Source organism: Lampris incognitus, chromosome 9, assembly GCF_029633865.1.
Source record: "Lampris incognitus isolate fLamInc1 chromosome 9, fLamInc1.hap2, whole genome shotgun sequence".
NCBI lineage: Eukaryota > Metazoa > Chordata > Actinopteri > Lampriformes > Lampridae > Lampris > Lampris incognitus.
Window position 1 is genome coordinate 16,587,854 of NC_079219.1, and position 287,436 is coordinate 16,875,289.

At 43.3% G+C, this 287,436-nt stretch overlaps 12 protein-coding genes and 1 non-coding gene across 20 annotated transcripts; 8 read left to right on the plus strand and 5 right to left on the minus strand.

Moving 5' to 3' along the window:
- Window positions 1-520: 520 nt before the first annotated feature.
- Window positions 521-32,654, plus strand: LOC130117481 (FXYD domain-containing ion transport regulator 3-like). The gene is made up of 8 exons (XM_056285569.1): window positions 521-717; window positions 20,800-20,855; window positions 23,450-23,482; window positions 24,109-24,132; window positions 24,705-24,779; window positions 24,986-25,022; window positions 28,511-28,554; window positions 31,578-32,654. Exons 2-8 carry the CDS (start codon window positions 20,822-20,824, stop codon window positions 31,589-31,591), a joined length of 261 nt encoding a protein of 86 aa, XP_056141544.1. The 5' UTR covers window positions 521-717; window positions 20,800-20,821; the 3' UTR covers window positions 31,592-32,654.
- Window positions 32,655-35,752: 3,098 nt separating this feature from the next.
- Window positions 35,753-92,624, plus strand: si:dkey-33i11.9 (synapse differentiation-inducing gene protein 1-like). 3 transcript variants are annotated; one of them, XM_056285566.1, is made up of 4 exons: window positions 35,753-36,384; window positions 37,928-38,152; window positions 90,820-90,971; window positions 91,545-92,624. In XM_056285566.1, exons 1-3 carry the CDS (start codon window positions 36,250-36,252, stop codon window positions 90,967-90,969), a joined length of 510 nt encoding a protein of 169 aa, XP_056141541.1. In that variant the 5' UTR covers window positions 35,753-36,249; the 3' UTR covers window positions 90,970-90,971; window positions 91,545-92,624. The 3 variants fall into 3 exon arrangements, with proteins under 3 accessions (XP_056141541.1, XP_056141542.1, XP_056141540.1); XM_056285567.1 differs by having other exon boundaries at window positions 91,585-92,624; XM_056285565.1 differs by lacking the exons at window positions 90,820-90,971; window positions 91,545-92,624 and adding an exon at window positions 85,507-87,683.
- Window positions 92,625-97,803: 5,179 nt separating this feature from the next.
- On the minus strand, window positions 97,804-105,344 carry LOC130118474 (uncharacterized protein K02A2.6-like). Its single transcript, XM_056286928.1, is given in 6 exon segments — window positions 97,804-97,815; window positions 98,776-99,008; window positions 99,011-99,509; window positions 99,687-100,390; window positions 101,613-102,237; window positions 105,228-105,344. Coding segments are annotated over 6 exon segments (2,190 nt in total).
- Window positions 105,345-118,437: 13,093 nt separating this feature from the next.
- sdha (succinate dehydrogenase complex, subunit A, flavoprotein (Fp)) lies at window positions 118,438-133,271 on the minus strand. Of its 2 annotated transcripts, XM_056285781.1 has the most exons (16): window positions 133,157-133,271; window positions 132,367-132,450; window positions 131,753-131,914; window positions 131,237-131,380; window positions 130,805-130,969; window positions 130,426-130,574; window positions 130,089-130,213; window positions 127,431-127,599; window positions 123,654-123,849; window positions 123,088-123,259; window positions 122,563-122,681; window positions 120,922-121,033; window positions 120,496-120,626; window positions 120,228-120,341; window positions 119,903-120,013; window positions 118,438-118,886 (listed from the first exon to the last, which is right to left on the minus strand). In XM_056285781.1, exons 1-15 carry the CDS (start codon window positions 133,220-133,222, stop codon window positions 119,927-119,929), a joined length of 1,995 nt encoding a protein of 664 aa, XP_056141756.1. In that variant the 5' UTR covers window positions 133,223-133,271; the 3' UTR covers window positions 118,438-118,886; window positions 119,903-119,926. The 2 variants fall into 2 exon arrangements, with proteins under 2 accessions (XP_056141756.1, XP_056141755.1); XM_056285780.1 differs by having other exon boundaries at window positions 118,438-120,013.
- Window positions 133,272-133,557: 286 nt separating this feature from the next.
- On the plus strand, window positions 133,558-141,920 carry LOC130118245 (coiled-coil domain-containing protein 127-like). Of its 2 annotated transcripts, none has more exons than XM_056286645.1 (4): window positions 133,558-133,604; window positions 136,890-137,024; window positions 138,529-138,773; window positions 138,875-141,920. In XM_056286645.1, exons 2-4 carry the CDS (start codon window positions 136,895-136,897, stop codon window positions 139,319-139,321), a joined length of 822 nt encoding a protein of 273 aa, XP_056142620.1. In that variant the 5' UTR covers window positions 133,558-133,604; window positions 136,890-136,894; the 3' UTR covers window positions 139,322-141,920. The 2 variants fall into 2 exon arrangements, with proteins under 2 accessions (XP_056142620.1, XP_056142619.1); XM_056286644.1 differs by lacking the exon at window positions 133,558-133,604 and adding an exon at window positions 136,589-136,685.
- Window positions 141,921-142,048: 128 nt separating this feature from the next.
- zmp:0000000930 (telethonin) lies at window positions 142,049-143,783 on the minus strand. The gene is made up of 2 exons (XM_056287073.1): window positions 143,650-143,783; window positions 142,049-143,025 (listed from the first exon to the last, which is right to left on the minus strand). Exons 1-2 carry the CDS (start codon window positions 143,781-143,783, stop codon window positions 142,608-142,610), a joined length of 552 nt encoding a protein of 183 aa, XP_056143048.1. The 3' UTR covers window positions 142,049-142,607.
- A 5,303-nt stretch (window positions 143,784-149,086) lies between these two features.
- On the minus strand, window positions 149,087-151,732 carry mrpl32 (mitochondrial ribosomal protein L32). The gene is made up of 3 exons (XM_056286699.1): window positions 151,597-151,732; window positions 150,716-150,924; window positions 149,087-150,016 (listed from the first exon to the last, which is right to left on the minus strand). The coding sequence occupies exons 1-3, from the start codon at window positions 151,706-151,708 to the stop codon at window positions 149,768-149,770; spliced, it is 570 nt and encodes a 189-aa protein (XP_056142674.1). The 5' UTR covers window positions 151,709-151,732; the 3' UTR covers window positions 149,087-149,767.
- Window positions 151,733-151,993: 261 nt separating this feature from the next.
- psma2a (proteasome 20S subunit alpha 2a) lies at window positions 151,994-158,537 on the plus strand. Its single transcript, XM_056285739.1, has 8 exons — window positions 151,994-152,040; window positions 152,723-152,799; window positions 153,101-153,233; window positions 153,360-153,482; window positions 153,944-154,025; window positions 154,438-154,511; window positions 156,624-156,681; window positions 157,506-158,537. Exons 1-8 carry the CDS (start codon window positions 152,000-152,002, stop codon window positions 157,620-157,622), a joined length of 705 nt encoding a protein of 234 aa, XP_056141714.1. The 5' UTR covers window positions 151,994-151,999; the 3' UTR covers window positions 157,623-158,537.
- Window positions 158,538-158,983: 446 nt separating this feature from the next.
- Window positions 158,984-223,547, plus strand: LOC130117613 (ATPase family AAA domain-containing protein 2-like). Of its 2 annotated transcripts, none has more exons than XM_056285730.1 (29): window positions 158,984-159,336; window positions 164,633-164,781; window positions 165,681-165,721; window positions 166,246-166,429; window positions 167,000-167,087; window positions 168,441-168,516; window positions 168,704-168,865; window positions 169,162-169,282; window positions 174,789-174,896; window positions 176,590-176,698; window positions 176,950-177,065; window positions 185,526-185,700; window positions 186,030-186,118; window positions 186,660-186,819; window positions 187,183-187,273; window positions 191,183-191,360; window positions 191,548-191,684; window positions 191,876-192,014; window positions 198,051-198,237; window positions 205,375-205,560; window positions 206,114-206,249; window positions 206,344-206,540; window positions 207,741-207,900; window positions 209,341-209,463; window positions 210,142-210,318; window positions 219,456-220,301; window positions 222,545-222,678; window positions 223,040-223,168; window positions 223,392-223,547. In XM_056285730.1, the coding sequence occupies exons 1-29, from the start codon at window positions 159,142-159,144 to the stop codon at window positions 223,422-223,424; spliced, it is 4,626 nt and encodes a 1,541-aa protein (XP_056141705.1). In that variant the 5' UTR covers window positions 158,984-159,141; the 3' UTR covers window positions 223,425-223,547. The 2 variants fall into 2 exon arrangements, with proteins under 2 accessions (XP_056141705.1, XP_056141706.1); XM_056285731.1 differs by having other exon boundaries at window positions 168,444-168,516.
- Window positions 198,430-198,564, plus strand: LOC130118739 (small nucleolar RNA SNORA5). Its single transcript, XR_008810793.1, has one exon. It is a non-coding gene; the product is annotated as a small nucleolar RNA SNORA5 (small nucleolar RNA).
- Window positions 223,548-227,015: 3,468 nt separating the features above from the next.
- LOC130117929 (zinc fingers and homeoboxes protein 1-like) lies at window positions 227,016-236,877 on the plus strand. The gene is made up of 7 exons (XM_056286195.1): window positions 227,016-227,220; window positions 227,377-227,843; window positions 229,553-229,762; window positions 230,450-230,665; window positions 233,204-233,368; window positions 235,136-236,380; window positions 236,587-236,877. Exons 1-7 carry the CDS (start codon window positions 227,016-227,018, stop codon window positions 236,875-236,877), a joined length of 2,799 nt encoding a protein of 932 aa, XP_056142170.1.
- Window positions 236,878-244,228: 7,351 nt separating this feature from the next.
- zgc:101716 (uncharacterized protein LOC492784 homolog) lies at window positions 244,229-249,253 on the plus strand. 3 transcript variants are annotated; one of them, XR_008810724.1, is made up of 9 exons: window positions 244,229-244,408; window positions 245,464-245,565; window positions 246,105-246,248; window positions 246,808-246,858; window positions 246,957-247,101; window positions 247,350-247,485; window positions 247,758-247,890; window positions 248,144-248,722; window positions 249,097-249,253. XR_008810724.1 is itself a non-coding variant. In XM_056286197.1 (8 exons), exons 1-8 carry the CDS (start codon window positions 244,304-244,306, stop codon window positions 248,318-248,320), a joined length of 993 nt encoding a protein of 330 aa, XP_056142172.1. In that variant the 5' UTR covers window positions 244,229-244,303; the 3' UTR covers window positions 248,321-249,253. The 3 variants fall into 3 exon arrangements, 2 of the variants coding, with proteins under 2 accessions (XP_056142172.1, XP_056142173.1); XM_056286197.1 differs by having other exon boundaries at window positions 248,144-249,253; XM_056286198.1 differs by lacking the exon at window positions 245,464-245,565 and having other exon boundaries at window positions 248,144-249,253.
- Window positions 249,254-261,663: 12,410 nt separating this feature from the next.
- tbc1d31 (TBC1 domain family, member 31) lies at window positions 261,664-285,692 on the minus strand. The gene is made up of 23 exons (XM_056286141.1): window positions 285,393-285,692; window positions 284,680-284,817; window positions 284,287-284,402; window positions 281,743-281,921; window positions 281,416-281,567; window positions 280,701-280,860; window positions 280,097-280,297; window positions 279,740-279,913; window positions 277,418-277,497; window positions 276,382-276,528; window positions 273,376-273,509; window positions 272,530-272,663; window positions 272,205-272,384; window positions 271,311-271,543; window positions 270,856-270,928; window positions 270,522-270,601; window positions 270,285-270,420; window positions 269,346-269,438; window positions 268,840-268,968; window positions 264,147-264,341; window positions 263,705-263,774; window positions 263,280-263,516; window positions 261,664-262,975 (listed from the first exon to the last, which is right to left on the minus strand). The coding sequence occupies exons 1-23, from the start codon at window positions 285,461-285,463 to the stop codon at window positions 262,818-262,820; spliced, it is 3,270 nt and encodes a 1,089-aa protein (XP_056142116.1). The 5' UTR covers window positions 285,464-285,692; the 3' UTR covers window positions 261,664-262,817.
- Window positions 285,693-287,436: the final 1,744 nt, after the last annotated feature.

Genomic DNA, 287,436 nt, shown 5'->3' on the forward strand with positions numbered 1-287,436 from the left:
CGTTATGTAATGAAAAATGCAAGGTTAGGAGGCATTTCCTAATATCATCGTCCTTCTTGTACCAATGCAGATGTATGCTGATGAACACCATTGCTCTGTTTTGCAAGCCTATTCGTTCATAGCACATATTGAACCATCCAGGATCGCATTAATTCGTTAATCACTGAAACATTGTTCGAGTTCCGAGTTTTGATTGAAAATGTGTTTGCCAAAACTGGAGTCCACTTTCACCGAGTTAACATCCCACTGCACCGTATCGCGTTAGGTGGTGGGAGCTCTGATCATTTTGTTGTTTTTGTTTCATCTGTGGAGGAGAGTAACTTATTGATCACTTCTAATGGATAATTAACCTTTCCACGTTTGGTATATGGCTCAGCCCACATTGTAAAAAAAGAAAAAAAGACATCTTCGTCGTCGATAAACAAACTTTAAAAATCCTCTGAGGCGCGAGAGCCTGACGCCGGATCAGTCTCCACGCCCCGTTCCAGAAAGCCCTCTTATTTGCTCATCGGGCAGTAACAACCGACCCGGGATCAGACATTACAACCCGTGTTCCTTGCACCATCGCGTTTTAAACTCGGCCCCCCTTTCCCAAAAACCGAGCCGACCTGTTGAGCGTCGCGGTGGATGGGTGTTGGCACGCTGCGCGTTACAACACATTTCCTCATTTCCCCTCCTCGTCGTCGGACTCTCAAGCGGACTCAACGCGTGTCAGAGGTAGGCTAAAGATCTCCGGGACTTTGTGTTACCCTCCCAAAACTTTGGAAAATCTTTTTTTGGGGTGATTATCTTTTTTTCCCCTCTTTCTTTATCCACGTCTTATACAGTACGGCGCCTCTTTCATTTTGGATTTTGGATACGCTAACTTTTGCTTCAGATGATAAAAAATACCTTTTGTGTTTTAAGTTTCTAAACTCGTTGAGCTCAAAGTGGCCCCACCGTTTTGTTTAACCAGTGCTTCTTTTTTTTAACTTCATCGATGCTTATTTACTGGCTGATCAATAGGCCCGTTGGTTAAGCCAGCTGCGTATCAGACTGGATAGTCCCGATGGAGCCTCGCGTCACGCGCTTCGATCACGACGTCTCCATTTATCCCATGAACGTCCGAAAGGGAGTCGGTTCTGTCGCCACAATATAACCTTCTTCTCTGGTCCACCTACAGATCCGTTTCAACAGGGGAAACGACAACAAAAGGTTATTGTGAGCGCTTGTGTTGTCTGATCAGCGGAAAAGCTGGCGTGGTCCGATGAAACGTTATGACATATAGTATACCAGCACGCCATTCATAAAAAGATCCCTTCGAAGACTCCATCACGTGTATTTTCACCCACCCGAGCGTCTCTTCAGCTTGCAACGATCTGCTGTTTGTATTGGAGGGACAGGCCGCTGATAAAATAACTGTTGGCGTTAATGGCATCATGACTTCAACACGCGTGTTCCTATAATTAACATTTTCAGGCCGCATAGTTTTCCGTGTGTGTGAGAGAGAGAGAGAGAGAGAGAGAGAGAGAGAGAGAGAGAGAGAGAGAGAGAGAGAGAGAGAGAGAGAGAGAGAGAGAGAGAGAGAGAACGAGCAAGCTGATAAGAGCTGCGGTGATAACAGCTAACTACTGTGTTGCCCAAGGACAGGTAGGTGACCACTGAGACAGACAGGAATCTCGATCGGCGGGAATGAAGTTATGTCCCCCAATCAGCGAGACGCACGACTCGCTGTTGAGCAGCTATCGGGGATTTCTCTCTTGTTTTCTCTGGAAGCACATGGCAGCAGGATGTCGCAAAAGTGCAAAATACTTCCAATACTTGAGGCGCTAGGATAGGCCATAGGCTGTGAGTCTTCACTTCAGTGTTTCAGTTTCTGTGTAAACAGCTGCCCCCCCCCCATGGTCGAGTGACCTGTCGAGCTCAAAGCAGTTTCGTCGTTTTGAATTCATTCATTTTATCCGTGGCAAATTTTCCGCTGACAGCAATGAAGTAGGAAATGGACTCCCAGAATTTGGCCATGTACTTAAAAACAAGTGGTACAATGGGGGGGGGATCTCACGTTGGATCAATACTCCCTTGTGTTTCAACTGGAAACCAGAATTATTTTTAGTCGGGCACTGTGCAAGACATGAGGTCTTTTGAGAGAAGACAAGGTTTGATTCTTTTAATGTGAGTTCTCCTGAGATCACCTTTGTCCTCTTAATTTTTTGTTGTTTTTTTTTTAGCGGTGAAATTAGCTTTTCCTCTCCACAGCTCGAAAGAATTCTGTCAAAAGACAAATGCGGGGAACGTTTAGCATGTAGTGTACACGGTGCGTGACTGCAGAAATAACACAGGGTGCAGAATGTACCATCTAACATTTAAGATGTTGCAGAAAGTGCAGAGAGGAGGAGATAAGATCCGTAGAGCCTAGGCTGACATTTTAACACACAGATACGGTGGAGGAGCCAGAGAGGGGAAGCATGCATCCTCCCCAGACACGACATGTGATGTCATATCTCAGTCTTTCCTCTTTTTTACATCTGCTCACGTGACGAGACCCAAAGAGCTCAAAAGAAGAGAGAAGGGAGACGGGGAGAGCGAGGTTTTCTTCCCCTTTTTCGGGTCAGACACCTTCCCTCGTGTGATCGTGGGGGTGGGGGGGCAGTTATTGTAGATAGGGAGGTGAGAATGTGCTCTCTCGGGTTTTTCTCCTCACCTCTCGTACGACCGTGACTGTGCAAGCTCGGAAGCACAGATTAAGTGAGCACAATAACACACCATTGATTTCACACCATGCATCGGTTCCCTTTATAGACACAGTGTCCTCGGGTGTACCTGAGCACAGGTGGGCCGGTCTCTCTCCGGTCTGTCGTGAACTTACCCGCCATTCATAACAGTGGAGTTACAGTTCGGCTTACTGAACCGCTCGTCGTACCATGGTGCATGCAGCAGGACGGGCATCTGAAATGTGTGCGGACACACGGTGTCAGACGGGAGCGGGGTCACGCCACGTCCACTTCTGCTGGGCTGTAAGGTGCAAAGAAACAGACGCTGGAAGGAAGCAAGGAAGGAAGGAAAGGAAGAAAGAGAAATAGTGTCGAGGGCATTGCAAAACCCGTTCATAGACAGCAGTGCAAGTTGTCTCTGGGTTTTAGTCACCGTTTCATTCAGTCATTGCAGTGTATTGCACAAAAAATGAACAAGTTAGCAAATAGTTCTCCTGTAATGTTCTGTTACACATGTCAATTTGTGGAAGCGATGTGATAACACAACTAAAAATAGTTTAAATCTGTGTGTGTGTGTGTGTGTGTGTGTGTGTGTGTGTGTGTGTGCGCGCGCGCCCTCCCGCTGATAACCTACATTGTGAGGAGTGTGTTCTCAAGATGACCTTCAGCTGAAGTCGTGTGTGTGTGTGTGTGTGTGTGTGTGTGTGTGTGTGTGTGTGTGTGTGTGTGTGTGTGTGTGTGTGTGTGTGTGTGTGTGTGTGTGTGGAGGGGGGAGCCTAACCCTGGCAGTGTTTGGGCCATGCTATTCCTATTGATCTTTACCACGAATGGATTCCTGCTCATGTCCTACCCACCGAGCAACACGGCGCCACCGTTTTCATGGACGTTGTGGGACACAAGTGGGCTGATAGATATGATCTCGGGGTCTCCTTGAGCTCAGGCTCAGGGAACTTTGACACGGGACGAGAAGAGATGTTATCCCTCCTGCAAACACCGTAAACGTGTGTGCGTGTGTGTGTGTGTGTACGTGCCTCACTGTGATTGTTGGTGTCCAGGTGAGCCAGTGAGGTAGCGTTTCGCAGCTGATCTTGGCTGTGGGGTTGAAAGCATCAGGGCCGTGGCGAGCTGGTAACCGCTAGTCTCGTGGTTACCATGTGTGACTCATGGCTCTATTATGCACCACACCCTCCTCTTCCCCTTTTTCTTTTTTTTCTCTCCCGCTGCTTTTCCTTTTTTTCACACGCTCCCTCTGTCTTTCCTACACCCTCTTTGTCTTCAGACTCCCCTCGCTGCCTCCTCCTCGTCCTACCTGGTCTCCACTACCACGCACCGCTTTTTCTGCCCCCCCCCCTTGTTTCGGTCCCCATCCGCCCTTCTCTTCCTGCCTTCCTCTCATAAATCCGTGGAAAGACCGCGTCAGAAACACATCGCAGATCCTTAGCTGTTAGCATTTAATGCTCACAACACTGCAGACCCCATCGAGTGTTCAATAATTCACTCTGAATAACTCCGGGGGGGGGGGGCATTTGTGAGATGTGCGGTGCGTCAGACACGCGGCCTCACGTTACCAGATCAGCCGGCAAAATCTTGGCCGAGGAAATGATGAATAAATAGTACCTTTCCCGCCACTGACAACTGCTGCCGCTGCCCAGTGGGCCGCGGTGCGGGACTGTTAGTGTGTGTCTTGTTTATGACACTGGCAGTATTCATCAGTCGCTTGTTTTTGGCTAAAATAAATAAATGAACAAAATGAAAGTATTACGAGTAAAAAATAGCTCATTTCTAAGAGTTGCTAAATGAGCTAAAAGAACGTTATGAACCACAGTGGTGGTTACCCAAGTTTATACTACATTGTGTTGCCTCCTATGATAGGGCTGTTTAATCTGTGTGTGTGTCTGTCTGTGTTTGTGTGTGTGTGTGTGTGTGTGGAGGGGGGAGCCTAACCCTGGCAGTGTTTGGGCCATGCTATTCCTATTGATCTTTACCGCGAATGGATTCCTGCTCATGTCCTACCCACCGAGCAACACGGCGCCACCGTTTTCATGGACGTTGTGGGACACAAGTGGGCTGATAGATATGATCTCGGGGTCTCCTTGAGCTCAGGCTCAGGGAACTTTGACACGGGACGAGAAGAGATGTTATCCCTCCTGCAAACACCGTAAACGTGTGTGCGTGTGTGTGTGTGTGTACGTGCCTCACTGTGATTGTTGGTGTCCAGGTGAGCCAGTGAGGTAGCGTTTCGAAGCTGATCTTGGCTGTGGGGTTGAAAGCATCAGGGCCGTGGCGAGCTGGTAACCGCTAGTCTCGTGGTTACCATGTGTGACTCATGGCTCTATTATGCACCACTCCCTCCTCTTCCCCTTTTTCTTTTTTTTCTCTCCCGCTGCTTTTCCTTTTTTTTCACACGCTCCCTCTGTCTTTCCTACACCCTCTTTGTCTTCAGACTCCCCTCGCTGCCTCCTCCTCGTCCTACCTGGTCTCCACTACCACGCATCGCTTTTTCTGCCCCCCCCCCTTGTTTCGGTCCCCATCCGCCCTTCTCTTCCTGCCTTCCTCTCATAAATCCGTGGAAAGACCGCGTCAGAAACACATCGCAGATCCTTAGCTGTTAGCATTTAATGCTCACAACACTGCAGACCCCATCGAGTGTTCAATAATTCACTCTGAATAACTCCGGGGGGGGGGCATTTGTGAGATGTGCGGTGCGTCAGACACGCGGCCTCACGTTACCAGATCAGCCGGCAAAATCTTGGCCGAGGAAATGATGAATAAATAGTACCTTTCCCGCCACTGACAACTGCTGCCGCTGCCCAGTGGGCCGCGGTGCGGGACTGTGAGTGTGTGTCTGGTTTATGACACTGGCAGTATTCATCAGTCGCTTGTTTTTGGCTAAAATAAATAAATGAACAAACTGCAAGTTTTGCGAGCAAAAAATAGCTCATTTCTAAGAGTTGCTAAATGAGCTAAAAGAACGTTATGAACCACAGTGGTGGTTACCCGAGTTTATACTACATTGTGTTGCCTCCTATGATAGGGCTGTTTAATCTGTGTGTGTGTCTGTCTCTGTGTGTGTGTGTGTGTCTGTCTCTGTGTGTGTGTGTGTGTGTGTGTGTGTGTGTGTGTGTGTGTGTGTGTGTGTGTGTGTGTGTGTGTGTGTGTGTGTCTGTGTGTGTGTGTGTCTGTGTGTGTCTGTGCTCATAGGTGTCTGTGTGTGTGGTTCTGTGTGTGTCCTTCGCTGATGAAAGACACGTTGCCTGTTGCTGGACTCAGGAATCTTGTGCTGCTAATTTAGGAATAAAACATGCTTACGAGAATAGGCAGCTGCCTTTGTAGTGCAGGCACACACACACACACACACACACACACACACACACACACACACACACACACATACCAACTGCAGAGTGGAGGAATTGAAGTGATGGAAAAAAGAAGGAGGGGATAGGTCATGTACCTACTGCACATCTCCGTACCACACCCTAAGCATACACACACACACACACACACACACACACACACACACACACACACACACACAGAGGTATACAAACCAAAACGCACATACACACCACACATGTGCAACATGTATATTCAGAGAAGAAGAAGCACTCTGGAGATTTTGGCAGATACTCCACAGACGCTGAAACATATACAGCCTGTATAAACTCATAGCACCTTTATGATAAGGACTACATATGTTTCTGTATATAAATAAATATATTGTGTATTGTAGTGTGTATTATATACAGCCAAATGGTATATACAGGGTAAATAACGTTGAAATTGTTTAGACTTGGTTTACAATTGGATTGTATAACAAAGGATAGTGCGTAAGGGCCATATGTGGGAGAGACACATACTCGCATACACACACAAACACACACTTGCGCAACAGGCGTAATATCGCTTCACACAGCACAAGCTCAGCTGTTCAGAGGGAAGCAAGGCTCCCTAGTGCAACAGTCTGTGGAGCTGAAAAGACAAACTCTGGGGACACAAAGGCCATTGTGTGTGTGTGTGTGTGTGTGTGTGTGTGTGTGTGTGTGTGTGTGTGTGTGTGTGTGTGTGTGTGTGTGTGTGTGTGTGTGTGTGTGTGTGTGTGTGTGTGTGTGTGTGTGTGTGTGTGTGTGTTTGTGTACATGTTTAAGTGAGGACTTGCATGCACTGATGAGATTGTGTTTACTCGCCTAGATTAGTCTCAAGTTTTATAGACTTTTGTGGTTTTCCTTCTGAAGCCAGCTTGTGGCCTCTGCGAAGGCCTCTCGGTCTCACTCGGTCTCTCTGCAAGTCTTTGTCCACGTCTTTCTTTCTGGCTCCCTCTTTACTGTTTGACTCGCTGCAACTAAAAAGCATTCCTCATTCCTCCCTCCTCAATCGAGCTTTTGACCCTCTGTGTGCATAAAAAGTCTGGTCGGAACATTCTGGTGGCATGTGTGTGTGTGTGTGTGTGTGTGTGTGTGTGTGTGTGTGTGTGTGTGTGTGTGTGTGTGTGTGTGTGTGTGTGAGATTCAATACAGAACTGAATTCGGAATTATTTTTTCTCTCTTTTTGGGGGGGATTTTCCCCCCTTTTTCTCCCCAGTTGCATTTGGCCAATTACCCCACTCTTCCAAGCCATCTGCAGACTACCACATGCCTCCTCCGATACACGTGGAGTCGCCAGCCACTTCTTTTCACCTGACAGTGAGGAGTTTCACCAGGGGGAAGTAGTGCGTGGGAGAATCCCGCTATTCCCACCCAGTTCCCCCTCCCACCTGAATAGGTGCCCCCCCCAACCGACCAGAGGAGGCGCTAGTGCAGAGACGAGGACACACACATGTTCAGATTAAATTTAAGAAAACAAAACCCAGATTCTTACAGACCGTCTTGCTGAAGTGGCTTTGTGGAATGAGAAAAACGTCGCAGAAAGCAAACTGCTCCTTTCAATCAGGCGCCCTACATCAATTCCCACAGCAACATTCACAGCGTCTCCACACCCCATTTTTGCAACCGCTGACCTGTTCATCTAACTGTCTGCTGATGTGGTCTTCGTGTCCGTCTCCCCTGTTAGTTCACAGAAATAGAATTGGACATTGAACAGTGGCTTTTATGTAAACACTCTTGTCCCATAGCTGCGCTCAGAACTCTTAACGGCTAGTAAGGACTTGGAAATGGAGCAAGAGGTAATGAGCGAGAATGGAAGGGAGTGAAACATGCATGGATGAATGAGTAACATATACGTACTATAGAGTCTCAAAGAGAAACAATCATGATTTTCAAAATGATCCCCATGTATGAATGTTGCAGTGACGAGACTCCACCATAGTACTGAGCAGTCTTCTATGTGTCTCTGGGACACCGCCAAAATTGTGTGGCAAATTATTTGCCAGTGGGTTGTTTTTTTTCCAGATTCCCCCGTCGTTTTCTTCCCAGTCATATCCGGCCAATTACCCCACTCCTCTGAGTCGTCCCGATCTCTGCTCCACCCCCTCTGCTGATCTGGGGAGGGCTGCAAACTACCACATGCCTCCTCCAATAACATGTGGAATCGACAGCCGCTTCTTTTCACCTGAGAGTGAGGAGTTTCGCCAGGGGGATGTAGCACATGGGAGGATCACTCTACCCCCCCCCAGTCCCCCCCCCCCCGAACAGGTGCCCTGACCAACCAGAGGAGCCACTAGTGCAGTAACCAGGACGCATACCTACATCCGACTTCCCACCCGCAGGCATGGCCAATTGTGTCTGTAGGAACTCCCAACCAAACCATAGGTAACACAGGGATTTGAACCAGCGATCCTCATGTTGGTAGGCAATGGAATAGACAGCCATGCCTCCCGGACACCCTATTCACCAGTGTTGTCACTGGTGGACAATCTGTGAATGTGAAAACTACTACCCTTACTTCCTGGTTTGTTGTTATCTGTGATGGGCTGCATCAAAATATGCTATATTGTAAAGGGAAGTGTGAATAGCAACGTTTTATATATAGCTGTTGTTTGGCCCAATGGACTGTCCGCCAGCGCAATTTCGGCGGCGTTTCAGATGCAGAATATTGTTCAGTACTATGGCTGCTAATGGAGTGTTATCCCTACAACATCAAGGAGTAAAAACACAGAAATTTCAACTTTGACTGAGACCCTTGCTGCACTTTGCCTAAACCCAATTCTTAAAGAAGGGGCTAGGAGATATGAGGAGTGTTGTGGAGAAAGGTGAAGAGGAGGAGAAAATTAAACAAAAGCTAGGGTGTGGGCAAAAAGAGAGTGGACCATGGCTGAAGCAGGGCAGCAGGGAAACGGTTGCCAACAAATAGACGATTCTTGTCAAATTCCCATGGAGTGGGAGGAGCATTAGTGAGAGATGCCCATCCAAAAGAAAGACAGGGTACTAGACAGAGAACGAGTGATTGAAACACACAGGGTAAGGGGGGGGGTGCATGGAAAAAAAAGAAGGACAAGGAAATTTCTTCATGGAAAGAGAGAGGGACATCCCCAAAGACAGAGACAGAAGCCAAAGGAGATAACAGTCAGAGAGAGATGCAAAGAGAGTTGGAAACAGAAAAAGGGAAGGAGAGAGCCAGAGACAGGCAGAGCAGCATGACAGAGTGAGAACAGTCCTCTCTTTATCCCTCAAACAAGCACCATGGAGAAAGTGGCATTGCAGGATATCCACAGTACCATCTCACTCCATGGGCCAAGGAAGAGCTCGTCTGCTCGGGGAGCAAATACCCCCGACAGGATAAAACCACAGTCCCGTCAAAGACCATGCACCTGCAAAGTCTTCCTTCTTCAACTTCCACCATTTGCTCCCTGGCTCTGCCTTCACTCTCTTCCTCTTCTTGGTCTCCAAAGTCATCCTACATACCACCACCCAATGCTGCCTAGCTACGTTCTCCCCTGTCACCACTTTGCAGTCTCCAATCTCTTTCAGATTGCACCTCCTATAAGATAGTCCACCTGTGTGCACCTTCCTCCACTCTTATATGTCACCCTGTGTTCCTCCCGCTTCTTGAAATATGTATTCACCACAGCCATTTCCATCCTTTTCGCAAAATCCATCACCATCTGTCCTTCCACATTCCTCTCCTTGACACCATACCTACCCATCACCTGCTCATCACCTCTGTTCCTTTCACCAACATAACAATTGAAATCCGCTCCGATCATTACTCTCTCCTCCTTGGGTACACTCTCCACCACTGCATCCAACTCACTCCAGAATTCTTCTTTCTCTTCCATCTCACACCCAACTTGCGGGGTATATGCACTGATAACATTCATCAACACACCTTCAGTTTCCAGCTTCATACTCATCACTCTGTCCGACACTCTTCACCTCCAACACACTCTTGACACACTTCAGAATTACCCCTACCCCATTTCTCCTCCCATTTACACCATGGTGGAAGAGTTTGAACCCTCCTCCAATGCTCCTGGCCTTAGTCCCCTTCCACCTGGCCTCTCGCACACACAGAAAACCTACCTTTCTTCTCCCCACCATATCAGCCAGCTCTCTCCCTTTACTAGTCATAGTGCCACATTTAAAATTCTAACTCTCACCTCCGCACTCCTGCCCTTCCTCCTCTCCCACTGCCTCTAGACATGCCTTCCCCATCTCCTTCTACTTCACCCAATAGCAGCATAGTTTCCACTGGCACCCTGCTGGGCAACAGTACTGGTGGAAATTGTTGGTAATCCAGGCCTCGACCGATCCGGTATGGAAATCTGATTTATGATCCGCATGTTTGATTTGGCAAAGATTTTATGCCAGATGCTCTTCCTGGTGCAACCCTCCCCATTTATCCTGGTTTGGAACCGGCACTAAGAATGCACTGGCTTGTGCATCCTCAGTGGCTGGGTTAGGAACAACATATACAACAAATACACAGAAAATTACAAATACAATATTTGGGGGGGGGGCACTAAAACAGAACCAACTAAATCTCAACATCTTCAACTCTGCCACCTCCAGCTCCACCTCCTGTCTTTTCTTCAGTGCCATCATCTCCAAAACATACAACATAGCTAGGCTCACTACCATCTTGTAGGCCTTCCCATTAACTCTTGTTGGTACCCCTCTATTGCAAATCACTCCTGACACTCTTCTCCACCCTGCCTGCACTCTCTTCTTCACCTCTCTTCTGCACTCCCGTTACTTTGAACAGTTGACCCCAAGTATTTACACTCATCCACCTTTGTCACCTCTACTCCTTGCATCCTCACCATTCCGCTGTCCTCCCTCTTGTTCACGCATATATATATTCCATTTTGCTCCTACTGACTTTCATTCCTCTTCTCTCGTGTGCGTACCTCCACCTCTCCAGGCTCTTCTCAACCCACTCTTTACTCTCACTACAGATCACAATGTCATCCGCGAAGATCATAATCTATGGAGACTCCTGCCTTATCTCGTCCATCAACCTCTCCATCACCATTGCAAACAAGAAAGGGCTCAGAGCTGATCCTTAATGTAATCTCACCTCCACCTTGAACCCATCTGTCATTCCTACCGCACACCTAACCACTGTTACACTGCCCCCATACATATCCTGCACCATTCTTTCATACTTCTCTGCCACTCCCAACTTCCTCATATAATACCACACCTTCTCTCTCGGCACTCTGTCATAAGATTTCTCTAAAGGCACAATGTAACTCCTTCTGACCTTCTCTCTACTTCTCCATCAACATTCTCAAAGGAAACATCGGCATGGCTCAGGAGGTAGAGCGGGTCATCTAGGAATTGTAAGGTTGCTGGTTTGATCCCCGGCTGCTGCAGAGAGCATGTCAAAGTGTTCTTGAGCAAGACACTGAACCTTGACTGCTCCTGATGAGCAGGTTGGCACCTTACATGGCAGCCTCCACCATCAGTGTATGAGTGTGTGTGTGAATGGGTGAATATAAGACATACATTGTAAAGCACTTTGAGTGGTCAGTAGACTAGAAAAGTGCTATATAAAGGCAGTCCATCTGCATTGCTCTTTTGTGGCATGAAACCATACTGCTGCTTGGTAATCATCACCTCTCCTCTCAACCTAGCTTCCATTACTCTTTCCAATATCTTTATGCTGTGGCTGATTAACTTTATACCTCTGTAGTTACTACAGTTCTGCACATCACCCTTATTCTTGAAAATCGGTACCAGTATGCTTCTTCTCCACTCCTCGGGCATCCTCTCACTTTCCAAGATTGTGTTAAACAATCTACTTAAAAACTCCACTGCCATCTCTCCTAAACACCTCCATGCCTCCATAGATATGTCATCTGGACCAACTGCCTTACCACTCTTCATCCTCTTCATAGCTGCCCTCACTTCCTCCTTGCTCCTCCACCACACTGCCTGATTCACTATCCCCACATCATCCAACCTCCTCTCTCTCTCTCATTTTCTTCATTCATCAGCCCCTATAAGTACTCCTTACTCCTTCCACCTTCTCAACACACTCTTCTTGCTTGCCATCACATTTCCATCTCTATCCTTGATCACCCTAACCTGCTGCACATCCTTTCCAGCTCGATCCCTCTGCCCAGCCAATCGGTACAAGTCCTTTTCTCCTTCCTTAGTGTTCAACCTCTCATACAACTCACCATACGCTTTTTCCTTGGCCTTCACCACCACTCTCTTCACTTTACACCGCATCTCCCTGCACTCCTGTCTGCTTTCTTCATCTCTCTGACTATCCCACTTCTTTGCTAACCTCTTCCTCTTTTTACTTTGCTGTACTTCCTCATTCCACCACCAAGTCTCCTTTTCTTCCTTCTTCTGTCCAGATCACACACCAAGTACATACCTAACTGTCTCACTCACTATTTTTGCAGTGGTTGACCAGCCATCTGGCAACTCTTCACTACAACCCAGTGCCTGTCTTAACTCCTCCCTGAACTCCACACAACAGTCTTCCTTCTTCAACTTCCACCATTTGATCCTTGGCTCTGCCTTCACTCTCTCCCTCCTGTTGGTTTCCAAAGTCATCCTACATGCCACCATTCGATGCTGCCTAGCTACGTTCTCCCCTGTCACCACCTTGCAGTCTCCAATCCCTTTCAGATCGCACCTCCTGCATAAAATATAGTCCACCTGTGTGCACTTTCCTCCACTCTTATATGTCACCCTGTGTTCCTCCCGCTTCTTGAAATATGTATTCACCACAGCCATTTCCATCCTTTTGCAAAATCCACCACCATCTGTCCTTCCACATTCCTCTCCTTGACACCATACCTGCCACCCACCTCTGTTCCTTTCACCAACATGCCCATTGAAGTTCGCTCCAATCACCATTCTCCTCTTTGCGTACACTCTCCACCACTTCATCCAACTCACTCCAGAATTCTTCTTTCTCTTCCACCTCACACCCAATTTGCGGGGCATATGTGCTGATAACATTAATCATCACACCTTCTATTTCTGGCTTCATATGCATCACTCTGTCCGAGACTCTCTTCACCTCCAACACACTCTTGACATACTCTTCCTTCAGACTTACCTCTACCCCATTTCGTCTCCTACCTGCACCATAGTCGAATAGTTTGAACCCTCCTCCAATGCTCCTGGCCTTATTCCCCTTCCACCTGGTCTCTTGCACACACAGTATATCTGCCTTCCCTCTCTCCATCATATCAGCCAGTTCTCTCCCTTTACCAGTCATAGTGGCAACATTCAAAGTTCCATCTCTCACCTCCACACTCCTCTCCCACTGCCTCTGGACATGCCTTCCCCCTCTCCTTCTCCTTTGTCTAACAGTAGCATAGTTTCCACTGGCATCCTGCTGGGCAACAGTACCGGTGACTGTCGTTGGTACCCCGGGCCTCGACCGATCCGGGATGGATATCTGATTTATGATCCTCATATTTGATTTTGCAAAGTTTTTATGCCATATGCCCTTTCTGGTGCAACCTTCCCTCTTTATTCGGGCTTGGGACCGACACTAAGATTGCACTGGCTTGTGCAGCCTCAGTGGCTGGGTTAACTAAGGTACTAACTAATATTAGTAAATGAGGAGCACCATTCATAATGTTTACGAGACACATTAGTTAACAGTTAACTGTTAGTTAATGCTTACTGCTGGTTAATTAATGTACCCTTATTGTAAAATTTAACCAAAAATTGAGTAGTAAATAACAATTGCTGTGCAAAAAAAAGAAAAAGTGCAGCAAAGTGCTGTGATGATATGTGGTACCTAATTTTTCCACATGGCGTCTCTATAGCAAAAATACTTCAGTGATTGCTAAAGAGTTAGTAAAACGGTTAGCACAAAGCATATAAAGTTGTCCCCACCTGATAATTATCAAGTAACCTCTGCTAATGAACCTTGTGTTTTTCTACTTCATTAGCAAGGAGTTGACCGGTTTAAAGGTACAACCTGTTCTCGAGGAACAGGGCTCACAAAACATTAGTACCCATTATGTTTTTTGATTTGACGATTTCATTAAATTTACATTTTTTCCAGATAATGCATAAAAAGGAATGATAGGAAAGATGGATGGGAGAGGATAAAAGCTCATCAAATGTTTGAAGAGATATCAGAGCATGTGGCTTTGCATGCACATGCTGAGGATTTATTGCACTTATCCACCGTTGCATCCTGCTTTTGTTTTCTCTCCATGCCCAGCCGCCCAATGGTGTGGCCTCATGCCTCCAGCGCTGAGCCTTACCCCACCCAGTGCTAACATTTGCCTAAGAACATGATCCTCAAATACAAGTAGAGGCCTCGCCTTTTCCCTGCCCTCTGCTGTCGTCTTTTCCTCACTCTCCCTGCCTTCATCCCTCTGCTCTCCTCACTCTCCCTTTCCTCTGTGTGCCTTTGAAAAAGTGCTAACCTTTAGTTTGTCCCTCTGCTTCTCTTTCCCGTCACTGTTCCAGGCTTCTCTCCTTCTCTCTTTTGTTCTCTCTGCCCTTTACATCTGTCTCCTCTTTTGGTCTGCTCTCTCTCTCTCTCTCTCTCTCTCTGTCTCTCTCGCTCGCTCGCTCTCTCTCTCTCTCTCTCTCTCTGTCTCTCTTGCTATTCTCCATGTCTGCCGCTCTCTCATGAGGTAAACCATCCTCTAGTGGTTGCTGGCCTGATTCCCATCCTCCACATTCCCTCTGGTTCCACTTCAGTTGCTGTGGAGAGGCAACAGGGCCGAATCTCTCCCCTGCTTGCCCATGCCCCGCTCTCCCTGTCTCTCTCTGCTGAACTTAAAATACCTGCGTCTTGTTTTACTGTACTGTCATTTGTACCTATATCATTTGCCCTGATACTCTAAAGTCACCTCAATTGCCGAATCTGCACTTCAGCGGTCTTGAAGAGTCAGATTTGGATCCTTCATAGCACGGCCTTGTCTGCAGACACAACGCTTTGCTGCACACTATTCCTCATGCATAGGGCTAATTCTCTTGAGTGTTTCTTTGACTTCATTTTTTGCTTATGTAACGGGGGCAGTCCTATGCTGTTCTATGCTGGTCAGCCTGCTGCATGCCCGTCACTCTCATCATTAGCTCTGCGTTGTGTTCTAGTTGGGTGGGGCCCCAGGTGTTGTGGGGGGCCCTCAGTCTCTCATCATCATCATCATCATCATGATCAAGGAAGGAGCGGGGACACACAGGACTCTATTTGGCCCACCTTGCCATTTATTTTGGTTTCAAACCCTTCGACAACCGTCCAGTCCTCCAGCGGGAGCGGTGTTTCTTACGGACGTGGAGGTCGAAGTTCAACCACTGCCCGGACTCCACTCGTGTGCGTTAGAAGGAGAAACCGTCCACGGGACTCCGATGTAAGAAAGGATAAACAAGTATTTTATCCCACAGCTTGCAGTATCTTCTTACAGGGATACTCAAGGTTACATTCTCCTCAACCAGCAAAACTGTCCTACCGTAAGAAACACGCGTGGCTCGGCTCGATCACTGCTTGAGACTCCTCCCACAAAACAAAAATGGCCTCTCCCGCGTTCCCTCTTCCGTGTACCCACAAGACCTCTCTCTTAAAGCGACAGTACATGTATATGACGGTCGTTGGAAACCATACATAAAAGTAAATAATGACATAAAATAAAATGTAGTAAACACAAATAACAGCACACAGACAGGATTTGGTGATATTTCATACTCAAACAAAATAAAATAAAAACATTAATTTCAACCTGGTTACACTTAGCCCTTTTTATTTATTTATTTATTTTTATGAAACAGAAGGAGAGCGAAGGCTGCAATGTACGCCACCGTATATCATTGTCATCGAGTCTTACCTGAGTATTTCCCGTCTCTTTCCAAAGAGTTTGGTAAACTGTTCTAATGTACTTAGAAACTCTGGGTAAGTGATAAGGAGGTTGCTTTTGTTCTATTAATAAAGTTACTTATCTGTTGTACAGCTATTTGTACAGCTTCTTAAAACCCAGTCTGAACAAGACATTCCAAAGCAGACTCAAATTATTCTGCAACTACAAATTTTGCAGTCAAGTCTGTTGAAAGTATTGTTATTCCATTTTTAGAACACAAAAATAACCCACAAAATAAGCAACGCGTGGGAAACTTGTGCTTTTCTATAAACACTGTAATGGCAGGGTGTGACATTGAGGGGGCCTGACTTGAAGCTAAATGACAAAGCACAAAATGGAGAGGACAGAGAAATTAATGTCATGATGTGTACATATGTAACGTATGCAGAAACCCTTGGCAAGTGCATGAATGAAAGCATTCATTCATTCGTTCATTCATTCATCTTCAGTTGCTTCTCTGGGGTCAGGTCTCGGTGGCAGCAAGCTAAGTAGGGCACTCCGGATGTCCCTCTCCCCGGCAACACCCTTCAGCTCCTCCTGGGGGATCCCAAGACGTTCCCAGGCCAGATTGGACATGTAGTCCCTCCAGTGAGTTCTCTGTCTACCCCGGGGTCTCCTCCCAGTTGGCCGTGCCCGGTAAACCTCCAAAGGAAGGCGCCCAGGAGAAATCCTAATCAGATGCCTGAACCACCTCAACTGGCTCCTTTTGATGCGAAGGAGCAGCAGCTCTACTCCAGGCTCCCTCTGGATGTCCAAGCTCCTCACCCTATCCCTAAGGCTGAGCCTAGACACCCTACGGAGGAAACTAATTTCAGCCGCTTGTATCCGCGATCTCATACTTTCAGTCACTACCCAAGGCTCATAACCATAGGTGAGGGTTGGAACGAAGATTGACTTGTAAATTGAGAGCTTTGCCTTCTGGCTCAGCTTCTTCTTCACCACAACAGTCCAGTACAATGTCCACATTACTGCTGATGCTGCACCAATCTGCCCCATGGGCCAAGGCCCAGCCACCAGACGCTCACCAGCGAGCTCCTTTCCCAGGTCTGGCTCCAGGAGGGGGCCCCCGTTTCCCTTTTCCGGGCGAGGTGCTGTAACTCTGCTGGTGTAATTTCATTGGGCTTCTTGGGAATCGCTCTTAATCTGGCCCCTCCCCTGGGACCAATTTGCCTTTGGAGACCCTACCAGGGGCTATTGCCCCCAACAACACAGCTCCCAGGATCACCGGGACACACAAACCCTTCCACCACGTTAAGGTGGCGATTCTCGGAGGGGTGAAAGCAGTCATGTCTCACCAAATGTAAAAACTTATATTTATTCTGCCATTGTCGCCCCAAAGCAGCTTGGTGCCATTTGATCTTTTTTTTTTTTTAAGTAAAGCAACCACAGAAGGAAGTGACTTCATTCAGTTAGTTCTGGACAGGCAAAAGCATTTATTTATGCAGGCCATATTTACAGCTGCCAAACTCAGAAGAAGAAGCTCACAGGAAGCATTTAAAGGCTGCATTGGCTCAAAGTTGATTTTGATTTTGATTGATTTTGATGCCGGACCTTGCTGTAAGGGCAGTTGCACTGGTCCAACCTCTTATTTGGCTAGACTGACGCGGACAGGGCGTGCTCAGATAAGCTGTTAGATATCTACACAAAGACGTTTTTTTCCTGCTTTTGCAGCTGCCGGGATGAACGCAAACCCCAGCAGTGAAAATGTTAATTAAAAACTGGTTAATTGGCTAATTAAGGTCTGTGCGTGCATGTGTGCGCGCGTGTGTGTGTATGTGTGAGGGGCATGGGTGTGTTTGAATTTCTCTAAGTGCTGTGAGTGGAAAATCATTGGTGTGTTGCTAAAGGCGTGCCCCCCCCTAGTGGCATGACTTCTGCATCCAGGGGATAGCATCAGCGTGACATTTAACACAGTATGTAGCCCGGGCAACTCAGACAGCAACTCCACTGGGAATTAATCCTCTTGTCAGTGACCACGTTTGATCACTGAGCATATCATTGATGTGAACGTTGAAGCCTCTGTCTCTGAGCGCACAAGAGCACAATGAAAGACCATGTTTCAGATTTTGTTGTCAGTAGTCAAACAATGATCCATGATGGATGTTGATATTAACATTCATCCCTGTGTCAAATCATCGCTGGAAAGAAGTTGTAAAGCTCAGTTGCCCATTAGCCACAGTTGTGAGGTTAAAATAGTAGTCCAGACAGAAACAGATTTGGAAGGCTGAATGCACCGTAACGACGTTTTCGTGCATTTCCGTGTCAGTTTTCACATTTTGCTGTAGGGACGGAAACCTTTGGCTGTGGTAGAAGGCAAGAGAAAAATCTGTCACCTCAAGGTGACTACAAATTGCACGTGTATTTATGGGAGTATGCCAATGTGTAATACCCACATAACGGCAGCCTGAATATAGGGGCGTAAGAGTTTAATAAGCCAAATAATATTTCAAATTAATCACAAAACGTAACAATTTCAAGTGAAAACGAGACAACCGTTAAAACTAAAGCTAACTGGAACCATGTTGGACCCCTTTCTGCCTTTCAACGTCAGACCATGAGAAAGAGAAACCACCTGTAGGCACATCTAAATCAGATCAGCTTTCTGCATTTATGTGTGTGCGTGTGTGTGTGTGTGTGTGGGTCTGTGGGGGTGTGTGTGTGTACACAGTCTCTTTTTCCATTCGTGTGCAACTCATAAAATGCTCAGTCTTGTTGTCTTTGTCACTGGCATGGAGAATTCTCTATTTTCCACATAAACACATACATGCACACACACACACACACACACACACACACATTCATATTTATTCATATTTATATATTGTTATTTTTTACTTTTCTATTATTTTTATATTTTTATATTTAATATTTAATATATTTTATACATATATTCATATTTTCCACATCAATACATCATTATTCTCTCATCCAAGCGACACATAAAGACACACACATATTCACCCTCTCTTTCCCTTACATGCAGACTTGCATACTTGCTCGCATGCAGGGCTCTGTAGCATGTTAAATCTGATCATCTGTACCGTAGGGACAGCAGATAATGATATTGAGAAACAATAATATGACCAGAGTCCTGTTATCATGACCCGCCAGCACCACAGTCAGTACTGTTAGAATCTGCAGTAAACTTCCATTAGTTGTAACTGTAACTGTGGCTATGGCTATTCTGATCATATGTGATTTCCTAAGTGGAAAACACTGTCTGCACCACCCTCTGACTGGAGAAATTGTCATCCAATGACTCTCTTTATGTTGCCAAAGCCCCCGCGAGTTTCTACTGTGATGCACGGTTGGATGATCAACACACTTTACGTTAGTCATTTATTAACCTAAAACGGGGGAAGTTTGCTCAATTGGTCTACATATTAGTGTGTTAAATCAGTTATAGAACCTCATAACAGGCCTTGTTTAACTGTTCATCCGTTAAGAAAAGGATGGACAGAAGCAGCTATTCCAGCTTTCACAATTAACATCATACGACGAGTCCTGTTTCAGAATAGCGTGTGTTATGATGCACCACATGTCATCATGAACTGATCTTCCTCCACCGGTATCTTTAACATCTAAATGCTTAGAGTGCCATTTATTTTCGGTAACTGTCACATTTTTCAAGGGGTAGATATCTGATTTTAAAAGCTGTTTAGTGAGTACGGGGTGTAGATAGTGCCATTTCTAAATGTATACCATACAACAATGGTAAATTGTGATTTAGGCCTACCCTGTTCTGTACTTTAAATGACACTTTTTTGACCACAGAAAGTTGAATCAGTTTATCCGGACACAGCGTTTATTGAAAGAAACGTTTCATCACTCATCTAAGTGACCTCTTCGGTCTAAACTGGCTGCAGGTATCCCCACCCTTATAAACAATGCAGTGGTATAACGACCGAAACCAACCATCGGTTTCATATGCAAATTACTGTGACCATTAACTGGAGTTACAATGGCCATGTGTACTATTCACAGACAGATTCACTGACACATTAGCTCTCCTGTGTCGTGCCATCCTCTTGGCCAACGTCTGTTTAGTTTCCCCAGTGTACAAGTCATGGCAATCCTCCCAGCACATAACAGCGTACACTATATTGCTCTGTTTTTGTGGGGGGACCCAGTCCATGGGGTGAACCATTTGGCACAATTTGTTTTTGGCAATTTTTGCTAAAAAATTTTGCAAAATAATAATAATGATAATTTAGAAAATATGTGCAATTTTTTTTGCAAAATCCAAAAAAATTTTTTTTTGCAAATTTGCAATTTGCCGCAGTGTGTTTTGGGGTTTGAAAACCACTGAGACACGGTGTTTAGAAAATATGCATCTCAACTTTTCCGTCACTCCATCCGCATATAAACTCAGCACTGGTTTACGCTTAGGTAGCCGTTGTCCTTATCCTCTCCTGGATTGGCTGGTGCACTGTTTGGGCATCTTCCTGGCCTTGGCAAACACCCAGTTAGGATAACCACACTTAAGCAGGGCCTGTTTAATGTGGGATTTCTCCCCTTCCCCGGCCGCTGTGTTGGTACCTGCAGCCAGTTTAAACTGAAGAGGTCACTTAGATGAGTGATGACACGTATCTGTCAATCAACGTATCCAGATGAACTGATTCAACCTTCTGTGATTTCCTTACCTGGATTATTGAGCATGCATCAAGACTTTTCTGACCATATACTGTTGCATTTATTACACATTTAAAAAGAAAATCGAGATTTGTTTTTTTGCATTGGATGTTTTGATTGTCGTAATTGTGTTATAATTGTGGTAGTTGACGTGTTTTGTGTGAAGCATGGCCCATGTTGTTGTTGGTATTGTGTTGATAAAGTGTTGTTTTGCACTGTGTAATGTACGCACCTTGTCTCCTTTCTTGTCAGGTAAAACGGTCGACGTTCGAAGATGTCAAAGATCTGGGCTGTGGTGTTGATGACACGTGAGTAAAACAAAAAAAACAATTAATTTCTCTTCTAATTAATAATCTTTAGCTCTTTTAAAACTCATTCTTTAAGTTTTATCAGTGATCGGAAGTGGGTGGGTGTCCTGGTCGCTGCACTGGCGCCTCCTCTGGTCGGTCGGGACGCCTGTTTGGGGGGGGAGTGGCGTGGTCCTCCCGTGTGTTGTGTCCCCCTGACGGGGCTCCTCACTGTCGGGTGGGGGGAGGCGGCTGGTGGCTCTGTGTGTGTCGGAGGGGGCATGTGGTGGTCTGCGGCCCTCCCCGGATCAGCGGAGGGGGTGGGGCGGCGACCGGGACGACTCAGAAGAGTGGGGTAATTGGGGAGAAAAGGGGAGGGGACCCAAAAAAATAAATAAATAACCAATTGTAAATGTTCTTATGCGTTATGTACTTTAACCACTTACAAAACTCAAAATGCCAAAAAAATGGCCTTAATTTTTTCCACATTTATTTTATTTAATGGAAAGTCCAAACATTTCAGTGAGAAGACAGGGTTTATGCCGTGTTAAAGCAGGCCTTTGTCGTTGTGGTGAGTTATATAATGACAATTTTAATGTTAATGATAGTAAGTTTATCAACCAGTCAGTCAGTCAGTCAGTCAGTCAGTCAGTTGGTTACTCAATCAGACCCTCACTCGGTTTGTGTTAAACTGAAACACATTCATGACGTTTTCACCGCAAAACATCTCAGGACCCCAAACATCATGACTTTCTTTAGTTCCACTTCTTGTTTAGACGGGATATTGTTGTCAGTTCCTGTGCAGAGGTCAGCCTTCATCCGTTTCGTTTTCTCATTGTCGATGCTGTTTTCACGTCAATAAACAACATGTTTGAGGAGGAAAAAGGGCGGCGGGGTGTTGGGGTGGACGGAGAGAGCACCCCGAGGTGTCCTGCTATGCTCAAGAGTCGCTTGGCAAGACATGAAAACCCCACTGCCTGTGGGGGTGCAGCTGCTGACCCCTCTGATGAAATGTGAACACTCGTGGGTGTGTGTGTGGGTGTGTGTGTGTGTGTGTGTGTGTGTGTGTGTGTGTGTGTGTGTGTGTGTGTGTGTGTGTGTGTGTGTGTGTGTGTGTGTGTGTGTGTGTGTGTGTGTGTGTGAAATGTAAGGAAACAAATCATCCAGTGACACTGTTTATAGTAAGGTCAAAATGGAAACGCTTTGATGGAGAGAGACCGGACCCCCCCCCCCCCCCATTGTATCTGGCCAAGGTGGCACGGTGGCCTCACAGCAAGAAGGTCCTGGGTTCGAGCCCCGGGGTAGTCCAACCTTGGGGGTCGTGCCGGGTCGTTCTCTGTGTGGAGTTTGCATGTTCTCCTCGTGTCTGTGTGGGTTTCCTCCGGGGGCTCCGGTTTCCTCCCACAGTCCAAAGACATGCGGGTCAGGTGAATCGGCCATAACTAAATTGCCCCTAGGTGTGAATGTGTGTGTCTGTGTGTGTGTCGGCCCTGTGATGGCCTGGCTGCCTGTCCAGGGTGTCTCCCCACCTGCTGCCCAATGACTGCTGGGATAGGCTCCAGCATCCCCGCGACCCTGAAAACAGGATAAGCGGTTTGGATAATGGCTGGATGGATGGATGTATCTGGCCAATTACCCCACTCTTCCGAGCCATCCCTCTCACTGCTCCACCCCCTCTGCCGATCCGGGGAGGGCTGCAGACTACCGCATGCGTCCTCCGTTACATGTGGAGCCACCAGCCACTTCTTTTCACCTGACCTTGAGGACTTTCGCCAAGGGGACGTAGCACGTGGGAGGATCACGCTATTCCCCCTAGTCCCCCCCCCCCAAACAGGCGCCCCAACCAACCAGAGGAGGTGCTAGTGCAGCAACCAGGACACATAAGTACATCCGGCGTCCCAACCCCAGTCACGGCCAATTGTGTCCGTAGGGACGCCCGACCAAACCGGTGGTAACCCGGGGGTTCAAACGGCGATCCCCATTTTCTAGGTGGAAAAGGCGATGTTAACAACATTGCCACCCACGGCTAATTTCAGGTCATCTGAGAAAGAAGACAGGCAGGCAGACCGTCGGCAAGATAGAGACAGACAACGAGAGAGACGGGGATAGCGAGGCGGGCTCGATGCTGTTCGTACTGTGTATCAGTTGGAGAAGTGAAGGGCGGAGGGGATGCAAGGGGATTATGTAACATTTTTAAACACATCTGGCTTGTGTTTGGTTCCCATGCAGTGAGAGCAGAGGTTTGTTTTCTTCTGCAGATCTCATACTTACTCAAAAGCTAAAAAAAAAATAAAAAATGAGTGCATCACATCACATGTGTCTCGCCCAGGAATATCAAATATTCAGACAGAAAGGTTTCTGAAACAGCATGTGATATGAAAACTCCAAAATGAAACAGTTACTCAGGGAAATGATCCGGTGCTCCTATCACTTGTAACTAAACAGTGAAGCATCCATCCATCCATCCATCCATCCATCCATCCATCCAAGTAAAAGTGCAGGGTGCAGCTTGACAGTGAAGGCATGGGTTGACTGAGTACACCGCTTGGATGTGAGTCACTCGTTGTCATGTTTAACTGTGCCTAACGTGCACGTCTGTCTCCCATCTTTTGCAGTTGTGTCCCTGGTGTTTGCAGACGAAAACAACCGTAAGCATGTTTCCTTGTCACTTATTTGATTTTTTTTCCCTCACATTTTTCTCTGTTAGCATTGCAACCTAAGCTACCTGTTAATTTGGTTCTTTACACTGCAGTACCAAAAAAGGTGTTTCTATTGCTGCAAAGCACGCTTTTTCCTTCTGCTCTTAGAGCCAACACCGTCCAGAGGGAAAACGTCAAAGATGTTGTCGTTTGATTTTTCTATTGGTTAGTGACACTTTGTCCACCAGCAAAGCGGCTCAGCTGAGTTTCATGGTGAAGGCAGGACTACTCTCAACACACAGAGATCATGCAGAACTTCTAAGACTGATTTTTGTGACCCTGTACAAATGTTCAGCACAAAAAGTGTTAGATTTGATACTTCCAAAAATGTAAGACAAAAGATGAAAAGTCCTCACGGTTATGTCCAAAAAGTACCTAAAGAAGACCATCAGTTTTCAAAATGTCAACAAAGTGGCTGGGTTTTGACTGTTAATGATTAGAGGACCGAACTAGGCCATCGGCTATATGTCAGTCCCACTTTGTACTGTTGACTCAAACGACGAGACATCTCACTCTCTCCTTGACCCAGTGTACCTGTTTTCAGCTGACCCTGTTCATGTCTTGTGTCCCTACAGCCCAAGATGACCCATTCACCTTTGGTAAGCCATTCATTTACCTTTTTATTAGTTATTATTATAACTATATATATTCTAGCACAGTGGAGGTTGTGAGATGATCATTTTCCCCATCTGTCCTGTTGTGTTGCACAGTATGCAGCCCACTAAAGCAGAACATCCAAAGGAATTGAATCAAGTGCAACTGGACTTGGTTATATATCCGTGAAGACGTTTCGCCTCTCATCCAAGAGGCTTCCTCAGTTCGTGCCTTTCTGACTAGACCAAGCTAGTCTGAGTGTGTGTGTCTAGTCAGAAAGGCACGAACTGATGAAGCCTCTTGGATGAGAGACGAAACGTCTTCACGGATATATAACCAAGTCCAGTTGCACTTGATTCAACTCCTTTGAATAACTATGACCTGGATGAATGAGAACATTCACAGACACTAAAGCAGAACTGTCATGAAGTTGATCGTACATAGGGAACCAGCTTTTGCCACCAGAGCACGACTAGACTTAAACCACCTGTGTTTCAGGCTTGCTTTGTGAGTGTATTTTGAAAAAATGCCATGTTAATAAGGACTATGACATGCAAGCCGTGTCTTCTTCATGCAGATTACCACAGACTACGTGTTGGAGGGCTGATTCTGGCTGCCGTCCTCTGTCTCATTGGCATCACGATCCTGCTCAGTAAGACAAAGACTCATGAACCCACACATTTATTTACAAACACACATTCATCTACAGTGATGCAAGCATACAGACACGGACATACAGTTGATTATACACACACACACACACACACACACACACACACACACACACACACACACACACACACAGCATTATACACTGCGTGTGTACAGTTGGTAATTGTTTTTTGTCCTGTGTTACAGGTGGCCATTGTCGGTGCAAGTTCAACCAGGACAAGAGGTTAGAACCGCACACAGCCATCCCAACTCAGTATAACGATAGACCTACAATGCACACAGCATACAATTTACCACTTTCCTTTATCAACCAGGACTCCCATCAGTATTTGCTGCTCCGCACACACAGCCATCCCAACTCAGTATAACGATAGACCTACAATGCACACAGCATACAATTTACCACTTTCCTTTATCAACCAGGACTCCCATCGGTATTTGCTGCTCCGCACACACAGCCATCCCAACTCAGTATAACGATAGACCTACAATACACCCAGTATACAATTGACCACTTTCCATTGTTAACCAGGGCTCCCATCTGTATTTGCTGCTCCGCACACACAGCTTTTTTAACACTTTTTGTTAGGGTTTGTGGAAGACCCCAAGCGCACGACACCAGACAGAGATGGGGTTAGCCGAAAACTGGCGTACTTTATTCCTTACGCTTACAAATAGTCAAACATAGGAAGGCAACGAGCGACAAGGAAAAAACGGAAAGTCCAAGGGGGAAAAAAACTCGCGGGTAATCCAAATGGGAACACAGCAGGATACTTCCACGGGGAAACTTTGCAAGGGAAAAACATGAACCAAGGGCTGGGATGAGTTCATAGAGAAAAGGACCGTGAGAGGAGAGTGGCCGCTACTGCGGGTGCGGGGAGGTTACAACACGAACTGACTACGGGCACATGGGAGCCCACCAAACCCACGGTGCGGGGTGAGCGAGCCATAACAGTACCCCCCCCTCCACGGGAGCCACCAGGCGACTTGCCCGGCTTGTCGGGATGGGAATGATGGAACTCAGTGAGCAGCCCAGGGTCCAGGATGAGCTGGCGGGAGACCCAGCTACGTTCCTCCGGACCGTAAGCTTAGACTCACCGACTCACTTCCTCATGAGAGGAAGGGGGTACTTGTTTTTGACCGTTATCTCATTGAGTTGGCGATAGTCAATGCAGGGTCGGAAGCCCCTGTCCTTCTTCTTCACGAAAAAGAATCCAGCTGCCACCTGGGAGGACGAGGGCCGAATGAGCCCCGCTGCCAAGGACTCGGAGATGTACTCATCCATCGCAGCTTTCTCGGGGATGGTCAGACTGTACAGACGACTGCTGGGAAGGGGTGCCCCAGAGTGGAGGTCGATAGCACAGTCATAAGGCCGATGAGGAGGAAGAGATTGGGCCCGGGTCTTGCTGAAAACCTCACCTAACTCATGGTACTCAGGGGGAACAGAGGAGAGGTCGGGGGGCGGGGTACTAGGGGCACGTCGGGGGGATGGGGCGGGAGCAGCCTAGAGACATTGGGCATGACAGGAGGAGCTCCACTCCATGATGGTACCGGAGGCCCAGGCGATGTGTGGCTCATGCTGCATTAACCAGGGGCGCCCTAGGATCACAGGGACTAACAGGGACTGGATGATGTAGAATCGAAGTCTCTCCACATGGTTACCTGCTATGGTGAGAGACAGGGTGGGTGCGTTGGATGACGCTGGCCAGGCAGCGTTCGTCCAGCGCGAAGGCCTCCATGGGCTTCTCCAGCATCTCTAGCGGGATGTTAGCCTGGGCAGCAAACTCCGAGTCCAGGAAGCACTCATCAGCCCCCGAGTCGAGGAGTGCACCCACCGTGAGCCGCTGGTCAGCCCAGGCCAGGGTAACGCTAACTAGATGGTTCTGTGGGGCAGGACGGCGGGAACAGGAAAGTCGGCTCACTAGGATCTCCCGGGGCCCCAGTGAGCCTAGTCTTTTGGCCGAGTGGGGCAGCCGCTGATCAGATGCCCCTTCTGGCCACAGTAGAGGCATTGACCCACCTTGAACCGGGCCTCCCGTTCAGCCGGACTAAGGCGCGTGCGCCCCAGCTGCATAGGTTCCTCCCCCGTCGTGGTCTGGGGCGCGGGGGGAGAAACGGTCACAGGGAAAGTGGGGCAAACAGGAGTAGGGATCCTGTTAGGAATGCTGGACGACTGGGGAATGGACGGGGATCCATGCAGGGCTCGCTCGCGCCTCCTCTCCCGGAGGCGTCCGTTGATGCGGATGGCGAGCTTGATCAGGTCCTCGAGGGAGGTGGGCTCCTCCCGGGTGGCTAGCTGGTCCTTGACAGCCTCGCTGAGACCTCTCCGGAAGGTGACCCGAAGTGACCGGTCGTTCCAGCCGCTCTCAGCTGCGGCCAGCCTGAACTCCACCGAGTAGTCTGTGACACTGCCACTGCCCTGCTGGATACTGCTCAGCCGAGCACCAGGGTCCTGGCCACCGACTGGATGGTGGAAAACCTTCCGTAGTTCCACCTCAAAGGCCTCATAGGTGAGGCAGAAACTGGCCTTCATGGACCAGGAAGCAGTGGCCCACTGAGCTGCTCGGCCTGTGAGCAGGTTGGTCACATAAGCAACCCGGGCAGCATCAGACGTGAACATGCTGGGTTGGTGCAGGAAGACCAGCTCACACTGTATGATGAACGTGGCACAGGTCTCAAAGTCGCCATCAAACGGTCGTGGGCTGGAGAGGCAGGGCTCCCGGGGAATTGGGTTGAGCCCCACAGGGTTAACCGGGGCAGCGGGCCCAGGGGGCGGGTTACCCACGACTCAAGGGGCAGGCTGGCCCGGCGGCTGGATGGTGAGAGCCGCCGTGATGGTTCGCAACTGCCGCAGGATCTCTGCTTGTTGGCTCACCAATGCCGCCTGCTGCCTCGTTAGGTTACCCACACAGGCCTGGAGGGGCGGGACCCGAGTCTGAAGATCTCTCACCGCGGCGGAGGCCGCCTCTAGCTGCTGGGTGTGGGAGTTAGTCGGTTGGATCTGTCCGATGAGAGCCGCTCGAAGCGGGCTGGCCGGTACGCTCTCTGTGCCGGCTGGGGTCGTCATGGTCAGTTTGTACTGTTAGGGTTTGTGGAAGACCCCAAGCGCACGACACCAGACAGAGATGGGGTTAGCCGAAAACTGGCGTACTTTATTCCTTACGCGTACAACTAGTCAAACATAGGAAGGCAATGAGCGACAAGGAAAAAAACGGAAAGTCCAAGGGGGAAAAAAGCTCGCGGGTAATCCAAACGGGAACATGGCAGGATACTTCCACGGGGAAACTTTGCAAGGGAAAAACATGAACCAAGGGCTGGGATGAGTTCGTAGAGAAAAGGACCGTGAGAGGAGAGTGGCCACTACTGCGGGTGCGGGGAGGTTACAACACGAACTGACAACGGGCACATGGGAGGCCACCAAACTTAAGCCCAGCCCTGATGACTAAGCCCGGCCCTGACGAGCCGATTGGCTGCCAGCGCGGGGTGGGTGAGCCATAACACTTTTATCCTTTTAACATCCTGTTAAAAGGATAAAATGTGTGATAAATAAATAATGTGTAATAATAAAGAATGTGCTTGGCATTCGACAAGTTTGTTTATAACAGTTGAGAGTTAGCTTAGTGTTAGGGAAGTGATGCAAAAGTTAAAAACAAGATCTGAGTGACTGTATTTCTCTCCTCTCACCTCTCCCCTCCGCTTCGTTCTCTGCAGGAGGAGGACAGGAAGCAGTGCTCAGCAGATGCTCAATGACCAAGGTACCCTCGCCTGCTCACAAACTCTTTGATAACAAGAGATACTGCTTTGATACTACATAAACTGGTCTCAGGGGCAGTCTAGGACCTGGGTTGATGACCTGAATTGAACCCAGACAAAGCGCTGTGTGTTTTTCAAATGGTTTTCGACAGTTTGGGTTTGAGCCGAGAATGCGAATAAGAGATCAAATGAATGAGAGCTCAGCCGGTGTGGTAAATGAATGTCCAGTGCAGAATATTAATAATAAAAAAATTTGAAAAATCACAGTTTAATCACAGGTTGAAAAGTGTTTAATTCAAGAGTTTTGAGCGACTATATAATAGGAGATGAACACAGAGGACGACACCCCAATGAAAAGCCAGAAGCGTCAGCAGTGTATTGTGAGCTAATGTGATCGTGTGATACAGACTCAGCCAAATGTTGATGCAAATCCAGATATGTGTTTGGGCAACCCTGTTTGCAGTTGTTAAAAGTGAAAGGTACAAGACAGTTAAAACTACTGATTCATCACAACAGCAAAAAAGGACACGAGAAAAAAAAAGATTTATTACACAGCATGGTGGCCCAGTGGTTAGCACTATTGCCTCACAGTAAGAAGGTCCTGGGTTCGAACCCCAGGCCGTCCCAGGTCCTTTCAATGTGGAGTGTGCATGTTCTCCCCGTGTCTGCGTGGGTTTCCTCCGGGTGCTCCGGTTTCCTCCCACCATCAAAAAGACCTGCATGTTAGGGTTAATCCTCCTGTCTGTGCCCCTGAGCAAGGCAATGGAGAGAAGAACTGGAGATGGTCCCTGAGCACTGCAGCTGCCCACTGCTCCTATACAATAGGATGGGTTAAATGCAGAAGACAAATTTAATTCTAACCAAACAACATGACAATGACAAAAAGAAGAAGTGGCTCTCTAAGATGAGGCCGGTCACAAAGACCCACAGAGCAACTATTACTGTCAATAAACATACCCATCATGACACTTGTCTAACTTCACGGTGTTTCAGAGAAAACCTGAACTACCCAAGCAAAACTTATAGATGTAGCATTTAGAAATGTTTTGTAGAGATTTAGGGGACACGTAAAGCATGTAGCTTTGCTTCTCAACGTCAGTACACAAGCTCATTTTACAGGTTGAGATTACGCGAGGAATAACCTGCGTCATTTCAAAGGAACGGTTCGGGAGGGGAAAAAAACCACACCACCACGTCATTGACCTGCTGGTGACCGAGCGTTATATTCCCTCCCTCCATCTGTCTCATGGTAAATTACATGATGACACACATGGAGGCACAGTATGGGGGGTGGGGGGTGGGGGTGCTCTGGTGGATGGATACGCAGCCGTGTGTTTCGTCTTTCCACAGGTTGTGGATAGACAGATGGTCTAGCAGGGTGAGACAGAGGGAGGGAGAGAAGAGGAACATGGGAGACGGAGATAGCTACACCCATAGGTGGCTCAGAGAGTGACCAAATGGTCTTTAACTGACACTGAGTACGGTAAACATAACTCCCACAGGAAGGCGTGTGACCTACTTATCTTGATTTGCCTTCTGATAAAGCTGCAAATGTTCTAATGAACACACTTCATTAAACAGTGAATGTACTCAGACAAATAAGTTTAGAGACTTTGGATTCTGGTATCTTTGGGGACCTACATCTTGCCAGCAGGTGTTTGTGAGAGTCCAATTTTGTGTCCTACTTAAAAAATATTTTGAAAGTAAATGAGTTCAGCCTCTGCAACCTTAGCAATCACCTATGCACTAATGCATAACAGATGCAAAAAAATATATTTTTTGTTGTTTCTTTGTTTTGTTTTTTTGCAGGATGGCAGACCTCTGCAAGATAGAGACCCCTGCAAATAGTTACCGCTGTAGCGCTAATAGATATATGAACCACATGGAGCTTGCATGCAATCGAGACACATGACAGGGACTTTTTCAAAAGCTACCATTGAATTTCTAACGCAGAATAGATTCGCACCGTACGACCTTCGCTATGGCTCCTATTGTAGTTTTAACTCCGCACAGATACTGGACTGGGGAGTTCAACAACCGTTACCATTAAGTGTCAATGCAGGATAGATGCAGAGCACAGGGGCATCAGCCGTCTACTATGCTGTAATATTAACAGCCATCCGTAACTTTACAAGAGGGACACAAATTTCATTTTCTATTGGTGTATCTTGAAGCTAATTTGATGTTCTGATCGCGGCACAGCCCCTGCATGGATATAAACACAGGTGGTCCAGGAGCCAGAAGGGAAAATAAAAAGCACATAAGCATGTTGAGTCAGAGTGTGGCCAGGAGGGACATGTAGCTCTGATGGGCAATTTCCATTACTAGAACCCATCAGCGCAGGCTCAGAGCTACTGTCTTCACTGGCATCATGACCACACACACACACACACACACACACACACACACACACACACACACACACACACACACACACACACACACACACATCAAGATACAGACCAATATTGTGCTCTCGCTCTCTCTCTCTCTCTCTCTCTCTCTCTCTCTCTCTCTCTCTCTCTCTCTCTCTCTCTCTCTCTCTCTCTCTCTTTCCCATTTCCCCCTGAGAGTGAGCCACGCCTAGTTCGGTATCCATATCACATTGTGGTATCAATTCACATGAAGAAGTTTCAGGAAGGAAAGATGATTACTGAATACAAAAAGATTAGTTGCTTTGCATCCGTGACACACCTTTCGTGCTTTTTGACACGAGCTATGAAATGAGATGTTATCAAGATGACCCAACATTTAAAAATAAACACTAGCAAAAAATAAAGTGCCGGTTGAAGAAATACATTTTTAATAAAAGGTCTTCATTAAACCATTTATTTAATTTTTTTTCAATGCAAGTATATGCAATGAATGGTGCTGATGTGAACCCCCCTTCTCAGATCTGATCACAAGCATCTGGGAGTAACCACATTATGGGTTTGACCAAATCCAATGAATTGGACGAATGCTCACAACTGAATGCAAAAAATAACATTCGGAAATTCACCTCCCCAACCCCGGTCTCTTGCAGCTCGTCCCAGCTAGGAGCCAACCACAACTTGACGACACCCTGACTTCCTGAAGCCGCAACCAATAGAAAGCGTGGAAGGGCGGGAGCCGGCAGGGTGACCACTGAGAGCCTTTTGTTTGAGGAAAACAAATGGAAGAAGTTGACTGGGTGCCCTGCTGTAAGGTGTTGAGCTGCTGATCTGCCTGTTAAACCCCTACACACACACACACACACACACACACACACACACACACACACACACACACACACACACACACACACACACACACACACACACACAAACCCGGAATCCAGAACTGACTTCAATTCCCTTTCCGTTCAAGAAGTTTTTAATAATGTATATGACAGCTGGCATATCTAAACTATTAAGAAACACTTTGGGGTTAATGTTCTGTCATTAGTAAGTGCATTGCAGCAGTAATGACTCTTTTTTTTCGCTAATTGAATTGAATGTGGGCTGACTTTAGCAGTGATACGAACCTTTTACCAAAAAAAAGATCTTATGTGAGTGTCCATTAAAACTGTTTCTCCTCCTTGGTTTTCGACGTCTGTAAGATAAAACTGATGTAGCTATTAGTCGCTTGCTATGTCAAATGGAGCCGTAAAAATGCCATATCCAAATAGCGTGGCGGTATGATGATTCATAATAATCCGTTGATTGATAGGTGTGTATGCTAGCTATATCAATCAATGGAGCAGACTGCACTGGTCAGCGATGTAGGTAGTGTGTTATGTTTTTATAAAAGAACCAAGTATTGGGAATTGTGTTTGTGGTCTGTTCTTTTGAGTCTCACATCACTGTGTCAAAAACAGATAAGAGAAAGAAGAATAATAATTTTAAAAAAATCTCATGCAAAATCATATGAGGGTTTTTTTACATGTTGTTGTAACCAAGAATGTTTCTGTGCTAGTATGAGAGCTGTGGATGTTGACATCAGTAGTGAAAGTATGTGCCTGTTACGATCTCATATTAAAGCCTAACATCTAACTGTAACACCGAGGAAAAAAGCGATAGAGGAAAATTTTCTTTGCTTGTTTATATTCTTCAGGTTGTCAATAAAACCAAATTATGGTTTTTTTGTTTGTTCGGTTTGTTTGTTTGTCCTCCACCGACACCGCTGTTTAGCAAACTCTCCCAAATAACTTCAGTGTTATATTGTGGTAACGTAGGACTTTAAGACTTGCTTATCTGGTCTGAGTCAGTAATAGGCTAATTTCAAGATAAATATTTGTGATGGAAAATGCATTAAGCTAGATAACCAGCAACGTAGAACTGTCCTCTAAGATGCCACCGTTAATGGAAAAAGAAAAAAGATTAGAAGAAAAAAACATTTTTTTCCTCTCCAGTGTTTTGCGTCTCTGCTTTATCCCTGCACAGATCCTCTCCATTAGAAAACTGTATGGCCTTGCACCACAAAACCTTTAGATATCCACCAATTCATTCTGAGACAGTGTGGAAATACATTAACAGTGTGCTATTAATGTGCTAATATCTGGTTTTGTTGCAATGCAAGTGCACGGTTTTGCTTTTGAATACGGCTCAAATATGGTGCAGAAATAGATTTCAAGAAATATTTAAAGGGCATCAACAAAAGTGCACAATCAAAGGACTCTGCTAGAAAGCAAATGTAACTTTTTATCATTTTAGCGGTGTGCTCAACCACATTTTTCCAATATTGCACAACTGCATTTAAAATATTTTGTTTTGCTCAGTGTCATTGTTTTTTGCAAAAGCATTAAATAGAAACTGGAGCCGCAGTGCTCTCTAGTGGCAAGTTTATTTATGTGGCACATTTCACACGAAGTAGTCAGTGTCTCATAGCTTCATACATTTTACATTTTTCCAGCTAGATAGCCATCCATCCATTATCTGAAACACTTACCCTGCTCTCAGGGTCGTGGGGATGCTGGAGCCTATCCCAGCAGTCATTGGGCGGCACACGGGGAGACACCCTGGACAGGCCGCCAGGCCATCACAGGGCGCACGCGCGCGCGCACACACACACACACGCGCGCACACACACACACACACACACACACACACACACACACACACACACACACACACACACACACACACACCTAGGGTTAATTTAGTATGGCCGATTCACCTGACCTACATGTCTTTGGACTGTGGGAGGAAACCAGAGCCCCCGGAGGAAACCCACGCGGACACGGGCAGAACATGCAAACGCCACACAGAGGACGACCCGGGACGACCCACCAAGGCTGGACTACCCCGGGGCTCGAACCCAGGACCTGCCTGCTGTGAGGCAACGGCGCTAACCACTGCGCCACCATGCCGCCCAGTAAATAATATTTACTGTTTTATTTATAATGATAATAAATACAATATACAACCTTTTACACACTAGATATTGTGAATCAAAATGCTGTGTACCGTTTGGTTACAAAAAGAACTGGATTGTTCTGTGTTGCATGTAATTTTTGGAAAGCTTTAGGACATTTACGGCAGTGATTCTCGACATTTTCTGTTTTAGTAATGTGCAAATATTCACCAAGCAAAAAAATTCTTTATTTCGTTTTTCTCATTTGCAGAATATATAAGGGAGAGAGTATGACATCTACAGAATGTAAAAGGGCTATTATGTTCATTGCTTGCTTTGTGTCATTCACATTTCGCTGAATAATTACTTGCGTTTTGTGATTGAAATTCTCCATAATTTTCCTTCATCTCAAGGCACCCCTGGCAGCTCCCTGAGGCCATCGTCTGGGCCCCGACCCCCCTGTTGAGAACCACTGATGTACAGCACATCATGAGTTAATCTAGGGCCCACTGAGACCTGTGTATGGTTTATTTTTGAGGGACTGAAATATATTAAAGTGATACAATTGTAATCCGACAGCTTTGTTCAGAGGAGAGAAGTTTGTCATACAGACTGTTTCAGTGTGGGTAATCGTGAAGCATCCGGTCTAATGATTGAGGTCTCATAAACTGAACCCACAATCAAGCTAGCAGACCTGTGCAGAGGACACATACACCATGCTATTTGTTAGAAGTGTGCAAGGCAATAGATAAATATGTGGGACTCGTGTCACTGGTTTGAAAACGTGATTGTCAGTCTGACTGTCCTATGGCGGTGCGGATTAGGGGTCCCCAGATCAGGGGTGCTGCTGAGGGGGGGATAGGGAGAGAGCTGAGGGGGGATAGGGAGAGAGCTCTCAAGGGAGCCCATGCAAAGAGGGGCTCTTTTAGGAAAGCACCATGACGGCATACAAAATTAGAAGCATGACTGTGTTGGGGGGGGGGGGGTTACGACTTGTCAGGTGGTCCAGAATTCAGGTCAACTAGAGGGCAGCTCAAACTCATTCACACACAAGCTGTAAAAAAGGAAACAAAAAGAAGATGGGAACTGGATGAAGCTTTGTACGATTTGTTGTAAATTACAAGAAGCCCCCACCTAATGTCAGCCTAAAATTCAAATGGTACTAAATGAAGTCATCAAAACCCACTTCTTTCATTCGCTGGGTTAAATGAGGTAATCTCCTATTCTCAGAAAGATCCAATACACAGTGTGTGTGTGTGGGGGGGGGGTCTAGTGATAATTTTATCAAGACCCTTCCTCCATTTATTGAAAATATAAAGAACATGGCTATCACCTGAAGTGCCTTTTGGTCATTTAAGTAATTATCTGCTGTCATCTGTTGTCTTGCATACACAAGGTGGTTATCATTTTTATTATTATTACTATCGTTATTATTTATTTATCTATTTTATCATAAATGTTTTTTAACTGTCATTGGGGTTTTTTCTTTCTTTATTTTTGCTCTGGTGAGGGTTAGGATGGCGGTGGGTGGGCGGGATCTTTGTGCTTAAACTGAAGACGTTACATTCGAGTTTATAATCACTGTTTTTCGTATTAAAACCAAAAAAACAAACAAATAAACAAATAGATGGATAAATAAATAAAGTGGGAATAAAAATCTCCCCCTGTATTAAAACAATTGAACACCAGATGGCGCTGTTTCCCCGCGTGAGGCCCGTCGGTCCGCTCCGTTACCCATAGATAGCACACATGGCCATCGGAACTCTAGTTTATGGTCACGCCCATGTTTGCGTATGAAACGGATCGCTTGGTTTTGGTCGTTATGCAACCGTACTTTTTATAAGGGTGAGAATACGTGCAGTCAGCTTAGACTGAGGAGGTCGCCCAGATAAATGAGGAAACGTGTCTGTCAATAAGAGTCGTATCCAGATTCAACCTTCTTTGACTCAGATGGAAAGTTAGCAGCCGGTTGACAAAACCGATCAGACTGACCAGATTTTTGGGTCGACTGCAAATGTATCGAAGCGGATAATCTATAACTGTTATTACTAACAGCTGATGGCAAGCGTACATCGAGTTTGCTTCGTAAATGGCCTATGGGAGCCTTGAGCTTCAGCGCCCGTTGCCCCTCCCTTTCTCCCGCCTCTCCCACAGCAGAGGGGTGCCAGTTGTATTACATCAACCCGCACTTCACCGCGGCAGGAGCCAGAGACAAGAGGAAACCAATTAGTGGAAATACAACAATTCAGCGTTTCACAACCCAGAGGATGCGTCCTTTCTCCGTTTGAGGAAAAAGAAGGACGAGAGAATAAGGCGACGGGGGAAAGCATCGTCATAACTTTAGTTTTATTTTTGACGCCAGCACACCGACACACGCCCTCAGGATGAACCCCAACATGTCCCCCAGCGCCCCGCCGCCCGGGTGGACCTCTGACGATAAATCCGCCATGCCGCCGCCGCCTTACCAAGACCACCCCCAGTACCCTAACGCGGGGTACCCCTATCCAGCACAGGCACAGGTAGTGGGCTCTTTACTCAACCAACTGACTGACTAATCAGATAATGTATCATGGCTGCTTTCAGGAGGGGATGTTATACGTCGGTCTATCTTATCTAGCCCCCCTCCCCTCCCCTCCCCTTCCCTCCCCTCCTCTCTCTCTCTCTCTCTCTCTCTCTCTCTCTCTCTCTCTCTCTCTCTCTCTCTCTCTCTCTCTCTCTCTCTCTCTCTCTCTCTGAGCAAAAATATCATATTTACCAGTCCAACTGAGGTTCATCACAACCCTTTGGCAATGTTAATTATATTATCAAACCAAATGTATTTCTTTCTAAATAATAATCCCTCTGTTATTTCAGTTCTCATTCTGAGATGAATTTTGGGTAATTGATTCTCGTCATCGTTATTTTAGACAAAGACTTTTTTTAAATCATGTTAAGGATAGCGTCCTGATTTCACTCTGATACATTAGCCAGTGAAAGGCGATTGTGTATCGTATTGAATCATTGCCCGGCCCTGCTCGCAGTCTGCTCGGTGATAACGTGAATTTAACTGCGCTGCTGCGGCCAGTGGATTCAATCAAAGGCACAATGTACAAGGCCGCCTGGAAAATCTCTAAATCATAAGATGTTAAAATGCCAGTGGGTTCAGTCACAATGTACAAGGCCGTCTGGGGGAAAAAAAAAATCTCTAAATCATGAGATGTAAAAATGTGGAGCAACTGGTGACAAATTGCCTTTCAGTACTGTCCTTTTGGTGTGTCCCATGACCTATGTGCTAGTGCACAAGTGTCAGAGCAAACATTTCAAATTGCGTTGTTGGTTGGGAAACATGTCCCTGCCTGGCACTATAATAGATAGACCAGCGACTCGGCAGGCGCACGTGGGTCATTTATGAGAACATCAAACAATTTGCCTGGTAACACAGTGGAAATGTGAACACTAAAAAAAAAAATTAAAAAAAACAACAGCAAAAAAACCAAAACAAAATGCCTGACGATACGTGGCTCGGATTTAATTCTGTTCAGGAGATTAGATCTGTTATTTCGATTAGTAAAGTCAAATAAGACCATCTGCTGTTTGAAATTAGTATCCTCCTAAATCGTTGGAGTGTCAAGGATGCAAAATCACATTAAAAATGCCCTGTGGCCATTTTTATGGTGATTCTGACTGTGTGATGTGGTCGTTTACTTTAAAAGCCCACGTTGATAACAAGATATTAAAGGGTCAGAGGTTCTTGAAGAATCTTATATGTCTTGGGCAAAGGTGATGATTTGTTTTAATAGATCAACCCTTAACCCTGTTGAATTTTCTCTCTGTCTCGATGTTTAGTTTGGCACAAGCTTTTGACTAAATCTGATGTGATAATTTTAAAATCCGTCATCGTACCATGATTATTTTAAATGGGATACCCACTTTGACTGTGCCTCCAACTCCCACCGCCATTACTACCTGCTTTTTTGGGCTGTCCCCGTTTCTTTTATCCCATTCCATAACCATGTTGTGTTGTACATACTGTAACAAAAGACTTTATCTGTATGTTTATTGTCATGCCTCCGACAAACACAGGGATATGGACCCCCACCACAGTACGGGGGGCAACCGTATGGACAACAGCCATACCCTGGACAGCAATATCCACCTGTGACCGCCGCCGTCACTGTCCAGCCCACGGTTTATGTGACACAGGCCCCGCTGGCTAGGGCAGTCAACGACTACTTGGGCTACTCCATCTTCACCATGCTGTGCTGCTGCCTGCCACTCGGGATAGCCGCTTTCATTTACTCCATCTCGGTGAGCGAGGACACTGATTTCAGTAGTATTTGTAGTATAAGTAGTCACTGTAGTGGGCTCGTGTTCACTGGACACAAAGTAGAAGCTGCACACTTACAGTTCTATCCAGATACCTTGTTAATAATCATGTTTCAACCCATCAGATCTTTATCAGGTGTCACCACGACTGTATTTATGCAAAGCCAACGTAATGTCAGAGACCGTTGTAAACAGGAGATAGGTCAAGGAAAGACATTGACCTTACATACTCTCAACGAATTTTTTGTGATAAGATTTTATGTCGGCTATGCAGCTCAATAGAGCAGCACCATAGAATAGACTTACCTGTTAACCACCAGTCAATTAATAGAATAACAACAAACCGTGGAAGAACTAATAAACAGTAAAGACCAAACAAGCAGGAACCAATGAATGTAATAACACAATCATATTTGATAAAGAAAAATCGTAGCAATAGTGAAATTCATTTGACTGTCTGTATAATCTGAGAATTTATAGCCAAAATACATATTTCCTACCAGGCCTCCTTCCTCCAGCTCTCGCGATTTCTTTTGTACCAATAATTCACCTGTGGACCCATAAGTACGCTATAGCAGTGTTTCCAAATCTCTTAACTGCTTGTCCTTCAATTGATATTTCAGCACAGCCCCGCAGATGTTGAATTAAATTGAGTGGTCGATGCTTGTGGTAATAGTCTTCAGATTTTTTGCAGTTTCCTGGTTCATCTGTTCTGACATATTGCAAGTCTGTTATAAAACCACACTGGACTGACTCATCATCCATGTGAAGAAGAAAAAAAACCCCAAAAAAACCAGCACTTTTCCATTTCTTTTCTATACAAATCTGTAATGAGGACAATTGCCTTCCCACTTAATTGTTGTGGCCAGTTGTAAACACAAGTGGCCTAGACATAATTACTAAAATGTTCAAGTTGGGATATTACCCATATGCCATCCATTTTGTCCAACCTGGGGGTTGAGGATGGTGCTCCGGTGTGCCATCTTTTGACTGGCTTTACAATGCTAACGCCAAATAGCTAACTAGCTACTACAGGTGGTCAGCGTTAGATCCTGCTTATTTGGTAAACATAAACCAGCAAAATAGCAAGGTAGATTTCTTTGACAAGACGTTGGGCATCTTAATGAATAACTCAAGCAAATTAAATGAGTGATGAATTTGTTATATGACTGTGATGTCATGACCACTCACTGCAGTGACTTGATTGTACCTGTACAGCTGTCAGTCTGTGATCTGACCAATAGGGAAGCAGCAAACAGTGAAAAGCCCCGCCCCTTAAGTATTTGTTCAGGAAAAACGATGCAACTTTTGTAACACAAACTAAACCCAGAAATACAAAGTTGATTCTCATGAATGTGGTACTGCTTCATCACCATTTGGTGGTCAAATAAAGAAGAAAAAAATCTGAGATGAGGTATCTGTAATGTTTCTGAAAAGTCAGAAAACTTTGCAGTGTTCATTGCAAAGTGCTCGGTTTTTTATTTGTTTATTTATTTAATTTTCCATCATAACTCCTTGCATTTCAGTAACTTTACAAAATTTCTTCCATGAAGGGTCTCAGAAAGAAATCCACATTACTTGAGACGGTCACTGTTAAAGAGACAAATGCTGATGCTATCTATCGGTCTCCATGGTAATTAGCCAATCTCCTAACTCAATTTCCTGTGTCCATTGTATATATCTGGGATAACAGGATGGTCAGCTTGTAAGTTGTTGTATTCATTTAGCAAATTCTCTCGTGTGTTCAACTAAAACTATTTTAAAACCCTTTGCTGCTTTTGAATTTGAGAGGTAGAGTTCACTTTAAGTTAACTGCATCTTCATTTGTGTAAGGAGAAACGTGATTTTGCATATGTGTGTGTGTGTGTGTGTGTGTGTGTGTGTGTGTGTGTGTGTGTGTGTGTGTGTTCTTACAGACACTGATAAGGGGACTGTGTTAAGGGAAATGAAATAGTTACTGGAATGGGAGGCGAGGATGAGAGTGGGCAGGGCGAGTATGGCAGAGGGAGTATTGTAGAGTGACTGAAAGAGCTTGACCAGGCCTGGGTTTCAGCAGAACTGTTGCAGATGCCAACTGAAACATCATAAAAAAAAACTTTTATGGCCTCACATACTGTAATATCCACGGAAAGTGCAGTTATTTGTCTAGCTGGTATCTTGGTTCATCAGACCAACCAACAGTTTCAGTGGCTCCAAGGCTGACACAGCGGTTGGTTGTTGTAGCTATGATCAATCAACATTCTTTTTCTGGAAAAACATAGGGGACATTGGAACAGAGCTCAAGAAGGGAAGTGATGGGAGAAAAAAAAATAGGGCATACTTTTTTGCACTCTCTCACAATGCACTTGTGTTTTTTTCTAATTGTAAATTACTGTTAAATTGTAATAGTATCAGATTTGAAGCTAATCTTCATTATACCTTCTCTTCAATAAATGAATTATCAACCCTTTAATAACACCGTTATTTAGAATTTTATACACTTTTCTCAGATGCTCAGACTCTCCTTGCTTCCCAAGCCGTGCATTGTTGCTTTCATGGCCAAGTCCTCTGGGTACCTACATTACACAACAAACACATGGAAAGAAATCAGGAATCAGGAACATTTTATTTGTCATTTTGTTTCATTTCATGTATGAAATGAAATGTTGTTTCTCTCAGCCCACAGCAGTGCAACACAAGAAACATATCCAAAAACTACAAGAACACATATCCAAACTAAACATAAATCAAAAAAAAATCACTGTCCAAGGGAACGAAAGCCAGCCAGGATGACTGTCGGAACTGCCGGTCTGCATGGGCTAGATGGGCTAGCAGTTAGCTTATGTATGTATGTATAGATAGATAGATAGACAGATAGCGGGGGGGGGGGTCCGGAAACCGTCAATGGTGTTGATAAAAGTGCTCAACAAATGAGGAGCGGAATATCAATATAGATGTAGGGGGAAAAAAACGTTTTAATACATCGCAGTACAAGCTGGTTTCGTGCATCACGCACTCATCAGCTGCTAACGATAAAAGTTTTTTTTCCTGCATCTATGTATATATATATAAAATCCAGGCTTATGGCATGAAACAGGCTTGTCCTGTCTCATAAACAATTTACTTGACTCACTGGATTATTTTGCTCATTTGTTGAGCGCTTTCCCTACCATTGAGTGTTTCTTTAAACAAAGATATATATATATAGATAGATAGATAGATAGATAGATAGATAGATAGATAGATAGATAGATAGATAGATAGATAGATATAGCTAGATATGTGTGTGTGTGTGTGTATAAATATATATATGTATACATCGCCAGATAGATAGATAGATAGATAGATAGATAGATAGATAGATAGATAGATAGATAGATAGATAGATAGATGGATATAGCTAGATATGTGTGTGTGTGTGTGTGTATAAATATATATATGTATACATAGCCATATAGATAGATAGATAGATAGATAGATAGATAGATAGATAGATAGATAGATAGATAGATAGATAGATAGATAGCGTTGTTTTGTTTGTTTGTTTTTTGGAAATCATCAATGGTGTTGATAAATGTGCTCAACAAATGAGGAGCAGAATATTAAGATAGATGTAGGGGGAAAAAATTTCCTATATCTGTCTTAATGTCTGTGAATGTTCTCATTTAATATGTATGTGTGTGTGTGTGTGTGCGTGCGTGCGTGCGTGCGTGCGTGCATGCGTGCGTGCGTGTGTGTGTAATACCAGCATGTGCCAACGTTGATATTATATAATAACATAAAAATACATGTGCATTCTTTTTAATGACACAAAAATGACTGAAACGTAGAATGGTAGAGAGAGAACCATGGATACGTTGACGTATAAATGGATGTCATGTCCGGTTTTGGGACAGCTCATCAAGCAGTAATTCTATTATATTGAGCTTGTCTTGTGATGGTGGTTATAACATGTCCTTAACACATGTTGGAAATGTGAGACAGAACATCACAAACACAGCGAACCGCATCCACAAATTTATTCAAATAACACGTTTGTATGATTAAATTGTCTCCATAACCCTGATATTTGGGTCTATGACATAATGTGCAGATTTAATGAGTTTGTTGTTACCCCTGTGCATCGTGGGAGTGGAATGGTTAATGGAAAACAAACGGAATAGGAAGAGGTTTATTGAGGCCATGTGACTGTCTTTAATTTAATTCTCAGAGTGGAAAAACACTGGATGACTTCTAACAGATTTCCTGAACAAGTTAAAGCCCAAATCTGGACTTTATTTAGCTATACTAACTTTTAGGTATATATATATATATATATATATATATATATATATATATATATATATATATATATATATATATATATTTATATATTTATATATTTATATATATATATATGAAAGTTTGACATGTGGGAAACATGGAAGATGGCATGTTTGTATTTTTATGAACATGGATAGTAGTTTCTGAAAACACAGGTCTACTTTACTTTGTGTGTTGTGCTTTTAAAAACCCCTCACAACCTTATATTATGCATGTCAACTGCACAGTCAATTAGAAATTAAACAAAAAATTGTAGTGGAGCAACAATAGATGAATAAAAAAGAGTGTACTGTCAATCAGGAAAAAGAAACTTACACACCCAATTTAAGGTACTTTATGACAGTATAATATACAATATGAAATTATTGAGAACTGAAAAAAGATGCCATGAAAATATTTTCATCAGTTTTGCCTTGATTTACTGAGATTTACGTATTGACTTTAGGCTTGATTGATCGTATTGATTAGGCTGTCCCACATGAATTTAGAGGATTTGGATGCAAATCGTATGCCAGACTACTTCCCGTTTTTATCCTCACATTTGCCCGGTCTTGCCAGGAGGTCAGCATTTGGTTGAATTAGTCAAAGAATTGGACATATTTTAATTCTGCGCTCACTCGACGGTACTTTCAAATATAAAGCAACTCTTAGAAAACTCCATCCCTGCACATTTTTGTCAAATCCTGTTGCTGTTCCAGGAATTGAGAAAGAGATGATGAGAGTTCTGTATTTCTATACAATACAGCCATCAGACTCCCATAACATAACTGTCCTACTCTCGCTTTCTCTCTTTTTCTCGCTCTGTCAGTCATTGTGTGTGTGTGTGTGTGTGTGTGTGTGTGTGTGTGTGTGTGTGTGTGTGTGTGTGTGTGTGTGTGTGTGTGTGTGTGTGTGTATGAGTAACGAGTGCATCATCAACCCAGATCAGCTTTCTAAGAGTTCCTGTCATGGTTGAAGGTCAAGCCATTCTGATGTTTTTATATTTGTTTTATATTATTCTATATTGTTATTTTTTATGCTCAGTATTATTTAGCTCTTTAAGACCCACACACGACCTCGCACTGTCCAGTCCCATAAACCAAACCTTAAACAGTACGAGCTTTGAAAAAAGCCACCGTCACAACTCGGAATCGTACTTGTGACATTAGAAATATAATTTCCCCCTAATGTAAGGAAAGAGTGTGCTGAGGATGCATTAATTCTGCTTGTTTTCAATGCACAGTTTCTTGCATCTGATGACTGTTTGATACTATGCTGATATTAGATTGTATTGGGAATTAATATGACATTAAATGACTTGTTAGATGAGCATTTTTTGCAGGGAAGTTATTGAGTCCCAGGGTTAAATTGAAGCTACAATCCTGGAAAGTGACATGTAAACAAATGCGTTTGTTTTTTTGTTGTTGTTACAGCATTATCCTCCTTTTTCACCCTTCTTGATATCATATATCAGACATGTTAACAGAAAAATTAGATGGAAAAAGTGCCTAGCACCAGCTGCTTTTTTTTTCCAGCATCCCATTTAGCCTGATCTATTCTGATCTGGCTCAGATTAACTATTTATGGCTGTGTGCTTCCCTACAATAGCCTCTCCCCCTTCATAGCCCTTCAATTATTCTATTGCATATCTGTCAAATGATATAGAGGTAGCATAAAACAGATTGCTTTGCCTGAGATACAATGGTTTTCTCTATCTACTGAGCAAAAGAAGAAGCATGCTATGTTACCCAACTCTAGCTGTCATTTTAGGAATTTTGTGTTTAGTGTTGCATACAGTTACAGTTGATGTGGTTTTCGTCTCGTGATTATTCTTCTGACAATTAGTGCAATGCAAGACAAATTAATTCTTGGCGAGATGATGACAAGACACCTGTTTGAAAATCATCCAATTATCGGATAATTCAATGTTTCATGATTTAGCCTGATTATTTGTTGCAGGCTTATTTCTTGAAACACTAAATATGCTCTGAAGTAAGGTTGAGAAGTTTATGAATAATATGCTTGCCAATATTGTACTTATTATAATGTAGATTATTTTCAAAAGTCTGGACTGTTCGATTCAAACACACACCGTTCTTATATTTCTATGGTATACACCCTGATTACAGGTCCATAAAGGAAGACGTCCAGTCTCTGGGTTTATGGCCAGTGTGATGTATTAGAGCATGACAATGCATTTCACTGGTTTCTGTGTCCTAGGAGACGCAGCACTGTGGCTGTATTATAATTTAGACATGGTGTACCAGGCGAGGCCACAACAGCAGTCTATCTGCCTTGATATGCCTCTGCTCTCACGTTGTTAAGTCACATCTGGTTTGAATTTGACCTTACTCTTCTATTATTCATCATGAGGTACAGGACACAGGTTGGCCAAGGTAGTTTTGTTCACCACTGCTTTAATGGCGTAAAAAACAACTTATCATCATTAGCATTATTGTTTTTTAAAGACAGTTAACAAACCAAACTCCATGATGTCTTTTAAATTTGATGTTAGCAGGAACCATTGGGTTTTTTTATAAAGAAATTTCCTTAAAGCAGTTGTAGATAACTTTTCAAACCCCCCCTCCCCCCCCGCAGTGTTTTTATTGTTTGCGCCACTGTTGCAAAGACAACTGGATCTCTTTCCATTTATTAGCAGCCTGGGCTAATGTCCTAAGCAAGAAACAGCCTTATGAATCCTAATATGAACTCTTGATTAACCTCTACTTAACCCTAAACTTAATCTAACACTTACCTTAATCTTGTTGTAACCGATAGCTTACCTGGTTCCGTGCGAATACTTTCGTCTGGCTAGGCGAAAACGGATCTCGACAGAGAAACAGTTTGATACAACACCGGCACTCGCTCCATCGAGTGAATACCCGTCCGAGGTTCACTATTGTTTTACCTCTGTTTCTATCACTCTCCCTTTTCGCCTTTTTGCCTCCTCCATCAATGGGGTTCTTTTTCGCTTGTTGCTCTGTCACTTTGGTTGCGCCACCGTCCGCCATCTCCGCTACTGGGGATAACTTCAGATAGCTACTGAGGAAAACGAAAGCACTATCCTCATCCTATTTTGGTTGTGCGGTGGTTGACACGCTTCCTTTGTGCCATAATTTCCCATGAGATCATACCCGCTGGCCAAGGCCGGATTAAAGTAACATGGGCCCTGGGGCTACGAGTTTTTCAAGGCCCCCCCCCCCCATCAACAATCACTTAAGATTTCAGTTTTATTTTATGACACAATGAGATTTTTGATGATGGATATAATGTCTAAGTGAGTAAAGACAAATAATAGAACAGTCTGGTAAATTCAGAAGATTACTTTACTTTACTATAATGCAGCATTTAAAACCAGAAAAAGATAACACTTATGCCATATCACAAAATCTAAGGCAGTATATCTAGTCTCATATCACAATATCTGACACACACACACACACACACACATACACACACACACACACACACACACACACACACACACACACACACACACACACACACACACACACACACACACACACACACACACACACACACAGATGAAAGCAAGCCCTTTGCTTTGCCTAGTAAGTTCAAGTGCCATACAGTCTAAATGGCCACAATAAAATGTCCAATGTCCAAAAACAAACTCATACAACACTGGCAAGTGAAGCCTGCATGGATCCTTCTGTCCATTGTTCCTCCACTCAAAACTAGTGCAAGCATAAGAATATTGCACGAATCAGTCAATAATAACCGCAGGTATTAAAGTCTGTTCTTACCCTTAAAACAACTTCCTCCTGGTTTTATTCGTGGCAGAGTCTTTGATTAGAGCGGTGAAGTCCAGGGCTCTAACAATGTCACTTTCTTTCCAATGACATCAATGTTAAGTGGCTGAGTCTTTCTTGTCTCATTGCAGAGCGCAGTCTGTTCTTGACAAGTCCAAGTTTTGAAAAGGAGCGCTCTCCAGAGGCATTGATTACAGGGAGAGTTAAATAAATCCTGGAGGCTATATCCATGTTTGGAAAAACTGACGACAGGTTCCTCGTCCTTATTAATTGAAGCAAGGTCCGCGCACTTGTATTTTCTTCGTTTCTGACGAATTCTTTGAACTGCTCTATTTCATCAACAAAGTCCTCCTGTAAATCTGCATGGTATTTCATCTGAAGCAGTGTACCTGCTGAACGAAGTTCTTGAGATGATGTGAATTGTATTTAGAAATCCAAAGCTGCTATTCAGTGCATTATAGGATTCATACCTCTGGTCTAGTTCTGCCACAGGTTTATCAGTGATCACAGTGAAAACATCCTCTGCAAATTTTTGTCGACTGGTCATTGTCATTCAAACATCTGGCTCAGATGATTCATCTGGTGGGTTTTTTTTACGCCGTTACGCCGTCTCCCTCTGACTGTGTCAGCCTTGTAAGTCTACGACACTCGGTGACAGCTCCTTTGCTGTAGGCTCAAACCTGTCAAATTGATCCCGTAGATTTGCGATAAAATCCGTCAATAAGTGTACCAATTCCATTGCATTGGAGTCAATATTCCAGTTCTGGTATGAAACCATAATTAACTTTTTGATCCTCTGCTATTAAACATTAACAGAAACTACCTTAGTGTGACAAAATAAGGAGAAAGCCAGTCTGACTGAGCACAGAGTTAGCCAAAGAAAAACTCACCTTAACAAAAAGCAGGCTAGTTTGTAAGGAAAGCCACTTGAAAGCCAACTTGAATAGACCACCATAATGTTCCTGGAAAGCAAAAGTAAATGACGTAACCTGTGCACAGCCCTTGAAACCATTGTCTGTAGAAGAGATGACTGAGGAAAGATGAAAACAGCTCAAGTTGACTGGTGGTGGGCTTGCTCGACCAGGGTAGCCACTCAATAGCCTCATGTTTTGGTCACTGGGTCACAAGGGATGAGGGGATTACCTGTGTGCGGTCCACATGACCGACATCACTGGTGCCACCGGACGTAGAGGAACCGTAATACTTACCTTAGCGGACAGCGAGCTAGCTCCTAGCTGCTTGGTGGCTGACAGTTTAGATGATTTTTTGTTGCCTTCGGTAGACATCCCATGAGCGGAGCCCCTTGCACGCGTACCCCCAGCTTGGGAAGTGCACGTCAAGGAACAGTGGCAACAACTTCAGAGTCGATTGGCCCTGCTCGTTTCATTAGCTGAGAGTCTAACGTCAGCAAACTGATTAAGCTTGATAGCCTCGATAGCTACATTAGACTTAATCATAACCCAACAAGCCAAATTAGCCTCGCTAGCTAAATTAGTCTTAATCCTTACCTGATAAGCCTTGCTAGCATCGTTAGCTACAAGACTATCGGCACATACTACGTAAGGGGGTTAGCCCTATGTGTCTATGCTCCCTCAGCCTGTGAGTTAGCTATGGAATAGGCTAGCTATCGGTTAAGGTAAGCATTAGGTTAAGGTTAGGGTTAGGTAGAGGGTGAGGTTAAGGTAGGTTAGGTTAGGTTAGGATAAGTAAAGGTAAGTTCAATGAAATAGAGTTGAGGGAACATAGGGCTGAGAGAACATAGACACGCTTTCCCTTGATAGACTAATTAGTTAGCCGATTAGCCTTAATAGCATTGATAGCTACATTAGACCTACCCCTGGTAGCCACCAAACACACTAGAGGGCTGCAGTTAGCAACATTAGCCTCAATAGCTAATGATGCCAACACGCCACCATTAGCTTCAGAAGAAAGCGGAGCGAAGGATGGGGAAGAGCGGGCCACAGGCACCGCTTGTCCCTTATTCACTTCACCTGGGGGAGAAGGGGGACCTTCCCCTCTGGCCCAGGTTGAGCGCCTCACAGAAATGACAATGCCACCAACAGAGGAAGCAGAGAATGCCGCGTAAGATTGAGGATTGTGCCAACAATCTTTATTTTGAAAAGCAGTGTAACCTTGCTGTTTCTGACTGGAGACATTAGAGCGGACAGGTAGAGAAGCTCGAGAGGGGCCAGAGCTAGCACTAGTGGTGGTCTCGACATGGAGCCTCTCCCTTGGGAAATGGTGCTGGTGGGACCTGAGTTGCTGGCTAGGCTGCTGCTGCTGTGGGGGGGGGGGGATGCTGGGGTGAAGGTGGGACTCCAGTTGCTCCGATTTCCACCCGGTACACAAATGTCTGAATATCCGTGCCAAAGAGGGGCTAACAAGAAAGAGGGGCATTAAGCAGGAGGCGCTACTCACACTCCTTCAGGGGAGAGCTCCTCTCACGCTGCGCATAGTGGAATATGGGTGCCATCTTGGGGCAGACCAAAAGTGGCTTTGGCCTACCTCGTGGCTGAGCGCAGAGGCTGATGGTGAAGTCATCTGCAGGGCCAGATGAGGGAGGAACAAGTGGGAGGTGCATGCTCATCCTATCAGTAGCCAAGGCAAACAGGCCGGGCAGATCGTCGAGTGGGTAACGATGCGCCGGCGGTGGCTCCACATCAAGAAAGAGGGAGGCAAAATCCCCTTCCTCGAAGACACGACACTCGTCCTTCTTGTGGTATTCATTCCATGGCTTGGAGGAGGCCACCGTCTTCTCGCACATCGGCGTCTGACCAATGCGGGAGAGGCAGAAGGATCTGGCAAACTTCTGCCAGCTCTCACACTCCTCCATGGGGAGAGTAAGGCAGGCAGGGCAGGTCTCAGAGTCCTCCTGGTGCTGCTAACCAAGGCAGGAAAAGCAAGACGAATGGGTGTCCGGGAGAGACAGCTGGTCAGGACTGGAGGAGCAGATCGTGGAGGACATATTGTTAGCAAGTAGCAAAAAGCACCACGACACCAGAGGGTGACAACAGACAAACTTGCAGCTATCCATAGCAGCAAAGTTGCATAATGACCGAACCCAACAATAGTTTTGGTCGTTATGCAACTGCTCTGTTAATAAGGTTGGAGGATACCTGCAGTCATTTGAGACTGACGAGGTCACTTGGATGAGTGATGAAAACGTTTCTCCCACTAAACGTTGTGTCCAGATGAACTGATTCACCTTTCTGTGATTTTCTTACCTGGATTATTGAGCATGCATGTAACAGATTCTCATTACCATTAATTTAATTTGTATTGTGTGTCACAAATGGAAATATCTGAATACTGGCAAAGCAAGGTGCCATCAGATCGTCTTCAGTGCATTCTATTGCTTTGTTAAGTTGATATGCGACATGCCCCACCATCTACTACTACTTTCGGCTGCTCCCGTTAGGGGTCGCCACAGCGGATCATCCGTTTCCATTTCTTCCTGTCTTCTGCGTCTTCCTCTGTCACACCAGCCACCTGCATGTCTTCCCTCACCACATCCATAAACCTCTTTGGCCTTCCTCTTCTCCTCTTCCCTGGCAGCTCCATATTCAGCATCCTTCTCCCAATATAACCAGCATCTCTCCTCCGCACATGTCCAAGCCATCTCAATCTTGCCTCTCTTGCTTTGTCTCCAAACCGTCCAACCTGAGTGGTCCCTCTAATATAATCGTTCCTAATCCTGTCCTTCTTCGTTACTCCCAGTGAAAATCTTAGCATCTTCAACTCTGCCACCTCCAGCTCCGCCTCCTGTCTTTTCGTTAGTGCCACTGTCTCCAAACCATATAACATAGCTGGTCTCACAACCATCTTGTAAACCTTCCCTTTAACTCTTGCTGGTACCCTTCTGTCACAAATCACTCCTGACACTCTTCTCCACCCACTCCACCCTGCCTGCACTCTCTTCTTCACCTCTCTACTGCACTCCCCATTACTTTGGACAGTTGACCCCAAGTATTTAAACTCAAATGCCTTTGTCACCTCCTCTCCTTGCATCCTGACCATTCCACTGTCCTCCCTCTCATTCACGCATAGGTATTCCGTCTTGCTCCCACTGACTTCCGTTCCTCTTCTCTCCAGTGCATACCTCCACCTCTCCAGGCTCTCCTCAACCTGCACCCTACTCTCGCTACAGATCACAATGTCATCCGCGAACATCATCGTCCATGGAGACTCCTGCCTGATCTTGTCCGTCAACCTGTCCATCACCATTGCAAACAAGAAAGGGTCCAGAGCCGATCCTTGATGTAATCCCACCTCCACCTTGAACCCATCTGTCATTCTGACCGCACACCTCACCATTATCACACTTCCCTCATACGTATCCTGCACCACTCCTACATACTTCTCTGCAACTCCTGACTTCCTCATACAATACCACACCTCCTCTCTTGGCACCCTGTCATAAGCTTTCTCTAAATCTACGAAGACACAATGCAACTCTTTCTGGCCTTCTCTATACTTCTCAATCAACATTCTCAAAGCAAACATCGCATCTGTGGTGCTCTTTCGTAGCATGAAACCACACTGCTGTTCGCTGATCATCACCTCTCCTCTCAACCTAGCTTCTATTACTCTTTCCCAAATCTTCATGCTGTGGCTGATCAACTTTATACCTCTGTAGTTGTTACAGTTCTGCACATCGCCCTTGTTCTTAAAAATCGGCACCAGTATGCTTCTTCTCCACTCCTCAGGCATCCTCTCACTTTCCAGGATTGTGTTAAACATTTTAGTTAAAAACTCCACTGCCATCTCTCCTAAACATCTCCATGCCTCCACAGGTATGTCATCAGGACCAACTGCCTTTCCACTCTTCATCCTCTTCATAGCTGCCCTCACTTCCTCCTTGTTAATCCACTGAACTTCCTGATTCACTATCTCTACATCATCCAACCTTCTCTCTCTCTCATTTTCTTCATTCATCAGCCCCTCAAAGTATTCCTTCCACCTCTTAGCACACTCTCCTCGCTTGTCAGCACATTTCCATCTCTATCCTTGATCACCCTAACTTGCTGCACATCCTTTGCAGCTTAGTCCCTCTGTCTAGCCAATCGGTACAAGTCCTTTTCTCCTTCCTTAGTGTCTAACCTGTCATACAACTCACCATACGCCTTTTCCTTTGCCACCTCTCTCTTTGCTTTACGCTGCATCTCCTTGTACTCCTGTCTACTTTCTTCATCTCTCTTACTATCCCACTTCTTCTTTGCCAACCTTTTCCTCTGTATACTTTGCTGTACTTCCTCATTCCACCACCAAGTCTCCTTGTCTTCCTTCCTCTGTCCTGATGACACACCAAGTACCTTCCTAGCTGTCTCCCTCACTATTTCTGCAGTGGTTGCCCAGCCATCTGGCAACTCTTCACTACCACCCAGTGCCTGTCTTAACTCCTGCCTGAACTCCACACAACAGTCTTCCTTCTTCAACTTCCACCATTTGATCTTCGGCTGTGTCTTCACTCGCTTCCTCTTCTTGGTCTCCAAAGTCATCCTACATGCCACCATCTGATGCTGCCTAGCTACGTTCTCCCCTGTCACCACCTTGCAGTCTCCAGTCCCTTTTAGATGGCGCCTTCTACATGAGATATAGTCCACCTGTGTGCACTTTCCTCCACTCTTGTATGTCAACCTGTGTTCCTCCCTCTTCTTGAAATATGTATTCACCACAGCCCTTTCCATCCTTTTCGCAAAATCGACCACCATCTGTCCTTCCACATTTCTCTTCTTGACTCCATACCTTCCGATCACCTCCTCATCACCTCTATTCCCTTCACCAACATGTCCATTGAAGTCCGCTCCAATCACCACTCTCTCCTCCTTGGGTACCCTCTCTACCACGTCGTCCAACTCACTCCAGAATTCTTCTTTTTCATCCATCTCACACCCAACTTGCGGGCCATATGCGCTGATAACATTCAGCAATACACCTTCGATTTCCAGCTTCATACTCATCACTCTGTCTGACACTCTCTTCACCTCCAGCACGCTCTTGACATACTCTTCCTTCAGAATTACCCCTACCCCATTTCTCCTCCCATTCACACCATGGTAGAAGAGTTTGAACCCACCTCCGATACTCCTGGCCTTACTCCCCTTCCACCTGGTCTCTTGCACACACAGTATGCCTACCTTTCTTCTTTCCATCATATCAGCCAGCTCTCTCCCTTTACCAGTCATAGTGCCAACATTCAAAGTTCCAACTCTCACCTCCACACACCTAACCTTCCTCCTCTCTCGCTGCCTCTGGACATGCCTTCCCCCTCTCCTTCTCCTTCGCCCAACAGTAGCACAGTTTCCACCAACACCCTGCTGGTTAACAGTACCGGTGGCGGTTGTTGGTAACCCGGGCCTCGACCGATCCGGTATGTAAATCTTATTTATGATCCGCATATTTGATTTGGCAAAGATTTTACGCTGGATGCCCTTCCTGACACAACCCTCCCCATTTGTCCGAGCTTGGGACCGGCACTAAGGATGCACTGGCTTGTGCATCCTCAGTGGCTGGGTTGCGACATGCCCCACCATGTCTTTGGAAAAACACGTCAGTCTCTTAACCACTAGTCAACCAGTGGGTGACTTCAATTGTACTTTTGTTTCTGGTTCCCATAGATTTAAACTCTCACTTTTAAAGTAAACAGGTTTTGTATTTCAATGACTGTTGTCATAACAAAACCATTTACTGGCATGCCCTTTGCTGACATGCCAGGCTTACATACTTAACATTCTTTTTATTGCTTCCGTGTTGCAACTTCACCCTGCCGTCCCTGTAGCAGTAAGTCAGGGGGGATACATCCATGCAGGTTGGTGACAATGGCTACCACCAATTAAAGGAAGAATAACTCAGTTCAGTTCACAAGAATTATATTCAGTGCAATACAAACGCAGCACCTCTCATTTCAGTTGGACTTACATTACTTCATTCTGTTTTGTTGGTCAATCCCTATCACTGCAGGTCAGTACAATGCCTGACGCTGCAGTTTTATTCAGTTCCCTTCAGCTCAGTTGAGTGGATTTAAGTTAACCTACTGTGTTCCTGTTTACACGGTAGTGGGTCAATCTGTTGTTTACCCCTCTGCAGTACATGTCAAATTTTCCATGGTTTTGTGGAATGATGGATAGATGCAATAAGCATTCATGTGGTTTTACTTCGTGTGACTGTTTTGACAAGACAATTGCATGAAAAGGGGGAGAGGAGTAGATGAGTTAATAAATTTTATATGCCCAGTAGTAAAACCCCAGACCACAGGAAGCACATGTGTAGCCCTCATTGCCCAGGATCACTTTCTGTCAGAACTATTTTTTTTCATTTCCTCAGCCTCTCCTATCCTAACTCACTCTAACTCCCAACCCCTGTTTTACTGCCCTTCTATCTGAATTAGAAATTGAATTATTAATTTTGAGTGAACAGATTTTAAGTGTCTTTGTACACTCGGCTTGGTCTGTGTGACTTGATTTATGTGGGATATTTCCAGTATGTCTTAATGTATTGTTGTATTGAGTAAGATGTTAGGTTTCAATTTGAGTGTCCCCTCTGGCCAAACTCATTGCCAAGTTTCATTTCCCCTAAACTGTCTACGGGGTAGTCACGCCCTGTGGATTATTACTGGAGATTATGTGATTTCACATTCACTGACTGATATGAAATAGGGTTTCTTAAATGGCGAATCTGGGTGAAATGTGTGAAAATGGCTCAGTACTCTCCCATCAAGGCAAACAAAGTTGTGTGCTTTTTTTTTCCTTTTCTTTTTTGGTCCCATAGCAAGACCAACAGTTCCTGTTAGGATCCTTAACAGAATAATGTGAAACATTACATTGTAATCTTTTTCTTATTTTGTCATCTTAGCAATGGCTTTTTTACTGCCACTCAACCTGTCAAACATGCAGCTCAAAGTTTTCTCTTAACTGTTGAAACTGAGACTACCTTACTTCAACCAGTGTTAAGCTGTGCTTGAAACTGTTGTCGTGTGAGCTGCCTATCACACAAGCTGTTGACTTTCAGAAACTTGTCTTTTGATTCTGTTCTGGCTTAGGGTCTGCCAAACCTCTTCCTGTCAAGTTTCCTCCAGTTTCCAAGTGTCTTGATGGTGCAGGAAACTGTATTCACTGACATCTTGGCTTTCTTTGCAATTTCTCGATGGGCCTACGGTTTTGAAGGTTATAGTAGTCTGTTTGTCTTCCTTTGTTAATTTCCCTTTTCTCGCCATTATGATAATAATATACTACTTCCTGCAGTATAATATTTTCCAAAGAACACATCAGAGAGGGTGTAATAACACAATCTGTTCCAATACTGCTTTTATACAGACAGAGGGTTTGTAAGCAATCAACACAAGTTGAAACACCTTTAGGAATTGTTTGCATCAACTTTCTAGGCTTAATTTACTTCTATTGCTGCAGAACAACTGTAAGTTGTTATCCCATTACTTGTCCCCTGAAAAGGGCCTTTTTTTAATAACTCTGAAATTTACATTATTTTTGGCTGGACTGGCCAGCGGGACCAGCTCTATGAGAATGTCCCTGATTGACTGACTAACTGACAGACGGACTGACTGACTGAGTGATCAGTTTGACACAATTGGGCTGTAGGTGATCGATAACATCACTGAAGATACATGATTGGTCGGCCGAGTGCCGAGAGGCATGAGAGAGATCGCACAGTTAAAGCACCCCAAATAACCACCAGTCTGACAAACTGGTGAATTCACAAAAGGATTGGACGGCTTTTGTGGCCACTAAATGGCGGCGCGAGTGACATTTGCAGCGGCTTGACCTAGCACCGACTATGCAGTGTCTTTGTTCACATCTATGTCTAAGTTTGTGTCATTGTGTGGAGTATGACGGAAATATGTCTATGATCCTCAATTTCTTTTGGACATTAGTAATGAGAAATACTGGCTGGGAGAGCTAACATTAAATCAGCCGAGTGAGCTTGGTGTGCTACGTCCAGTGGGCCCAAAGAGATGACTATTGGTGCTCTAACAAAATATTTACACAATGAAATTTGTGATAAGCACTCATTAGTAATGTGGACATGATGTCCAAACAGGTAGAGACAAATATAGCAGCTAGAACAGTCTAATAAGTTCCGAAAATTGCATCGCTTTCCTGTAATGCAGCCTTTAAAACCAGGTAAAGAAAACACTTCTGTCATATCACGATATTACTATACCCAAAATCCCAGATGATATCTAGTCTTATATTACAATATCGATATAATATTGATATAGTGCCCAGCCCTATGTAACCTAGACTTTTTTTTTAACCTCTGGCAGTTTTTCGCTTACCTTTGTACCATTTCAGGTTAATCAGTGGACTTGAACTGCTTACATTTCGGTAAAAACTGGAATGATGGGGGTGTTCTAAAAATCCTGACCGGTAGTGTATAGCCTGTGCCCCCCGTCCATAGGGTTAGTGGTTGTGTCAGGAAGGGCAACCGACGTAAAATTTTGCCAAATCATTATGCGGATTGCCAAGACCGCCATCGGTGCTGTGCCCTCGCAGGGTACCGATGGAAACTATCAAATCCGCCATGGCAACCCCTGGGAAATAGGGAACAAGCCAAAAGAAGAAGTGTATATGGATCAATGTTATAGTAAACTCGGACTTCCATGGTGGTCTCTGTCGTATTATTAAGCTGGCGAGGCACATGAGGCAAAATAAATCCTACGTTTGTAATAACGCACAAATTAACGTTAAAGAGAACATCGGTTTAAGAAAAATCAGAATCGTTGTAGGGAACTACAGATTAGCATTTGCAAAGTAGTTTCGGCCAAGTGTCATCAGGAACGCTGGAGGAAACTGCTAGAATCAAGACGAGATGTGATGTTACCAGCAGAACCAGGAGTGCGGAGTCAATCTGAGCCTCCTTTTGTTTTTGTTTTTTTCCTTTCCTTTTATTATTTTTTTTCTTCAATTATTTAGCTTTTCTCCCCCCCCCCCCCCCCCCACTCCCCACTCTTGGCTTCTTGTCCACAGCACGCACGCACACACACACACACTCACACACTCTCACACAAAGACAAGTGTGGAGAGGTGTAAAACTGGAATGTCATATAATACTGCCTGTGAACGCATTCATTTTCTCAGAAAACAAAACTGCTTTTATTCACAAACCTGTTACCTAGTTTTCCTTTTCATCCTGACTCACTGCACAGAAGAATTGCTTAACCCTAGTTATTTTTGAATAGCCTTTTGTCTGGTCTCTGATTTCAAGACTGTTATTCATGAGAACATTACAAATAGTCTACAGAGAGAGCAAACACCGGTAGATTGGCTGAGGGGTGCTACATCACAAATACAGGTATCGACTAGAAGAGTGCACTCAGTAGATTGCAGATTCCCGCCAGGCGTATCTCCACTTCTCTGGTGCTCAGACTTGGCAAAAGAAAAAAGAAAAAAAACAGTTGACGAGTAAGCACTCAATTGCTGTGTAAAACGGGTTTTCAACGGTTATCGATCACCACAGTCACGAGAGGTCCTTGATCACACAGTCATGACTGTGCACAAAAACTATTATGCGGACAGGCCCAGTAGTATGTGAGATTAGCAGCAGACAGATAAACACATACACGGACAGAAAAAAACAGTGTTTTTCCTGCCATTTTGGAAATACAGGGGAGGGAAACATTTTTTAATACATAGCGCTCAAGTGAAAAAATTTCCCTAATAAAATCGTTTTGCCTGTCAGTCTGTGGATGTGCAGCCTCCTAGGTGGACCCTTATAAGAATGTGAGTGTCTAATATGAACTTGCACTTTCCAAAAAGAAAAGGGTTGCTATGTGACCATTTTGGTCTAACACTAACCCTAAAATAAAGACAGAAATGATTAGTCCCCCCCCCACACACACACACCTTTTTCTCCCCAATTGTACTTTGCCAATTACCTCACTCTTTCGAGCTGTCCCGGTCACTACTCCACCCCCTCTGCCAATCCAGGGAGGGCTGCAGACTACCACATGCCTCCTCCGATACATGTGGAGTCGCCAGCCGCTTCCTTTCACCTGACGGTGAGGAGTTTTGCCAGGGGAACGTAGTGCATGGGAGGATCACGCTATTCCCCCCAGTCCCCCCTTCCCCCCCGAACAGGCACCCTGATCGACCGAAGGAGGCGCTAGTGCAGCGACACATACCCACTTCCGGCTTCCCACCTGCCTACATGGCCAGTTGTGTCTGTAGGGACGCACGACCAAGCCGGAGGTAACATGGGGATACAAACCAGCGATCCCCATGCTGGTAGGCAACGGAATAGACCACCACGCCACCCAGACGCCCCAAGACAGAGATTATGTTTGGTTCCTCCAGTTGTCCTGTGTTGAGATCAGTGGTGAATGATTTGCTGACTTGCGAAATATGATTGACTTATCTTACTTTCAAGACTCATACCCGAATAAATGTTTTGACACTGTCGCTGCCCAATCAACCGTAGATGGGATGCGCACAGTTGACTCGGTGTGGGCAGCGACGGAAAGCCCCATTGATCGAGGGAGCTAGACAGTGACTGGAGAGAGGGAGCAGCGACAGTGTGAACAAATGTTTTTTGAAGGCTTTGAATTACCACAAGCACAAGAGGTTCTTCATCATGCAGTCATAACTGCACAAAAAATATTAGGCTGACAGGTCCAGTAGTTTGCGAGATTAGCCGGACACACACACACACACACACACACACACACACACACACACACACACACACACACACACACACACACACACGAGCGCAATCAAAGCCATAATCCCCATAAAAAAACAGCTCTTTGGGTCCAAGGATATATTATGAGACCTAAAAAAGAAAGAGGTTAGACTTGCACTTTGCTTTGTGATCAGTAAGTCGTAACCAAAGGATACCAAGGCACACTACTTTGCAAAAATTAAAAAGATATATATATATCTATATCTATATATATATATATATATAGATATAGTATAGATATATATAGTATAGATATAGTATAGATATATAGATATATCTATATAGTATAGATGATTCCTCAGTATAGGTTCCAATACTTTACTGAAGTTTGTTACTTACCATGAGGGAAGCGATAACTGGGGGGGGGGGGGGGTGTTTCATCCCATCCATCCATTATCCAAACCGCTTATCCTGCTCTCAGGGTCACGGGGATGCTGGAGCCTATCCCAGCAGTCATTGGGCAGCAGGCGGGGAGACACCCTGGACAGGCCGCCAGGCCATCACAGGGCCCACACACCCACACACATTCACACCTAGTGACAATTTAGTATGGCCGATTCACCTGACCTGCATGTCTTTGGACTGTGGGAGGGTTGTTGTGATGGGTTTCATCCCATCACAACAAATATATTTATACATATGGAAAATAGTCCAGCTCCTCATTCAGGCCTGGACTCGTAATGGCCGTTAACTTGAAGATCCAAAATGTTTCTCTTTGTAACAGTTTCGGTTTCTTTAGTTTATCTCCTCCTCTCTTAGACATTTCTATGGGCCTCCTCTCTTATGGCATTTTCACACTGGCCAAAAAAAAAAACCCCACTAACATCCGCCTTTGGTCAATGTAACATTGACCACAAAAAGTGGGTGTTAGTGGGTTTTTTGGCCAGTGTGAAAGTGGTATTAGACATTTCTATAGCCGGGTTATATCCATGGTGCTGTTTATAATGCTTGGCCATGGGGTAGTCTTCATTTCCTGTGCAAATTGTATATTTGCATCCAGCAATTCTCTCTTTCAGTTTTCTTGTTGTTCTTCCCACATGAAAATAGCCACACAGGCATTGTAGATGGTACACTACATGAGGTGTATTGCAGTTAATAAATCTTTTTATAATATAGATTTTGTTTAAATGTATGTCCTTGAAGTTTTTAGTTTGTTGCATGGTATCACAGTGATTACATCTACCAGACTTTAAAAAAAAAAAACCTTGTGGTCTGCGATCAAGCCAAGTGCCCTTTTTGTCTGCTGATAGATATGGACTGACTTGTCCCCTGTGAGAAGGGTTCTTCTGAAACTGACGGCTGGTGCAGATGGAAACACAGCTTTAAGAAGTGAATCACTTTCTATGATTTTCCAATTATTGTTGACAATTTGCTTTATTTTATTTGCGCTAGTGTTGTGCTATGGCACAAAGTATAACTTAACATCTGCACCAGCCTCTAACCAGCCATCTAACCTCGCTCTCTCTTTTTTTGGCCTCACTTTACAAATAGTATCCCATAAAATGTTAGACAATGAGATGTCGAGTGATATTGTACGCATTCATTTTCCATAAAAGTAGGAACATCACTCAGTGTCGAGGTGACTTGGTCTGACAAATACTTAGTGACCGTAAAGCCACATCCAAAGGGGAATTAAGATGTGGAAACACATGGGTTCCTGTGCAGTTTGCTGTGTTTTAACTGAGGAGGCTGCTTTGCCATGGATCACCATTGTTCCCTTGTGTTTACTGGAGGTGAAGTGTCAAATAAACTCTTTCTTTCTCAAAGTGAAATGCTCAGAGTTTTTGCATGGCCTCCTCACTGTAATGAACATATGCCTTTGTTTATCGCAATACTGTAACAGCGTTTTGCCCTGCAGAATCCCGACGTTCACAAAAAACGGCAGATCCAAATCTAGTCTTTTGTTTTCACAGATCGGAGAGAGAACCAATAGGCTTTATTCATACCACTAACACACATGTGTAGGAGCCAGAAGTTACATGTCCGATACATAAACCGTGTCTTGATATTTAACTGACAACTTGGAGAGAACCAGAGGAATGTCCATAATAGGGTCAGCAGGGGCGGAAGAAACACATTTCCTGAGACTGTTTCCATCAGGAACATGATGTTCAGTGAGAGCCACTTCCATTTTCATAATAGCAGAACATTTACCAAAGATGGGCATAGTCATGGATGTCACAGGTGACGACAGGGCTGCAATTCTGTATTCACTGCAATTCTAAGCAATCTCTTGCAAAAAAATGTTCATGCTTTGAGTCAATCAGTCTGTGACCAATTGCTTTAAATAGCAGCTTTATGCTGATATTGCTTACACTTAATTTAGCAGCAGCTAAACCTGCCAAACATTTGAATGTCACTGATCACATGCTCTTAATGATCTTATCAGTCTCCCAGAGGCTGTCAGAGGATGGAGGTAGTGAGAGGAAGAGAAAGTAGTGAGGGGAAAGCGATACCAGTAAAACAGGCAATAAATGACAAAAACAAAACAGAAGGGGAAGAAAGAGAGGCATTCAGAGAGCCGCACAAAAGGGGAGAATGTTTGGGAAAGTGAGGGGGCGAGATGGACAGGGAAGTTCAGCAGTCGACAGGGGGGGAGTCAACTTGTTCTGACTTTCTTTGCGAGGAATTAGAGGATTTCTGAATCGGGACAGTGGAAAACTTGTTGTCTTCTGTGGCAGTCATTTTATGAACTTTTACTCGTTGACAGTCCCATAGTTGTTTACCTCGTTTCAAATGTGGGGTCGACAGTCAATGCCCTGTATGCGCCATTATGTATTCATCTATTCCACATCCTGTCCGCAGGCACTTGGAGAGTCAGGGGAACGGAGACAGAGAGGGAGAGATGAAGGGCGGGAGGAGAAAGTGGCTTTTACTATTAAGGCCCATTGGCCTTGTGGAGAGTTAGAAGCTTGTTCTGTATAGATCAGTGGGCGTGTACGGCTAGCCGTTATTCTGTTATGTGGTTACATAAAGAGAGGTCTGGATAATTGGTAGAAGCTGGAGCCAAGCTGACAGTGAGACACTGACAAGGGGGGGGGGGGGCGGAGGAAGAATTTGGAGACAAGGTGTCGTCAGAGAGAGTGAGGAAAGATGAAATAATGGGAAAGTCTGGGGGACTGAAAGATGAAATTTATACATATATCTTCATCTTTCAGTCCCTCTCACACTTTCCAAACAGCTGGCAACAACACAATCACACACAGGGTTGGGTAGAAATGGATTACATGTAACTGGGATTACATGTAATCAGGATTATGTAAACGGATTGCAAAAAATAGATAGCTATAACGTTTGAAAAAATGTGTATTTATAGTTACATTGTGAAGGATTACTTGATTACATTTTTATTACATCTTTAAAATATAGTAATTTTAAAATTATCAAACTTTTTTCCATGATAACCAATGCCCTATTAACTCATGAAAAGTCTGGCATACGGGGTTTCTTAGAAAAGTGCTCCACATTGTTGTGGCGGCTGGTGTTGGGTCAAGATGGAAGGGTCAAACAGCAGCAGTTCCTCCAAAACAGCCATCCTGTGAGGGCAATTCATATTTGATGTTTGCTTACTTTTAATCTTTCACTATGACCTTACATTGCTTAGATGAATGCTTGAAGTCCATGTGTAGTAGAACAATGGTAGTCTTATAAAGTGTCTTCTCCAGGTGCACAAATAAGGGCCTATTGTTAATTGTTGGCTGTATGGGAGACTCAATGAGTGTAGCAAGAGTGTACACACTAAATTGGAGAAATGGCCTTCTTGGTGGATGAGAGCTGGAAGACATGAAATAAGGAGGAGAAGAACAGACAACTGTCCTATAAGAGACTGTACTGTATTGATCGGCGTGCATTCAGGCACCTGGGCTTGGATGCGTCTGTTCATGAACATATATTAAAATCGTGTGACAATACTGTAAGAGATTTTTGTCTCGTTCCTCATTTCTGTCAGCGTGGAATTCAGTAATTGCCATGACACCTCCATTCCTGGCACTGTCACCATCAAATTTGCTTTTTAATGATGATTTGTGGATAATGGAGTTTTTAATTCTTTTTTATTTACATTGAAAATGGAAGATGAACCTTTTGAGTAAGTGCTTGCATTACAAGAGCAAAGTCCTCCATGTGGCCTTTGATTAAAAAACAGCAGCAACAAAAACTTACACAAAAGAAACAGCACCCCAGATGTAGTAGAATACACACAGTAGCACCTGTAGTTTGTGCCAGTACTGTTTTTCTAAGGGTAATTTGATTTGACCAACTGTCAATGCTGAATATGCCAAATGCATTTTATTTGCATTGAAGATGTTTTAGTGGGGCAGTTTAGCTCCAATACTCATAAGGACTGTGCATTTTGTGAAAAAAGCACCAAACTTGGTACATATGTAGCTTAATATATTTAGAAGAAATTTGGATATGGAGCCACTGAAAATTCACCCCGTAGTGGCCATGGCAGGCATGGACGTTATTAGATCGCTTTTAGCGGGGCTGTGGCCTCCCTAAATTTCATATCAGCCATTATGACAAGACAGGGGAGAATGTTAACTTTCCAGAGATACCAATATTATTGTTCTAGTCCAAATAGAACCAGAGATATGCTATTTTACATATCGGATGTCACAAATAGTACATGTTGAAAACACTAAGTTGATAAGCAGTTACTTTTGTCAATAAAAAAAAAACACTGTTGAAGTACTGAATTGTGTATTGTTTCCTGCAATCGCTGATTCTAAACCTTGCCCAACAGAAGAGGAGTGTTTAGGTATAGATGTCTATACATAGTGTATAGATGAATAATGTTTCAAAAGTGACTGGGAACTTAGTTTTTTCAACATGCATTGGTGACATCCGATATGTAAAATGGCATATCTGTCGTTCTATTTGGACTAGAACAATGATATTGGTATCTCTGGAAAGGCAACATTCTCCTCTGTCTTGTCATAACGACTGATATGAAATTTAGGGAGGCCACAGCCCCGCTAAAAGCGATCTAATAACGTCCATGTCTGCCATGACCACTACAGGGTTAATTTTCAGTGGCTCCATATCCAAATTTCTTATACATATGTACCAAGTTTGACGCTTTTATCACAAAATGCACAATTTTTATGCTAAGCTGCCCCACTATTTTGAGATGTTTAACGAGAAAAAATAATATCTGTGGAACTCCAGTTTTTGTGGCTGCATCAATTTTTTATTTTTTTTAGCATAAGGTGCAATACTTTCAATGTTTGATTTTGAAGTAATCCAAAAATAATCCAAAGTATTCAGATTAGATTACATTTTTTTGTAATTCAGTGGATTACATTGCTACTTACAAAAACTGCCATCTAATTTGTATTCAGTAACTGACTACATTTCAGAGTAATCTGACCCAGCCGTCCTCACACTCACACTCACACTTCCCTCAGCAACTAGCCGCCAGTTGACGCAACAGAGCCTTGTTCTTTGTTTAGGATATGCGTCAAAATGGCTAGCATTGTGTGTGTGTGGGGGTGTGTGGGTGTGGGTGTGAGAGACAGAGAAAATGTGGCTTGCCTGAGGTAAAAAAAAAAATAATCTAGCTGCAGACTAGGGATGCTTGTGAAAACATATACTAAAGATATTTATTTGGAACTACTACAGCTGGGCATACAGACCTTAGATACAACCAGAAAAACCAAGTGCGCTCTTTTAGGATGGCATAACTTGAGATGCTAGTGAGTTTGTAACAACAACACAAAGAACTTAACCAAGACCTGTTTTCCATTTATTTTGTGTACCACCATCATTACTGTCATCTAAATATGCACTCCTGCAAAGAAATTAAAATTTAATTAATTGGGACCTTCTGCTCAATAAACAATTTCACTGTAGACTGCATGATCCCAACTCAGTTTAATTCAATTCAGTTCAATTCCATAGCTCTTTAATTTCCACAAAGGGCGATTTGTTTGCAGTAAGATAACTGACAAACACTGCAAATGACAGCATGTACAAGCAATGGAAAGTAAACATATAGGAACTGACACGTTCAAGGAAGAAACGACCATAGAAACAGCAAACAGTTTTCGTCTGTGTAACAACTCCACATACTGTGTTCAGCGTAAAATCGCTTTATGTTCACATTTATAGAAGCCATAGCTTTGAGGGTGAAGAAGCATTGGTGTTGTATAGGTTTAAACTTGGGAGTATGATTCTTGTGCCTTGAGGGGAGCAGCTGAAAGTCAACATACAGCGGATGGCCTTTGTCAGCCAATAAATATACTGGTGGCTTTACACAGCATATGCTTATAAAATGCAAAGACACAGTTGTTCAACCCAGGTGGGTTTATAGAAGCATACTGACAATTTTCTGTAGTTGGGATGTGGACTTGAGACTAAGATTGCCGTACCACCACATCATTGAAAAAATTAAAATGGTCTGTATATAAGAACTATAAAAAAAATCACCAAAACCGTTCTGTCAACATCAAAGAGCTTTCAAAGAAGGCTGAATCAGTTCATCTGGATACAATGTTTATTGACAGATACGTTTCATGATGAAACGTATCTGTCAATAACATTGTATCCAGATGAACTGATCCAACCTTATTTGATTTTCTTACCTGGATTATCGAGCATGCATCAAGACATCGAAGGGCTTTAATTTGTGTAATGAAAACCATGCACGGTTGAGTCTTTTGATGGTGTGGGTGTTCGCCAACCAGTGCAATTTGTCATCCAAGATAGCGCCTAGATATTTGAAGATGAATACAAGCTCAGCTTTTTTGTCCTTCGTTTAAACCCCACACAGGCGCTGGATTACTATTCCTAAAATCACTGACCATATCCTTCGTCTTGTGGACACGTTCACTTCAAGGAGTGGAGCCTTGCACCACCATACGAAATCTTTTAAGAACTTTTCCACGTTCATTCTCATTATCGTGGAGTAGGCTAAAGATTGCAATTTAATCATGTCTACTCTTATCCCGACTTCTGCAGTTGTCCGTGTATAGGATGTACAATAATGGGGAGAGAAACCATCCACTCTATTGACTCTCACCCTTTAAACTCTAATTTAGTTAAAAAATGAATAAATCTAAAAGCCGTCGCACCAATTCGAACCCAGGTTGAGATGAGACGACAGCTTCGATCTCTGCTAAAAAGTTGCTGGATGATGTTTAATGCGGAGGAGGAATGTACAATATTAACCTGACATGTGTCTAAGACTCCTTCAGGTGCTTTTAAATAAAATATAAATAAAATCGAGCAGTGTTAGTGTAGCGTTATCAACTCCCCTTTTACGTCTGTACATGAAGTGCAGTGAATCCAGCCTGTGCTCGGGTCTTGCCAACATGAAGGATTTGGACTTTTCTTTCAAAACACTTCATCGCTGAGGCTACCAGACTTAAGTCATTCATTTCATCTGGGTTCTTCTTTCTCACAGCTGGAACCACAGTTACCTTTTTCCAAAACTCAGAGATGTTTGAAATGTAAAGTGAATTATGTTACACGGCTGGGTGAAGCGTAATTTTAAAACATTCACCCTATTTGGGCCTGGACCCTTCCTGATTTGAGCGGTCCATAAAGTTTTCAAAACAGAGGTTTGGTCAATGATCACTTGATCATTACTGTTGGCCACCCTAGATCGGATGCTGTCACAATCGTCTTTAAGTGTGGAAAATGTGGAAATGGTAGATATCGTTTCTTGTTATGCAGCTTCCAGTCAGTCGAGTGAGTTCTGTTGTGTATGACTAAACGGTGGTGCAATATGAGGTAATGCTGGATCTGAATTGTGAAAGGTTAAACGAGTACGTAAGCACTTGTTTTTGGCCTCTATGCATCCACTCACATGTTGAAAAGGGTGATTAAAAAATTGGGCATAGATGAAGAGGAGAGTGACGGTGGTGTGTGTGTGTGTGTGTGGGTGGGTGGGTGGGTGGGGGGGGGGTGGAGCTGAAGGTGTCAGTGTTGTAGTTTAACACCTCACCCCAGCTTCTCACAAGTCTACCCAGAAAGGTTTTACTACCGCTTTAACTGACCAACCAAACAAGTTTATTTGTGTAGTACGTTTCATACACAAAGGCAATGCAACATGCTTTTATGTACAGCATAAAAAGACAGACGTACAGACTAAGGTAAAACCACGTTTCAAAATATGGGCGCTGAAGGTAGCGGAGCACATCTGCAAGCAGAGCAAGCAGTCATGCCTTTCAAACATAAAAGCGGCAGTAAGAAAAGACGAGAGAGAAAAGAACATGAGGAGAAGGTAGCAAAACTCCCCATATCAGATTCCTTTGGCTTTTTTATAAACAGTCGCCAGCTCATGGACAACCCCCCCCCCCGCCCAACAGCAATTAAGTAGTTCAGCTGGCATCAGTGGTGTGTCAACAACCATGGTAATGTTAGGATAGCAAGCTATTTAGTCCTAAATAATCATACACACACACACACACACACACACTGTCTGATGGTCCATTTTCCCTCTGCCAATTATCACATGATTAGGCATTACTTCATTACTGTACTTGTAATACTGTACGAAAGATTTAAACCATGACACGTGTGCAATAGAGGATTTTGAATTGCAGTAATGACACATCAGTGCATGCCCCCCCCTCCCCTCAATTGTACTTGGCCAATCATCCCACTTTTCTGAGCCGTTCCAGTCGCTGCTCCACCCCCTCTGCCAATCCAGGGAGGGCTGCAGACTACCACATATCTCCCCCGATACATGTGGAGTCACCAGCCGCTTCCTTTCACCTGACAGTGAGGAGTTTCGCCAGGGGGACGTAGCGCGTGGGAGGATCACGCTATTCCCCCAGTTCCCCCTCCCCCCTGAACAGGCGCCCCGACCGACCAGAGGAGGCGCTAGTGCAGCGACCAGGACACATACCCACATCCAGCTTCCCACCCGCAGACACGGCCAATTGTGTCTGTAGGGATGCCTGACCAAGCCGGAGGTAACATGGGGATTCAAACCGGCGATCCCCGTGTTGGTAGGCAACGGAATAGACATCAGTGCATGTTTTGATTGTTACTTCTTTGAAAGTTTACATCGCCAGCGACAACGATTTCTCCCGACATTTCATCAGCTGATGAACGCATCTCTGTTCTGTGAAGCCGACAGCAGCAAGTAACTTGTTAAACTGACTGCAGGAACAGTTTATCAATGTCAAAACTTTATGGGCTAGTTATCTACCAACTCACCTGCTGATGCTTTTTTTTACCCACATACCTTCCCAGTAACAGCTATAGTTATGTAAACATTCCAGCTATTAGTTGGTCGATTAGCTGACTTGTTGATTTGACTGACTGGTTTACATTATCGCGTGTCAGAGCGCTATCCGTGGTTCTGATAGTTGTCTCTTTGACCTCTCTACTTTCCCAATACAATAGCCTAAGTAACTCATTCGACTGTAAAATCTAACATTGTTTGTATAATATATATATATATATGTATGTATATGTGCCTGATGGTGTGTGTTCGTGCTACATAACTAGTAACTAGCGTGCACTAGGGCTCGTCTTAATGGCGTGCACTGGTGCCCGTCGTAACTACCTCACGCCACTGCACAGACTCAATACGCAATACACAAAATGTCATGGATGCAAGCCAAGGACATCAGCGAGGCTATACACACTTTGCTCACACATCACCAAGGCTAATATCATTAACAACGAGGCCACTCACACAACTACACAGCCACACAGCAACGATGCCCTACAACAGAATCCACACAGCACACTCGCATCTCTCTCCCTAACTTGACACACGTGCAAACACACACACACACACAAACACACACGCACACTCGAACCTGACACACGCACACTTGTGTGTCACTATATAATTTTTCACCTGATGCACTGACGGTCTATCACAATTCAGTTGCAGCAAACAAGATCTGTTGTCTGAGTGCAGCAAGCTCTTAGCTTTCCTACATGCCAAACAGACTGACTTTGCAGTCTTGACGTCAAGCCAAGCATTGCAGTCTTTCCATTCGCCCACCTGCTTCGTTGGCTTTTTTTTTTTTTTTTTTTTTTGGATTGGGGTTTTTTCTCCACAATTGTATGCAGCCAATTACCCCACTCTTCCGAGCCATCCTGGTCGCTGCTGATCCAGGGAGGGCTGCAGACTACCACATACCTCCTCCGATACATGTGGAGTCACCAGCCACTTCTTTTCACCTGACAGTAAGGAGTTTGCACCAGGGGGGCATAGCACGTGGGAGGATCACGCTGTTCCCCCCAGTCCCCCCCCCCCCCGACTGACCAGAGGAGGCGCTAGTGTAGTGTCCAGGACACATACCCACATCCGGCTTCCCACCCGCACATGGGCCAATTGTGTCTGTAGGGACGCCTGACCAAGCCGGAGGTAACACAAGGATTCGAACCACCGATCCCCGTATTGGTAGGAAACGGAAGACCTCCACACCACCCAGATGCCCTTTCAATGGTAATATAAGAGGAAACACCACAACAATATTTGTCTGTATTCAACCATCCATCCATTATCTGAACCGCTTATCCTGCTCTCAGGGTCGCAGGGATGCTGGAGCCTCTTTCCAGCAGTCATTGGGTGGCAGGTGGGGAGACACCCTGGACAGGCCGCCAGGCCATCACAGGGTCCACACACACACATTCATACCTATGGACAATTTAGTATGGCCAATTCACCTGACCTACATGTTTTTGGACTGTGGGGGGAAACCAGAGCCCACTTCACACAGTGCAAACTCCACACAGAGGACGACCCGGGATGACCCACCAAGGTTGGACTACCCCGGGGCTCGAACCCAGCACCTTCTTGCTGTGAGTCGAGCGCGCTAACCACTGCCCCTAAATGTTTTGCAATTTGAATAATGAATACTGGACATAGTAAGCTTTTAAAAGACTTTTTAGTGACAATCGCAAGTGAGACATTTTTTTTAAAATTTTTCAGAGACCCCCCCTAAAATTTTGTTGTTGTGGCTTTCAGCGGATCTCAAGTGTCAGTCAAGGGGTCTCAGACCCCATAAAACCCCCGTATTTCGCACCCTGTTTACTATGATTAAGTCAGCAAGGCAAGCAAAACCGTGTGGTATCCTTGCTCATGTTTATTTACAATCTGAAGAATTGAATTTAGATCTTAAATGTGTTTAATGCTTACATTTTTTACAGTTTTATACTTACATTTATACATACGGTTAGGAGATGTGACGCTGCTACTATTGGATGAGCTACTGGCACCATCTTGTGCAACTTGTTCTAGCTCTAGTGAGCACATTTGTTTACTATATATATTAAGGTGTATTTTGGGACATTGTTAGTGCCCTGAAATAGTTAATGAATTTGATTTCAGACATTGGACACTACACCATGGTGGCTGGCACCTGAAATAGCACAGTAAATAGTAAGCAGGGAGCTATTTTGGATACAGCCGGGCAATTTTTAGACTCGGCACAACAGGTGAAAGTATTTAAGTACCTGTCAGAGTAGGAAACCTTCAGTACTGTGGGTCTCCAAGGAGACTAAATTGAGAACTCCTGCTCTCGGTAACCCGCACGTGCCTGTGGACAAATGAACACTATGGTGGAATATCTTGTATACGTGATATTACAGTACAAGCGACTGAAAACGTCTAAAAAAACGTACTATGATTTTCATTCTGCCACGCATTGCCGCCCATGGGGCCATCGTCACAATGTGTGTGTGTGTGTGTGTGTGTGTGTGTGTGTGTATGTGTATGTGTATGTGTGTGTGTGTGTGTGGGCGTGAGTTCAAGCATTGATGCAGAGGGCAGCTGAGGGGCGAGAGCAGAGGAATGCAGGGATGGAAACAAGTTGGAGTGAGAGAGAGTGGAAAGTTGGGGGGGGTAGAAAGAGAGATAAGTGTGTGTGTGTGTGTGTGTGTGTGTATATGACAGAGTGGGGGGGTGTTCTGGAATGTGTCTCACTTAACATTCTCTTTATGGCATTTCTGACACACTGCACATACACAACTGCAGCTATTTAGAAAATTGCCGTGTTTGCCTGTGTGCACTGCGCACATGGGTCACCTGCAAGGCATTAACCACCTCATCATGTTAAGGTACATGTCCCTTTGAGGAGCTCATTTACAAAATTCTCTGCATCCATTTTGGAGGAAAAAAATTGGGGGGGCAGGGAACTTCCTGTAACAGTGTTCTCTTTTGCAATGCAGGAGTTGGGTTCTGTGATTTATTTGAAAATTACGCTTACAACGGTCTTATTGTGGTGTGTGGTGGTGTCGCTCTTTTGACTAGTGGTAGAAATCTCTGAACCAAGCCTTTTTATTCTCCACTGGGAATAAGAAGGCCTTGTTCAAGTACTAAAATTACCCCCACCCTCCACCGCGACTTAGACTCCAAAAAGGAAAAGAGTGCCTTATGTTGAAACCCTGTAAAAATTATATATAGCGTTTATACATACCATACATGGTCTCGGTTTTACCCTCTCTCTCTCTATTTCTCTGTCTCGGCCTCTTTTTGCCCTCTCTTTCCAACATAGAAACACGCTGTCTTGGAAACACATACCAAATGCATACACTGATAATGTTGCGCCAATAACATTTTGATACCGGTAATTTTGAGATAAAGTTGAAATTTCCAGCGACGTTTTTAACACACATCTTATTTAAATGTTGTGGGTGAGTGTGTAAAGCAGTTAAAAGTATGCAATTTCAAACAAACATTTTGGACCTTAAAAAAAAAAAAAAAAGCTGTTCGATCCGAAAATGCGGTATCATTGTACAATGTACTCAGTCACAATTCATGCCAATATGGCACACCCCAAAAAAGTCTCTCGACCGCTATCACATGTGGTTTGAATAACATCTACTACTACTACTACTTTCGGCTGCTCCCGTTAGGGGTCGCCACAGCGGATCATCCCTTTCCATTTCTTCCTGTCTTCTGCGTCTTCCTCTGTCACACCAGCCACCTGCATGTCTTCCCTCACTACATCCATAAACCTCCTCTTTGGCCTTCCTCTTCTCCTCTTCCCTGGCAGCTCCATATTCAGCATCCTTCTCCCAATATACTCAGCATCTCTCCTCCACACATGTCCAAGCCATCTCAATCTTGCCTCTCTTGCTTTGTCTCCAAACCGTCCAACCTGAGCGGTCCCTCTAATATAATCGTTCCTAATCCTGTCCTTCTTCGTTACTCCCAGTGAAAATCTTAGCATCTTCAACTCTGCCACCTCCAGCTCCGCCTCCTGTCTTTTCGTCAGTGCCACTGTCTCCAAACCATATAACATAGCTGGTCTCACAACCATCTTGTAAACTTTCCCTTTAACTCTTGCTGATACCCTTCTGTCGCAAATCACTCCTGACACTCTTCTCCACCCACTCCAACCTGCCTGCACTCTCTTTTTCACCTCTCTACTGCACTCCCCGTTACTTTGGACAGTTGACCCCAAGTATTTAAACTCAGATGTCTTTGTCACCTCCACTCCTTGCATCCTGACCATTCCACTGTCCTCTCTCTCATTCACGCATAGATATACCGTCTTGCTCCTACTGACTTTCATTCCTCTTCTCTCCAGTGCATACCTCCACCTCTCCAGGCTCTCCTCAACCTGCACCCTACTCTCGCTACAGATCACAATGTCATCCGCGAACATCATCGTCCATGGAGACTCCTGCCTGATCTTGTCCGTCAACCTGTCCATCACCATTGCAAACAAGAAAGGGCTAAGAGCCGATCCTTGATGTAATCCCACCTCCACCTTGAACCCATCTGTCATTCCAACCGCACACCTCACCATTGTCACACTTCCCTCATACGTATCCTGCACCACTCCTACATACTTCTCTGCAACTCCTGACTTCCTCATACAATACCACACCTCCTCTCTCGGCACTCTGTCATAAGCTTTCTCTAAATCTACAAAGACACAATGCAACTCTTTCTGGCCTTCTCTATACTTCTCAATCAACATTCTCAAAGCAAACATCGCATCTGTGGTGCTCTTTCGTGGCATGAAACCATACTGCTGCTCGCTGATCGTCACCTCTCCTCTTAACCTAGCTTCTATTACTCTTTCCCAAATCTTCATGCTGTGGCTGATCAACTTTATACCTCTGTAGTTGTTACAGTTCTGCACATCGCCCTTGTTCTTGAAAATCGGTACCAGTATGCTTCTTCTCCACTCCTCAGGCATCCTCTCACTTTCCAGGATTGTGTTAAACAATCTAGTTAAAAACTCCACTGCCATCTCTCCTAAACATCTCCATGCCTCCACAGGTATGTCATCAGGACCAACTGCCTTTCCACTCTTCATCCTCTTCATAGCTGCCCTCACTTCCTCCTTGCTAATCCGCTGAACTTCCTGATTCACTATCCCTGCATCATCCAACCTTCTCTCTCTCTCATTTTCTTCATTCATCAGCCCCTCAAAGTATTCCTTCCACCTTCTTAGCACACTCTCCTCGCTTGTCAGCACATTTCCATCTCTATCCTTGATCGCCCTAACTTGCTGCACATCCTTTGCAGCTTGGTCCCTCTGTCTAGCCAATCGGTACAAGTCCTTTTCTCCTTCCTTAGTGTCTAATCTGTCATACAACTCACCATACGCCTTTTCCTTTGCCTTTGCCACCTCTCTCTTTGCTTTACGCTGCATCTCCTTGTACTCCTGTCTACTTTCTTCATCTCTCTTACTATCCCACTTATTCTTTGCCAACCTTTTCCTCTGTATAATTTGCTGTACTTCCTCATTCCACCACCAAGTCTCCTTGTCTTCCTTCCTCTGTCCTGATGACACACCAAGTACCTTCCTAGCTGTCTCCCTCACTATTTCTGCAGTGGTTTTCCAGCCATCTGGCAACTCATGTAAGTCTTATTTACGATCCGCATATTTGATTTGGCAAAGATTTTACGCCGGATGCCCTTCCTGACGCAACCCTCCCCATTTGTCCGGGCTTGGGACCGGCACTAAGGATGCACTGGCTTGTGCATCCTCAGCGGCTGGGTTGGTTTGAACAACATCTCTCATTCCCAAATAATATATCCGCTGTTCGTGTTGCCTCCGGCTTGGTCGGGCGTCCCTACAGACACATTTGGCCGTGTCTGCGAGTGGGAAGCTTGATCTGGGTATGTGTCTTGGTCGCTGCATTACCGCCTCCTCTGGTCAGTTGGGGCGCCTGTTCAAGGGGGAGGGGGAACAGAGTGACCCTCCCACGTGCTACATCCCCCTGGTGAAACTCCTCACTGTCAGGTGAAAAGAAACGGCTGGCGACTCCACATGTATCGGAGGAGGCATGTGGTAGTCTGCAGCCGTCCCCCGGATCGGCAGAGGGGGTGGAGCAGAAATTGGGACGGCTCGGAAGAGTTGGGGTAATTAGCTGGATACAACTGGAGAGAAGAAAAAGGGGGGGGGGCCCGAAAAAAATAAGATACCCGCTGTTCACAACAAAAACCAATGCTTGTCGATTCTGTCGTTGTTAAAGGTGTGGGGGGAGTTTTTTGTGTGTTTTTTTCTGAAAGTATTGGGTCATCTCAACGCCATCTATTAAGGATAAAATAATCTGTATTACCTTTCAGAAATTGCCGCTCAATCACAACCGCCAAAATTTAGATGAAGGAAGGAAGAAAAATAAAGATGAAAAAACTGCCGGCACGATGACGGCATGCATTCAGAATGGGTGACTCTAGTGGGAATCTAACACCTAAACCTGGCATCGGAATCCATTGAGATAAAAAGGGCTCATAATTACGTGTTAACACCTGCAATGTGCCAACCAAGTTGGCCGCGAACTCATGGAAAACTCAACGATGGAGTCTCATTGAGCAATGAAAGGTGGAATAGTGTGAAAATGTCACAAGCAGGGAAACTCGCCATCGGTTAGATAGAAATGTTAGCCGACCCAGCTCATGTTCTGCCCTGGCCAAAAGCACAGTTTCGGTTCTTATGAGTCACGTGCAATTTTTTCGGTCTCCAGTAAAAGACGGTAAAATGAAAAATGTCAGTCCTCGGTTCTCATTAGCTGCATCAAGTTTTTTCAGCCATTATGAAATACCAGATGAGCACACGTTGACCTCGTGTCTGCTCATTTAATTATTGATACATGGACTGAAAATCAGTGCACCTCGACTTGTGAAATTGTCTTTGTTAAGTTAATAGTCAGAAAGAAGCCATCTTTTTGGTAGTTGCCTATTACAAATATTTGTTACAACCTTGTCCAAAATAACAAGCCACTTGGCACCATGCTGAACGATAACCCATAACTCCCCCCCCCCCCACACACACACACACACACACACATTTTGCTTATCAATGCCTCGTAGCTGCTGCCGTGATGCCACTATAAAGCATGAGCCCTCATGGCTTAGTGCCCCTCCTTCTCTAATCTATTAAACAGACTCACACCGCTGAAACAAATATCGCTTCCTTTTGTGGCCATGTAAGGACACTCCCAACAACAGGCTTCTGACCCCTTGTAGGTCTCAACCCAGGAGAGCAGACTAATAAATCCTGTTTCAGGGCTCTTAACCAGCTACCTAGTGTACCTTTGAAGTTGAACTCACACAGAGCCCGCTGTGAGGAGGCTGAAAAATCAAGCCGTGGCTCGGGGGCAACATTTGGTACGCTTACATAAACAACAACAGTCATGTGTGCGTAGCACCTGGATACTTCAGAACCCTACGAGACACAGAGCCTCTGTTCCAGTGTGTATGCTTTTGTGTGCGCTAGCAAAAATACAGCTATGTGTTTAAAGCCCAGCATTGATCAACACACGTTATCAGGAAGCAATTTCATGGACAAGACTGGGAAGCGTTCCTCCCTCGCTGACCTTCACAAGCTCACATGTCAACCGGTGCCAAAGATGAAGGTCAAGGCGTATGGGAGTTAAGGCTGGTGAGTTTTCAGGGAATATTCCAGCCCTGGTGGAGTGTAATGAGCAAGTGTACCCATATGTGTAAGCAGACCCACAGATAGACAAGACGGCCAGCTGGAAAGAAGCTGGTAGATGGACAGACGGACAAATTTGCAGGTGGCAGAGAGAATGATGTCAGATCTGTGGACCGATGGAAAAAATTAAACGGCATGGCTTTGTTTCCTAACAGAACCACCACATCACAGTCAACTATAATAAATAGAAGGCTTACGAGTCTGTCTCTAGCACGGCTCACTCAGCAGAGAACAAACGCTACAGGAGGACACACTGGTGGTAAAACGATCCTCACTGTCCATATTAACATTGACATAATAAGCTGATAGGCTTGATAAGCCACAACATAGTTCAGCGATCACGTCGTCGTCTTTTTTCTTTCTCTGAAAGCTGCAAAAGCTTTTTTGATGCCTGCTCGGGTTCCCTCATTGATCAACTGTATTCGGTTCTCCCCCCGTGAATTTTCTCACAAATAACACCAACCCACACTCAGACACCCACAAATTGTGTTTTTTATTTTCTTTCTGTAGCTACCTTCATAACTCAAGTCACTTTCAGAACAAGCAGGCAGAAAAACACAGACAAATCGACCTACAGACACAAATGCGGAGTTAGACCAGAAAGACAAATGGAGACAACAAGAAAGGCACCAAGACAAGCTGGTACACAAACACGCACTCCTTAAGTTTTTTTTTTTTTTTTTTATGTTATATTTGGAAAAAATTTCTATAACTCTCATAGCATAATCAGGTAATTCATGCCTGTGAGCGAGCTGCTTCTGGTAAAGGGAATTTGCAGCAGCTGAAATTCAATACAGGCGTTGTGAAACACAACCACAACTGTGAAGGCCTTTTGGCAAAAAGCTACACTACAACTACGACTACTTTCGGCTGCTCCCGTCAAGGGTCACCACAGCAGATCATCCGTTTCCATCTCTTCCTGTCCTCTGCATCTTCCTCTGTCACGCCAGCCACCTACACGTCCTCCCTCACCACATCCATAAACTTCCTCTTTGGCCTTCCTCTTGCCTGGCAGCTCCATCTTCACCATCCTTCTCCCAATATACCCAGCATCTCTTCTTCACACATGTTCAAACCATCTCAATCTTGCCTCTCTTGCTTTGTTTTCTTGCTTTTTGCTTTTGGCAAAAAGCACTTGTAATTGTTTATTTGTAAATTTTTTACATGGGTGATGTTGATAAGGTGTGGGCCTGTTGTGCGCTAGTCCTTGAGAGTACATGGGTATATAAAGTAAGAATTGGGACCCACTTGCACCCATTCACTTTCAGCGTGGAAGCATATGAATTCAAGTCATTTCCTTGTTCTTTCACCAAAATAGTAAGCATAACATATTGCAGTACCATTCATAAATTTACCACTTACTACTAATGCATGAATGAGATATGATGGCAAAATTAGGACATCATACACGTTTTTCATTAGCGATTTTATGTTTATAGACAGTGTGTGTGTGTGCAAGTAGCCCAGTGTGTAAGCCTTCCCCCACCAGTAGATAGTCTCTCCTTTGCCAAGCCCTCTGCCAGGCCTCCTTGTGGCCACATACAGTAACTGGGTGCCTCACAGCCTCAGGCAAACTTGGTAGGGGATCTCAGAACTGCAGTGGTCCCCAGAGGCTGTTCATGGCCAACCACTGCCCCGCTGCCTTGTGGGAAGTCTGTTGAGACAAAGGCTCAGGGAGTATACCCTGAGAGAAAAGCAAAGTGTTTGGCAGCACACATTAGGCTGTTCTTTACCAGTCTGGAGTTTCCAGCAGCCCCCTGCAGTCGCGATGGGTGACTGGTCATCCTGGCCACCAGGACCAACCTGTCATGGCAAAGACAGTGCTACTAGGGTGTCTGGGTAGCGTAACGGTCTATTCTGTTGCCTGACAACATGGGGATCGCCAGTTCGAATCCCTGTATTACCTCCGGCTTGGTCAGGCGACCCTACAGTCACAGTTGGCCCTGTCTGCGGGTGGGAAGCCAGATATGGGCATGTGTCCTGGTCACTGCACTAGCGCCTCCTCTGGTCGGTCGGGGCGCCTGTTCAGGGGGGAGGGGGAACTGAGTGGGATAGCGTGATCCTCCCACATGCTATGTCCCCCCGGCAAAACTCCTCACTGTCAGGTGAAAAGAAGCAGCTGGCAACTCCACACGTATTGCAGGAGGTATGTGGTAGTCTGCAGCCCTCCCCGGCTTGGCAGAGGGGGTGGAGCAGCAGCCAGGATGGCCTGGAGGCTAATGACCCTCCGTATCCCTCTGCACGTTATGCTCTATACTCTTTTAAGTGCATATGCACCAACACTACCATCTGACAATGGTGTGAAGGACAGCTTCTACCAGCAACTAGATGATGCCCTTTATCGTATCCCAAAAATGAACAAGATTCTTCTGTAATGCCAGGGTAGGAAAGAACAGTAGTATATGGAATGAAGTATTGGGTAGGCATGGTGTTGGTCAGGTTAATGTAAATGGTCTGAGGCTACTAACACTGTGCAGAGCGTGACCTCACTATTACTAACACACTGTTTCAGCAGAAGACCAAATACAAAATGTCCTGGATGCACCCTTGATCTAAATACTGGCACCTGATTGATTGTATCATAACAAGACGTATTGACACTAGTGAATTCTTGCTGACTTAGGCCATGAAAGAGGCAGAATGCTGGATGGATCACCGCCTAATCATGACCAAACTTCAAGCCAAAGTGCGACCACCACAGCGTCTTAGGAAACCCAGTATAAAAAATTGAAAAAAAACAATTGAAAGGTGCTAAATTGATGTCAGCCCCAGCATGGAATGAGCTCCGCTGCTCTATAGGCACGATGGCACCAGAGTTTGAGGTCATTCTGAGTTCTGACAATTCCATGGATCAGAAATGGACCTTCCTAACCTCATTGCTACATCAAGCTGCAGTCAACCCTATAGGCTACAGAGCCAGAAAACATCAGGACTGATTTGACGAGAACTCTGACACCATTACATCCCTGCTGGAAATCATGCATAGGGCACACAGGTCTAATCTCAACTGCCCTGCATCTGCCATCTTTTGGCAGCAGTGGCAAACAGCATGTAATGTACAAACAACCTTGCAAACTCTGCAAAATACATGGTGGATGAACAAAGCTCATGAGATTCAATCATATGCTGACAGAAATTATATGCACAATTTCTACAATTCTATAATGACTATATATGGACCTAGGAACTGCTCTATCACACCCTTAAAATCAGGAAATGGACTGACAACCTTGAAAGACCAAAACCGGATCCTGGCAAGGTGGGTTGAACATTTTTAAGCCCAACTTAACCAGCACTCACCAACCAACCAATCCATCCTGGAAGAGCTGCCAATTCGTCCGCTCATCCCAGACTTTGACCACTCGCCAACTTTTCAAGAAGTACTTGCAGCCATCAACTCTCTCAAGAACAATAACTCCCCTGGCAGTGATGGTATCTCAGCAGAACCCCTAAAACAAGGAGGATACTTGTGCACCAGAATGATTTATCTGTACATCCTGCAGGTCTGGGACCAGGAGTGTCCCTCAACAATAGTGAGATGCTAAAGTTGTCACCCCATACAAAAACAGGGGTGACAAGTCCATCTGCGGCAACAGTCATGGCATATCCCTGCTAGCTGTTGCAGGCAAGGTCCTAGCAAAGGTCATGCTATGCAAGATAGTGACACACTTGACAGAACATCTGCTGCCAGAGTTATAGGGCAGTTTCTGGAAGAACAGGATTACTGGGGATACGATTTTCACAGTAAGACAGCTACAAGAAAAGTGCCATGAACAACATCCGGACCTTTTCATGGCTTTTGTCGACCTCTCCAAAGCTTTTGTCACTGTGAATCAAGAGCTGCTTTGGAAAATCCCGAGAAAGTTTGGCTGTCCGAGCAAATTTGTGAACATTCTGTCACAGTTCCGTGATGGGATGGTGGCACGGGTGGCCACAGGAGGGCAGGAATCGGTGCCCTTTAATGTATGCACTGGAGTGAGGCAGGGGTGTGTGCTGGCACCGGTACTCTTCAACATTTTCCTCCTATGTATCACAAAGCTTTTTTATAAAGATCGAGAAGGCAGTAGTGGGATCACAATAAACTTTAGGCTAAATGAAAACCTCTTCACATTCAAAGGTTCCAGGCAACCACCAAGTTGTCGGCAGTGCAGGTCCTTGAGCTGCGGTACACTGGTGACTGTGCTCTTGTAGCTCACACACCAGAAGACCTGCAAACCATCCTCGCCGCAGTTGTGAATGCCTACAGTAGCCTGGGTCTATCAGTCAACACCACTAAGATTGAGGTGTTATGCCAATGGAGGTCCAGCCCCCCACCCACTATGCCTATCTTCAATATAGAACACCAACCACTTTCAATTGTTCCATCTTTCAAATACCTGGGCAGCATCCTTACTGAGGGCTGGAACACTAATCACAAAATTCACAATAGAATCAAACAAGCCTCTGTAGCCTTCGGCAAACTCCAAAGTAAGGTCTTCCAAAAAAAACACCTCCACCTGCATGCCAAAATTTCCATTTACAAAGTCGTCTGCATCACAACTCTTCTATACAGCTGTGAAGCCTGGGTCACATACAGCCGCCACCTAAAGTTGCTGGAGTGGTTCCACATAAGGTATGTGCAGCGAATCATGGGGCTCACGTGGCATTACCGTGTTCCTTATGCCGAGATCCTTGCTAAGGCAAACTGCAAGAGCATAGAAGCCACAATCGCTGAACACCAACTGTGCTGGCTTTGGCATAGGATGCCTCAAGAACCCCTGCCACATCAAGTCCTGTATGGACAGCTTCAACTGGGCCACTAGACCGCAGATGGTCAGAAGAAGCGATACAAAGACCAGCTAAAAACATCGCTGAAGAAGTGTTGTATCGACTCCTTGAGACTGGAGTAAGCTGCCATCAACCATTCCAACTGGCAGGCGATCTGCCACAGATGTATAGAACAGCTGGAAATGGAGAGGAATGTGAAAAAACAAAAAAATACATTAAGGAGACACACAACCATGCCTACCCCCACTAACTCAGACTTCATATGCACCAACGTGCAAGCAAACTTGTGGATCAAGAATTGGACTCTACAGTCATCAAAGAACACACTGTTAATGAGGATGGATGTCATCATCGGACTCGATGGACTACCAGCAAGTGTGTGTGTATGTGTGCATGTGCGTGCATGCGTGCTTGCGTGTGTAATCCAAACCATAATAGTTATTGGAATGACAGGCTTTTTGGGATATATGCAGGAAGAAACTTTAAAATATTAAAATCTGTTACTGCACGATGCAAGATTATCAGAATCGGTAAAGGTTTTTTGTTGTTGCTTTTTTATAATAAAAATTCCCCTTGGAGAATTGAAGGCATTTCATGCTTAGGCAGGAACGCTACCACCTGAGGGCAGCTCTATTACTTCCCTCTCTACACGCCAAGCAATTATCTTATCTGCTAGGACCGGCCATTGCAAGAAGTTAAGGATGGGAGGGCACTGTGAAGTCTGCATCAATGCAGGCTTCACCCAAGGGTGTATTAAGGAGGGCTCGCTGGGGGCGCTTGTGAGCACCCTTTTGAAGCAACTAGTTAGAAATTGGAAACCCTATGGCCTTGCAGACTTGTGGATACTTGCAAATGAAGACTGCGAGACCACAAGTGTGCCATTTAGAACAGGGCCCTTGTTTGAGGGAAATCAAGATCAGAAAATGACATGCACATATAGAAAGATAAAGAAGCAGGCGCATGTAAAACACAACAGAAGGCCCGCACACTTGAAAGCTCCCGTTTGAAGAATATATTTGCAGTAGGGATGTTTTCGAGCAAGTAGCCATTCCTCAGGCTTTCTAAAATAGAGAATCACCATCTCCAAAGCCTATACACCCATAATACATGTAAAGATCCGAGACAAATTTACATGCAAAATACATGTAAATGTATTTCCTATTATCAGCCACGACACTAAGGCAGTTTAGCACCTTGCATTAATTCATGTTTTCTTTGTTATAGTGACTGGATGGATGGTTTTAAAATGCCGCACTAAAAGAAAAAAAAGGATATATAAACTATATTTAAATTATCTGCCAATAGAATACCTCCATGAGTCTATGGGTCATTCAAATATTTTTGAAAATGCAAATGTAATATGATAGAATCTTATATAAATACACATTTCCAGAATAAGTTTCCCTGTGACCCCCAAACTGATTTTGCTAATTATCATGTTGGCGAATAGGACCCAATGTATCATGCTTTTATAATGTTTAGCTACCACCCTTCAATGTCATTACGCCTGCTTTTCAGTGGACCTGAGAAGGCTTTGGTAACCTACTATAATACTTGTAGAAAATAATTATAGGGCCTGTTTGAACTTCTCCTAGACCCATCTGTGGGTCCCAACCCACACTTTGAAAAACACTGCTCTAAAACTTTCTGCTGTTGTAATCATGCAGCGATTCACCAGAAACATCGTCTTGACCCATTTTTGTTCCCATCTCATTGTTGACGATATGAAGCTCTGTCGGAGAGCAGCCATGAGTTACCTACTTGCACACAAGTTCATGTTCAAACTTAAACCGTTAACACTAGGACGACCGAGACGATCATAATTGGCAAAGTGACGGAGTCGTTACACGTAACAGTGCGAGGGGAATACTTAGGCCTGCTGACGAGCAGCAAGTCAATAGCTTGGTGAAGTGAAGACATTAAAAATGCTCAAACACATACACACCCACCCATTACTTGATAGAATGTATAACTGTTGAGAAAAATGTCACTCGGGACTAAAGAGACGCTGACAGCTGCAGGCACTGTGTGTGCATGCATGGGTGCACAAATACACACTCACACTCACACCACACACACACACACACACACACACACACACACACACACACACACACACACACACACACACACACACATACAGAGTAATAGACTCATGAACGTGGCGTGGTGGATTTAGTGTCACTTCCTGGAATGGGTCTTTGTATAAGGAAGCTGTTGTTCCATGTTTGGGTTAGAGCCTTCTGAAAGTAATCATAGGTTTCCCAAAAAAATGAAAAAACGTTTTGTGCCCTAAACAAAAGAAAGTTCCTCTTTTCAGTATACTTGTATAGACTATTGTACTTTACAAAAGACTTTCGTTTTGTTTTGTTAATGGTTATAAAATTGTGCACCTCCAGAATGGACTGGCCTATATATTCTTCAGACTTATTTTCAGATCAACACAAATACATTTTTACTCGATTTAAACTGATTTCATGGAATCATGACATTTTCTTCATATCTTTAAATGTAATTTCAAAAAATGCAATTAAAAAAAATAGTATGGGACTTCTCATCATTCCGTGTCACAACAGGAAAATATTGTCAAAATAATGTCCACAGACATAACAGAAAAATTCTGCCTACCCAAGTAATAGTGGCATCATTTCTGTAACATATGAAGATATCCAGTGCAAACATATGCTTATGTGTATTTGTTGTCGTCTCTATTTTTACTCTGTATGATTTATATATAGAAATGAAATTGAAAACAAATGAGCTAGATGTATCTAAGGCATGTGTGTATTGGAGGTTTTGAGTTCTTCCTGCTCAGAGCTTTGTCTAATGGCAGTCTAGCCAGAAAAATGAACCAACTTGAAAACAAAGCGTGCGCAACTGCAGTTGTTCGTTAGCTCATACAGACTCAAAGTCTTTTTCTCCTTCCTGTGACATTATATTTTGTAGGGTTTGTGTCAGATGTGACAAATGCAGATCTGAAACTAGGTCTGAGGTGAATGCCTTCTCAATGTGCAGTGTGACAGCTCATCAAGACCAACAACAGAATTTCCCCACCCTTCAAGAGTCTTTGCCACCATGATAAAACATAAGTGTCAAAACCTCATGAAACATTATTCCACTTAGCAAGCATCTTATTATATCAAACTGCTTTTAGTACTATAGGTTCAGCAAGAACAAGAAGAAGACTTGGTGTTTAATATTTACTGTACCAGCAAACATTTGAGCTGATATAAATTAGCCTTATACTATAGACATATTCTGCAGTACATTGTTTAAAAGTACTTGTTGGTGTATAGATACAAGGTCAGGGATGGGCATATATTCAGGGTTGAACAAAACCATAGTGAAGAAGTGAAACCTTGTCTATAGATGCAGACCATTTTAATTCTAAAGGTCAAAACGTAGGGACAGTGCTGTAGTAGGACATAGCTATGTACGTATAATGTCGGACCAAGAAAAATGAAGCAACATTTAATGAACAGAGCCCGGCCATGCACAAAAGCAAGCCAAACAGCTGCTGGTAATCAGGACTGGGTTTACAACACCAGAGAGTGCCTTCTCACGGAAGCCACAGCACAAACATATGCACGTTCTTGTACTTCTATCTTTGTGAGGACCACTTATTGACTAGAGTCATTCCCTAGCCCTTAAGCATCAGAACCTCATGCCTAACCTTAATCCTTACTGTAACCCTAACGAAATCCTAATTCAAACCTTTGCTCTTAACCCAAAATCCTAACCCCGAAATAGACCCTTGAAGAAGTGAGAACCAGACAAAATGTCCTCCTTTTGCAAAAATATCCTCACACTGATGGTTAAAAACACAAATTGGTCCTCACAAAGTGAGAAGTACAAGAACGCACACACATGCGCACAGCTCAGAAACCAAGCTTGTTTTAATGGAGGCCTATAAGTAGGAGTGGAGGTTTGATTAGATTAGAACCACAGCAATGTTTATGGTTAAAGACACAGAGCAGCTTTATTGAATAACATTGGACCTGGATTCTTCAGCCAGTGAATTGCATCTATAAGCATCACGGGAGTATTACTTGAAGATCCCATCTAATAAAAGAATTACGTTTTAATGAAATTGGGCACCAACAGAGTGCCCCTACATTTCCTGTTTGTATAAAAATTCTGACTTGGCCATGGAGAAAGAGCCTGGGTCATCCCTAAAATCATTTAACGAGTGAAAATCTGATAAAATTGGCATCTGTGTGTGTGGCAAAGACGTGCTTCAGTTCATCTCATGGCATAAAAATCCCTCTTTTTAAGATTTGAGGGTTAGTTTCCAGATTTCATCTCTTACAGATAACTATTTACCTGATTTAACCTGCAGTTACAAACATGCTACTATAATACTTTACTATACCAATTACTTCCAGTTACTTTTGGATTACTTTGCATAGAGACTCTGGTGGGGCTATAAGCCAAACTACTTGCCGGCTAAAAATGCACTTCATATCCTCCCTTTCTTTTCTGTAGCATGGAATATCAATGCCATATATTGGACTGTGCTGTTTTTGGCACACGACCGTTCCTTCTGCCCTAAAGTCCTGGAGAGGTGCTTAGCCAGACCAGAGCAAATCAGACCAGGCAGGGTCCCTGTTTCAGTTCCTGTTCTTAATGCATATATTGTGTATCTGCTAATGAAGACAATGTAGAGAAAGGCATGAATGCATAGATCTTAAGTCCATTAATGCCCCCAGGAAGGTATTTCTAACAGTAAATAATAACGTACTTTGGTTGTTGTTTCCTAGACGCAAGTGCCTGTTATTAGACCAGGATGTTACAGGATACAGTTAACTTCCCTGGTTTCAGAAGGGTCACGCTAGTGTAATTCTGCCCATACCTTTTGCACAGCTTTCCTCAAACAACTTTAAACACGTTAAGGTACACCCTGCATTACCCTTCCAAAAATGTAAATAAATGAATCAACGCCATGATGCTTCACACTACTTTTTTTTTTTACATTTAATGTTGAAAAGAGCACAAGATATGTTCTCAGATAGAGCCGTGAATGTACTGAACAAGGACACAGCCATGTTTAAATGTGTAAGTTTATCATTGTAACAGTGAAAATTAATCATCAAAGATGATCTCAAATAGAAATATATAGTTTTGTTATACTTTGCAAAATGTTTTAATTTGTCTTCTGGTCTGAGAGTCCCCCTAAATACACTGCTAAAAATGGACCTTTTCATATCTGGGTTTGGAGGAACCTCTAACCAAAAAGAAATTATTTGTCTTGTCAAAAAAATAAAATAAAGATAATGCTTCAAATCAGACTTTTGCCAATTGCTTATTGAAGTGGCAGAGTAAAATTCTTAAGCATGATTCTGCCGGTTTACACAATTCAAGAAATCTGTCTCTGGCTTTGCCTTTGAAAAAAGATATGAGAATCTCCATTAATCTGACTTTAGTCCTGCTGTGGCTCAGCACCTGTCCTGTAACCCAATTAGCTGTAAGAGGTACCCGAGCAGCTTATCAGCTAGTGTTATTGGGCAAGTGTAATTCCCTTTAAATGACTTGCATGGCGTACACAGACATCCTTATGTTGCAAAACGCTTATTCTTACTACCCTTGTTCTTCTCCGCCTGTCCTCTGTCCTTTCCTTTCCTACTCTGTACCCCTTGTTTGTGTCATAATCCTCACTTACTGTCTGTTTCCCTTGCATCCATCTACCACCTCTTCAAATCTCCTGATTTTTACCCCTTTCATTCTCCCTTTCACTTTCTTTTTCGGCCAACACTTCACTCCCACTGTTCACTCCACTCTTCTTTGCCCCCTTCATCTCTCGTTTCTCTAATCGTTTATGTTCTTACCTCTAATACTACATTCCTCCTCTTTTCTCCTCCCCTTTCCTCTCTGCCTCCCCTCTGTCCTACCTACCCTTCTGCCCACCTTTCTCTTACTCCACTTTCTTCCCCCTCCCTCCCTACCTCAGACTCGTGATGCCAACCATGCAGGAGACCTGGCGACCGCGGAGAGGAGCAGCAGGATGGCCAGAGTGCTGAACCACGTGTCTTTGGGAATTGGTGTCAGCGTCATTATCCTCTCCATCATCTACTTTGTCGTCTTCACTTCAAGTGTCCACTAATGTCCTTTCCACATCTTTCCCATACCCCAGTACCTACTTTACGCTGGCTAACCTGGTCTCACCAGGAATGTTGTTCATCGCGAAGAAGCATTCATATTGGACCTTGGTACCTCCTAAGAAATTGTCACCCAATTGGTCAAATGGTCCCCAGTATCACTTTGCATTCATACATACAAATTACTAACAGCATCGCCATAAACAACACTCAACGCACTAATCAGCCCCATTCAGCATCAGTTTCAGCATCAGTTTCAGCAACAAGAAACCCTGTGATCTGACATCATCAAGTGTTGAAATCCAGAGTAATAGCATTGTTAATCAAGTATTCGGACTTGATATTTTGGTATCTCTGATTTGTTGTTGAATATAACTTTTGTATGAGTGATTGAGTGCATTGCAGCACTCAATCACTCATTGTAATAGAGAAAAATCTTAGACTGAATAACCTCTGGTTTACCAGTTTGGTTTTACTGGTCATCAATCCTTTATTTGAATTCATGCTCCTGCAGTCATTTCATGTCGAAATTGTACAAAATTCACATCTGGATGCCAAGTTGAATGAGTGCCTTATCTCCCCTGGTCTTTTGGTTGGCTAATTGCCCCCCCCCGCTCCCCCAACCAGAAAACAATGACAAACCTTCATTAAATCTCTCTCTCTCTCTCGCTCTCTCTCTCTCTCTCTCACACACACACACACACACACAACACACACACACACACAGGGGTGGGAAGGTTAATTTCAAAATGTAATCCATGTCAGATTAATGAGTACATGCTCGTTAGAGTAGTAAATTGATCATATCCAGTTACTTGGGCAGACTGTGATTATTTTTATTTTAGTCATCATTAGAGCTTAATTGTACTTTACAAAGCCTCAAATTCACCCATTTTTGTCTTTGAACAGATGTTTCTGATATTACATGCTTCGATTTCAATCTCAAACAGATTATATGTCGTTTCTAAGTCTCCCTTTCAATTATTTCAATATAATTCAATGTAACCTGATTATATGTAATATGTTATTTTTCAACACAACAGACATAAAATCATTGCCATGCACAACAGGGGGCTGCTCTCGCCGCAGCTCTTCCTAAGTGCTCTTCATCCAAATTCTTTTGCTTTTGACACTCGCTGTTTATATTATTATCCACCCAAAAACATTGGTCGTCACGTGACGAATGTCGGTCATTAACTTTGATGCCTTACAGAAGTTAAGAGTCTGATTCTTTATTCACATAGATCTAGCAAGATATGCAGTGCAGGAGACGTGTAATACCCAAAGCAATTCATGTTAATCGTTTGTTCAGTCGAGTCAGTTTTCAGGAAGACTTGTTTAGTGCAGTCTGATGCGTGTTAAGCTGCTTGGTGTAGCCTTTGAGAAACGGTGGCCAGGTTGAGTTATGGGTGCCACGTAACAGCTCCTTTGGAAGAAGACCCACTCTGGCCATAAATTTGAAACAATTTATTATCCTTATGATGTGCTAAAAGTAAGACGTGGATTTATCAGTACAGTAAAATGCCTATCCCAGGATGCAAAAATAGCATCCCGTGAAAAGAGGGACATTAGGACAGTCGCTGAAGACGCATAAGGCTTATAGCCCAAATGTTTGTAGTCCCATTGGCTCCGACCTTAAAGGTCACCACACTAGTGGGCATTTGTCTCTCTTTCTGGCGGTCATTTTTAATGTCCACGACGTAACATGTTTTGGTTTAGAGTTGAGCACTTTGAGTTTTCTTCATGTTTTAAGGTTGACAGAATGGCCCTGCTGAAGCAGTCTGCTGGCGAGGTGAAATAGGGAGACAACATGGCCACCATTTGCAACTGCACTGTTACCTATAACCAAACGGGCTGAGCTTATTCGAGAGTTGTGAAATCTGTCAAATGACTTGTTTGTCGTGTCATCCCTTTGTTATTTTCATAAACCAAAAAAAAAGGCCTTCAGTCAGAATCATGTTTGTGATCCTGATTTAACAGCATACCAAATTTCTTTATAAATAAAGTTTAAAGTATATCGAAAGGAAAACCTCTCATTTGCATTTCTTCTTGTCCTCATTCATTTACCACCTCATCGATGCTTTCTGACATTCCCCCCGTGACGTCGATGCTTTCGACTTGTGTTCAAATCCTGCAAAGCCAGCTAGCTAGCTTTGGGGCACAAATTAAGTCACGACTTCTCTGCTGTTTGCGTTGATAAAGTGTCAACACAGCGTCGACAGCTGATTAAGTGCAATTTGCGGTTGGTTGTGATTTCATCCCGTTTGACCTTTGTAGCAGCAGCATTTACATGTGGATGTACTTAATGAGAGAAAGGTTTGTAATGATGCTTTAAAAAAAGTCGTGCTCTGAGCTGTAATCATGTGTGAACTGTTTTTTTGGCAACATAAAAAAAATCTTTTGCCCAGTTCCTTTTCCAAAGATAACATTTGCTGCCAAAAAAATGGTCCTTTTTAAAAGTCATTGTTAGATTTTTTATGGGCCAGATTGCTCTCTTTCTATTGATAAGGTGCTCGGTGGAAAGAGAGTCCGGCTTTGAGCAGGAGCAAAGTTAAATGTTAACGATTTCTTTTTGAGTAGCCCCTTTTTCCTCGTCTCCCCCTCTAATCACTGTTTATCCGTTTTATCTGTATTGCTATCTGTACATTATCTGTCTCCCCTTTGCTTATCCATCTGTCTGCCCAGGCCGGTCTGTCTGCTTGACACGCCTGCTTCGCCTGCACACTTGGTCCTTATCACAGTCGAGCGGCTTGCCTGTAGATTTCAAGAGTGAAATCCACCTCGACGATGTTTACCTAGCATGAGTAGCGCCAGTCATTACACACCTTTTTGCTTTATTGTGTCAACCCTGAACGTGGAAGTCATTCAGCTTCAGTTAGATTACCAGAAAGCTCCACGTCTTAAAGGAGCGTATGAGACTGTGTTGTGGGTCACAAGATCTTTGGTAGGTGGTGGGATCTGAAGGTGCATACGGACAGGGGACAAACATTTGGTACGTCACACCAAATTCTGAAATGCAAGACAAGCATGCTTAAACTTTTTTTTCTATTTGTAACTGAATGAACTTGTGAGGGGTGGCGCAGTGGTTAGCGTGGTCGCCTCACAGCAAGAAGGTCCTGGGTTCGAACCCTGGGGTTGTCCAACCTTGGGGGTCGTCCTCCGTGGGGAGTTTGCATGTTCTCCCCATGTCTGCGTGGGTTTCCTCTGGGTGCTCTGGTTTCCTCCCACGGTCCAAAGACATGTAGGTCAGGTGAATTGGCCATACTAAATTGTCCCTAGGTGTGAATGTGTGGGCCCTGTGATGGACTGGTGGCCTGTCCAGTGTGTTTCCCCGCCTGCCGCCCAATGATTGCTGGGATAGGCTCCAGCATCCCGTGACCCTAATTGGGATAAGCGGCTTGGATGGATGGATGGATGGATGGATGGATGGATGAACTTGTGAGGGGGAACTGGAACAGTGCTCCCAAAAGAGTATTTTTCCCCAAAATTAAAGGATAATTATGTTTCTTTATTTTCACAGGGTTTTGCCATTGTGCATATCAGTTATGATAACAATGGGCAAAGGACCACCACTAGACGTAGCTTGAAAATGGCATCTTAATGGGGCACAATGGAGAGCACGAGCGTCACACAGGTTTCAACAAGTCCAGTTCAGTCTAACCCAACCCACATATTTGGAAGTAAATGCAGAAGTGCAAGTTAAAAGTTATTACCTGAAATGTCTGATATTATCAGTGTTCTTGCTAAGCTACTTCCTTGTTCATTGTGCAGGAATGACTAGGCTGTATTTACCATAGGTACGTAGTAGTTAGTACCCATCAGCTCACTACCCGCTCAGCACAATTGAGAAGTCATAGATAATGGGACATTATGTACCCAGTCTAACTAAGGGACTGTACTTGTATTTGTCGTAAGGGCAGGTTTAAGGATGGGGTTCAGTTGCCTTGTAAGACGCCATTGTAAAATTGTGTCTAGCAGGGGTCCGAAATCTCTCGGATGAAGCCCATGAGTAAAATGATAATATAACCGACATGCATGATGGCGAAATCGAAGAAAATAAGACCTAGGTCATAAAATAATGGAATTTTCCTTTAACGCGTAGGCAGTTGGTCGGTATCAACTGCATGGATTTTATTACACTCAGGTCCCTTGTTTGGGTTTATAGTCCTGTAAATCCCTGTTTTATGCATCTCCGATTTTATTTGTGTTAAGAGAATATATTTTGAGGGGAATATATGAGGCTGGACATTTATAAAGCTCATCATGGTATGTAAGTTAATTTCCCTGTCACAAGAAGAATGGATGCCGTGTGGTTATATTTGGTGCAGCAGCAGTGAGATCAGCAAGGGGAACAAATTCGTTGTACGTTTAGAAGTTTACCAAAGGAAAGCATCTGCATCCTACGTTTTCTTTGGTGTTTCTCGATTTCATTGGTGTCAAAATTTTGCTTTTTTGAGTTTTTTAATTTTTTGACTTTTAGTCTCATGGAAAAAAGGAACCCTACATTTGCTGCTCTCTGTAACATGGCAAGCTAGTTTGTGGCCAGCAGTCCGCTTTGGTTTTAAATGAGGTGCTCGGTTTTCAGTAGAAATGCCCCTGTATGATAACCTTCCCAAATTGCGAGATGACTCATCTTCAAGAAGATGTCAAGGTAAGACTCAAATGAGGGCGTGGGAGATCTGTGTTTTGATGTTTTGTTTTAAGCAGTTTAATTCCTCCTCAACCACCCTCCACTTCAACTTTTTCTCCTGATCTTCTCTCCCTCTTTCCCTCCATCCTCCCTCTTCTTCACCACTTTCACCCACCCTGAACTATGTCTAATATATCTTCCACTTTGTGCTTGCTGTCCTCACCCTCCATTTCCCTCTTCTTCTTCCTCCTCCTCCTCCTCCTCCTTCTCCTCTGGCACATCCCCCCCTTACCCCATCCCCCTTTTTGCCATCCTATCTCTCTTCCTTTTACTTTCTCCCCTCTGTTTCATCATCCCCCACCCCCCACCAACTTGTTGCATCCTCAACCACCATCGCTCTCCCTCTCTGGTTCTCCACTCCCATCTCTACCGCTCTGCCTCCCCATCTGAAATCCTCTTTTCTTCCGCCCTGTTGCCTCCTCTGTCTCTTGTCTTGTCATCCCCTCCCTACGCTCTTTGTCTCCCTGTCGTGCAGACCAGAAAAGCAGTACAACGTGGGGACCTTGTGGTTGCAGACCAGAGCAGCGCAGTGGCTCGTCGTCTAAACCACGCCGCCCTGGGGATCGGGATCATCCTGACCATTTGCTTCATCCGTTTCTCCTTTGTCTATTTTAAGAGCCATTAATGGTATATTATGTATGATTGCTCTTCACCACCATTAATCTCTCTCTCGCTCTCTCTCTCACCCACACACACCCACACACACCCACACACACACACACACACACACACACACACAGGTGCAGGCAATTACAGTGATTCTATGATATAATTGCATGAAAACAAACCAGTCTCCACCCTCAACTCCTCTCACATGATACGGCCAATTCGCTCCCTTCCAGTCACTATCAACAAGACAGGGCTCCCACTCTTTTTAGGAAATCACTGTCCAGAACATTTTGAGGACACTTTCCAGGACTCTTGCCTGGATACATGACAGCCATTGCACACAGAAGGACATATTATTCAATATTAACTATGTACTGTGTAACTGTGTTAGCTGGTCATTGAACAGTCCCCCTAAACATCAAGCACTGAATTACAATCTCAGCTGCTAAAAAAATATGCAGTATTTGCTAAAAAAATAATAAAAAATACACTAACAATATGCAATGTCAGCAGGCAAAAACACGATTTTAAAACAATCTCTATGACCGCCATAATTTTCCAGGACGTTTGATAAAGTGTGTAATTTTCCAGGTGTTTTCCATGATCAGAAGACTCGTCTTTACATTTCCAGGCCTTCCGGGATTTGTGGGAACCCTGACGAGCGAGAGAAGGGTGGGCCTTTGCCATGTGTACTCACCAGACTACACAATAGGGATCAAGACGAAGTCACACCCAACACAAATTCACTCAGAGGGAATCGTCTAACATACAGGAGACTGATGCTGTTTTTGGGGAAAATGTTTAACAAAAGCTCCCGAGCACAATTTTAATGTAGACTGCAGAAACATCTGCAGCTGTTAGCGATCTGCAGGCGCTCCCCTGGGTTTGTATGGGTGTTATTGCTTAAGTGACATTCACCGGATAGGTTCATTTACATACATGTGACGTAAAAAGTTTTAGGCAAGTGGGAGTAGATGTAGAGATGTGCCTTTTACATTTTTGGTCTTCATCTTGTTTTGCTTTTTTTAATTTTCAAGCCTCGCTGAACACATTTTAACTTTACAGCCCTGCCACCCGCTTTTTGCACCATGTTACTTTTACAACTATTTGGACAATATTTTCTAGTTTTTAATAAATATCATGTTATGCTTTGTATTTTTGTGTTTACTTAAAGGGACAGTTCAGCCCCAAATTAAAAAAAAATACATGTTTTTCCTCTTACCTGTAGTGCTATTTATCCATCTAGATCGTTTTGCTGACGAGCTATTTTCTTAGACTGAACGACACCTACATGAAACTGCTCACAATGAGGTCTGTGGACTATCTTGAGAAACGAGGTCATGATTTATGTAAAGAGACATTGCTGTTGGGTTTTTCAAATGTTTGGGCGCTTTGAGCAACATGAGCCGAGCGCCGTCCAGTTCCATTGTATTCGAGAAAGGGCGGCATCTCCACAACCGATATCTCCAAAACTCAGCAACTCGCACCAAAGGGATCTGGACGGGTAAGCAGCACTACAAGTAAGTAAGAGGAAAAAGATGTATTTTTGATTTTGGGGTGAACTGTCCCTTTAAGGTCAGATGACAAACAGGATAGCCATTCTTCAAGTACAACCCCCGAGGATGTTTTGAATATATTTGTTGTCCACAATATTAAATTCAAAATGTGTCATGACTCTTCTTTCTTGTTTGGAGTATGCACACTAAATTTACATCTTAGTTTTATGCAGCTGGAAACGGACACACACACACACACACACACACACACACACACACACACACACACACACACACACACACACACACCAGTATAAAGGTTTGGAACAAGTGAGTATACATGTACAGTAAGGTTAGGATGCCTTCCTCGAGGGAAGCATTTTGCTCCGTCACCGCCATGAATCGGAACAAGCAAGCCTTTGACTTTTGAGCTTGTCCATGTAAACCTCTCAACCGGCCTTACTCTCTTCATGAAGGCTGTGTCTTTGAGGTGAGTTTGCAAACCTTTTTTTCATCCAGCCTGTCAAAGCAAAAGCTGTTGAAAACTAAAATTAATGCATGTGCGTATGTTAAGATGGGGGATTGCTACTCTTTGGACTGAAATCATTCAGTCCTCTCATATGCACACTGCAACACACATTCATTGTCTCTGACAGCAGCTGAGCAAAACAAAGACGATGTCGACGACGCTGTGTGTGGTGGGGCATGGGTGATGGCGTCAGCAGGAAGCCATTATTATAAGAGCATCTGGCCTGTTAACACAACTCTTGTGTTTTTAAATCGTTCCCCATATCATCTTTACAACCTACAGTAATTCGTACTATGTTATTGCATTCATGAATCAATCAATATTTGAAATCAATTCAAACCTGCGTGGGTTGGTAGATAGGTAGGTACAAAGGTATAGGTCCGTATGCATAAAGCTATGATGAAGAAATAATGGAGTTTCTGTTAAGTAAATTAAGTATTACTGGATGCACTGCACGAACCGCTTTTGTCACTGTAACAGGCATGAAATGCCAAAACCTGCTAAACATAGTATATCTACAGATAAAGGGTATGGGATTATATATATTTATATGCACACTGTAGTCTAACCCTTATTATCTTTAAATAGTTATATTCACTCTGTGGTCTAACCCACACTACTTCCTTGCATCTACTAGAGGCGGTTATGACAGAAATAAATGTGTTGCAAGAACACTTGCAATGCTGGTTTTTCTTCTTTGCAAAGCAGTTCCCATAATGTGATTGGAAACTATCCCTGTGACAGTTTCCGTAAGTGGTACCCACTTTCAGTTCCCTCGGTGAGGGGGAACTCAGGTAAAAAGAGGTCAGCATCAGAAGGTTTCCAAGGTAATCACATGTACACTAGAACTTGAGATGATGCGACATCACAGGTTGTACGTACTGACGGCCACGGTACCCCCTATGGTGGATGCCGAGGTACTGGTGAAGCTATTGAGGACACTGTAACAGGTTTCCACTCAACACGCCTTCATTAAAAGGAAGAAAATAAAGTAACACAATGGGCTCTGTGGTTGGGCCTGGCTGCACTTCCCACGACAATGGCTGGCACGTCGTTCGGTGTTGTCACACTGTTGAGGACTCACTTGAGACTAAGGTAGCCCTTGTTATGTCCCTCCTCACCGGCAAAGCCCTCAGCTGGGCCATAGCGGCGGTTGGCCATACCGAGCGGCTCGCGTCGGACTGTGATGCCTTCCGCCGCGAGTTCAATCTGGTTTTCGACCACCCAGCTGACGGGCAGGACGCTGCCAGCCGCCTCCATTCCATCCAACAGGGAGCCAGGTCGGTGGCAGATTATTCCTTGGAGGTGAGGATACTCGCGGCAGACAGTGGGTGGGATGACACTGCGCTCAAGAGCGCGTACAGGAGGGGGCTGAGCGAGCCCATCAAAGATCTCATCGTTCGGGACCGCCCTGCCTTCTTCAACGAGCTCATCACCCTCGCCCTCCTGATGAACGAATGCCTGCGGGAGCGGCGCCAGGAATGCGCCCCGCGCACTGGCCCCTCCCATAGACCAACCCCCGTCCGTTCTACCGGTGCCTTCCCTGGGTCAGCGTCCCGTGGGCTCTCTCCACCCTCACACTCCCCCTCGCAACCCTGGGTGGCTTCTGGATCCAGGCCGGAGGAGGAGCCCATGCAGTTGGGTCGGTCACGGCTCCCGCTGGAGGTTAGGGAGCAGAGGATGCGTGACCACCTCTGCCTCTACTGCAGGAGGTCGGGCCACTACATCAAGGCCTGCCCGACTCGCCCAAAAGACCCGGCTCACTAGCGAGGGGTGTCCTAGTGAGCCTGACGACCCTTCCTCAGCCCCAGCCCAAGAAGGAGCACAACCAGCTTTTCCCGGTCACTCTCACCTGGGGTAACGACTCACTCTCTATTGGTGCACTCCTGGATTCGGGGGCGGACGAGCGTTTGATGGACATCTCGCTGGCCTGGCAGGCCGGCATTCCACTCGTCCCCCTAGACACACCCCTCACAGCCCAAGCCTTAGATGGTCGTTCACTTGGTAAGATCACACACAGCACTGCTTCCCTCACCCTCACTCTTTCGGGTAATCACGTGGAAACTATGCGTCTTTTTGGTTTTGCGCGCCCCTGGTGTTAGGAAGATCGTGGTTGGAACGGCACGATCCCCACATCTCTTGGTCTACTGGGCGGATTTTGGGTTGGAGCGTTGCGTGTCATGCCAACTGCCTTCGCTCCGCCCACTCCCCGTCCAGCGGCCTCAGACCCGTGCCTCCTCCCACGGTTCTCACTGGTGTTCCTCCCATTTATCACGATTTAGCCCCTGTATTCAGTAAGGACAGTGCAATTTCCCTCCCCCCTCACCGTCCCTATGATTGCGTCATAGATCTCTCTCCCGGGGCCGCCCTTCCCACCGGTCGGTTGTATAGCCTCTCCATCCCGAAGGAGGCTATGCGCAATTATATCACAGAGTCCCTGGCCTCAGGAATCATAAGGCCCTCGTCTTCCCCGGTGGCAGCGGGCTTCTTTTTTGTGGCAAAGAAGGAGGGCAGCCTGAGGCCTTGCATAGATTATCGAATGTTAAACGACATCACGGTGAAAAATAAATATCCACTCCCCCTTATGAGTTCCACGTTCGAGCCACTCACTCACGCCACGGTGTTCACCAAGCTAGACCTGCGCAGCGCGTACCACCTAGTGCGCAACTGGGAAGGGGATGAATGGAAGACGGCCTTCAACACCCACCTAGGGCATTTCGAGTACCCTTCGGCCTCACCAACGCCCCGGCCATCTTCCAGGCGTTGGTCAGCCTCCTTTCGAGCACCCTAGAGTAGACTTTCCCCGGGAAGCTGAGCAATCGGGGCATCACAGCGAAAATTTCTGCAGCCGAATAACCCTCCGCCATCTTTTCACACGTGTTCCGGTCGGGACAAGACTGATGTCCCACTATGTCTTATTCCTTTGAGGTTGTTTTGGGGTCTAGCACTGGGTCAGTGTACACGCCAGAATCGCTGTGTAATCCAACTCTGCTAACAGGTTATGGGCCCAGTGTTACCCGGCGATTTACCACCGAGAGAAAAGTCGCGTCGTACAGCGTGTCTGATGAGAGTTAGCATGCTATGCTAGCGCCATGAGCAGGCGAGCCGCCGAGTCGATTCTTTCTACCTCCGTCAAAGACTAGCACTTGCCCCGAATAGAATTATTAACTGCGAGAGACGAATATTTTGGGCCATCTTCGGCTGCAAGGGCTAAAGGACACCATTTTAATTGAGCCAGCCGATGATGAGTAAGTGGAACCGGCAGAAGACGAGGAGAGAAATGCCGAGGCATATGCAGAGCTAATTCAGTTTCTAGATGATAAGAGCTTGTCGCTGCTCATGCGAGACGCAGTGGACAACGGTGATTCATTAAAACCGACAAAAGCTAAATAAAGCCTCCATCGCATTTATTTACATGGTCTCTATCTCGAGACCGAGAAAAACAAACAAAACCATGTTTTTAAACAAAACGTTGTGGTGTATTGATAAATGTTCTATCATTCACCGTGGATACGGAACTACTTATTGTTTACATGTTGTTGACCGGATGTAACCCCACCCAGAAAGGATATAAATATTATGTGCAAAAGCACCAAAACCCAGAGCTGCGCTCTCCAATGCCTTTGACAGTCAGGTGGACATGTACAGCCGAGAGATATGAATAAAAGCTCCTTTACATAAAGTCATCTCCGGGTACTTTGTCCATAAGAACACAACCCTGGCGACGAGGGGCATTCGTTTTTCCTCGAAAACTTTTTCTTCTGAGACGGAGAAAAAGGTGTGAGAGAAGAGAGCTAACCGGAGCAACTAGCAACGTCAGTCACGAAATGGCTGTGTTTAGCGGTGAGTCGGGTTTGTGCTTCAACGAGGCTAACGAAAGCTTCAGCACGTACGAGGATAGTTTTGCACAGTTTATCGAAGCCAACGGGATTGAGGAGGGGAAGCAACGGGCTGTGTTCCTATCCGTGGTGGGTGCAAAGACTTTCACTTTACTGACTGACTTGGTAGCGCCAAAGAAGCCATCGGAAACGCCATTAGCTGATATTTTTAAAGCATTGAGGGACTTTTATGTGCCAAAGAAGAATGTCCTGAGCGAACGTTATAGCTTCCGTGCCCGCAAGCAACAAAGTGGTGAGTCTCTGGCCGAGTATGTTGCCGCGCTAAAAGGGTTAGCAGCCTCTTGCGCATTTGGCGCGACGCTAGAAGAACAACTGAGAGATCAGCTAGTATATGGTATCAGTAGTAAAGAGCTGAGAACTAAGCTGTTGAGTGCTGCTTATGGACAAGAGCTAAACTGGGCTAAAGTGATGGAAACGGTGAACAATTTTGAGTGCACATCCACGAGTCTTAGAGCGTTCCAGCAAGCTCCGCTGAGAACAGACATTGTGAGAGCCAGCAGCTACAAAGGGAGCGCCAGTGCGCGCGGAAACGCGGCACACGACATGAAAAAGGGCGCCAGGGACACGGCGTGCTACCGGTGCCTCGGAGAGGGACATCAAGCAGCGACATGCAGGTACAAAGAGTTCCAGTGCAGAGCCTGCAACCGGAAGGGCCATCTGGAGAGGGCGTGCAGGTCCACTGCATCATCGGAGTCGGAGACGGCCAACCACGGCGGCAGCTCCAGACGGGGACCTAGGACGAGCAAGAGGGCCACTCCTGCAGAGAGGCAGACTCGCTACATCACCAGGGAGGAATCTCCCCACGAGCAGCAAAGTGCATCGGAGGAAGAGACTGATTATGAGGACTACAGGGCCTCCAACAAAACCCACAAGCTGACCATCATCGAGGTAACAGGGACTGAAAAAGACTTGGGGGTTGTTTTCTGTTACCGGTAGGCCTAAAAATGATAATGAATATGTCAGACCATTTATGGTCAGGGTGAGATGTAATGTATTATGTAGCTGGCTAATAACACTATGGTGTAAACAATTTCACACACGATGCAGGGACCACAACGCACACACGGCTGTTCATTTCCATGCTTTACTAGGAACTCTTCTTCTGTTGGTTACAACCCAGACAACAGCAATATAGAATACAGGTGCCACCTAGTGGTCGCTGGTAGAATAGCCTCATCCATACATAACATCTCCTCCCAACTAAAATATGTTGTACATCAACAATGCAAAAATCACTTCCCGGAACAAAGATTAAGTGACAAAGGCGTAATGTTACTTCCCAAAAGTACATTCAAAACAATGTTATTTTCCGGTATACATTCAGACCCCGTATTTGTTTCCCAATATTTTTATACTCAAAAGTCTCAGTCTCTTTACCACATTATCAATGTGTTTACTCAGCAGAGTAACGTGCAGGTGGTTTAGTATGTCTCACCGGATAGCGCGAGTGTCTAACAGTCTCCGCTATCTTAGTAGGTCCAGCACCAGCTGGTTCACCGGAGTGAGGTGTCTCCGTGGGCTTGATAGCCACTGGAACTGGATTAGTGTTCTCATCAGTGTGAGATGCAGGGGTACCGAGGTGACGTGTAGTACCACCAGCACTACGTTGAGGTGACATAGGGAAGCTGGTAGGAAGGTGGACTGCAGAGCTGGCAGCGTCCGCGTGTGCCTGCTCTGTTCGAGTCAACATCTGATCCACATGGCGTTTCCACACTCCCTGTGCTCCCACCTTGACCTCGTATGACGTTTGAGTCATTATAACTCCTTGTGTCCACTTTTCCTCCCCCTTCCGGTAATCACGAACAAGGACAGACTCACCGACTGCAGTGTCTGGCCTTGGAGTGTTGTTGACGGCGTTGCTGCTGTGAGTCTTGAGAGCGATGAACAACCCCAGCCACACTGGGTTTGAGAAAGTCCGGTCGCGTGCGTAGCATGCGCCTTGTGAACAGCATAGACGGCGGTTCCTTTGTCGTGGCGTGCGGGGTGTTGCGATACGTCAACAGGAATATGCCGAGCCGCTGTTGCACTGGTGCGGCGCCCCTGGAGGATTTGAGGGCGTGTTTGAAAGTCTGTAAAAAGCGCTCGGCCAGGCCGTTCGTAGCAGGGTGATACGGCGCTGAGCGAATGTGCTTACTCCATTGGCTTTCAGGAATGTGGCGAATTCCTCAGAACAGAACTGGGGTCCATTGTCGCTTACGAGAATGTGAGGAAGGCCGTGGCGACTGAAAAGGCCCCTCAGTACTGTGATGGTCTTGCTTGCTGTGGTGCTATCCATGATTTGCACCTCGGGCCATTTAGAATGAGCATCTACTACCACAAGATACATGTGTCCTTCAAATGGACCAGCAAAGTCCAGACGAATCCTTTTCCAAGGACTGGAAGGCCACATCCATGGATGTAGAGGGGCAAGACTCGGTTCTTTCTGATTACGCTGGCATGAGTGGCAGGATTTGGCCTGGAGCTCGATCTGAGAGTCAATACCTGGCCACCAGACATACGACCGTGCCAAGCTTTTCATCCTCACTACCCCTGGGTGTGCTGTATGTAGCTCGTTGAGCACCCGGGGCCGTAGCTTGGGTGGCACTACCACTCGTGTGCCCCACATGAGGCATCCCTGTTGGATTGTGAGGTCATTTTGACGAGTCAGGAAAACAGACAGTTCAGTATCTGTGTTTTTCGTGTTTGGAAAATGTCCAGTAGTGACCATCTCTAGTACGCGAGACAGTGTAGGGTCAGATCTAGTGTTGTTTCGGATATCAGTGGTACTGATTGGTAGTGTGTCTAACTGTGACATGTAAAACACATCTACGGTGTCTATCTTGTCATCGTGAGTGTCCGGAAGTGGCAACCTTGACAGTCCATCTGCATTAGTATGTGCTGAAGCCTTACGATACTCTATAGTGTAATCATGCGCTGACAAGAGGAGCGCCGAGCGCTGCATGCGGGCTGCGGCCATCGACGGCGTACTCCTCACTGGACTGAGAATGGAGGTCAGCGGGCGATGGTCTGTGAGTAGAGTGAACTTGTTACCATAGAGATACTGGTGAAACTTACGTATGCCAAAGACTATCCCCAGCGCCTCTCGCTCAATCTGGGCGTAGTTCTGCTCTGCTTTGCTGAGTGTTCTTGACGCATAAGCGATAGGTTTCTCTACACCATCAGGCATGACGTGAGAGAGTACAGCCCCTCCCCCATAGGGTGAAGCGTCACAGGCTAGACGGAGGGGCAGCTCAGGGTTGTAGTGGGTTAGCACCTTCTGAGATACCATGAGCTCCTTCACTTTTCGGAACGCTGCCTCACAAGCTGTAGTCCACTGCCATTTCTTCCCTTTGTGCAGCAGTGCGTTCAGTGGTTGCAGGATGGTTGCCAGGTCTGGGATGAAACGTCCATAGTAGTTTATCATTCCGAGGAGCGAGCGTAGTTGGCTAATGTTGGTGGGTGCCGGTGCCTCCACAACAGCGCGTTCCTTCTCTGGCGACTTGTGGAGCCCGGCAGCATCGATGATATGACCTACACTCACTGGCCACTTTATTAGGTACACCTTGCTAGTACCGGGTTGGACCCCCTTTTGCCTTCAGAACTGCCTTAATCCTTCGTGGCATAGATTCAACAAGGTACTGGAAACATTCCTCAGAGAGTTTGGTCCATATTGACATGATAGCATCACGCAGTTGCTGCAGATTTGTCGGCTGCACATCCATGATGCGAATCTCCCGGTCCACCACATCCCAAAGGTGCTCTATTGGATTGAGATCTGGTGACTGTGGAGGCCATTTGAGTACAGTGAACTCATTGTCATGTTCAAGAAACCAGTCTGAGATGATTCGAGCTTTATGACATGGCGAGTTATCCTGCTGGAAGTAGCCATCAGAAGATGGGAACACTGTGGTCATAAAGGGATGGACATGGTCAGCAACAATACTCAGGTAGGCTGTGGCGTTGACACGATGCTCAATTGGTACTAAGGGGCCCAAAGTGTGCCAAGAAAATATCCCCCACACCATTACACCACCACCACCAGCCTGAACCGTTGATACAAGGCAGGATGGATCCATGCTTTCATGTTGTTGACGCCAAATTCTGACCCTACCATCCGAATGTCGCAGCAGAAATCGAGACTCATCAGACCAGGCAACGTTTTTCCAATCTTCTATTGTCCAATTTTGGTGAGCCTGTGCGAATTGTAGCCTCAGTTTCCTGTTCTTAGCTGACAGGAGTGGCACCCGGTGTGGTCTTCTGCTGCTGTAGCCCATCTGCCTCAAGGTTCGACGTGTTGTGCGTTCAGAGATGCTCTTCTGCATACCTCGGTTGTGATGAGTGGTTATTTGAGTTACTGTTGCCTTTCTATCAGCTCGAACCAGTCTGGCCATTCTCCTCTGACCTCTGGCATCAACAAGGCATTTTCGCCCACAGAACTGCCGCTCACTGGATATTTTCTCTTTTTCGGACCATTCTCTGTAAACCCTAGAGATGGTTGTGCGTGAAAATCCCAGTAGATCAGCAGTTTCTGAAATACTCAGACCAGCCCGTCTGGCACCAACAACCATGCCACGTTCAAAGTCACTTAAATCACCTTTCTTCCCCATTCTGATGCTCGGTTTGAACTGCAGCAGATCGTCTTGACCATGTCTACATGCCTAAATGCATTGAGTTGCTGCCATGTGATTGGCTGATTAGAAATTTGCGTTAACGAGCAGTTGGACAGGTGTGCCTAATAAAGTGGCCGGTGAGTGTAGATACTCTACTGACTCCTGGAAAAACATGCACTTATCCTTTTTGACATGGAGACCATACTCCTCCAGTCTTGTGAGAACGTCGTCCAGGGCTTTCAGGTGGGTCTCTTCATCTGGCCCACTAACCAGAATGTCATCGAGATAACAGCGCGTGAATGGCAATCCAACGAGCACTTGATCCATAGCCTTCTGGAACAACGCTGGTGCCGATGCAATACCGAAGGGCAAGCGGTTGTAGCAGAAAAGTCCTTTTTGTGTGGAAATAGTCAGTAGCTTCCTCGACTCCTCCACTACTTCCATCTGTAGGTATGCGTTTGACAAGTCCAGTTTACTGAAGCGTTGACCTCCAGCTAGCGATGCAAAGAGATCCTCAATGCGTGGAATAGGATACTTGTCCACACATAGTGCTTGGTTGAGGGTGACTTTGAAATCACCACAAAGTCTCACCGTGCCATCCTTCTTGTTGACAGGAACTACGGGTGTGGCCCAGTCACTATGCTCCACTGGTGAGATCACGCCAAGGTCAGTGAGGCGGGTCAGTTCAGCCTCTACTTTGGCTCTCAGAGCATAGGGCACATTACGTGTTGGGCAGAATTTGGGTATGCTATCAGGTTTAAGAGTCACTCTCGCCTTAATGTCTTTCATTGAACCCAACCCATCCGAGAACACAGCAGAATGCCGCTTTAGTACAGCATCTAAACTGTCTTTCTTTTCAAGTTGTACACCATACACAGTTTTTAAGTCTTTCCAGTTAAGCTTAATAGCTCTCAGCCACTCTCTACCAAATAGTGGAGCTATATTCACTTTTACAACATACAATGGTAACTCAGCTGTTTGCTTATTCAGGTTTACTTTCACATTAATAACCCCCTCTGGTAACAAAGATTCACCTGTATACGTCCTAAGGACTACATCAGTAGGCTGCAATGGCACCTTTTTCATTGTACTTTTATACTGTTCCCATGAAATTAAAGATACAGCAGCCCCTGTGTCTAATTCCATTTCAATTTTCTTACCATTTATTTCAGGTAACACAGATATACGTGAATATTTACCCTTACGAAACAGTGCATAACATGGCAATTTGTTATCATTGTCAGATTTAGTCCCTTCACTTGTACTTTCATTGTCACTGGCCTCCACACAATGCACTTTCTTCTTCTTGTCTCCCCCACTGTGTTTGGATGTGTTGCTTTTGCCTTTAAACTCCGGTTTCCCTTCTCTGTATTTCCTCTCTCTGCCATAGTCATTCTTGGGTTTACTTTTACACATGCGACCAATGTGGCCTTTCCTGCCGCATTGATGGCAGTCTCTATCTTTATACCAACAGTTATCATCACTATGATTTGTCTTTCCACACCGCCTGCATTTGGCATGGGATGTTTGAGAGAGAACGGCATTTACCTTTAACGAGCCGCTCAACTGTTGTGCGTCACGCGCCACTGTTTCTGCTGAAACTGCATAAGTGACCGCTTTCTGAAAGGTCAAATTGTCCTCCGTCAACAGGCGCTTCTGAACCGTTTCACTTTTCAGTCCACAAACAAACCTGTCCCGTAGTGCATCCTCTAAGTCAGGGGTCAGGAACCTTTTTGACTGGGAGAGCCATAAAATCCAAATATTTCTAAATATATTTCATTGAGAGCCATATAGTATTTTTTACGTATAATAAATTAAATATGTCTTACTTTTAATGCGACTTCTGGTAGTGCATGGTTTTGCTGATGGCCTTGTAGTCTGGTTCATACGTGGTGAGGTTGAGCTTCATGAAGGCGTGGAGGCTTCCATCAGTTAAACGTGAGCGTAGGTTGGTCTTAATGTTCCTCATATGCGAGAATGACTGCTCACATGCATATATAGAGCCAAACATGGTCAATACGGCAATACTCACACGCTGCATTGTGTGGTATGTCACAGGAAGCTCGTTCCAAGTTTTAAGAATCAGCTGGTCTTCAGGTTGAAGATTTTTCATTTCTGTCCACTTGTGTTCCCTCGCCAGCTCTGCTCGCTGTCGCGCAAGACTTTCCAACTCTCCATTAAGTGACTTGAACTTACTCATCCACATGTCGGATGCCTTCAGGTCAGCAACTTCCAGCTCAAAGTCTCCGATAGAGACCCCGGGGATGCATGTCAGGTCGATTTTTTTCCCACTGCACACTCATGTGGATGAGTGATGAACTTGAAAAGACCAGTGCGCGCACGAAATTCTCCAAAACGTGCTTTGAATGACTGCAGGAGATTGGACGTAAAGCCAGCTAGCTGCTGGAGATCCAGCTGTTGAGTTGAGTCACTTGCTAAGCATGCATCTCTAAATTGTTGCAGTCTTTCAAAGTGCAGAAGACGACCTGTTTCAATGTCCCTGAGAAAGACTTCCAGCTTGCTTTCAAATGCAAACACTGCTTGTTGAAGGGATGAGATTGTATTTCCAATACCTTGCATTTTCACATTGAGCTGGTTCAGATGGCCAGTTATGTCCACGAGATAGTGAAACTGCAGGAGCCAGTCAGTGTTGGCTAGCTCAGGATGCTTGATGCCTTTCATTTCAAGAAAATCATGGTGCTACGATCGTGCACAGTTCTTGCTGACAGGGGCATGTCTTTTATTCGTTTGATTAGCTTGTCTTTATTTGGGAAGTCATCAAACAGTTCATTGGCCACATCAAGCATGAATGTTTTGGCATACTCGCCATCTGTGAATGACTTTCCATTCCTTACTACTGCCAAAGCACCCGCAAAGCTAGCGGAATTCCCGTCACCTTGCTTGGTCCACACACGTAGTTGCTGCTGACTCGTCTGCACTCTCCGCTGTAGCTCCTCGCATGCCCTTTTCCTGCTGTCCCCCGCTGGATATTTCCATGCAAATGAAGCATGGTGGATATCAAAATGCCGCTTTATATTTGACCGTTTCATCGATGCAATTTTATCATTGCATATTAGACATACCGCAGATTCTGCTCTCTCCACAAATGCAAATTCCTCTGTGCACGCAGCCTGGAATGCACGGTAATCATCGTCTTTTTTCCTTTTCGCCATCTTTTCCGTTACAAGGGTTGAAGCGGATAAACTAGCTGGCTATCTAATAAAATTGATTTCTTCACCTTTACAATGACCCGGACATGCTCGCGAGCCATTGGTTCCCGACCCGACCCACGGGTGACCTGTGACCCGTGAAATGTATCTTCAAAACTAATTTCTGTTTACTTTAAAATGACACAGTATTATTAAGAAATATCAAAAGTATTTTAAAATCAGTTCCAAACTGATTTTTAAAAAAAAAAATTTCAACTCAAAATTGTCTGGGAGCCATATGCCGTCATCGGAAGAGCCATATATGGCTCGCGAGCCATAGGTTCCCGACCGCTGCTCTAAGTAGCCACCAAACTCACAATGCTCGGAAAGTCCTTTAAGCACAGCAACATACTGAGCCACCGACTCACCGTCCTCCTGATTCCTCTTGTGGAAACGGAATCTCTCTGCTATCACTATCGGTTTGGGGGCGAAATGTCCTTTCAACACCTTTACAATGTCACCATACGTCTTCTCCCCAGGCTTATCTGGAGCAATCAGACTGCGCAATAATCCGTAGGTCTTTGGCCCTATCACACTCAATAGAACCGGCACCTTCTTAGCATCCCTGATCTCATTAGCCAGGATATAATTCTCAAAACGCTCAATATACGTTGCCCATTGTTCAACGGATTCCTCAAATGGTTCCATACCGCCAATAATTCCCGCCATGATGCGTCCTTCTGGTTCCTTTTCCCTTTATTCTCCGCTACAACTGCGTGGATGACTTCGTCCAAACAAGTAGAAAACTTCCCTTTTCACGGCTACTTTGGTGCCTAAAAGTTTCTACTCCACATCTCGTCGCCAATTTATATTATGTAGCTGGCTAATAACACTATGGTGTAAACAATTTCACACACGATGCAGGGACCACAACGCACACACGGCCGTTCATTTCCATGCTTTACTAGGAACTCTTCTTCTGTTGGTTACAACCCAGACAACAGCAATATAGAATACGGGTGCCACCTAGTGGTCGCTGGTAGAATAGCCTCATCCATACATAACATAATGGTGTAAAGATCAAAATGGAGGTAGATACAGGCGCAGCCATGAGTATCATAAATGAGAAACTGTACAGACAGAGGTTTAGCAAGTGTAAACTAATGCCATGTGATGTAAGTTTAAAAACTTATTCTTCAGAGCCGATTCCATTGTTGGGTAAATTCCAAGTGAAAGTACAGTGTGGGGGGCAAACAGAACAGTTATCTTTGTTAGTATGTAAGGGACATGGGCCAACACTGATGGGTAGAAACTGGATCCAGTTCTTAAAGTTAGACTGGTCTAGAGTGAACCATGTACCAGTGGTACATGGTACATCTCAGTCAGTAGATCCACTGACTGAGATGTATCAGAAATACTTCCAGGTGTTTGAGAGAGACAGGGGGTCATTTCAGGAGTAAAAGCAAGGTTACAGGTGTTTAGCGACGCCACGCCCAAGTTTTGCAAAGCAAGATCAGTGCCTTATGCACTGACTACAGCAGTAGAACAGCAGCTAGACAGACTGCAAGAAAAAGGAGTATGGACCCCGGTAGAATATAGTGAATGGGCTACTCCCATAGTATGTATCCCCAAAACAAATGGAGAAGTCAGAATATGCGGGGATTATAAAGTGACAATAAACCCATGGCTAGAGGTAGACAAATATCCTCTGCCAAAGACACAAGACCTGTTTGCTAAACTAGCAGGTGGCAGGTATTTCACCAAGTTAGACCTCACACAAGCATATCAGCAAGTAGAGCTGGATGATGAATCCAAGCAGTACCTAACTATAAACACGCCTAAGGGGCTGTATCGTCTAAACAGGTTGCCATATGGAGTAGCAAGCCCCCCAGCAATATTCCAACACATCATGGATCAGGTATTACAGGGGCTGCCAAGGGTGGTGTGCTATTTAGATGATATACTCATCACAGGGACAACAAAAGCCGAACACTGGGAAAATGTAGAACAAGTGCTGGAGCGGTTACAAGACAGAGGTGTAAGGGTGAACAAAGACAAGTGTGCCTTCTGCCGGCCAAGTGTTACATATTTAGGGCGAGGATGAACAGGACGTCACTCAATGGTCGAAAATTTCTTTATTTTTAACCAACAGGTTACGAACCTTGAAAAAGAAAACACACAAAATACAAACATACATCATTCAAGTACCCTCAACTCAAAGCCAACACACAATATAACTCACTCACTCTTGCAATCACTCACCAGTCCGTCCTCGTCCCGTCATACTAAAGAGTCCCCGCTCTGAAGCTGTATTAACTTTCTTGACGTCACCCCCAGAACGTAAATCAGCCAATCACAGCAGCTCCCTAACTGAGACCCCGGATGCACGCATTTCTCGCCAATAGAATTTCGCAATAAAAGTCCTTATCAAGCACACAGAAATCACATACAATCGGAACTGGAATAAATCTCATTATTATTATCAATACTCAGATTCACTTATGTAACTAACAATTCAAACAATGTTACAATTTAACTACATGTAAACGAAATAACTTTCACAAGTTTGTACTTAAACTAAACAAAAATCTCTGACTAAACACAACTCAAATCCAACCACCCCATAGAAAGTAACACACCTCCCACTTGGTCTACTGGACTCTAGACCTAAGGAGACCACACTAATAATCACCGCTTTCTCTTTGGTGGTGTTTCTTCGGTCAACTCTTTAATTTCTTCTTTAAGTCTTTAACGACCCCGGAGCCAGGTCCCCACGAAGAGGCACGGCCAGCATCACAGGGTCGCTCGCTGCCAGCAGGGTGCTTATCCATGCTCCATACGGAACCAGTGGCACTCCTGTCTCTCCTGTGGTCTGGACCCTTCCATAGCACAACAGTAGTCCTGACATCTCTTCTCTGACGACTACAAGCCTGTTCAGTGTAGACTCAGGGAAAGCTACCCCCTCTTGGGCTGCCAAGCATAGGTCCCAAAAGGCAGCTCTGACCTCCCCCACATCGATAACTGGCTTGCCCACCTTCTCTCTCGAGTGCTTAGCCTCCCACTCTGCTCTCTCCATGGCTCTCCCGCGAATCATCCGTCTCTTAACAGCTCGGCGAACCCAACCGATTACCCCACAGAGCTTGGCCAAGCTACTGAACTTTTCAGGCTCAACCAGATCAACGATAGCCGCGCCCCAGAGCCTCTCCTTGTTTTCAATCTCAGCGGAGGTCGACTCGTCTTCCTTCACCGTGTGCACAGGAGCCTCGTCAGTCCCATCCAGACGCCCCTGGACAGGATTTGCCGTCTTCTTCCACTGGGCTCTAGTGAAAGCCACTGTGAATGCCCTCCGCTGGAGCTTACTCACAGCCTCTCTGGTGCTGGCCGCCACCTCCGCCGCGGACTTCATGGGACACTCTTCTACCGGCCTCACTTGGAACTCAGGACCCTTTTGCCAAATGGAGCCCTCACCCAGGTCTTCTAGAAGACCTCCTCGGGTGATAAGGTCGGCGACGTTCAGATCTCCTGAGATCCACCACCAGTCAGCTACTGGCCCAACCTTCTGAAACTCCCCGACCCTGTTCGCGAATAACGTCTGATACCCGTAACTCTCCCCCTGGATAGCTCCCAGGATAGTCTGGCTGTCTACGAAGTGGAACCATCTCTCCACCTCAAGTCGACCCTGCCTCTCCCAGAACCCTCTCAGCCTGGCAGCGAAGACGGCGCCGCAGAACTCTGCTTTGACCACGTCGCCCTTCTGGTCAAGGGGCGCCAGCTTGGCCTTTGACTCAACAAGGCAGATGTCCGCCTCTGTAGACGTCTCCCACCTCAGGTACAGAACAGCTCCGAGGGCGTCATCACTCCCATCTGAAAACGTGATGCCCCACGGCCTCCCCCTCCATCCAGGAAGAGTAAGGCTCCTTTCGAAACTGATTTGACGAAGCCGCACATACTCTTCAAAAAGCTTGATGGCATCTGCCCAGAGGTCTGTCAGAAGGGGACTGTCCCACGTGTCTTTCTTGGAGTCTCCTCCCCCAGTCTCCTGGAAGGCTCTCCTTACCAAGATGGCCCCTCTCGCTTTGGCCGGGGTAGCTACACCAACAGGGTCGTAGAGCCCTGCTACCTGGCTTAGGAGCTCCCGTCTGGTCTGAGGGTTTAGCGTTTTCTCCTTGATCTCCTTCTCTGAGAGGTCGACCCCCGTCCTCATCTTCTGCTTTCTTTTGGAGAAGTTGATTGAAACCATCAGGAAGAGTCTGTCGCTGTCCACGTAGTATCCGACACCAAGAGCCTTGTTGTCTTCCTGCCCTAGCTGGTTGGGCAACACCAGGGTTCCGGACTCTGGACTTGGGCTTTTAACAGCTTGCCCAACCTGACTACCCTCGCACCTCCCACTTTGACCGTACCGAACCCACGGTTTGAGCGAGAAGCCTCCGGCCCAGAGTATCTCCTCCACTCCTCTTGTGATCTTGTCCAGCTTCCCTGGGTCATTGTGGGACGTGAAGATGTCATCCACATAGCTTTCCTCTTCAAGCACTCTTCTCTCGTCACTCATGTGAGAGAACCTGGGCAGTCTCGCGGTTTCCCTCATGGCCAACTGCGCTATGCATCCCGCTGGCCTGTCTCCAATATTGACCCGAGTGATAGCGAAGTCTCTGATCTCTTCCTCGAGTGAGTCCCTCCAGAGGAACTGATGAAGGTGAACCTCTCTTTCGTTCAGCCACACAGAATTGTACATCTTCTTGATGTCTCCTATGGCCGCATGCTCTCCTGCTCTGAACCTGAGCAGAACCGCCCGGATTGGGTTTAGCACATCCGGACCCTTCAGCAGGATGTTGTTCATGCTCGTCCCTTTGAACTCTTGGCTACTGTTCCAGACGAGCCGCACTGGCGTGGTGACAGAGTGAGGGTTCGGTGCGATTAGGTGACTTACGTACCAAACTGGCCCTCTCCAACTGTTGATTGTGTCCTTCTTTAACTCGATGGCTGCTCCTCTTTCCACCATCTCGTGTACTTGGGCTACGTAAGCAGCTCTCCACAATGGGTCCTTCATGAGGCGCTTTTCGGTTCTCAAGAATGTCGCTTCCACCACTTTCCTGTTATTTGGAAGTGAAGCCGGGTCTTCAGTCCAGGGGTATCCCGCGTTCCAGTGCGGCGAGTCACTGTGGTCGTCAGTAGCCACATAGGTCAGGTCTTCCTTGATCTTTTCTAGTTCCTTCCCTTCAACTAGAGTAATTTCCTTCCCCCCTGGCTGGCATTTCCCGCACCGGCATCCTCCACACTTCGGCTCACAGGCAGCTCCGATGCTGTCCCATTTCCACCACTCAAGAACTTCCTTGCTGGTTGTGGCCATGTTCCTGATCTCCTCACCACTCTCTTGCTCCAGGCCCAGCGTTTCCTCTCTGGAGCTATTTGGCTCTCTGGAAATCTCTTCCACCTTGATCACTTTTGCTCTCATTGAGCGTGCAAAATGTGTCTTTGAGTTGTGAATGGATACCTTCACCTCTTCGAACAGATCAGGGTGCGCTCCCCCCACAGTCTTGCCCAGTGGGCCGTCCCACAACACCAGGTCTCCCACTGTCTTCATCCGCTGCGGAGCAAGCCTACCCTCTCAGTGGCTGATTAAGAGTTCGATTTTCTTTGGCCTGACCAGTTCCTCTGTCTTGACCTCCGGGAAGAACTTCTTGAGCTGCCGCGGGCTAACGACATGGTCTGCTTGTGCGATCTCGTCCAGTCCATAACAGACGATCTGGTGGGGACTCCACTCATTCTCTGAAGTCCACATTCTGACTTTGAGCAAGTACCCTTTTGTCTGGACTCTTACTTTCATTCCACCAACTCCATGCACGACCAGCATTACCTTCTCTCCTTTCAGTCGGAGTCTGTTGGCGGCTTGGTGGGTAATGTAATTAGTGTCAGACGCAAGGTCCATCAGGGTCCCAATAGTTTGTCCTTCATTGGTTGTGACCTCCATGATCATCATAAGCACTGGATGGTCTGTCAAACCCCTTTTTTCAAGGAGACCATCACCGTTTGTGCTCGCTCTCATTGACGCTGTTGTCTTGTTGGTAAATGCCCTTATTACCCTTTCCGCTACTTCAGGGGAGACATCAGCTAGGGCCTTCTCTTGTTCTTTTGAGAGCCTTCCTGCCTTTGTGTCTCTCTTTCCTCCTTCTTGCTCTTCCCTCTTTTTCTCATCACTTTTGTGCCCTCCTTCCACGGAGCACAAGAGGTAGTGGTGGTCTGAGCCGTCTCTTTTCTGGCAGCACTTCTTCTTGCAGAGGAACCTGTTACTACATTCTCCATCCGCACCATGGGATGCCAAGCATCTCCTGCAGGCTCCATTCCTTTCGATGACGTCTTTCTTTTCGGCTAGGCTGAGCCCTTTGAACTTCTCGCAGAAGAAGATCCTGCCTCCGTGTTTCTCATCTCCACACACGCTGCACTCCTCTTTTGCCAAATTCCTTCCTGTGGCCCTTGTGAACGCCCTTCTTTCCGGTTTGCTCGATTTCTCAAGCTCTTCTGACACTCTTAACTGCTCCAGCCTTTCGAAAACCGCTTCTTGCTCCTTTAGGAACTTTAAGAGAGCATTAAAGCGACCATCAGCGGTGACGCCGTTCTCGGGTTTGGTTTCGAATTTGAGCCAGTCCATCTTCACACTGTCAGGTAGTTTGCTCTCTATAGTTTCCATTGCCAGCGGATTCTTTATGGCATCGGTATTTCCGAGATCCGTCAGATCGGTCAGGGCCTTCTCCACAGCTTGAATCAGATCAATTGTCTTTCTTGGTTGGTTTCCTTTCACCGCTGGAAACTTCTCCAACTCCCTGATTATCTGAATCGCGATGGTAGTCTTGTTCCCAAACCGGTTCTCTAGGACCCTGAACATTTCTCCTGCAGTATCATAGCTCGAAAGTCTGAGGTCTTTGGCGATTTTTTCTTCCACGCTGTCTAGGAGCTGGAATTTTTTCACTTCCGGTGACTCTGACGGATCTCCCTGCCTCTGCAGACTTTCCCAGTCTCTTCGCCATCGGTGGAAGTCTCTCATGCAACCGCTGAACGTCGGTAGTCTTGTTGGTTGGAGGCGCACTCTCGGTTTGGCTGCTGCTTGCGCGCCTCCCGCTCCCAGGCTTGCCATACTGGCGCTATGTGCTTCCTCCCATGCTTTCCGCTGAGCCTTAGCTAGCTCAGCACGCTCTTCTTCGGCAGCTTCTGCCATCCTTTGCTGAGCTTCAGCAGCCTTTTTCCTGGCCTCCGCAGCCCTCTCCTCAGACTCGGCGCTAACTTCGGCAGCCTTTAGCCTGGCCTCAGCGGCTCTCTTCTCAGTCTCGGCGATCTCATCGGCCTCCTTTTTCCTGGCCCTGCCGAATTCTGCCAACCACCTGATCCAGAGCTCGTTTCTCTTGTCCTCCAGCACCCGAAGCCGCTTACTCATGTCGCACGTAACACCTTCAGGGATCCACTCTTCCCAGACAGCCAGCAGATTTTCTGCCTTGGCGATGAGACCTTCCAAGAGTGCGTTTTGCTCCTTACCGTTGCTGTAGGTTACTCCTTTCAGGCTGACTCCTTCAGCGCTTTCATAGCTTCTTTCTGCCCGTCCAATGGCAGATATTAGCTCGGTCTCCGCATATCTCGACCAAAGGCTGGACTTGACTGCCCGTCTCACCTCTTCAACTTTGAGCTCACACTCTCTGGTTACTCTCTCTATGTCTGCTTTGAGCTGCCCATCCAGTGCCTCCGCGTCATCGTTTGCTTCAGCTAGCAAGCCAGCCTCATAGTCATCATTTGCAGAAAGAACTCTTTTTGCATCATCAGAAAATGATTTCCACTCAACTTTCAGCTCATCTCGAACCACGGTTGTTGCCATTCTAAGGATGTAGTTGGCTCTTTTTGTGAACGCCGTCTTCACTTTGGTCCTCTCTTTCTTTAGTGATTCCATTTTTATTGATTTACCTTGGATGCTAAGCCCTGAGCGTACCTGTATCTCCTTTTCTAACTCAAAGTCTTTCGCCCTCTCTAGCTGCCTACACTAGCTCAGAATCTTCTGCCCTGACTAGCTCAGCCTGACTAGTCTTCAGCGGCGTTACCGGGCTCACCAGGGGTCCCCCCGGGGATACCGCCCAAAATAGAAAACAACACAAATAAATAAAGTGGGGAAGGTCTCACCTTCCCCCGCCGGCTTGCTACCCAGGTACGCTCAAAACTAAGCTAAAGCTTAGGTCATTAATTTAGACGACTGCTAAATGTGATCACTGGCATCAGCAGGTAGCTGTTTAGTTAAGCAGCTCCTATTCTACTGGCTGGGCTAGCTTTCCTTGCTAGCTCACGTCAGCTTTTGTTATGGTAATTACGTTAGCTTCCGATGCTAACTCACGTTAGCTTTCCCTTGCTAACTCTCATAATTGCTAGCTAGCACACTAGCTTCATAGCCTACTAGCTGTGCTTACTTTAGCTAGCAGCGTTAGCTTCCTAAACTGCTAGCTGAGCCCTTACTTTAGTTAGCTACACGGACCTGAGCTAGCATGCTAGCTACAAACAGGTACGTTGTTGAAAGGGAAATTTCACCACCTGCTCGCTGACCCTAGTGGCCTTATGTGCGGGTTTATTACGTTTACATCAACAACATGGATACCACAACCTTTCTCTTCCAGGCGACGGTTCAGCAACTCTTCTGCCGTCGTGGTGGTTCGTAACTGTGCTGCTAACTCTCAAACAAGCCCCGCAGCTGAGGCGAGGATGAACAGGACGTCACTCAATGGTCGAAAATTTCTTTATTTTTAACCAACAGGTTACGAACCTTGAAAAAGAAAACACACAAAATACAAACATACATCATTCAAGTACCCTCAACTCAAAGCTAACACACAATATAACTCACTCACTCTTGCAATCACTCACCAGTCCGTCCTCGTCCCGTCATACTAAAGAGTCCCCGCTCTGAAGCTGTATTAACTTTCTTGACGTCACCCCCAGAACGTAAATCAGCCAATCACAGCAGCTCCCTAACTGAGACCCCGGATGCACGCATTTCTCGCCAATAGAATTTCGCAATAAAAGTCCTTATCAAGCACACAGAAATCACATACAATCGGAACTGGAATAAATCTCATTATTATTATCAAAACTCAGATTCACTTATGTAACTAACAATTCAAACAATGTTACAATTTAACTACATGTAAACGAAATAACTTTCACAAGTTTGTACTTAAACTAAACAAAAATCTCTGACTAAACACAACTCAAATCCAACCACCCCATAGAAAGTAACACACTACTGACATATTATGGGAAGTTTATGGATAACTTATCAACTATCATAAAGCCTATGACTGAGTTGTTACAGAAAGACAAGCCATGGGTATGGTCTACTAAGTGCCAGGAAGCCCTTGAGAAGGCCAAGAGCCAGTTAACATCAGACACAGTGCTGACTCACTTTGACCCCCAGCTACCACTATTACTAGCGTGTGATGCAAGTGCCTATGGGTTACAAGCAGTGATAGCACATAGAATGGCAGATGGTAGTGAACGTCCAATCGCATATGCCTCACGCACGCTTAGCAAGACTGAGATCAACTACTCTCAAATTGAGAAAGAAGCACTAGGCATCATTTTTGGGATACAAAAATTTAGGGACTACTTATATGGAAGGAAATCCATATTAGTGATGGATCATAAGCCTTTCGTAAAGATTCTAGGACCAACAACAGGGGTGCCAGCGTTAGCCGCTGCCCGCCTGCAGAGATGGGCATTACTCCTCTCTGCCTATCAGTATGACATAGTCTACAAACCCTCCTCACAGCATGCAAATGCAGATGGTCTGTCCAGGCTCCCAGTACAGGGAGAAGCACCAACGAGTAACCCAGAGTACAGAGTGTCTTGGTTAGAAGCAATGCCAGTCCCAGCCAAAGATATTAAAATCCAAACAGATAAAGACAGGGTGCTCACAAAAGTTAGGCATTTTATACAGACAGGATGGCCTAAACATGTAGCAGATAAAGAATTAAAGCCATACTGGAACAGACGTGATGAGCTCACAGTGGAAGCCGACTGTGTGTTATGGGGTTTACGGGTAATCATACCCATGACACTGAGACCTACACTCTTGAAAGAGTTGCATGCAGAGCATTTGGGCATTGTGAAGACAAAAGCAGTAGCCAGAAGCCATTTTTGGTGGCCACGCTTAGATCAGGAAATAGAAAATATGGTAAACAATTGTATTTTATGCCAAGCAAACAGCCACCTGCCCACCAAAGCGCCTGTACACCCATGGAAATGGCCAGAGCAGCCATGGGAATGAATCCACATCGATTTTGCAGAAAAAGGGAAACAGCAGTTTCTTTTGGTCAGTGATGCATACTCGCGCTGGCCAGAGGTCAAGCTTATGACCAGGACTACAGCTACAGCCCTAGTAGATGCAGTGAGGGGCCTCTTTGCAGCGTGGGGGCTCCCCCAAGTGGTCGTTTCAGATAATGGCCCACAGCTAGTGTCAAGGGAGTTTGAAACCTTCTTAGAACAAAATGGTGGCAAACACATCAAGTCCGCTCCTTACAATCCAGCTTCCAATGGACAGGCAGAAAGGTTGGTCCAGACTTTTAAACAGTCTTTAGAGAAGCAGAAGGAATATGGGTATCCAGTGCAACAGTGCATTGATAGTTTTTTGTTTAGTTATAGGAACACTCCATCAACAACCACAGGGAAAACCCCAGCTGAGCTCTTTCTGAAAATACAGGTTCAAACCAGGTTGTCGATGAGAAAGCCACAATTCTCAGCACAGATGCAAGAGAAACACACAAAGGTTACTGGCAGTCCTAGAACCCTCCAGCCCAATCAGAAGGTGAAGGTTAGGGATTTTCGGGGAGGGGATGGGAAGAAATGGAAACCAGGGGTGATAGAGCGAGCGCTAGGGCCAGTGACTTACTTAGTCAAGGTAGCGGGGCAAACCCTCAAGAAACACATTGACCAGTTATCACAGATAAGACCACAGACAACACAGGAGACCCAGAATTTGATATTGCAGAACATGTGTTTGTCAGGGCTCCAGAAACAGAGGTGGTACCCAGTCGTGAACTGGAAAGAGATGAAGCACCTGCCGCTACGGAAGCACCACGCACCAGACCACAGCGACAGACGAGCACCTGATAGGTTAACTTTATAATCTGCTTAGGAGAAACATTGATTGTAAACAACTGTTCATTGAGTGTTGACTGTAATAGGAAAAAGAATGTCACTGCTGTGGGTGGAAAACGGGTTTTATTTTTTTGTTGTTCAGATGAAAATATGAGAGGTTTAAAGTTTCTGGGGAGGAATGTGGTGTATTGATAAATGTTCTATCATTCACTGTGGATACGGAACTACGTATTGTTTACATGTTGTTGACCGGATGTAACCCCGCCCAGAAAGGATATAAATATTAGGTGCAAAAGCGCCAAAACCCAGAACTGCACTCTCCAATGCCTTGACAGTCAGGTGGACATGTACAGCCGAGAACACAACAAACGTGAACATGAAAAACATGCTTTCAATCAACATAAAAAAGTCATGTTTGTTAAACAAATAAGAATTTAGTATATTGAGCATACATAATTTATTTTTAGAAAACATAACTTTAACATGTGCAACCGATGTACTTTTTTTTTAATGTAAATCCAATAGACTTTTTCGGTGTATAACATGCGCACTCATCACCAACAACTACACAGTGGGATAATACACAACCTGCACACACAGGTGAGGGACAGGTTCAAAAACCACGAGAGACTCCTGTTTCTTGCTTTACTACACCCACAGCAGTTTACTGCATACAGGCAGAGCTTCCCCAACACGGCTCTCTGGAAAGTTATGGGTGCCACTCCGACATATCCCGTCTGAAGACCGAGGTATGTGTAATGTATGCTATGCCTGACTTCAAAGGACGGGGCCCTTCTGATCTCCTCCACTTTCTCCAGCAAAAGGGACTGACCAACTCCACCGTCTCACTTGCCTGGCCTTAACCATCCCTGTGTCCACAGCTTCCGCGAAGAGAACATTCTCAGCACTGAAAAGGATAAAAACGTACACAAGAAACGGCACTGGACAGTCTCGTCTGTCAGTCTTGGCTTTAATCTCAGTTGAGAAAGAACTTCTTTTGAAGTTGAAGTCAAAGGACAAACTGTACGACCCAGCAGTTGCACACTTTGTTAAAAAGGATTGAAGGATGGACTTTGTTTTCAAATTATCTTTATTTGGTGAGTACGCAGCTTTTTTCAATAATCGGCTGGGTTTTCTCTATTTCTATTCTATCTCGAAATTATGCAACGTTTGCTGACGTCTGATGTTCTAATGAGGCATCTGTAAATTATTTTCAGTGTGTTTGTAAACGATTGACCAGAGAGGGGTATAATAGAAACTGGATTATAAGGTTTTCCGGAATCATCTTTGTGTGTTGTGAAGCCAGTTAGGACAAAGAAACCTTTAATATGCTGAACTTCCATGTGACAGGGCTCTGGTTATTATTTTTATTGCTGTTTGATTTTTTTTTTTATTATTGCCACATGTGGTCCTGCTGAAGACCCAGGGTCCAGGGCCACAGTTCGCCACAGCCATCTTGCATGGGGGCCCGGCTGTGACTTGTTACACTGCTGTGGAAAAAGCATCTTTTCCACAGCAGTGGAACCAATCTTTTTCAACCATCTTCAATTCAACCACCTTTTTACAATTAGTAGAAAAAAGTCTCTGCTATGCAGAGAAAGTTGTGTTGCTGCAATCAAGACAAACTACCGATTCTTATCAAAATAGGTCAATCAAGCCAGCAAGGTTGTATCAATGCCCTGAAGAGTTGACAAGAGTACACACTTGACCCGTCGAAGCCCTTTCCCATCATATTACTATCATCTAACAGCCTGACTTGGTTTAAAGTCTTGTCTTCTCCAACATTTATTGATACAAGGAGTGACCTTGGATAAAGGGGTACTTTGACAGCAGAGATTGAAAGAGCCCCAACTCCGCTTAAGACTGAAAGTAAAGACACTAACTGGAAAATCACTTTAAGTCATGAAAGTAAAAGTCGCCCACAAGCTTGAGTAAAAATCTTAAAAGTATTTAATATCAAATGTATTAATATATTGTAAAAAATTTCTCTGGTACATGAGTATTAAAAATCCAAGTAAAAGTAGTTAAAAAACGCTACATTAGTAGTGGGGGTATATGCTGCTTTGAAAACACGAACACACACACACACACACACACAGTTGCAAGGAACGACGATTTGAAGGATATTTGTTGTTGGGGGGGTAAAAGTAGCTATTTAATTTCGAAAATATAAATTTAAAAACCAAAATAACGTACAAATACGGCTGAGAATGCGCGTATTTGCTTCGGTACCTTTCATCGCTGCTGGGCAGCAGCCCGGGTGAAACTCATGTAAAACGGTCGACGCAACTTCCTCACCTCCCAACACGCGCGGGAAAATTTGCCTTCGGGCCTTTCTGCCAGAAAGCTTCCGGAGGGCCCTGAAGCGAACCCGAAACCTAACCAATAGCTAACCGTAACAGGTAGCTGACCTTAACATAACCGATAGCTAACCCACAATCTAATCTCCGGCTGCTGTGGTAATGGGGTTGGAAATCTTTCTGGCGGAGCCCTGAAGGTCTACACCTCTCCCACAACCTAAGAGAACGACAGTTCACAACAGAGATGAAACAGCCAGAGTTTGAGCTGATTGTACTCAACGGTACGTTACTATTCAACACAGCAATGACAAAAAAACAAAAGTAACCTTTTTCATGCGTTTTTAGTTTGTGTACATGAATATATTAGGTTGAGGTTTGTGGACCGGCCATCTCTCATTAACTAAGGTCTCGGTGTACCGGCGGGCCTCTGCTGCCCCCTAATGATCAATTTTGCAGGATGAAATGGAAAAGTTTACGGGAACTCAAAACTATCGGTTTGAATTACACACAAGAAACACTTTATTTCAGCATACTGAAATTAGTTTCTACACATTTTGAAAAAAAATTCACCCATGTAGACATTGTTTCCATCGTCCGCTCCTTTAAATACATCGAATGGCAAATGTTTATTGGGTACTTCAGTAAAGTGCAACAACAGGGACCAAAACGTTGAACTAATTACAGTCTGATAACCAACACAACAATGTTTTAGTGAAACAACGTGGGTAACTTGCACTTGACACTGCGTGGAATTCTATTGAACTTCGTTGAGCACATTTATCTGCAACCCGGTGGGCATGGTAACGCCGATGGCATGGTGTCCATCACAGCCAGATGATCCTTCATGCTTCTATTTCATGGAAGGAGAGTAAAAATGACACACTGCCACAATAAGTCTCCGCTAACTTGTAAATTGTGATGACACAGCAGATCTAATCTCTGGGATGTACTATGTTCATCCAGCTGCCTTTGAGCTTTTTGGCATTTACAGTGAAAGCATTCAAACAGCTTTTATACTGGGAGCACATCTACCGAGCATAACCTAGAAATGGATGATATCCTTTACTGCACTATGCAACAACAAACAATTCACATATTTTGTTTATTTTTGCTGCATGTGGTCTGCATCACTAAGGCTATGGTGAATGTGAGGCTATGGAGTGAAAACTACCTCAAACACTAACAGTTAATAATGTTTATTGTACATTAAACCAATATTTACATATTTGTCAAACAATTCTTCCTCCTGTGGCCTGACTACGATCTGCACAATTCAAAAAACAAATCATATGTTCTTAATCTCCACTATTATCTCTCAAAAAAGTGTTTATAATTATGAAGATGTAATCAATGTAATATAGACCTGGGAAGTTTACATGATAAAGGAAGTGTCAACCAAATTCACTGAACTTAACGTGTGTGCAATGGCCCACAAGGGACCTGCTCTCTTTTTATTTTGCAGTTAAGGTTGAGTGTCTTCCATGTTTCCGTTCCAAGTTGTCTGGAACACACAATCACTATGTACACAATGCAGCAAATGAATCGAGAGGTAACAACTGTGATGGCATTTTAGTTGCTATGAACAATTTAAATCAAGGCAATTCATAGATGGAAGAGGGTAATAGAGGTATAAAAGGAGGAGATGAGGTCTGAAGATTTGGATATATTATAATAATGTATACTGGCTGGAACTATTTTCATCCTGCAGTGGGATGAGAATCTAAAATTGAAATGATCTACAAAGCAGCACTACTATGGAAACGCTTGCAGATGTGCAGGATGAAATGGTATCATATCAATGGTAAAGTATCATGGATTGAAGGGGACAAGAGACGAAGAAAGGGGAGGAATGGAGCGCAGAGAGACCATTTTGGGGGGAGGGGGTCTTTCTTAGTAAGAACGGATGGCAGGAGGGATGTGGGCACAATCCTGTTCATCCAGAGAGCTGTCAATCACAGGGCGGTATTCCAAGGTCACCTATGGTTGGATGTGAGCACAGGCACATCAGAATACTTTGGAGCGTTAAAACATCATCAACAGAATTTCATAACAAATAGATGCTTTCTTTAAAATAAATCTGGGATTTGAGGGGGGCTGGGGAACAATCTATTCATCTTTCTTTTCATGGCTTTATTCATAAAATGCACACATGCACGCACGCGCACTCACACACACACACATAACAGTTTACCTTGCCAGTCTTGGGGTCTACGGAAGACATTGTGTGTTTCCTCCAGTGCTGTTCGAAGGGCTTCTTCTCCTGGCCCTGCAGGGGCTTGGAGTAGTCATATTCATCGATACGGTTCTGGAATACAGTATGGCCAAATGTCAGCGGAAAGAATAACAGATAATTTTTATGAAAAATAGAGGGAGAGGCAGTAAGACAAGGAAATGGACAAAAACAGATTTACAGACACAAAGATAAAAAAAAAAGTAATCCAGATTATGGAAACCCAAACCTTGAAGTCCTCCCTGGCATGAGCTCCCCTGCTTTCCTTTCGCTGCTCAGCAGACTGGATAGTCTGGACAGCATTCAGCATCAGGTTTTGAAGCTCCAGTGACTCCACCAGGTCTGTGTTCCACACGATGCCTGCCGAGGGAAGGAAAACAGGAAAAATAAGACACAAGAAGACATTCAACATTCCCAGCTCACCACAAACTGTAACTGTATTCTGAAAATTAAAAAGTAAATTGTAAGGAGAGAAGTAAATTTTTTGTTGTTTATGACAGATAGTATACCATTCTCGTTAAATGATTAAATAAATTTCTACAGCACTACTGGCATTTCTTTATATACAAAAAAAGAATGAGAGTGTGTAAGACAGTGAGAGGGAACAGAAAGTCAAAGTAAAAAAGAAACGGAAATGAAAAGTGATGCAGCACACCTCTATCAAAGGTCTTGATATTCTCCAAGGTCTGGTAGATGGCATCCATTTGATCACAGCCCTCTTTCAGAACAGAGCCGGTACGGAACACCGCGGCATGGCTCTGCATTGTCTGGATGGAGGAGCAGGGGGAAATAATTATAATTTGCATGCAGGCAGGAGTGAAGACACCTTTGTTGGACTATTGATGGAATGATTAAATGTGAGTGAAACAGTTGAGATAGACTTAGAAATTACTAAAACATTAGGCGATTGTGCATTGTATGGGACTAATGAAACCAGAGGGGAAAATTACAGACTGTTTACTAGTGGACATAATGAAAATAATAACAAAAGCAGTCATTTCCAATTCAAAATACCAAGAAAGCAAGCTTATTTATAAAGCACATCTCGTACACAGGGCAATTCAATGTGCTTTACACAAATAAAAACAGAAAAGGAACAACCATATGAAATATAATTAAAAGAGAGTGAATAAAAATAAATAGGAACAATCATATATAAAATATAATTTAAAGAGCACAAAGTACATAACGTACTTTGAAATAGTAATTAAAAAGTGTCATATAATTAAAAGACAGGTACTATAAAAGGAAAATACAAAGTACAAAAAAAATAGAATAAATACATAGTCACTTCCCTGCTGGGAGTGACTAGAGCTCTACTTCCAGAATTAAAGTGCAGTAGGAATAAGGTGCAAGTTTTAATGCTCAATCATAGGCACAAGAAAAAAGAACCTAGGTTTACAAATTGCTATATTTAGGGCACATCTAAGATCTTCTGGTAGTTTGTTCCTGTTGCATCCAGCATAACAGCTAAATGCTGCTTCACCATGTTTGGTTTGGACTCTGGGCTGAACTAACTGACTTGAGTCCATGGATCTTAGAGTCCTACTCTTCAAGCATGTCAGTGATATATTCTGGGCCTACACCATTCAGTGATTTGTAGACAAGTACCAGCACTTTAAAATCTATTCTGTAACTAACTGGAAGCCTGTGTAAAGATTTCAGGACCGGAGTAATGTGCTCTGTTCTCTTGGTCCTGGTTAAAACTCTGGCAGCAGCATTCTGAATAATCTGCAGCTGTTTAATGGTCTTTTTAGGAAGACCAGTTAAGAGACCGTTACAGTAATCAATTCTACTGGAAATAAAAGCATGGATGAGCTTCTCTTGGTCATTTTCAGATACCAAACCCTTGATTCTGGCTACATTTTTAAGATGACAGAAGGCTGTTTTAATTATTGCTTTGATATGGCTGGTGAACGTGAGATCTGAGTCTATTAAAAAGCCAAGTTTTCGGACTTGGTCTTTGGTTTTTAGAGCTCGAGACTTGAGTTGTTCATTTATAATAGTTCTCTTGTCTTTTTTGTCGAACACAATAATCTGTTTTTTTTTTTCATTATTTACTTGAACAAAGTTTTGGCTCATCCAATTATTTATCTGCTATAAATACTAAAATTAAAAATTAAAAAAAGACTAAGAAGTAGCTAACATTGCCCTGGACTGCACCTGTGATCATGAAACAAACAAGATTACTGACCCCTGTACTATTTCTGATTTAAAATTTGGTATGTCTATAAATGGGTAGGATCTGTATTTTCATTCTGGTTACTAATGATGATATGTGTATGTGTTTGTGTACCTTCTGCATATTGAGCCTGATCTCAGAGGTCCTCATACTTCCATTGGCAAACCTCAGTTTATCCAGATTGGCCACAGACTCCTCTCCTGCACTGGGTTTCAGAGGGGACAAGTTCTCTCCTTTAGGAAATAAATAATAGCAATGTCAGTAATAGGAATAAACAAAGCGAAGCACTCATTATCTGCTTAATGCTGCTTTTAATCAGTTCATATCCGATGCACGTAATCTAAATTATAGATAAATTAGGTGAATACATCGTGATGTTACTTATATGGTAACAAAGATTGTTGATAAATGTGCAGAAATCAGATAGTGGCACATCTAAGCATAAAAGATTTCCACTAAAATTTGACATCTAAATGAACAATGCACATCAATGATATACTACCAGAAGATGTGTCTTGCCAGATCAGTAGGTCATGTCTTTAATACAAAGAAAAACTTCTGTATTAAAGCCAAGAAGAAAAAGAAAATCTTTCTTTTGAGAATCGACTAACTGACAGACTAATTGACAGAGTTCCTTACCTGGTTTGTTCTCCTCAGCGATGGTGAGGGCACAGGCTCTTCCAAACACCACTAAGTCCAGGAGGGAGTTAGCACCCAGGCGGTTGGCCCCGTGGACACTAGCACAGGCTGCCTCACCACAAGCATACAGGCCTGGCACCACCTTGTCGCTTCCATTGACATGAGTGATCGCCTGACAAAGTGAGAGGAGAAACGTGTAACAATCATATACAATTTCCCTAACAGCAAACGGGAGATCTCTGAATTAGAAGTGAATGCTGAGCACATCTTTGTGTGTGTGTTTGAGTGGATGAGTGAATTTTGGCAGACATGCATGAGCACTACATTGATAAACCCTTTAATCACTACTGTGTGAGCACTTACAGGTGTTCATACCTATATCTTATGCATGCAGATATCCATTATTATCAAATGGTTTCCCTTAACTTGTGGGAATTCATCCCTCATTGCAGCATACATGGGAGTGTGTGCTGGATATCAAACTTGAAATCATCAAATATGGTAGCAGTGGTCTGCATGCAAGTGTCTACAGTGGTTTGAACATACGCACTAAATGTGTCATCTACCTGTCCCTTGTAGTTGGTGGGTATTCCACCCATGTTGTAATGGACAGTGGGCAGGACAGGGATTGGCTCTTTAGTGACGTCGACCCCAGCGAAGATCATGGCCGTCTCGGAGATACCAGGCAGCCTGGTGGCCAGCTGCTGGGGAGGCAGGTGGTGCAGCTGTAGGTACACATGGTCCTTCTCTGGACCCACACCCCTGAGAAAAGGATAAATTGAAGGGGGGGGGGTGTAAATTACTCAGTTTGATGGGGTTTTGGCCTCAAGTTGTTGTTGAGGTTGGACATACCTGGATCACAGAAATGTTATAAACATGAATTTTAGCTTTACAAGATTATTTTTAGGTATTGTTGAACTTAAAACAAATTTTTTTTTTAAATGTCTCCCTTTTTCTCTCCAATTGTATCTGGCCAATTACCCAACTCTTCCGAGCTGTCCTGGTCGCTACTCCACCCCCTCTGCCAATCCAGGGAGAACTGCAGACTACCACATCTCCTCCGATACATGTGGAGTCGTCAGCCGCTTCTTTCCACCTGACTGTGAGGAGTTACGCCAAGGGGACATAGCGCATGGGAGGATTATGCTATCTCCCCCTCCCCCCCGAACAGGCTTTCCGATCGACCAGAAGAGGCGCTACTGCAGCGACCAGGACACATACCCACATCCGGCTTCCCACCCGCAGACAGAGCCAATTGTGTCTGTAGGGACGCCCGACCAAGCCGGAGGTAACACGGGGACTCGAACCGCTGATCCCAGTGTTGGTAAAAAACGGAATAGACCGCTATGCTACCCGGACACACGGACACACACACACACGGACACACACACACACAAATTCTCTTCTTTATGGTCATGAATCTAGACTGTCGGTTTACACCAGGGGTTCTCAAACTTTTTCACACCAAGGACCACTTGATCATAAAATTTTTTTCCATGGACCACCTAACCAGCCGGCCAACACCCCCCCCCCCCCCGCCCAAAAAAAAAAAACCTTTTAAAACAGTCTATATTAGGCTTACAATAGCATATTATGTTTTATATTACAAATTATGTCTGCAGAATATTACAATACAAAATATGTAATAAATAGGCTACTAGCAAAATTAGGCTAGGCTTCTACCATATACCTTGACCTTGATTTTTGTGAGATGTATGTGTAATTAGTGTTTCATATTAATTTTGTTCAGAGCTATTGCCTTTGGTTGTGATGTGATGAATAAAACATGGGAATTTATTTGAAATACCACTGTCAGGGTGAACTCAATGTGAATTCATCATTAAAAGAGTGAACTATTAATGTTAATTTAACAAAAATTCGTTTTAATAGGAATCAAATCTTTGTACTGGCTCTTGTGAAGCTATGAAATTACACATTTCAAATAAGCACAACAGCTTTACAGGTAGCAGCAGTCAACAACTAATGGGAGGAATGCTGTTGCTTTTGCTGTTGCATCACTGACTCAATGTCTGGCTCCACACTAGAGAGTTTCAGTCTCATACAGAGGGCTACATCAATCTTGTTCCTCTGCTTGGTTTTCAAACCAACCAGTGTGGAGAACCCAACTTCACAGTTGTAGGTGGTTGAAAACGGCATTAACACTTGCAAAGCAGACTCAGCCAGCTCAGGATGTTCAGGTTGGACGAGAACCCAGAAGTCTGTCAAGCATTTTTCTCTGAACGCCATTCTCAGTGTTCCATCTGATGCAATGTCCACAAGACTATCCACCATCCGTGCTGATAGTTTGGAACTGACGCGCTCAATGTGAGGTTGGTCTCCAAATGGATTTCTGATCCATTCAAGGTCCACATCCAATTCTGGAAAGTATCTTCCCAATTGCGTGTGAATGCCTTGCAAATGTTCCTTGAAGGCTGCAAGTGTGTTGCTATCCAGAACCTCTTCAGCTTCGAGGACAAAATCGGCTAGAGTTGGGAAACAGTCAAACTCCTGGCGATCAAGACGCGCGCACCACAGATCCATTTTGATGCGAGTGGCTTTAACTTTGTCCTGCACTGTAAAAACCGTGACGGCTTTTCCTTGCAGTGCTAAATTCAGGTTATTAAGCGTGCTGAACACATCAGCAAGAAAGGCTAGTTTTGCGAGCCATTGAAAGTCATGCATTCTGCCATAAAGTTCATCAGTTTGATGCAAAAACAGCTTGACTTCATCGCGCAGTTCAAAGAGGCGGGTGAGAACTTTACCACGCGATAGCCAGCGAACTTCTGTGTGGAAAAGAAGTCTTGTGTGCTCACTCCCCATTTCTTCACACAGAACTTTAAAAAGACGTGAGTTCAGTGCCTTGCTTTTAATTAAGTTGACAATTTTTACGGCCTCGTCCAAAACCTGTTTAAGACAGGGTGGCATTTTTTTTACTGCCAATTGCTCTCTGTGGATACAGCAGTGCGTCGATGCGGCAGAGGGAGCGACAGCGCATACACGCGTAACCAGGCCCTTGTGTTTGGCTGTCATCGCCGTGGCACCGTCAGTGCACACGCCAGCACACCTCTTCCAATCAATGTTATTCTGCACAATGAAGTTATTTAGGGACTCAAATATCACCTCTCCTGTGGTGTTGGTTGGTAGGGATTGACAGAAAAGAAAATCATCGTGAACAGCACCCGCATGTATGTACCGCACAAAGCAGAGGAGAATAGCCTCGTTAGCGATGTCCGTGGACTCGTCCAGTTGGAGAGAGAAAAAAAAGACTGACACAGACGTGTCACCAGCTGATCTTGGACATTTGCAGCCATGGATGTTATTCGCCGCTTGACTGTATCATTGGACAGAGGTACTTTGTAAAGTTCCTCACTCGCTTTCTCCCCTAGCATTATGTTGGCCATAACCTTTGCAGCTGGCTTAACCAAGGTCTTGCCAATTGAGTGAGGTTTGCCAGCTTTCGCAATGAGTAGGGAGACTTTGTATGAGGCTTCGGTAGCTTTCGCGTTTTCCCCTGGCATAAAAAACTGTGTGGCTTCCTTTCTTGTGTGTCGCTCAAGCTCTTCACGTTTTCTCTCAAAAAATTGCACAGGTTTTGAGGTGTATTCCTTGTGTTTTGACTCGAAGTGACGCTTGAGTTTGGCAGGTTTCATTGCTTCATTAGCTAATATGTCATAGCACACAACACAATGAGGTTTTGGATCCTCAGCATCTCCAGTCCAGAAAAATCCAAATTGAATGTAATTGCTACTGTATTTACGTTTCACTTTTGCAGTCGCTTTTTCAGAGTGTTGTGCTAGCTAGCTCCTGCTGCAAACTGTTAGCACTATGGGACTCGATGCCAACACTGACGCGCTCAATGTGAGAAGGAAGTCTTTGCACCTTGTTGCTTACATTGTTCGTCGTTTCTCCGGATTTTCTCTTCAGCCACCGATCCATGATGTTTGTATTTTGAATGGTTCACTTCACTCTTTGTTAGATTCTACTTAATTTTCACAATAGTCAGGAGGTCTTTGATATGAAAATCCTGTTATTGGAATGGAAGCTAACTAGGTAACCTAGGTAACACAGGCTAACTGAAGAGACATGACTCAGAACGCAGGTTTGCATTGGACAAATTGAACAAAATTCTTAGGCTTATTTAGGCTACATTTTGATTCACTTTTAATTTAGAAAACATTTAGAAAACAGCTGTACTCGTAACTTTGCATTGGAACGCAGATGAAGGTGATTTGAGAAACACGATTTTTTTGCAATCCTCCCGCGGACCACTTGGGGGCACTTGCGGGTGGTCCGCGGACCACACTTTGATACACACGCACATCCACATACACCTCTAACCATACCTTCCCTCTCTAATCTCTATGGTCATGGAGCGGGACACTACGTCTCTGGAGGCCAGGTCCTTGGCATTCGGTGCATAGCGCTCCATGAAGCGCTCTCCCTCACTGTTGATCAAGATTCCACCCTCACCACGGCATCCCTCTGTGATCAGGCAGCCAGCCCCATAGATACCTACAAGAATTTAAAAGGTCAGGTGGAAATATGCCACAATCGCTGAGTTCACAAATTGTTGTTTATACTGAATAAATGAAAATGTCTGTTAACACTATCAGCACTCTCAAAAAGCCAAAGGCATGACAATCAAAACTGAGATATCAAGTACTGATACCGAGAGTGAGACTGCTTTGTGACATCTCGTTTAGAGCGGTAGGGACCCCAGCCCAATTACCCCACAAACAGTAAAATTATATCTAGACGTTTCAATAACATCAGATTAAATCCACTAGTAGTGCTGGGAAATTCTGTTGTTGTTGGGATACATGAATAATGGGGGGGCAGCTGGAAATGTGTAAAATATGTGACATATGTTTGCTTTATCCCATCAGACAGTCAAACAGCATGAGACATGGAACATGACTTCCCAAATAAGAGTTGAAGTTCTCCGTGTTTTTGACTGTACAATGAACTCAGTAAACCATAAACCAAGTCTTTGAACTGCTTCATGGTACCAAAACAGTAACCATAGCCACACTTGTTAAGCCAAGGCCCACATAAACCAATGTCAGTCCGTACACAACCACAGAGAGTCAGGCATCAAATGTCCAGCAGGGACTAATATAAATATGACCTCTTGGCTGTATGTAACTAAGATCAGTTACCATGGCACAACACTAACACATCACCCTGACTACAGTCAGACTTGATCTACTTGCCAAACCCATGTTTATAGACACCATGCCAAGTTTAATGACAGGAGAAAGGCCAATTATTATTTAAGTGCAACTAGGGAGCTCGACCACAGCCTATCCTGATTTTACACACCACACAGACTTACTTACTACTCTATAAAAAACTGGACTTAAGACATCCAGGTTGACAATAAAGCAGAAGGCCATATAAGAATTAAAATTGTCATAACGATTGTCACAATCATGATGATAAAAATCTTCTATTTCTTGGGCGATTATTCTTCTTGAAACAGTCCATCTACAACACAGACAGCAAATCAAGCACCAGAACAAGGTCTGCACGTTGCCGACATCCTCATCTACTCTAACATGACTGAACCTAACGGCCAAACCAAATCAAAATACTGCAAATGGCAAATTTTAAAAAAATGTAATGCATTGTAATGCATTCTTTCCTACCCTAATATGATGAGCAATTTTAGGAAATTATCTTGAAAATTCATGTACATGACGGAAATAACAGCAAAACCACAAGAATAAGTGAGTATGCAGGTGCATGCCTTTGTTGTTACCCTACTTTGTTGTTCTCCCAACTTCAGCAAAACATCCAACTCTAAGCCATTTTGGAGAAAAAAAAAGGTGCTTTATACTTTTCTCCGGCCATTTATCAGAGCACTATTGTAGTCCGCATCAGATAAAGTGTAGTGGTAATGGAATAACAGGAGAGGAATACTTCATTTTTGGTAACACTTTAGTATGGGGAACGTAGTCACCATTAATTAGGTGCTTATTAGCATGCAAATTAGCAACATATTGGCTCTTAATTGGTCATTATTACATACTCATTAATGCCTTATTCTGCATGGCCTTATTATACAACCAGTAAGCCATTAGCTATGAGTTTTCCCTCTATTACCTCAGAATTATTGCTTATTAGTAGTACCATCTCAATATGCTTTGCTTAGTATGGACTTTATAAGGTGGTAGTACCACAAGAAGAGTTATTCTCCCTTACTAACACTTGATGAATATGGTCTGTTCTTACATAACAAAACACAAAACTGCAAGTGTTAATAGTGTTAAATTACTGTAAATTAAGTTTCTGTTACTTAGAATATGTTCCCCATACTAAAGTGACATCTTGATCACTACTAATTCACTAGTAATTAAGTTTTTTTATGTTCCCCATACTAAAGTGTTACCTAGTTGTTACATACCATTTAATGTCTGGATAAAGAAAACGGAGAATCAAGCCATTAAAATACAATAAGTGACTCAGCAAGCTATCATAACTTGACATGAAATAGTCGTCAGGGCTATATTTTCAAAAATAAAAGAATTAATAAATACCAATACTAACTTAAACACAAAAACAATACATGCTCTTTAATTTCAATATATTGTATTGTCTATTTAATGACCAACAACAAATCTAATTTGCTTATAACTAAAACTAATCTCTCTCCAAGCTAGAGGGATTTATTTTACTAAACTACCAATCATAGCGTGCAGAAATGGGAAAGATCCTCCAGCCAACTTCTTTTGCCCACTGTCCAGGTCCAGGAAGCTTTCGGGCAAGATCATGGCTGAACCCTTTTCAACCAGACAACAACATATACCCTGCCCTCACTTAAGGAAAGTGACATGATTGTAATCCCCATTAAATTGTCAAGTTGTTGTTGAGCAAAATAGGGTTTGGCTCGTCTCTTGTACTGTCCCCTTTTACAGTTCTGAAAACTAGACTGGTTTAACCACTGGGTGTACTGTGTATGTTCTTCTAATTTTGGTAAGCAATACTTCTTTATTTCTCACCAGTTGGGTGAAACTGTACAAACTCGAGATCCTGACAGGGCAGGCCAGCTCTGGTCACCATGGCATTACCGTCTCCTGTACTGGTGTGGGCAGATGTACAGCTAAAATAGGCACGCCCATAGCCCCTAGAGACAACAGATATATAACTGCCTTTAATACAGAAAACAAAGGGCGCTAGGTTTCAATTGCAACAACTCAAACTGTTACTTCAACTGTACAACTGAAATAGGCACAGCATTAAGAATATCTCAGTTTTTTGCTAATATGCCAGCAGTCAAAACACTGTTAAATAAAATGACAAAACGGAGGGAATTGGAGTAATGAGCAATTTGCCTACCCAGTAGCAATAACAGTATTTTTTGCTCTGAAGCGGTGGATTGAGCCATCCTCCATGCAGAGAGCTATCACTCCTTTACATTCCCCATCTTCCATCAGCAGGTCCAGGGCAAAGTACTCCACAAAGTAACTGGTGTCATAACGCAGCGACTGGATAAGAGAGAGGGGGGCTGATATATACACATGTCTACAATTGAATGTATTATACAGCTAATTCTATTTCAATAATGTTAAAATACAGGCACACATGACAGACAGACAGATACATAGGTATAGTATAATAGAGAGGATGTGCGATAGAGATGGGAGGAGGAAAAAAGCAGAGAAATAAATTAAAGCTGTGTGTGTGTGTGTGTATGTGCGTGTATGCGCGCATTTACCCGTCCATAGAGTGTGTGCAGTAGGGAGTGTCCTGTTCTGTCTGCCACACAGCAGCATCTATGAGCCTGGCCACCTTTACCATACTTCAAACTCTGACCTCCAAAAGCCCTCTGGTAGATTTTCCCATCTTCAGTACGGCTAAACGGCATTCCAAAGTTCTCCAGCTGGGAATAAAGAAAAAAAAATTACATTTAAAAAAAAAAATATTTTAGCTTATTTGAAATTTCATATGAATTACAGTACAAGAATGTATGTGTGTGCATGTGTGTATGTGTAAATGTCAGAGATGGGTTCTATTTACTTTAAAAAGAAGGTGTCCTAATAACCAAAACACTATTGACACTTTTGGCACAAAGGGACTGTCTTGTCTATCCCCTTAAGGTATAGCTGAAAATTAACACATTGAAGCTTTGAACGCATTTGTGTTTCACCTCAACTACAGCTGCAGGGGCCTGCTCTGTCATGTAGTGGATGGCATCCTGGTCACCCAGCCAATCAGATCCCTTCACTGTGTCATAGAAATGCCACCTCCAATCATCTCCTTCCATGTTCCCCAAGGCTGCATTGATTCCACCCTAAACCACAAAACACCCACACACAATATACAATTTAACATTCAATAAAAGGAAAAGAAAAAGGGGAAAGAGCACTGCTGCTTTATCTATAGCCTTGCTTTATACACTTACATTGTTGAGAGTATCTCAAAACCAATGCTGTTACTCAAGAAACACAATGTGATCTGATTCTTAAATATACTGATAAGCAAGGAGAACTTATTAAAAAAAAAAAAACTTTCACGAAACACAAACTGTCCAGACACTTGACAGGCATGAAAGTCAGAGCTATATATTCTTTCATCACAATGTTATTTAATAAGGCCGTAAGTAACAAGGACTTCCCACCAATTCCCCTTTCAAATCAACGAAGAAGAAAAAAAACGGCTTTACCTGTGCCGCAACAGTGTGAGACCTGGTGGGGAAGAGCTTGGTGACACATGCCGTGTTGAAACCGGCCTCCGACAGGCCGAAAGCTGCTCTAAGTCCGGCACCCCCAGCTCCCACAACCACAGCGTCGAACTCATGATCCACAACTGGGTACTGGGTAGAGATCTAAAGACATTGACATTAGTACAGAATGACTAAGAGAAAATGTTTTGAAGTATCAGGAGATATTCTAAGTCATTTACTATGGTGAGAATATTGTAAATTGAGAAATACACAAACATTGGTGAAGGACCATAAGCAAAAAATTAAGGCAGACACACAAATTTAAAAAACAAACAAACAAACAAACAAACTACAGTATCTACATTAGATGACAAGATAAAATGGGCATCAGTTAATTGCAGAAAACAAATATGTAGTCATCCTGGTCTATTCTATCAGGTTAATTAATTACTTTAATTGTAATTTTAACCACCTTAAAAGCAAATGTAGATTGAAAGTTTGTCAGTCAAAATAATAATCATGTGTCTATAACACACAGCTCCAATTATGAACTATGAACTCTACTTGGGCAAGGCACGGACACTAATATTACAATGATAGCTTGAGTGACTCACATTATCGGACACTTTGGCATTGTTCTTCTTTCCGTAGATGGAGAAGTGAAAATCCCTGGAACCTTGGATTACAGCAGCAGGGACCTGGGAGAAAGCCACAGATGAATATCTAATAGAGCAGCTCTGCAGGGCAACACGACATTTAAGTCAATAACAGACCACGTGTCTGTCAGTGTTGCTCTACAATTTCAAAAGTTATAATGTATTAACTGCACTATTACTATTACATTATTTATTGCACAAAGATTAACGATGAACTTCAGCATTTCAATTTTTGTATACACAAGGGACTGAGATTGGAAATGGCTAATGTCGATGACTATTAAGTACATTGTGTAGACGTCGAACGAACCCGCTTTTGCCACGGTTAGTAGATCGCAAGGAGAATATTATTCAATTTGACACCTTCACTAGATTAAAGACAAAGTCAACTCTGACAATAGGTGGCTAACCGCTAACTTTAAATCGAAAATATCTGTGAAATTATGCTGATGATTTCGTTAAACCCCACGTACATTGTGAAGTAAATACTGAGGATCTGTGTATGTGGTGATGTACACGTGGAGAGTTTAAGGTTATTTCAAGGACCCTCCAAGACACTCTTCGTTATGTCACACACGCCATGGAGCTAGCTGGCTAGCTAACGCAGAGGAGGGACGTTACGCAAACCAATCTCCAGTAGTTACGAAAGCTGCAAATACGATAAAATTGTCCCATTCAAAACAACACAAAAAAACACAAATTCGGACGAGCCGTAATGAATCAGGACGTTTAACGGATTAAAGCTTACTGTTTTAGTTTTAGATGATAGTATCCTTTTGGAAAGGAGCCGGGACGCTGCACGGACACCGGCCATGGTCTCTCCCAGCGTTTTCAGCACTTCTCCGGCAGCGGAGACAAACGACTCGGCGTGAAGTCTCTGTGGCGCAACCCACCAGACTAAACCACTTTTGAGAAATAGGGGTGTTACGTCTTTGTATACCTAGGAAGAATCTACGATGTTTTAACATTTGTATGCATTCAGAAATCTTTAGAAGGCCTAAATTAATGACAAAAGACACATACAGACTTTGTTTTTATTTTCATTTTGAAAGACTGCAAGAATACCGCCTTCTCTACCGAAACCCCTAAAAAGAATACAGGTGGACTATTTCGTGTTTTCTAATAAACTTCCGTACATGTTGTATAATCTGCTGTGTGCAGGAACAAATATATGTGACCTAGACTTATCGTTCAAGGTGAGATACAGTACCATGCTATAAACAAACACACGTCGAATTGTTGGTCAAACCAAAGTACTGTTGGCGTTATTAGTTAGAATTATTATGTTTTTAATTGCACACCCAACAGTTGAGTTAGCACGGAGTCCAGTTAGCTAATATTTTGCTAGCTTGCAAGCTCATAGGTAACCAGTTAGATTGCACGGAAGCTAACTAGCCTAGCATTACTGTTAGTCCTGCAAGTCATTATAGGCATTGGTTCCATATTATAATATATAAATGAAAGCAAATCAAATGCGTTTAGAATACTGTTACACTGAAAAGTCCCCTTTCGATATCATGCTCAGTTATTATTGTTTATTTTGTCCCCAATAACTTTTCATGCCAGTTGTAAATCCAGTGTTAGAGTTAAACTGTAAAAAAGCCATTTATCCCCAAATTCATCTCTCTTTGATATTGACTATACACGATTAACCTCGGTAATGGACGATCTGTCATAGCATCAGAATCAAGTAAAGTTGTGGCCAAAAAATTATAATGAAAAGCGTTATGTACTGTATGTCACTCCTTTATTGCTAGATTGTAACTGATATTGTTACCAAGTAATATAAATATCGTGGCTAGTATAGTAGTTGATTGTTAGAAGTGTTGTAATGAGGGTGCTTCTGTAGCTCTATCAACAGTATAAGTGCTCTGCATTGCAGAACATGTATGCCGCTTACTATGTTTGATATGAAGGAGAGAAAGGAAGGGGGAGGAAGGAGAAAAGGACTTGTACCGATTGGCAAGACAGAAGGACTGAGCTGGGAAGGCTGTGCAGCGGCTTAGGTGGATGAAGGATAGAGATGAAAATGTGCTGACAAGCAAGGAGAGTATGTAGAAAAGGTGGAAGGAGTACTTTGAGGGGCTGATGAATGAAGAAAATTAGAGAGAAAGAGAATGTTGGAGGATGTGGGGATAGTGAATTAGGAAGTGTGGTGGATTAGCAAGGAGGGAGTAATAATAATAGATCAATCTTATGTAGCGCTTTTCTAACACTCAAAGTCGCTTTACAATAAATGGGCGGAAACAAGACAACAGATAAACATAACACAGACATACAGGGGTGGATGGGAAGGGGGGGCTACTAGAGGGAGAAGCGGCAGCCACACGATGCCAGCAGTTCTCTCCCACTTAAACCGATACAAAAGGGCAAAAAAAAAAAAAAACAACAGCACTGTAGATGTTGATTTTCTGTAGGGGTTTACTCCCATAGCCTATTCCTTTCCCAAGGTATCCGCTAGGCAGTGGCACTATTTACCCCATAGCTGGGGGCTGGCTCGTGGGCATCAGGGAATATCCACACACCGGTGGACCTGCGTACCGCAAGTCTAGGGGCCAGGCCTCCTCTGAGTCCCATGTACTAGTTCAGCCAGGGTCCAACGTGTACCCAGTTACTGTGTGTCGCCACAAGGAGGCACTACATAGGGCTTGCTGTTGGAGAGGCTATGTACTGGCAGGGAGAGACTTACGTGCTCGGCTCTCCTGTTCGCATTTCTACTAGCCAGCGGTGAAGGTTGAAAGTGAGACGTGACAGGCACACAGTGAGAGGTGAGGGCAGCTATGAAGAGGATGAAGAGTGGAAAGGCGGTTGGTCCAGATGACATACCTGTGGAGGCATGGAGGTGTTTAAGAGAGATGGCAGTGGAGTTTTTAAGTCAAGTCAAGTCAAGTCCATTTTATTTGTATAGCCCAATATCACAAATTACAAATTTGTCTCAATGGATCTCTTAACTAGATTGTTTAACACAATCTCAGAAAGTGAGAGGATGTGTGAGGAGTAGAGAAGTGTACTGGTACCTGTTCTCAAGGATAAGGGTGATATGTAGAGCTGTAGTAACTATAGCGGTATAAAGTTGATCAGCTACAGCATTAAGATATGGGAAAGAGTAGTGGAAGCTACGTTAAGAGGAGAGGTGATGATTAGCGAGCAGCAGTATGGTTTTATGCCACGAAAGAGCATGACAGATGTGATGTTTGCTTTGAGAATGTTGATGGAGAAGTATAGAGAAGGTCAGATGGCATTATATTATGTCTTTGTGGGTTTAGAGAAAGCAATTGATAGGGTGTCGAGAGTGGAGGTATAAGAAAGTCAGGAGTGGCAGTGAAGTATGTAAGAGTGGTGCAGGATATGAGTACAGTATGACAGTGGTGAGGTGTGCAGTAGGAATGACAGAAGGGTTCAAGGTGGAGATGGGATTACATCACGGATCGGCTCTAAGCCCTTTCTTTTTTGCAATGGTGATGGACAGGTTGACAGACAACAGTCTCCGTGGACTATGATGTTCGTGGATGACATTGTGATCTGTAGTGAGAGTAGGGAGCAGGTTGAGGAGAACCTGGTGAGTTGGAGGTATGCACTGGAGAGAAGAGGAATGAAAGTCAATTGGAGCAAGACAATACATATGCATGAACAAGAGGGAGGACAGCAGAATGGTGAGGATGCAAAGAGTAGAGGTGGCAAATGTGGATGAGTTTAAATACTTGGGGTCAACTGTTCAAAGTAAATGGGAGTGTGGAAGAGAGGTGAAGAAGAGAGTGCAGGCAGGGTGGAGTGGGTGGAGAAGAGTGTCAGGAGTGATTTGTGACAGAAGGATACCAGCAAGAGTTAAAGGAAAGGTTTACAAGATGGTAGCAAGACCAGCTGTGTTGTATGGTTTGGAGACAGTGGCACTGATGAAAAGACAGGAGATGGAGCTGGAGGTGGCAGAGTTGAAGATGATAAGATTTTCACTGGGGGTGACCAAGAAGGGCAGGATTAGGAACAAGTATATTAGACGGACAGCTCAGGTTGGATGTTTTGGAGATAAAGCAAGAGAGGTGAGATTGAGATGGTTTGGACATGTGCAGAGGAGAGATGCTGGGTGTATTGGGAAAAGGATGCTGAATATGGAGCTGCCAGGCAAGAGGAAAAGAGGAAGGCCAAAGAGGAGGTTTATGGATGTGGTGATGAAGGACATGAAGCTAGTTGGTGGGACAGAGGAAGATGCAGAGGACAGGAAGAGATGGAAACAGATGATCCGCTGTGGCGACCCCAAACAGGAGCAGCCGAAAGTAGTAGTTAGTATTATGTTAGATATGAAATTTGTTACCACAGTTGACTCTGCTAGCTCTGATTTTATTCCAATGCATGGTTTTGCTCTGTCCTGTGTGTGTGTGTGTGTGTGTGTGTGTGTGTGTGTGTGTGTGTGTGTGTGTGTGTGTGTGTGTGTGTGTGTGTGTGTGTGTGCGCGCGCGCACGTACGTGCATGTAAAACACTGCAGCCTCCATGAACAACTTGAATGACCCCCCTGGATGGAACATTCAACCAGAGCCTGGACGAGGAGCAGCAGGGGGTGGTGATGGAAACCAATGGAACTATGCCTTTCTGGTCCCCATGCTGGGACTGGCTGCCTTTCGTAAGTCATACAAGAGGATGTGAGTGTGTGTGCCTGTATGTTTATTTGCGTGTGAGACAGGTTACAGGACACAGAAAAAAGCCTTCAGTGTGAGTTATTGAATGTATTCAGTTATTGTATAACAGGTTGAGGGTTGGCACAGTGGCTTAGTGGTTAGCACTGTTGCCTCACAGCAAAGAGGGTCATGGGTTTGAATTTAGCCCATCCATGTGGCGTTTGCATGTTCTTCCCGTGTTTGCGTGGGTTTCCTCCGGATACTCCAGTTTCCTCATACAGTCCAAATACATGCATACTACATGAACTTGAGTCTCTATATAGTGTATAGTTGTGAGTCGTGTATGAATGACTACGCACACGGGCCCTGCAATTGACTTGAGACCTGTCCAGGGTATCTCCCTGCCTTCCAGCCAATGCCTGCTGGGATAGTTTCCACTCCCCCATGATTCTGAATTGGATTAACTGGGTACAGATAATGGATGGATGGATGGATAACACAGTAAGTCTGTCAGATTGTACAATACCAATTTTGTGCCTCTTGTGTTTTTGGATGTTTTTTCTCAGTCCTAATGGCGGTTTACTTATGTAGAAATTGGCATTCTCAGAAAAAAGTACAACATTGTACATCATCATTTGGTGCTGGATCATTTGTTCACTGGAAAGATATAACCCTATGGCCAAAGATGATCTCTCCTGCTTCTGGAACCGCTTGCTCCCCAAGGCTTCCCCTGGTGACTTTTGAATCAGTTCTGCCATTCTTCTTGTGTCCCCTACTTTGCCTCTCTTCCAGCTTTTCTGCTGTGCTGTTTTAACACATTTGGAACATACTATGAAAATGAACTTGGCTAAGTTCCATAAAAGTGTAAAAACTCCTTTGCAGATAGTTCCAGGCACAATATTACACCTTTTTTTCTATGAGTACTGTGTACATTGAGAGAAGAGCTAGAGTCAAAGGACAAAATGACTGGCTTCCATGTGTCCACTGAAAAAACGGGTCTGCAATGATCTTTTGAAAAATATCACCCATTACACCTTTTTTTCTATGAGTACTGTGTACATTGAGAGAAGAGGTAGAGTCAAAGGACAAAATGACTGGCTTCCATGTGTCCACTGAAAAAAGGGGTCTGCTTTTGAAAAATATCACCCATAAGCTGCTCATCATGTCTGTAGTTGCCACATTTTGCCATATGATTCATACTACAGCTAGGCAAACAGATAGCCCAATGTCACCATCAGATAATAGCTTGATCATTTGTTCACTGACTGTGGGAGCACAGTATAAATGTAGTGCATCTCCCCGGTGGGATACTTACAGAAAAATTGGAGGGCTGATGAGTAGCACAAATAGATCATTTCTTCACCTTTACATTTTCCTTCAAAATGTTCCCTTAATATAAACAATCCGTTTAATTGTGTGTTGATGCACACATTTGCAAAGAGGTGCAAATCTGCTTATCTGATGATCCCTGGATGAAAACCCATCCTTTTTTTTTTTCTTTCCCTGAAGGTTGGATCTGGACCAGGGAGTCTCAGCAAGAAATCCAGAAAGCCAAAGCTCATTATGATAAGGAGATGGTCAAAGTGAGCAGTGAGCTGGAGACACGGTACCGGCAGACATTGACAGAGGGGCGTAGGGCAGCAGCGCTGCTGGAGCTTGAACTGGAGAAAGAGAGGCAGAGGGTCAAAGGCTATAAGCAGGCTCTGGTCTCCCAGAGCCAGCAGCTGATGGAAGAGCGCAAGCAGCTACGGCAGGTAAAGCTCATTTTGCCCTAGCTCTTTCTCCTTCATTTTTTAATATCATACCCTATGTTATTATCCCTTTGCCAAAACACCATATCCTTTCACTTAACAAGGAGCGCGAGAGCTTGGAGCAGGAGAAGCAAAAGATGGTGGAGTCTGGCGAGGCGGGGGCCTTACTGCAAAATGCCCTGGAACAAGAAAAAGACTGGCACCGTCGGGCCACAAACACCCTGAAGGAGCTCGAGGGTCAGTTAGTGGAGAGACAGAATGCCTACTGCTCCCTTTTCAGACCCCGAGAGCATCGGTTGGAGTTGGAGAAGAACATGCTGCTCTGGGTCGTCAAAGAACCCGTCAGTGGAGAATTGGATCTAGAGACAGGTGTGAAGGATATTTTAAAGAATGATAAGCATTGCGCAAATGTGCTGAACGCAAACAAGAGGGAAAACGGCAGCCTTATGTGGCTGTATCTTAAGTACTGGCAGCTGCAGGCCACCGTCCGAACACACCAGAGAGCAGAGCAAGCCCTGCTGGGAGGAAAACATCAGTCTCGTGCCAAGTGACCTTAGGAAAAAAAATTATTGATATTGTGTTAGTTGTTTGATTTTGTGGGAATGAGCAAATGAGATCTCAAACACATTTAAGTCAGGGATGGAATTGGCGAGTATAAACAGGTTGGGAGGTTGATTTGACTTGGCAGATTTGGAATGGGATGTAAGAGAGATGTTACAGAGGTGGCAGCTAGATAATCTTGCATGGATATTTCCCAGCATCCCTATGTGTAATCCCTGATCTCAGTTTTACAAGGAGAGGAGCAAAATTGTAATGTGTTGATCATGCTGAAATACTACAACACTAATAGTTAGAAAAAAAAACATCAAGCGGGCTATATAGTTACCCAAACACAGTGATGTTATTATAAAGTATGCTTAAATGAATTAAGGATTATTAAGGTTCATTTACAACTGTCTTTTCACATCATAGAGATGCCCAAAAGTTACCAAGTGATTTGATCCAGACAGAATAGATGATTGTCCTGTCTTGAGTTGTGAATCATTAAGAGGCCATAGCACAAAAAATGCAACTCTAATTGTTTTGTAGCACACTGTTAATCATAGGAAATGGTTGACATAATATAGACGGTAATCAAATTCAAAAATCAGTCAAAAATCTATTAAGGCGTTAATCAAAACAGGCAGTTGGTTTTTCAAGAACACTGACAACATCCTCATTCTCTAGTAAATGGGTATTTACATGTCTTTTATCAACATCAGAGTAATTATAATTGACCTAAGTTTTTAGTGACTATACCGTGGGACATGACATCACTGTATTTTTTTTTGCCAACTGTACTTATGTTTGTTATTTGCACTGGCCTTCCAACCGTGACCTTTTTCCTTTTCCTGTGGTATATTGACTCTGTGTGTCAATGTGTGTCTGTTGATGTTATTCCCCCACTTGACCATTAACATTTTCAGTTTCTTGTTTTCTGTATAGTAAATGTTTACGGGAGCATCCTATGCATGGTGGGGGAAACAAATATCACAAAAATATTCCAAGGTTGCTGCATGCGAGTCGAACCAATCCTGGAATGAGGCATAGAGAACCTTACATTACTTCTAATACCTTCAAGTGGGTTTCCTTCTACATTTCCTGTCCTTTATCCTCATTCCGTCCTTCAAATTCTTAGATCTGTATTAGTTTTCCTTCTCCCTTCCTCATATCTTTCCTTCATATCTTCTTTAGAGCCATCTTTAACTCATGCTTGCCTCCTGCCTTCGTTCAGGATTCTGCTTGGAATGAGCAAAGACAACCATGTAACATGCTCTGCAAACAGTTCAAACAGCACTTCTTTGTTTTACAACTGAACCGCTGGGTTTTGGGATGGGGAGGGGTCTGTCCATAATAAGGGTACAGCTTTGTTTTGACAATAACTTAACATATGAGCTGTGCATAAAATTGGAGTTGATGTGGGACCGGCTCATTGAGACTCTATTCATGTGCACCGCTCATAATAAATTTGTGTTTAAGGCCCTTAATTGTTGATGTCTCTGTGTGTATTAATTACCTGTAGGAGGATACTGTAGTGCTGTTAGCTCACCACTGGAAGGCGCTTCCACAGAACTTGTGTGCAGAAAAATTAGTAAACAACGCCCAGATCAATACAGTGCCTGTATACAAAGGCATTTATTGTGTACAGCACACCAGTATCCACGCTGAGCTTCATCCATAATGCAATATCTATGTCAAGGTGCCCTGCTTGACTCTGTCTGTGCTCATATACTTGAACTGTCTGTAAAATAAAAAGCAAAAAGGACAACTCAAAATATAATATCCTCCTGTAACACTTGTGAATATACGCCAACCAGTACTAAACCAGAAAAAAACTTTACAACTGATCCAACATCATTCATTAAAATCTAAAAAGGCAATGAATTGCTAAGAACATCTGCCAACTTCAGATATCACTGTCAAAATCGAGAATCGTCAAACTTGAATTTTTCCCTAAGCATAAAACTTAACTCTAGTAATCCTTAAAAACAATCCTAAAATACTGTAGCGTCAAAATAAGCATGTGCAATCTGTGCATTTGTAACACTTAAGTACTGCACAGTATTAATGACATTATTTAAAACATCATATTTCGCTGTCACCGGCATATTCTGTCATCACCTGCCAACAGAAAAAGGCAGCAAACACACAGTGAACACAGAGGTGTGTATAATGTACAGTATGTGAGCAAATGGGATGGTCAACTATAGACCCCTTGAGGTGTCTGAATTTTTATTATCACTGAAAATGCAAAAGGTTTTTTTATTTTATTTTTTCCCCTCCTTTTTCTCCCGAATTGTACCTGTCCAATTACCCCACTCTTCCGAGCCATCCTGGTCTCTGCTCCACCCCCTCTGCTGATCCGGGAAGGGCTGCAGACTACCACATGCCTCCTCTGATACATGTGGAGTCACCAGCCGCTTCTTTTCACCTGACAGTGAGGAGTTTCACCAGGGGGACGGAGTGCGCGGGACGATCACGCTATTGCCCCCAGTTCCCCTGAACAGACTCCCTCTCTCCTGTTGCCAACAATGAACACGCACACATGCACAGCCATAACAGAAATTTACCCCACAGAGCTGACTCAAAGTTGATCTCATTTGAATGAAAACAAAAATTTTGAAGGTTTCTTGTGTGTCTCGCGAATCTGAAAATACTTCATGAGTGTTATTAGCGTTAAAAAAGTGCAATAAATAAAACATTGAAGTCAGCACTGGGTTCAGTCTTCAGCACAGCTTTACGTTTTGATTTGGCTGGTTGGGATTACAATGTGTGATTACAATGTAATCCCAATGGTTGGAATTACAATGTGTCAACTAAATGATCAGGTTCACTTGAAAGCAAAACTGAGATGTAACTAGAACTTGAGTTAGTTTTTGATAAGTTACTTCTGTACTCCTAACTCAAGTAAGTTCTGGGGTAGGTGACGAAAACTTCACTTAAGTACAAGTGAAAGCGGTCTTACTTTTAAAAGTAATAATGTTTTACTCGAGTAACAGTACTTTGCAGACCTCCGTGCTCTGCCCCGCAGAAGACATGAGAGCAAATATGATGAGGTGAATTAATCTCCCCAAGTCTGCTTCACCATGACGAGTCTCCGCTCTGGGATGCGGGGTTTAGTACATTGCATTATCTTGTCGCTCATACTCATACATTTGACTTTACATCTATTCAATTCAGCAAGTTAATTTCCCCCGACCTCCTTATGACATTATTTTGGGTCTGATCCAATCTTTGAGACATTATCAAGAATTTTATACCACCACCCCCCACACACACACATGCCCACACCCCTGTTCACTGTCTTCTGTGCACCCAGTGGGAGGTCTCCCTCGGAGAGGACATGAGGCTTGAGGCTCTGAAGTTCACTCTGATGGGCTTAGTGAGCTTGGGGAGGTCCTTCTTGATGACAGACACGTCTTGCTTGTCCACACAAACGCCGTTATTCTCCATCTGTGCTATGACCGGCCCCTGCACGTGCGGAGGACCGAGGAAGGGGCTGACCCTACGCAGGTCCAAGGATGACTCTGCGCTGATTGGGTTGAGGAGTGGCACGAAGCAGGTGGTCTTGGATGGAAGTTGGTGTTCTGTCATGATCCCCCCGTGGCTGCCCAGCTTCAGTATCTGGCTGGGACTCCTCCTGACTATAAAGTGGACCACCTGCTGCTCCTCATAGCTCTCTCTGCGAGAGATGTCTTTCTCGGACAGTGTCAGCCTGGGTTGCATATAAACACAGTTTGTTTAATGATTTTGATATGAGTCCCTGAAGCAATGCTACCTCTAGAGTTTACATGTTTTTGCTGCGATCATTCAATTTGTTTTGGAGCACAGAGACAAATAGGAATTACGTTAATTTGCCTAAAATTTCTGCCGGGACTGTCCCTGTGGCTTGGTCTGATAACATGTAACGCAATAGTGTTTCCTCCTCTAAACTTTTAATATTCTGCAGAATAAAGCACATTCATCTGGTCACAGCTAAAGATTATGAAGTGTATCAATGCTTTTACCAATAGATGTAAGTGTAATAGATGCAGATATAATGCCCTCTGGCTTTTTTCCCATCATCATGTAGAATAGAATAGAATAGAATAGAATAGTAGAGAAGAGAAGAGAAGAGAAGAGAAGAGAAGAGAAGAGAAGAGAAGAGAAGAGAAGAGAAGAGAAGAGAAGAGAAGAGAAGAGAAGAGAGGAGAGGAGAGGAGAGGAGAGGAGAGGAGAGGAGAGGAGAGGAGAGGAGAGGAGAGGAGAAGAGAAGAGAAGAGAAGAGAAGAGAAGAGAAGAGAAGAGAAGAGAAGAGAAGAGAAGAGAAGAGAAGAGAAGAGAAGAGAGTTGTACCCACTTGTATTGTGGTCTTGTTTCCATGACCAAGTTCAGCCAGCTGGCTTGGTAGCTCTCTCTCCCCCACCGGTCCTCTTCCTGAAGCTCACAGAGGGAATTCACTAGGTAGCAGCCTCCTCTGCCCATACAATGCATGTTGAGGTGTGTGTGTGTGTGTGTAAGTAAAGAGAAAGACGGCAAGTCCTCTAAAACAGGCTGCGAGCAAATGATTGTGCCTGCCCGATCTGTTCGCAACAGTCAGCAAGCCTGAGATTGTGTGTATGAGTGCAAAGCTATGCGATAGCTATACCTGTGCAACTCATCCATGCATAAAAAGGGAAAAAAAGTGGTGTATGCAAAGTCTATCCTCCTCTTTTGTCTGTGGCCCACATCATTCGACTATCAATGAGACTTGGAGAAAAAGTAAGGTGCTTGTTCTTGAGCATGCATGTGTGTGTGTCTGTGTGCGTGTGTGTGTCCCTGGGGACCTGAGAGTTACGTGTGTGGTGGGTGTGTTGTGTGTGACCCCTTAAATACAAGGTCTAGCTTCTATTTTTAATCTTCTACATCACATTATGGTGAATGCAATGAATGTTGGCACTTCAGATGTCCTGAAGGTTAGTTTCACTTGAAATGTTTGTGTGTATGCGTGTGTGCACAGTGGTGATGCATGTTTGTGGGTGCATGCACAGATCTTTGCCTGCATACCATGCATCTGGTAATGCTAATTGTAAAAGGTGCCCATGTGTACCTTACACAATACACAAACTCTAAAAGGTCTGTGAAACCTTAGGAAAACTTGGTCCTTCTATGAAAGAGACTGGCCAGGTAGACCCCGGTGAAAGCTAAACGTATGGTGTCCCCTGCTGGTTTGTTTCACCTAGAAACATCTGTGTTTCTGTCCTGATGCGGAAACGTGGCTTAACGGCTGCAACAGATTGAATGTGGTTTAAAATGTTGTAGAAAATGGAAAAAAACCTTTCGCCTGATATAAAGATTGCTCCATATTAGGATGGACATCCAAATATTTTGCAAGGTAAATGTGTTTTTACATGGCTGTGAGTGTCTGTGCATGATGTGTGTGTGTGTGTTCTCCCATATCTAGTTTTCATCTGAGGTGTGTGTGTGTGTGTGTGTGTGTGTGTGTGTTTGTGTGTGTTGGCGGAGATATAGAATGACTAATCCCTGGTCTATTTGACTGTGATGGGATCCAGCAGCAGCGGGTCAGAGGTAACGACGTTCTGCTCCTCGGATGTTTCTCACATAGGTCACATGTCACAAGAAGGAAACAGCTGAAGGCAATTGGATCAGTGACGTGCGGCTGGCGCCTCAGCTGCAGCGTTGTGACAGCTCCTTGGCAGCGTCGACAGCGATGCTTGCAGATTCTAGTTAGCATATTTAATGCTTTGCGTTACCTTTTACATCTTGAATTGAATCCTGCTATTGTATTTCTCCATGCACTGGGGGGGGGGGTTATGTACCAGGTTTCAATGTAGTCCACCTGTAAAGGGGGCAAAACTTTCCCCTGTTAGTCTCTTAGGCTCACTAACATCAGAAATGCCATGCCATAACAATGCAGTTTAAGACGTTGCAGTTTGATAAACCTGGTGAATTTAACCAGCTCCCAAAAAAAGCTTACCCCTTGTTGTGCATAACTGAGATATGGACAAACAGGACTCTTATAGTTCCACCGTTACGACCACTAAAGTCTGCAAATCTCACCAATCAACACTCGAGTGATGATTTGGGAGTGACAGTCCAAAAGATAGTGGGCGATATTAGAAAAAGGATTTTTTTTTTTGCAATGTTCCAATGGCCTTCTTATTGTAAACTCAGGCAGTGAGTTTTAATAATTGAGCTATGACTGTCTTTTCAGAATGAACGAGTTTGTTCTCAGCTGGAAAGATTTACTGCTGCCGTCCTTTAGTAACACCACTGTTGACATGTAACACCCTGCCACTGCAGCTTAGTCAGTCACAGGGCTGGCAGGCACGAGATGGTGCAGCGAGACAGGATATCATGTGAATCCAGGTGACATTGACCCCACGTCCACCTCCCCTATTAGATCCACCATTGTCATGAAGAAGAGACGTGAATAAAGGTAACAAGGCAGATTATAAGATTATAGGAGTTAAGAATCAAAATGGCCTAGTGTGTGTGTGTGTGTGTGTGTGTGTGTGTGTGTGTGTGTGTGTGTGTGTGTGTGTGTGTGTGTGTGTGTGTGTGTGTGTGTGTGTGTGTGATGGTGGTGTGAAATGATGAGTACTCATCTACAGGATGCTTCTGTTTAGGAGCTGATGATGAAAGTTTGTGAGGAGAGATTTGAGATGCGAAGCAGTATTTGAGCTGTACCGTTTTGTAAACTGGAGCGCTTTAACGTTGTCTGTGATATTTTAGACTTCCCTGCCAGCGAAAGAGGCGTTACGGTTTTTCAAAGTATGGACTCCTCACTTTGAAAGCAACTCTTAAATATCCATCCATTATCCGAACCGCTTATCCTGCTCTCAGGGTTGCTAAAGCCTGTCCCAGCAGTCACTGGGCGGCAGGTGGGGAGACACCCTGGACAGGCTGCCAGGCCATCACACAGCGCTGACATACATACACACACACATACACACACACACATACACACACACACACACACACACACACACACACACACACACACACACACACACACACACACACACACACACACACACACACACACACATTCACGCCTAGGGACAATTTAGTACGGCCGATTCATCTGACTTACACGTCTTTGGACTGTGGGAGGAAACCAAAGCACCCGGAGGAAACCCACACAGACACGGGGAGAACATACAAACTCCACACAGAGGATGATCCAGGACGACCCCCAAGGTTAGACTACCCTGGGGCTCGAACCCAGGACCTTCTTGCTGTGATGTGACTGTGCCACCGTGCTGCCCATCAGGCCAAGTCATGTATGCTTTATTGCATTGAAATGGCAACATGATGTTTAGCTTCAGTGATGACTGGATCTACTAGAATGTACAGACTGCAGTTGGTGCAGTAATAACTATGAAGAACACTGAGAAAATAAGAACATAGAGGCAGATCTGAACAGATGACAGGTAGGGTGGAGGTGCATGAGCAGTGGCCTAGCAATCATTACCGTATCAGCAGAAACTGATTTCCATAAGGGCGGCACGGTGGCCCAATGGTTAGCACTGTTGCCTCATAGCAAGAAGGTCCTGGATTCAAACCCCAACATTGTCCAATCTTGGGGGGTCATCCCAGGTCATCCTCTGGAGTTTGCTTGTTCTCCCCGTGTCTGCGGTGGGTTTTCTCTGGGTGCTCCAGTTTCCCCCACCATCAAAAGAAACATGCACGTTAGGGTTTATACCCCTGTCTATGCCCCTGACCAAGGCAATGAGAAAAGAACTAGAGTTGGTCCCTGGGCGCAACATGAAGGCAGCAGCCCACTGCTCCTAGCTGCACAGATCACAGCTAGGATGGATTTGCAGGAGGGAAATTCAGTTACTGCAATAAAGGAAACTTACATTAAATAAGCAACAGCTCACCTGTTAGCAGGGGTGACCGTAATTATTGTATGGTTAACGCGTGAAAACAGACCAACAGTGTTAGCAGCCAGCAAGAGTTTCCTGACTTAATAAACCCCGGCCATTTTTTGTCTTGTTTGAGTACCTGTAATTCATACACCCAGGTTACAGCAGGATTCTCAAATTGTCTGGTTTAAAAATTATAGTAAAATGATAGTTTACCGCTCAGGAACACATTTGAGGATTACGAGTAGTGAAAACCTGGTCTACTCATTATATCCGAGTTAAATATGAGTTCAAACCTTGATTGTGTAGTGCTGTTGAGTTGCTGGCAGCGCCACTTTCACCCAGCTGTGGGGGTGAAACTGAGTAAGACGGAGTATGATGCTGTCAGGCAATGGAAGGCATGCTGGGCTGATTCCAATAAGAACAGCCTGTTCCAGGAGACACATGGACAGATACTCTACGAGTCCATTTTGACCATGACAACCACATCAAATGTGTGTGGAAAGCTAATCCCGTTTCATAGTTTGTTACTGTAGGAAGCTGAATGTGCATCTGCAAATTCCCATCAGTTACAGAGTCAATTCTATTTCAGCTAAATCACTTGACAGGCTAAATGAGAAACAATAACTGAAAATGGGTCATATTTGGTATATGAATTAATTACAAAGGTTGCACGTGAATGAAGAAAAAATGGATGTTTAACCCGAAGTAGCATAGAAGGGGATCTGTTTTCACTGTGCTTTCTTTGTCTTTAGCCAGCCTTGTGAGTATAAGAACTACAAATTTGAGACAGGAATTTTCTAAAAAAAAAAAAAGGGTCTAAAAGCAGTTTTTGTGGCAGGCTCCTTAACAATATTAGGTCAGACTGTACTAACTATTGACAGTAAATTATCACACTTTTTAACAGAACTTTCAGAAGAAGAGGTCTGATGTAGTTAACCTTTCAGATATCTAGTTAACGAACTTAGTCAAAGGCTGAAAAAGGAAGAAAATCACATCAGACACAGACGGCTACATCCTGCATGGTGATTTGTACTGTAATAGTGACCAATGGGCCCAACCATATAAGATAAAGTCACCTGCCTGCCTGTCAGTCAACACACATATGCACAGATATTCATCATAAGCCTTTGTTATTTACCTGTCATTATGGAAATATAAAGTAAAGGTGCCTAGTACTGAAATTGCATGGGTGTGGAAGGGTTTTCCCATCAATGAAAAAGAAAGTAGAGATTTAAAGTCATAAAGAATTAAAAAACGATGTCAATAATGCTACATATAGTTTTAGTTATTCTTAAAATTTGGAAAGCATGATAATCCAATCTCCTTATAGGGAAACTGAGTCAACACTGCAGCAAGATAAATGGATTCCAAACTGCAGATTAAAAAAGCTCCTATATATATATATATATATATATATATATATATAAACACGGATACAGGAAAAAAGTTTTAATACATTGCAGTACAGGCTTGTTTCGTGCGTTTCGCACTCATCAGCTGCTAATGTGGTTAAACAGGCCTGTACTGCAATGCATTAAAACTTTTTTCCTGTATCCATGTTGATATTCCGCTCCTCATTAGTTGAGAACTTACAGCACCATTGACGGCGTTTCTTTTCGAAACCGTCAATGGTGTTATAAGTGTTCAACTATTGAGAAGCGGAATGTCAATACAGATGCAGGAAAAAAAGTTTTAATAAATTGCAGTACAGGCTTGTTTTGTGTGTCACACGCTCATCAGCTGCTAATGTTCTGCTGGTGTATATATATATATATATATATATATAATATACACACACACACACACACACACACACACACCAGCAGAACTACAAATACATCATATCCCAGTTCATAGTTCAAATTAAATTTGTTATTGGACACTACTAGTGCACCCAATATGAGAGTGAAAAAGACAGATGAATTCAATTTTTTATTTTTCAAAATAAAAAGATACAATGTTAATCAGTGAATAGTATAGATTTACCTCAGTGTCTCAACCATCATTACATTGTAAAAAATAAACCAATAATACTCAACATTTTATTTATTTCAGTCAAGTTGTCATGATGTGAGCCCTAAAAGTTCTTTTTTTTCACATAAACAATGACATGGCATAGTATTTAATTTGTGTTTTGCATTTTTACATAGATAAGCCAACCTGTGCTGACTTGCCCATTTTCCACCAGGGTGGTACCAGCAGTAATAGTTTTATCTTGTCTGATTTTCAAAATTTTATACAAATATCTATCATAGTTTAATTTGATATCAAGTTTCGAAACAACATACTGGGTAGGTCCATGCAACCAACATTAAAACGTTATGCTCTGAAAGCAACTGTGACAGTTTCAGTGGTTTTTGGAAGGCAAGCTAACAGACAGGGCAAAAAATGATGTTATAATATATGATAAATTCAGGAGGGGGTTTTGTTTTGCCTTATAAAGCATGTGCTATGTCAACGCAAGAGAGATGAATATCTTGCAAGATAATACAAGAATTCCAGGGGTAGCCCAAATATACTTGAAACCATTTCAGAATCTATATTTAACCAGGTCTGGATCAAACTAAAAGTGGTACAATATACAGATGTAATAAGAACTCAGCACTAGCTGAACCACTTAGGCCGCTTCCTGGCCCTCTCCACTATCCTCTTGTCTTTGTCATGTTCACTTGGCGTCTCACCCTCATACAGAACTACAGTCTCTGTGGCAGGGGCCCTCAGCGGACCGCTCTCCATAGCTTTCATCTGCACTCGGATTATAGCAGTTTCCCTTTGCACCTTCTCAAAACAGAAGCCACACAGGATGTGTTTCTGCTTCAAGTGGCCACACTCTGGGCATGGCTCAATGTTGGTCTGGAAATGGAGGGGACAGGAGAACAGAGGAAAGGTTAGAGACCGTGAAAGAGTCGAAGAGAGAGAGAGGGAGAGGGAGCAAGCGAAAGAGTGAAGGCAAGGGGAATGGAGAGGGAAAGAGTAAGGCAAGAAAGAGAATAAAAGAAATCAAGTTAGTGCTAATAATAGTGAGTAGTGTGAGCTGAGCGGATTAGTGTTTTTCACTCATACACCAGTTAAACTATGATAGTTGAGACCCTGACAAAGGCAGCCAGGTTTAAGAAGCATTCTAACTCAAGCTACGACACTGATCAAAAAAGGCTAATGATATTTCTAAAATATTTTAAACAAAGACAAAAACCACATAAATTGTGTTGTGCTGAAAACCTGCCATAAAATATGCTTTAATTTACTACAACTAACAGATTGATCTTCGATAATCTAGGACTGTAGTCCTAATCTTGGTCTTGTAACTCATAATGAGATGTATTAAAATGTTTCTGATTTTCATTGATTAAAGAAAAATTGAACATTTCTAACGGCAAGATTTCTCACAAATATAAATGATGAAGACTTTAATGTGGTTTAATATTTTAATACCTGTTGCTTTCAACAATAATACAGAGGAGATAGGGCAGGCAGCTTGCCGGCATCCCCTTGTCTGAAAAAATGATTTGGAAGTGGTGATTTGGGACACACAGTTTTACATACTCCCCGTACCTTTACTTTGAGGAGCTTGTTCTGCGATCTCCTCCTGGTGCGGTTGACCTCTATAGTGCGTCTGTTCTTGGGTGCTGCCATCCACAGGATGCCATCCAGCATGCCAGAGGGCTGCTCTGGACTCTGCTGCTCCCCCTCGGGATACTCTTCATCAAATTGGTGCTGAGGCAAGAAGCCGGGACCATTCAGTGCTAGTGCTGGTGCTGGTGCTGTGAGGGAGAAAACAAAGAAAACAAGTGTTACCAGCAGTTAGGGCTGAACAAAACGTTGTTTTAAATTTGATATCACAAAATACACATTCGCAATAGTCACTGCAAATATCCGTTATATTTAAATTTGATATCAATACGAATTTCGAACCAACATACTGGGTAGGTCCATGCGACCAACATTAAACCATTATGCTCTGAAAGCAACTGTGACAGTTTCAGTGGTTTTTGGAGGGCAAGCTAACAGACAGGGCAAAAATGACGTTATAATGTATAATATAAAAAAATCCAGGAGATGGTTTTAATTTGTTTATAAAGCATGTGATGTGTCAACACGAGAGAGATGAATATCTAGTAAGACAATACAAGAATTTCAGGGGTAGCTCAAATACTTGAAACCATTACAAAATATTGCACCTTAAATTTATCAGCATGGGTGGTGGGTGAGAGGTGAAGTACAGAGGGAGGGTAGACGGATGATGAGGACAATTTGTGAACCTATTTTTGTTCAACTAACTTTGTGCGAAAATAAATTAAGACGTTTTAGTGTGATAAGAAAGGGAGAGCGATAACACTAAAACTAAACTGTGAGCCTGAGTAGCACCAGCTAATACTACTAGCTACAGCCAGTAAACATATTGTCTTTTACACGGACAGGAAGCTAAGACTTACCCAAGGGTCCATCAAGTCCTGCTACCTGTAGAAGTCTTCTTTCAACTTGTGGCAATACGCGTCTGAAGCCATGCAGGAAATCGACTAAACTAAACATTTTTTGTGCTTGCATGCTACCCTCACCCCATCCATGTAAGACAGCTCACGGTCATTGAGTCTCTACGTCATTGAACAGCGACAATAGACGTGTCGCGCTTATCGCAGTTTTACGGCACTAAATATTTTATAACTGACAAAATATGGCTATTTTATCACTCCTAAATTGTATTAATGGAAGATATAATTTAATAAGATTAATATTTCTTTCATATCCATTAACTCCATTCAGTCTGAATGGCAGTTGAGCTCCACCATTCAGGTCTTTCGTTACTGCGTGACGTCAGTTTCCTTTGACAAAGCAAAAATGGCAGAACGGGGCTACAGCTTCTCCCTCACTACTTTCAGGTAAACTTTTATCAAAATACTCCGAAAGTATACTAAATAGACGTAGAATTGTTGGCGTTAAACATAGCTTGTAATTAGACAGTTTCCCAAATTGATTTTTTTCTTCTTCCTTTGTAAAAGCTGAACATTTGGAGCACAGTAGTTGGTGCACTGTCATTACCGGGCATGTTAGCTTATGAGCTAACGTCAACGATTGCGACTACTCAGAGCGCTGTTAGCATACTGCTGTTAGCTTACGAGCTAACGGCAACGGAATTGATTGTGTTCTCCCAAGGCTGTTTCACTGCTGTGCTATGACGGTTCTTAGATTCGCACTATCTGTCATAAACACTGCATATTAATTTGAATTTGAGTAAAAAAAAAATCGCATTTTATCCAGACAAGTAGCTTAGGTTAGCCGACTCGTTTGGTAGCAACGAAATCGATTTTACTTTCAATTTTGACTTGGTGTGAAGCTAAACCTTGTAGCTTTACCAGTTTGGCCTGCACATTAATGCCTCCATGATGAAGTTTGCCGTACCAAAATTAAGTCAATGAGATGATTTATCTGCTCTCTACTCTTAACCTTCCCTCCCCCGCTTACATTCTTGGCTGATCTTAAATTCTTGACTTCGGAGCCTGTATTTCTAAAACTACCTCGCAGCAATGTTATGAAACAGCCTGTCTTTAAACCAACCCACAGCCCTTCAGGTAAACTGGTCCAGATTGAGTATGCCCTGGCAGCAGTAGCAGCTGGAGCCCCTTCAGTGGGCATCAAAGGTAAGATTTGCTAGAAATCCTCATTTCATTTTCTATGGATTTGAGCCCGAAATGCCATACGTGGTCACTGCTAAACGTATGAGAGCCAACAAGTATCCTTCTGAGCCTAGTGCCTTAAACTAATTTCTAATTTTTATCTTGCCATTTAAATTCCAAGCCTATATTTCATTGGTTTGTTTAATGACCAGGATAAAAAAGTTATAACCTGAGAGAACAACATAGAGGTTGCCATTCTTCTCTCTGGTTAAAATATTTGGATTTTTAGGCAATTTACTTAATGCAACATTCTCATCGCTTTCAGCCTCAAATGGTGTTGTGCTGGCCACAGAGAAAAAACAGAAATCCATCTTGTATGATGAGCAAAGTGTTCACAAGGTGGAGCCCATCACCAAACATATAGGCATGGTCTACAGTGGCATGGGACCTGATTACAGGTGAGGATTTCATGTACATGTTTGTGTGTTTAATCGTTTTTTTTTTAAAGAGACAGAGTCTCCTACTGCATGCACCCCTGCAGTTCCTCATGTGCACAGAGATCTTGAGTTGTGTTCTTCTTGCAGGGTTTTAGTGCGTCGAGCCAGGAAGTTGGCCCAACAGTACTTTCTGGTCTACCAGGAACCAATCCCGACAGGCCAACTTGTCCAGAGGGTAGCGTCTGTAATGCAGGAGTACACACAGTCAGGGTGGGTATGCACAATTACACACATAGCAATACAAAGCCATACCATGATGAAGCACAACCTCACAGACTTCAGTCAAATAAGAATACACATTTGTCTTTTTAAAATGTCAGTCAAAGGATGATTTTTTTTTTGTTAAAAGTTAATTGATGTTTCTCTACCAATGCCTTTTAAGATAATACATTTTTCCCACCAGATTTCTCCAGAAGTCCAACCACAGCAATGAGAATATCATTGCCTTAGTTGTAGTAGTAAGAAAATGGACTTGGGCCAGAATGGCCATTAGACATAAATGCTCGTGTCCTGGGCGCAGAACCATGATATCATATTGCTGTTTTCGTAATGTAAGGACCCACCAAAGATTCAGCAGTGAACCACGTTTGGTCCAGGCTAACAGTTAAAGAAACCAGTTTCCACATTAAATTCGTGGAAAGTAATTTGTTTTGTGTTGCTTTTTCCCTTAGGGGAGTGCGTCCATTTGGGGTGTCATTGTTGATAGCTGGATGGGATGAAGACCACCCCTACCTGTTCCAGTCAGACCCTTCTGTAAGATTTTCTTTCAATGGAATTTAAAGCACAAAAACACATCTGATTCAATAGTTCACATGGTCGAAAAATCGGAATTTTGACTTCACCATTATTGCTTCCTACCTCTAGTTCTCTGTCAGTGCCCTCTTTAGAAAGAAGCTATGGCAGCTACTACAAATAGTAGCTGACCAGTTTTATCATTTCAGAATAATATATATTTCATACTTAGTGATCTTAAATTACTTTTATGCTAAGCCTTTTATCAATACTTTACCAGTCTTACCCCTTTGTAAGCACAGCTGTAATATAAGTTAACCCTTTATTGCTTATGCATATTACATAATCACCTATTACCTTTTTCGTAATTAACTTTTTTTCTATTGGAGACATTGATCAGTGTTGGGCTAAAGACTTTTTTTTATGTTAACAGGGTGCTTATTTTGCATGGAAAGCCACAGCCATGGGAAAGAACTATGTTAATGGAAAAACATTCCTTGAAAAACGGTATGAAGTTACAGAGACATTTCAGTTATTCTGTGATAGAAGATGTTATCCATTATAGTATGTTTTCACAATTGCTTCATTTGAACCTCATGCCAATGAGCTGTTTGTATAAAAAAACATTTCATGTTCGGGATCAACAATATGCTCCAGTTCATGGGATTCCGACTGATTATGGAATGTATGAATGATCATTAAATTTTGATTGGTGAGTGTCAGAATTGAAAAGTAAAATTTTGTAAATTCTTTGAAATCATCAAGTTTTTGAGAATTAAAGGTGTACTTTGTAAGATTGTTGATCCACCTGCAGGGAAACGAGGAACCTAAATCAAGACAAAAACCTGAACTTTTTCCACCTATCACACCACCAAGTAACCATGCCTTCTTCCCACTAGAAATTGTAGTATATGCTTTATTAACAGTGTTTAATTTGGCACAATGTAATGCAACCACTCTTGGACTAAGGGAAAACATAATGCTAGTGTCATCTGTAGTTAAATGATGCACACTTGATACCTGAGCTTGTTTAAAATGAGGATTAGAGCAGAGAAATTGAAACTACTGTGGCTACTCAACAGCTTGCTGAGGGCAATAAAAAACTGCTGAAACCCAGCCATGTAGCATGGTAGCCCATCTCCACACTTGCCAGCTGTTCTGCTATGGGCAGCAGTATACATCATGTACATTATCTGTCTTTCAAATGAGACTGTCAGTTGCGAGATTCATTGCATAGAGTTGTTAAATAGTATAATAGTATAACACCAAGCATAAAGATCTATAATTGCATGAGTATTTACATAGTGTTTGCTCACTTTAATTTTATTACACTTATATTATGTAACGATCCTTATAGACAGCTATGCCCCATTCAGTGACACACATTTGTGCCAAGACTGGCTTTTCCTATAACATATTTTGCAATACTCTCTCTCTCCGGGGATGTTTGGTGGATCCTGGATGTTTATAAATATAAGCAAACTGAATTAGGGGTTATTATTATTATTATTATTATTTCATGGCCCCTTCATCAAAGTCAAGTAAGGTGTAAAAAGCGCTTTTTTTCCCTCCCCAATTGTACCCGTCAAATTACCCCACTCTTCCAAGCTGTCCCGGTCGCTGCGGCACCTGCTGATCCGGGAAGGGCTACAGACTACCACATGTCTCCTCCAATACATGTGGAGTCGTCAGCTGCTACTTTTCACCTGACAGTGAGGAGTTTCGCCAGGGGGACGTAGCGTGTGGGAGGATCATGCTCTTCCCCCCAGTTTCCCCTCCCCCCTGAACAGGTGCCCTGACCGACCAGAGGAGGCGCTAGTGCAGTGACCAGGACACACACCCAAGTCCAGCCGGACACGGCCAATTGTGTCTGTAGGAATGCCCAAAAGCACTTTTTAATAAAATTAGATGGTATAATGTAAGCTAGTTTAATACTGCTGGGATAGGCTCCAGCATCCCCGCAGCCCTGAGAGCAGGATAAGTGGTTTGGATAATGAATTAATTAATAATTAAATTGTGTTATATAATGACACAATTGGTCAAATCATTTCTGAACATGTATGAAAATGGAGATTTGTTGATAATTTCGGTATTGAGATTTAAAATCATTCTCATAGTTTTGGCTGACATTGACTTATATAAATAGTGTTTCAAGTCTTTTCTGGCCTCATTTGCTCCTGTGCTGGAAAACCAGTCAGTGGTCCCTTTGAACCATTCTTACCATGAAAAAGATCATTAAAACAGAAAGGATTATAATCTTCAGGGATAAAAGTGGTTTTCCATAATTGCAGAAGTTATGGAACTTTGCACCAGCCCGATAGTACATACCTTGCAGCCAGGTAAAACTCAAGCTTTTAAGATTCAGTGAGTGAATTTAGTGTCACCCTGGACTCTGGCTCATTTTAACACTTAGCAATTTTCATATGTGGAAACACTCGTGCAATCCATTTTGGGGTCTAACGCATATTTAAAAACAAAGAGACTGTAATATATAAGTATTTGAGGCGATTCTAGGGGTACTTCTCCAGTATGAACAATGAATATGTTGTGTAATGAAATGTGTATAGAGTGGAGGAGGATTGCAAAATTTTGACTTGCTGTCTTGTCAATCTTTTCCAGGTACAACAATGACCTGGAACTGGAGGATGCCATTCACACAGCCATCCTGACATTAAAGGTATATCATTTAGAATCAAGATATGGCAGTATAATTTTAGGTGCTGAAGTGTGTCAACAATGTTACGAGTCGAATAGATATGAAAAGAAAAAAAACTAAGCTTTTATTTCAAAAGCCATCATTGAACTGTGCTTTTGCACTGCTATCTTGCTTCCAATATCTGGTTTCTTGGAAAATAAATTACATGTGTAAGCTCATAAATCTGTCTTCTAGATTTGATGATATTATTACTGTTTAAAACCACTCTTAGAATGGACTGTCTCGCCCATGAATGATAAGCTAATAAAGTAGCCAGTTAGCTAATGCGATGACCAAGACAAACCAACAAGACAAATATCAACTGGAGGTGGTGCAGTCCTAACTGCATCAGGCATTGCCTAACAACAGTTGGACTGAGGTGGGGATAGTGGTTGTGTGGTAGTGTTGAGGGTGTTTATTATGGTTGAGATTACTGAGTTGGTTAGGCTAAATTGCTTGGGCTTGGTTGGTTCAACAATACACCATAAATTTTACTACACAGCAGAATCTACCAAATCTATGAACTGTATCAAGTAGTCCTTAAAGAGAACTGACCAGTTCTGAAACATTTTAAATGTTAGAACGATTTTTCTCCATATAAGTCTGGGTCTTAGAGCCATGGAACTTAGTCCATAAAAAGACCATGCAAACTTTGAACTTAAGCTAAAAAAAAACAACCCCACATTAATAAGATTGCTATCATAGTTACAGTGTGTTGGTGTGTAGTCCGTCTCTTCAATCATTTGCGACAGTTTCTGTTCCCATTACCATTATCGTGCATATTCTCTTGTCTCTGTGTAATCCAGGAGAGTTTCGAGGGCCAGATGACAGAAGAGAACATCGAGGTCGGGATCTGTAATGAGGCTGGCTTCAGACGACTCACCCCAGCAGAAGTTAAAGACTACCTAGCAGCCATTGCCTGAAAACACCCTGTTAATTGACAAAGCTGTCTGGCCGGGTTACAGATCATAGACAGAAGCGCAGTAGCCAATATTTGCATGACACACCACTGGGTTAGAACAGAGCTGTTGATGTAGAGTTTGACTGGGTGCCACTATAGTTGTCAATTTGCTACCTCGTCTCAAGAGCTAAAAGTAGAACATATATGTGACAATATCTTGTGTAACAAAACCATGGCCAACAAGGTAAAACAAACATGGTTTCCACCCCAAAGTACAATTCATAAATTTCAGTTGAATAACGCCATCAAAGGCTGTGGGATAGAGTGATGTGTCAATGACAAACTGGCTTTGGTGTCAAACAGCAATGTTAAATCTCACCCGGCTGCAGTGGAAATGTATTAATAGGTGAACCCTGATGCAGGTAAAATCTGAAGTCTTTCATTGGATCCCTCTGTTACATAGCCTTTGTAAAATCAAGTGGGATCTTGAAATCTGCGCCTATGTAAAAGGAAAATGTGCAACAACTGATCATCAATTTCAAAACGCAGCCCTTGCCCATTCAGATAAGTCTTCTCTGGGCTGTATGTAAACTGAGGGGAAAGCTACTGAAATTTTATTTTGAAAGAAATTGGCTGACATCGAATATTTAAGTAAAACAGATATTTGGTTTCATCATAATTTTGGCTTGTTTTTTTCTAATGGGATAGAATTGAGGTTGTTCCCTCGCACCCTATCATTGCCTTTCACAAAAAAAAGAGAATGTTTCACACGGATTCAAACAGAGAGTCACCAAAGACAGACTTGAGATTTTAATATGTTGATTAGTTTACCTGCGCTGTGGCTTTACATAATGTGCTTGGAGGATTTTTTTTCAATGGAACGTTTCTTTACCTGCATTCTACTCTGCCCGTTGACTACTTCAAATAAATGTATTGATACAAACTCGGGTGGTTTTATTTCTGCTATAGAAACACACTGCGTGGATTGAGTATCTTTGAACGCTGTAATCAGATGTAATTTAGTTATTCAATATAGAAAACGCGTTGTGCAAAGTGCCCGTCTTCCCAGTCTGTCCGGGGCATCGAAACCGCGCGGAAATACGCGTTTTTGAGCGCGCCCTAAAATCAACCGGAACACCTTTCTCATTTTTATCCCTGTGTCAGTCCGCCAATACCAGAACACGCTTGACTGTGGCATTGCGGTGGTGTTTTTCGTTAATTACAGGGAGTAATTCATGTGGCATGACAGTTCGGTAATCTAAGGTCCCAATTTTGTCTATAATTTGTCCACACGTGCGAGTTTATTTACCGATCTATATTTCTGGTCGGCAGCTCACTGTGCGCCACTCCCAAACTTCTGATGACGTTTGTGGCGCCAGAAATCAAGGGGGTTCTGGAAGAAGGGTGTATGTCAGATGGGTTAATATTTACTGACGTCTTGGCTATGATCGTGTACTTTTCTTGATTTTAGTATATTTCATTCGGAATAGAGGATAGCCATTCGGTATACATGCTAATATAAAGCTCGGTTGCCTTTGAAAATGGTTGTAGTACGTCGAAGCGGTAGTAACGGAGCTAAGCCGGCCACTACGCCGAAGAGGAGGTCGTCCGAGTTGGATATGAGCTCCGAGTTTCTGTCGTTTCTTCCCGCGTCCCAGAGAAAGTCCGCCCGGCTGACCCGTTCCGCCCGGTATCTGGATGACAGTTTCAGCAGCCCCGAAAACAGGACAGCCAACGTGAGTATGACTATTTTTAGACATAGGCTGGCTAACTGGTTTACAGACTGTTGATCTCGGCAGATAAATGACCGATTGCAACTTTGTGGAGCTACTCTGCTAGCTCGCTAAGCTAACCAGCTATCTTGTCAAACTGGAACTGGTCGATAGATATCACTAGTTTAGACACCATCTGCTTCCCAATGAAACGCATAATACTGTGGTTCCTGCCGGTGGAAAGCATGGGGATCATTCTGTCGAATCGTCTTTAAGGCAGTTAATAATATTTTAAATTCTCTATTTGAATATTTGTTTATTGTGTCTTAAAGTAGGTGCACTATTAAAATTAATCTTAAATTGTTCTGTAAGATTACCATTGTGTTGTGATATTCCTGCTATGCGTCATACAAATTTGAATGATGATGGGGGCTGGCATAACCTCAATGTTTGAGGTTGGAAAAACTGAATAAAGTTTTTATGAACGAGTAAGGAACTGATGGACATGCAGCAAAGGTGCACTAGCCTAGTTGCGTTATGTATACATGTCTACATTTTTTTAAAATTTTAATAGATATTTATTGCCACACTACAGTACTATTCATCACATTGTTGTGAACCAAGCCAGGGATTGTAATTGTACAGGGCTCCAGACTAACCTTTTCCTAGGAGCACCAGCACAACATTTAGGAGCGCCGCTTAAATTGACATGCAACGCAACACATTGGTGTTTTTTTCCGTCTTAACTGTATTACTGTAAATGCTTTTGTAATAAATAGACCACTTACAGAAATAACAATATGCTGTTTTATTTTAAATGTCACAAAGTGAGGTAGTGCTTAAGAGCAAAAAAACAAATTAAATAAAATGTAAACTTTAAAGTACTTTTTGTAAACATAGACACCAAATAATACATTTATAAATGTAAACATAAGGTATGTGGTCAGTAACATTACTGTCATTACAACACAAGAACCACACCAAACCAAGTAAACACTGAACTCATGCAGTATGTCTCTCCTTCCCCTGCCCTTTAGTTTAGAGCACATTCCCCAGAGGGCCACTAGGAGGCTCTAAGGGCCAACCCTTGTATTTGGGCCTTCTAGCTCTTTTACCCTGACTGAACCTCATCTGTGCAGCCTCCTTGGCATCAAATTCACCGTGGCACTGCAATAACCCTGGAACAGTAAAATACTCACTGTACCTACAAATAAATATTTTAGTAATAAAGTGCAATAAATATGCCACTCATATATCTGAACAAACTGTATTATACTGTACATCACCACCTACTTACTATAAAGTAATGCTTTTTTTACATTATTTATCATCACTTTTTCACTTCTTTGCACTATATCCAGTTTACATTTCACATACACGGTTTCACCTGTATATAGTCATTCCTAGTGTATATTTCTGAAGATTGTCTGTTTTGTGTGCGAGTACAATGAGCCAAACTGGAGTCAATTTCTTACATACCTTGAGCATTTGCGTGCTGGACTTCCACGTGGCCAATCAAAACATTCACTGGCCTCCCTTGCTGCAGGATCCATGCATACAAAATCTCGCATTCCTTGGTTGACACATCTGTGTCGCCATCATGAATGAGAGCTATATGGAGTCCGCTATTTTTTTGCCTGTCTTTTTAAGTGTATCCGCTATCACTCCAATAAACTGGGCCCCTGCCGTGTCGTTGCTGTATGTGGGGTTAACTTTAACTCCATTCTTTCTTAATAAGTTTATGTGACCCTTGAATTTTGTGATTGGTATCTCTTCTTTGGCAATGTAGTATGCTCAAGGCTCAGCATTTTCGGTTTTTACCGATTTTCACCGAAAAATACCCAGATTTTTAAACTGATTTTCACCCGGATTTTATGTTTCCACAGATCCAAAAATGGTTCCTGTTCGTGTGAGGTTATGTAACAGTGTCCTCTTGTGGCGAAATTCGGCATGCTGGCTGGCTTTGAAAAATAAAAACAGAAAACGCTGAGCCTTGAGTACGCTGTATTGAATTTTATTTCAATTTCGGCCTCTTCTGCAGAAGGATTTGCAGATGCATGCCTTTCAAATGCCATTTGCAGAGATGCTGAACTTCCAGCTGTGCACCTGTCCCTGCAGTTTGTGCTTCAGGCTGTTGTTGTGCTTAAAGATAGTGGCATGCTTGAACATAGGGGTGCCGGTCAAGGGGTCAGCAAACTTGGTTTCCCCTGCAAACGTTGGCCCACACTGAGAACAATACATGCAGTACATGAGGCCTTTTTCTTTGCTAAATCGCAGCCATGAATATTGCACAAGCCATTCCTGTCGAAAGGAATACGTCTTTGCGTTTTTCACATCACCTGCTGCTCCCTCATCTGAACTGTCATCAGTTTGGGTCGGTGGAATAGGAGGAGGGTCTTTTCTTTTAAAAAACGAATCAATCGTTTGTTTAATTGTTCATTGCACAGTGAGAGCAAGTCCTACTGAGCGGCGACTGACATCTCGCGCGCGATTCCCCTCCCCCCACAACGCTGCTTAATTTTGGTCACGTCACAAGAGCCTCGCGAGAGCTCCTCTCTCACGCATGTGTACACACAACCATACGCCAAGCCCAATCATTCACACACAAGTTCTTGCTCTTATTGGTTTTCACACGATTTAAAAAAAAACACGGTTATATTACAAGTAGCACTGGTAAGCCTAGGTTTAAAATGTATTCGCACTAATGCCAAAACTAGGCGCAAAATGCGACTAAATGGTCGCACTCTGGAGCCCTGTATGTAGAACTATAACACCCTACATTCACAGACTGTGCAGTACAATCAATAGATAACCTGGATGTACAGGTTTCCTAAAACTCAATCGTAGTAGATATGCATTTGTATAGGCAAAAGGAAATTGAAGAGCATAAACAAGATAACGAGCAAGACAGAGTTCTCAGTGAGAGCTAATTTTTAAAGAAACTGGAGGCAATAATGCGCTGATTATAACATTCTGAAGTGGAAGGTTTGTAAGATATTGTCACATTCTCATGATTTTACTCCTTGACATCAAATGAAAAATCCCCGCTCAACAAAATGTTTCATACTTTCCACTTTGAGATATAGTTTGGTTTGCCCTTTGGAGCTTTGGTGTTTCTTAGACTTGGAAAAACAGTATTCACTTAAGGCATTTGCAAATTATCTGCAAGATACCAGCAAGGAAGTCAAGTGCATTAGTCAAATCCATCAAGCTTTAATAGCCTAAACTCTAAAAGTCATTAGGGAACTGGTGTTAACCAATCTCTTCAGTTCTCCAATTAAAACCTCCACATTTCATGGTGACTGATTTTAAATGGAATTTTCTAAGTCAGACATGGCTTTTTGCATGCTCAATAATCCAGGTAAGAAAATGAATGAGTTGAATAAGTTCATCTGGACACAACGTTTATTGACAAACATTTCATGACTCATCTAAGTGACCTCTTCAGTCAAAACTGACTGCAGGTATCCCTACCCTTATAAACCATCCATCCATTATCCAAACCGCTTATCCTGCTCTCAGGGTCGCGGGGCTGCTGGAGCTTATCCCAGCAGTCATTGGGCAGCAGGTGGGGAGACACCCTGAACAGGCCGCCGGGCCGGGGAGACACCCTGAACAGGCCGCCGGGCCATCACACGACTGAAACCAACGGTTAGTTTCATATGCAAATAGGAGTGACCATTAACTAGAGTTTCAATGGCCATGTGTAGTATTCACAGAAGATTTGGGAATGTTTTCAATCACAGCATTGTAAGATAGCCACAGATGTACTCTTAAGGCCGTGACGGACCAGGCCAATGGTCAGCCAATGTCAGGCGGTCAGTGAACGTCTGTGGCCCAAGTTTTTGCGCGGTGTCCCACACCGTTGGCACTAGCTGGACCCTTGTCGGCAGCTTTTTGGCCGATTCAGCATGTTGAATCAGCGGCGGAGCCTGTCGGTGAGAGCTCACTCTGATTCTCTGATTGGCTGTTCAGCTCGGCAAATCGGTGCACGAGAAGAGAAATGGAAGTTACTAAAGCAAGCAAACAACGACGGCAAGAGGCCACACACAAAAGGCTCTGAACAGGAAGGAACGGAACGAAATTTTTAAAATCGGAGGTTTCATTTATCTCCAGCTCTCAACTCTTGTTTGGGAAAGCCCCTTGAGCCCGTCACTGTGGTATCAAGGATTTCATCCATTTAGTGTGATTTCTCATTTTTTGTCTCCGCCTCTTCCTTTCTTCTTCCACAACCAAAAAGCCAAGGGCTGACAACGCTAGTGCCCTTTGCAACTTTTTATCAGACATATTCTCGATTAGAAGTTGATATTTTACGACACCGTCTGTAGTGAGCGAAAATTGAGTGAAAATGGTAAGCAAATGCTGCTTTGTTTATGGTTTGTATATCCGCAGTCCTGGGTCTTCCAGTTTCAAATTTTGAATGACAAATACAGATTACCGCCACCTGCTAGTATGGAGAGTTATTTTCTCTCACGCAGGCACAGAATGTACATGCGAGTTGGCTGTTGTCTTTGCGGTGTGTTAAAGTGCTACTTTTTGGTTGATGCTAGATCCAACAGGGTGTAGGCACAGAAGTAGCCTTGATTGGCTGTTGCGTCGGCCAGTAGACAGCGCGGAACCTCGAAGTATACTGACTTGAAACACTTTTTGGCCCAGACACAGGTGACGTGAGGCGATGCAACAGTCGGCCTTCATTGCCGCTAGTTCTCTGATGTTGGTTTGGTGTGTCTGGGCCCTTGTGCCCCCCTGGCATCAGGCCAGGACTCTGCAGTCTACACCTATCCACAGGCCAGTGGCCACTCTCTCAAGGAAGAGGATGTACACATCCTTGATAGGGAGGAATGCTGGTTTGAACGGGGAGTCAAAGAGGCCATCTATGTGAAGAGGGAACGACAAATCCCTGAACCGAGGGGGAGGGGGGGGGAGTGCTAAGAGTACATCTGCTGCCATCTTACAATGCTGTGATTGCAAACATTGCCAAATCCTCTGTGAGTAGTACACATGGCTATTGAAACTAGTTAATGGTCACACCTATTTACATATGAAACAGATTGTTGGTTTCGGTCATTATGCAAATGTATGTTTAGACTGACGAGGTCAGATGAGTGATGAAACGTTTCTGTCGATAAATGTATCCAGATGAACTGATTCAACTTTCCTTTACTAAGTTAGAAATGTGTTTGTGTTTTTCCCAATCTATGAGCACCTGTGGGTTTGTTTGTTGTTGTGTTTTTAATCTCCTGAATCACCCCAAGCATAGTTTCTTTTGACTCTTTTAAACAGTTAAAATTATTCTTTTACTATGGACCATCTACTCCAGGGTCATCCTGATGTAAAGGAGGGAGAGCGGGGCACTGGTCTGCAGAGGACCAGGGGACAGAAAGTTAAGCTGGAGGTCTCTTTCGCTAACATGAATGGCGAAACGCTATCCCATCAGACTGAAGACAGGACTGGGGGATACTGTACAAGGTAACGATGGTCAAATTACTTGAGTAATAATAGAGGTTGCTTTTAATCAAGCTTTCAAATGGTAAATGGACTGCATTCATATAACGCTTTTCTAGTCGATCAACCACTCAAAGTGCTTTTACAATGTATGTCTCACATTCACCCATTCACACACAGATTCATACAGTGATGGTGGAAGCTGCCACACAAGGCACCAACCTGCTCATCAGGAGCAGTTAGGTGTTCAGTGTCTAGCTCAAGGACACTGTGACATGTCTCTGGAGGAGCTGGGGATCAAACCAGGAACCTTCTGACTACTAAACGACCTGATCTACCTTCTAAACCATGCCGCCCGTATTTTACCACTATTATTTAGTATTAGAAGCAGTAGTAGCCTAGTAGCAGTAGTAACAATTGACATAGTCTAGTATTTTGATTGATCTTGGATCAATGGCTACAGAGTTGTTGAAAAGACATGGAATTAAAAAATATGGTTGATTGCCATTTAAGGAGGTTTGCAGGGAAAAGTTCTGGTCTATCTAAAAAGTGATTTGTAGCATTAACCTAAACAATGATTCCAGGTGTCATGAAAGATCCTCAAAGTAACAAATCAACTTGGAACTAATTTTTTTATTAAATACAAGTAAAGCAAACTAAATATTTGTTGTTCATTTTACATTCCCAAGTTCTTGTCTTTTTTAATGGAAAAATGAGCCAGATGAATTTGTGTTCCTACATCACAGGTCATATTGCATTTTTTTCAGCAAACTCATCATAACATGATTTTGTCAATGTTGTCAAGGCAAACACTGAACCTTCTGTGGTTAAAAGTTGTGTTTATTTTATACAGATCATTAAAGAGTATAATACCACATCATTCCCTAAACGGGTACAGTGTTGAAATTGTCTTTTGTCCACAGGAAATCCCCCAGGCTTCAGGGAGAAGGGAAAGCATCCAATGGCAAGCTTGCTTATTTATTATCTGTCTGTCTGTCTGTCTGTCTGACCTACTAACTGAATGGGTTGGGTTTTCTCTACATACTGAGCTTGATTTAGACCTAGGACTTGTTAATACTCTTAGAAATGCATGTCCTGGGCTAGATGCAAGTGTATTACAGGTTCTTATCTTATTTGCGAGGAATCACCAGAGCTGGGTTAAAGCTTAGAAGAGTCTAAGGCCAAGAGCTCACCAGTATATCTCCTGTAACAAATGCGAAATTTGGTGGAAAAGGAAGTGGATTAACAATGATGTCCTCTCCCTCTATGAGACACTATTTAGCATGGCCTTTAACCCAATACGCAAACCAAACTTAACCACCCAGTGCAGCTGTTCAGTGACCAACTACAGAAGGCTGTATTAGATAGTTCTCAGCTAGGAATATGGGAGTATGTGTAGCTGGTTTGGTATGAAGCATTCTAATCTTGTTGAAAATGGCCAAATTTCCCATTCAAGTTTGATAAAAAGTATGGGTCTTGGTGTCTTAGATGTTCCAGATGAGATTGAGAGCACATCCACTCCCAAGAGAAGCCTTTTCAGTCTGCAGAGCCAACAGGTGGAGGATGAGGAGGAGGAAGAGGAGGACCGTGCGGTGCGACGTAGCTCCCGAATCACCAGATACAAACTAGATACTCGCAACCAGTCAGTTCTCTATGATCGACTTATCACCAAGTGAGTCCAATCCTGCTCACTTCAATTTCTAATGTGTTATGTGTTTTTGTTCACCTCCGCTTAGGTTCAGTTAAATACACTACACTGACCAATCGGTGACCTCGGAGGGAAAATACCTAACAAAGTAATTGAAAAATTATTAAAAAAAACTGCTTTTTCATTCACCCATTGTAGACAGATGTTTTAGGTGCTACTTACTACCCCCATATTAAATATCGATTACAGAATAGAAAACCACTTTGTAGCCAAAAAGGTCAATTACACACCCTTTGGTCTGTATTACACAGGCACTCTCCTCACCCTCTTTTGTTCCTTCGCATCATTCAAATTTGTTCTTGAGTAGGACATTGATTTGAACTGCAGATAATATTATACTTAGACATAGTTGTTTTCAGTCTTTGTATTTGGTATGGCTCTTAAAAAAATAATCTGGTCAGCATGATGAGGATTAATTGAAGGTAATCGCCAATTTGTTTTGTTCAGCTTGTATTTTCACAACATGTACACCTCAAAGAGATTCCGCCTGATGGGGCAATGCTGTATTTTTCTGATTCTCCATTTGACCCCTAGCACGGCTGAAGCTGTTCTTCAGAAGATGGATGACATGCAGAAGATGAGACGGCGGCTGAGGAGCAAAGACAGAGATGCTAAAGAAGAGGTAAGGATCCTATCACTTGGGAGTTAACACGTCTGCAATTATTGGCCCTACTCGGTGGTGAAAGAAAATTCAACCTTCAAGCAATATATTTCCCCTTTGAAATGGTTATAAGAATATTTGACTTTTCTCAAGTGCTGTTATTTTTTTGTTTTCTTGCCATACTACAATATTCCTAAATTTAAGTAAATCCAAGACCCAACAGGGAAAACTCTCAATTTTATCAGCCTCATTCAGACTGTTCTCTGGGGCACTAGTTTGGTCCCAACCTGTACTTTCGGAGGAGGCCTTCTTTAACACTAGAATGACCGGGATTTCCCTCCTACCTAAAACAACCATGGGCAGTCAAAATGACTACCACATTTTAAACTCTATATTCTGTCAAGATAAATACCCAGTTGAGATTTAATGCACTGCATGTTAGGAAATGTCTGTTAGGAAATGACTGACACCAAAATTAAAATTTTAACAACTATAATACTATTCTTAAACAATTTCAACTTCAGAGAGACATGGTCGAACTTGAATAGCAAAATTGAAAGAGTGAAAATATTACCTGAAAAACAAAACCGAAAACACATATTGCTAATCTAACAAACAAGGCCTATAAAACGTGAAATGTAAAAAAAGAACTGAAAATAACCATTGAAGCAGTCCCAAAAAACGACTGGAACTTAAAAACTACTAGAACGACCGTGGGCCATCAAAATGACCGCCCATGGTTTGCCAACATCACGGTTGTCAAGATAAATACTCAATTGAGATATTAATACATTGCATATATTAGTATGTCTGTTAAGTAATTACTGACACCAAAATTAAAATTTTAACAACTTTAATACTATTTTTCAAACAATTAAAAATCGCCACTGTCCAATGCCTGTAACTACTGCAACGCCTCGGTGGTAGTCATGGTGCGTCTGAAATGGCAGCTGTACCCAGACATATTGGAAATAATCAAAAATCAAGTTTAGACTATTACTCTGCACTGGAGAATGCTAGTTTGTTTCTAGGACAGAGCAATGAACGTCATGAAGGAAATGATGTGACCAACACGCGTCATAAATAGTGACATGACGTGCAAATTACACGCAGTCATTTTGACTGGTCATGGTCATTTTAGATAGCTCTTATAATAACTTTTTCTTGTGTGCAGTTGATCTAAAACTAATTTTAATGCAAATGTAAACAATTTCAGGAACATTCAGGGAGCAGCAGAGCTGTATTTTTTTCACCAAGTTATTAAACTTTGAAAATCCAAAACAGTCAAATTGACCGCCTTGGTCGTTCTAGTGTTAAGAGCACCAGAGAAGATCATGTCTTGACTGGAAAATCATCTGACCTGTTTGCTTCTAGAAGTTGGGGATGTACACCAAGGGTGGGAGACGAAGGTCTTTGAGGACTCAAAATGCCCAGGACAAGGAGAACCAAGGTGAGGTTGACCAGGTTATAATCCTCTCTGCACTCTTCTAATTTTTATTTCTTGAAATCTTGTTCTGTTCGCATCCAAGTCACCCAACAATTGTGTTTTGTGTCTTTGACACTTATGCTGGAAATATGGAGTTTTCATCCAAAGTGGCAGTAAACTGATAAATGCTTCCTGCCTATATTCACAACAGAGGGTGTGGATGATGAGGAGGAAGAAGAGGAAGAAAGAGAAGATGATGAGGAAGAGGAGGAGGAAGATGATGAAGAGGGGGAAGATGAAGAGGAAGACAACCAAAGGCGCTACGATTTTAGACAGAGGAAGACTGTGGTTCGCTACCAGGCCCCTCAGGATGGTATAACTATTTTGCACTTGTGGTCTGCTATTTAAAACGAGCACTCAATTGTTCAAATGTGTCAGCTGTTGATGTGTCAAACTAGAAATTGGCAGTAGATACTAATTGGAGGCCCTCTGGATGAAAGTCTTGCATAAAAATTTTTTGAATGTTATGGGTTTTTTTGTTTTTTTTGGAGGGGGTGGGGTTAGCAGTCAGAATGCATAGACCTGTACAAACGCTCAACCTTTCTTTTAAGGCTCATTATTCTGAAGTTCAGGTAGTTTTTGAAAAAACAAGTTAATTCTCTCTGTCAGAACCCAGAGAACCCAGGAAGCGCAGCATGTACTTCAAAGGCCACTCATCGTCTTCCAGACGGAGGTTCAGGTTTAGCTCCACTGCTCCCAGGAGTCCCTACAACAGACGGAAAAACAGTCGGTTAGTATGGTAGTTAAACTACTTCTCTTTAACTGCTAATTGTGCGGGGGTTTAGTCAGTGAGGTCTATGCTAAATTGTTTGAATGGGTAACATGAGGGCCAAGTACCATCTGTCATGATGCAGTCCCACTTTCTGTATGTGTTTTACCTCTTGGTGGTTATACCTCTGTTTCCCTGTTAACACATGGCAGTTCGACTAATACAAGCAGTTCAATCCCTCCCCTCCCATAATCAATATAAGATTCTTACACAGTAAAAACATTACTTAACTACTTTTTCTTAGAGCAAATTTTACTAATACATCAGGGGAGCTTTCTGGTCCCAAAACAGCTGCGCTATCAGGCTAAGGTGTTCAACTAGTGACCTTTGGTTTTACTAATATTGCACTTTGTTTATTGTTCAGCCCAACCAACGGTGGCATCATTGCATGTACATTCCATCTCAACATTTTTTTTATTCTTCCTTTTTTCTAAATTCCCTTTCCTTCCGCATTCTCAGGAGTAGCTCTGAGAGGTAAGACACCCATGATCTGTCTTTAGTGCTGTTTACTGTTGGTTAATTATTCCATTTTGGTTCATGATTGGGTACTGTCTGTCTGCAGCGTGATTGTTTAGATGTGTGGCACACGTGGGTGGAAGTATAGCTCAGAATGTAAGCAACGGGACAGTGAGTTAGATTTGCGTTTGCTCCATAATTCAAAAGATATATATATATATATATATATATATATATATATATATATATATATATAATATATAGCAGTATAGATGAGTTGGCATAGACCTGCTGGCTCATAGGTTTGTCAACATTGCACTTGGTTAAGTGTCAAGCACTTGTTAAATTACCAACTCAAAATTAGTTTGCCATTTTATCTGATGTAGGTTACCAATAGAAATAGTCAAGTAAGTGAAAAACACAAAACATAATTAATTTGTCAGATTAAACTGTAGCACATTTGCAGTTAAGAGGAAATCTTGTATCGTATTAAATAGTTTTACATCTTAACTGTTATATATGTATGTATGTCAGTTTGGCTAGTGAAGCTTAAGAAAACTAGAATTATTTTGATTTCTCCCCAACTCAAACAATGGATGTAAGCCTATTGGATTTATTATATTATTCCTTTATAGGGTTTCAGTTAGGAGTGGGACGATTTGCAAATCTCACAGTTTGATACGTCTCATGATTCAGGGCTTACGATTTCGATTTCATATGATACAGTGGATGCCTTGGTAAGCAAAAGACAAAACACCATTGCAGTTCTCTATTTTTAATTTATTTTAAGAATTAGGCCCAACATTTTGGCATTATCAAGACACGTATTCAAACGTAATGCAAGAGCAAAAGTTCTAACAGAATTTTGTGCCATCTTATCTTATTTTGTAACACAATTGCTTTAATAAAACCCATCCATCCATTACCCGAACTGCTTATCCTGCTCTCAGGTTTGTGGGGATGCTGGAGCCTATCCCAGCAGTCATTGGGCAGCAGGCAGGGAGACATCCTGGACGGGCTGCCAGGCCATCACACAGGCCCGTCATACACACACACACACACACACACACACACACACACACACACACACACACACACACACACACACACACACATTCACATCTAGGGACAATTTAGTATGGCCGATTCACTTGACCTACATGTCTTTGGACTGTGGGAGGAAACCGGAGCACCCGGAGGAAACCCACACAGACACTGGGAGAACATGCAAACTCCACACAGAGGACGACCCCCAAGGTTGGACTACCCAGAACCTTCTTGCTGTGAGGCGACCGTGCTAACCACTGCACCACTGTGCCGCACAGTTGCCTTAATAAAACCATTAAAACATAATTCAGTAACTAATTTAGGCTTGAATACAAAATAATAAAATGTCAACATAAAATGAAAGTGCCTTTTTGACATTTCCCATGAAATGGCTTGGTAAGGGGCTCATACGCCAAATGAGTGCTCAAGTGAACATAAAGTAACAACTAACTAAATCATATCATTTCTACTTCCTCAGTATATTCAGTTCAATCCAATGTCAAGTTCTTTTATAAGAAGAGCAATTTATCCACGTTGTCAGATGAGAGACGAGATCTGCTTGCACTGACTAGATCACCGGCTGTAGAGAAAATTCTTTCGCTTGGCACAGCTGTCCCAGGGACAGACAGGTAGCGTTGTGCCAGCTTGGCTAGATGAGGGAATCTGTATTCATTTGCCTTCCACCAGTCAAGTGGATCTGAGTCGACTTGAATGCATGGTGTTACCTTGTTCGAAGCCATCTCCTCTTCCACAAGCTTTGAAAAGGCTGTGCAGTTGCCTCTTCTGTAAAGAGCTCACCAAACAGCTTGGCCATTGCTGACTTCTTCTGGGGGGGGGGGGGGCGCCTTTCCAGGCTATGGTTCTTGGTTTGCTGTTGATGAACTATCTGTTTCTGCATCTTTGTGCAGACTCTGCGAAATAAAGAGAATACCAGTACTTGTATTTACCACATTATTGAAAGTTACAAACATCTGAGTAAAAAAGATTGTCTTTGGTATAAAAGATTAACTAATTTAAATTTAGTGAAACTACATTAAACAATGTCATAAACAATGTAGTTATGGGGTGTGGGGCTACCTGCTCTTCAGCTTCTCTGACGAGATTGAAGTAGACTTTGTTGCACATGGCTTGCTGCAGGTACGGAAGTGACTTGAAATGAGGATCAAGGGCTGTGGCCTGGTTGAGAAAGCCGCTTAGATCCTCACTGGTGTGTCACCCATCCAAATCGCTGCTAATGGCTGCTTTCACATGTCTGATTGTGCTACAGTCCTCTTCTGTACGTTCCATTAATTTTAATATCCTCTTCTGTAGTGAGAGAATCATGGACACTGAGGGGGCTGTTTCTGTGCTCATGAGAGAGGTCACCATCTTCAGTGGTTTGAGGACCTGAATGAGCCCTCATTATCTGTCAAGATGCCAAAATCCTTCACATTCTTTTTGATGGTCTTATCCATCACAGCTGAATATATGGCAGCCTGCCGCTCCATGTACCTTTCCAGCTTGTCATACACTGTTCCATCTGGTTACAACATCATGTATTATTTTGTGGTTAGGAATTCCTAACATGTCCTGTTTGGTTTTCAACACACGTGCAGCTGTGGTACTATGATGGAAGAATCAAACCACCTGTCTAATCTTCCCAAGAAACCAGGATACCTGGTTGAGGGAGATGGCATTTTTTGTAGCAAGAGTGAGGATGTGGGCAAAACACCCAATCTGTGGTCCCAATCCAGCTGTTCCCTCGACTTCATTGACTGTTTTTCGTATTATCAGTGGTGACTGGGATTGACATGTTGGACTTCACCAATTTCCACTCGTCAACGGCAGTCACAAGCACATCAGCTAAGGATTGACTTGTGTGGCTCTTATACAACAGGCGTGTCTGTAACACAGAGCTCTTTAACTCCTACTCCAAAGTAATATAATGAGCCATCACAGTCAAATAACTCTCTGTGGCTCTTGAGGTCCACGAGTTGGTGTTCAAAGCCTAGTGGTGCACTTCACTTAACTCGTTCAGAATTCTATGCCGTGTTTTGTCATACAGGTCAGGAATGATTTTGCATGCGATGTGGTGCCTTGATGGTAAAGCGTAGCAGTGCTCCAATATTTTAATCGTGTTTAAATCCAGAATCTTCCACTATTGCACGTGGTTGCATGTCCTTGGCTATGAACTGTCCTAATGCTTTAGTGATTGATTTTGCTCTGTCTGAATCGGCGGGCAATGGCTGTTTGAAGCAACAGGAATAAAGTGCGGGTTTTTTGTTTTTGTTTTTTGTTTTTTTGCTGCCTAAGCCTCACATTAATGAGACCGAAGGATGATGCCAGCATAAATGGGCAAAAGTGTTCATCATGCTCCCGCCTGTGTAAGACACGCGTGTTGAGCAATGCCTGCACACTGTCTCCCTTCTATCCACTTGATTTTTTCCATCTTTATCCAATGTAAAACTAAATCCATAATGCCCCCAAACAACTGACCTGTAAGATGGTGGTGCGTCCTCAAATTGTAGCTTAAGGTTTTCACCTTCATTTGCCATTTTTCGCTTTATGCGGACCATCTATTTAGCTAGTTCAACACTTGAACATGCATCCATCAATTGTGCCAACAGTCAGAAGGTTCCACACCCACAAACAAATTTGTTGAAGTGGCCCGTCTAATAGGCTAGCTATATTGTATATCCCTGTGATGTTACAACTATTCGGGAAGACTTAAAATTACTATTTGCATTTATGGTGTTTTATTTTTGCTTTTTGGCCAAGGCCACTACAAAATAGGCTACATAATGTCACCAAAGCATGAAGTACATTCACCCAATTAATAACACACAATCTTGTGAAATGAGGAGCGTATCGAACTGTGAAGACTGTATCGAACGATTCGGAATTCGATCCAGTATCATCCCACCCCTAGTTTCAGTAGTGCATTTCATATGTTCCATTATGAGAACTATATTGGACAAGTAGCACATCTTTTCAATGATCAAATAGTCAATACAATACACATTTAGTCAATGTATAAACAGCAACAAGAAACTAGCTCACTGTCCCAGTGCTTCTGTTACTGACCATACAGCATATATAACTTAAATGGAGTAAAAGTTGGCCCCATCCTTTGTGTCAAATACATATTTTAACATATAACTGAATGTTTAAAGAAGGTTTTGGATATTTAATTGATCTTAATTGTGTTTGATTTGTCTTGCTAAGCACACAGCCTTGGGAACATTGACTTCACATGTGAGATAAAAATATATATTGGTGTCTGCAGATTCTGAAAAGGTCCAAAAAAAAAAAGTCTTAAAAAACATATGGCCTCCATAGTTCTGAAACATAGTTTAAAAAAAAAGCCTTTTTGGTGTCAAATGAAGTTTTAAAAGTCTTAAAAAAAATGTTTTTTTAATTATTTTTGCACTCTTTGGGGTGACAAATCTGCCCTGTCATGCAGGCCTTATTGGTCTAAAAATTCACATTTATTCCACCTGAGAATCTGCTTTTATACCTCAGTCTTCCTGGCATTGGAAATGGTTGTGCAATGTCTTATTATATAAGTTCATGAACCTTGCAGATACCCTGAAAGTACCTCTCAGGTTCTGTTAAGTGTAGGCCCAATGATGGTCTGCCTGTGTGTGTGTTTGCAAATACTCAAGTTGTCTTGAGTATTCAGTAGCCCCAGTGGTGTGGGTTTTTTTTCTTCATGAATATGGATAGCTGTTTTTGTATTTGCTGTGTTTAATTAACAGTGTGTGTTGTTTTCCATTTCTGTGTTTTTAAAACTAACTATCCTCACTGGTGAGTGAATTACAAATGTTTAGGTCTGTGTTAACTGCACCGTGTCATGTATTCAACCGTTTGCGTCTTGTGAAAGAAAGCACTTCATCTGTCCAGACAGATGAACCAGAAGTCCAAGATAGTCAAGATATTTGATAAACTTAATTCTGATAGATATTTGCATATGGTGTCCTTTCAGAAGGAGACATGCCATCCACAGCAGTGACTCTACCTCTTCCTCCTCAGATGAGGATGAGGAGAAGTTTCAGCGACGGAGGAGTAAAAGCAGGAGCAGGTCTGTCAACAGGTGAGATTTGTCAGCAGCTTCCATCTTGTACCTCTTCAGCTGGGTGAACTGTGACACATGCATGGGCCGGCTTACCAGTGACTCAGGTAAGTCAGCCCATGCATGATTTTAGGGTTTGGTAATGTTGGGATTTAAACAATGCTACTTTTAATACTACTTTTAAATTGATACTTAAGGTCTTTACACACTGGGGACGTGATGAATAAACGACATGAAAATGCAAAGTACTTGGCTGCGAATATTTTGCATGAAAACTATTCATACTGGCAGCGATACAAATTTGCAACAGAAACCCAGCTTTCTGCCGCAAATTCGCGAGATGCGAGGGAGACTCAAACCGGCAGGTTCAGGTACGGCATTGCAGTGTGTGGGGTTCTCTTCCCTTCGCCGGTCCAGCCCCTGCCAGGCGCACTTCCTCCATTGGGGTGCGCTGCGACCAACTTTGGTTCGGCAAGGAGGGGTTGCCTTGCTACCAACTCTACTACATCCAAAAGTAAACTACATACATAAGCTACTCACTATCCCAATAGCCTAGATATTTGGCGAATCTCCTCCACACATTGCCCTTGAGTTCATTGTCTTTATATGTTTTGTGTCCTTTGTCAATGATAAGACGCAAACAATCAATTGGTCCGCCATTGTCATTAGGAGTTGTGACGTAACGTCCGTTCCACACAACATGATTGGTTGATGCCTTTATTCACTGCATGAAAAATTGACTTTGTCCCAGAAAAAAATTACGTCACTTTTTCACATAGTATTCGCGTTATGTGTGAAAGTACTCATGACAAAAAGAACCGTTTGAAAAATTATGACGAAAATGCCCCCGGTGTGTAAAGGCCTTTACTGATACTCTTATTGAAACTGTACTCCCTTTGTTGAGGAAAGCGACTTGAAAAGAATTATCAATACGTTTTTTATTTTGAGCTCAACATTTTTAACAACTTTTTTTTTTATTATTATTAAAATTAAAATGTTTCCTCAGATATTATTCTCTGTGGTAGTGTGCCTTATTGCTCTTTCAATAGTAAAATAGTATTAGCTCAGACTTGAATAAAAGGGATACCAGAGAACAGTCCTTATTAGGCTTGTGATGAATGCTTAACTCGTTGTGTCCTCTTTTCTGGACAATTCTGGTATGAGAGGATTCATGTGAATTTACGCCTATGCCAAACGGGCCCACATCAGCATCCTATAGTAATCAAAAGTTGTTAGTTTGAAAGGGATTTATTAGAGCACGCTCCAAAAGGCAGAATAATAGTTTTTTTTTTTTTTTTAACAAATGAGGCAGGACCCTGAAATAGATATGAAGATTTAAATCAGACATAAAATTGCTGTGGGAAAAGTTGGGTCCAAAGTTGCTTGGACTGATAAGTTTCTCCCTGCAATAAATGTCAGGTTGAATAAGCTACACCCAATGGCGACGGTGTTTTGAGCAAGGGCTATTGTATCTATGCAGTGCGGGTTTGTCTATGACATCTTAATCTCTTATCAGGTGTTGCTGTTTTAAATTCCACCCATAGGGACTGATAGTTTGTCCCATATACCCATAATTCTGGAGGAAGGCAGTCAGTCCACAAACATTTTCAGCATATCAAACCCCCATCTTTTAGAATATTCCTCACTGTTCTGTTTAGTGAAACAGAAGTGCCTTGAATAAAATTGGAGAAATATTGATGTCCGTCCCCCCCAGATGTCTGCCTACTAACATGGTGAAAGAGGACCTCCTGGGAATCCACAAGGATAAGATGAAGATTGGAGCCAGTCTGGCTGATGTTGACCCCATGCACATAGATAAGACGGTAGGATGGATGTATGGCAAAAAAAACAACAACAAAAAAATTGCAAGATAAAGGGATTTGATAATAGACAAACAGAACGGCCTAAAGGATATGTTTTTGCAGATGGGGACCCCACGTTTATATACAAGGGTGTACTTTAACTGATAGGTGTTTGGAGTTGCTAGGATGCAAAAGAACAAGTGAATTGATGACATGATTGTAAGACAGACCAACCAAAAAGAGTGGCGTAATCGCATAACACTGTGTTCTAGGTGGGTTTTGACAACATTGGAGGTCTGGGCAGACACATTTCCGCACTGAAGGAGATGGTGGTCTTCCCTCTCCTCTATCCAGAAGTCTTTGAGAGGTTTAAGATACAACCCCCCAGGTAAGTGTGTGCATGTGTGTGTGCGTTAGGGCTGGGCGGTACATAGACTTTTTACATTATATCGATATATTTTCAAACAAGATATAGGATGAGACAGTACTGTTTATATCGATATAGTTTGATGTTGCGTCAAAATACGTCACACGTTTCTTAACACTAGAACGACTGGGATTTCACTCCTACCTAAAACAACCATGGGCGGTCAAATTGACGGCCGGTTGTTAAACTCTATTCTGACAAGATAAATACCCAATTGAGATAATGCGTTGCATATGTTAGTTAGCATGTCTGTTAGGAAACGACTGACACCAAAATTAAAATTTTAACAACTTTTGATACTATTTTTCAAACAATTTAAAATCACTGCTGTCCAACGCCTATAAATACTGCAACACTTCGGTGGTAGTCATGGTGCGTCTGAAATGGCATCTGTAACCAGACATATTGGCAATAATCAAATTTAGACTATTTCTCAGCACTGGAGAACGCTAGTTTTTTCTAGGACAGAGCAATGAACTCCGTGAAGGAAATGATGCGACCAAAACACGTCATAAATAGTGACATGATGCGCACGATCACACGCAATTTACGAGCGGTCATTTTGACTGGTCATGGTCGTTTTAGGTAGATCTTATCATGACTTTTTTTTGGTGCAATTGATCTAAATTACATTTTAAATGCAAATATATGCAATTTTAGGAGAATTCAGGGAGCGGCAGGTCTGTATCTTTTTTTCCACAAAGTTATTAAACTTTGAAAATCCAAAATGGTCAGTTTTGGAACGCAGTTTGCATTCTCAGAGATAGGCCTTTTTTATTTAATGTAGGCTATTTATTTTAGATAATTTTTCATTTACGTGTTGATGCATTGTGCAGCTGTATATTTTAAAACAAAGAAAGAAACCCTGTCTTTGCATTTTATTTTGATCCGTTTGATCTGTTTTAATAGAAGTGCTTGTGACATCTCGCATGTGGCTTTGACTTATAACTGAACATTTAGCCCACTTTGTAGAAAATCCCGAGATATATATCATGTATCACTATTCAGCCTAGGAATACCGAGATATATTTTTTGGTCCATATCGCCCAGCCCTAATGTGCGTGCATGCGTGCGTAGCCTGGATATTTGAACTGGACAGTTATTGGACAGCATTCTATTGTTGCAGGCTTCAGTCAGGGTGTTATACCAACTAAACCAAAGAAGGTTGAATCAGTTCATCTGGATACAACATTTATTGACAGATACGTTTAATCACTCAACTAAGTGACATTTTCAGTCTAAACTGACTGTAGGCATCCCCAACCCTTATAAACAACACAGTACAATACAGTTGCCTGCCGACTGAAACCATCGACCAGTTTCATATACAAATATGGGTGTGACCACTAACTAGAGTTTCTAAGGCCATTTGTACTATTCACAGAGGATTAGGGAATGTTGAAATCACAGCATTGTAAGATGTAAGATGACAGGAGAGCTAACACATCAGGCCAGAACTCCGCAGTCTACACCCATCTACAGGCCAGTGGCCACTCTTTCAAGGATGAGGATGTGCACATCCTTGATAGGGAGGAACGATAGTTTGAACGGGGAGTCTAATACCCTTTTTCCACTACATGGTACTGGCTCAACTCGAGTCGACTCAACTCGCAGAGTGTCGTTTTCCATTACCGTAACAGTACCCGCCCAGTGTAGCTGGTCTACATTGATTTTGGTACCCGCTCCAGTTTTTTTGGAACATCGGCAACAGTGGTACCAGAAAAGTGGTAACACTTACCAAAATGCCGGTACTTTCCAGTAATGGAAAACAAAAAAGTTGAGTCGAGTTGAACCGGTACCATGTAGTGGAAAAGGGGCAAAAGAGGCCATCTATGTTAAGAGGGAATGACCATCCTTGAAACGGGGGGGGGGGGGGGGGGCTAAGCGTACATCTGTCACCGTTTTACAATCATTGCAGCTATTCCCCAATCCTCTGTGAATAGTACACATGGCCTTTGAAACTCTAGTTAGTGATCACACCCATATTTGCACATCAAACTGGTTGTTGGTTTCGGTCGTTATACATCTGTCGCCATCTTGCAATGCTGTGATTGCAACATTCCCTAATCCTCTTTGAATAGTACACATGGCCTTTGAAACTCTAGTTAGTGGTCACACCTATTTGCATATGAAACTGAACGAGGGTTTTGGTTGTTAGGCAACTATATTGTACTGTGTAGTTTATAAGGGGTGGGAATGCCTGCAGTCAGTTTAAGGCCGTGACACACCAGGCCGTCGACCAATGTCGGGCCGTTGGTGAGCGTCTGTGTTCCTAGTTTTTGCGGTGTGTCCCGCACCGTTGGCACTAGTCAGACCCCTGTTGGCACCTTTTTGGCCAATTGACCTTTTGCAAAGTACCGCCCCAGAACGGTTCTTGTCCAATCCTACCTTAGCAACGGTCTTTCAAGCTTTCAAACACACAACAAAATGCTGAAACGGTGTGCCTATGGGATCTGCAAATTGGATACTAGATATCTGAAAAGTTTGGAGGGGGTTGTAGTGATATAATGCTATGTATATCCACTGGAACTACACTAGGTGTTATGTACTACCCGGACTGTTATTATGGTTACACCACTACCATGTATGGTTATTACGTCTGCCTACTGAGCCACGATTAAACCTGAGTTCTATAAACCGGTGTGGTCATTGATCCTCGACCAATACTACCTCGAGTATTACTTCATGGTGGCAGCGGTAAAGTACTCTCTATGAAGAATGAAGATAGACTGATAAAATTGTCCGTGGATAATTCTGTCATCATTCAAGCAAGAGTGCGCAGGAGCTGAGCTAGCCGCAAAGCTAACTAGCTAGTTAGCAACAGGAGACGTCATGGCATCGCATCTACCGACGATGAATTGGTCAGACCCGGACCTGGGTGAGGCAATTTCACTGTATAAACAGAAAATGACTCTGTATTTAGAAGATGAAGAAATAAATGGCGCAGCTAAACAAGCTAGGAAAATATGTCGTGGAATCAGAGATGAAGGATTAAAAAGACTGAACGCCAGTGGTCTCACCGATGATGAAAAGAAAAAGCCTGCCAAACTATGGGACTTCTTTGAAAAACAGCTAAAGTTGAATGTAAATTTCAGAATCCATAGACTGCAACTGATGCAACACAGACAGAAACCAGATGAGAATATTGATGATTTTGTGACCAGAGCCAGAACACTAGCACAGAAATGTCAGTTTTCAGACGAAGAGCTTAACGAGCGCATGATTGAGCTTATTATTGCAAGCACTCCCCATGATGCCCTGAGGAATGATCTATACAGCAAACCAAAAGGATATTCCTTAGCAGAGGTTCTTGCCGAGGGACGAAAATATGAAGCCCTGACAGCAGGCAATGAACAGTTAGACAAACTTAGCCTGTCACACAATGAGAGAATCCACGCTGTGGCCAGGGACCGCATATGTCGTAACTGTGGGAGAAGCCACACACCACGTCGATGTCCTGCATATGATGATGAATGCAATGCGTGTGGTGCAAAAGGTCACTGGGAACGGTGCTGCAGGAAGGCCAAACGAGAGCGCCAGGAACAGCCAGAGCAGGAGCAGGGGAAGTAAGTCCCACACACCACAAGACAAACAGCACAAGCGCAAAACCTATAAAGACAAAAAGCAACAGAGCAGGACTCGCATACATGCTGTAGAGAGTAGCAGTGAAACGGACAGTGAGAACGAAAGTACCTACCAGAAACAGTTCCACTCCATAACTATCAGTGAAAAGTGCATGCATGGCATAGACAGCAAGCCGGCCAGAGAGGAGGCGTACACAGTCCTGAAGGTGACACCACCTGACCTACCTGGTCGTGGATATACACTACGTCTGAAGATAGACACAGGTGCGTCAGGCAACACACTCCCATTACGTACCTTCAAGCAGATGTACGGTGAAAATGCATGCACCCAGAAACGACTAAAAAAAAACCAACAGGAGGTTATCTGCATACAGTGGTCACGCCATCCCCTGCCTAGGCACCATTGACATTCCATGCCAGTACAAAGAATCCAAATGGATCAATGCAAAGTTCTATGTTGTAGATGTACCAGGGCCAGCCATAGTTGGGCTGCCAACATGTGAACTGTTAAACCTAGTGACTGTCAATGTAGATGCAGTGACCGAGAAAGGAAATGCAAACCAGAAAAAAGTCAACACAAGACAGACAAAACCCAAAATGACCATATCTAACAGTGCAGACCTAAAGAGAGCATACCCAGACCAGTTTGACAAAATTGGCAATTTCAGTGGAAAGGCCAAGCTCTTCCTGAAAAAGGATGCTGAACCATTCATAGACCCACCACGTAAGTGCAGCATTCACGTCAAAGACAAACTGAAAGATGAACTGAATAACCTAGTCGAACAAGATGTGTTAAGAAAAGTAGAACAGCACACAGACTGGTGCTCGAGTCTGGCATACAGCACAAAGAAAGACGGTTCCCTTCGTATATGCTTAGACCCCCAAAAGCTTAATGCCAGCCTTAGGAGATGCCCACACAAGATTCCTACTGTGGAGGAACTGAACCCGAAGTTTGCAAATGCAAAAATATTCAGCAAACTTGACGCAAAAGCTGGATATTGGTCAATACACCTAGAGGAAGAGTCACAGCTGCTAACCACATTCCGAACTCCATTTAGTAGATACTGCTGGAAACGTTTGCCATTTGGTCTCAGTGTCTCTCAAGATCTCTTCCAGGCAAAGATGGACCAAATCCTGGAAGGGCTCGATGGTGTCGTCAGCATAGCCGATGATATCGCAGTCTACGGAGCAAGCGAAGAGGAGCATGACAGGAACCTGACCAACCTGATGGAGAGAGCAGCCAAGACAGGTATTGTGTTCAACAGTGACAAGTGCACAATCAAACAGACGAGCATCTCATTCTTTGGCAACCTGTACACAGACAAAGGTATCAAACCTGACCCAGCCAAAATCGGACATCCAGAAAATGCCGACACCCCAGAACAAAGATGAACTGAGTAGATTCTTGGGGATGCTGACCTACCTGTCACCCTACATCCCAAAGTTCGCAGACAAAGCACACACACTGAGGGTGCTGCTGAAAAGTGACGTGCCTTGGACATGGGACACTGACCACCAAAAGAGCTTTGAGGACCTGAAATCCGTTATCAACGAACATGACTTCCTGAAGTACTATGATCCAAGCACACCTCTGACACTTGAGGTCGATGCATCACAGAAAGGACTGGGCGTGGCATTAGTGCAGAACAAAAGACCCATAGCTTTTGGCTCAAAGACAGTGGACAACTGCCAATCCAGGTACAGCAACATAGAGCGAGAAACGCTGGCCATAGTCTATGGAATGCAGCGATACCATACCTACCTGTATGGGAAGTCATTCATTGTAGTTACAGACCACAAACCCCTCGTTACCATATGCACAAAGCCACTGCATGCCGCCCCGCCATGGCTTCAGCGAATGCTGATAAAAACACAAGGATACAACTGCGAGGTCACGTATCGACCAGGAAACCAGATGGTCCTGGCAGACACACTCAGCCGACTACCCAACCCTGAGAACAACAGCAACATCGAGCTGGACGAGCACATTGACGGAATAGAGGCAGAGTCGAGGATCCAGAGATGCTCACTGTTGCAATGATAAACTTCTCTCCCGAGAAACAGGATGCACTCCGCACGGAAACCACCAGCGACCCCAGACTCAATGCACTGAAAGAACTGATCCACCAGGGATGGCCAGACAACATCAAAGCTCTACCAAGACAACTACGTGAGTACTGGTCATTCAGAGATGAGCTCACAGTTGAAGCAGGAGTCATATTCAAAGGTAGACAGGTGCTCATCCCAGACTCCATGACTGATTCTATACTCGAACAGCTGCATGTAGGACACCAGGGCATCGAAAAGACACGGCGACTGGCGAGAGAAAGTGTCTACTGGATCAGAATGAACGATGACATCGAAAGAGTCTGCAGGTCATGTAGCATATGCGTGGAACATCAGGATGCAAATCCAAAGCAACCTCTCAACCCACACAACACACTGTCAAAACCATGGCAATCCCTAGCTTCTGATCTATTCGAGATCAATGGACATCAGTATTTACTGATTGTGGGCAGATATTCTAAGTTCCCTCTAGTGGATGAAATGCCCATGCCTGTGTCCAGCCGGGCAGTTGCACAAAAAATGGAAATGTACATGTCTCTTTTTGGAAGGCCTGACGAGATACTTACAGATAATGGACCCCAGTACACAGGGCACACGTTCCAGAAATTCACGGCTGACTGGGGAATCAGGCACGTGACAAGCTCACCCCACTATCCAAAAAGCAATGGATTCATTGAGAGGCATGTGCGACACATCAAATCCATTGTGAAGAAAACCATGAGACAAGGAGGTAACATACAAGTGTCCTTACTACAGGTCAGAGCAACACCCATTGACAGTAAACTACCATCACCAGCAGAACTGATCTTCGGAAGGCCAGTCACCACCCTGCTGCCGAGTCGAGGGGACCCAGGCAAGGAGGAAAACCGACTCCACCTGGAGCAGAGAACAGCAAACATGAAGGAACATCATGACCACAGCAGCGGCAGAGAACTACCTCCACTCTGTCCCGGACAGCACGTATCTGTCCTAAACAAGGAAAAAGGGACTTGGTATCCAGCCACCGTCGTACAAAAGTGCGATGAGCCAAGGAGCTACATTGTGCAAACATCAAATGGGAACAAACTCAGACGTGGCAGGAGCCACCTGCGGGAAATTCACCACCCCCATGCACTGAGGAGCGCAAGAACCCGCTTCACAGAACCTCAACGGGACACTCATGCAGCTGGAACTTCTTCCAGCCAAATATGTGAAACACACAAGACAGTACGCACAAGATATGGAAGAGCTGTTTCCAAACCAGCTCACTACAAGGACTATGAGTAGAGACAATCGCACACAAAAGGAGGGCTCTGAATATGTTTATTGTTTTTTGAGATGGACAATTCTGAGTGTGTTGTCTAAAAAAAAAAAAAAGAGAAGGCAACCTCTGTTTAATGACTGTACAATGCTGATCAATGATTGTACCACATTGGAATTGTGTGATATGTTGGTTTATATAACCGAATGTTCTAGAGTATTTTGATACTGTAAAATTGAAAACTAAACAGGGGGGATGTAGCGATATAATGCTATGTATATCCACTGGAACTACACTAGGTGTTATGTACTACCCGGACTGTTATTATGGTTACACCACTACCATGTGTGGTTATTACGTCTACCTGCTGAGCCACGATTAAACCTGAGTTCTATAACCCGGTATGGTCATTGATCCTCGACCAATACTACCTCAAGTATTACTTCAGGGGTGTAATTTTCTTTCCCTTCCCGAAACCCAGAACGCAAGAAGCGCAATGTCGGCAATAGATTTAGCAGTATAGCAGACCCCATGGCCAGCTTAATCCATCCAAAATCAACACAAATACCTGTCTCCTCCAAGCTAAGCTTGCTACTAGCTATTATTGATAGCTAATACAGCTAACGTATTATTACTGTTACTTTTACCCACACAATGCGCTGATTTCTTCCTTCATGTTTTGGTGTTTTCCGGCTACTTCCTGGATAGTTCTGAAATGCTTGACGGGCATAGCAACAGTAACTAAGGGGGGCGGGACTTTGCAAAAGGTAAATTCAGCATGTTGAATCGGCGGCGGAGCCTGTCGGTGAGAGCAATCACTCTGATTGGCTGTTCAGCTTAGCAAATTAGTGCACGAAAAGAGAAACGGAAGTTACAATAGCAAGCAAACTACGAAGCCAAGAGGCCACGCACAGAAGGCTCTTCTCATTTTTCGATTTCATCTCACCTGAATATTTCAAGAAGCTAATATTTTCACAATGACATGGCAATCTGGAATGAGGAAACTGAAGACCAGCTGATCAGCTATATTATGACATCGTCTGGAGTAAGCAAGAGTTGAGTGAAAATGGTAAGCAAATGCTGCTTTGTTTACGATTTGTGTATCTGCAGTCCTGGGTCTTCCGGTTTCAAATATTGAATGACAAATACAGACTACCACCACCTGCTGGTATGGAGAGTTATTTCCTCTCACGTAGGCGCAGAACATACATGCTAGTTGGCCGTTGGCTGTAGTCATTGCAGTTGTGTTCAAGTGCTACTTTTTGGCCTAGGCGATGCAACAGTCGGCCCTCATCGCTGCTAGTTCCCTGATGTCGGTTTGGTGTGTCTGGGCCCTTCGACTGAAGATGTCACTTAGTTGAGTGATGAAACATATCTGTCAATAAACACTGTATCCAGATGAACTGATTCAATCTTCTTTGATTTTCTTACCTGGATTATTGAGCATACATCACGACATACCAACAAAACATTTATACATCCTGTAATTTCTTTTGTCTCTCTCTTTCCTGACTACTCTCTTGTCTTTAGGGGCTGTCTGTTCTATGGTCCTCCAGGTACAGGGAAAACCTTGGTGGCCAGAGCACTAGCAAACGAGTGCAGCCGAGGGGAGAAAAGGGTGTCATTTTTCATGAGGAAAGGGGCTGACTGTCTCAGTAAGTGGGTGGGAGAATCCGAGAGGCAGCTACGACTGCTGTTTGACCAGGTAACTGCCACACTCTGCGAGGCACAACAGTCAGGAATTGAGCTATAAGCATTTGTTTGTTTGTTTGTTTTGGTTTTAGTTTTTCTTCTGACAGACAAAACACATTCTTTCCGTATGGGGATTTGCTGTTTTTCCCCTTGCTTTCTTCCACCTCCCATCCCATTTTTGGGAGGGTATGTGTTGTGTAGATCCTAGTAATGTCATGAAATGTAAACCAACATATTCATCATAATGACTGTGTATTGGCATTGGACGAAGTAAACATTATTTTTTTTCGCTCATTTTTAAATATATGCTCTCTTTTCCATTCCCTTCTGAATTCCTGTCAGGCATATCAGATGCGTCCATCTATCATATTCTTTGATGAAATTGACGGTTTGGCACCAGTCAGGTCCAGCCGGCAAGATCAGATCCACAGGTGAGTAATTCCTCCATCTATCTCCTGTTATTGGATGTTGGTGGTAGAAGTGGAAGGAACTGTTAGTGCACCACAAGAAACACTTTCAATGTTATTCCTCAGTTTGTGACCCCCCCCCTTTTTTTTTTGTGCTATGGCCAGAAAAAAGACCAGGAAACACTAAGTTCAACTCTACATGAGTAAAAATAATTAACTAAATATGAAACATTGCATTTTTTTTTTCTTTTTCATCTGCAGCTCAGAACTTCACCCATCATGATTTACGATAAGTAGGTTGGGATTGAGTTTCTTGCTCAAGGAACCTTTGAAAGGAGTCATGGCTGCACAGATTATACTGTACTTCGAGCCCTGACATTAGCGAGCATTCAGATTAATAAGGCACCCTACACTAATCCCTGAACCTTTGAAATTTGTCTTTGACTCAGAGTCATTAACACCGGTTTAATGCACAGTTTGTGTCTGCTTATTGCTGTTGCCTGCCTCCTCGCTGTTGAAAGTAGGCAGTGACAGTCAGAATCTGTCTCTGGCTGTGTCTCCACAGTTCTATTGTGTCAACCCTCCTGGCTCTCATGGATGGCTTAGACAGTAGAGGGGAGGTGGTGGTGATCGGGGCTACTAACAGACTGGATTCCATCGATCCAGCGCTCAGGAGGCCGGGACGCTTTGACAGAGAATTCCTCTTTGGCCTGCCGGACAGAGAGGTCAGACTTTAAAGCATACCACCATTTAACTGCTTGTGGTCTCTAAAACTGAAACTGAGGCCTTAACAAATATAGGTTTGCCTTAGTAGATATTGGTAGCAGCCATATTATCCTTACCTACTCCAAGAATGTTGGCTACTGCATCAAAATGGGGGGCTGCATTGTGTATTTCAGTCATCTCCATCACTGGATAGACATGATCAAAGACATCAAGGCTATCTTTGTCTTTGGGCGATGACAGCTGATGTTCTTCAGTTCATGCACTAGTTTTATATTGCCTTGTGAAAGCATAATAAATTCTTTGTAGCCTTTGAATTATTAGATTCAAACTGGCAATGCCAATGTTGTCTTTCTTTGTGGCAGGCAAGGAAGGAAATTCTGAAGATCCATACCAGGCAGTGGACGCCTCAGCCATCTGATGCTTTTCTGGAGGAACTGGCAGACAAGTGTGTTGGTATGCGTATAAACACAACTGTAAACATGCATACACACATTTAAACTTTTTTTATTTTTATAATTTATTTCGTATATATTGTCTGCACTTTCTTTTACTTGACCCATATATCATTCTTTCATTAATATGTGCTTACTTGTATCCAACCAATGTTTCCTTGATATCTTTATGAATTTATATACATTTACCTGCAATGCCCCCTACATCGGGTGAACAGATCCCAACAAACCAAATGTTGGACAAAGAGTATGTTTGTGTGGGACAGTGTGGGACACATTACCAATGCTGAGAGGTAGTCTTAAAATGTTGATATAATGTCTATCTAAATTTAAAAAAAAAAAATCTGCCCCTTAGCTCGTAAAGCATCTCTATACTTTGCCCTCTGGTTGATTCAGTTGCACACAATAGACTATGAAGGTTACATGTTAGGCCTTTAGCATGTGAAGGACTCAAGTATTTTTTTTTCTTTAATGCAACTTTCCCAACTCTCATGCCAAGTATATGCAGTAAGCATAAAAGGAAGCTAAAGTCTCACAGTTCTTATGGTCTTATGTGATAGTCTGCTTGCGCTCATGTATTCCCTTTTTCTATCCCAATAACTTAAAAGTATAGTGCTTCTCATAAACACTGAATCTGACTAAACTGTGTACAATAAAACAGAACAGACAGGTTGCTGACGTGGGATTCAAGTCATGGCTTCCGTTCTTTCAAGTATACTACTGTGCTTTAAAAGGGGTATATAGGCATATAAAATTAAGGGTGAGCCCAGGGTAGTATATCCAGAAAAGAAAAGCAATACATTTAGGTCAAGGAACTTAACTATGCATTAAAAGTGTTCATATACACTTTGTCCATCCTTAAAAAGAATTTCCCTCAATGGTTTTCCCGCCTTTATACTTTAAGCAACCCTGCCTATATTTTCTCCAACAACAGATATGAACACATGACATGATTGCCTTCCAAACACCATAATATTAAAGTTATTCAGACTTTTCTAGTAGAACATATACTTTTTTATTCACTTCAAGTCACTTCAGGTTTTTCAGTTCAAATCAAAATACTGCATTGCATTAAAAATAGGCACAAAATAAAATATTGGATAAAATAAAATCAGATTAATACAAATCAAAACTAGTCAGGAGGGAACAAAAACTAAAATTCAAATAAATATTTTCAGTTTTGTCCATTACTGAAAACAACTGCAGGCAGGCCCACACAGGCTATGCACTTCCAGCACCATGGAAAGCACCTGGCTGAAACACAAGAATAGCACCTTATTAAAATAAGGTGCTATTCCACCACACTGGAGGCCCACAATATTATTTTCTTTATTATAAACAAAGTTCATCTTACCTTAGATGTTCTTCTTGACTTTATACATTTTCTTTGAGCGTGCAGCTTCAAATTAGGCCTTCTCCTTGAGTGCATACGTGTAGAATTCCTTACAACTGTATCCAAAGTTTTTCTTGACTTGAATTTGACACTTGATAAGCTCCATAGTGCACCGGTTTCGCTGGTCAGTCCACGCTGCCTTCATGAGGGAAAACACTCTCTACAGATTCATTAGTAACAAGGATGCTGAAGAGAAAGGATGCAACAGCAGTCATATTTGGTGTCTTTGTGCCTTGAAGCAAGGTTGACTGACCGCTTCTTCATAGCAGTAGCTCTTCTCTCTACCATTTCCTGCTGGTGTGGCAAAGTCACACAGTATTCTTCATACAGTTCATCCATGTCCAGTTTCCCCCTTATCTGAAGGACTTCCACTGCATCACAGAGATGGGAGAATGTGAACTTGCTCTTCAGTGCCAAATTTGCAACATTCTTCTGGTAGTTGTCTGAGAAGTCATACCACTTTTCAAGATAGTTGAGTGCTGCTTTGTAGAAACTGGAAAGATCATGTTTGATTGCTGCTGCTTTTTGGCCTGGAAACTGTTGGGAGGATAGCACTGGTGTCCATTCCAAAGAAGGAATCCATCTGTCGTTGTTGGAGCTTTGTCTTGAGAATGAACATAAGCTCGTATAGCCCACAGACAGTCCCATCCGCTCCCTCCAACAGCAGCAAAATATCATGGAAGATCTTCAGCACATTATTGAGGACAGACAGGTAGACCTGTAGCTCAAGGGGTTGCCCCTCACCGTCCTGATCCTTTTTAGATAGCTGTCACAGTGACTTTGGGCACTTATCCTCTGCCAGTGACAAGAAATAGCTCTTGATACCTGTCCAGCTGTCGTGTATCCTCTTGACAGCAGGCCATAAACTTAACCATCTTGTGGGTTCGTGTCTCAGTACAATCTGATAATCTTCCAAAAAAGTGAACACTGCTTTCAATTCTTGTGTACATTTTGAGGATGCTAAGAAGTGACTGAATATTTTGTTCACTATGGACTCAATGTCAATGTCCAACCTGTCTCCAGCATGTTTTGCACAGTTGTGCACTATGTGGGCCATACAGTTTGTCTTTATGATGCCACTGTTGTCTGCTTTTAGCTTCTGGAAAACAGAATTGCTTTTGTCGTAATTTACATGTGCATTATCACAGGGTATGCTGAAATCATGTCCAGTAGCAGGTGATTTTCTTTTAACTTGTTCGTAATCTAGCAGTGTATGTTAGCAGATGAGTCATCACTATCCTCATAAAAGTAAAGGATCTTGCTTTTCAAACCCAACTCTGGTGTCCAATATCTAACAGAAAGTAGGGAAAAGTTTTATAGTGCCATGATTAGAAGCATCTGAAGCCATTGAAAAAAATGTCACGTATGCGTTTTTGTCACTTTAGAGTTGAACTGTTGGTGTTTTTAATTCTCTCAAACAAGTCTCCACAGAGGCAGGTGCAAGCACATCTGTAACTATTGACGCTGCTTTTGTATGACCACATGACTTTTTTTTTTTTTTTTTTTGCAACGTTCGAGTCTGGAAAAATTACCCGTGTTAGCTTACCACCACAGTCTGCTGACCTGTATGAGTGAGAATGCTGTACACTGTGGTAAACACTAGTTATTTCAGCTGCTCTTACCTTATCTGTCTGGCGATCATCTTTGGGTTTCAGTAGGAATGAGTCCATAGATCAGTACATCTCTTTTTGAGCCACATGTTTCTTGTGAGACTTACATGTCCCGAGTTGCTTCACGTCGTATTCCCCTCCGTGTAAAACTGAAAAATAACTGGCCAAGCAAAAAACTCTTGGACTCGCCTTGCACCAGCTTCAACCAGTCATAAGTTGTTTCCCAGTCTTTGTTGTAGCTGTATTTCCTTTTCTTGGTGTTACTTTCCATCATATTCTGCCTAAATCTGCAGTGATTTTGTGGTGACTCGCAATTTTCCCCATTGGGTGTAGCCTGTGGCAGCAAAGACGGTAACAGGTTAACCTGCACTTGACCCATGTGTGCCCAGTTTGATTGACATCGAACACAGCCCTGTGATGACAGCCTTCCTTGCTTTCTTCACAGTCATTGTATAAAAGCCAGATTTTAGAAAAGTGTCTGTTCTGCAGTGGTTTGACTTTTGAAAACTAGAGCCAATCAAAATGCGGGACATCGTCTCAATATGAGGAACGCGGGACAAGGGATAAAAATGCTGTACAGTCCCGCATAAAGCAGGACACCTGGTCACTACCCTACCCCCACAACAGGAGAACAGCTAAGCAACAATAGGGTTAAACTCTAACCTTAACAGTAGTTTTCTGTAAAACTATCCAAAAAAATAATTGTCTCTGTAATTACTGTAACGCCTGCTGGAACTGATCCAGGAATATACCCAGGAGCAACCCTGAATCTCAGTCAAGATAACCTCCAACACCAAAACCTTTAAAACATTGTACAGGAAATATGGCACACAAATGTAGATGCTCGCACAGTTATGTGAATGGAAGTTTGTCCGGTAGTGAACACAGCACTTTCCTTGTCTCCCAGGTTACTGTGGAGCAGACATCAAGGCAGTGTGTTCTGAGGCTGCTCTCTGCGCCCTGCGACGTCGCTACCCACAGATCTACTCCTCTTCGCAGAAACTAGTCCTTGATGTCAACTCCATCACCATCAGCAACACAGACTTCATGTCTGCCATGGCCAAGATGGTGCCAGCTGCCCAGAGGTATGACCAAAATAGCTTTATTTCATTTCTTAAGCATTTTACTACTATACAATTTTATACTTTTTTGCCAGTTAAACCTGAGTTTTGCTGCATGCTCTAGAGGCTTGTAGATGTGTGCTCTTGGCAAATAAAGTGGTCAAGTTTTGTAACTGGCTGACATTAATGAGTTCCTAAATGGGATTTCTAGGGCAGTTGTATCTTCTGCTGTGGCGCTGATACCAGCCATTCGTCCTCTGCTCAGTGCAGCGCTACAGATCCTCTTAGATACACTAAGCAGATTGTTTCCCCATGCTGAGCAGGGTTTAAAGAGGAAGAGAGAGGAAGGTGGGTTTCTGTCTTTCTTTCCTTCTTCCCTTTCTTTTTTTTACTCACACGCCGTAAGAATTTTCAATTAATGGATCCCTATGTTTGTGTTAAAAATGGAATATTTTCAAAATATGGGGATGCTTGTTAATGTTAGACTGTGTGTGTGTGTGTGCGTGTGCATGTGTGTGTCTGTGTGGATGTGTTTCCAGATGAACCATGTGGTTTTTTTGATGATGATCTGATGTTCAGTGAAGATGAGGATCCAGCACTCTGCTCCAGTGGCCTCCCCTCTCACTTTCAGCCTCAACCCAAAACACCTGTTACCAAAGGACTCCTCAGTTTGAACAGGTGGGTTTACCATTAACAATGGAACAAAAATTAAAGCAGGGGACTGATTTTCATTTAACTATTCAGGGATCGGTTTGTTTGTCCAGGCAATTGCCTTGATGTGATAGTGTTGTTTTTTTTTTCACATAGTGTCATCCATTTTAATTTTTGCTTGTGCTGTTTTCATACTTATTGCCACATTTCCTTTTTTGTCGTAGTGAAGTGCTGTGCTATGCTAGCACTTGAGAAGGTACTGTGGCCATCAAGTCATATGTTGAGCCTGTTGCTTGCTTGGCTGCTCGTAGTAACATTAGAGCTAATTTTTCTGCTGCAAATGCATCCGCCTGAGCTACAGGCTCCGTAACTACCACTGCTTAGCTGCGCAATCAACAGACAGCATTCAGCAGTTTTTCTCCGACCGCCATGTTGAAAGCGGAATTACTGCGGGTACTGAGTCTTCTTTTATATTGATGCTTTATGCATTCAAGAGCATCACTGTTTCTATGATGAATTAGATCTAAAATTCCATGACTTTGGCAAGAACTGGACACTTGTTACTGCTTCTGCATGGAAAAATTCTACCAATGCTATCGTAGGAGGAGTCTGAATGCTCCTTAGTCCGCATGCTCAAAAATCATTAAATACGATAGAAAAAAATCAGCCCTGGAATGGTTATCGACTCATTCAGTGGTAATCCCTGCACGACAGCCATATCATGCTACAGTCCAATGAATGTAAGTGATGAAACTGAAGTTGACATCTTCTATAATGAACTATCTTCATTAGTACAAGTCCCCAAACATAACGTGCTAATACTTGGAGGTGACATGAACGCAAAACTAGGACGAACCGAAAAAGACTACAAATTCTCGTACCATAACACAACAAATAGAAATGGCAAACATCTGTCAGAATTTATTCAAGAAAATAATCTCTGCTGCCTAAACACCAAGTTCCAGAAAAAAATCAGCAAAAATATGGACTTACACCTACCCAAGTGGTATTAAAGCTCATCTTGATTACATCTTGGTTAATAGAAAATGGATAAATAGCATCACTAACTACCAAGCATTTAACTCATTTGTTGGGGTAAGCTCTCATCATCGTATTGTAAGCGCTAACATCCGCTTTAGTCTACGTGCCAACAAGCCAAAACAAGCAACCTTCCCTAGATATGACTGGTCAGCTCTAACAAACAACACTGACATAAGTCATAACTTCAACATCACACTCAGAAATAAATTCAATGCCTTACAATCAGAAACAATGACTATCACATACAACAACTTTGTTACCGCAAATGAAGTAGCTGTATCTGAATGCTTACCAGTAAAACCTAGGGTAAAAGGGCGAGCTCCGTGGGAGACGGAATCAATCTACATGAAAATCTTATCAAAAGCAGCTAAGCAAAGAAATGCACAACCAGCAGAATCGAACATCAACAAATTTAAGAAAGCGCAAGAAGACCTTGTCAAAACATACAAGCAAGAGCAAGAGAGGTACGTGCAAGAGAAAATCAACAAAATAGCACAGACTGCAGCTAACAAACAATCATTCCTTGCATGGCAAACAGTAAATGAAATTAGTGGCAGAAAGTCCACTAACAAGTCCAAACTGAAGGCAAAAAGTCAGAAAGATCGCCTTGACAAGTGGCGAAAACACTTTGAAGATCTACTTGGTAAATTACCCAACACCTCAGACACACCTATACAAAAAATCATAAATTACGAACTTGATATTAAGAAAGGTGATTTTACAATGGATGAACTAGACGAGATCAGCAAGAAATTACCAAACAGAAAATCTGCCGGCCTTGACAACATCCCACCAGAAGTATGGAAAACAGGCAATTTTAATGATATACTCCTGAGTAGGGATGGGTATCGTTAGGATTTTATCGATACTACTACTCTTATCGGTACTGCTTATCGGTTCGGTACTTTATCGATACTCTTATCGGTTCTTTTTTATTATTATGCAAGAAAAAAAGACACTTAATTAAGAACAGAATCGACATTGCTTTATTATTCTATTATATAACTTTATATAAATATAAACAAATATTATTTATTCAGCAGCAACAGCAGCAGCAGCAATGTTTTAAATGCGTCTGAATTATAGACTTTATAATCAACATTCAACAACAAGAAATAAGATAAAAAATAAAAGTAGATAAAGATAAAGAAAAAAATATATATATTAAAAATAAATTTTTACAGCAAAAGGCTAGCGGAAGTTCAAACAAACAAGAATCTAGAACATTATCCTAACAGTTCTTCTGCAGAAAAATCAACATATCTGCCTTCTCCGGCAGGAGTCGTGATCTTTCCTGACTTATAGTGTCCCCGGCTATTAGCCTAGCTAACTCCGTATCTATGGCTTGTATATTTGTAGCTAAACAATTAGCTAAGCAATTATATTTTATTTATTGGCCTATTCGTAATAATTCGTCATTAGCCTAGCTAACTCCGTATCTATGGCTCATACGGCTTACCTGCAGTGGACGTGGATGGAACACTACAAGCAAAGCAGTCGAAAACTCCGCATTTCTGCAGATTAATACCATGTTTCGACAAAAGATGTTTCGACAGATTGCTTGTATTGCCACCCTTACTGGCAAATGATTTGTTGCACTTGTGGCAACGAGCGTTGTTGTCATCGACTTTTGAAAAATATACCCAAACTTTTGAACGTTTAGTTCTCTCCGCCATGATGAGCGCTTGAGCAGAGCTGTCTGCGCGTGTTTGAGCGAGTGTGTGGAGCACAGCACAGCCCCGCCCCTCGCGCAGTAAGAGAGAGAGACAGAGAGATGGAGAAAACGGCGAACAAGATTATGTTCGCGACGTTTAAATTCCTCGAAAAACACAATTGCCACAATATAAATCTCACTCCATGATTTCTCGAGTACCTACCGACTACCGATAGCAGAACCGAAAACGTCGGATCTTAAAAGTGCTCCGGTTTTTACTAATTTAGAACCGGTTCCCGTTTAGAACCAGGTTTCAGGGGGCATCCCTACTCCTGAGTCTCTGTAATGCAGTTTATAATCGGCAAACAATCGACCGATGGAGAGAAGGATACATTCTTCCTTTTCCAAAGAAAGGCGACCTCAGCCTACTTACAAACTACCGCGGCATCACACTTACAGCAATAGCAGCAAAGATATACAACAAGATGCTGCTAAATAGAGTACAACCATCTATTAACATTCTTCGTAAAAATCAAAATGGATTTCGCAAGAACAGATCAACAGTTGGTCAAATACTGACAGTGAGGCCAATCGTCGAGGTTGTAAAGGCAAACATTCTATCGATCGACCGTGATAGAATGGAGAAAATCATGCTAGCTTACGGCCTTCCACAAGAAACTGTCGCAGCCATCATGGTGTTATACAAAGACACACACTCAAAAGTTCGCTCTCCGGATGGAAACACAAAGTTTTTTTATATTGCTGCTGGCGTGTTACAAGTTGACACGCCAGCACCATTTCTTTTTATTCTGTCTCTTGATAATATATTGAGAACCTCCATCGACACAATCAAGGAGCTTGGCCTTACACTGAAGCCCAGGAGAAGCAGTTGACATCCTGCTCAAACCTTAACTGATGTCGATTACGCAGATGATCTTGCCCTTCTCGCTGACAACATTGAGCGTGCTACCTCGCTGTTGCAGTCTTGAAAATGCAGCAAAACAAGTAGGCCTCCATATCAATGCTAGGAAAACTGAATTCATCAGCTACAACCAAGAAGGAATCATCTCCTCATTAGATGGTCATCACATCAAATCTGTCTCGGAGTTAATTTACTTGGGAAGCAACATCAAATTCACTGAAAGAGATGTGCAGTTTCGAATTGGAAAGGCTTTGGGTTGCCATTGAGGGACTTAATGTCATCTGGAAGTCCACATTACCAGACAAACTGAAGCGGGAATTTTTTCGAGCAACAGTTGAGTCTGTTCTTACTTATGGATCATCTTGGACCCTCACTAAACAACTTGAATCTAAACTTGATGGGGCTTTCACCAGAATGCTGCGTGCTGCACTAAATGTATCCCGGAAGAAGCACCCTACAAAGAAGTGTCTCTATGGCAATATACCCGCCATCTCAAACATTATCCGAGAACGAAGGGTTCGATTTGCTGGTCATTGCTGGAGGAGCAAGGAAGAACTTGCAAGCGACACTCTGCTTTGGTCACCCAAACATGGAAAGACGTGTGGAAAGGCCTGCAAGAAATTACATCAATCAACTTGTCAGTGACACAGGATGTCCTTCTGAGGATCTTCCACTACTATGCAGGATAGAGACGGGTGGTGTGAGAGGGTCAGAGCCGTCTGAGGATACTCGACCTGATGGCGATGATGATGACCGAGTCTCCAAAAGAAAGTAGACAACTTCACAGAACAAGCAGAGAATACTGCAGGGACGAAAATGGCAATGCTGATAACAAAATCCAACAAACAAAAAGGAGACTAGCAAAGGAAATGAGAGAGCAGTTGCAAGTGCTAGATGACGAAATAGATATGACAGCTGATGCGCTGTGACACATGTCATGAGGGACATAGTGTCCATTGACGAACAGGGTCAAAGAAACTTCTGATAGTTTGTGCTAGAGAGGTCTGAAAAGGAAATACACTTATGTTTGCTTTAGATTGTTAACTTTTGACCTGTCTCTATAGTGCCCTTTTGTGTATTTGATATGATTATTTCCCATTTGACTGGGTCTACCTCCATATGTTTATTTTCGTTAATTAACAAGAAGGCTATTGTCAGCTAATTTGTACAGAACATTGCTTTTATAATCATATTCAATAAACAGCAGTGTATACTGTCTAGTTTGTCGATTTTTTTAAATTATTATTTTGCTGCTGTGGAAATGGTATTTTTTATTTCCATTTAGAGTTATTAAAAAGGTCTTAAACGTCATTAAGTTTGTACTTTAAAAGTTTGCAGGCAGTTTCCCCCTTTTTCTCTTGTTTTCTCTCTCCTACAGCCACTCCTCCATTAGTGACCTGAGTCAGCTGAATGACCAGCCGTCATGGAATGTCGTCAGTGTTTAGTCCACTTTAGCAGGATATTATTACACTGAATCAGTCTCCAATCATGTTACATGTAGAGCCATGTTTATGCAGGTTTAATCTCTAACAGAAGTCCATTGACTCATTTTACTAATAAGCACACTTTGTCACAAAGTAGCAAACTAATTTACAATCCTGAAGAAATTTGTCTTTGTTTAATTTACAAACATCAATGATGATATATGGTAATTAGTTAATGGGGGAAAATCAGTGGTTGAACCTTGGTTTTAGCTGTTGATGTTGTAGTATTTGTTGGTAAAGGTCCTCGATGAGGTTGTCTGCGATACCAGCTTTCTATTGACATGAACTTCTCTTTTTCAAACTTGCCACTACCCGCCTTATTCTTCCATGGTTAGCTGCTGTGGTGAGGTTATAAGCGCTGTGTGCCAAATCATTTTCCTGGGAAAGTCCTATGTGACTCACTGTAACCAGTAAAATGAGCTGCTACAAAAGTGCTCATGGTTTTGATTTGTTGTCTTAAATTTGCCACCATAGGGAATATCAAAGAATATTTGTGACGTGAAATTCATACAATCCAGTTGTGTCTAAGCATGTTACATTGCCACATGTATACAGGTTTTCATTCCCACCTAAAACTATTTCAGATTCATGAATATTGTTTTTGTTTTTAATAAATTAATCCTCTGTCTCACTTTTCATTTTCCCTCGTTTTTCCCTTCTCCTTTCTTTCAGGAGTGTAGCAAGTCATTTGTCTTCCCATTCCAGGCTCTTAATGAATGCTAGCAAAATGTGACTAGACTACGTCAGTCAAATAACAATACAAATCCTTCTTTTTTTTTTGTCTTTTCATCTCCTTTACTCTCCGTTCCCTCTTTTACCATGTCTTACTGACCCAAGCGGCTTTTTGGAGACCACCTAGTTCTTCCATTCTTCCACCCCATAAGTTCCCTAACAGCACATGTAAAAAAAAAAAAAAACCTTATCACCTCACCGATCTCTATGTCTTGTCTCGCCTCCCGAAGGAGCGTGTTGAGTCAGCCGACCTCCTACCGCCCCAGGCTGCTGTTGGAGGGCAGACCGGGCTCTGGTCACAGTTCCCACCTTGCCCCAGCTCTGCTCCATGCCCTGGAGAAATTCACTGTGTACACCTTAGACATGGCCATGCTGTTCGGAGCCAGTGCCACAGCACCAGAAGAGACCTGTGCTCAGGTAAAGTATGATAATTAGATAATAGTAACCGAGTAAAGTACAAGAATACATAGTTTTACCCAATGTTTACAAAAAGAATATCCGGTTATATTGTGGTGGCTGTAGTTTTGCTAGTGCTCCGTCTTTAAACACCAGTGGTTCCAAGTAGCAGTATGTCCACAAATGTACCAGGGTGTTGGGGATGTATCACTTGGCAGCTAAGTCAAATTCAGTGTGTCCTGTTCAGTGGGCCTCACTGGCCAGATGGCTGCTACAAAGATTGGGTAGTTCATGGGCCCCACCTCCTTTCACTGTGGACACTGGGGATAAAATGTACTATCAACAAATGTATGAACTGGGGCCAAGATGACATAAGTCCTTTTCTTAATGCATAAAAAACTGTTTCACAAGAAAAAAAAATGTATAACCAGTGTCTACTGTGACAAAAAAAAAGAGGAAAATTGAAATTTATCATGTTTTGCAGCTGAGGATACATTTTGAAAGAAGTTTGTTTTGTTTCTTAGCTTTTTTTATTTTCTAATTTCAGATGATCATTTTATCTTCCAGGTGTTTCAAACTTAATGTAAGACAATCATCATAAATTTAAAACGGTAAAAAATAATTAAGAGGCCAAGCTTGAAATGAGTCACATTCACACAAACATACCTGCAAACTCGTCGCCTTTCGGCAACAATCTTCATTTTAGTGTCAACCAGGTCATTCATGTGAATCGTGTAGATCCAGAGAGTAGAGTTTTTTTGGGGGGGGGGGCAGAGTGAGTGAGGAGAGATTGACTGTGATTGTACATTATCTGTCTTTGTTATGAGATTGTCCTTTCCGCCGATCGAGGCTATCATCAACCTTATTAGATTGTCCAATCAATAGTGTAGTTTTAGTAATTTCTGTGGCATTTCTATGGGCCAGTCAGAACTTTGATCTCATCTGCTACATGACATTCGCTTGAAGACACCCTCTACCCTTGACCTTGGTGAATGTGTCTACCTAAATTCGAGGTAAGCTTTTATTTTCGTAGCAGACACTAACTTGCATTGTTACTCTTATCATGTTTGGACGTAACATGTTTGGAGGATACAGTGCGGCACTTCATTTGCTCAGGCTAGTGAATTATGTGAGAATGATTGTCCATGGCATAAGAGAGTTTCCCGTGAGTCAAGTTTGATTACCTGCAGCTTGAGCAAGTATGGAACCATCCATGTTATTTTTATGGCAATTAGATGAAAGAGACCCACATTTTTTACAAACCCCAATTCCAATGAAGTTGGGATGTTGTGTAAAACGTGAATAAAAACAGATTACAATGATTTGCAATCCTTTTCAACCCATATTCAATTGAATACACTACAAAGACAAGATATTTAATGTTCAAACTGATAAACTTTATTGTTTTTTGCAAATATTCACTCATTTTGAATTTGATGCCTGCAACACGTTCCAAAGAAGCTGGGACAGGGCAACAAAAGACTGGGAAAGTTGAGGAATGCTCAAAAAACACCTGTTTGGAACATTCCACAGGTGAACAGGTTAATTGGAAACAGGGGATTGTCATGGTTGGGTATAAAAGGAGCATACCTGAAAGGCTCAGTCGTTCACAAGCAAGGATGGGGCGAGGTTTACCACTTTGTGAACAACTGCGTGAGTAAATAGTCCCAACAGTTTAAGAACGTTTCTCAACATACACTACCGTTCAAAAGTTTGGGATCACCCAAACAATTTTGTGTTTTCCATGAAAAGTCACACTTATTCACCACCATATGTTGTGAAATGAATAGAAAATAGAGTCAAGACATTGACAAGGTTAGAAATAATGATTTGTATTTGAAATAAGATTTTTTTTACATCAAACTTTGCTTTCGTCAAAGAATCCTCCATTTGCAGCAATTACAGCATTGCAGACCTTTGGCATTCTAGCTGTTAATTTGTTGAGGCAATCTGGAGAAATTGCACCCCACGCTTCCAGAAGCAGCTCCCACAAGTTGGACTGGTTGGATGGGCACTTCTTTGAGCAGATTGAGTTTCTGGAGCATCACATTTGTGGGGTCAATTAAACGCTCAAAATGGCCAGAAAAAGAGAACTTTCATCTGAAACTCGACAGTCTATTCTTGTTCTTAGAAATGAAGGCTATTCCATGCGAGAAATTGCTAAGAAATTGAAGATTTCCTACACCGGTGTGTACTACTCCCTTCAGAGGACAGCACAAACAGGCTCTAACAGGTACTATTTAATGAAGATGCCAGTTGGGGACCTGTGAGGCGTCTGTTTCTCAAACTAGAGACTCTAATGTACTTATCTTCTTGCTCAGTTGTGCAACGCGGCCTCCCACTTCTTTTTCTACTCTGGTTAGAGCCTGTTTGTGCTGTCCTCTGAAGGGAGTAGTACACACCGGTGTAGGAAATCTTCAATTTCTTAGCAATTTCTCGCATGGAATAGCCTTCATTTCTAAGAACAAGAATAGACTGTCGAGTTTCAGATGAAAGTTCTCTTTTTCTGGCCATTTTGAGCGTTTAATTGACCCCACAAATGTGATGCTCCAGAAACTCAATCTGCTCAAAGAAGTGCCCATCCAACCAATCCAACTTGTGGGAGCTGCTTCTGGAAGCGTGGGGTGCAATTTCTCCAGATTACCTCAACAAATTAACAGCTAGAATGCCAAAGGTCTGCAATGCTGTAATTGCTGCAAATGGAGGATTCTTTGACGAAAGCAAAGTTTGATGTAAAAAAAATCTTATTTCAAATACAAATCATTATTTCTAACCTTGTCAATGTCTTGACTCTATTTTCTATTCATTTCACAACATATGGTGGTGAATAAGTGTGACTTTTCATGGAAAACACGAAATTGTTTGGGTGATCCCAAACTTTTGAACGGTAGTGTACAATTGCAAGGAATTTGGGGATTTCATCATCTACAGTCCATAATAATTCAGAGAATCCGGAGAAATCTCTGCACATAAGCGACAAGGCCGAAAACCAACATTGAATGCCCGTGACCTTCGATCCCTCCGGCGGCACTGCATTAAAAACCGACATAATTCTGTAAAGGATATTACCACGTGGGCTCAGGAACACTTCGGAAAACCATCATCAGTTAACACAGTCCTTCACTACATCTACAAGTGCAAGTTAAAACTCTACCATGCAAAGCAAAAGCCATATATCAACAACATCCAGAAACACCGCCGGCTTCTCTAGGCCCGAGCTCATCTGAGATGGACTGACGCAAAGTGGAAAAGTGTGCTGTGGTCTGATGAGTCCACATTTCAAATTGTTTTTGGAAATCATGGACGTCGTGTCCTCTGGGCTAAAGAGGAAAAGGACCATCCAGATTGTTATCAGCGCAAAGTTCAAAAGCCAGCATCTGTGATGGTATGGGGGTGTGTTAGTGCCCATGGCATGGGTAACTTGCACATCTATGAAGGCACCATTAATGCTGAAAGGTACATACAGGTTTTGGAGCAACATATGCTGCCATCCAAGCGATGTCTTTTTCAGGAACGTCCCTGCTTATTTCAGCAAGACAATGCCAAGCCACATTCTGCACGTGTTACAACAGCGTGGCTTTGTAGTAAGAGAGTGCGGGTACTAGACTGGCCTGCCTGCAGTCCAGACCTGTCTCCCATTGAAAATGTGTGGCGCATTATGAAGCACAAAATACGACAACGGAGACCCTGGACTGCTGAGCAACTGAAGTCATACATCAAGCAAGAATGGGAAAGAATTCCACCTACAAAGCTTCAACAATTAGTGTCCTCAGTTCCCAAACGCTTATTGAGTGTTGTTAAAATGAAAGGTGATGTAACCCAGTGGTAAACATGTCCCTGTCCCAGCTTTTTTGGAACGTGTTGCAGGCATCAAATTCAAAATGAGTGAATATTTGCAAAAAAAACAATAAAGTTTATCAGTTTGAACATTAAATATCTTGTCTTTTTAGTGTATTCAATTGAATATAGGTCGAAAAGGATTTGCAAATCATTGTATTCTGTTTTTATTTACGTTTTACACAACGTCCCAACTTCATTGGAGTTGGGGTTTGTATATAAAACATTTGAAAACGGATCAAATTTGACCCATGGACAACAGAAGCCATGCACAAGTGCTGCTGATACAAGACGAAACATGGCTGAGTAGGAAAAACTGACAAGAAGAAGGCATGTCGCGAAGCAGTGCAAACGTGTATGCAAAATGCTTGCACAGCCAAATAGACTTAAACAAGCACGAAACCATCCGGACCCATGGTGCACCTGTACTGTACATGTAGGTGCTGCAAGGCAGTGTTCATTGAGAAAGGGGGAAACAGCAGATGTCCCCTCTCAGGATATCATGAATGAGTGAGTGACCAAAATTTGACATGCATAGCCCATGGTGGCAGTTGTGTGTGCGCCGTGTTCTGCCTCTTCCCCTCTCTTGCCTGTAGTTAGACATTGTGGTTAAGATAATCGAAATTCAATAAAACTTAACAGAATCAGCTTTATTGTGTGTGCTGATGCCTACAAGGATTTTGACCCCAGTTTACAGTAGCTTCTAGTACTTACAAATGTCACTCAAAAACAAAGAAAAAGAAAGACAACAAAAGAAATAAATAGGAACAATGAATAGAATGCTTGAGGTAAGTATGTAACTATGTAACTTGTGCTTTTATATTATATTATATACTAATATTATGTACTCAGAGGTGCACATAATTGTTGCACCGGTGCATGCATGGTCAAAATAAATGATGCGCAGCAGATAATACGAAAAGAGACGCTTTTGCATACCAACATTGTTTGGACACAATTACTTACTGAAACAACAGGATTTTCTCCATATATCACTAGTAAGAAAGTCATTATGACAAATGTGTCAATTTTAATAGTCAGCTGTTAATCGTGCAACTTTTAGCTTTCATTCTTGATTAAGTGGATGCAGTTTTTTTCCAAGTTAGCAAGGTTAACTGTTGAACCTTGAGCTCCAGCAAATAGTTCACTTATGCTACAACCAGCTTAACATTACATTTTTTGTCTGGTTTTAGGATTTTCGTCCATTCATCAAAATGTCCAAGAAGCAAGCTAATTACATTAAGTAATTACTTTTGTGTTTCACCACCTCCAAAGACTGAACTCAGACTGAACCTGTACATAAAAAATGTGTATTCATGGAAAAGTGGCTGCAGGAAGTAGCCTGGCACCAAACAGATGACGACCACACAGAGATGTGGTACAAAATATGCTGTGAAAATCCTAGTCTCACTGATAAAAGCAGTGCCTTTTATATAGGAACAAAAAATTTCAGTCATCCAGCTTTTGAAAAGCACAAGAAGAGTAAAGAGCACATGCTATTGATAATGGGTGCAGCCAGGATCAGAAATCCTGTCGCCCTCTTGACACGTGGCAGGACAAACTGAATGAAGAACAGTGTCAAGCACTGTGAAATATTTTTCTGTTGGCCTTTCACAAAGCGAAACATGCACGCCTGATGCATTCATATGAGGAGGGTATTACGCTTTTCAAGGAGTTATTGGCGTTATTGTCGGGAGTACATATAATTCACGAGAAGGGGGGGGCCCATATCATGTGGAGCATCGCACAGACAGTCAGTTTAGAATTGAGTGAAAAATTGAAGGCAGCTGAATTTTGGGGCATGCTCTGATGGATCAGCAGACATAACACAAGCGGAGCAGGAAATTGTGTACATTGTGTCTGTGTCTAGCTACGGATAGTTTACCTCAGATTTCCTTGGATTAATTAATTTGGGTGTGAACCGAGCGGCACATGATATAGGGAACGGACTGGAGCAGCTCTTCCATACTTGTGGTTTAGGGGATCAGTGGAAGACAAAGTTGGTCTCGCTGTGTACAGATGGAGCAACAGCCAACGTTGGCGTTTACAATGGGGTCGTCCAAATTGCATCAGATAGTGGCGATCGGGGATTCCCTTGTGCATATTCTGTGTACTGCCCACACCCTCCAGAGCTGCACAAAGTCAGCTAATCGCATGGTACCATACTGTGAGATATTTAATTGCTCCATTGTCTAGTTGCTGAGCTTTTATTTACAGAGAGGGGGCGCAAAAAGAACAGAACAAGGGTGTCCAGGTGGCGTTGCAGTCTGTTCGGTTGCCTACCAACATGGGGATCGCTGGTTCGATTCCCCGCGTTACCTCCGGCTTGGTCAGGCGTCCCTACAGACACGATTGGCTGTGTCTACGGGTGGGAAGCCGGATGTGGGTATATGTCCTTGTCGCTGCGCTGGCCTCCTCTGGTCGGTTTGGGCGCCTGTTAGGGGGGAGAGGGAACTGGGGGGAATAGCATGATTCTCCCATGCGCTATGTCCCCCTGGAGACACTCCACACTGTCAGGTGGAAAGAAGTGACTGGCGACTCCACATGTATCAGAGGATGCATGTGGTATAGTCTGCAGCCCTCCTCGGAACAGCAGAGAGAGTGGAGCAGTGACTGGGAAGGCTCGGGAGAGTTGGGTAATTGGCCGGATACATTTGGGGAGAAAAAAAAGGGGGGGAATCCACAAACGGAACAACTAAAGATGATATGTGATGAGAATGGCATTACCTTTGTGAAACTAGGAAAGCGTCACAACATCAGATGGTCTGCATGGAGGCAAGAGACTCTGTTGAAAATATGGAGGCTATTGCCTGCCATTTAAATTCAAGTGGCTACAAGTAACGACAGTGACCTAAAGCATATTTGCACAGAGCGTTTTCAGTGTCTCCTAGCCAACATGTTTGACACTGGAACCATTTGACAATTCACCTCCCTCAGGTTCCAGCAAAATACATTGACTGTTGGTGGCTGCAAAGATGATCTCATGGTAGCTGCTGGACAATTGACACTATTGCTTGACAGTAACGTCATGCCCTACTTGTTTCGAGATAACCTGATCACACACGTTTTCATTTACAAGTGGGATACCATACCATTTTAAAACGCTATTAAATGGTCCTTAGAAGTTGCACTGTTTACTTCAGTCATTCTTAAAAGTTTTCTGCCCTATCTAATGTAATTTGGATTTCTGTTCAAGGCTGGCAGTTCTGTTCAAATACTTGTGCATTGTTTTCTAGATTGACATAGAATACACTTCTTTTTAGATTAATAGATAATCCATTTCCATGTTAACATCTCAGTGTCCTGTTTTGTGCTTCTTAGGTCTTTGTTGAAGCCAAGCGGAACTCCCCCAGCATTCTGTACATCCCCCACATTGGACAGTGGTGGGAGACACTAGGTCCTGCCTTGAGAGCCACCTTCCTCAGCCTGCTACATTCCATCCCTGCCTTCTCACCCATACTACTACTGGCTACCTGCAACTTGCCTTATGACCAACTCAGCATGGAGGTATGGACAAACACATAAACATACCAGGGCTCCACATTTTGACGAAATCATTCTATTAACTGAGTCAGCTTTGGGGGCACAGAATTTTGTACTTAATTTTTTTTAAGCCTTCAAAAATGCTCTCATAAATTGCTCCCTTAGATGCTAATGAACACCCATTTTGATTTTAAGTTTTTTTTCCTAGCAACACAAGCTGCAGGCTGCACACAATGCCAGAACACAGGGCTTACAGTGGTATCTGGGGATTCAATGCTGTCATGACAAAAAAAAAAGGCAGTTAATATCAAAAACATCAAAATATTTTGAATCTTTTTGTGCTGCCCTAAAACACACACACACACACACACACACACACACACACACACACACACTATTATAGCATCTTATTAATATAGTATCAATATAATATTAATATAGTATTAATCTTATTAATATAGTATCTTATTTCATTGACAATGCATACATTTTTTGAACATGTTTTTTTATCTTCTGTCTGAATTTGCTGATATATTCACACAAGTCTTCCCTCTGTCCACTCTTGTCCTTTCTCCAGGTACAAGGGCTGTTTCGTATGGAGTATGGGGAGGTCTTCCATGTCCAGGTCCCCACAAGCAAAGAAAGAAGAGACTTCTTTGAAGACCTGATCCTCAACCAAGCTGCCAAAGCCCCTGCCTCTAAGAAGAAAGCTGGTAATAAATAGATTAACATTGTTGATGTATTCCTGTGTCTGGCCCTTCATCAGTATGTGACTGCTTTACTTGTTAACATCGCTCTGCTCCTCAGTGCTCCAGGCTTTGGAGGTTCTGCCTGTGGCCCCTCCAGCACCCCCACATCAACTGACTGAAAAAGAGACCCAGCGATTGGAGGAACAGGAGGAAGCGACACTCAGGGAGCTCCGTCTCTTCCTGCGTGATGTCACCAACCGCCTGTCTCAGGACAAACGCTTCAAGGCCTTCACCAAGCCTGTGGATTTAGATGAGGTAGCTATTCTATTCTACATCCTAATGTTTGCTGGGAAATTGGTTAGATTAGCTCAGTGCATGGGTCTGCGGTGGTGTAGCGATCTAAGCATCGGCTTTGTGTCGATGCAGTTGCCCACTGGGGACTGGGGCTCGCGCCTCGGTCTCGTCAGATCCGACTATGGCCGGACTCGATGAAGCAGCAATAATTGGCAACGCTGTCTTCGGGAGGGGGGCGGAGTTGGCTTGTGTTCGTCACATGAATGCGTGTCTCTGTGTGTGTCGGAAAAAGCAGTGGTTCGGCCTGGATTCGCCTTGTCACGGAAGTGGTGAGGCGTCTCCTTCGAGACTGCCGGCCGGAGAGATGCAGTTGGCAAATGCATGCAGTACGAGGGTGGGTGTTTGAATTAAAATAGGGAGCGATTGGGAAAAATCAGAAATAAAATAGAAAAAGATTAGCTCAGTGCAGTCGGAGGAGTTGTCAAAACATCTGTATTACCTCACTTCAAAGTACTGTGTTCACTTCAATCCAATTATGTTTGTCGTTCATCAGTTGTGCTTCTGGAGTAAATTGAATAATATTTCTAGTCATCGTGCAGTGAGTCTAGCAAGATGCTGGTCTAAACATTGCAAAAACGCTCCTTATGTCTTGTTGGAGACCTTCACCACGTGACTTCACTGTTGACCCAAGAGAAAATAAGGTCATACTTGGATTGTATTGTAGTCCCAAATATTGTCTAACTCTTTGCCAAGCCTTGATGTTGTGCAAGTAAGGCTTTTTTCTAATCTACTCTGTTTTTTTTTACTGTCAACCAATGTTTTTCTCACTAACCTGGTCAACTTTATCTTCTCTTTTCCTCTACACTAATCCTATCTATTTTGTTGCAATTTTTAACACAATTTGTCCTGATAATCACCAAGCTTTTCAGCCTAGAAAAAGAAGGGCAACAAATTCCTCATTGCTTCTAGAATCTACTGGGGGGGGGGGGGGTTTATAACATGATACCTGCCAAGTTGTTCTGAGAAAGGTCAGCTAAAAGATAATATGTGAAAATGTGTTGGCTTCCTAGGAATCGTTATAAATCTGATGTTCTGGTTGACCGTGAAGATGAACTAAAACTAGTGAAGTCATCGTCATACACCTGAATACATAGTCATTTTAAGTGTAGAACTAGTAAATGGTTTATTAAACATTCTCTCCTTTTGTTATCTATTCTATAGGTCCCAGACTATGCTGAGGTGATCAAGCAACCTATGGACCTATCTACTGTACTCTCCAAAATAGACCTCCATAAATATGGGACAGTTAATGAGTTCCTCCATGATGTGGATCTCATCTGGCAGAATGCCCTGGAGTACAACCCCGACAGGGACCCCTCAGGTAGATGTCCAACCATACATACACTTGATCCCTCAACTTAGTAACAAATTGTGTGCAGAAAAAAATCAACATTCTGATTCTGTTCCTATAGTAAAAGAAATTGGAATTTTGACCCTTGATTACGGCTGTCACAATCATGAAATTTTAGTCGACGATTAATTATCATACAAATAATCGCGATTAACGATTTTTTTAAAATTATTATTATTTTTCAAAAGGCTTTTTCTCCCCAATTGTATTTGGCCAATTGCCCTATTTTCTGAGCTGTCCTGGTCACTGCTCCACCCCCTCTGCCAATCTGGGGAGGGCTGCAGACTACCACGTGCTTCCTCCGATACATGTGGAGTCGCCAACCACTTCTTTTCACCTGGCAATGAGGAATTTTGCCAGGGGGACAGCGTGTGGGAAGATCACGCTATTCCCCTCAGTTTCCCCTCCCCCCTAACAGGCGCCCCAACCGACCAGAGGAGGCGCTAGTGCAGCGACCAGGACACATACCCACATCCGGCTTCCCATCCGCAGACACAGCCAATTGTGTCTGTAGGGATGCCCAACCAAGCCGGAGGTAACATGGGGATTCGAACCGGCGATCGCCGTGTTGGAAGACAATGGAATAGCCTGCTACGCTACCCGCACACCCTTGATTGTCTTTTTCTGATCATTTTATGCCACTGTTATAGTATAAGCCTAATCGTGGTTTAAAGCATTTCTTTGGCTATATACCGCATTACACTGTCTGTTAACGAGCATCATCTGGTACTGTCACATTTATATTTAGACACTCGTCCGAAAGCTTCAGGAACAGCCAATTGCCGGGATGGAACTGCAGTGGTGGCTGTCTTTCCAAGTTCAGCGAATTGGATGGGGTGGTGGATCCGTAGATGGTTTTTTAAATTTGTGATAGTAGCGCTTTTGACCACCACCTTTTTGCTGCAAATCCAACAAATCGCCTCCTCCAAGTTATTGGGCTCTCCTTTTTCATTTGGCTTAAAACCAAAATGTGCCCACAGCGGTGCTGTGGTGTATGGCTTTGCAACTATGTCTATGATGTTAATGTCAACAGATGCTCATCGAAATGCAGTTGTTGAATATTATCGAATAAGTGTCTCAAGCTAAACAGTTTGTTGGCGCTAATTCACCACTCAGGTGCTATGGGCGCAACAAGATTACATCATTAAAAGAGAACCAGTCAAACAGCAAACGGTGGAAAACGACATGGAAATAGTGATGGAAATATGACATTTCTGTTAGTTTCATCCAGCTGTTTTTATACAAATGAATGGAAACAACTCTAATGATTATGCAAAATGATCGCGGTCAGGTCAAATAATCGTAAGCAGGCGATTATGTAATAATTGTGACAGCCCTACCCTTGATTAATTTCTGTCTTATTTGTGTTTGTGCGCACGCGTGTGTGTTTGTGTGTGTCCATCCCTACAGACCGTCAGATCCGCCACAGGGCATGTGCTCTGAAGGACACAGTCCACGCCATCATCAGTGATGAATATGATGAGGACTTTGAAAAGATCTGCGAGGAAATCAAGGAATCACGCAGCAGAAGAGGTTAGTACTAATATATGAATATTTGTAGCTTTGAAAAAAGATGGTCTGTAGTAATTTATTTCAGTCTTACAAAACAACCACAGTGAAAAGTTTTAATCAGTCCCTAAAAGGGATAACTTCTACTGCCAATGACCTGTACTGGGTGTGTTTTAAAAATGTGCAATCAAATGTTAAAATGGCCATCTCAAAGATTGTGGTTTCATTCTTTTTTTGGCGTACACCTTCCAAGAGTCATTTTGAAACCACTAACTAGTTTGCACGACACAACACCAGAACACAGCGTTTGTTTCTGCCTATCCTCTCTGGTGGACCAACTGTAGCTTGATAGTGAAAAATACATCACTGCCTATGCGACACTTGGGATTTTTTGGTGGGAATGTCGCCACAGACTCCCATTTGTATTTCTCCATATCACGGCCAATGCCAGGGCTTTCATCATTGCCCGATAGTTTGAATCGTCATCGTGTTAACCTCGTTCAGTGAATGAAAGTAAACTTTGCCATCATTAATTTGAGAATGTTTGAGATTGCTACTTTAAAGTTTACTGAAGAATCTAGCACGATCAACTAGAGTCTCTACTAGAATCATGTAATCACATTCCCTCCTGTACATATTACTCACACACGTCATCTCTTACATGTTGCTTTAAAGCTGCACACCATTTCTGTCTGCCTGCAGGCTGCTCCACCCTGCAGTTTGCTCCTTCTTTCTACCATGTCCTTCCCAAGCAGCCGAAGGCTGCTACCGAGGCTAAGACAAGTGACGTGGCTCCAGCCAAAGAGCCTGCTGGAACCATGACTGCAGCTCCTCCTCCCTCCATGTCTGCTACTACCATCACCACACCTAAGCACACAGGTAGGTATTTTAGGTCAATGGTTTTACCATTTACATACCAGTCCTCAGGAACCACCAGTTTTGCTGGTTTTTCTGCTCTGTGAGGTTATTGTTGTACCTGTTGTCAGGTATTCCAGATAAGTAATGGGTGAATTCTTAGCTCTACTACAACAGGGAAATGTAATGAACTACCTGGCACAATAGAAAACCAACATCAATAAGGGTACCTGAGGAACAGATTGAGAGCCACAAAAAAACTCTGCACACTGCTCTTGTACTACCTCGTGTTTACTAATGTTTCCTTCATCAGAGTATGGTCATCTGATTTCACTATTGGCTAGTAAATGGTGAAATCAGTGAAAAATAGTTAGCCTCTGACCTGAGGGAGAAGTTACACTTTAATGTACAAATGCCAAGGCATGAGTGTGCAAATGTGTTTCACACTCCCTCTGTTGGTACTCATGAGTCTTAGCTGTTAAAAAAATGCAATCTTTGACATCCGGGTGGCGTGACGGTCTATTCCGTTGCCTACCAACATGGGGATCGCCGGTTCGAATCCCCATATTCCCTCCAGCTTGGTCGGGCGTCCCTACAGACAATTGGCTGTGTCTGCGGGTGGGAAGTCGGATGTGGGTATGTGTCCTTGTCGCTGCACTAGCGCCTCCTCTGGTCGGTCGGGGTGCCTGTTCAGGGGGGGAGGGGGAACTGGGGGGAATGGCGTGGCCCTCCCACATGCTACGTCCCCCTGGCAAAACTCCTCACTGTCAGGTGAAAAGAAGCGGCTGGCGACTCCACATGTATAGGGGGAGAGTCTGCAGCCCTCCCCGGCTTGTCAGAGGGGGTGGAGCAGCGACCAGGACGGCTCGGAAGAGTTGGGTAATTGGCCAGATACATTTGGGGAGAAAAAGGAGGGGGAAAATGCAGTCTTGTTGAGCTTGCCTTGTTAATTACATAATTATTGATTTGATTACAGAATTGGAAATGCGATTGTTAATTTGAAAATAAATCACCCAACCAAAATGTATCATGATGTTTCACTGCCAGATAATTAAAAGATATGGGTCTGTGTTGTGGAATAGAGGACCAACTTTGTTTTCATCAACATTTCTGTTCCCTTCCCATGAATTGTCATGATTTATTTCATCACCCCTGTTATGACTTAAGTTTAATGTCTAGGGGAATAGAGGAAGTAATATGACAGGTTTACCCCAAATCTTTGCAACTAGAGGAGTGCCCTCAGTAGAGTGCAGATCTCCACCAGACGTACGTATCTCCCCTTCTCCGTACACGTGCACATGAGAAGAAAGCGTTTTTTCACCATTTTTCCTGCCATTATAAGAATTTTGCACAGAGCTCAAGTCGGTAAATATGGGGGTGGGGGGGGGGGGGTTATATGTAACGCTCAAGTTAAAAAAAATCTACCTAACGTGTAGCAGCGTATTCCATTGCCTACCATCACGGGGATCACCAGTTCCGATCCCCGTGGAACCTCCGGCTTCCCATCGGGCGTCCCTATAGACACAATTGGCTGTGTCTGCGGGTGGGAAGCTGGATGTGGAAATGTGTCCTGGTCACTGCTCTAGCGCCTCCTCTGGTCGGTTGGGGCGCCTGTTCGGGGGGAGGGGGGAACTGGGGGGAATAGCGTGATCCTCCCACACGCTACGTCCCCCTGGTGAAACTCCTCACTGACAGGTAAAAATGAGCGGCTGGTGGCTCCACATGTATCAGAGGCGACATGGTAGTCTACAGCCCTCCCCAGATTGGCAGAGGGGGTGGAGCAGCTCGGAAGAGTGGGGTAATTGGCTGGGTACAATTGGGGAGAAAAGGGGGGGGAAATAAAAAAAATTCCTAATAATCAAGCTAAAAAATCTACCCAATAAAAACATTTTGCCTGCCAGTCTGTGGATGCGCAGCCTCCTTGGTGAACCCTTGCCCGAATGCAACCAAATGACCGATCAGGCTATCATAGTTTCAAAGCCTTTGTTAAAAGAACTCAAATCTACCTACCCTACCTCTCAGGGAGATCTTGTAGTGTATCTTGGAGGGGAGAAGTGTCCAAACTGCACAGCTTATCCACAGGGGTACCTCAGGATCAGTGCTCAGTCTCCTTCTCATTATACGCCACCTCACTTGGCAATCATCCACTCCCATGGTTTCTCATACCATTGCTATGCTGACGATACCCAGTCTTCCTGTCATTCCCGCTAGAAGACCTCACAGGCACGGATATTGTCATGCCTTGCTGATATCTCTGCATGGATGAAATAACGCCCACCTATCTTATCTTAAGCTATCTATCTTAACCTATGACTGAGCTCCTTGTCATCCCAGCCAATCCATCCTTACAACAACAGATCAATATCCAGCTCAGATCAACCAAACTCATGCCCACAAAGTCTGGCCAAAACCTGTGTGTCATGATTGATGGCCAACTAATCTTTAAGGATCACGTGGCCTCAGTTGCTCAGTTGTGCCGATTTGCCCTGTACAACATCAGGAAAATTAAACCTTACCTGTCTGAGTATGCAACTCCTGGTACAGTTCTTGTTATATTACGCATTGATTACTGCAGCTCCTTACCGGCTGGTCTCCCTGCATGCACTTTCAAACCTCTGCAATTGATCCAGAATGCGGCGGCGCGTCCGGTCTTCAATCAACCCAAACAGCACATAACACTCCACTGTTCATATCCCTCCACCGGCTCCCAGTTGCTGCCCGCATCAAATTCAAAACCTTAATGCTCGCTCACAAAACAGCAACTAAAATGGCTCCTGCCTACCTGAACTCCCTCATTCAGGTCTATACTCAGTCCCAATCACTATGTTCTGCCAATGAAAGGCACCTGGCACTTCCGCCACAACGAGGCCCTAAGTCACTAGCCAGACTCTTTTCTTCTGTAGTTCCTTGATGGTGGAATGAGTTACCAGGCTCCATTCGATCTGCTTTGTTCTATCAGACTTGAACCTATTTTTTGGCAGTTAGTTGCATTGTTGCCTCCTGACTATATCCTTTTGTGTTGTATTAACTCTCAGATGTACATCGCTTTGGATAAAAACGTCTATGTCTACTAAATGAAATTGTAAATCTGTTTAACCGTTGCAGTTTTCATGATATAAAATGAATGAAGGCGAATGGCTGCTCTGCTGATTGACATTCATTCATTCTAAAACAATGGTAAGAAAATACTTCAAATGTGCTTAACCATTGCGATTTTCATAATATGAAATTAATCAAGGCAAATGGCTGATTGACTTTCATTCATAAAACAATGGCAGTGTTTCCCACAGGTCTGAAATATACACTGCTCAAAAAAATAAAGGGAACACATAAGCAATGCAATGTAGCTCCAAGTCAATCACACTTTTTAGATATCAACCTGTCCAGTTAGGGAGCAACACTGATTTGTGAATCAATTTCACCTGTTGGCAAATTGTCTAATTTCCACCAGGTGGAAATTAGACAATTTGCAAGACAACCCCTATAACAGGAATGGATTTGCAGGTGGTGGCCACAGACCATTTGCCTGTCCTCATCTTTTCTTGCCGATCTTTGGTTAGTTTTTCATTTTGCTAGTGCCCGCACCACTAGAGGTGGCATGAGGCGGTATCTGCAGCCTACAGAAGTTGCTCAGGTAGTGCAGCTCATCCAGGATGGCACATCAATGCGTGCTGTGGCAAGAAGATTTGATGTGTCTCCCAGCACAGTGTCCAGAGCATGGAGGAGGTACCAGGAGACAGGCCAGTACACCAGGAGACGTGGAGGGGGCCGCAGGAGGACAACAACCCCGCAGCAGGACCGCTATCTGGTCCTTTGTGCAAGGAGGAACAGGAGGAGCACTGCCGGAGCCCTACAAAACGACCTTCAACAGGCCACTAATGTGCAGGTTTCTGCTCAAACAGTGAGAAACAGAATGCATGAGGATGGTATGAGGGCCCGACGTCCACAATTGGGGCCTGTGCTCACAGCCCAACACCGTGCAGCCCGATTGACCTTTGCCAGAGAACATCTTGGTTGGCAGATTCGCCATTGGCGCCCTGTGCTCTTCACAGATGAGAGCAGGTTCACACTGAACACATGTGACAGAAGTGAGAGAGTCTGGAGACGCTGTGGAGAACGTTCTGCTGCCTGCAACATCCTCCAGCATGACTGGTTTGGCGGTGGGTCAGTGATGGTCTGGGGAGGCATATCCTTGGAGGGCCGCACAGACCTCTACGTGCTAGCCAGAGGTACCATGACTGCCATTAGGTACCGGGATGAGATCCTCAGACCCATTGTCAGACCATATGCTGGTGCAGTGGGCCCTGGGTTCCTGCTCATGCATGACAATGCTCGTCCTCATGTGGCCAGAGTGTGTCAGCAGTTCCTGTATGTCGAGGGCATTGATGCTATGGACTGGCCTGCACGTTCCCCAGACCTGAATCCAATCGAGCACCTCTGGGACATCATGTCTCGTACCATCCGCCAACGCGATGTCGCACCACAGACTGTCCAGGAGTTGACCGATGCCCTGATCCAGGTCTGGGAGGAGATCCCTCAGGAGACCATCCGTCATCTCATCAGGAGCATGCCCAGACGTTGTAGGGAGTGCATACAGGCACGTGGAGGCCACACACACTACTGAGCCTCATTTTGAATCGTCTTGAAGAATTTCCACAGAAGTTGGATCAGCCTATGTTCTCATTTTCCACTTTGATTTTGAGTATGATTCTGAATTCAGACCTTAATGGGCTAATGATTTTGATTTCCATTGATCATTCTTAGGTTATTTTGCTCTAAACACATTCCTCTGTCTAATAAATAAAGATTTTCAGCTGAAATATTTCATTCATCGAGGTCTATATTGTGTTTTTAGGTGTTCCCTTTATTTTTTTGAGCAGTGTACTTGTGGTGGTAGCTGGCGGAAAGGGCCGGCATTACCTGCTGGCACAAAAATTGGTCTACTACATGTGACAAACAATAAATACATGTGACCTTTAACACTATATTTTGATTTCTCTCAATACTCATATCTGCTGAGTAAATGCATGAAAAATTAGTAGTCTAACCTTAGGTAAAGTTAGTCTGTCTTTCTAACTGCCATAGCCCGAAGAGAAAACAGTAGTCCGCCTTATCCACGGGGGATATGTTCCAAGACCCCCAGCGGATGCCTGAAACCGCAGATAGTACCGAACCCTTTAAATACAGTGACTACGGGCAGGTAGCATATACAGCGTGGATAGGCTGGACAAAGGGGTGATTCACGTCCAAGGCAGGACGGCATGAGATTTCATCACACTACTCAGAACGGCGCGCAATTTAAAACTTATGAATTGTTTATTTCTGGAATTTTCCATTTAATATTTTCGGACCGCAGTTGACCGTTACTAACTGAAACCACGGATAAGGGGGGACCACTGGTATAATCTTAGCCAGGACAACTGTCCTGCATGTTGTGCAGTGGTCAAGTTACGTATGCTGAATACACTCTTGAATCTTGTAAAACTGAAGAGTGTATTCAGAATACATAACTTGACCATTGCGTATGCTGAATACACTGACTACAACTATGCTACCAACACAGCATGGTTGCCGCTTTCTTTTATAGAATTGGAAACTACCACCAAAGTCAGAGAACAATTGCACAATAACGAGAAAAGGGGTTGCTTTACCTGTCCGTGCTTGTAAAATAACCATGTCCACCAGAGAATGTCTCTCTCTGTGTTTCTCTGCAGTGTGTGCGATTGTCAGTAGACCCTTCTCGCGATAGCAGAACAAACAGGTACGGGAGGGTAGAGCGAGGGGAAATTGTTCACTAGTTACTCGATCGCGGATGGTGTCGTTCTGTCAGAGGAATGAAAAAATAAAAAATGCTAAAATAGGCCGTTAATGTACCTGGGCAGTCCGCCCAAGTAAAGTCTATGTATGGGAAACACTGAACGGTAAGAAAACATAGCTCAATCATGGGAAAATGTTTTATTGTAGCAGCTGCTGTGATTGGGTAATCCTACTCTTAAAATTGTATTTTTATAGTGGTGTTTTAACCACATCTCTCGGCGGCACCCAGAGGTAAACAGCCACTAAAGCCAATGTCACATCGTCAAAAAAGACAGCAGAACATGCACTGGACATTTGAAAAAGAAGTTAACCAAGCTAGACAAAACATAAAACCAAAGACAGCTCTATAATAAGAGATGTCAAAAGCAAAAGTTTTGAACACTCTGTCTACCCAATGCTACAGTTGACATGGTCCAAACACTGCCACAAGTGTTATTCTACCATCTGGGCACGGATACACTTTTTGTGCATGTTGGAACAAGTGACACCTGTCCTGGAATGACACATGGCTCAGAGCTGTTAAAAAGAGACCATACATCTAATGGACATTCTAAAAAACTTGTTCATGCATTTATCTTCAGTCGACTTGACAACTGTAATGGTGTCTTTGCAGGTCTTTCTAAAAGATCGATCAATCAGCTGCAGCTGATTCAGAATGCTCCTGCTCGAGTCCTTACTAAGACCAAAAGAGTGGATCACATCGCTCCATTCCTGAGGTCACTACATTGGCTCCCTGTCCACCAAAGAATTGATTTTAAAATCTGCTCTTGATTTATAAAACACTGAATGTCAAAATACATTTCTGACCTACTGCTACACTATGAACCACCCAAACCGCTCAGATGGTCTGGGACAGGTGGCTTTCTGTCCCCAGAGTCAAAACTAAACACGGAGAGGCTTTGAGTTTTTATACACCCTATATCTGGAACCAACTCCCAGAAAACTGCCGGTCTGCTATAACTCAGTTCTTTTAAAATGTAGGCTGAAGACTTTCCCCTTTTATTAAATAAAGCTTGAAGCTTTTGATTTTCAGGAATCAGGAACATTTATTTGTCATTTCATTCCATACACCTGAGGACAGTAAATGAAACGAAATATCGTTTGCCCCAGCCCACAGCAGTGCAACACAAAGACAAAAACACATCCAAACTACAAGAACACATATATCCAAACTACAAAAAACTACAAAAACACATATATCCAACATATCTACAAAAAAAAAAATCACTGTTGACTGTCGGACTGCATGGGCTAGCAGTTTGCTCAGCCTACCCCGCGTCCTGTCAGACCACCCTTGGGGTTATCGGAACTGCCGGTCTGCATGGGCTAGCAGTTAGCTTAGCCTGCCCCGCTTCCGCATCCTGTCAGACCACCCTCGGTGTTTCCCTCTCGGACGCAGCTCCAGGCAGGGCCATGGTCCCTGGGCCCACAGGGCGCAGCAGACCAAGCTCTCCCAGCTGATCCAGCGCCAGCTCCCCTAGCCATCAAACGAAAACACAAACCTAGACGTGGACAAAGACACTGCATGGACGGTACGGGGTTAGGCCGCCACAAATGCAAGTTTGTGCTGCCGTCTTCCCACACCGGTACTGGGTGAGGCCACTGCAAATGTGAATTTGCGCAGCCATCTTCATCTTATATTGCACTGTAACTTTTACTCTCTTTACTGGTTCTAAAAAATGTTATTTATTGCCTTGTGTTGCTTCTCTTGATCCCTTTTGTGTTTTGTGTGAAGCACTTTGAATTGCCTTGTTTCAGAGATGTGCTATATTGATAAATTTGCCTTGCCTTGCCTTGGTCAGGGGCACAAACGAGAGTGTTGGCCCTAACATGCATGTCCTCTGATGTATTTTTAGCTACTATGAAAAAAATAACTGGAATAAACTTCCAGGAGATTCGAGACTTGCTCCAACACTGACTACTATTAAATACATTTATGTTTACCATTGCTTTCTGCTAAACTGCAAACCTTGCAGTTTGACTTTTGCAAAGTTGTTAACCTTGCAATACATTTTGCTTTTATTCTTTAATTTAAATGTCTTTTTATGAATTAGTTTTTAAATCCTTTTTTATAGTTTAATGTTTCTTTTTTTATTTTTATTTTATTTTTATGTGACGCAAATGAGTGTGCCTCGTGTATAAAATGCGCTATATAAAATAAAGTTGCTTTGCCTTAACATTGGAGACTATTGCACTTGCGCATGGCGGTGAGGTGAATAAGGTGAATTATTTTTGGTTCATTCAATGTTCCTTCAGTTCTCCTGTGCTGAGATCATCAGTGAATGATTTGCTGGCTTGTGAAATACAATCGACTTCTTGTTTACTTTCAAGACTTATACCCGAATACATGTTTTGGTTTTGACACCATCGCTGCCAGATCTGACTCAACCATAGATGTGAGCGGCGCATGCGCATGGTTGACTCAGAGCAGGGAGCGATGGAAAGCAGCGTTGGTCAAGCTAGCTAGGGAGTGAATGAGGAGAGGGAGCGGCGATAGCGAGAACAGATGTTTTTCAAAGGTTTTGAATCACTGCATCCACTAGAGATTCTTCATCGTATACTCAAAACTGCACAAAATTTTTAGGCGGAACAGTCCATTAGTTTGCGTGATTAGCCGTGGGCACACACATGCGTGCAACCAAACGCGTGGCAAAGATAAAAATGGAACCAAAACGATAAGAAAAAGCTGCTGAAACACTTTGTGTAACAATATCATTTATTTACAGAAAATGATTAAGAGAGATAAACCAACTAAAATTGCAGAAATGGAAGCAAAAAAAAAGCTTCGTCTCAAAGGCCAAATTTTTTTTAAAAAAAAACCACACACTAACTAGAAAATAAAAAGCTCAGTTGGACTACAGAATTGAGCAGGAAAACAATACTAAGCTCCTTAATCCACAACAAAACAGGAGAAAAGGGGGAAGCAAAATACATGGCAGAGAACCCCTGCAAGGCTTCATTAAAGTTACCAAGACTAGTTCAACAAGGCATTTCTACCAGCTAGCCAGCATATACAAAAGATAAGCTAAACAGAGCTATATCAAGGTGCTATCAAAAACAAGGTTTCAACAGCAGCAGCAGCCCAACAAACAGCTCAGTGGCTAAATGGCATGGAGCACTGGTTCTTGGGGTTGATATACAGCTCCACTGACAATTGAATGACGTTCATGTGTGGGTGATCCAAACACCCAGAAAGGGACGTGGCAGGCCTAAAACACAGTGAGAGACAGCTCTCTTCCAAAAAGAGTCCAGAGGAAATGCAGTGGACGTAACATCCCCTATAGTAACAAACCACCCTTGTTTTTTTCTTCTCTCCTTTCTCCCTCTCACTCATATCCCTCCAGCCCAGAAGAAGAAACGGAGGAGGGCTCGCTGGTGTAATGGCTTCATTGTCAAGAAGAAGTCCTCTTCGTCTCCTCACGTGTCAAAAGATGATTCACACATAGCTGAGTCTGATGAGGAGGAGGATGATGAGGATGACGAGGATGGTGAGAAAGGGGTAGGTGGAGCAGAGAGTGAGGAGAGGGCAGGTAGAGAGGAAGACCACATAGGGCACGTGGCATCTCAGGAAGTCACACTAGGGTCCACTCTGAAGGAAGCGGGTGGTGCGGCGGAACCCATGGAAGAGGGAGGTGAAGAGAGAAGACCAGACATGGAAAAGGAGATTGAACAATATAAAAAGGGGAGACCTGTAAAAAGCCACCAGGCACAGACTGACACACAACGGGGAGACAAGACCAGCTCAAAATCACCAGAAGAGTCAGACAAAAACACTAAACCTTCAACTGAGGGAGGGCAACTGGACAGCATAACCACACAAGAGGAAGCTACTGAAAACAGCCACATTGACGCTGAAAGTGATGTTCAGGAACATGCAGTGGTGGTGAACGGTGAAAATAACAGCAAAAAACTGTCAGCTGCCAGCATTGAAAACCTTGCCAAACATTCTCAAAATGCAGTGCTCCGAGTAGAACATAGGGTTCAGGAGAGTCAAATTGTAACTCTCAGAGAGGGCAGAAATGAGAAGGTAGCTACAGTAGAAAGCCCAGAGCAGTGCAGCCAAGATGATCCCATGGAGGTGGAGGGGAAAGGGAGCAGCAGCCAACACCAAGCTGACAGTGGGGTACCTGAGCAGGCCTCCACCACAGTGCCCCCAGGAGACGACAAAGTGGAGGAGGATTCCACTGCAGGTCGGTGTTCTACAAAACAAAGCAGGAACCCCAGGGTCAAATACATTATATGTTCAATCATATTTTTTGTCATGTAAGGTGGCATCTGTAAAAAGATCGAAGATGTGCATTGATCATCTACTACTGCTACTTTCCTCCCTCACCACACCCATAAACCTCTTTGGCCTTCCTCATTTCCTCTTCCCTGGCAGCTCCATATTCAGCATCCTTCTCCCAATATACCCAGCATCTCTCCCCCACACATGTCCAAGCCATCTCAATCTTGCCTCTCTTGCTTTTTCTCCAAACCGTCCAACCTGAGCTGCCCCTCTTAATATAATCGTTCCTAATCCTGTCCTTCATCACTCCCAATGAAAATCTTAGCATCTTCAACTCTGCCACCTCCAGCTCCGCCTCCTGTCTTTTCACAAGTGCCACTGTCTTTAAACCATATAACATAGCTGGTCTCACAACCATGTTGTAAACTTTCCCTTTAACTCTTGCTGGTACCCTTCTGTCACAAATCACTCCTGACACTCTTCTCCACCCTGCCTGCACTCTCTTCTTCACCTCTCTTCTGGACTCCCCATTACTTTGGACAGTTGACCCCAAATATTTATACTCATACGCCTTCATTACCTCAACTCCTTGCATCCTCACCATTCCACTGTCCTCCCTCTCATTCACGAATAGGTATTCCGTCTTGCTCCTACTGACTTTAATTCCTCTTCTCCCCAGTGCATACCCCGCCTCCCCAGGCTCTCCTCAACCTGCACCCTACTCTCACTACAGATCACAATGTCATCCGCAAACATCATAGTCCACGGAGACTCCTGCCTGATCTCATCTGTCAACCTGTCCTCACCATTGTAAACAAGAAAGGGCTCAGAGCCGATCCTTGATGTAATCCCACCTCCACCTTGAATCCATCTGTCATTCCAACCACACACCTTACCATTGTCACACTTCCCTCATACATATCCTGCACCACTCCTACATACTTATCTGCAACTCCTGACTTCCTCATACAATATCACACCTCCACTCTCAGCACCCTATCATATGATTTCTCTAAATCCACAAAGACACAATGTAACTCCTTCTGACTTTCTCTATATTTCTCCATCAACATTCTGAAAGCAAACCTAGCATCTGTAGTGCTCTTTCGTGGCACGAAACCATACTGCTGCTCGCTAATCATCACCTCTCCTCTTAACCTAGCTTCTATTACTCTTTCCCATATATTCATGCTGTGGCCAATCATCTTTATACCTCTGTAGTTGCTACACTTTTGCACATCACCCTTATTCCTGAAAATCAGTACCAGTATGCTTCTCCACTCCTCAGGCATCCTCTCACTTTCCAAGATTGTGTCAAACAATCTAGTTAAAAACTCCACTGCCATCTCTCCTAAACATTTCCATGCCTCCACAGGTATGTCATCTGGATGAGCTGCCTTTCCACTCTTCATCCTCTTCATAGCTGCCCTCACTTCCTCCTTGCTAATCCACCGCATTTGCTAATCCATGCAAATTGTGCATCGATAATCTAAGGACAGTTTAATCGTGACATATAAAAAATAGAAGATATTAAATTCAAAGAAGTAGTTGATTTTAAAGAGTTTTACCTGTAGTTGAGAAAACTTGTAAATATAAAATAAATATCACTAATGTATATTTATATTCCCTGTGTCCCCTACGTGGCATTAAATGGGTATATACAATGGATGGATGGATATATTTGAATTAATTGCAATTTGTGTAGTCTTTAATGTCCCAGTGAGTAGCCCCCCAAACCCAATCCCCGGTATAGTGGGAATTTATTTGGCAAATAAAAACAATTTAGATTATTTTTTGGACCTTTAGCCATTGTTACTCAGATAGATGGATAGATATTTTTTACCAGCTTTTAAGTGTATTTAGTGTTTGCAAGCACTGAAAATAAATGTATCAAGGTTCTTCTAATGTAACTGATAAAGATGCCAATTTTTCAAAGATGTGCAAGATTAGCAGCCACACCCAAGATTAGCCACCTGCGTTAACATATGCAAGAGTCTGAACAAGAACAACTCAGTTTAGAGTATCTCAATCTTTATCCATTGCAGCTTTATGCAGTCAATCGAATCGTTATCAAAGTTGCTGGTGTTATAAGTATTTCAGCAGGGGGCACCACACTACAATCATAGGTGAGCTTTTTTGGGGCGTGTTAAGTTTAAAATGGAGTGCCCCCCCCATGAGTATAAATGTGGGTATGTTATGTTTCAGAGCGGGGCATAAGGCGCGTGACGCGGGCCCTGAAAAATGCTGTGCTGCAGCAACAGATGATGGACGTAGACAAAGCTCTGGAGATCTTGGACCAGAAAACTCCTCCACTGGTGGTGGACAGAGACAAGCTAAAGGTATGCAGCTGTGTGTGCACATGTTTGTATGTACGCACCTTCCTTCATTGGTCAAATTTGACTCCAGTGTGGTCTGTTGCGGCCTTTCATTCACTAGTCAACTTCTAGTTGGGTTTGCCTACTTTCCATTATCTCGAATGAGTACCTCTGAGCAAATTTGAGTGGATAAACATACAGGGCAAGCCAGGATTAGTGTAGCCTGACTTTGCCCACAGAAACCCAACAAATGAGCCCAGAGAAAAGAACAGTAACACCGTCTTAAGTTTGCAAAAGCCCTGTCTCTAAAGGGTTATTGGCCAGAGCATTATCAAGTTCAACAGCTAAAAAGTGTTTTCATCTCTCATTCTTCATTCTCCTTTAGGAGCTGTTGGAGAGAGTAGTGTCCAAGACCGATGGCTATGAGATCCATCAGCTTGAGAAACTCTATGCCCTGCTGTGCCAGAGTATCTACAGACACAGAAGAGATTACAACAAGACAGCATTAATACAGGTTAAACACAGTCACTTTTTAACAAGTGCAAAACAGTTTTCACAAAGAAAAATTTAAAAAAAAATCCAAGTTAGTCATCATTCATAGTCTGTGAAAGGACAATGTTGGCAGTCTTATATGTAATTTCACTTATGCAGTCTTACATTTTGATGTTAACATTTCCAAAGTATATAATTTTATTGTGCTCATGTTTTCTTTCTACCTCTTGTTCTTGATTCACCAGGAGATGGAACGAGAGATCAAAGACTTCCATTAAAGTGTTTTCTGCTGGAATGGCCTGACCAGAAAACATCCTCTCTGATGTGTAAAATGTACAAACACTGCTTCTATTTTCATAGAAATATACAGATTTGGCTCTGTGTATTTCCTAAACACTTTGTTTACCTTTTTGCTTTTATTTAATAAAAACGTTTTTATGATATGCCTTGTCTCATTGTTTTGAGTGTGCTTGAGAAGTTTGCCAAGGCAATGCTACATCCATCCATCCCTCCATTATCCAACTGCTTATCCTGGTCTCAGGGTCGCGGGTATGCTGGAGCCTATCCCAACAGTCATTGGGCGGCAGGCGGGTAGACACCCTGGACAGGCCGCCAGGCCATCACAGGGCTGATGTCTTACCTGTGATGGTATATTCTTTTAGGTAAACTGCCAAGGGCACAAAGCGCCCCACTGGTGATGTCCAAATTTGAACTTCTATCTAAATACCTATCGAAATATCTCCCCTAAACTTGATGCACTTCTTTTACATCCTGTTTTTAATTTGCTAAGATGTCACCATGCTTACCTTTTGCTTTTACTTTTCACTTATGGTTCATGGAATCACAATATATTTTCTCTGACATACCAAGTCACATGTGCTTCATTCAGGAGGAGGCAGCAGCCCAATAGAGGAGCAGGCTTGTAACTTGAAAATTGTTAGTTTAAATACTAGGCTACCAGGTACAACTGGTAATAATTCCTCCTTTTTTACTTTCAAAATGTAAATCCAACCACAACTGCCCCAGTCAAGCGGCTCCCTCAGCCAGCAGTAGAAGACAATTTGTAGCTTAATGGGAAGCTCAGAGATGATTATGCTTAAAACTGAATATGAAGTAGGTCACAGCCATAAAAGAGTGCCTTCTCAGCACCCCCCCCCCAAGGAATCAGTTGTTTGTTTTAACCCAAACTCTTTGACCTAACAACATCTTGGGGACATTGGTGAGAGCATATAATATTGTGTCACCCCCAAATAGATCCACTCGCATAATACACATTCACCTTGTGAAGCGTTTTCAAGACTACGCCATATGGCTCTCCTTACTGCAAATTAAACGGGCTCATTCACGTGCATACATATAAACTGTCTTGGGGTATCTACTAAAACGAACTCCACATTTGACTAAATGCAGGGGACATAGGTTCATTGGCTTAGTATTGAATGTATTTTTCAGAGCAGATTAAAAGCGAAAAGGAAATAGCTATATTGGTCATAGAAATCGATAGAAATCGATTGCACGAAGTACAATAGCGCGTAAACAAGCGGCACACATAAACCGAGCATCAGTGGTGGGAATACACGACTGCCTGAGTTGTCCTCAAACAGCTCCAAGTAATGAACTGTCCTACTGAACGCAGCCTGAAATGACAGGTCATGTAAGGACATTTTGGCAGCCTGCCTGATCCGTAAACGGAAATGTCACGGCCGTGTTTGTACACCGTTCAACGTCACGGCTTTTGTAGTTCTCGGGAAATGTATACGCACGCCAGTCTGAATATTTTTGTTTAGGTTTTTTGTGTGTGTGTGTGTGCGTCAAATCCTTCGGATTTTTCTTTGTAACTTCGTGAAATTCTCACCGCGCCGACAGTCGCCGGGGAATGACGTCACGACGTATCACATTGAATGATGACGCCTTTTGATCATTAAAAAATTCTGCCATTAAAAAAATATCAGAGAATTAGGTCAGCAAAAACCATCACAATATTGGCGGACCTGTTATGCTGGCGATGGCTGTGCTGTGGGGGAAATAACTTTACACGGGCGGAATTGGAAAGAGTGTAACTGTTGCAAAAGGAGGGAGATGTTCAGTGTTTTCAGCATCTGCAGACACAAGCGGTAGACTCCAGTCTCGCCGATCCCTCCGCTGCTTTTTGGGAGACCCGCAAGCCGAGATACTGCAGTCCCGGCCCGGCTGGGGCTGAACGATTTCCCGGTGTGGGAGAAAGCGACATATGTCGACATAGAAAAACCGGACAGCTGCTTTCCCCAGACTCCAAAACCAGTCTTCGTCAAGACAGCTTGAGGAGCAACACTGTGCACGTTTCTGTAGTTACAGTAAGTTTACTAGCAGACATGATCAATAATGACTGTCTTCTTACTGGCTAGTTTGGCCCACATCACATGTGGGCTACATGCATGTGTGTGATGGGTTTGGGTCTATTGTTACTTAACTGATATATAAAATGCACATGTATAAGTTTTTTTTCTTTTTCACTGTTAATAGAGCTTTTATGCTGCTGTAAGAGAAAATACCATGCTGTGTGGAGTCATTCTTTAACCCTAGTAAAACCAGTAGGTTATTAACAACAGGTAATTTCGTTTAAAATAGCCGTCATCAAAAGTTTGGTCTGAAAGTTGATCGTTCAGTGTAGAAAAATACAATAAATTTGGTGCAACATCTCTATCACAGTGAATGATGGGGAAATAAGGTCTCAAAGGGAAGGCCTTATTTTGGGGTCTAGCAATATCTCAAATTGCCCTCTTTCTGCCGATAGATCTGCATAAATCATTATCTGTTGTCAGTCATGACCATTATGAAAAATGAGCTGATTGATCAAATCAGGGAGTGTAATATATGGGATAATTCCATTTACTTTGCACATTTTTGCTGATAAAATAAGGTTTGCATGTTCAAGTGCACTTTGTTTAGGGTTGGCAACAGCAAATTTGGCATAGATTTTGAATGCAGTGTAATAATTGCATATTGTATATACCCCCTTCCCATCCACCCCTGTATGCCTGTGTTATGTTTAGTCTTATGTTTATGTTGTCTTGTTTCACCGTTGTTCATTGTGAAGCGACTTTGGGTGTTAGAAAAGCGCCATATAAGCTTGATTTATTATTATTATTATTATTATTATATATTAACTTTATATGATGACCATATCCAAAATAACATGCATTGTAGTATAGTATTGCATGGATTTTGATACATATTGAATCTGATTGGTAATGGGTTTATACCCAAATGTATATTGTATTACAGTATTGTGTAATGCATTAAGCTCTGTTCTATATTATGCATGGGCTGTGTTATAATGCCTTATGAGTACGATATAAAGCAATTTCATAAGTTATGAAATCGCATTATATCTTGTGAATTGAATGAATGAATGCTTGAAACTGAATGAATGAATGCCTGATTTTATACACAAAGATCCTTGCATAATCTGTATGTCTGTCAATGGAATGAAAAAAACTTTATGTTGTCTTTTTTATTGCCAGATGGACAAATTGTTTCATTACCTTAGGCTAAATAAACTGTTACAAATGCCTTTTAACACGATTATTATATGGGCATTAGTTTGAAAAAGCTCGTCTGTGCTCAACACCAACATACTTGTATTATACAAAAACAATGTGAACCCAATCCTCAAAGGCATTTTACAAACAAAGTACCTGAGAAATCAGCATCAAAAAGTATTAAGTTTCCTTACATGAACATCTCATGGAGTCCTCGTTTGCTCTCTCTCTCACTCTAGAAATACACCAGTTAAGGACTCGAGCATGTGAACTGCTTGTGGTGAGCCTCTACAGTTTAGTCACAGATCGTCTCCGCTCTTGAGTACAATATAAGAATTTGGTTCCAAGATGTCGAGCCGCCGCAAGTCAACCACGCCTTGCATGGTGCTGCCATCTGATGTGGTGGAGCAGGAGGACGTGGAGGAGAAAACAGAGGGCGCAGGAGAGGAAGAGGTGGAGGAGGAAATGAAGAGGAAGGAGGAGGCAGAAGAGTGTCCAACAGTAGAAGAGCTTGGTGAGGCAGTAGTAGTGGTCCCTACTCCACCAGATACAGGTGAGGGTCATTGTTTAGTCTTGATTTTCATCTACTTTATTACCAGGGGTGGTATTCTCACCAGTATCACTCAGCATTGTTGAAATCTGTATTTTCCTTGTACTTAAATATGGAGATCTAAAAAAACTAAAAAGTAAAGCTTTATCTCTTTTACAGATGAGCCCAATCTGCCCACCGTAGAGGACAGCGGTATCCTCCGTACCTCACTGAAACGGAGCGCTACAAAACCTCTGGAAGATTTGAGTGGTGAGCATCCAGCCCAGAACCAACAATGTGACACACCCAATGAGGGTGGAGAAGACCCCGCAGTTGTCACCGCCATCTCCCTGAGCAAGACCCCCATAATGAGGATGAAGAGCAAATCTGAACCTAAGAGGATAGCCGTCTCCCTGAAGTCGACAGATGAGTCAGCGGAAGGGTTCGGGGGAGGTGGTGAAGGGGATGAGGGAGGAGAGCAGGAGCCCATCGAGGCTCCTGTGGGGCCCATGACACCTGTGGAGATGCTATTCCACGACTCCATGAAGTTAGGAGGAGGTGGCTTACTAGTCAACCTTGCCTCTTCAGAGCAGCAGAAGAAGTCGTCTGCACTCAATCCCACTGTTTTGCCTGCTGGCCTTGCACAGGTAGGAGACTTAAGTTAACACACTAGGTCACACAACGGATATGTGAACTGATTGTATTAATGTCAATATGTGCTCTTGACCAATATTTTATTCATCACCCTTAGCTGTGAGTAATAAATAAGACTCAAGGGGTTTCTTCAAAAAAGTGTTTTATTTTTTTCTCTTCGTAATACCACATTGTCTAAATGGAGTTGCAAGTCATCCTCTATAGTTTTTGTGTCATTTTGATGTCACAGTGACAGACACAATGAGTGACACGTTGTCATTCTATCACCAAATGCTATTAAATGTTACACTCTGGCTTTGACTAACTTCTTTGTGGCAGTGCTGGGATAACTATGAAAAATAGATCGTGACAAATGCACAGATGCTTGAATATGAGAGATTTACATTTGGAATTGATGACTGTACTAATGTACTAAATAATGTACTAAATACAGGTTCTTGATGCAAGCCTGACTGTACTAATGAGCAGTCTGGAAGATAAAACATACCAGAGGGGGCTTGTGGTGAAGTAGTTGTGATGCAGTTTGACTAAAATTTGATTGAAAGTGTTATGATATGAAAAATGTTTAATGTCAAATGGGTTTAGCCACACAAATCAGGGGTAGGGGTGGGGATGGAGGGAGGTCTACATTTAAAACATGATAAACTGATATGTTCGTGTTTTTTCAACTATTCTATTCACATACCAGTTGGACCAGATTGTTAACTGCATGCACATCTGAGCTAAGATAATATAGCTAAATGATGACCTCATGTGTTTATCCACCTGTATATGTGGGTGATGCATTTAAATGTATGTGTGAGGAATATACCTACATTGTTGCATATAGGGATTTATTAATTACAATCTGCTCAAGTTAGGGTTTGTGAGGGACAGGGGTGTGAATTGGATAGCTGACTGTGAAGGAACGGTTAACAAAGTGCCTAGATGATTGCGAAGAGAAGGAAAACTTAATGCTATTTATTGATGCTTTTATCATGAATATGAGTTGGTTCACTTTGAGTTTATAAAAAATTTTGAATTAGAAATTCCCAGACCTAGTATACCCTTAGGTGATGCATGTGCGTGTGTGTGTGTGTGTGTGTGAGAGAGAGAGAGATTATGTTTGTGTGTGTATTTGCAGTTATGTCACTATTTAACTGTAATTCATTTACATTCTGCTTTCTTTGTTTTAAAACCCACTATCATCTATCTATCCATCTATCTATCTATTTATCTATCTATCTGTCTGTCTGTCTGTCTTCTTTCAAGTCAATCTTTATTTTCTCTCTAAGGGTAATTCAGTCTGCTACCATGATAAAATATTGCAGACTATTGCATTAAGCACATAGCACTCAACAGGTAGTGTTTAAACCATTGTTTTTAAACAGTGGCGTTATTAAAGTGTGTTATTACAATAATAATCATGATGTTGTTATGTTACCATAGTATGTTGAACAAATAGTAGTAATGTGGCGGACACTAGGGGCTATGCCTCTCACCCAGCAGGACTGTGAGTTGGGGGCGTGGTTTACGTTCCCGGGCTCGCCGGTGCAGGGTTGTTCCTGCTGCAGTTGGTTTTTGGAGTTGAGGAATAAACATCAAACTCGCCTTGGTCTTCTGTGTTTTTCCTCATTCCTGCCACAGTAACACTACTTCAACTGCCACTATTACTGGTCTTCGTTAACCTCCTCATCGCCCTCTCCCGCCTCCGTTCTCCCAGGTGCTGTCAGCTTTCCAGGCCCAGCAGAGTGCAGCAGCAGCAGCAGCACAGACCCAGCTCTTGATTCCCCTCAGCAGCATCCCTTCTTACAGCGCAGCCATGGACACCAACCCCCTGCTGGGCAACACTTATAAAAAGTTCCCTTACCCATCCATGGCTGAGATTGCTAGCCTGGCTGCACAGACCCAGTTCACCGAGGAGCAGATCAAGGTAGACTGAAGAGGGATGCATTTTCAGTTTTCGTTGCACTACCTGTGTCTTTGTGTATGTGTGTGTGTGTGTGTGTATATGCAAATACAAAATACATATATTCATGGATGGGCAGCACAGTGGCACAGTGGTTAGTGCGGTCGCCTCACAGCAAGAAGGTCTTGGGTTCGAGCTCCGGGGTAGTCCAACCTCAGGAGTCGTCCTGGGTCGTCCGCTGTGTGGAGTTTGCATGTTCTCCCTGTGTCTGTGTGGGTTTCCTCCGGGGGCTCCGGTTTCCTCCCACAGTCCAAAGACATACAGATCAGGTGAATCGGCCATACTAAATTGTCCCTAGATGTGAATCTGTGTGTGTGTGTGTGCGTGTGTGTGTGTGTGTGTTTGTCCTGTGATGGACTGGCGGCCTGTCCAGGTTGTCTCCCCACGTGCCGCCCAATGACTCCTGGGATAGGCTCCAGCATCTCTGCAACACTGAGTAGGATATGGGGTTTGGATAATGGATGGATATATTTATGGATACTATACATAATATGTAATATGAATGTTCTTGTTGTACTTAACGTAAAATTAGGTCAACTTCAAAGATACATTTCCTTTGTGGCTATCACTATGAAATTAAGTCTCATGTAAATCAACACTATAACCTATTTTCAGAATAATCAAGTTGGGTTTTTTTTACCCTGTGTACAGGTATGGTTCTCAGCCCAGCGACTGAAGCATGGTGTCAGCTGGACTCCAGAGGAGGTGGAGGAGGCCAGGAGGAAGCAGTTTAATGGCACAGTGCATACAGTGCCACAGACCATCACTGTCATACCTGCTCACCACTTGTCAGCGGCTGCCAACGGCCTCCAGTCCATCCTCCAAACCTGCCAGATAGTTGGGCAGCCTGGCCTGGTGTTCACACAGGTAGGTAGGGAAGGATGTGGGTGGTCTTCTATGCATAATTGCATAGTAGACCATGCATAATTCTACCTGTATCTTGACCTCACTCATTCAGTGTTGTGAATAACAACAATTAATAAAGGCATGCAAGACAAATGAAATCAATTAAAAAGGTTGCGGATGCACAGCACGTTTGTAGGCATCTGTCATTTTCAGACAGCTTCAGTAGCTTGTTCATTGTGATCGCTTTGTAGTTTACTGAGGATTGCGAGTGCAAGCCATGTTTTTTGGGGGATCAAAGCATCAGACAGTAACCAGAGCATTCAACTGGAGAGTGGGGGGCAGGATGTCGTTTACTTTGTCTCAATCAGTACCATTCAGCAACCCCAACTGATATTTACTAATCCCGTTATGCTCCAGGATAGCCACAGTGCACTTTTAATCAGACTTGATTTAACAAGACCTCACCACAGTGTTAGCCTACCTTGTGAGATGGGCCTGGCTTGGCTCGACAAAGACTCGACATTGATGTCATCTGATCCAGCTTGAAGTCACTTGATTCGAATTCAGGTGGTTCAGCATGAAGTGATGTCACTTGGTCTGACTTGATTTAACTTGGTTTGACTGAACACGGAAACCCTCTGTTTGTGGACTGCTCTCTTGCCTTAAACGTGACGATCCATTGGCAGCATTAAAGATAATGCATGTGGAGTTAAATAATTGCAAAGTTTTTGAGCTAAGATAAGAATTAACAACAAGGACAGTATCACAGTGGTTAACATGAGATGCTTCACCCAACAAAAATGTTAATGAAAATTAATGTGTGGTGTTATTGGAAAATACTGTTGTTGGCAAAATTTTTGGTGTGTCACGGCTGAGGTTGCATGCAGCTTGCAGCTTTTATTGCTTTTGTTGTGGTGTGATTCTTCCCTCTGCTGCTTGGCTCATAACTGTGGGGGGTTTTTTCTCCATAGTCACCGAAATATGTCTAGCTTTTTCCATTTAGAGTATGGATGTTTTAATCTTTGTCATTTTTCATCACATCTATCCTTGTTTGCCCCTTTCTAAGTCCTATATTTTTTTTCCAAGTCACGAAGGAGAAATTTTTATTTCACGCTGAGAGTCTTGTGTATGAAAACATATATCACTGAGGAACAAGAAAGCATTGTTGTAGACAAATCATGAGGGGACCTGGCTTACAACTTATTTTGGGCCTACATCTATACCTTAAGACTTTTTCAAGTAGGGAGCAGAACCCCTTTAGTCACCAAATGTTTATACGTCCTGAAAACTTGTTTTGTTCTACTCCATTCTGAATCACCAGAATTAAGCTTTGCACAATATGTTACTCATCTTTGGGCTCTGCTGCCCTTCATTGGTGTAATACTCCCTGACCATCTGAGAGCTACACAGACTGAGCCCTTTAAATTTGGCAATTTTTTATTTTATTTTATTTTTTAAAATAATTTTTCCCCCTTTTTTCTCCCCAATCGAATTTGGACAATTAACCCTTCCCGAGCTGTCCCAGTCGCTGCTCCACCCCCTCTGCCAATCCGGGGAGGGCTGCAGACTACCACATGTCTCCTCCGATACATGTAGAATCGCCAGCCGCTTCTTTTCACCTGACAGTGAGGAGTTTCGCTATGGGGACATTGCACGTGGGAGGATCACGCTATTCCCCCCAGTTCCCCCTCCCCCCAGAACAGGCGCCCCGACTGACAAGAGGAGGGACTAGTACAGCGACCAGGACACATACCCACATCTGGCTTTCCACCCGCAGACACGGCCAATTGTGTCTGTAGGGATGCCCGATCAAGCCGGAGGTAACACGGGGATTTGACCCAGCGATTGCCGGGGTTGGTAGGCAATGGAATAGACCACCATGCCACCTGGACGCCCCAACATTTGGCCATTTTAAAACTGCCTTCATCTGTGAACAGCCCAGATCCTTAACTTCATGAGTTATCTGCTTTTGACCATACCTATTCTTTTAGTCATATTTAGCCTTATTCTCTATTGATCCTTATTTAATTTTTTATCTTTCTTGTGGTGCTTCAAGAATTTCTTTCAACGAGTAGTGTGATAAAACACATAATATTAGCAAGGAGAAGAAGAACAGTAGGAATAGGAAATTTCCAGTTCCATGTTTATTTCAGTTTCCTCTCACAGTCTAAAGACATGCTTGGTAGGAAGGTGAATTGAACACTCTAAATTGCCCATAGCTATTAATAGGAGTGTAAATGGTGGTATGCGTGTGTTTGTGTGGGCCTCGAGATGGACTGATGACCTGTACAGGGTGTCTCACTGCCTTTTGCTCAGTGCCTGCTGGGATAGGCTCCTGTACCCCATGGACCTCAGTTGGATCTAGGCTGGTATATATGAATGAATCAGGAAATCATAATTATATATATATATATATATATATATATATATATATATATATATATATATATATATATATATACACACACACACACACACACACACACACACACACACACACACACACACACACACACACACATACACCCACTGCTCCTGGTTTTCTGGCTCTTTCTATAGGTGGGCCCAGGTGGCAACCTTCCAGCTTCCAGCCCCATTACCTTGACTGTGGCAGGATTGCCTAGTCAATCCCAGAGCTCTAAAGGAGCTTCCTGTCAACCCAGCCTAGGGAACAGTGAACTAAAACGGGCCACCACTGTCCAGCCCCCATCCCTTTCTCCACAGGTGGGCATCCAGCTAAATGCAAAGCATAAAGTGTCTTCTTTTAAACAAATTTTCTATTCCTTTGCCTCTGAGGAATATAGCCACATTTTCATTGCAATGGGTTGGTGAGATTCTATCATAATTTAACCATGCATTGGCTGTGTGGGTCCAGTAGTAGAATACTCATTTGTTTGTTTTAATGCATCTTTGTGCTATAATTCATTATTATTTTATGCATGTTTAAGCTTGACAATTAAACTAGCTCAGCTCACATCTGCATCCACATTGCCTTCCCTCTGTCTCCCTTCTAGCAAATATATGTGTGATGAGGCTCAGATACTTTCATGGGATTAACGCTTCGGAAACAATCAGAATCAGAATCAGAATACTTTATTTATTCCCGAGGGGAAATTGAGTTCTATTACAGACACTCATGCTCTAATAACTAAAAACTAACAAGATACAAGATAAGAAAATAGAAACAGAAACAAACAGAAATAAAAAATAGATAAGAAATAGAAATAAGAATAAAATATATCAACAAACATGGTGCACATAACACCCTATCTATACCGCACTACCACAGCACACAACAATATTCCACTTTCAGCAATTATGAAATAACACAGCCCTTAGAGAAGCCTTACACATTTGTTAAATCATTTGCAGGTAAATTAAAGTCTGTAACAAAGAGCACAACCATTTAAGCTTTATCAGACACCAATCAAACAGAGGTAGACAGCATTCTTCTTCTGCTGCTGCTGCTCTCTCTCTCTCTCTCTCTCTCTCTCTCTCTCTCTCTCTCTCTCTCTCTCTCTCTCTCTCTCTCTCTCTCTCTCTCTCTCTCTCTCTCTCTCTCTCTCTCTCTCTCTCTCTCTCTCTCTCTCTCTCTCTCGCTTCCTGCTGATAAACACACATAAATAGGGTGGTTTTATTCCTTATTGCTGAGATGCCACTCCTAATTCAGCCTTTCTCCAAACTAATGCCTAATGTCTGGATCAGACAACATGATTTCACCGACAAATTTCCAGCATCGGGTCTATGTTGGGAATGACGAACGGGCATCTTTACCCTGTGTAGTGTGACATAATTGAAGAACAGTGATGTGGCATGTGGGATGCCCCACAACACCCTGACAAAGTGTCTAGCATGTCAGAATTTTTTGTATTTTCCTGACGTCTCCTACGACGTGTTCCTTGACGCTGACCAATAGGATGACAGAGTGCTCTCTGGCGCACATATGTAAACATGGCAAAGAGAAAGCGATGCTGCTGTTGCTGATGTCAGGTCGAACGATGAAACCGAGGAAAGGTTCGTTGAGCAGTGGCAACAATACCCCTGCCTTTTTAACGCTTCCTTGAGAGAGGACCATGACAGAGTCAAAAAAGATAGGCTATATGTCGGCGAGAAATAGCAGAGGCACTTCAGCAACCTGGTGAGTAGAGTAGCTGGTTAAGCTATGCTAGGTTATCATTCCCCAGTAGCACTAGCTGCAACAGCATCTTCAATCTTTTTTTTTGTTTTTGTTTTGGAACACGACAATAAGTACACAAGACTTGTAGTGTTGCCAGTCTGCCGGCAAAGACACAGCAAGAATTTATGGCACTGTGATTGCCTAATCTGACATGGTGACCACCATGAAAGATAAAAATATCATGTAGTCTGATCCCGGCATAAACCACACCCCTGCTTCAACTTAGTTTGATTCATATCTGCATTCAAAATGACGTAAATCGTGGAAACCCACAAAACATATTGTCTAATACATAACTCTGCCCTCCGCCTCAGGAGAACTCCGCCCTTAGCGCTGACACTTTCAATATGCGGCCCAAGAAGTCCAAAGAGCAGCTGGCAGAGCTCAAGGCCAGCTATCTAAAGAACCACTTTGCCAGTGATGCAGAAATTGCTCGGTTAATGAAGCTCACCAACCTGACCAAAGGAGAGATCAAAAAATGGTTCAGTGACACCAGATACAACCAGCGCAACTCAAAGAATAGCCATGTCATTGTCTTCCATGATGCAGTGGCAGGCGGAAGAGGAGGCGGCAGCAGTAGCAGCAGCAGCAATGCCCCTATCGTCATCGACTCGAGCGACGAGACCCCTACATCTCCCCATCCTCCCTGCACACCTCCTGTGAAAGAGAAGGAGACAAAGCCCAAAACATGGAACCCTTTCCCAGACTTCACCCTGCAAAAGTTTAAGGAGAAGACACCGGAGCAGCTGGTGCTGCTGGAGGAGAGTTTTGAGAAGAACAGCACCCCGTCGGACGAAGAACTGAGTCGACTGAGGACAGAGACCAAACTGACACGAAGAGAGATTGATGCCTGGTTCACTGAGAGACGAAAGACGCCAACTGTCACAGCCTTGTCCTCTGAGTCCCCTGAGGGAGGGAGTATGGAGTCTGAGGGAGGAAAAGGAGGGGAAGGAGGAAGAACAGGAGGAGGAGGGACGACTTCTCCCTCTTCTTCATCCCTCGCGTCTCGAAAAGGTAGCCAGACTCCTCCTGGCAGTCGATGTAAGCCGCAGCCCACAACCAGCACCAATAAAGATGGCAAAGAAAAAAGTAAGAAGTCTCCCGAGCAGCTCCATGTCTTAAAGAGTGTCTTTGTGCGGACCCAGTGGCCCACAGCAGAAGAATATGACCGGCTGGCGGAGGAGAGTGGCCTCCCCAGGTCCTATATCGTCAACTGGTTCGGAGACTCACGCTACTCCTGGAAGAACGGCAACCTCAAGTGGTTCTACCAGTATCAGAGTGGTGGTGTTGAGGGGCTTAATGGTGGAGGCAACAAGGTGGGAGGGAGCAACAACAACGGTCGGAAGAGGCGCGCCCGTAACCGAGGCTGGGGGCGGTCACGAACCAGGAAGCAGCCCAAGAGGTCCGCCTCCTCCAGTGCAGATGCTGAAAAGTCCTCCCTGTCAATGAAATTCAAGAGTGGGCGGGACATCCTGAAGGAGTACTACCTGAAGCACCGCTTTCTCAGTGAGCAAGACCTAGATGAACTTGTTGCAAAGAGCAACATGAGCTATGAACAGGTAATGATGGGGTATTTTAATGGGATGTGAGCAAGGAAAGGCATTTGTTAGTGAAGAGGTCAGAAACACCAAAATGTTTTTTTTGAGGTGTTAACTAATATCTGGCTGATGTTTGATGTAGCAGACAATATTAATTGCCATAAACTCAGAGTTTAATACAGAGTTAAATACATATACAGAGTTAAGCTATGTCTCTCCCCTGACAGGTGAGGGAGTGGTTTGCTGAAGTCCAGCGACGGTTGGATGTGGGGCTTGATCCCTTCCAGAATCCAGCTGCAGGGGCAAATGATCGACGCGAGGAAGGAGGAGTGGAGGTAGAGGAGATGAGGGGAGACTCTGCCACGGCCAATGAGGAGCAGAATGCTACGGCAGCGGAGGAGGAGGAGGATGATGATGAAGAAGAAGATGAGGACGATGATGGTGATGATTCTGATGAAAGCGAGGTCTGGGAGCCATCTCGCAGCGTCAGAAAATCCATGTCAGGTTCTGAGGACTAGAGGTGGCGGGAGACCGGGATCTGTCCAACGCGGTGAAACGTATCTGAATGTTACCTGAGAAATTTTGCCTATTGTGACATTAAGCTGAAGTTATTCTCTTTTGCAGATGATTTCCATTGGCACTGATTTGTTATATGAATTCAACATTGTCAAAATATATCTGAGTACCTTCACATGAGGTTAACAGATGGACTATCAGCTTTTGACAATGGGTTAATATTGGCATCCACATCAAATCATATTGAAACTATGACAACAAAGAAAAGTTTTAGCTCACTGTCCTTACACTTGTGCTATTGACTGTATATAAGATAAAGCACCTAAGAACAGGGTCATTGTGGAGAACGAGCCACACCATGAACATCTTGCGCGACACACCGACTAAAACAGGAAGAAAAAAAAAGAAACACCTCATTTACACCATATTTCATCAGAACTTTATCAAATATTAGTGTCTTTAAAATCACTGGAGGCTTGATCAGACCCAGTTCCATTTTTGGGGGAGTAATTGGAAGAAGCTGCGTGGCAGCTGAAATAGTTCTCGCAAGAATGTAAAAATGACCCTGGAGACAGTATTGGTCCTGAGAGAAGCAGTTTTTAAATGCAGACCCTTATTGGCAAGAGATTTCATAAATTTAGGTGTAATGCTTGCTGGAAATGGTACTAAGGAAGAGAAGAAGTTGATCGACTCACTGATGCTGAATTTTCACGAGTTTCCGGAAGTGCTTGTATGATGTCCTCTTTTTGGTCTTTCGCTTCTTTAGGCTTCATTTTGATCAGCAAGGTCATGAGTGAATCTCCCCTGGTTTCAAAATGAACAGCATGCACAGCCTAAAGGAATGAATACCTTAGGTATTCAAATGGTTATTGATCTACTGCTGCATGATTTCCCCAATCAAAAACACACTAAATATGCACCTTGTTCTTTTCCAGTTTACGCTTAATTTTTAAACCAGCTGATTTCACTGTAGAATATGTTATCCTTTTGTAGCGCCTGTGTATACAGTAAGTTAAGGACCTGACATCATTCAGCACTGACCGTCATGTCTGCCCTGACAATTGAGATCAGGTTGAGTGTGTGTGTCTGGTCTGATGTGCAGTCAGTCGGTCATCTGAAGTGCTCCGCTCTCTCTCAGACACAAAGGCTTAATGAGAGATGAGACAAAATCACACCTTAATGTTGAATGAATGCCATGGAAGAACTGGTTCTTTTAAGTGTGTGTAATGCTCAGGATGTGTCAACAACAACAACAACAACAACGATAGTAATAATAATAATAACATTATTATTGTTATTATTATTATTATTATATATGAATGCTAATGATAGCATATTCATTATGTTTTTTTAACTGAACACTAACAGATCTTTTGGAAAATGAGAGACTTATCTGTCAAAGATGCATTGCTGTTCCCACCCCTACTATTGTTCCACCATCATGGGCGTTAGTTTTATTTAGAGCGTCACATCCTGTGCTATTATCACCTTTATAAAGAGCTTTACGTAGATTCCGACAATGCGACAGACTGCTGTGCCAAAGTTAAATTTGTGAAATTGCTGTATCTTCCTATGCTGTGTGGAGCATCAGTAGCCCAGGAAAACACACAGTTCCTGGACTGAATAACGGCCACTGTCAGGCCAGTGATTGTAGAAATATTTGACATTTGTGTTTCCCAAGGAATTTTCTCGGTTACAATCATTACTAATGTCCACGGCTAAGCTAAGCGGTCGTGGAGAAAACGTCAAGAGGGGTTTCCATCAGACCTAGCACTAGGCAGTACCAGCTCCAATTACGCAATATGTTTTCACATAGTCATTCAGACAGGAACACAATTTGAGTAGTATCTTGACACAGCCAAAACAAAATGCCTTGTCCTGAGGTCCAGCCTCATTTGGACCATCACTGCACTTATCAGTATTGGCTCCAGAATTTGGTCCTGACCAACAGTTTGCGAAACTCTGTTTTGCTGTTCTTCAAATACTGTTTTGACTCTGCCGTGAAGAGTTATAAAGTGAAGCACCTAAACTAAAGTAATCCTGCACTTTGTTCACTTCTATATGTAGTGGATTAAATCATGATTAGGCACCTTAATCTCTTATTATACCATGAAATGGCTCTGAAAGACCAAATCTGTTTTGTATCACTATAAACTAAACCAGTATTTTACCTTTTCCGCTCTCTCCTTGTGATTGCAGGAAGAGGAATCTTAATCATTTGCCCCACTTTTTTAACGTGTTTTTTGGGAGTTAGTTTTATACGGTTCAAAAACTTTGACACAATGGTCTATTTTTTTTTCTTTCATTTAATATGCACAAATTGAGTATCCATTTTTTAAGTCTGCTCCTCTTGAAAATGTGTTTTATTTGGTGTTTGGTTTTTGTATTGTTGCTTTGTTACAAAGACATTTTCTCCCATCTCTCTTTGTGTCTTGCTCCCAATTCTGACTCTGTCCCTTCTCCCCAGTCATTTGTTGTAATATTTATGCCAAGTTTAAAGGTAGAACGAGTAGGATTTTCCTAAAAATCCACATATAGACTCATACAAAAATAATCCCTCTCAATCATCACTTATGACCGATTAGACATGTGTGGCAGTGTCTATATCTGCGGAGACCCTGTCCTCTTCCGGTATTTTCTGAGTTTGCTGTGTACGGGACGTTTCTGGGCCTTAACCTTTGGGCAGCATGACACTATAAAAATGTAGCGACCAGGTGCCAGATTGAGCTCATAAGCACACACATCCATGAGGAAGCTATGACAATGGCGGACACAGCGCTGAGAAGAGGCGAGTCTAGCGAGGTGAAACGCCATCGGACAAAGCTCATTCCAAAACGAGAGTGAATCTGGGGTTGGCTTTCACCCACTGGCGAGCACTGAAGGAGAGGATGGGAATGGAGAGCGATGCGGAGTTGACCTGTACACTGGGATGTATCCTGGCAACTGCGGTCAGGGGCCGTGTCCTTCTGGTGACATTGAGCGGGGGGGGGGGACTTTGAATGTTTTGTTTACAAACCGCAACTGACAAATCCTACTCTTTCTAACTTTAATGATGTAATTTCCCCAAGAGATGTTTCTATAGCTGTTGGCAGTGTGCTATTGACTCTGTCTTACCCTATTAAATTGTGAATGCATAGACTGATAGGCAGGGCCACTGATTTTTTTTGATTTTTTTGGATCAAACTTGTGTCCTAATCAGACAGTTTGGACATTTAACATTCTGGGACATCATCTTCTTCATGGAAGGAATTGTTCAAAACTTGTGATACGTAAAGGAGCAGCATTGCATTTTACTCATCGTGCTGTGATGGGATGTCTACCAAACACTGTTTCGCTCTAAAACTGTTTTCAGCACGCTTTACAAGAGTAACACAGAAAGATGACAGATTACAGAGTTCAAAAGCTGTCTCATCTGCCGTTCCTCTGCGATAATGGATGGACACCGATGACGTTTTGAAAAGATAACCCTATGTGCCTACCATGGCTGTTGTGCTAGTTTGAGCAGAATTTCACCAACTCCTGATTATTGATGAGACGGAAACAGAATGAGTTGGGCTTTGTTGCAAAATATCTTCAGTCTGTACGGGAGAATAGTTCAAACTAAGTTGTGATGCATGACCAAGCCCTGCTTTCTGCTGATGCTTAAAGATGCCTAGAGACTCTGCAGTTGATACTGGAGATTTCTACTGTATGTCCTCTTGAATGGATATTGCGGCGTTTGGAATTTTACGTTATATTTCTTTACCAGGCTGTTCCCACACTTTACAGATAACGGTTTGGCGTTGATACATTGTGATGCCCAATGCATCTTGAAACATTTTTTCTTTCAGTATTTCTCATTAAAACCAACAGATACTGCTAGCTGCATACTAACTTATGTTTTAATTAGGAATACTATACATCATTCTTTATAGAAACTGCAGATTTAGTAATTAACCTTAATAGATATTGAGCCATTTTAAAACACACGTGAGAACTGCCTGGCCATGAAAGATAACAATTGAAATTCAAAATGTTATTGTTTCCAGTACTGCATGCAATAACCAAGATGATCAACTGCTCATTTTGTAAATACAGTATTCTGGCTGGTATTCTGGGCTTGGGTCAGGGGAAGCCTAATCTAGGCCAAGTTAACACTCTGTGTCACTTTTATGTCAGTTTCTACAATAGGCATGTCACTACTAGGCTAAGTATATAGCACCATGAAAATAGATTTCTTTGTGAATAACATCTGTATTGTTATTGTCCTGCAAATGACTGACTCTTAATACATTTGTCCAGAGCCTTGTGACTCACTGTTTACCTGGCAGGGCTTATTTCACTGTCACTGGTTAAGGTTAACTAGGATTTGGAAAGCTCTCATTTTGGTCCAGAGATCTGGATCACTTGATGTCACCGCCAACATTTACAGTCATTTTACATCTCTCTTAGTCATCATTCAGGTTAATTCTTTAAATATTCGATCCATGTTTACCTCTCACGTGTTGATGTCCTAGTGCACAGATCCTTCATATTGAGAGTTTCCTTGTCCAAAGGTTAGGCTTAATCCTTTTCCCATGTTCCTGTATCCAGCCAATGGTCTTTTACAGTGTGATCTCTTAGTATAAGTAGCTAGTCTGTTTTAAATGGTTTTATATGTTTCTATTTATGAAACTCATGTCATTACCACTCTGTCCAGACATCAATGGATTGCTTGTTAACAATGTGGATTCATAAAATGTGTACAGTAGAGTAGTGTTTTTGAAACAGATTCAGTTTTTAGAGTTAAGCATATGTCCAAACGGCTTCTTGGTACTTTGGTTGCCCTCTGTCTGTGCAACACAGTCTAGAAACAGAACTCGATAGAAGAGACATGTGAAGAGTTGAATAAAATTCAAGGTGTACTCAATCAACAGCAGTCTTAAGTGTACTAGCTCAAAAATCAGTTTGAGGTGCAGACCTGGGCAAAACAGTGATGGAAAATATTCTATTAACTTAAGCAGAACAAGAAGCAGTGCGTTTTTTTTTTTTTTTAATCTTTCTGATTAGTGTGTGGTGACTTTAAAGGCTCTCCAAAGAGTATGCCAAATCAGATTAAATGCACCTGAAGTAAGAATTTGTAAATGGTTTGTGGCAACTCCTTAGCTTACAGCTCCATTAGTTTCACTATTATTGTGTAATGAATATGCGGTGACAAAGCATCCAAATGAGTACGATTTATAAACCAGAAAGCACAAATACCGCAAAGCCGAATCAGGTGAGCACTCATTTTTAAGACTTTTAGCCACAGTTCATTTGTTTTAATGTGGACCAATGGCTAACAGTCTGACCAAAAACATAATGAGACAAAGTTAGATGAACGATAAACCCAACTGTAACAATAGATACAGCTAGCATACAAGATAGAAGAGAAATGCTTGGATGACCAGCTTCTTGTTAGGAGGTTGTTTTTTTTTTTTAGGTTTTGTATTTGTCTAGTTACACTGCAATATCAGAAAAGGGTAATGTAAGGCTGTAATATAAAGCCCTGTCCCAGCTCGTCATCATGTCTGTTCTGTGAGTTCTGCTCCTAGCCAACACTCGTCATGTATCCCTGTTAACCTTGTGCAGTAGAGCTAAGTGCTAACAATGTGATCGGAGTAGTGACCTGCTGTCCCATTATTCACAAGTCATACCTGTATCCTTGGCTGTGCTTCTGCGAGTTCTCTATAGTCCTCTCTTGTTTTCGTGTCTAGAAAGACATTTTGGTAGTGGGTTGAATGTTACAATGGTCAACGGTTCAAATTGTTTCGCTATTTAAGGGCCGGTTTCTTTGGCAAAAAATAGACCATCAACTCAATATTTTGGTAACATTTACATTTTTTCCCCATTTGCAGCGGTGGATTTTCCATTCTTCATCTCTCATTTTTGGAATTTTATACTATGTCCAATGAACAATTTCTATTCCATGTCATCATTTAGATGCTCAACTAACCGGCCCTTATCCAGACTTTTTTGTTGTTTTCAGTGCAGGCCTTTCAGGCTTTAAATATATACTTGATCGTTTTCTCCTATTGTCCTGTTCAACACAGCTCAAGATAATGACAATAGTCTGTCACCTGCTGTGTGTGATGCCATATCAGCATTTACAACTGAAGCTTGGACACAGATAAAATGGAAGCAAATCTGTGTTATAATATCCTGGTGCCACCCTTAAAAAGAAGTACTACCTTTGATATTGTAACGTGCATGGATAAGAAGACACGCTGGCCGCTAGCTGGCGGGTCTGACCCTTTAGTCGAGCGGTTAGCGATATCTTCTGCGGTGCGATACGGGTTCGCTTCCCGGCCGCGGCAGTTCCTGTGGTTGCGTTGTCCCCCGAATTCGCTACAATATTGAAACATGCAGAAGTGGAGGCAAAACAGTGCCCTCATTTCAAAAATATGTATAATGTGGTTCACAGCCTTAATTTGAGCATTTTATGATCATCTGTCAGATGTCTGATGTGATTCTGGATAATGGAAATTTTACACCGTCCTTCCGAGACAATACTCCCTCGGTGGAGATTATCCAGACTCAATTACAAGTTTTGGTTTCCCTGAAGAGGGGGGCTTTTAAGCATTTTTCAAAAGTGGACCTAAATTTGGCGAATTTAAGTCCCTTGTGCCTACGTTTGTTGCAGAGATGTTGATACTTGGGTGACATTGTGTTCCCATGTAAACCAGCCCACAGCCTATCGTTGGTTCCACCCCCCTAGCTTGATAGATGCCACCCAAAGCAACAGGAACCTATAACCGCTAGAATTACAAGCAGTAATCTCTCTTCTGTTGTGTTCAGTAAAACTCTTAGGTATTGTACCAATTACCTGGGCTCTCTAATTGATACCAGACCGGATCCTAGAGATGAGACCGACAAAATGGGGGCGGTCCCTGCTAGCTAAGAGCCAGGTTATCCTTTATTTGTGGAGTTTACCCTCCCATCTGTGAAAAGTACCTTTATTCTTATTGCCTAGTCATACAATATCTTTCGAAGGAAAAGCATATAGCTGTTGTAAAATGTGTCTGAAGCGGTGAGGGATATGTGGTCACTTCCACAAGTTAGCTTTACAGAGTTGTAAACTCATACGAGGCCCCGTGTAAACAAGCTTTAGTCGCCACCCCTAAAGCGGATATTTTGTGCAATGTTGTTAATTTAAAGCCCAACATTTTTTTTGAAGCTGTGGCTTGATTTTAGCTTGATTTAGAAAAGATTTATATTTTATACTTGTTTGAGGACAAAATTCAATAAATTTTGATGAAAAGCTGTGTTAAAGTGTGCGAAAGCGACTTTTTTTTTATGTCCCCAGGAACACTTAATCCCGGAACCATCGTCATTGACAGTTGCTCTGTGGGGCCATTTACAGTGTCGTACTGAACACCCACATGGCTGTCAACGTAAACATACACATCGATAAGCGTGAGATAGTGCAACATGGAGATATTTGGAAGTACGTTCGACGATTCGGTGTTTGTGGAGACGAGAGACAGAGTGTCCATCACGCTGTCGTCCTACAATGCAAAATTGTGCGAGCCGCAGGTAAGGTTTTCTGTCTATGCTAATTAACTGTAAATACAGTCACCTAAATGGAGGTTTAATTTTACCTTTCTCAAGAGCCATTTTATTTTAGGAGATTAAACGAAAGAAGCTTCAGTTCAGGCTTCATAATGTGTGTTTGTGAATACTGAGGCAATTCTTATTCCACAGAAATAGAGAATAATAGACGAGTAATAAGGCACTTATAAGCTCTTGCAACACACGAGTTAACATTAGCCGACTGCTTAAGAATATAGATAACCGCGTTGTGATTTTAAAATAGTTGTTATTGTTAGTATTAAGAAAAGCATAGCATAAGAAAAAGCACAATAATATTCGGAAACAAACTAGAATTTAGATCGGACCTTTCTGAACCTAAAGATTACGTTTATGCACAAATGGTTAAATTTGGGGTAAATATTGTAGTCTAAACAGTCTAGTAGGGTAAGTGCTATTAAGGAGAATTTAAAAGTAAAAAGAAGGCATTATATACAACATTTTAAGCCATAAGTTAGTTATTGAAATGCCTTGTTAAGAAGTGTGTTATAAGAGCTTTTAATATCCCTATTACTAATTTATATTTCGTAATATTTACACCTATTCAATGCAAAGCTTTATTCCAACATTAAAAAGGAACCAAGAGATGAATAGTGCAAAGATTTATGAACAAGGAAAACAGTAAAGAATCTAATTTAACTATGTGCTCCAGTCTTTTTTCCATCCTCAGTTTTTGGTCCTCTGCTTGAGAAGCCCCTGTTTTGCCTCTCCTGTATGGAGGACACATGGAACGATTCTACTTTTTTTCTTTTTTCTTTTTTTCTTTTAGAGAAATGTTCTTGAAATTTGAATGTCTGAATGTCTTTATGATTTTCCCGCAAACATGTCAGATTACTGTGCTAAAGATAAATATAAAAGTAAAGGAAAGCGATATAAAAAATAATACTCACTCACTGAAAACAAAGAGGCTGAGTGTTCATATGTGAATAAACCAAAGTGCAACATACAAGGCCATCTGGGGCCCAGTCATATTGTTCCTAACTTACATCCCCCCTCCCCAGTGGTTTTGTGGAAGTGCAGCTCTTGATACAGAGGACTCCTTGGAGAAGCAAAAAGTCTATAAATTTCGAGGTGACTTGGCATTGAAACAGGGGCACTTCCAGGTATTTAAAACAACAGCAACAACAACAATGTTAGGCTTTGAAGTCACAATGACTTTTGAAATATTCAGTTGATCATTGTTGTCCATCAGTAATACCACCATGTTATATTACGTCCTTATTATACATATATACATATTACCCTGTCTGTGTGGTGAAAGGTCAACCCAGTCAGGGAGACAGATCTGCTATTATTTTAATTTCAGTTAAATTCAATTTAATTTTATCGTCATTGCTCAAAGTACATGTTCAACAAACAGTGAAATGTGGCTTTTCATACTATCAGGATAGTATGAATGTTGGTCTTGTAAGTAAAAAGACAGAGGTGCGAATGTGCATTATGTTCTACTAATGCTACAACTAATACTCGTCATATATAGCTAATATCTCATTTCACACTTATGTCTATAATATCTCTTTTCACACTTATGTTGTTAGACTAATTACGTTTTTATTCTAACTGGTTTTGTAAAAAGATGCGTAAAGTCTTCAGTTTAACTTCACAATACTTGCAGACACCCTGATCAATGTCTGTGTTTCAGAGTGCTCTGGATGCGTACAGCAGCTGCCTAGAATGGATCCCCGATAATAACCTGACTATCAGAAGAGACGTTCTGGAAGGAATGGCTCGATGCTTCACGAACCTAGGACAGAGGGAAAAGGCTATGGAAATGGCTGACCTATTGGTATTTCTCCTGTCAGATATTCACAACATGAGTTTAGGATTTTCCTGTGAGGCCATTTTAACTATTAGGATAACATATTGGTTAAGTTGGATAACACTAAAGGTGATAATGCTTTGTGTCATGAAAAGTCTAAATTGACTGTTGCACTGACTGCTGGTTCGATTCTCTAAAGGACATAGGTCACCTGCCCACTGTCATCCATAGCTAGTCATCTGTTTATGATAACACAAGGAACAAGTTCCTCTCCTTATCTGTATTATTGTTTGTAACTATTAGTAAGTGATCTATGTTCCTAATTTGTGTGTTAGTAACATTGTACTCTATTCTATCCTGTTATGTCCACTTCTACAGCCACTACTATTAAAGAAATGTAATGGTACCTCAAAGTTAAGCAAGGTGGAGCTCCCTTAAAGTGAGGTCAGAGTAGCCCTGGACAAAGTGGCTAATCTTTTAAACATCAGCTAACTGAGATCCCGAATAGAAGAAATATAATTGTCTTTTCTAAGTATGTCCTTTGTAGGTAATTTTTAGATCTGCCCATCTGTGTGTCTCCCACCAGAGCAGCGAAGCCTCCAACACATGTCACCTGACAAGCCTGCTGCAGCTCAAGGTTTGTTTTGGCACAGCATTTAACAAATGTACAGTTCCATATCACATCAATAAGTAAGATTAAATATGAATTACTTGTGTTTGTTTAAAAAAAAAAAGGTCAGTATTTACCAGCACTTTGGCGCCATAGGAGCCAAGATAGTGTCTCTGCAACAGCTGTGTAGTCTCCTGCCCTTCAACCCCTGGCATTGGTACAGTCTGGGACAGACCTGCATAGAACTGCTGGAGACTGATGAGCCCCAAGGTGCATTGGAAGTCACTTCTAGATTCTTGTATATTCTTTTCTACTACACTTGCTCTAGCTGGCAAATATATTTTTTATTTTTAAGTGAATTCTATTCATTTACATGAAATTGGTTGACAACAGCTGTTGTTCATAGAAAAGATGTCTTTACTTGTTAACTTTGCATTGCATTTCAACATACTGATCAACAAAAAAGTCCAAAAAAAATGTCACTGTTTTCCCTTAATTGCCTTTGTTAATGGCTCCAGGATCCTACTATCTACAGAAGTGTGACTCAACAGAGGAGCAGAATGACAGACAGACCGGGGAGCAGCAGGATGAGGATGAAGAAGAGGAGAGGGATAGAATCTGGCTTAAGGCCTGCATGTGTTTCATCAGGACAAGGTGCAATTCAGGGGGTAGATGAGAGAATCTTCAGCTTTTACATAAAATAAGACTTATGTTAATCGATCAGTCTATGCATCAGCAGCACAGTTAGTTAATCTGAGAAGGGAAAATTGAATGGGGGGGGTTGCAGTGGAATGATGCTGCATGCGTGATAGTTAAATCTATACTCATGGTTTGGATTTTCCACTGTGTGGTGGTGAGTCAATGCTGCTTTTCCTATTGAGGGTGTCTCTCTTTTTTGCCCATCTTTCATCTTCTGCCATCGCCAGGCTCCTGTTGAGAATTCTTCGGCAGCAGCAGTCATCCTTTGTGCTGCAGCGCAGCAAGAGTGTCCTCCAGAGGACAGATGAGGTGTTACAGCAACTAAACCCCAAAGCTGATACGCTGCAGACCCTCACTGAGGTGAGGAGTCCTTGTATTGTATATACTGTATGTGATGCGTTTTTGGGATATGTTTGTGATTTCCCCCTTCATCTCCCCTACACCACAGGTGAAAGTGCCATCTAAAGACTGTAGATTTAAATGTGTTTGGTTTGGTCTCAGGCTAAAAAGGATTCTGGTTAGAGGGTTGGGGAATGAAAGGGATTGGTTTATATTTTCACAAGGGACTATCATAAATCAAATTCCCTCAGTCGGCCTCTCTATCTTCTTTCAGGTGATGTCAGAAGACCTGATCCCTGAGAAGATGAGGGAAGACAACCAGGATGGTGAGAGTCTTGCCGGTCTCTGTCAGCAGAGCTTTCAAGAGCACTGGTGGAACAAGCTCTTACTGACTGGGGTATTAGAAACTGACGGACCTCAACATCAAACACAGACAGAGGCAAAGCCTTGAACTGACAAGAGGCAAGATTGAACTGACATTAATGTTGACCTGGAACATTTAAAAAAAAAATCAAGGGCATTTCCACTTTACTCGTCTTGATGTTTCGAAAAGACAGATGCAGAAAGAAAGGGACTAAAGAATATCATAATGAAGGCTCTTGCAGCAGAGAGGTGTAATTTTTGCTGCAAGTCATCAAGACTCATTAGAAGCACATTCTTTAGAAACATCTTACCATTTCTTTCTTCACCCGAAGACCAAGAAAAAGAAGTGGAAGAAAAGCCAGATTCAACTCAAAGCACACTCGTGGGGAAACAGCAGTTTGGTCTGCTAGGTCCACTTTATATCTTGATGAGCCTGAAGACAGGCTCATGAATACTCATCACTTGGAGACAAACACCATAATTGCTGCAAGTGAGTAATTGTCTTATCCACAAACATTCAGAATATTAGTAAAAATACAGAAAGCTTATGTTTTGTTATAAGTGACTTTACATTGTGGGTTCCAGGTATATTTCATGGAAATATCCAATTCAGCAATTACAGTCATACCTAAGAGTTATAATGTCTGTCCACTCCACAATCAGTAAAAATAAAACCATCAAACCGACCTAACTTGTCAACAGTAGATGAAGTTTACGACTTATTAATCTATGCCTTTCTTGTTTTAGTTGATGAAGGCTGTTAGCCATATTCTGTTTTGCACATTTCTGTTATTGATGTTGCAGCATCCATTTTCCCAAGTGTAGCTTACTGCCTTAAGATAACTGCAGGTTTGTGTTATATAGTCAGCCCCTCCATGATGTATGAAATAGATCCTCCTGAATGACCTTGATCCTATTCTACGTCAGTACATACAGAAAATGGTGAGACATTTTTATTTTTATTTTTACAGCTCACTCATAATACTTATGTTGTTACATGATTTTTTTAAAATTAAACAAAATTGAAACTTCTGGCTTTTACTTGTCATTGTTCTTCGATAGAAATATTCTTCATTTCGATCACAAAAGTAAGTAAGAGACATGTTATTTGTTTATTCATTGACAGCTTTCTAGAAACCTGAGTTGTTGTCCTAAAATAGCTACAATCACCGTCGGCATTCTGGCTTTATTCACCGTCCCAAGTACTAATTGAAATGTTATGGGGGTGTGAAAGTCAAACAAGGTCTAAAAGTACCAACATTTTCTGTCTACAACTACAAGTTACATACTCAACAATCAAGCTGGCAGTATTAAGACATGAATTTCGAATCCCACCTGTGGTTCTTGGTCTAAAGGTTGTCATGTTGAAGATGTTGTGATCGTGTCATAGCTCTTTTGCACTGTCACACTCATTTTGGGTTTTAGAAGATGGATGGCGGGGCAGGGCAGGAATTCACCCTTAACTAGCATTTATAACCGCGCTTCATTTCCCATGATGTTTTTCTCACAGCTCTCCCATACATATTCACAAGCGCATTGCTCTTGTCATGTCATAGTTTTACCCAAAGGGCAAGCTGGAAGTGCACATCCCTGCATATCCCTTTACCCTCCACTGACTCTTTCAACTCTGTCATTCTGTCAATTGCCATTACTAACCAGTTAAAAGAAGCATCATAAAGAATTATTCATTTACTTAGCAGTCATGGATTTGTATGTGTGAATCATGAGTATATAGATTTGCAAATAGAAACTAATCTCTTCCATATACAGCTACCATTTGTTCCATTGTTTACAAATTGGGGAAGATTTCCATTAGGTTTTTAATTATTCCGTTAAAGACTTTCATGCATAAAACAGAAGATTGGAAAAGTAATTACCCACCACACCAAACCCCACCTTCTCACAAAAGAAAAGGCCATATCCCTACATCCATGAAAATGTTTTGGTTTTTTTTTCCCCCGTTGACATTATTTCAAAATGTCCCTGGACAATTTTCCGTATGGTAAAAATATAATCGAGGCGGCATCTGGGTGGTGTGGCGGTCTATTCCGTTGCCTACCAACACGGGGATCGGCAGTTGGAATCCCCGTGTTACCTTCGGCTTGGTCGGGCGTCCCTACAGACACAACTGGCTGTGTCTGTGGGTGGGAAGCCAGATGTGGGTATGTGACCTGGTCGCTGCACTAGTGCCTCCTCTGGTCGGTCGGGGCACCTGTTCGGGGGGCAGGGGGAACTGGAGGGAATAGCATGATCTTCCCATGCGCTACGTCCCCCTGGCGAAACTCCTCACCGTCAGGTGAAAAGAAGTGGCTAGCGACTCCACATGTATCGGAGGAGGCATGTGTTAGTCTGCGGCCCTCCCCAGATTGGCAGAGGGGGTGGAGCAGTGACTGGGATGGCTCGGAAGAGTGGGGGTAATTGGCCAGATACAATTGGGGAGAAAAAGTGTGGGGGGGGAATATATATATACATACATATATATACATATATATACACACATATATACACTACCGTTCAAAAGTTTGGGATCACCCAAACAATTTTGTGTTTTCCATGAAAAGTCACACTTATTCACCACCATATGTTGTGAAATGAATAGAAAATAGAGTCAAGACATTGACAAGGTTAGAAATAATGATTTGTATTTGAAATAAGATTTTTTTTACATCAAACTTTGCTTTCGTCAAAGAATCCTCCATTTGCAGCAATTACAGCATTGCAGACCTTTGGCATTCTAGCTGTTAATTTGTTGAGGTAATCTGGAGAAATTGCACCCCACGCTTCCAGAAGCAGCTCCCACAAGTTGGATTGGTTGGATGGGCACTTCTTTGAGCAGATTGAGTTTCTGGAGCATCACATTTGTGGGGTCAATTAAACGCTCAAAATGGCCAGAAAAAGAGAACTTTCATCTGAAACTCGACAGTCTATTCTTGTTCTTAGAAATGAAGGCTATTCCATGCGAGAAATTGCTAAGAAATTGCAGATTTCCTACACCGGTGTGTACTACTCCCTTCAGAGGACAGCACAAACAGGCTCTAACCAGAGTAGAAAAAGAAGTGGGAGGCCGCGTTGCACAACTGAGCAAGAAGATAAGTACATTAGAGTCTCTAGTTTGAGAAACAGACGCCTCACAGGTCCCCAACTGGCATCTTCATTAAATAGTACCTGTTAGAGCCTGTTTGTGCTGTCCTCTGAAGGGAGTAGTAAACACCGGTGTAGGAAATCTTCAATTTCTTAGCAATTTCTCGCATGGAATAGCCTTCATTTCTAAGAACAAGAATAGACTGTCGAGTTTCAGATGAAAGTTCTCTTTTTCTGGCCATTTTGAGCGTTTAATTGACCCCACAAATGTGATGCTCCAGAAACTCAATCTGCTCAAAGAAGTGCCCATCCAACCAATCCAACTTGTGGGAGCTGCTTCTGGAAGCGTGGGGTGCAATTTCTCCAGATTACCTCAACAAATTAACAGCTAGAATGCCAAAGGTCTGCAATGCTGTAATTGCTGCAAATGGAGGATTCTTTGACGAAAGCAAAGTTTGATGTAAAAAAAATCTTATTTCAAATACAAATCATTATTTCTAACCTTGTCAATGTCTTGACTCTATTTTCTATTCGTTTCACAACATATGGTGGTGAATAAGTGTGACTTTTCATGGAAAACACAAAATTGTTTGGGTGATCCCAAACTTTTGAACGGTAGTGTACATACACACACACACACACATATATATATATATATATACATACACACACACACACACACACACACACACACACACACATATATATATATATATATATATATATAGTGTTTTTTTCCAGAAACCATCAATGGTGTAGATAAAAGTGCTCAACATATTATATATTATATTATTATATTATTATATTTCGATTTCAGGGGTTTCGGGGGGATTTCGATATAACATTTCCACCCTTGCAGTTCTCAGTATGAGTTGTCAAATGTGTTTTTATGAGCGCACATTTTCTCTGTATTGCTAAATGGCTGAGATAACGTCATCGTGATTGGGATAATTCAGTGGGGGTTTTTTTTTTTTGCATTAACCTTTATCTGATGGTACAATTACCTGAGCTGTGCCTTTCCCTATTTAAGTATTCATACATGCCATCAAAAAACCCAATGAAATTACACCAGCAGTTACAGCACCTCGCCCGGAAAAGGGAAACCGGGGCCCCCTCTTGGAGTCAGACCTGGGAAGGGAGCTCGCTGGCGAGTGTCTGGTGGCCAGGCCCGGTCGGGCCCAGCCCGAAGAAACAACATGGAGCCACCACCCCGTGGACACACCACACGCGGGGATAAGCATTGGGGTAGGGTGCAATGCAGGCCGGGTGGCAGGCAAAGGTGGGGATGGGGCGTGCTGACTTCTGGCATCGCAGATTGGTCCTCGGGACATGGAATGTCACATCTCTGGCAGGGAAGGAGCCTGAGCTAGTGTGGGAGGTGGAGCAGTTCCAACTAGATATAGTTGGGCTCACCTCCACACATAGCATGGGCTCTGGTACCAAATTCCTGGAGAGGGGCTGGACTCATTACTTTTCTGGAGTTGGCCAAGGTGACAGGTGCTGGGCGGGTGTGGGGATACTCACAAGTCCCCGTTTGAGCACCGCCGTGTTGGAGTTCTCCCTGGGGAATGAGAGGATCACCTCTATACGACTGTGAGTCGCTGGGGGGAAGGCTCTGACTATTGTGTGTGCTTATGCACCAAATAGCAGTTTGGAGTATCCGGCCTTCTTGGAGTCTCTGGGTGGTGTCCTGGATAGGGCTCCACTTCAGGACTCTATAGTTCTGCTGGGGGACTTCAACGTTCACGTGGGCAATAATAGAGAAACCTGGAGGGGTGTGATTGGGATGAACAGCTTCCCCGATCTGAACCCGAGCGGTGCCTTGTTATTGGACTTCTGTGCGAGTCATGGATTGGCCATAACAAACACCATGTTCGAACATAAGGTAGTTCATAAGCGAACTTGGTACCAGAACACCTTAGTCCGAAGATCAATGATAGACTTTGTAGTTGTATCATCAGATCTGCAGCCGTATGTTTTGGACTCTCGGGTGACGAGAGGAGCAGAGCTGTCAACTGATCACCACCTGGGGATGAGTTGGATCAGATGGTGGGGAGGGCTGCCAGACAGACCTGGCAAACCCAAACGTGTAATTAGGGTGAACTGTGAACGTCTGGGCGAGACCCCCCCTGCCTGTGAGGTCTTCAACTTCCACCTCCAGAAGAAGTTCTCATGTAACCCGAGGAAGGCTGGGGACATGGAGTCTGAGTGGGCCATGTTCAAAGCCTCTATTGCAGATGTGGCAGGCAGGAGCTGTGGTCATAATGTAATCTGTCCCTGTCGAGGTGGCAACCTAAGAACCTGCTGGTGGACACCGGCAGTGAGGGAAGCCGTCAGGCGGAAGAAGGAGACCTTTCGGACTTGGTTGGCCTAGGGGTCTCCTGAAGCAGCAGACAGATACCGGGAGGCCTGAAGGGCTGCTGCTTCGGCAGTCGCGGAAGCAAAAACTAGGGTGTGGGAGGAGTTCGGCAAGGCTATGGAGGAGGACTTTTGGTTGGCCTCAAGGAAGTTCTGGCAAACCATCCGGCGACTCAGGAAGGGGAAACAGGGCTTGACTCTGGCTGTGTTCAGCCAGGGAGGGGAACTGTTGACTCGGACTGGGGATGTTGTCATTTAGTGGAAAGAACACTTTGAGGAGCTCCTGAACCTGACTAACATGTCCTCAGTGGAGGAGGTAGAGTCTGAAGACTCAGGGGAAGCCCACCCATATCCCTGGCAGAGGTCTCTGAGCTAGTTAAAAAGCTCCTCGGTGGCAAGACGCTAGGTGTGGATGAGATTTGCCCTGAGCTGCTGAAGGCTCTGGACATTGTTGGGCTGTCTTGGTTGACACGCCTCTTCAGTGTTGCGTGGAGGTCGGGGATAGTACCTGTGAGGTGGCAGACTGGGGTGGTGGTTCCCATATTTAAAAAGGGGGACTGGAGGGTGTGCGCCAATTATCGGGGCATCACATTGCTCAGCCTCCCTGGGAAAGTCTACTCTAGGGTGCTGGAAAGGAGGCTCCGACCGATTGTCGAACCTCAGATCCAAGAGGAACAATGCAGAGTCCGTCCTGGTCGTGGAACAACGAACCAACTCTTTATGCTTGTGGAAGTGCTGAGGGGGGCATGAGAGTTTGACCAGCCAGTCTACATGTGTTTTGTGGACTTGGAGAAGGCTTATGACCGTGTAACCCGGGGCACTCTGTGGGGGGTACTGCGGGAGTATGGGGTACCGGGGCAGTTGCTACAAGCCATCTGGTCCTTGTATAGCCAAAGTGAGAGCTGTGTCCGCATTCTTAGCACAAAGTCAAACATGTTTTCGGTGGGTGTCGGATTCCGCCAAGGTTGTCCCTTGTCTCCGATTCTGTTTGTGATATTCATGGACAGGATCTCATGGACAGCAGGTCTCCATGGACAGTCAGCACACGTTATCTTGTAGTCTGAGCAGGTTTAAGATTCATATCACGCACTTCCGAATCGAGCCTCAGACCAGTCAGATAATATCAAACATGTCTGATTTTTACGACTGGAATCTGGATGAGTCTTAACGTTTTTTGCTGTTAATCACCTCACACTACACAAGCATGTGTGTGCTCCTCTAAGATTGGAAAGAGTAGAAATCTGCAAATTTAAAAGTGTGCGGTGCCTTGTTTTTTCAGTCTGATGCAGTTATAAAAGTCATGTAGTCTCTGGGTCTTTAATTGCTTCTGATCTATTTGAGCCTTCTCAACTATTGCAGCAGAACCTGAGTCTGCCTTTTTTTTGGACTCATACAGAGTATTATTGACCATGTGTCAAAACCGGATTTCATGATCAGTAGCTTTACCAGTAAAACATGAAACGCCATATAAATATCTAGGTACATATAATTACCTTAACATACATACTAGGTACATACATTTGAATGTCCTGGCGTCAACGTCTAACTCTTGCTTATGTTCTGATTGAGTAGTGATCCTTTAAACAGTGCATTGTGTCTGTCAGTCAGGCCGTTAGTGCGACTCAGTGACATTACCACATTACTCTGAAACGGCCTCGAGCTCAGCTGCCCACCAGTCATCTGTCCGGTCCCGTAGGTGCTGGCAAAGGACCTGTGGCGAACCACTGGTGTGGTTCTTGTGGCATAACTCTGGGGAGTAAACAGCTGGCAGTTGGGCTGTACTTGTCTCTTGGTTCCCATAGTTGGCAAGGTGTCTAAATGGGGCTGAAGATGGGACTGCATAATTGTTCCTGTACGTACAGATGATGAGTTTGTATCGGGACGCTCTACTCTCAGCTGTGTTTGACAGTGGGACTGGAGGATCCTCTGAGGGAAAACTTGCCTCTTGGCTCTCAGGGAGGACTTCTGAATTTCCAACCAAGGAGTGAGGCTCCTTATCTGGGTGGAGGAGCATTGGTGGTCTGCCCCAGTCTGTACCTGCTGTGAATTGAAAGAGGATGGCACTTGGGAAGGACTAGATAGAGGATCTGCCTTTATGGTCATGGTTAGTGCGTCGTTCCTCTGTCTTCCTAGTAAGTTTAGGCCTACAGCGATGCCAGAAAGCATTGGTCTGTTGTATCTACTTATTTCTTGAGAGAATAGGCCTGTAGCACCAACAATAAGATGGGCAGGAGCATCAAGGTTTAAGTTTGGCTTGGAGGTGAGTTTGTAATGTATATCCTGCATCTTGTTTTCTGTACAACTCCTAAGTCTGTTTTTCTGTTCCTGTTCATATGTCTGAATTGAAGTCAGACCTGGGGAATCAGTGAAGAGAGGATTTGAGTCTTGAACACTCACAGTCCTCTTAGCTCCCATGTCAGTAATAGAGTCAAACGAACCATAAGGGACTTTGGTCTGATCAAGATGTTTTAGATGATTTGGTATCTGGCTCTGATTCTGAATAAGAGGTTCTGTTTGAGCTTGTGATTGGCTTTTGTTCTGCATTAGGGCCTCCATATTGGTTTGTGCATGCTGGGTGGACAGATCCCAGTAAGTCTTCCTCGGATTCACTTTTAATATACTCTGAGGCGCAGCAGAGAAGGAGGGGATTGGTTCGGAGCTAGCGTAGAGTCTCAGAAACTCCTGATGGAAGGGTGTGACAGCTCCACCTGTGAGGAGAACAGCAAAACTTCGGTGGACCTGCCAGGACAGCCAAGAGAAACTGAGGAAGTACACACACACACACACACACACACACACACACACACACACACACACATGTTAGAGCACCATGATGGAACTTAGGTGGAACTGAAAAACTGAAGAGTCATGGAAGTCTTATAATAATGACTTCAACACAATGAGCTATATACAATTCATTGTCATCTCTATATTCACAGAACGCATCGCTATTTTCAAGCAATCCCAAAATGGGATTTCCCCGCCCTTTTTCTCCCCAATTGTACCCATCCAATTACCCCACTCTTCCAAGTCGTCCCGGTCGCTGCTCCACCCCCTCTGCCGATCCAGGGAGGGCTGCAGACTACCACATGCCTCCTCTGATATATGTGGAGTCGCCAGCCACTTCTTTTCACCTGACAGTGAGGAGTTTTGCCAGGGGGACGTAGTGCATGGGAGGATCACGCTATTCCCCCCAGTTCCCCTTCCCCCTCCCCCACGAACAGGCTCCCCAACTGACCAGAGGAGGCGCTAGTGCAGCGACCAAGACACATACCCACATCCCGCTTCCCACCTGCAGACACAGCCAATTGTGTCTGTAGGGACGCCCGACCAAGCCGGAGGTAACATGGGGATTCGAACCAGGATCCCCATGTTGGTAGGCAACGGAATAGACCACTACGCTACCTGGACGCCCAGGATTTCTTCTTTTTTTTTAAAGTTTACAATGACAACTGTCTTACTCCTGTCTATCTCTGTCCTCCTTGATCTGTTTGTTTGAATGTGGTCGTTTTCGCATTCAAATGTGTAAGAATGTTTGCATGTGTATATGCTTGGTGTTGTGTTGTGTACCTGTATGTGCCTGTCAGCACCTCAGTCCAGTCGGTGATGATAAAACTCTCTGTAATCTGACCAGTCAGCTTCCTGCCTGTCTTCGCACAGTAAGTCTGTCCATTCACGCTACATACCAGTATTTTCTGTATGTGGACACAGAGAGAAATTGAGAGATGGGGAGACAGAGACAGAAAGAGCGAACGATGTTTAAGTATTGCGGTGAAGCGGACTCCGTCCTGCTTCTACAAACAAACAGACAAAGACGACATGCACTGCAGCAGGAGTTGACAGACTTTCATGGTGGGACACGCAACAAAAGGTGGCGGGAGAGAACGAGGAACAGACAGCAGAGACTCACAGAGAAGTGCTTAATGTCGATGTTGAGGTCCTGACACATGCTGGAGAACAAGTTTAGATTGAGATGGTCCAACAGCAGATGAATGGACACGTTCCTCTTCCTGCTGGCCTCCAGGAGGTCACACAACAGCTCTGCGTCACTGAAGGTATCCATCACTATGGCCAGGGACTACACACACACGAACTCTGTCAAACATGCACACACAAAAGCACAACGATCTCCACATGGACCAGAAAACATGCGCCATACCCTTGAAGCCTTCCTGATAAACTCTCTAACCAGATCTTTCATGCAGGCTGCCCCATTGTCAGACTGGAAGTAAACATCCACACTGGGCGGACCCAGCACGGGATCACGCCAGCCCCCATCTGAAAGAAGAAAATCAAAAACGATACTGAGAATGAAACGAGAGAAGATAAATCATTCTTTTACTTTGAATGGAGGTAAAGCAGCACACCAGGCTAATAAAATGCTACCTTTATTTTTAACCTGGGTGAAATTACAATGGTCTCCAACTGAGAGGGAACAGCAGTTGGTGTTTTTGATTGCCTTTTTATGTTGCACCTTATCGTTAAATTCTTGTGAAAATCTCCATCCATTTTGTGCTTTGGTCTTACACAACTGCTTTGGAATTTGGGAATCAGGGATGGCTCTTTTGTATATCGTATATTATGACGGACAACTGCGTGACATATCCAAGGCAGCTTCACTTTGTATTTAAATACGTGTTACAATATCCAACATATATGATAAACAAACTGACTAAAATGACCTGCAAGAGGGGCACTCAGCATAATTTGACGAACACTAGAACAAATATTCTGTTGAATCTACTGAACTGTAGTCCTTCTAGCCATTAAACAAGTTCAGCTTCTTGCATCTCTCTTGTATTTGCAGTATGTACTGTGGAAACCATTGTAGAAGTACCGCATACCATTTACACGGCCAAGATCCAGCGTCGGTGTTAAAGAATCACTGTCTGTGCACACTGCATGACATTGAGTAAGGGAGTCAGCAGACAGTTTCTCTAACTCTTCATCATCCTCATCAGCATCTGCTATATGGGTAAATCATTGACCATGAAATAAAGAGTTAAATTACTGAGACTATACAACAACACACGGGGACCATAAATTGTAAGCCCCTGCAATTTAAGGAGAGAGCGAGACAGAGACAGAGACAGACAGACATTGACTGGCTGATGAAAACACATCTTCGTTATGATGCAATAACACCACGACCATCATCATCATCGGCTGTATGTGTAACTCACAACCACAAGATAGAGTTAAATCGCAGTGTCCGCTGATGCAGTGATAAAATAAAGTTTCATGCCATAAATTGTTCTGCATTTTAAGGCGGGTTGGCCAAAATTTTGCAGGCTGTGCGCTAAAAATAAACCTATACACCTCAACAATGCCGAGTAAAAAGCTGCATCACCAAAAAATAAACACAGACAGACAGGTAGATACATATAGATACATAGGTTCCTAGTGAATGGATGAAGATGAGAACAACTGTCTTTGCTATAACACAGGCCTGATCCTAAACAGACAAATCCTCATTTACAACCTGCTCGTCCATGCTTCACATTCGCCAGAATGTAGCTCTTCTCCTGGTCCGACAGGAAGTCCACTTCCCCCTCGGCGTCCAGCATCTTCCGGTACTCCTGCAGGCCACAGCTTAGCAGGCAATCTGCGGCCAGGCGCGCGCTCTCGTTATGACTCAGGTCCAAATCCGCTCCGACGGCCGACGGGTCGGAGAAAGACGAGGAGGAGGTGGATGAAAAGGAGGAAGAGGAAAAGGAGGGGGCAATGCGGAGGTCCTGGACACGTCTCCTCACCTTCCCCATGGGCTTTGACCTCATGTGCCCCAGTATGGAGAGCCCGTTTGAATCCATTATAGTAATTACACTCTGTTCAAAATGACCTGTTTTGATTAACAGTTATTAACTATAAATATTGTTATCATCAATAGGCTGTCTTTTAACATCTGAGATGGAGATAAAATATTTTGAATATTTTTAAACAACTTTTACAGGAGGCCTGGGTCAATATAGCCTCGCCTATATGACTGGCGAGAATGCCTACAACATTATACAAAACAAAATAAATAATAAAAAAAACCTTTAAAGTCGATTGCAAACGAGTGGTATTTAACAAGCTGACTTAAGTTTCATCTGAGAGAGAAAAAAAAAACAAACTTGCATTTGATCTTTGGGTCCTTATCCCAAATCCTTAGAGGCTCGAGTTGGACTTCTATTGAAAATGTGTGATGTGAGCCCGAACTAAAAACCCTCTGACAGTCCGAGTCCAGCTGCTGACAAGCCAGTAAATCTCAAACCCTGCCCATCTACTACGTACCAAGATCAACGCCCAGATTTCAAATCCCTTGGACTGTGTGTGTGTGCGTGTGTGTGTGTGTGCTGTCAAGCAGGTGACATGCTCAGAGAAGATGGCAGGTAGAAAGACATAGCATCACACATCAGTTTATGTGTGTGTGTGTGTGGAGACAAGACATTCATGTGTTGTGAAGGAGATGTGGGCAAGTGTATTTAATAAAGAGGGCTGTTTCCACTGCCTCTGCATGCTACAAGTAAAAGTGAGGTTAAATTTAGTTTGACTGGTTAAGAGCTAGGTTCAGGAGATCATTACTTGCACCCTATTAGAGTCAATGCAACCGTTTTAATCACGTAATCATCCAATCAAATCACGTCGGCGAGATAAGGTGTGTGTGTGTGTGTGTGTGTGTAGGAGAGGCTATGTGTATGCACAGGTATGTCTCAACATATGATGTGTGTGGTTTTGTTATCTTAAAAAGCAACAGGCATGCAGAGATGGGAAAACCAGGTCCAGAAAGTCAAAAGACCTAACAATGGATTTGTTTGACCCATGCATGAAACCAGCTGACTAGCTCCCCCTACCTCGCTGAAAAATGGGGTTGACTTACATTCAGCTGGTTTAGTGCACAGATGCTGCAAATACACAGCCAGGACTTTTGCTCTCTGGACCTGGTTTTTACACCTCTGCGTGCATCTGTAATTTGTGTGGCTCATTAGCTCGAGTGTGCAAGAGAGCGTGTCAGCCGAGACCTTTTTCTTTTTTTAAATCTTACATCTGTTCAGCATTTGGACACGTTTATCTGATTTGACAGGTTTAGCAAAATATGTTAGAAGAGCTGCTTTGAGGTTTAAAATGGAAGTTAGCGAGGTATGAAAGAGTGTGGAGAGCGTGACTGAGACATATTGTCCCTCCCAAACCCCAGGGCAGATGGGGAGCGAGCCAGTGAACAGCGAGGTGGCGGTGTTCCAGAATGAGTGGCAGGAGTGGAGATGGCTGTCATGTCAATTTAGTGATCAATCTCAGTGCACCTGAATGCTCACTGGATCACCCTGCAGAAACACAGGCTTATTCATATAACACACGCATGCATGTGTAGAAAGGAGTTGCTGGCAGTGACACACGTCCCTACAAGCTTTGTAGCCACATTTCACTGGCGGGGCGGATATCTCTGGACCTTAGTCACTGGCTCCCCTTTTCTCTCTCACTCATCTCATTTCATGTTTAAATTATTACTATTATATCTGTTCCTCAGATGGACATACTTATCAGGGTTTCCAATTTATGCAACCTCTGCAGTGTATTCATTCTGTATGTGGTAAGGATTACATGTGGCTTTCTCCTACATACCTCACCTTTATACTGTAGCGACTTAGGGGGGGCGCAGCCTGGGTACCGTCCCAGCCGGGCCGCGAATCCGGATCTCCGGCACCAAAGGCGACAACATTAACCAGTCGACTAAAGGGTCCAACCTCTTAGCCATTGGCTAACGTGTCTACTTATCCGTGCACGTTACACTACCCCCCCGCCCCCCCTCCTTCAGGAAGCTTCAGCATATCAGCTCCCTATGCCCTCACGCCTCTGGGCGACAACGTTAACCAGTCGACTAAAGGGTCCGACCCGTTAGTCAAGGGCTAACGTGTCCACTTATCCGGGCACGTTACAGTACCTTGTTTACAAGTTTTTGAGCTGCAGCTTTAACTCTAGGCGTTAAAGACACAATGCAACACTTTCTATTGTATTGCGACAACTAAGACCTTTAATGCAAATAAATTAATGTTATAATTACATCACTGTTTACAACATAAGAATCCTCAGGACATAAGTGGGCAATAAGCATACATATCTAAGATTGCACAATGACACACAGGAGAGGGTTAAATTATGAATTTAAAATATCTGATCAAAAACAGGGTTTAAATAAGACAAATCAAATAAGCTCAAGTATACAAGCACATGAGAATTCCTATGCTTTAAAACAACCGTGTGTGTCATTGTTTACTTCCTGGGTGAGATGGCTGTCATCTGCATATTGTGGCATTGACATCTCCATTAAGTGCAAGTATCAGCAGCACACCATCATACAGGATAACCAGTTTGGCCATAACTGCCTCTTTGAGCAGGATGTTAGTTTATCTGGCCGCCACTGTCCGTGTTTAAAGTGGTCACTGAAGAGGACTGAGTCAAGCATGTTTTCTTCCCTTCATCTGAATATCACATCAATGGAAGGGATGAAGGGATTCTGGCCCGAAGAACTGACTGAAACCAGATTATGTACTCATCATCTCTCCTGTTAACTAATCATTACTAATGATGAAATATGGAAATTGTTCCTATGGCTGTTAGCAGAGAATCTGACTGGAGGCTCCAGCCTCACAGGGTCCTTGGACTACTTTCAGGCCAAAGACCCATGTGCATACAACACAGAGATAAAAACAAAAACCACAAAAACAACGACATCCGAGGAACTTTTCTTTTAAAAGAGTAATTTCTTTCTATAAATGTTGACCGTGAAGCAGAGCCGGGTTTCCTGGCCAGCAGCAGTGGTCTATTTCTGCACTTGCACTGAATTAGTCAAGAATGCTGGCGGCTTACTAGAGAATAGAAACACTGTGTTGATGAATGGTGAATTTGATTGGCCATAGCCATTTCATCTTTTGTAATTGTAGATAATTTTACAGTTGGATTGTCCTGAGGGAGGAATGGTCTATTAGTACTCATTATGTGATTGATAAAACATTAAGACTGTGATGGCCCATTTGGCTCTATCGCTACCAGTTTTAGTGTTTTGTTTTTTTTCAGTCTCGGTATTTTGTTGTTGTAGTCACTTGGAGGACACGGCTGCGGTAGAACGGGGTGACTGGCACCGTGGAATGTCAAGTGGAATGGCGGCTCTTTCATGACTTGAAGACAGGTGACAGTGACTGGATAGACTGGGATGACGCTGAGCTGGCTTCTCTGGCCCTTGCTGCTAGCTTCTGTCTCAGGACTCTGATGTCCTTCATCAGCTCTCTTTCTCTGCTGTCGAGCTGGGCCCGGCCTCGGTCCAGAGGAACTGAGAAAATACGAAAATGAAAATCCTCAACATCTACTTCTCTTTTGCTGCAGAACCTCACTGAAAACATAGAAGGTCATTTTCAGTGAAATCATTCATCCAAATGTCTCAAGCAAATAAATGAGAGATGAATATGTCAAGTAAGAGATTAAACGTAACTCTTATGTTAACAGTTTTATGTTTAACAGTTCGCAAGTAAGCAGTGTACATGTAACCCATAGATGTCGGCCAGTGTTTTGAATAGCATTAGCGTGTGGCTAAAATGTCTAATTCAACGCTGGTTTAAGCCGGAGAATATACTCACAACTAGTGGAGATGCTCTCTGAAGGCGACGGGCTATTGAGACAAATCATGTTGGTTCCTGTCTGCCTTGGGGTGGCAGTAGGGATCACAGACACTGTTGGGCCAGTAGCAGCAACAGTAATACCAGTCTGAGCAGGACTAGTATTAGCTGCACCATTAACAGTAGTTACAGCTGTGGATATACTGGGCAGTCCTCTAGTTGAGTGTGGTGACCTCATAGTTATCCGTCTTTGGACGCCTGACAGAAAGCAAATCACTGTTAGTTACGATATGACATAGACAGAAGTAGCGCTGATCTCTTGGGAGGTCAGAACAGGGCCAGCTACTGAACTGCTAGTAGGGATTCAGACCCGTGCTCAAAGACACTTCAGCAAGGGGCAGATCAACTAGGTCAGCAGGTCCAGTGTATGTCTGTGTGTGTGTTACCTGTACAAGCTGAGGGCAAGGGCTGGCTCTGCTCTTGTAACTGGGCCCTGGCCATCATCACTTCATCCCACTGGCAAGAGACAGAAACAGCATACATTCACTTAAGGAATAAAATGGTGTTTTGGCAAATACTTTTTTTAATCACTCTATCTGTTACTGAGTAGTTTCACCTTGGCGCCTTTTACCACGTTGACATGCCTAATTGGATATTGTTAGTTGACTAAATAACTTGTAATCCCTCAATTCAGCTTTTCAAATAACCACTGTTTATAATATCAAAACTGTTTTCAGTCAGTAGTAAACTAAAGTCATGACATAAAATCTTTTTTTTTAAATCTGTGCCATAATGTTTGAACTGTAACAGTGTAAATGTAAAAGCAAATCCACCATAAAGCACGGATTGTAAACCGAAGAGTCACACACTCATACTCTTTTATCTTACCTTTCTCCCCTCTACACTTCTCATGGTGTTGACCAGTCTTTCCTCCTGTGCGAGGGTCTGTCTGTGGAGTTGGGCCAGCCTCTGTCTTTTCACCTCTTGCTCCATTTCTACGTGTTCCAGGCGCTCTGCCACCTCTCTCTGCCAGTCTGCATCCAAGCCCAGTTGGCATGCCTCGGCCAGCGATTCCTCCAGGGCCTGTGTTGGTATGTTTGTGCAGAAATGGGTAGAATGACAGAAAAATACACCACAGGGTACTTTGTACTGGTGCATCAGTATCACAGGCTGGCATACGCAAACGTTGTTATACCAGCCGGTGATGACTGACTCAGTTTGAATTTACTTTATAGACCTTCAGAAGTACCTTCACCGTGTACCTGCTATAGCTAAAGTGCAAGTTTGATAGATAACCAGGCATGTGCATTGTAAGAGGAGCGCATGTTACATTTGGTGCGCTGCAGCAAATGCCATCAAGCCTAACCTAGGTGTGCTAATGGGTACGCCTGATGCACATGTTACATTATTTCACCGCAGCACATTAGCTCAGTGGGTTAAGTAGCTGCCCTTGAACCAAAATGTTGCTGGTCTGAGCCATGACCGTGCCATTTTCCATGACATTGTTTTAAGGAAGCAACGTAAGATAATTTACAAGCATAAATAATATACTTTTGATAAAAAAACGTAGTCCCTACAAATGAAGATATCAGAGAGAAGTAATACATGTGAAGCAGATACAAGCAAAGAATCCACAATGCTATTTTTAGAGGGAGATAAATAATCTGGGCACAAAACGCTTTAAAAAGATTTCTATGCAGGTTTGGTGTGAAGGAGAAACATCATCAGACTTGGTTAAAATATTAAGTGAATGGGAAGGAACTTTTTCTGGTCACTTCTCAAGAAAGTATGAAAACTTTGATGACAAATTTTATGAAAATATATTTTGTATGAGGAGGGAAGATGTAAAGCACCACCCTCATACTGAGGATTTTTTTAAGCTTTTGGAATAGATCAGTTTTCTAATGAAGTGTTGAAATATCCCAAAATGTTTGATTCGTTGTATTGTTTGCTGAAAACATGTTTCAATCATAACATGGTGCCCTCAAGTTGGTCTAGATTAATTATAACTCCTATTCCAAAATCCCCAAAAGATGACCTGAATGTGCCATTAAATTATTGGGGCATTTATCTACTGAGCCCTGTACATAAACAGTATTCCTCCATCTTGAATAATAGATTAGTACAATTTTTAGAGCAGAACAGCCTGCTAGAAGAGGAGCAACATGGTTTTTGAAAGGGAAGAGCCTGTATAGATCATATTTATACAGTATCTACAGTGGTTAGCAAAATATTGAAATACAATAAGCCCACATTTTCTTGTTTGAGTGATTTTCAAAACGTGTTTGATTTTGTAGACCATGATCTCCTGAAATGTAAGCTTTGCCAAATAGGGGGCAACACTTTAGATTACAGCCCACAATGTACGGCGTAATTACTCCATAGCTGCAGTGTAATAGAATGAATGAAAGAATGAACGAAAGCCACTTTATTTGACATCATATTCTTACAACGAATTGTATTCTTACAGTGAATGTGTTCTCTGCATTTAACCCACCCTATTGTATAGGAGCAGTGGGCAGCTGCAGCACCCGGGGACCAACAGACAGGAGTATTAACCCTAACATGCATGATGGGAGGAAACTGGAGCACCCGGAGGAAACCCACGCAGACATGGGGAGAACATGCAAACTCCACACAGAAAGGACCTGGGATGGCCTGGGGTTCGAACCCAGGACCTTCTTGCTGTGAGGCAACAAACAGTGCTAACCACTGAGCCACCATGCTGCCCAATATTTTGTATTACCGGTGTACAGGTACAGTATGTACCAATACCCATATGTAGGTACTGGGGAACAAGATGTGAAGTTATGGAATAAGGGGGTAACAATTTGGGATCTTACAAAGAACTTATACTGTAGTTATTTTTTAACTACTGGGTACCTATTCTATTATTACAGGGTACAATATGGCCATAAGACTGCTTCAGAGGCTGTCCTGTTTTAGATTATGTGTCAGGAATATGGGGTTACAAAAGGTTTCAGGAAAAACGAACGTGTCCATAATTGGCAATTCGATTCTTTTTGGGACATCATAAATTCCTGTTTTGTCAGTTAATGGAAATATGGGGTGGGACTCCTGTGAAGTAGGCCAGCATGGTGAGCCTGTGGAACAGGCTGCTGGGTTTACCAACCAAGAGGGTCACTAGTGAAATGTTTTATTGGGACGTCTGTCGGAGGTGAATAGGCATCTGAAATATTTGATTTACTAGAGCAGCGTGGACGAGGAACTTTATCTCAAAAAAAAAAAGGCAGAAGAAATCTGGCAAAAGGCAAAATTGAGAACTTAATGTTTATTTATGAAAGATACAAAAATATATGAAAAATATGTCAAGTATAATTTTTCTACAAGTCAGAGGTCACTCTGTGCACATTTAAGATGTGGTATAGTGTGGGCGTCTGGCATAGTGGTCTATTCCGTTGCCTAATAACATGGGGATCGCCGGTTCGAATCCCCATGTTACCGCCGGCTTGGTCGGGCGTCCGTACATACACAATTGGCCGTGTCTGCGGGTGGGAAGCTGGATGTGAGTATGTGTCCTGGTCGCTGCATTAGCACCTCCTCTGGTCGGTCGGGGCACCTGTTGGGGGGGGACTGGGGGGAATAGCGTGATCTTCCCATGCGCTACGTCCCCCTGGCAAAACTCCTCACTGTCAGGAGAAAAGAAGCGGCTGGCGACTTCACATGTATAAGGGGAGGCATGTAGTAGTCTGCAGCCCTCCCTGGATTGACAGAGGGGGTGGAGTAGCGACACGGAGGAGTGGGGTAATTGGCCAAATACAATTGGGGAGAAAATCCCACCCACCCCCAAAAAATAAATAAATAAACAAAAAAAGATGTGGTGTACTACCACTATATATTGAAAGTGGAAGATACAGAGGTGTGACTGAAGATGAAAGAATTTGTGAATATTGTGCGCTGAATGTGGTAAATGAAATTCATTTCATTCTACGCTGTCCTTTTTATCATGACTTAGTATGGTAAACATTGTTTAAAAAAGTTCATGTCCCTGATTTAGATTTGATAGGTATTGAGAATGGAGGTTCAACAGAAGACCTTTCTGATAATGTTTTTGCTTTTTCGGAATATTTTTCTAAAGCATGGGATAGCAGAAGAAAAGTAACATGATAGGTCAGTTCCTCAGACTCTAATTTATAATTTACATATGGATTGCAGACTATTGGTTTATGAACTGGCTCAAATATACAGTGTTTGGCACTAATAGATGCAGATATATACGTATTTTGTCTTGCTTGGATGTGCGTATTGTATCTTGTGCCTAGGCTAGGGGGCTGTGTTTGTGTGTTTGTTTATTATTTGTTATTCCATTGTAGGATATCTCCTGGAGCGGTACTTGTGGGAGGTTTATGTTTGGATAATATTGATGAATTGTGTTGTTAGATGATGGTGGGTCAACATGCAGAATGTTTGGTTTGTTGTCAGTTAATATGTCTGAATAATTCCATGAGGGATGGGTCATGTAAATGACCAGACACAAAAATAAAATAAAATAAAAACATTCATTCACTCATTCCAATTGCTGGTGAATTTCCCCAGTGGGGTCAATAAGGTTTTACCCTCTGATGTATGACAAAATATGTAAACTTCATGTATAGTGTTTATGTCCATGTGCGAGTTGCCAGGGCTGGTTTGTTCAAGGCTGTTAATTGTAGCATTTGGAAAATGATACGGACGAGGTTTGGACCAACGACCTCTTCATTTGAAAGCAGCTGACTAACCGCTGAGCAAATGTGCTGCAGCACGCTAAATGTAACATGTGCTCAACTTAAAATGCCTACCTATACACACGCCTAGATTAGGTGTGTAGGCGTTTGCTGCAGTGCACCAAATGTCACATACGCTCCACTTACAACACATACCTATAAGCACATCCAGCCCCCCCCCAAATTGTACAGCCAATTACCCTACTCTTCACATCCTGCTTCCCACCCGCAGACACGGCCAATTGGGTCTGTAGAGACACCCAACCAAGCCGGAGGTAATGCGGGGATTCGAACCGCCGACCCCCATGTTGATAGGCAACAGAATAGACCGCTATGCTACCTGGGTGCCCACATCTAGTTATCTATCAAAGTGTAAGGTGTAGTGTGCATATGAGATTACATGTACAGGTAGGCGTGGTCTATATCAGGTGTTACATGTACAGGTAGGTGTGGCCTATATCAGGTGTTACATGTACAGGTATGTGTGGCTTATATCAGGTGATACATGTACAGGTAGGTGTGGCCTATATCAGGTGTTACATGCACAGGTAGGTGTGGCCTATATCAGGTTTTGCGTACATTACGTGCACGTGCCTTCTCAATACATATGAATGCCACAAGTATATGAAATGACCACTGCCAGCGTGACACCTACATCACATGTGTGTAACGCCTGTGTCTCCATTGTGAGTCCATGTAAATTGTGGGCGTGCGTTCAAAGGTTTGGTCAGATCTTAGAGGTAAGTGCTAGGTGCTAGTGAGGCGTTTGACATTAATTTGCTGGCTCATATTATGCCCCATTGTGTGTGTGTGTGTGTGTGTGTGTGTGTGTGTGTGTGTGTGCGAGAGAGACCAACCTGCAGGTTTATTTCTGTATTGTGCAGCCCTGTTCTGTAGCCCTCCTCCTCTCTCTCCGCCCTTTGCATCCTCATCTCCACCTCCTCCTGAACCTCCCGACTCATTTGCTCCTGCTCCTTCAGCAGTTCCTATGGAAAACAGATGGAAAAGAAGACTTTTTATTAGTTTTAGGGACACTGAAAAATATTCAATAGCAGGGATCTTTCTAGATAGACTGCTTCATCAGGTCATGCCTCACGGCTGGAAAACTAACTGTCTCTAAGTTTGTTAGCATGAACCTTTTATCAGCTGTTATGATTTATATCTTACACTGGGTACCAACAACTAGAACACAATGAACCACTAAAAGGATGGAATGACTACACTGAGTTATGAAAGGACAAGGGAGCCACAGAGAAAAGAAAGAAGGGAGGAAGGGATAATGACAAGGAAGCAAAGCACAAGGAAAGAGAGGACAGAGGGAAGGAATCAGGGAAGAAGGGGAGGGAGGAAGGACATTTGTTACCTGTTCAAAGAGTTTCCTTTGAGCCTCCAGCTCCATCTGTCTGACTTCGAGATCCTCAATAGCAGCAGCTGTCTCTCGTCCACGAAGATCCATCTATAATTGAGTGTGATGACATGGTCATATGATTCTGTCAAGAAGCTGGGAATTACAGCTTTTCTAATTCTCTCTGACCCATTTAGAAATACAGGGAGAACATGACTTTGGAATTTAAAAAGTCATTAAAAACATGGCTGTATAACTCGAGAGCTGTGTAAGCTGCTGCTGGTCTTTGTATGTGGAGAAGACACGGACACAGATACACACAAACACATTTTATTTGTGGGCACCTTTCAGAGCACTCAAGGACACCATTTCCAACATTTCCATAACCTAAACATTAAAATTCTTTCTCAGAATGCTATCAGAAAATCTCCAAACAAACTGATGGCCTGATTCCAATAAGTATGCATGAACAGTGAAATATAGTGATTGAAATGTATTGGAAGGCCAACACATTAGCCTGGGAGGCACAGAACTCCTTTGAGAACCAGTAAATGACGGGTATAGATCTCATGCTAGTATAAAGGAGAACCCTGAGGTTGTCAGACAAGGGCTTTCAGTCTTTCCTAAGATTAGAATAAGTTCAATGGGGGAATCAGGATTCTGAATCAGTGGCCATTTTTAAAAAGCCACTCAAGACCCACTTGTAGTCACTTATATACAATGCCACTGCATCTTATGCTAGTTTTATTTCTGTGTAAGTTGTCTATTTTTCAGTTTATAGACTTCAAATTTAAATTCCTCACTGAATGTCTTTATATTCTTTTGTGTTTTTATTGACTGTCCCATGTTTTTTTTAATATTACATAATTTAGTATCTAGTATTTGAATATGTACTTTGAAGCATTTTTAATCATGTTTTAAAAAAGCTGCTTTATCAGTAAAGCTTTACCTGCTTACCTTTCTACTAATCTCCTCATCTAGTTTTTGTATCTGTGAGGCTCTGAGGTCCAGCTGGTGTTTGAGAAAGCGTCTTCTGGAAGCATCCAACAGCTGTATCTCCTTCTCCTTCAGCTCTCTCTTCATGGCTGCCAATCTTGGGAGGACAGAACGATGCCATCACCGAAGAGACAACAGCGACCATCTTAGAAATTTACCTGCGGGATGTGTAAGTGGGTGTCTGTGTGTTTTATTTACTTGGTCCTCTGTTGCGTTAGTTTTTCCTCCTCTTGTGCCAGAACGTGTCTGCGTTGCTCCTCTGCCTGCTGCAGCAGCTCCTATCGAAATTAGATTACATTCAGTTCAAATTCAGTTCGGTTAGCTTCATCTCAGTTTGACAGATTTCACTAAAATTAAAACTCACTACAACTGATTTCAGCTAAACACAGTTCGGGTCATGTTGAACGAGGTTGCGTTATTATAAAGAATAGAGGATAGAATACTAGCGGTGTTTTTTTTTTTTAATCTACAGGTAATTTCTATATCCAAGAACAACGATGCAAATATATGACACCATAAACCTCATCTGTACCTGTTGTACATAATAGGCCTCCTCTTCAGCTTCGCGACGCACGCAATCTGCACGAAGCTCGGAGAGTGCTTGTCTGTTAAGTGGAACGACAGACACACAAAGGGTTAGAGAAACACATACCAGATGCACTGAAAGTGAAAGACAGACAGTCTGACAAACACACAGAAACACAGTCTACATAGAGTTCTGATAACAGGGAGAAATAGCGTGACATGCGGCAGAGATTTGCTCATCCGCGGAGGGGTAGACATTTGAGCCCAGTCCTCCGTGTAAAGATACACACAAACCTCTCTCTCTTAAGTATATTAACCCTCACCGTACCATATTTTCTCTCTTTCAGCTCTGATATTTTATCTCGCGCAATGTATGTTACTCATAACAAATGATATATTATGATAATTGTATGTATTCCTATAATAACATTATGATTATCCATACATTTTCTAAAATCTCACCTCTCCCGGAGATACTCCATCTCTTGCTGTTGTATCCTCTCCCTCTCTCTGCTCTGGTATTCCACTACGGATGCTGGGTATTGGTTGAAGACGGGGTACTGCCCCTTGGTCAGTGGAGAAAAATCGGATAGGATGGCCTTGGGGTGAATGTTTGCTGGTGTGCTTCCCATCAGGCGATAGGCCTCCTTTATCATGGCTCCCATGTCCAGGTTGTTACGATGGTGAAAGAAATACTAAGGAGAGCAGAGAATTGGGAGGAGGAGACAAATAAAGTTAAAAAAGAAAATATAGTTTAAAAAAAAGAACACGGTAGAAAAGGAGGGGAAAGTAGGCTAGAGTGAAGGCAGCCAGTGATTAAATAGGCCTAGGTCTTGAACTTGGCATTCATATTCAGTAGATAACGGGGGAAAAGGTCAAAGAACATAGCATCATTTTATTTATTTTAAATCAGCACTGGAATATTTATTTGTACCAACCAAATCGTAAAAAATGTCAGTAGTTGTCAAGAGATGAACTGGTCAAGGTCAATGGGACAAGTTTACATAAACAAAAACTGTGGTCTGCAAACTTTTAGAATTGATTCCATCATATTCTGCATTTTTATGCCTTGACTGTATCCCGCTCATGTGCTATTTATACCTCCTCTACACTCGTCATAGGTCAATTCAAATTATGGTAACTGTTGTAAAGTAACTTTATCAAACCCGATTCACCCCTTAGGTCTGATGATGCTGTTTGATGGATCTTGCTTTACCATAATCCTTCTAGCTGGATGCATGCCCCTGCCTTGATCCTCACCTATGTGTTTAGACTTTCTGCTTGGAATTCATAATTGAAATTAAGAAGAATGGAGAGGAAAAGAGACAAGACAGTAAGACCAGAGGGGGATTGTACCTCAAAGTCCTGTTTGTGGGAGCAGAGAAGTAAGGGTGCACGGCAGCAAGTGACATAGGCCACACAGGCCATGAGCAGGAAAGCTGGGTGGTTGGAGAAAACGTTGTCAAAGAGCTGGAGCCACTCATCACGGGTCAGCACCTCCGAGAACAACGTCTCCAGCAGAGGCCAGATGTACAGCTGGGATCAAGGGACACACAATGACTTTTTTTTTGTGCTATCCACAACTTTGTAAAAGTGGGAACTTCCCATTACACGACAGCCTCTCAGACCACTAGGCTGTCCTGCCACTCCAGTTACAGTATTTGCGTTTCTGTACCATTACCTGTGAGGTGATTCCACAGTCCACCAGGTGTTGCAACAGCTCCTTGTCATGATGAGCTAGAACATTCTCTGCCATGCTTAAAATGTTCAGTGGAGGGTTGGGGAAATATTCAAACCAATGCTGGCACCAGTTCACTGGGGAAGAGAAGATATGAGTTAGAGAAAGAGAGAGAGTTGGGCTCATACAGCTGAGGTTGAATAACTCAACTTTCAGTTCATTCAAATCTAAATATTAATTAAAATTGCGCTCCCATACTAATGAGTCCTAATTCTGAGTTATTTCTTTTTAAATTGGGTGTAAAAAAAGATTTCACAACATTTTTGGTTCGCTGAAACCAATGCTGTTCAAATCTACTTACTGAGATGCATACAAAGTAGCATTAGATGATGAACCTATGACACTGGAATTATTGCCTAGTCAAACCCACTTGTTAAGAATTAGGCCTCTGGTTTAATCAAGGCAGAAGAGTTTGTAATAACGCTTAACAAAATGTCCCAAAATCAAATATTTTCAGGTCACACCCATGTTTCCAACCACCATGTTTTGCAAAATGATTCAACCCCTAGAAGTATAAACAGATTTGCTGAATATTTCAGATCTTTTCAAGATTTCTCAATACTAAAACTCTTATGGTTACTAGGTTTAGACTTCACTCTTTGTACAACATGGAACCAGTAATTGTTGTTGACATTTCCTACCTATGATGGTAGCCATTCCATGCTCTACCAATTAAACTAAAACTGACAGTGGAAAGGTATTCTTTAATGGGAAGCTGTTAAAACCAATAGCCTTGTATTTCCTGTGCACTTCAGAAAATGTGCGTTCATACTTGTTAGTAAGCTGTACCTACGACACTGGCCACGACCTCAAAGCAAAGCAGTGGGTTGTTCTGGAACAGCTTGACAAAAGGGAAAGTCAACAGGGGAAGGTACTCTGTCTCTCCAAAGATGGCTGCCCAGTGTGCTAAGGCAGATAATACTCTGTGGGGAGAGAGATATAGGATTGTTGTCTTTTTAGGATAGGAAAAAAGAAGAGAAGAGAATAAAGGAAGCAAATCAGACATACGTATGTAAGAAAAGGAAATAAAGAAAGGCAAAAAGTAGAAGACAAACTATTACTAATACTTTCGGCTGCTCCCATAAGGGGTTACCACAGCGGATCACCCGTTTCCATCTGTTCCTGTCCTCTGCATCTTCCTCTGTCACTCCAGTCACCTGCATGTCCTCTCTCACCACATCCATAAACCTCTTCTTTGGCCTTCCTCTTTTCCTCTTCCCTGGCAGCTCCATCTTCAGCATCCTTCTCCCAATATACCCAGCATCTCTCCTCCACACGTCCAAACCATCTCAATCTCGCTTCTTTGCTTTGTCTCCAAACCGTCCAACCTGAGCTGTCCCTCTAATATAATCACTCCTAATCCTGTCCTTCTTCATTACTCCAATGAAAATCTTAATATTTTCAAATCTGTCACCTCCAGCTTCACCTTCTGTCTTTTCGTCAGTGCCACGGTCTCTAAACCATAAAACATAGCTGGTCTCACTACCATCTTGAAAACCTTCCCTTTAACACTTACTGGTGCCCCTCTGTCACAAATCACTCCCAACACTCTTCTCCACCCAGTACCCCCTGCCTACACTCTCTTCTTCACCTCTCTCCTGCACTCCCCGTTACTTTGAACAGTTGATCCCAAGTACACTGCTCAAAAAAATAAAGGGAACACATAAGCAATGCAATGTAGCTCCAAGTCAATCACACTTTTGAGATATCAACCTGTCCAGTTAGGAAGCAACACTGATTTGTGAATCAATTTCACCTGTTGGTAAATTGTCTAATTTCCACCAGGTGGAAATTAGACAATTTGCAAGACAACCCCTATAAAAGGAATGGATTTGCAGGTGGTGGCCACAGACCATTTGCCTGTCCTCATCTTTTCTGGCCGATCTTTGGTTAGTTTTTCATTTTGCTAGTGCCCTCACCACTAGAGGTGGCATTAGGCGGTATCTGCAACCTGCAGAAGTTGCTCAGGTAGTGCAGCTCATCCAGGATGGCACATCAATGCGTGCTGTGGCAAGAAGATTTGATGTGTCTCCCAGCACAGTGTCCAGAGCATGGAGGAGGTACCAGGAGACAGGCCAGTACACCAGGAGACGTGGAGGGGGCCGCAGGAGGACAACAACCCCGCAGCAGGACCGCTATCTGGTCCTTTGTGCAAGGAGGAACAGGAGGAGCACTGCCGGAGCCCTACAAAACGACCTTCAACAGGCCACTAATGTGCAGGTTTCTGCTCAAACAGTGAGAAACAGAATGCATGAGGATGGTATGAGGGCCCGACGTCCACAATTGGGGCCTGTGCTCACAGCCCAACACCGTGCAGCCCGATTGACCTTTGCCAGAGAACATCTTGGTTGGCAGATTCGCCATTGGCGCCCTGTGCTCTTCACAGATGAGAGCAGGTTCACACTGAACACATGTGACAGAAGTGAGAGAGTCTGGAGACGCTGTGGAGAACGTTCTGCTGCCTGCAACATCCTCCAGCATGACCGGTTTGGCAGTGGGTCAGTGATGGTCTGGGGAGGCATATCCTTGGAGGGCCGCACAGACCTCTACGTGCTAGCCAGAGGTACCATGACTGCCATTAGGTACCGGGATGAGATCCTCAGACCCATTGTCAGACCATATGCTGGTGCAGTGGGCCCTGGGTTCCTGCTCATGCATGACAATGCTCGTCCTCATGTGGCCAGAGTGTGTCAGCAGTTCCTGTATGTCGAGGGCATTGATGCTATGGACTGGCCTGCACGTTCCCCAGACCTGAATCCAATCGAGCACCTCTGGGACATCATGTCTCGTACCATCCGCCAACGCGATGTCGCACCACAGACTGTCCAGGAGTTGACCGATGCCCTGATCCAGGTTTGGGAGGAGATCCCTCAGGAGACCATCCGTCGTCTCATCAGGAGCATGCCCAGATGTTGTAGGGAGTGCATACAGGCACGTGGAGGCCACACACACTACTGAGCCTCATTTTGAATCGTCTTGAAGAATTTCCACAGAAGTTGGATCAGCCTATGTTCTCATTTTCCACTTTGATTTTGAGTATGATTCTGAATCCAGACCTTAATGGGCTAATGATTTTGATTTCCATTGATCATTCTTAGGTTATTTTGCTCTAAACACATTCCTCTGTCTAATAAATAAAGATTTTCAGCTGAAATATTTCATTCATCGAGGTCTATATTGTGTTTTTAGGTGTTCCCTTTATTTTTTTGAGCAGTATATTTAAACTCATATGCCTTCGTCACCTCTACTCCTTGCATCCTCACCATTCCACTGTCCTCCCTCTCATTCATGCATATGTATTCTGTCTTGCTCCTACTGACTTTCATTCCTCTTTTCTCCACCTCTCCAGGCTCTCCTCAACCTGCACCTTACTCTCGCTACAGATCACAATGTCATCTACGAACTTCATAGTCCACGGAGACTCCTGCCTGATCTCGTCCGTCAACCTGTCCATCACCTTTGCAGACAAGAAAGGGCTCAGAGCTGATCCTTGATGTAATCCCACCTCCACCTTGAATCCATCTGTCATTCCAACTGCACACCTCACTACTGTCACTGCCCTCATACACATCCTGCACCATTCCTACAAACATATTTCTCTGCCACTCTGACTTCCTCATACAAAAGGTAGAAGACAAACTGATACACAAAATTTCTCTAATACTGTTACAGGAATGTATCTGTTGTGATCTGCTTTAAAATGTTTTAAAAGATTTTTACATCATACACTTATTTGCTGCTGAATGACTGAGTTGGGTGTGTGTACAGTATGTGTATGCTAATGAGCTTCAAGACCTCTGCAGTCCTCTCTGCAGCTTGTGGCTTTTGATAGGATATTTGTCATGTAGGATGAGGTAGGCGGAGTGCAAGCCTTTATCAGTCAGACTACTGTAGGCTGCATGGTTCTCTGGGAGACACAACAAAGATCGCCACACAAACATCCTGCAAAACACACACACACACACACACACACACACACACACACAAAACGAAAAACAATAAAAGACAAAAAGAACAGCAGCTGTCACTTATGAGGGAAAATGCCAACAAAATGCTCACAAATTAGTGTGAAAAGAACATTAATATACCAAGCATTACATTTCAGCAGCACATTCTTTCAAATATGTCACTTGCGATTTTCAGTTATCTTTAGTTGGGTCCCCTGAAATTGGTTTCCCCCTCTCCGTTTGGTCTCATTTAGAATTAGCTTCATTTTTGTGGGTAATCATTTACTGACAGTTGGATGCTCATTGCAGTGTTGTAGTCGAGTCACTAAACCTCAAGCCCGAGTCGAGTCTCAAGTCCCCAGTGTTCGAGTCCAAGTCCCTAAAGAAGAGTCCGAGTCAAGTCCCCATTACCTGGGTCCGAGTCCGAGTCATCAAGGTTGGGTCCGAGTCGAGTTCGAGTTAGGCATCTTAGCACTAACTGTTACTGAACATGAGGGTATGCACGTGAATCCGCATGTAGGTGGAACACACGTGCCTGCCCTTGCACGAAATTGAATAATGTTACGGAATTAATATAGCTATTAATATCTTATACCAAATTATTAGGGCCTATTACAAAAAAACTAACAAATACAAAAAAAACCAGTCTTTATCAATTAACAAGTCTGAGTCCTCATCTCCAACTTCTGAGTCCGAATGCAGTCAATGCTCGAGTCCAAGTCCAAGTCCGAGTCATCAGTGCTCAAGTCCAAGTCGAGTCATGAGTCCTGAGAATCAGGACTTGAGTCAGACTCAAGTCTGAGTCCTGGACTCGAGTACTACAACACTGGCTCATAGGATTTTATAACAAAGATCCTCCCTCTTCAGAATCCATCTATTCTTACCTGTATTTAGCTGGGTATTCTCCAAAGGCCTTCAGTAGAGCCACTAGTCTCTTCTTATTCAGACCACCTGGCAGTTCATTCTGTTTAGAGACAAACACAAAACCTAAACATTTAGATATTCATGGCATTTAATCATAGGAAGGCAAGTGCTTAGTGCTTAAGAGTGTTTGTGTGTGTTTATATTTACTTGGTCCCTCTTCAATAATAAACAGCAGATAGTCCAAAAACCTTTGGTGTGTATTTCCATGTATATAGTTAAGTTGTTTGTATACGCCTGTATGTGAATGTGTTTGGGTGTGTCAAATTCAAGGAGAAGGGGAGGGATTTTTTTCCCCTCACATCTTGTCATAAGTCAGGGTGAAGCTTCACCTTTTCCCTATTTCCAGTAGATAATTCCTTTCCCTTCCAGCTCCTCTAAAACCATCACCTGGTTTTAACTATTATTTTTGTATTCATGTTCTCCCTCAAACTCAACACTACAACAGCTGATTTGACTAATTAATACACCTTCATTCAGATTGCTCATTTCATCCCCCTGCATAAGGGTGGTGAGAGGAGTGATCCAAATAACTACAGACCAATATCCAAATCGTCCTGTTTAGCTAAAGTCCCTTGTAAATTGTCAACTTAAGGAACTTCTCACCACAAACTCTGTTCTGAGTCCACATCAATCCGTGTTCAGGCCTTTGCACAGCGCTATTTCTGCCATTACTTTGATTGTGAATGACATTGTTAATGCCTTCGATAAGAAAAAACATTGTGCTGCCATCTTTGTGGACCACACCAAGGCACTTGACACTGTTGATCATTGCTTTCTTTACATATTTTAAGTAATGTTGGTTTTAGTTCTGGTGCATATACATGGTTCCTGAATAACCTATCTGATTGGCAGCAGTCAGTGAGCTCGGGAACTGTTTCAGAGTTTTTACTGATAACTAAGGGTGTTCCACAAGGTTCAATTCTGGGTCAGGTTCTTTTTACAAATTTATATTAATAATATTTTTTCATCTTTATCTAATTGCCATGCAAATTTATATGCGGATGATACAATATTGTATTGTATTGCTGACTCTGCTCAGCTAGCTGTGGAGAACCTTCAAATTCCTTTGACATTCTCCAAGCTGCACTTAATGACCTTTAATAACTTGTATTGAATGCACATAAAAACTAAGCTCATGTTATTCTCTAGGGCTAGAGGTAATAGTTGCAAAAACTTTTATATCTCCACTGTACAAAGGATCCATTATTGAGAGTTACAGAATATAAATACCTTGGTATTTGGACTGATGAGAAATTCATATTCAAAGTTTATATGGACAATCTTGTCAACAAATTACAACAAATAATTGGTATAGAAATAGAACTAATTTTCCTATGCTTTGTAGGAAAAGGATTGTTGAAGCCGTTTTTTTCTCTGTTATGAATTATGGTGATGTGATTTATAGGCATGCCTCTGCTTCTACTGTTTATCATTCTGCCCTTAGGTTTATTACTAGTGATGTTTATAGTAGCACTCATCATTGTATCCTGTATGATAAAGTTGGGTGGTCTTCTCTGTCTGTGAGGTGTGATAGGCATATGTATTTGTTTATCTACAAGGCCCTTATTGGGAAGCTGTCATCTTATATCACATATATGCTAGTTTAGTCCTCTGGACCACATCAAACTCAGTCTAATGACTGGCTTTCACTGCAAGTCCCTCGAGTTTGTACTGAGCTTGGAAGATCTGCTTTCGGTTTCTATGCTCCAACCACCTGGAACTCTTTTACAATGCAGCCTAAAAATTAATGATTTGGTAACCCTTGGTCAATTTAAATCTACAATTACAAACCATTCAGCTTCTGTTTGTACTTGTTTTAATTGATTTGTTTTTGTATCTTGTATGTATCTTTTATTAACTATACTTATATACTTGTTTTAATTGATTGTTTTCTTTTATCTTGTATCTTTTATTATTTCTTATCTTTCTAAGTCATTTTAAACTGCTACTTGACATCACTGTAAATGAGGGCCAACCCTCAATGATTTTTCGAGTTTAAATAAAGGCAATAAGAATTAGTGTGATCAGCTGGTTTAGTATTGCAATGAAAATTCACATGTTGTTCCATGGCACATGATTGAGTACCACTGTCCGTTGGTATGCAAACAGCAAGTAGTTTTATGACTTTAATGTATATATGTGTGTGTGCATGCAAGTGCCCCGTACTTTGATACTTACATATAGATGCAGGCAGTCTGAGGATATCTGTGCTTTTACATATTCATATGTGTGTGTGTGTGTGTGTGTGTGTGTGTGTGTGTGTGTGTGTGTGTGAATCTTACCTCTTTGTCGTCTGCTGGAGACCCATAGAGTGGTCTGAGGACCTTGGCCTGTGTCCGCCTACCAGAGGTTCTAGCTGGTCTCTGAATGACCTCTGACTTAACCTTTACCCTCAGGTAAGAGGGGTAAGGATCGACTTCACCACCTGAGACTAATGTTACCTGAGGAGGAGGGGGCTGGGACAACAGGGAGAGAATGGAGAGCTTCATGTGTGGCTGATGAAGGGACAACAATAACTGATTAAACCATGAGCACCAAGTATAACATTGCCTCACCAAGCCTTAGCTGGGGCTTAGAAAAATGACAAAACCCAGACACATGATGCCACAAAATACATATAATGACTGAGAACTCTCCACCTTATTAGCCTCCTGTGTGACTTTCTGAATGCTGTAGACATTAATACTGCCGTTGTCCATGACGGCCACAACATGGCGTCCATTAGGACTAATTGCCACCACGGTGATAGCGTCATCATGGGAACCGATGTGGAAGAGCAGTTTGCATGTATGAATGCTGATGAAACGCATCATGCCTTCCTGACTGAGTACACCTAGAATCTGCTGAGACAAAAGTATCACTCAGAAAAATATTATGACACACAACCGACAACACCTTAAGATGTCACTAGTCTACAGGGACACACAGACATAAACACACATGCAGAAATGCATAACACTTCTCCCCATGACTAAATCCATTACAACTTTGGGATGAACCACAATAACACACAAGCACACATAGGTGCAAGGATGCTGAGAAATAACACATGGGGCATCCAAGACAGAGGGTATTAAATCAGACCATAAAACACACAGATACAATCCCCACCGCATAGCAGGAGAGGAAGGGGTGGGGGCAAGGAAAGGAAAGGAGAAGAAAAGAGATGGGATGAGAACTTAAAAGAAAGAAAAGGAAAAGAAAGCCCCAGACAAGTGAAGTCCACCAGTGGTGTTTGCATACCTGGCTGGCTCCCCCATCAAAGCTGTCAGGCAGGAATTCCAGTTGTCTAACAGTTCTGACCTTGGCCGGCATCTGAATCACTTTGACCAGCTGTTTGCTTTCCAGACACCACAGATGGAGCAGGTTGGAACGCCCAGCTGCAGCAAGACTCTTACCATCCCTGTTAAATGACGACATAAGTGACACTAATGTTACAGTAAGAGTAAACATGAATGGAAATCCGCAACTGTCAAATGACAGCAGACCTCGGTTGTAACTTTACTGATCACTTCAAGATTGAGAAACTTTCAATTAAAAGACTGCCCCATTGGACTGTGCTGAAGCCCTGTGAGAAGATTCAGTAAAGTGGTAAGTTTTTCAATACTGAAGCAATCAGTGACAATTTTGTGTGTATGATTCTCAATGATGTCTGACAACGTTTTAATGAAGTCTGGGTTAAAAAAAAAAAAGAGGAGAATTTATCCTTTAATAATGGTCACAGATTTATGCTCGTCACACTGTGAAATGCTATTGTTTTACTAGAGTACAAATACTAATCAGAATCAGGATACTTTATTCATCCCCGAGGGAAATTGGGTCAGGAAGACAGGAAACACCCAGATGTTATGAGATTAGGGATGTCATCATGATAAACCCCAAAAAGATCACGCTACAGCAAAACGTTATGTAGTCAGTCAGATAGTTACTTTAAGGGGTACAGGTCTGGCAGACCCACCTTGTGACAGCAAAGGCCTTATAGCAGATTCTGGGCCCATCCCCAGGGACGGGTAGTTGGTATTTACAGAAGAGCGTTTCGCTCTCCCAGGCGAAGATGGAGTCATCGCTGAAACAGCTGAGGATGGTGTTACTGAGAGGTAGGAAATATACCTGCAACAACAACAACAGTGTTACTCCACATCAAAAGCAGTATAACAACACATTTACAGCGTGAATTACATATATTTTCTGAAAGCATGATTTTCAAGAACCCCCCCCCCCTTGTGAAGTCTGTACGTGGTACCACTATTGTACCACGTGTCTTTCATTATGTCTCCTGTCTTACCTTCTGTATGCCCACAGACTGTTTGATGTTAAGCTTCCGCTTCCTCTGGAAGGTGTCAAGGTCCCAGAGCTGGGCCGTGTCAGAGGAGGTAGTGATGGCATAGCGGCCTGAACTGTGGACAGAGATAGATGAAACCGCTCCCTCGTGACCCCGCATCCAACTGACTTGCTCCTTTGTATCTAGTCAAAGAAAGAAAAGAGGGGGAAAAAAAAGAAAGAAATGAAAATATATGATTTCTAGTTAAATTCATTAAGCTGTGAAGGGAATTAGAGGAATTGCTGACTGTGTTGCAGACGGAGCTGTGAACGAAGATGGTCCTGTGTCAGCTGTTAAGAGTTAAGACAAACAGAGACTACAGAATCTGATTGGTTTTTGCCATGCAAGTGAAAGCATCAGACAGTTAAAGATTAAATGGGGAAAGCAAGAAAAATGGAAGAAAGAAAACAAAGTGTAACTTCTCCCTAAGATTTGAGCCTAAATCCACCCACTGCATAATTTTGAAAAATGCTAAAAAGTGGTCTGGGGGGCATCTGGGTACTGTAGTGGTCTATTCCATTGCCTACCAACACAGGGATCGCCAGTTCAAAATCCCCATGTTACCTCCTGGCTTGGTCGGGCGTCCGTACATACACAATTGGCCGAGTCTGTGGGTGGGAAGCTGGATGTGGGCATGTGTCATGGTCGCTGCACTAGCGCCTCCTGTGGTCAGTCAGGGTGCCTGTTTGGGGGGGAGGGGGAACTGGGGGGAATAGCGTGATCCTCCCACGCGCTACGTCCCTCTGACGAAACTCCTCACTGTCAGGTGAAAAGAAGCGGCTGGCGCCTCCACATGTATTGGAGGAGGCATGTGGTAGTCTGCAGCCCTCCCCGGATCGGCAGAGGGGGTGGAGGAACAACCTGGACAGCTCGGAAGAGTGGGGTAATTGGCTGGGTAAAATTGGGGAGAAAAAAAAAATTGGGCTAGGAGCTGAGAGAGTAGCGGGTGGTGGGGGGGGGGGCATGATTGTTTGAGGCAGGAGTAGCTGGAGAGATCCATGAGAAGGGCCCTGCGCACGTCCAGAGTCACCGCCACACACCACCAAGGTCCCCTCCACCAGCCTGCCTTCCAGCACGGCATCAGACTCTGCCCCGCAAGACGCCCTGACCACCGTGATGCAGATGTGCTGCAGAGGGAAGGGGTAGTTGGGTCGCTCACCACTGATTAGAGGGCATTAACTTTTTTTTTTCTTTAAATGACGTAGCTAAGTCCTAACTGGTCGACTCTATGTCAGCATTGGCCTTGCAAGGTTCAGGGCTGATTTCAAACAGTAGATGGCGTTTTGAGCCATTTTCAACCCATGAAATGCCGATTTTTATAAATTTGGTAAGAAATTTCAATATTAACACCAACACTGATGTTTTTCATCACCGTACAGTCACATCATTCAGTTTACAGCTCAAAAAATATGTTTAAGTGTTTAATACCTCTTTAAAGATAGAAGCAAAAAGTAAAAAAACAAAAAACAAAAACAAACCCCAAAAACCTGTAGCACATTTGAACTGATTTCCCTGGTGATCTATAAAATTAAGAACAAGTAATACTGCCTTCTGCCTAGAGAAATAGGAGTTACAGACCTCATTAAAACACCAACACAGCTAACACTAAAGGTCTGTCATGCTTTTTTTTTTTGGTGGGATGTAACTGCATCAATCATAAAAAGCAGATCAAAATCAAATAGGATTTTGGTCCGATTCAAAACATATTTTGAATAAACTTCAAATAAATTAAGATTTGTGTGGCTGTACATTAAGGAAATATGTCATGGTCCTGAAGGCATAAACTGTTGTCCCACTGTATTGTATTGAAGTCCAGTAAGAAGATTAATTGATTTAACGAGGTCTGAATTGATAAAAGTGAACTTGCTGTGGAAGTTAGTATGAATAAGAAGGAAGGGCAGCACGTCCTAAAGCTTTTCAGAGGTTTTCATGGAACCTTCAACTCCATGAACTGCTTGTACCCTAGCAGTAAACAAAGCTTTCAAATGGTCTTTACATTTACTCATTTAACAGGCGCTTTTATCAGAGTTCTTTAGAAGAGAGTCTGCAACTTGTAGTTAAATAAAAATTTTACCAACTGGCAACATAGAGCGCTACACAGTAATAATATCATCGTCAAGAGTACAGGTCAAGTCGAATGCCTTTAGTGACCTTATAGCATCAAGAGGCGAAGAATAGGGGAATCAAAGTATCAAGTAGATGTACATTACCACAAGTCAGAAAACAGGCAAATTAATTTATCAGTGCAAGTACAAAAAGGGCTCAGTAGTAATGGTATTTATCAGTCAAAACTAAAGTTTTTTAGAGAGAGTAAGTTTGGCTTCCTGTGGCTTTTGTTCTTATTTCTATTTCTTATTTTATCTTTATTTCTATTTGTTTCTGTTCTATTTTCTTATCTTGTATCTTGTTAGTTTTTAGTTATTAGAGCGTGAGTGTCTGAAATAGAACCCAATTTCCCCTCGGGGATGAATAAAGTATTCTGATTCTGTGTAGAGATGACTACCATACCTTTGTCAAAGCATTTGACAGAATAGTCGGCCAGGGCCACAAGGAATTCTGTGGTCCTGCGGAGGTTAAAAGCCAGCGCAGTACAGGCTTGACCCGTCTTCTGTACCAGACGAAACCTGCCTCATAAAAAAGACACAGGAAGACAAAAAGATCTATAAGAAAACATATTGACAGTACACTTGATGGAATGTATAAAGACAGGAGTGGAGTTTCAAGGAAACATGAATTGATTAGCGTCAATTGGAAACACAAGGACAGCACTGGACAATAATCGTTTGAATGATGGCTGTGTTCGTGTTTCCTCACGTGGCCTGATCATGGTTCACATACACCAATCCAAGAGAAAGAAAGAATTGTTTTGGTTTTTCTGACAGGGAATGTATCACTGATCACCTGTTTCTGCTGATGTCAAAGATGTAGATGTTGCCATGGTGATCACCAGCCAGGAAGGAATCTCCAGTGGTGTCAAAAGCCAAGTGGAGGAAACGCACTGTTTTCTGCTGGACAGTACGGACCACTGTCACCACGACACTGAGAAAGACAAAGCCAGAAATGAAGTCAATTTTATTTGTATGACCCATCATCACAAATTACAAATTTGCCTCAGTAGGCTTGAAGAGTTACAGTTACAACATTTAAGAATAAATGTAAAGACAATTGTAATGACAGTTATAATAGGCATCACTGAAGGAAATCATCAACCACAGATGCGGTATCACACGGAGCTCAACTCCTACTTAAATGGTTAAATAATTGTGCCATTTCCATAAAATCTTCATGAACAAGCTCATAACGAGCTCATCCCTTCATTTTAACATGGCTGTCTGGCAAACAACACCCTAAGATTGCAGTTTGAATGTAATAAACTATATAAAAATATTGTACAAATACTTTACCACCGACTGAAACTAAGGTTTGGATGAGGAATGACACATTCAACAGGTGAATGTCGGCAGCTGGAATTTAGCAAAGTTATGAGATATTCTAGACTCAATTTATAAGAGTCACTCAATATACATATGAATGCAGCAATAGCTTGATTACGCAAATGGACAACTGTTTACCTGTAACAAGTGCACAAACAGCAAAACTGATTTCTGACCTACCCTTTGCCCAACGATGGTTTTCGATGCCATATTTTCCCTTCCTCTTTGTTTCCTATGTCTGTCACCTGCATTCTGGAAGAAGTCTAGAAAAATATATCACGGGTGATAAAACTCCTAAAATCGATGCCGCTATATTAGGAAATCCGTATGTCGGTACAGCGTTCGCTCCACGCCAGCAGCCTATAGTGTGGCGGAATAAACAGCGCGAAATTTGAAAAAGCAAGTTACAACTCGTGATCCGGGCGATTCCAAATAATTAAACAAAAAGTTAAGGACCATTTTACCCAACTCAAAACAACTGTTTTTATATTCAGAAAAAAAGACAAACTGATGTTTTGCTAAAGAGTCGGGGGGGGGAGTTTTCCTTTTCTCTCTCTCTCTCTCTCTCTCTCTCTCTCTCTCTCTCTCTCTCTCTCTCTCTCTCTCTCTCTCTCTCTCTCTCTCTCTCTCTCTCTCTCTCTCTCTCTCTCTCTCTCTCTCCAGGGCGGTTACTTTGTCGACTAAAGATGACGTCGTGTAGGTAAACAGAGGCATGCATTATGGGTGCTGTAGTTTGAAATACCTCCGATTCAGTGACGATCCCAGTTGCGGTTAGATCGAACAAGATTCTGGTTAATTTATCCCTATACTGTAGGAAATATTACGCTGAGATTTCAAATGTGTAAGGTCATTACAATCGTTAAAACAATCTTGCGTCGTATACGGGTTCGCCGAAATTTAACGACACGCCCCCTTCTGTTGCTGGCTGCCTCTGTGTGGTTGTCACGGCGGCTGTGCAAATTTGACAGGAAGTAAGCGTTTCAGTTTCAGAGGCTGGCGCCGTCGAAGCTGCCAAACGCTATTAAGAACAATATATCCGGATTTGGTTTTGCCTTCAAAGTAAGAGTATGACAACGCCGACTTTGAAAAACTGCCAAAATGCACAAGATTAAGAAATTACTTAAACAGTCATTGGTCACTTATTCACCAAAACTTCCAACCATGGATTTTGAATATATGAGGGTGTGAGGGAGGAAAGGAAAGTATTCCACCTCTGTGCAAACAAGTGAAATGTGCCAAATTTGCCTCTATAACCGTGTGTACTTGTTTGTTTATATCTACAGCAACATTAGGAGATGATTGTAAAGAATGTGTGTTTAGTAGGAATAATTTCTAGAATGCACAAGACTAATGTTGGTATTCTAAGTGAATAGTAATGGGATATTCAATTTTAAGAATGGGTAAGACTGGCTTTAGATGGTGAAACTTTCACGCAACTTAAGTTGCTTTAAATTTAGCTGAAACTAAGTTGCACTCAGGGTTGCATAGTGTACAGCCTTCTGCAACACCACTTGAAACTTGTTTTAAACTCAGTTCAAAAATTTCAACTTTGTGAAGTGACCCTTGAGGCAAATTTGTAGTTTGTAGTTTGTCCCTGTCCTGTTTGATGGCCAATCCAAACCAGACAGTGATGGACTGATGTGCAGAGGACAGACTGAATTATTATTATTATTATTATTATTATTATTATTATTGCAGTGTAGAACGGAATCATAAGTTCCTGAGGCAGGTTGAACTTCTTGAGCTGGCGGAGAGAGTACATCCTCTGCTGGGCCTTTTTGATGATTGTGTCTATGTTGGATGCCCACCTTAGGTCCTGGGAGATTGTGGAACCCAGAAATCTGTAAGTTTTCACTGTATACACCATGCTGTTGAGTATGGTGGGGGGGGGGCAGTGTTGGGGGGCTCCTCCTGAAGTCCACTGTCATCGCCACTGTTTTGAGTGTGTTCAGCTCCAGGCTGTTATGGCTGCACCAGAGGGCCAGCTGATCAACCTCCCATCTATGTGCAGACTGGTCACCGCCCTGGCTAAGGCCAATGATGGTTGTGTTGTCTGCAAGCTTCAGGAGTTTAACCTGAGGTGCAGTCATTTGTGTAGAGGGAGAAGGGTAGAGGGGAGAGCACACATCCCAGAGGGCCCCAGTGCTGATTTTCTGATTAACTGGGTGGTAGATGTGATTTTCCCCAGCCTCACCGGCTGCCTCCTGTCTGTCAGGAAGTTTTT

What these genes read in the sequence shown, in the direction of transcription:
- LOC130117481 (XM_056285569.1), top strand. Translation starts at nt 20,822, where the DNA reads ATGTCAAAGATCTGGGCTGTGGTGTTGATGACAC. An exon ending in GGCTGTGGTGTTGATGACAC is followed by an intron (nt 20,856 to 23,449) that starts GTGAGTAAAACA and finishes CATCTTTTGCAG; the next exon opens with TTGTGTCCCTGGTGTTTGCA. An exon ending in TGGCATCACGATCCTGCTCA is followed by an intron (nt 24,780 to 24,985) that starts GTAAGACAAAGA and finishes CCTGTGTTACAG; the next exon opens with GTGGCCATTGTCGGTGCAAG.
- si:dkey-33i11.9 (XM_056285565.1), top strand. Translation starts at nt 36,250, where the DNA reads ATGAACCCCAACATGTCCCCCAGCGCCCCGCCGCCCGGGTGGACCTCT. An exon ending in CCTATCCAGCACAGGCACAG is followed by an intron (nt 36,385 to 37,927) that starts GTAGTGGGCTCT and finishes CGACAAACACAG; the next exon opens with GGATATGGACCCCCACCACA. An exon ending in CTTTCATTTACTCCATCTCG is followed by an intron (nt 38,153 to 85,506) that starts GTGAGCGAGGAC and finishes TCCCTACCTCAG; the next exon opens with ACTCGTGATGCCAACCATGC.
- sdha (XM_056285781.1), bottom strand. Translation starts at nt 133,222, where the DNA reads ATGGCCGGTGTCCGTGCAGCGTCCCGGCTCCTTTCCAAAAGGATACTA. An exon ending in ATGCCAAAGTGTCCGATAAT is followed by an intron (nt 131,915 to 132,366) that starts GTGAGTCACTCA and finishes CAATGTCTTTAG; the next exon opens with ATCTCTACCCAGTACCCAGT. An exon ending in TAGACCCCAAGACTGGCAAG is followed by an intron (nt 120,014 to 120,227) that starts GTAAACTGTTAT and finishes ATCCAACCATAG; the next exon opens with GTGACCTTGGAATACCGCCC.
- LOC130118245 (XM_056286644.1), top strand. Translation starts at nt 136,631, where the DNA reads ATGGAAACAGATGATCCGCTGTGGCGACCCCAAACAGGAGCAGCCGAA. An exon ending in AGGAGCAGCCGAAAGTAGTA is followed by an intron (nt 136,686 to 136,889) that starts GTTAGTATTATG and finishes AAAACACTGCAG; the next exon opens with CCTCCATGAACAACTTGAAT. An exon ending in AGCGCAAGCAGCTACGGCAG is followed by an intron (nt 138,774 to 138,874) that starts GTAAAGCTCATT and finishes TCACTTAACAAG; the next exon opens with GAGCGCGAGAGCTTGGAGCA.
- zmp:0000000930 (XM_056287073.1), bottom strand. Translation starts at nt 143,783, where the DNA reads ATGCATTGTATGGGCAGAGGAGGCTGCTACCTAGTGAATTCCCTCTGT. An exon ending in GAAACAAGACCACAATACAA is followed by an intron (nt 143,026 to 143,649) that starts GTGGGTACAACT and finishes TATGCAACCCAG; the next exon opens with GCTGACACTGTCCGAGAAAG.
- mrpl32 (XM_056286699.1), bottom strand. Translation starts at nt 151,708, where the DNA reads ATGCAAGCACAAAAAATGTTTAGTTTAGTCGATTTCCTGCATGGCTTC. An exon ending in AGGACTTGATGGACCCTTGG is followed by an intron (nt 150,925 to 151,596) that starts GTAAGTCTTAGC and finishes TCTCCCTCACAG; the next exon opens with CACCAGCACCAGCACTAGCA. An exon ending in ACAAGCTCCTCAAAGTAAAG is followed by an intron (nt 150,017 to 150,715) that starts GTACGGGGAGTA and finishes CTCCATTTCCAG; the next exon opens with ACCAACATTGAGCCATGCCC.
- psma2a (XM_056285739.1), top strand. Translation starts at nt 152,000, where the DNA reads ATGGCAGAACGGGGCTACAGCTTCTCCCTCACTACTTTCAG. An exon ending in CCCTTCAGTGGGCATCAAAG is followed by an intron (nt 152,800 to 153,100) that starts GTAAGATTTGCT and finishes CATCGCTTTCAG; the next exon opens with CCTCAAATGGTGTTGTGCTG. An exon ending in CAGCCATCCTGACATTAAAG is followed by an intron (nt 156,682 to 157,505) that starts GTATATCATTTA and finishes TGTGTAATCCAG; the next exon opens with GAGAGTTTCGAGGGCCAGAT.
- LOC130117613 (XM_056285730.1), top strand. Translation starts at nt 159,142, where the DNA reads ATGGTTGTAGTACGTCGAAGCGGTAGTAACGGAGCTAAGCCGGCCACT. An exon ending in CCAGGACAAGGAGAACCAAG is followed by an intron (nt 168,517 to 168,703) that starts GTGAGGTTGACC and finishes TATTCACAACAG; the next exon opens with AGGGTGTGGATGATGAGGAG. An exon ending in CCATGCACATAGATAAGACG is followed by an intron (nt 176,699 to 176,949) that starts GTAGGATGGATG and finishes ACTGTGTTCTAG; the next exon opens with GTGGGTTTTGACAACATTGG.
- LOC130117929 (XM_056286195.1), top strand. Translation starts at nt 227,016, where the DNA reads ATGTCGAGCCGCCGCAAGTCAACCACGCCTTGCATGGTGCTGCCATCT. An exon ending in TGCCTGCTGGCCTTGCACAG is followed by an intron (nt 227,844 to 229,552) that starts GTAGGAGACTTA and finishes CCGTTCTCCCAG; the next exon opens with GTGCTGTCAGCTTTCCAGGC. An exon ending in CCCCATCCCTTTCTCCACAG is followed by an intron (nt 233,369 to 235,135) that starts GTGGGCATCCAG and finishes CCTCCGCCTCAG; the next exon opens with GAGAACTCCGCCCTTAGCGC.
- zgc:101716 (XM_056286197.1), top strand. Translation starts at nt 244,304, where the DNA reads ATGGAGATATTTGGAAGTACGTTCGACGATTCGGTGTTTGTGGAGACG. An exon ending in CAAAATTGTGCGAGCCGCAG is followed by an intron (nt 244,409 to 245,463) that starts GTAAGGTTTTCT and finishes CCCCCTCCCCAG; the next exon opens with TGGTTTTGTGGAAGTGCAGC. An exon ending in GGAGACTGATGAGCCCCAAG is followed by an intron (nt 247,102 to 247,349) that starts GTGCATTGGAAG and finishes TAATGGCTCCAG; the next exon opens with GATCCTACTATCTACAGAAG.
- tbc1d31 (XM_056286141.1), bottom strand. Translation starts at nt 285,463, where the DNA reads ATGCAGGTGACAGACATAGGAAACAAAGAGGAAGGGAAAATATGGCAT. An exon ending in ATGGAGTATCTCCGGGAGAG is followed by an intron (nt 270,929 to 271,310) that starts GTGAGATTTTAG and finishes TCCACTTAACAG; the next exon opens with ACAAGCACTCTCCGAGCTTC. An exon ending in ATACAGAAATAAACCTGCAG is followed by an intron (nt 264,342 to 268,839) that starts GTTGGTCTCTCT and finishes ATACCAACACAG; the next exon opens with GCCCTGGAGGAATCGCTGGC.